We start from the raw sequence: 280,978 nt of genomic DNA, 5'->3' as shown, positions 1-280,978 counted from the left end.
GGCATCTCGTGGGCTTCCCACTAGTGTACCCTTTCACCACTGAATTAGAGCCAGTGAGGACAATCTTATAGTTTCAAGAGGCCTGGTCCACTCCCATGTGTAGACAAAGTCTGGTGACCTGCCTGCCTCATTCCACCTAGAACCACTTTGGCACTTGAAACTCACTGTTCCAAGACTGCAGGGGCTCCATTCATATGTCCATACATTGTCTCAAAATGGGGGAAGTTGGGTTTCCTCTACCTAAAGCCCTTTCATGCTTTCCCATCACTGTTAGACTCAAGACTTTGCAGGGAGTGGCCCCTGCCCACCTCTCCAGCCTCATCTTCTGCCGTCCCGCCCAAGGGCTGTTAAGCAACTCTCAGCTCCCTTGCACTTGCTGCTCCTTCTTCTTCCAGCGCTTTTCCTCGCCCTCTTTGCTGGTCCAGCCCCTCTTTATCCTCAGGTCTCATTTCAGTGGTCACTTTCTCTGAGGCCCCATCCTACTTAATGTCCCTCCCTTTGAGTTCTCACAGTTGCCTGTGCTTGTTCTGCAAAATACTTACTCTGAGCTTAATTATGATGATCGATGTGATATTTTAAAAATGTCCGAGTCTCTCACTAGAATGCCGGCTCCACGACGGCAGGCGCCTCATCTGCTCTGCTCCCCGTTGTGTCCTCGCTGTCTACTGTCAGATAGTAGTTTCTCCGTAAATATTCGTCACATGAATGAATAGCCCATCTGCGTCTATTTGGACAGCAAGGTCAGAGCACCTTGGGAATCCACTTCCCACCACCTCCAGGGGTTGTCTGTTGGTGCCCAGAGGAGGAGACCATTAACCTTTCTGGTGCCTCCAGAAACATCCTGGGAAACGGGAGATGCCCACCCCACTTCACTGAATAACCATCAGCTCCCCTTAAGCACCCAGCCTGGTGATGGACGGGTTTCCTGGATCTGAGGCACAAGTAGGAATCATAAAGTTAATCAGGCATGTAAAGACACAACTAGAGAGTGACAGCCACGTACAGTGTCCAGCTAATTGGGCGCTTAATGTGGAGACATTAGACAGGCAAACAAAGCTAGCCTGCCAATGCAGATGGGTCTTCTCTCAGTCAGTGAAAGTCCTTCAGTTTCAAAACACAAGGAGAAATCTTGATGCTTCAGCCTCAGCATCTGAGAATCCCTGAATGTTGCCCAGGGGAGGAAGCTTGAGGTGCATCTCATCTAACTGCTCACATTATTGTTTGGGGTGAAAGCACACAGAGCACAAAGCTTTTTCTAGGTCATTGACTGGATAAGGGGTAGGATTTAAGACCATGGCTTTTAACCCTTGGCTTCATGTTCTCTATCTCCAAAAATGCTAATTTTATTGTCTAACATAAAGTAGCTCATGTTTATTACAGAAAGTTAAGAAAGTATAGAGGAGTCCAGCAGGTATTTGGACTCCCAGTTAGAGTGCTTAAGGGAAGAGGGTAGCACAGGTATAAAAGAAGGAAATAAAAGTTACTCATAATCCCACCACCTGGAAATAATCATTGTGAATATTTCAGTGTGTTTCTTTTATAATTTTTTTCCCCTGGTGCACACTAGGCAAATATATTCAGATAAGCATGTTCCAAACCCAGCCTTTTATCATGATCACAGTTCTGCATGGATTTGGGGGATTTTCCTCCACTTAACATAATGCGGAGAGCATTTTCTCGTGTGGTTTGTCCCACTGCTTCCTTCCCTACTGAAGCATTTCTCAAAATGTGGCCAAAAATTCACCAGCACCAGGATCCCGTAGGGAGCTACTCCAAACTACAGACACTTGGAACCCATCCCAGTCCCATAGAATCTGAATGTTGAACACTCTTCTAGGGTAATCTAGATGGGCCATCCATTTGCAGAACATACCCCCATGCAGTGGCTCTCAACAGGACCACAGGCTGAAATGCTGGTTTCCAGGTGTAATCAGGTCCCTAACTAAGAAGTTTTAGAGCTGGGACCCCAGGCGTTTTTTTGTGTTTTTTTTTTTTTTTTTAATTCTTCTGCATCATTAACATGCATTGAGGGTTACAGGCATCCTTCATAGTGCATATAGGACTTTCCTGCCAAGCCTGGTAACAAGAGACATTCCTTATGGGGTGAAGAAACTGAAATGTTTAATCACCAGGATAAAGACCCATCTATGACTCATGGTCTTCATGACATCATTTGGACTTAGTTCCCTGCAAAGTTTTATTTCCAAATTTATGCTCCTTGGCTATTCAGGCCCTCCCTGTTGAGGCCCTAGCATCTGGGGCTGCAGAGAGGTTGTCCGAATGGTCAGGCTACAGGAAACACCCCCACACCTGCCACCCTGCTCATCCCCTGTCTTGGAGCAGAGAAGGAAGGTCTGCCCAACCCTACTCCACTACCCTCTCTCTTTATTGGTCTGTACTGAATTCACAAATAACAAGGGTCGCTATGCTGAGAGATCTGGATAATGATCTTCAATCCGTTTTCCCATGCTATTTGCTGCCACTGATAGAAGCTAATGAGACACTCCCAGTACAATGCGAGTTAATAGGGCCTTTTGGAGTTGAGGACTGAATGATGGAAGGAGCAAGCATCTTGAGAGGGATGCAAGAGTGTGGGTTTGCAAGTGGCGGCAGGTGAGCCTTCTAGGTTTCCTAAGTAAAGCATGCTGCAGTTTAGAATTGGGTCGTCTAGCCCATGCTCTATTCCTGAGCTGGGTTGGCAAAGCTTGACTTGAGGCAGGAGGCCACAGGGGAATTTCATGGAAAGCAAAGATGGTTTACTGGCTCAGAGAACTAGATTGTAGGCCAGGCTTAATGCTTTCTGTACTTTGGGACTGCCCCCTTCACCACCATCACCACCACTGATATAGTGAGAACAAAATGTAACTACTTTCTGGCTAGATGAATCACTTCATCTGGCTGTGGATGAAGGGAAAAAAATGTGAGAACAAATGTGTGTCCCAAAAAACAGAAAGATATATATATGACACTGTGCAGTTACCATCCCCTGCCTTCATTAGCTTACCTCATTGTCTCATAACATTTTGTAATTCTATGGCATTGAAAGGCATCTTCAAATTTGTCTGCTCCAGACAACTTCAAACTGTTTCTTTAAATAGCGGAACCAACTTTCTGAAGGAAATCTAATTCAAAAGCTCAAACAAATGGAAGAGATAAACACAGATATACTCTGAATGAAATAGCTCTCAGCATTACTCCCACTATAGCACTCCAGTGAGTGGCCCCAAGATGGTCTCTGAGGAACCTCTGGGGTGCCCTAAAGCACAATTTGACAGTGACCAACTTAGCCCAACACCTTCTCCTTTACAGATGAGGAAATTGCATCCCAGAGAAGCAAAATTCAAGGCCAACATCCAGATTTCTCCGTCCTACGTTGGGGACTTTTTAGGGGAACAAGATGGCAGCTCAGTTGGTGTCTTATCCCAACTTCTGAGAAGTCAGAGGCAAAAGAGATAGAATCATGTGTGCAACTTGGTACCTACCAGTGATCAAGGCCCCACTGGTGTGAGAAAGGCAATGGAACAGAGCAGGGGGAGACTGGACTGTTCAAGAAGGTCTCCATGGCTCTGCTTGGCAGTAGCAGCAGCGAGGTCTGGATAAGAACAGGGACTTGAAGGACTTCCCTAGTGGTCCAGAGGTTAAGACGCTATGATTCCACTGCAGGGATGCACAGGCCCATGCCTGGTCAGGGAACTAAGATTTTTTATTTACTTAAATGTAGGAAGAAAAAAAAAGAACAGGGACTCAAAAACCAGACTGCCAGACTGCCTGGATCTGAGTTCAGGCTTTCCCTACCCACCTCCCTGCTGTGTGACCTGAGTACCTCACTTCACCTCTCTGCGCTTCACTTTTCTCATTTGGAAAATGAGGAAAAGAATAGTCTTCAGCTGGCAGTGCTGCTGGAAGGATTTGTTGAGGAAATCCACGTGGAGTGCCCACCTCTGTGCCTGGCACCCTGTAAGTGCTCAGTAGACACTGGCTGCTGGTGTACTGAGACTGAGCACCGGGAGCCCCTGGATCTGGTTACCTCGCATCATTGCGTCGTCCTATAAAAGCCATTTCTAGGGAAAATGTGGGGAGGGCTGGGGCAGAGGAGGAGGAGGAGCGTGTGCTGCCTTTGCTTTTTCACATGGTGCCTCCCTAAACAGCCCTGTCAGATCAGGGTCACAGCAGGCTCTAGCGCCCACAAGTTGCTTTTGGCTCCTCCGTGGGCTCCCCTGTTGAATGGAACACAAAAAGAGAAGCTGCTATTTATAACACAGCGACTAGAGTGCTTTGAGCGGATGGCGGGACCTAGGAGAGATGGCCGTAGGGAGAGTCAGCATCAGGTGGCTGCCAGCAGGGCTGGCCAGGGACCTCCTGGACCCTGTGATACCCAAGTGCCATCCCAGTGGTTCTCATGCTTCTGGTGTCCACAGCTGAGAGCCAGCACGTGGAGGGGTGGGCAGGGTCCAACTTCATCTGAGTCCACTGGCGGTGGCTGGAACGGAAACAGTAAGGTTTTGTTTGAGGGGAAAAGCAGATGACTTTAGGCTGCTGTGTACATACTAAGTCGCTTCAGTCGTGCCCGACTCTTTGCGACCCCATAGACTATAGCCCTCCAGGCTCCTCTGTCCATAGGATTCTCAGGCAAGAATACTGGAGTGGGTTGCCATTTCCTTCTCCAGGGGATTTTCCTGACCCAGGGATTGAATCTGTGTCTCTTACATCTCCTGCAGGGATGGCAGGTGGGTTACCACTAACGCCACCTGGGAAGCCCCTCAGGCTGGTAGGAAGTGTCAAAAACAACCCACTTGAGATCAAAGCAGGATGCCCCCACAGGTGGAGTCATCATGTGCAGCCTCGTGCTATTCAGAGTGTGTCCTGGGACCAGTAGCGTAGTGTGGAGTCACTTGGGAGTTTTGTAGAAACACAGCACCTCGGGCCTCACCCCAGACCTGATGCCTTGGAATATGCATTTTAACAAGATACCAGTGTGACTTGTATGCACATTAAGTTTGAGAAGGGTTAGCGTAACACATGGGCTTCCCTGGTGATTCAAAATGTCAAGAATCTGCCTGCAATGCAGGAGGCCTGGGTTCAGTCCCTGGCACAGGAAGATCCCCTGGAGAAAGGAGTGGCAACCCACTGCAATATTCTTGCCTGGAGAATTTCATAGACAGAGGAGCCTGGCAGGCTACAGTCCATGGTGTTGCAAAGAGTCAGACATGACTGAGTGACTAACAGACACACACACACACACACACACAGTGTAGCACATAAGATACGTGGGTTTCAGTTTTAGCTTTGCTACTTCCTAGCTGTGTGACCTTGGGCAAGTAATTTAACTTTAAAGAAAGTGCCTCACTTTCTTTACCTACAAAATGGCTTATTAATAGTACCTCCTAGGGTTGGATGGCAAAGCACTTCATACTATGCCAGGCATATAATAAGCACTATGTATTCATTAAGTATAAGCTGCTATTATATGTCACTAGACATTGAATTCAGCTTGCTTTTGCTGAATACATATTTGGGAGGCGGGCTGCATTCATTCATTCATTCATTCATTCATTCATTCATTTGACCATCATGTGTGAACACTCACTGTGGACCAGGCACTGTTCTGGCCCTGAAGACAAGATCCCTGACCCAGGGGAGTTCATAGTCTAGAGATGGACTCACAGTTACCTAATTACTTAATGTAGACAATCCCACAATTACTTATACATGAGACAAGTGCTATGCAGAAGGGTTGCAAATAGAGTAAATAAAATGGGTAGTCAGAGAAGTTTTCTAAGGGGAGGGGATATTGGAATATGAAATATATATGGAATATGAAGGATAAGGGGAATCTAGACAGGAAAATTGTGTGTGTGTGTGCGAGAGAGAGAGAAAGATCACAAAGATGTGCAATGGGCAAAGGCATGTTTCAGGCACAAGGAACAGAACGTACAGAAACACTGAGGCAGTTAGGAAAACTAGAACTCAAAGACCAGGGTAACCAGAGCAGTGGTTTCTAAACTTTTGCCAGAATCCCCTGGAGGGGTTGCTAAAGCAGATTGCCAGGCCCTACCCCCAGACTCTCTGATTAGGTTATTCTGGAGTGGGGCCCAAGAATTTTCATTTCTGACAAATTTCCAGGAGACACTGGTGCTGATGGTCTGGTTATCAGACTTAAAGAACCACTGAACTGTAACACTGAAGTAAAACTAAGAGGGAGAAGAAGTTTAGGGTTTTATCCAGGGCCAGACCACATGGGATCATGGAAACCTTGTGGAATGGGAACCAGGTAAAGGTTTTAGGGGGAAGAGGGAGTGCCATGATCAGATTTATGTTTTAGGAATCTCTCCATGGCTGTGGTGGAGAGAACAGACGATAGAAGGGGATGAATGAAGACACAGAGACTGAGAGGTTCCTGCAGTCACCTGAAGGAGAGATGTCTGTGGCTAGGCTGAGGTGAAGACAGAGAAGTGGGTGGATTCTGGAAATGGTGTGGAGTTAGACACAATAGGATTTGGTAGGGTCATTGAATGTCTGGAGAGTAGGGGCTCAGGAAGACCCTGTAGGTTTCTGATTGGAGCGAGTTAGTGGGTAGCGCTACTGCTCCCTGAGAATGGGAGCAGATTTACTGGGGATGGAATGAAGAGCAGCCAAGATGAAGAGTTGAGCTGAAAGTGCAAGTTTGAGACCCAAGTGGAGACATCGTGTAGACAATTAGATAAAAAGATCTGGAGTTCAGAAGACAGTGTTCCCGGAGGAGGTGACAGGAGAAAAGATTAAAGTTCTTAATCTGAAGTTAGTAGAATAGATAGGCTTTGGGGTACAGGGAAGGGGTTCCATGATGTTCTGAAATATATCAGAATGTATGTACCATTTTTCTAGGGAGTGGCCCAATTAGTCATCATCAGATACTCAAGAATATGTGCCCCAAAGGTTAAGGCCATCAGCCAGATATTGAGGGAGCTGCTGGTGGCCCCTGGTCCTGTAAGATCCATATAACCCTGACTCTGCTTCCAGGCGCCTGGTGGACCGCCTAGAGAACATGAGGAAGAACGTGGCCGGGGACGGGGTGAACCGCTGTATCCTGTGTGGAGAGCAGCTGGGGATGCTGGGCTCCGCCTGTGTGGTGTGTGAGGACTGTAAGAAGGTACCATCTCCCTCCCCTTCCCTGCTTCTCTGCACATCCCATGCAGAGGGCTTAAGCCTGGGGTACAGCCTTTTGGGAGCCTTGGGTCTTAGGGATGGAGCTTGGATCGATCCCTTCTAGCATGCTCTTGTGCCTGTTCATGGTTCCTCCCCTAGATGTCATGCTGACCCTTCTGTCCCCTTGGAGCTCTGTTCCATACAGGATGAACTTGGGAGAATGAGGCAGAACATGAACTATGGTTGAACCTACGGGTATTCTGGCTTAGCAAGATATTGGTCATCCTAAAGAGGATGCTGGGGGACTTCCTGGTAGTCTAGTGGTTAAGACTGCATGATTCCACCACAGGAGGGTGCAGGTTCAGTCCCTGGTTGGGGAACTAAGATCCCACATGGCAAAAAAAAAAAAAAAGTATGCTGGGCTTATGTCTATATACATGTGTAACATGTATACACAGCATGCTCTACCCTGGGTTATAGTACAAGCCATTTTAGAAAGCCCGTCTCTAGCCAAGTTAGGCCAAGTTAGACTTTGGTCTTAAGCATTCACTCTTTTTTTTTTTTCCTTAAGATGTTTTGACATGTACTATTTTTAAAGTCTTTATTGAATTTGTTACAATATTGCTTCTGTTTTATGTTTTGGTTTTTTGGCCATGAGACATGTGGGATCTTAGCTTCCCAACCAGGGATCAAGCCCACACCCCCTGCATTGGAAGATGAGGTCCTAGCCACTGGACTGGCAAGAAACCCTCAAGCATTCACTCTTGGGGCTTGTATGCTCTCCACCTTGAACCCTCTGCCCAAGTTGTCTGCACTTGACCTGCACTTTCCAGGACAGAAACACAACTGTCCTTGGGTCTGTCTGATTCCCAGGAAAGGAATTCAAGGGAACAGTCCAGCTGGAGAGATCCATAATATCACCTGACTTCTCCTACTTGGGGTCCCAGTTAGCATTTAGAATGGAGTACTGGGGAAAGGTTATCTACTCCAAAAAACCTGCCTTCTGTAGTCAACTAGATAGTGAGAATTTTGTGACCTATTTGTTTTGACTGGCAGGAAATTCAGCCAAAAGTATAATGTTCCATCACATAGTCACAGCATTTACTCAGGTAACTTCCTTCTTTGTAAGGAGTTGAACCTGTAGTCATAGCCTAGGTTGTCTCCAATTCATTTGGGAAAGAAAGAAGAAATAAAGAAACAGATAAATAGTTGCTCTTTAAAAAATTATGTCAATGATCTCCCTGGTGTGGATGCTGAAAACTCAGGCCCCACAGAGACTCTTGGAGAATCCCTGCGTTGAGGGCTTGGGAATGATTCCAGTTCTTGTTATCAGAAATCAAGACTCAAATTAGAACTTTATTCTAACTGGCCTTGGTCATGGGAGGCAGGTGAGGAACAAGGGAGAATAGGGCTTCATTGCCACCCTTCCCAGCCACCTCTGATTACCAGCAGCTCCGAGCCTGACATATCTTGAATGTGCACTGGGCTGTGTTTTGTCTCCAGAATGTCTGCACCAAGTGTGGGGTGGAGACCTCCAACAACCGCCCACACCCCGTGTGGCTCTGCAAAATCTGCATCGAGCAGAGAGAGGTGAGTGGACGGGTCCCATTCGGCTCCTGGAGCCTATTGTGTTGGTGCTCTGAGGACAGGGAGCAAAGTAGAAAATGAGCATTCATCAAGACAGGAACAGTAGTGCTCAGCTGCCATGTCTTCATCTTCCTCCAGGTGTGGAAGCGCTCTGGAGCATGGTTCTTCAAGGGCTTCCCCAAACAGGTCCTCCCACAGCCTATGCCCATAAAGAAGAACAAGCCCCAGCAGCCAGTCAGTGAGCCTGTGCCCGCTGCCCCTGAGCAGCCCACTCCTGAGCCCAAGCACCCTGCCCGGGCTCCAACTCGAGGTAGGAAAATACAGCTGCTGCTTTCAGGACCAAGGACAGATCTTGGCTAACTGGTCTACCTGAAGGGTGTCCTGGCATCATGTCTGTGTTTCTACCCAGCTGGTGGACAGCCAGCCAGCCTCTGGGCTTTGGTCTAGAACTCCTATGTCCCTTTCACAACTCACCATGAACCCTTATCAAGAGAGTAGCACAGGGAACTCTCCAACAATGCCAGGCTGCCAAAAGGCTTTGTTGTCATCCCTGATGGAGTATTTAGAGGTACAGCAGAGGTGGAAGTCAAAATTAGGAACTGAGAAAGACTCCCAGCACCAAAGTACACACTGGAGTCTTGAGGGCAGGGGATTGGAGGCTTGCTGAAAAGGCCTTATTTTCTCCTGATATTTCTTATATCAATCACCAGTAAATCTGAGACTGGACTAATTAAAAGTGAAAGATGAATAAAAAGGAAATTAGCAGAAAGAAAATTACTGCTACTATGGATATTATCACTATTATCTATTATTATTAATTATTAAAATGATAATAAAAAGAGTGACAAAACAGTAAAAAGAAAAAAATGTAACCTCAATAGAACACATTTTAATTTAATAAGGCCACTAGGACTGACCACATAAAGCTCTTGCAGTACTTTTGATTAACTAAGTGATAAAAACTGGTCTGAATGACAATTCCAGAGTTAAGTGCAGGCAGTACTTCTGAAAGGAAAGTTATAGTTGAAGGTTGCAAAAATTGAAGTGCCCAGTCATAGCTTCTCAAGGCACCCAGTAACATGTCTGACACTCAAAAGGCACTCAACAAATACTTTTATCCTGGCAAGGCATGAGCAATTTCTGCTCTTTGCAGAGACTCACCAAACTGTCCACACACTCTGCAGCCCTGGGTTTCCGTCACTAGAGCATCTTTCTCCCTGGTTGAGCATTAATTACTCCCTCTAAGATGAAGGCTGCACAGCACAACTGTCAACATCTTGAACATCTGAGCCCAGGAATACTTGAATTTGAATTCCAGCTTTGCAGCTTACAAGTTGTGAGCTTGGATGAGTAATCTAACTTCTCTGAAACTCTTTCCTCATCTATAAGATGAGGTTAATAACTTATGGGGTTATTTTGAGGATTAAATGAGATGCTACAGGCATACCTCATTTTATTGCACCTTGCTTTATTGCACTTCACAGTAATTGCAGTTTTTCACACACAAAAAATGATTTGTGATCAGTGGTCTTTGATGTTACCATGGCAATTGTTTTGGCATTTTTTAAGCAATGAAATATTTTTAAATTAAGCCATGTACATTTTTTAAGACATATGATATTTCACACATAATAGATTTAGAATTATGCCCATGATATGAACTTTCAGTATTCTTTTAACAAGCAGTTACTGAATACCTAGTGAGTTCCAGGCTCTGTTCTACGCCCTAGGGAGTCAGTGAATGAAGCAGATAAAATCCGTACTTTCATGCAATTAAAGTTTAGTGTGACAAACAGATGCTCAACAAACAGCAAATGCAAATACAATAAATATCAGGTAGTTATAGGTGCCTGGAAGAGAAGGGAAACAGGGTAGAGGGGATAGAAGCTTCATGTTGGGCAGGGCAGAATGGTCAGAGAAGGGCTGTCTGAAGAGATGATATTTGGGAGAAACTGACCAAGGTGGTTAAAAATGCCCATAGAATCTTTGGGAATATCACTTGCAAAGGGCTTGAGGTTGGAGCATGCCTGATGAATCCTGGGGAAAATCAAAGTAAGTGAACAAAGCACACTCTAGAAAGAATACAGAGGTGATGATCCCACATCATTTGCAAAGGAAATAATATGATATTGTAAGCAGTCTCTACATTAGAGGGGAAATTGGGAGAGGAAATTAAAAATTTTCTTTTAGCTCTTAGGAGTGGTGGACAGACCCTTTTGTGAGCTCCTTAAGTGATGCCTCTTCAAAAACACCAAATACATACCCCTCGTCAGTTTTTTCTCTCTCTCTGCAGGTGACACTGAAGACAGGAGGAGCCCAGGTCAGAAGACAGGTGGGTTCTGCCGACTCTGTCTTCTACTCTGGGGACAGGAGTCCTTCCCCCATTCCTCCGGTCCCCTTTCTACATTCCATTCTTGCTTTCCTTCCAGGCCCTGACATGACCTCAGCTCCTGGGCGAGGAAGCTACGGGCCTCCTGTGCGCAGGGCCTCTGAGGCACGAATGAGCTCCTCTGGCCGGGACTCAGACAGTTGGGACCAGAGCCACGGCATGGCTGCTGGGGACCCTAGCCAGAGCCCAGCAGGTGAGAGAGATGGGCAAATCCAAACAGGCTTCCTGGCGGAAGAGAATCAAAAGGAATGGGGAGGACAGTGTTTTATGCACTTATTCACTGGCCATTGGTAGACATTCAGGGAACACTTGTTGAATGAGTGAGTGGGTCAATGGATGGATGAGCAAAGACCAAAATGAACAAGCAAACAAGCTGTGCTAATGCAGGACTCTGAGACAAAACCTGGGGATTAGATAGTCCCAGCCAGAAGTGGCCAAGTGCTTTCTGTTCTGAGCATTCAAGCATGTCTCCTGTGAAAAAGGTTTCAATTCAGAACTTACCTGGTGGTCCAGAGGTTAGGACTCAACACTTTCCATTGCAGGGAGCATGAGTATGATCCCTGGTCAGGGAACTAAGATCCCACAAGCCACTCAGCATGGGCAAAAATAAAAATAAAAATAAATAATCAGGATTTCCCTGGTGGTCCAGTGTTTAAGATTCCATGCTTCCAATGCAGGAGACACGGGTTTCATCCCGGGTTGGAGAACAAGGATCCCACGTGCCACAGGGTGCAGCCTCCCCCCAAAAAGAGAATTTACTATAAAGCCTACACATTTTTATTTCTGGAAATAAAAGTTATACATTTTTTTAAAAGATCTAAATTCAGGAAAGGTAGGATCCAGCTCAGTGTGGTGAGCGAGGACAAGGCATTCTTCCGGGAATGTCTTACCTTCTGGGTACCAGGAGCTGCTGTGTTTATCATCCACATTTGATCCCCCAGTAGCTCTGCAAGAGGCAGTAGCGCCTAAAGGTCTCAGGCAGACTCCAGAGATCAGACACCTGACTTCAAACCCAGGCTCTGCTACTAACTAATCAGGAGACACTAGGTGAGCTCCTTAACCCCTCTGTGCCTCAGTTTACCCATTTGTAAAATGGAGCTCATAAAGCACTACCTCACAGGGTGTGAAATTAAATAAGTTCTTATAAATAAGCATCAGCCCATTGTTATCAAGTGGGTAGAGTTATTGCCTGCATGAAGCATCTGAGGTTCAGCGAGGGTGAGTGACCAGACCAAAGACACACAGCTTATAAAAGAAAAATCTGGGATGCAAAACTAAGTCCTCATGAAGATAAGAACAGTCTTTCGGGACTTACTCAGCCATCCAGGGGTTAAGACTCAACGTTTCCACTGTAGGAGGGGCATGGGTTCGATCCCTGGTTTGGGAACTAAGATCCCGTATGCCACAAGGTGTGACAAAAAAAAGAAATCTGCTTGACACAAGTACCAAAATAAATTCTCAATTGATTTTTAAAGTCTACCAGATGTTGAGTGTTTACTACATGCCAGGCACTGTTCTGAGCACTTTGCATGTATTGTATCATTATGTGTCTCCACCACAGCCTTGGGAGCTAGGTACTGTTATCCCATTTGACAGATGAGGAGACTGAGGTCCAGAGAGGACAGGTCATTTGTGCAAAGTCATAGATGTTGGGAGCAACATCACAGAACCTGGGCTTTTCAATGCCCACACTGCTGCTGTGACTTCTCAGGGTGATCTAAGTACTGGAAAGAGAGAACATGCTGAGGAGAGGAGTGGAATGTCTGAAAGAGCTGAGAATGTCAGGGAGCTGCCTCCAGTTCATACCCAGAGGACCGCACCTTACGCCAACTCACCAATCCCAAGCTTCTCCCTGCTTTGACTGCATATGTGTGTGTGTGTGTCTGTGTGTGTGTGTGTAACATGACAGGCTCTTTTCTTTCCCCTACAGGTTTGAGACGGGCCAACTCAGTCCAGGCTTCTAGACCCGCCCCGGCCTCAATGCAGAGCCCAGCACCTCCCCAGCCTGGGCAACCAGGTACCTGCCACCCACCTGCCCACCCAGGTCATCACTCAGCTGTGACCGCAATATCTCCTACCTTTGCTTGCAGAATCCGCTGGGCTTTTTGCAAAGCTGCAGCCACTGCCAAACTCTAAACTCTTCCAAGACCCTTAGAATGAGTAATACTAGAATAGAATGAGGCTGGGAGCCCAGCATGGGTGGGAGGGTGTGGGTAGCATCATATCCACCTAAACGCAAAAAGTGACAATATTTCATCCCCCAGTGTGCCCCGCCTTCCAGGATTGTCACCCCACTCTCACGATTCTCACCACATACGTCTACCATCTGCCCTCTTATTTCCTTAATATTTTCTTCAAATTGACCTCCTTTAAAAACATAACTGAGAGAAGTTATCATAAACTCTCTCTCAAGGAAAATTTAAGGACCTTGGACTTTAACAAAAAGGCAAATGTTCTCAGACAGGCATGTGAGATTCATGAAGAAATAGTGGGCAAGAGATTAGTAATATGAGAAAATTTGAGCACATGTATAAAAGAATGGAAATAATTCCTAATAGGTGCATTTAAAAAGCTATTATTTTAAGTACTTCCCTGGTGGTCCAATGGCTAAGACTCCATGCTCCCAGTGCAGGGGACCTGGGTTCAGTCCCTGGTCAGGGAACTAGATCCCACATGCTGCAACTAAGACCTGGTGCAGCCAAATAAATAAATAAAATATTTTAAAATTTTTGTTATTTTAAAAGAAACCTATAATAATGGGAAACCAGTATTCCATACCAGAAAAAAAAGAGAGTGTGTTATTAACAGTTTGCTAGCGCAGTCCTGAATATTCATTGGAAGGACTGATGCTGCAGCTGAAGCTCCAATCCTTTGGCCACCTGATGTGAGGAGCCAACTCATTGGAAAAGCCCCTGATGCTGGGAAAGATTGAAGGCAGGAGGAGAAGGGGACGACAGAGGATGAGATGGTTGGATGGTGTCACCAACTCGATGGACATGAATTTGAACAAACTCTAGGAGATCGTGAAAGACAGGGAGGCCTGACATGCTGCAGTCCATGGATTCTCAAAGAATAGGACACAACTTAGTGACTAAACAGCACAAAGGGCAATCATAACAAATATCACAGCTGGGTGGCTTAGAATAAAAGAAATGTATTGTGGCCCAGCTCTGGAGGCCAAAAGTCCAAAATCAGGGTTTGCCAGGGTTGGTTCCTTCCATGAGCTGTGAGAGAGAATGTGCCCCATCCTCTTCCCTCGCTTCTGGGAGCCTCAGGCATTCCTTGGCTTGTAGAGGTGTCTTCACACCCTCCTCCTTCCATGCTTGGGTCCGGTGTGTCCAAATTTCCCCTCGTTATAAGGGCATAGTCGTATCAGATTAGGGCCCAGCCCAATGACTGCGTCTTAACTTGGTCATCTGCAAAGACCGTCTTCCTAAATAGTCACATTCACAGGGACTGGGAGTTTGGACTTGAATATCTTTGGGGGAATGCAATTCAACCTACTGTGAAAGCTATTATAAAAATTAGTATACTGGGTCTTCTCTGGTGGTCTAGTGGTTAGGAGTCTGCCTGCCAATGCAGGGGGGACATGGGTTTGATCCTTGTTCTGGGAAGATCCCACATGCCATGGGGCAAATAAATCAATGCACCACAACTACTGTGTGCCTAGAGCCCGTGCTCTGCAACAAGAGACACCTGCGCAATAAAAAGCCTGCGTACAGCGATGGAGAGTAGACCCCACTCACCACAACTAGAGAAAGCTCACACACAGCAACAAAGACCTAGCACAGCCTATATTAAATTATAATTTAATTTATAAATTAAATACATCTTTAAAAGGTTAATGTACTGAAGATAAAAGAGTGCAGTGGTATTCTCAGTACACTGGCCTACTGAAGGTTTGGAGCCTGAGGCCTGTCCTCTTTGGCTTTTTCAAAAGGGACAGTTAAATAAAGGTTAGAGATGTGTTAAAGAAAAGTAGCACCGCAGTAAGACTTTTCCCATGGTGGGATCAGTATCGAACCAATGGAGCCCAGAATGGCTTTCTCACTGCATCGTTGAATGTTATTTTTATTTCATGCCCCAAACCTGTGGCTTTCTCCCACATCCAAGCTTTGGAAACGTAGAGAATCCTCTGGACTGGTAATGACCCTGTAATAATGGTGGACACAAAGCATGGGCTCGCCTGTTACCTTGCAAGTGGTTCTTATTCCATTAGCTCGTTGCCCTCATAACAGCCAGCAAAACGTGAAGAGCAGGTATCAACAGCCCCACTTCACAGCAGGGAGGAAGCTGAGATTCAGGAAGGAAGGACTGGGGCTTGAAGCTAGGCCTCTCCAACCCCAGGATCCCCGCAGTGGGACTGTTCCTGCACCCCTGGATACCTCTGCCCATCATGCACCACCCCTGGGCCTGTGTCTGCACCGTGAAATGAGGAGGGCTTGGGGCAAACCCTCAAATGATGCCGCCGTCTCTGTTCCAAGCTTCTTTCTCTCTTTGCCTCACTCAGGACCCCCAGGAGGCAGCAGACCCAGTCCGGCGCTGACGGGACGCTTTCCAGATCAGAGACCAGGCAAGCGTTTGCTTCTTTTTTGTGCCTGTGCGGGTGACCACCTCTGTTTCACCAATTGAGAGAGAGAGAGAGAGTGACAGAGACAGAGACAGAGAGACAGAGGTGGAGAGAGAGAGAGAGCAGGGGCTACCAGACATTGGCCCATTCTGCATCCTGAGAGCTAGCTGATGATCTCTAAGGGATCCCCCGAATTCTAAAACTCTAGAGAGTCTGTACTAACATTTGATGGACAGAAAATGACAATACATTCAGTGGTTAAGAGCACAGGCTGCCTGGATTCAAATCACTGCTTCTTCACTTCCCAACTGTGTGACCCTAGGTAAGTCACTTAACTTCCCCGAGCCTCAGTTTCCTCATCTTGAAAATGAGAATAATGCAAAGACCTATCTCATAGAGTTGTTGTGAGGATTAAGTAAACTGAGACATAGAAAACCTTAGCACATGGCTTCTGCCCATCACCTGCTGCCCCTGGGCCTGTGTCTACACTTGTGAAATGGAGGCAGGGCAGTGGAGGGGGCAAACACTCAAATGATGTCGCCTTCTCTGTTCCAAACTTCTTTCTTTCTTTGCCAAGATCACTCCAAGTGACAGTGATTATCACTGATACATATGTAACAGCCCCAATCAATACAGCGTATTCACTGCTTGCTAATGCACCAGTTACTGTGCGACGTGCTCAGTTCCTCAGTCACGTCCGACTCTTTGTGACCCTGTGGACTGTAGCCCACCAGGCCCCTCTGTCCGTGGGATTTCCCAGGCAAGAATTCTGGAGTGGGCTGCCACTTCCTCCTCCAGGGGGTCTTCCCGACCCCGGGATCGCACCCGCGTCTCCTGCGTCTCCCGCACTGGTGGGCGGATTCTTTACCATTGAGCCTCCTGTGCATCTATTAGAAGAAAAAATGTTTAAATAATTGCTATTACTTTGCCAACAAAGGTCCATCTAGTAAAGGCTATAGTTTTTCCAGTAGTCATGTATGGATGTGTGAGTTGGACTACAAAGAAAGCTGAGCACCGAAGAATTGATGCTTTTGAACTGTGGTGTTGGAGAAGACTCTTGAGAGTCCCTTGGACTGCAAGGAGATCAACCAGTCCATCCTAAAGGATATCAGTCCTGAATATTCATTGGAAGTACCGATGCTGAAGCTGAAGCTCTAATACTTTGGCCACCTGATGCGAAGAACTGACTCATTGGAAAAGACCCTGATGCTGGGAAAGATTGAAGGCAGGAGGAGAAGAGGATGACAGTTGGGTGGCATCACTGACTCGTTGGACATGAGTTTGAGCAAGCTTCAGGGGTTGGTGATAGACAGGGAAGCCTGGCATGCTGCGGTTCATGAGTGGCTGAACTGAACTGAACTACTATTTGAGCATGTTCAGGTCTTAAAATTCCCTGTTTCAGGGATGAGGAAACTAAGGCTCAGAGACAAGTCACTTGCTCCAGGACACACAGCTGAGATTCAAACCCAGGCTGCCTGGCTTCAGAGACCACACCAGTGAGTGCTCTCAGTGAGGTCTGTTTTGCCTCCATTTGAATCAGCCCATGGGTCTTGTTATAAAACATAGATTCCAAGGCCCCATCACAGGGCCTTTAGATTCTAGCTGGGGCCTGGGAACCTGCATTTTTGCAGACCTTCCTTAGGTGGCTTTGACAAAGGCGACATTCTGAGATCTGGGAAGCAGCGCAATGTGCGCCCCCCACCACCGTCCAAGGAAAGTGACAGTCCCCCCATTGCAGCGCAGTGGGTGATTCTGGCGCAAAGCTTGACAAGCACCTGGTTCGTTGGTGCTCATCACTCGCAGTAACACTGCAGCAGTCGTCAGTGCTAGAATTCCAACACAGGGACTCAGCTGCCTCTTTCTCACCCTCTCCCCATGTGCCCTGCAGAGGTGGCTCCCAGTGACCCCAACCATACAGGGGCCGCTGCCCAAGCCCGGGAGGAGAGAACCGGGGCAATCGGAGGCTACTCAGCGGCTGGAACCAGGGAGGACCGAGCAGGCCACCCCCCGGGCCCCTATTCCCAAGCCTCTGCGGCTGCTCCCCAGCCGGTGGTGGCCCCGGCCCGTCAGCCCCCACCCCCTGAGGAGGACGAGGAGGAAGCCAACAGCTATGATTCGGATGAAGCAAGTAGGTGACTCGTAACAGAGGGGTGGCTGAAAAAGTCGCTTCAGTGGTCACCCCCTGGGAAACAGGAACAGGTCTGGGGATAGCCCTGTATACCCCAGCCCCCCCTAAACATATTAGCCAAGATATAAAAATACAAATTTGTGTTACTAAATTCACAAAATGACATCCGCTTTCTAAAGTATAGGTGCTATATGGTTTTTCCATCATTGTAAAACATACATAACATCAATGTTACCTTTTACATCATTTTTTATGAGTATAATTCAGCTACATTCACAACGGTCTACTGGGGGATTTCATAGTGTTATCATATGACCCAGCAATTCCACTCCTGGGTGTATACAAAGAGGCATGTGTTTTCATAGTTTCCCAAACTCTTTAGTGTGTCTTCTAAAAGTCATTTTTTTAAACCATGATTTAAAATTTCCTTGTATTTCCTCTTACATCCATCCATTCGATGATTTATAAAGTGTTGACTCTGTGCTTCTCTCATTCAGAGCTTGAGTCCCAAGGGGACACACAGACACAGACACAGACACACAGACACACACACACACACACACACACACACACACCAGTGGCACTTCTCCTAGGTGTGGCTGGGTGCTTCAGGGGAGAGCTGGGGTGGCCCTTGTGAGCTGGAAGGAAGCACAGATGGGTCGTGTCTGGACCTGATTCACGTGGGGTTGGAGGGATATTCCAAGACCTGCTGGTCAGACGGGGAGACTGGACCCGCTCCAAAGAAATGGACCAATGGCTGTAATCAGTGGAATGGCTTTGGCCCTTCAGGTTCTCTCTCCTCATTGTAAAAAGGGGAGTGAATACTGCCTCCCATGTGGGGCTGAGGGGAGGGTAAACTTAGTTACCTCCTGAGAAAGGGCATCGAAAACCAGAAATCATTTTATATAGTACAAAACACACACAAAACAATTAATATAGTACAAAGTACAAGTACAGGGTAAACTGAGGTACCTCCTAAGAAAGGGCATCAAAACCCAACAATCATGTTACATAGTACAAAACACATACGAGGGATTATTATTACGCAGCATGTGCATCAGAAGTAATGAGAGTCATAGTCGAGCCGGCACTTGGTGAGCACTTGTTTCGTGCCAGGCACTTTTCTAAGTGCGTTCCGTGCATTGCTCACTTTAACCATCCCAGTGAGTCTAGGAACAGTCGCTTTTCTCATTCCGACTTCACAGATAGGGAGATGGAGTCTCGGAGAGGTTCAAGGGCTTGTCCTAGTTCACATGGACAGTGAGTGGAGGGGCCAACGGTCAGCCTCAATGCCGCAGCAGATCGGAGGCCAGACCTGGAGGAAATAGGAGCTGTCCTGTCTCCCCCAGGGGTCGCGGGGCTGCAGGCCTGGGGGAAAGGAGTCTGAGCTGTCGGCCACAGGCTGCTTCTGCTCTGGAAAGGCACCATGTCTATCCCACCTTTTGGCTCTCGGAATCCTGGCCCCTCTGCCCAGAGCAGTGACTACTGCTCCTTCCATCCACCTGAAGTGTTTCTTCACTGACCTGCCAAGCCTAGAATATCCCTTGCAGCCTATTGTATATCCCTTATAGGAGCTGTCCTTGATGATTTATAACAAGCCTGTCTCTGTATTTGGCTCCCTCACTCACTCATCTCTGTATTGACAAGTATTTATTGAGCACCAACTAGGTGCCCCTAAGCTATTATAAGTGCTAAGGATACCATGGCCAAAAAAAAAAAAAAAAAGAAAAAGACAAGATGGCTGATCTAATGGAACTAGCATTCTAGTGGAAAGACACATAACGTACCAATGAGTTGATTTCAAACAGAGGCAGAGCATGGTGAAGGAAGTAAAGCAGGGCGAATGACCAAGAAGGTAGCTGCTTTAGATGGAGCAATCAGAGAGGGCTTCTCTGAGGAGGTGGCATTTAATTTAAACTGAGAAGTGGATAATGAGAAGTCACCAGCCACGTGAGGATCTAGAGGAATTGCGTTCTAGACCCAGGCAACAGCAAACACTGACTCATTTATTCCTTCAGCAAGTAAATGAGCCAGCTGTGTGCCCTGCGCTGTGCCCAGGGGGGCCTAGCAGTGAACAAGACAGTCACAGCCTTACCCTCACGGGGCTCTCAGCCTAGCGGATAGAGGTCATTAACTAGGCAATTGCGCAAATGATTAACTGATCACAGGTGTGCCGAGGGCTCCAGGGAAGAGCAGGGTCTATGAGGATGAGGAGTCCAGATAAGTCTTCCTCTCCCCTGTAGGCTCAGTGCCTACCCCGGACTGGGCACATGGTAAGTGCTCAGCAAATGTTTGTTGAATGACTGAACGAGTGTCTTCTTGGTACCTGCTTCTGTCCTCTTCAGCTACCCTGGGTGCCCTGGAGTTCAGCCTTCTCTATGACCAGGACAACAGCTCCCTGCACTGCACCATCATAAAGGCCAAGGTGGGTGAGGGGCCAAGCTGGGGACCGCTCAGTACGCTCTGGCATTTCTAGGGGACTTGGGGAGGGCAGGGGTTATTAGGCCTGTCTCCTGCCATGGCCTTGTCTGTCTGTGACAGTGACAGTAATGAGAAAAGAGCAGGAATTGGCCACGGCTAATTCCTTTCGGGGAGGACTTCCTGTGGGGATGGCCCAGGAGGGGTTTTACTTAACTGTATCTGCCTCCTGGGAATGATGGCAACCAAGCTTCAAGGGCAGAGCTGAGACCTGCCCCATCCACAGCCGCTGGAGGGCACTGCAGAGGTGTCACCCGGGAGGCAGTGACAGCCGATCTTGACAGCTGACATGTCACTGAACAGCTCCTTCTACAGATGTGGCTGTCAAGCTGGAGTAGCAAACAGTCAGGGGCCTGTTGTCGCAGATCAGGTGCGCTAAGTTACCTCAATAGCGTCTGACTCTGCAGCCCTATGGACTATGGCCCACCAGGCTCCTCTGTCCATGGGATTTCCCAGGCAAGAATATTGGAGTGGGTTCCCATTTCCTACTCCAGGGGATCTTCCCGACCCAGAGATCGAGCCCACATCTCCTGTGGCTCCTGCATTAGCAGGCAGATGCTTTACCGCTGAGCCACCTGGGAAGCCCTGTTGTTGCAGATACAAGGACAGTCATCCGGCCTTCTGAGGGGGCGGGAAGGGCAGACCAGGTTGGAAGAGCATCTCTACACTGCAGGTTCCAGGGGCAGTGAGCCGACTCCACTCTAGCCCCCGAGGAAAGCTGGATGATGCCAGTGCCAACCCCAGGAAGTACTAAAAACTGACCAGGATCTCCCCTGCCCCAAGTCTGGTCTATAGAGAACAAGCAAGGCTCAGGAACCAGACTTCCTGAGTTCTAACACCAGCTCTCCTGCTCCTGGCTGTGGGACTTGGGGGAAGTTACTTAACCTCTCTGTGCCTCGGGGATAATAGTAGAGCCTCTCCCATAAGGGCGATGGTGAGTATTACACAGAAGGTAGCTGGGTATCCCAGTTTGCACAGATGGTCCCCATTATGCCTGTTGCCTTGCTAAAATAATTAAGAACTCTCCTTCCCACTCACAAAATGTCCCAGTTTGGCTGATCAGTGATGTGTGAAACGCTTAACACAACTTCTAGATCAACACACCCAGGTCACTTCTTCAGCAGGTGTTTAGATGCATTTACACCCCACCCCCAATAACACAGTGAGGTAAGGCCCTACATTATCTTGTTTAATTTTCACAGGAACCTCTGAGGAAGAGATTATTATTAGCCCCATTGTACAGATGGGAAAACTGAAGCTTAGAAAGTTAAAGCCTGAGGCTACTCAACTGGTAAGGGATAGAGCTGGACTTGGATCCAGATGTAATGGCCTCCAGCTTCAGAAATGGGAGAAAGCCAAACCATCACAGCCCCCTTGAGACAGGGGCTTAATGACTTCCGGGCTAGGTTGGTAATAGAGACAAGAAAAGCATGTGGGAAGCGTTAGGGAATGCTAGTAACTTCGGAAAACTGGTGTGTTTACCAAACCAACATGTTCCCATTTCAATTTGAAAACCATGACATCTGCTGATTTGCAAACTCACAATCCAAGCAGACATTCCAGAAATGTTTATTAAATAGCTACTGTGTATCACGAACTACCCTAATGCTGGAGAATGTTAGAATGAGCGAGAATAGGCTGTGCTCTCATGAACTTTGTTCTAGAAATGGATAAGAAACCATCACCTGAGTATTATTCGGGCTTCCCTGTTGACTCAGCAGTAAAGAAGCCAGCTGTAGTGCAAGAGACACAGGAAACCCAGGTTCCATCCTGGGTCAGGAAGATCCCCTGGAGAGGGAAATGACAACCCACTCAAGTATTTTTGCTGGGAAATCCCATAGACAGAGGAGTCTGGTGGGCTATAGTCCATGTGGCAAAAAGTTGGACATAACTGAGTGGCTGAGCACTCCTGCACACACGAGTATTATTCACCCTCTGGGGCTTTCTACAGATTATTTTGTCCCACTTAATCTTCACAACAAACCTATGAGGAAGGTTCCACCATCATTCCCATTCTATAGATGGGGAAACTGAGACACAAGGAAATTAAGGGACTTGCTCAGGTCACAAAGCCAGGAAGAAGTGGAGCTGGGATTTGAACCAATGTTGTCCAGCTCAAAAGCCTGTGCTCTTACCCACTAGGCTCCCTGGCCAGATTTACCCCTTGCACCCTACTTTGTGGCCTCCTGTCCCCATGTAGTACTAACAAACACTGATTATACTTAACTTATGCCAGGACCAGAGCTCAACCTTCACAAATGAGAGCTCCTTTACTCCTCCAAGAATCCCATGAAGCATTGGCTGTGATCAGCCCCATTGAACAGATGGGGAAACTGAGGTTCCCAGAGATCACAGAATGAAGCACATGGGATTGGAGATTAGTGCTCTATAAGGAGACTGGGAACCCAGAGATAAGACACCTGCCCAGCCAGGGCCTAGGGAGTGGACAAAGTGTATCTGAGCCTCAGGAATTTTGGAATTGCTCATACTAACAAGCCCAGCTTAACTCCTATTCCAGACAGACTCCTCTCCCTATGGTTGTTTTGAGCCCCATGTCAACTCTGAGAGGGACCAGACAGAGACTGTGATCTCCATCACATGGAGGGAGAAACTGAGGTCTCAGAAGCAAGTGAAGAGGCCAGGGCCAGAATGCAAGCTTCCTCTCCCTAGCCTTTCCTCCTCTCCCACGCATTCTGGGACATGTCCCTCCATCTCAGCAATAACAATCCAACCTTAATGGAGCACTTCCAGTGTGCCAGGCACTGTGCCAAACACTTTACAAGTGGGAATGCATTTAGATCTTACCAGCCATTTGACAGGTAAGGAAAATGAGACTCAGAGAGGTTAAGACACTTGCCTAAGGTCACACAGCCAGTAAGTGACATGACCAGGCTTTAAACCTCATCTGCCTGATTCCAGTGCTCATTCTGAGATGCTGTATTTCCTTTCTCTTTCTTCAGAGGAGGAAGCACACAGGGTGGACGGATAACTGCACGTTGCCTTTGATAGCTGAGTGCCCAAGCCCTCCCCAGGCCCTCACACCTTTGCTTTCTTTTCTTACAGGGACTGAAGCCCATGGATTCGAACGGCTTGGCCGATCCCTACGTTAAGCTGCACCTCCTGCCAGGAGCCAGCAAGGTACCATATGGCCTGGGCCTCTTGGCAAGCCGGGTACATGGGCTCTGGAAAGCACCCAAGGTTCCCAGCTCAGAGCCTAAAATAGCCGTATCTGCCCCCAAGCCCCCTCTTCCCTGATTGGCAAAGTCTTTGCCCGGGGTAAGGCATGGGCCAGAGCCATCCTCCTTCAAGAGGCAGGCGCTCTGCTCATTTCTCCAGCTCAGAAACCGGGACTCCAGTAGACAGGCAGATGTCATGATTATGCCCTGACCTGCTCAAACACCTGTAGTGGCTCCCCAGTGCTGACCCTGGTCACCACTCCCACGCATTTTGTGCCTCAGCCAGACATCTCTCAACAGGATGAATAACTCTCTCCAGATAAGCTGCGAAAATATTCTGTCATTAAGAGAAAATGGGCCCCCATACCTCCTACCTTTCTCTCCCATTCCACCTCACCTGCTGATCATTATTTTGCTCTGGGGAGGAAAAGTGGGGTTAATTCTCCTTTCTTTGGATTGACCCCCTCAGAACACAAGGCTGGAAGTGAAAGTGTGCCTTGTTGAGTTTTATTTTTTGCTTTGTGTTCATTTGACATGAATGTCCTAAAAACAAAGCTGACTATATACTTGATATATACTATACACATGATCTTAGGAAAACGCCTTTTCAAAAATTTCTGTAAGTATCAAATGCCCCATAAGACAAAAAAGGATACACTTACACGTGTGCAGGCATACACACACACACACCCCCCCCACACACACACACTTTATGTCACTCTTTTTTTTGTTTAGGTCAAGAAAAGACAGTTCCATCGCTTCTCAGCCTTTAGGCTAAGATCAAGTAAAGAAAAGACAGTCCCATCTGGCCATGGCCAAACTAGCTGGCCACTACTCTTTCTAATCCAAGTGACATTTGCTTCTCCTTGACACTCTCTCCTTTGCCCACTCCTAGATCCAAACCTGCTTTGCTAGAGAATCCAATCAGTCATACATGTTAGTATGAATTAGACTCGTCACCAGGTGTATTTCTAGCCTTCACTCCTTAGAGCAAAATAAAAAATTTGTCCCTTCCAAGGAATTTCCAGCATGGAGGATTCTATTTGGAGAAATTGAGAGAATTGTCCCAATATCCCCAGAAATTATGTCTTCACTGCCTAGAAGTGAGTGACTCTCATTTCTGCCTCCCTGTCCTGGAAATAATCATTTTTCTCAAAGAAAGACATCATAGCTTTCTAATCTTTATGAAAAGGTCAATGAGAGGGCCTGGAGGGAGGGGTAGCCCACTGTCCAGTGTTGGTGATGCACCCTAGAGCCTGACCCCGACTCCCCCAAGAACATGCACTTGGGAGAACAGAGCCCTGACACTCCTAAGGGGAGTGAACTCCTAAGTCACGCAGCCACCCTAAATGGGCCCAAGGGATATGGCTGCAGGGCTGGCTCCCCACTGAGGCAGGTGTCTGTCTGTCCATCTCTCTGTGTTCTAGTCCAACAAGCTTCGTACAAAAACCCTGCGGAACACCAGAAACCCCATCTGGAATGAAACTCTGGTCTACCATGGCATCACAGACGAGGACATGCAAAGGAAGACCCTCAGGTGCCTGCTGGGTGGGAGGGCAGAGACAGGGCCACGGCTGGGCAGATGAGCACGCGCGGTCCCCAGGAGCTATGCCTTAAAACATCTCAGGGTAGTTTTACTTCTAAAAGATGTTATCTATTTCAAGTAGACATTTTTTTTGAAAGTACAGATAAGTGAAACTTAACATCTTGGTGTCTTGACATCTGGGTTTAGCATGTGTATTTGTGTGTGTGTGCACGCAAAAGTATTTTTTTTTAATAAAGCTAAGTATTTTTAAAAATGTTTATAAGAATGGACCATCCTATTGAATAATCAGCCAGCTTCACTTAACAACATACTGATGCCACTTCATATTCTTCTATAATGTATTAAAATGCATTAATGAGGCGGGCATGGCAACCCACTCCAGTACTCTTGCCTGGAAAATCCCATGGACAGAGGAGCCTGGCAGGCTGCAGTCCATGGGGATGCAAAGAGTGGGACATGACTGAAGCCACTTACACACAATAAATGAGTATATCCTTCTTGTGAAGAATTACTGAGAAAACAAAGCTGCCTTTAAATGTTCGTCCCTTCCTCAGCCTGGGTCTCTTTTCTCCTTCTGTGAGTGTGTGTATATTCATTATATACATACATGGTGGTGGCGGTTTAGTGGCTTCAGCCATGTCCAACTCTTTGCAGCCCCATGGACTGCAGCCCGCCAGGCTCCTCTGTCCATGGGATTCTCCAGGCATGAGTACTTGAGTGGGTTGCCATGCCCTCCTCCAGGGGATCTTCCTGACCCAGAGATCGAACCCACATTCTCTTAGTCTCCTGCATTGGCAGACAGGGTCTTTACCTGGCGCCACCTGGGAAGCCACATATACATACATTTAGTGTACATATGTATGCAAACACCGTCATTTACAGTACAAGAAATATCTTTTCGAATATATCTGGAACTTGCCTTTTTCCTTAACAATATATCTTAGGTTTGTGGCCATGAGAAGACATTTAGATCCACCTAATTTTTTTCGGGCTATTTATTTTACTTTTTAATTAGAGTGTATTTGCTTTGCAGTGTTGTGTTGGTCTCTGCTGTACAACAGCGTGACTCAGCTGTATGTATACATATATCCCCTCTCTTTTGAGTCTCCCTCCCAATCTCCCATCCCAGCCCTCTAGGTCATCACAGAGCACCAAGCTGAGTTCCCTGTGCTGGACAGCAGCTTCCCATTAGCTACCTTTTATATATATATATATATATAAATGATCTTTTATTTTTTATTTTTTTTCTTTTTCTCTTTCTTTTTAAAATTATTATTATTATTATTTTTACTTTACAATATTGTATTGGTTTTGCCACACATCAACATGAATCCTCCACGGGTGTACACGTGTTCCCAATCCCGAGTCCCCCTCTCACCTCCCCCTCCACACCATCCCTCCGGGTCGTCCCAGTGCACCAGCCCCAAGCATCCTGCACCCTGCATTAAACCTAGACTGGCGATTCATTTCTTATATGATATTATATATGTTTCAATGCCATTCTCCCAAATCATCCCACCCTCTCCTTCTCCCACAGAGTCCAAAGACTGTTCTATACATCTGTGTCTCTTTTGCTGTCTCGCATACAGGGTTATCATTTCCGTCTTTCTAAATTCCATGTATATGCATTAGTATACTGTATTGGTGTTTTTCTTTCTGGCTTACTTTACTCTGTATAATTGGCTCCAGTTTCATCCACCTCATTAGAACTGATTTAAATGTATTCTTTTTACACATTTTACACATTAGATCTACCTAATTTTTAACTGTTTCGGAATATTCCATGGCATAGATTTATCACATATTTTAAAATGCTTTATTATTAAATATCAGGAATATATATACAGGCTTCCCTGGTGGCTCAGATGGTAAAGAATCCGCCCACAATGAGGGAGACCTGGGTTTGATCCCTGAGCTGGGAAGATCCCTGGAGGAGGGCATGCCACCCATTCCAGTATTCTTACCTGGAGAATTCCATGGACAGAGGAGCCTGGCGGGCTACAGTCTGTGGGGTCGGAAAGAGTCGGACATGACTGAGCGAGTAAGACTTTTACAGAATATATAAAAAAAAAAAAACAATCTTTCAGAAACCTTAATATTTTGTTGTATTTGCTTTTACTCTTTTTTTTTTTTTTTTGTAAAGAATTAAGCACTACAGTGGCAAACTGAAGCTCCTCTTAATACTCCATCCCCTACCTCTTTTTTTCTTCCTTCCCCAGGGCTAACCACTATTCTGAATTCTATGGGTATCATTCCCAAGCGTATCCTATGCTTCAGCTGCATAATTATGTGTCTATAAACAATATATGATATTGTTTGGCATGTCTTAAAGTTTTATGTGACTGTTTACCACTTTATTTATCCAGTTCCCTGTGGACAGACATTTAGACAGCTTCCAGCTTTTCTCTATTATAAACGAATTTTCAGTGAGCACCCTTCATGCTTCCTTGTGTTCATACGAGTATTTCCTTAGGATAGAAATCAAGGAGGAGTATTTGCTGGATCAGAGGATATAGGGTGTGGGTCTTTTTAACTTTACAAGACATACAAACTCTTCTTCAAAGAGGCTGTTCCAAGTACATTCCTGTCAGCTACAAAATTTTCCTAAGCACACATTTTTATAGCAGTGTAACATCCATTTAGAAAAGTGCGCATGAGGAAAGTGTACAGATAGATGAATTTTCAGAGTGAACACACTGAGTTAAGAAAACAGAGCAGCCCTGGACCACGGAAGCCCTCCCCTGGGGCCCCCCTTCAGTGAGAACCTTTCCCCACAGGGGGTTCACCACCCTCACTGCGAACAGGACAGGCTCACTTAGTCTAGTTCTGTACTTTATACAATGAAATCACACCACCTCCTTCTTTTATGTCTGTCTTCTTTCATTTAATACCTGTTTGTGACAGTCACCCGACTTGTGTGTAGCTGTAAGTTGTTCTTTCTCATTGCTATTTAGTATTCCATTGTGTGGATATAACACAGTTTCATTTATTCATTCTACTGTTAATGGGCATTTGGTTGATTTTCTGTTTGGGGCTATTACAAATAGTGCTCCTGGGAACATAGTAGTAGCTGTTTCTTGCATGTGTTTCTGTCGTATATACACCTGGGAGGGTAATGACTGAACCGCAGTATATGTATATGTTTAGCTCTAGTAGAAACATAGCCAGTTTTCCATAGTTTTAGCAGAAACTGTTTTTACACTCCCAACAAGCAATGTCTGGGGGTTCCAGCCGCGTCCTCATCAACACTTCTCCATGTTGGCCATTCTGGTGAGTGTGTAGGGATGTCACATTGTGGTTTTTGCATTTCCCTGGTGAGTGAGGACATTATTTTCAATGTGTACTGTTAATCCTGTTTCCAGGATTATTTCATAATTTTCTTAAGATCTCTCCCCATTATAGAATACTTGTGTTATTTCTGCTTTTTCATAATTACAAACAAAACTATAGGAAGGATCTTTAGTTACGTATTTTTGCACTTATGTCTTCAAGATAAATTCCTAGAAGTGGCATTGCTAGGTCAAATATGGTGACTATTTTTAAGTCTTTGGAGACACATTGTCCTGTAGAAAGGATGGTGTTGTTCACACCCCTACTGGCTGCATGGTGTGTACACATGGGGCTCAGAATGAGGGTGCTCTGACCCTCTAGAACTATGAACCTTGTTCAGCAATTTTTTTTAATTGGAGTATACTCGTTCAACAAATGTTGATGGCCAAGAGCAAGGTGCTGTTAGTTCCTATCTGTCTCACATGCCTTGGTGAGGGGGAAATGCCTTCCTTCTTCTTAGTATATGTCAGGAAGAATTATCATGCCTCAACTTGTCCTTTGGGCCTCCTGAGGTACCTTTCTCATGACCAGCCAGTTTTGTGTCTCCAGTGTGCTTAATGCTGTACAGAATGGATAGCAAAAGACGATACAGTGTTCTGGGATTCAGGAGCTTCAAATTCTGGTTCTGCCCCTTGTGTGATGTTTAGTTGTGTCTGACTCTTTGCGACCCCACGGACTGTAGCCTTTCAGACTGCTCCGTCCATGGGATGCTCCAGGCAAGAATACTGGAGTGGGTTGCCATCTCTGCCCCTTAGTAGGGAAAAATTATTCAACCTTTCTGGGCCCCAGTTTCCTCTACAAAGTGGGAAACTCAGAGGCTTGGGAGAAGAGAAAGAATTAAATGAGAAGAGGTCCTAGCCTAACTTTGCAAAACATGCTGTTGAAATGGCCATAAAGCAGATGAAAAGGGGGCTGAGCTTCATTACTCATCAGGGAAATGTAAATTAATACTACAAGGAGATAGATACTATGGCCTACTCAGAAATGCAAAAGTTAAAACTGACAAAATCGAAATTAGAATGAAGAACAACCAGGACCTGCGTAAACTACTGGTAGGAATATAATTGGAGGAGCCACTTTGGAAAACTGTTTAGACATTTCTACTGAGGTTAAATTTGTGTGTGAACCTCAGGAGAAGCTTGGCTCAGCAATACCCAATAGAAACACATGCGTATACAAAAAGACGTGGAAGTGAATATGCCCTTGCAGCTTCATTCATAACAACTAGAAATAGCTCAAAACCAAATGCCCATGTGTAGCAACATTATTAGAGTATATTTACATGATGGAATACTATACAACCAAAACAAGAACAAATTACTATGGACATGGATGAATCTCACAGACATAATGTTGAACAAAAGAAGCCAAATGTAAAAGAATCTATACATCTGATTTTATTTATATGCAGGTCAAAATCAAGACACTGAATCTTGTCAAGGGAACAAAATGGTTATCTTTGAGGAAGTTAGTGACTAGGAAGAATCATGAGGGGCTTCTGGCAGCTGAAATGTTTTACATTTTGATCTGAGTGGTGGTTACATGGGTGTATGCATATTCAAAAATCCAGCAAGCTAAAAACTTAAGTTTTGTTGCATGTTACTGCTCATTAAGTTATACTGCTATCAAGAAGAAATGTAAAATGCCTGGCCTAGTGTTCAATAAATAGGAGGTTGTATTATTCCTGTGCACATTATACGTTCCCTACCATCATCAATCACACACAGCTCTTGGTACACAATATGTGCTCAGTATATGCTCTTTTTTTCTTATCCCCATCCTTTATATTGGCCACAGAATTTCTGTCTGTGATGAGGACAAATTCGGCCATAATGAGTTTATTGGTGAGACCAGATTCTCCCTCAAGAAACTGAAGCCCAATCAGAGGAAGAACTTCAATATCTGTCTGGAGCGGGTGGTCCCGGTGAGTGCCTGTGCCCTGAGGGTCCAGTGAGGGGGAGGATGTCTGTCAGGTGCCAGACAGGAGAGGGGCTGTGGCAGCTCTGGGGAGGAGGGTGAAGATTTCAGCTCAGAACATTAGGCTTGCCTCCTGGCTATGCCTTCTTCCAACCCTGGTTAGCATCGCTTCTGAAGGGCAGTGTGGTATGGCAGGGTGGTCTGCCTGAGTTCAAAGCCCTGCCATGTCCCTGCTCCCTGGCCTTCACCAAGGGTCTGAACTATTCTGGGCCTCAGTTTTTCTTGTCTATAAAATGGGCATTACAATAGCACCTGCCTCGTAGGAGGGTTGTGTGAAAGACAACTAAAACAACCTTGCAGATAATGAGCATGCATAAATTAACTGTTATTGTTATAGAAAATAATGCTGCCTTACCCACCTGTCAGTCAAGAAGTTCATAAAGCATCGCAGAGATACACAGAAGGCAGGATAGCATAGTGCTTAAGAGCATGGGCTCTGGAGCCAGACTGGGTTTGAGTACCAGTTTCTGCCACTTGCAGTATAACTTGAATCCCTTGATTTAGCCCCTCTGTGCTTCAGTTTTCTTATCTGCACAGTGGGAAAATACGGTACCAACCTCGTAAGGTCTTTTAAGGATTGATGTGACAGTACATATAAAGCATTGCAACTGCTATTTCTCACATTTTGAGAAAGAATGAGAACCACACTGAGGCTGTTCAATTGGGCTGCACCTCAGAATCAATTGGAGATTTAAAAACCAGAGCTTTACAAAATAGATTTCATGGGAGATCTCCCTGGATATTCTGACTTAGCGAGGAAGGGTGAGACCTAGCAATCTGTATTTTTACAAATAATCCAACCCACCCAGTTGTTTTTTTTAACCTCTGAGCCCAGAAAGAGGAGGGAGTTGCTAAGATACACCACGAGTCGGTGACTCTGCTCTCAGACACCGGCCATAGCCCAGCTTTCCTGCAGTGACCAGTGTGCCTCCTCGCTGGGCAGTGAGCCAGTGCCCCCATGGAGATGCCTGCAGCATCCTCCCACCAGCTGGCCAGCCTCAGGAGGGACTCTCATGTGTGCCACACCATGTTCTATAGCACAGACAAAGCAACAAGGAAAACTTTACACCAGATGCCAGGCTCCAATAAATTACCAGATGTGCTAGGAGGAAGCCTTTCCTCTGGGTCTTTGCCTGGTAACAGCTGGCTTCTTCAGGCTTCATCTCCTTCCCCTCACTCAGTGAGTCCAGTCGGTCAGGACAGGGCCAGGCCCCCATCTGGGTCTTCAGTTACTGGGTCTGCTCATCTTGCTATGATAGACACAGCCAGTCCCAGAGGCACAGAGGTGGCAGGACAGGCCTGCGCTGGCCCCAGAACCCTGCTGATCTTTGCTCTTAACCCTCTCACCATTGACTCCCTTCATGTGTTCCCACCAAGGACAGGGATCTCCTAAGCACTGTGCCCTTTCCTCTGGACCTGTTTCCTCATCTCTAAAGGGGAGAGGTTGGATTTAACCAGCGCTTTTCACATTCTGTTCCCCAAAGGAGCCGTGGGGGAAGAAGCATCTGGTGGACCAGATCTCAAGCCCCCTGTGCTGCTTCAACCAGAGCAGACAAAACCTTATCGGTTTTGTGGATCCAGTAGTCTGCCACTTACTGATTGGGGCAAGTGGTTTGACCACTCTGACCCTCAGTGTCATCATCTGCGAAATGGGGACATTAATACAATCTACATCATAGGCTGTTGTGCATTAACATGGTCCCTCAAATGGTTAGCATTTTATACGTGTATATATTAGCTGAAAGAGGGAGTGCTGGAGGGCTCTGAAGTTTGGAGGACCTCTCATCACGGCTCTGGATGCTAGTGGAGGGGAGAAGAAGGGGTCTCTGGTCTTTCTTGAGTAGGGCGATGAGCCCCACTGACAGTGCTATTTTTCTTTTCTATCTTTTCTATCTCCTTCCTCAAGATGAAGCGTGCTGGAACCACTGGGTCAGCCCGAGGTATGGCCCTCTATGAGGAGGAGGTGAGTGCTGAGGAAAATGGAAAAATATAGTTGAAGCCACAAACAGGGTTTGACATCTCCCTTTTCTCTCCCTCCCTGGCCCCTTTCCCACTCTTTCTCCCCAAACCACCTGCCTGTTGGCTCATGATGAGAGGTGCCCTTGCCCAGGGCATTAGAACGTGAGACCAGGAGCATGCTCTTCACACCTGGAGCCCCCAAGGTGGGGGAAGCCCCATCCTCTTGCTCGCAGGAGACGCCATCATGTTCCTTGGCCTTGTTTGCAGAAGCTCTTTTAGTAATTCTTCTGCACTAGGGCAATGCCACGTGCCCCTTGGGAAGGCAGGGCAGGTTCTTTAAGCTGTGCATCTGGCAGAGGCTTGACTTGGGCTTCACAGCCATGCCCTTGGTCCCAGGCACTCTGCTTTTGAGAAGACTGGTTGGATGGGGGTTTCTGAGCTCAGAGTCGGGCTGGCATCAGGGTCAGGCTCAGTCTGTGACCGGAGTCAGACTTAGCCTGTGACTAAGTCAGAATAAAGCCACCGGCCCCCACGTGCCAAGGGCTGGGCCTCTTGGCTTTCATCCTTTGCTCCTCCCTGGAGGTTGGAGGGGAGTGTCTGGTGTTTGTGGTGCTGAACTGCACTTGTGCTGGCCCAGGTCTTCCTACTCTCCACAGACTCTCTCTTAATGATCACCATCCATGTTCCCAGACCCCGTCCATCCTAGACCCACTCACCCTCTTCTCCTGCAGCAGGTGGAGCGTATTGGTGACATAGAGGAACGCGGCAAGATCCTGGTGTCCCTCATGTACAGCACACAGCAGGGAGGCCTCATCGTGGGCATCATACGCTGCGTGCATCTGGCGGCCATGGATGCCAATGGCTACTCAGATCCATTTGTGAAGCTGTGAGTCAATGCCAGGGCCTGTCAGTGGGCCCGAGAGGGGGTCCTAGGTCCTTGCAAATGGAGAACTAGAGAGCTTCCCCAAGATCATTTTACATTGAGGCCCCGAGAGGGCAAAGAACCTGCCCAAGGTCACACAGTGAGACAGATCCCCAGCTTAAGAGATAACCAGTAGTGAAGCCCCAGACACCATCATCCAGATTCTCAGTGATCCACTAGGAGAAAGTCCTGGCTAAGAGCACAGACTCCAGAGGCAACAGCTGGCTTGAGCCCCCAGCTGTGTGACTGGAGGCACATGTTTCAACTTCTCTGGTCCCTCAGTTTCCTTATATGTAAACGGGCGGTTGTACCATCTAGGGTTTGTTGAGGATTAAATGTGCATAAGGTGCTTAGGTAATGTCTGGCATCAGGTAAATGCTCTAATGCACACTGGTCATTATTAATGTTGATTCACTTTCTGATCTGTTCATTAATTATCCTCCCGACACTAGTTGGACATTTAGGGTCATCGGGAGGCTATTTCTAGTCATTAAACTTCATTCATAATAGCCTCTTATGTCTCCTCTCAGCTGGCTGAAACCAGACATGGGAAAGAAAGCCAAACATAAGACTCAAATTAAGAAGAAAACCTTGAATCCTGAATTTAATGAGGTACAGTTGTCCTGTTTTTTGTCATGTGCTGTAATAGTTCCTATATGTGAAGGTGGAACAAATTCCCTGCTAGAAAGTTGTAAAGCACGTGTTTTTTTTTTAAGAAATAGCTTTCTTTCATAGATCACCTTGAATTATCTAAAGAAGAAGGAATGAGTTCCTCATCACTGGAGGGAATCAAGCCTAAGACAAAAGCCTATAGATTTGGAATGTCAAAGGGAAGATGCTGTGTTTGGGGAGAGAATGTCTTTACTAACTCTAACCATGTATAATACTAATATTTGAGGAAATAAATAGGAGCAGTTGTCCCCCTTACCAGCCACCTGGTTGGCAGTGTCCTCTCCCTCTCCCTCAATTCCCAGATCCATCCAATGCCTCCAGTCCTGCTAAAGCCACTCTCCAGATACCCATTTAAGGTGTTCCTTCCTCTGTATCGCACTGCAACTTGTCAGGGACCTAAATCCTCAACTCATGGGCACTAGGTTATGGTCCAGCCATGCAGCTGGTAGATGAAGCCATTAAAGTGGTGATTTAGAAAAAAAAATATTAATAAATAAAGAATAAAGTGGTGATGTAGAAAAAACTGCTAACATGCAAAACTGGTTTTTACCATCTGCTATAAAATGGAAAAAGGAAACCACAGTACAGTATATTCATATTGTATTTCTATAATTTAATATTTGAATATTTCATATGATATAAAATTCAAATTAATACTCACATTGGTTTTTTAAGACATACACCAATATGGTCACACATGGGGAACGTTGACCGTGGTCATTCTTGGGTAGATAGATTACAAGTTTGGTGGGGTTTTTGTAGGGGAGGCCGGAGTTGCTTCCATGTTTGTTTTAAAAGTGAACATGAGTGAATTCTATGATTGGGCAGAAGAGTTATTGAAAAAATCAGGTTATCTGAAAACATAAACACCTAAACCTCAACTGCCTTTAATCTCTGAATGATGAAGAGGGAGGAAAACCACTTCAGAAGCTATCGGAATATAAGGACTGAGTTCATGTCTGTCTACCTTCAAGGAAACGTGACCAGAATCAGCCTTCTTAGAAAAACCCCACCAGTCTTCCCAACTTCAAGCAAAGTCATTGAAAAGAGAATTACAGGGCCTGGGGGGCTTTGTTATATAGAGTGTTTATTTAAAGGGGATTATCAGGCCTGGGGTAAAGACCCCCTTGATTCCAAATAACCAGTACAAGGGCCCCACCTTGGTCCATGCACCCCTCAGACTCAGCTCCTGATGCTGAAGGCTCAGAGAACCCTGTCACTCACATACCTTCCTCTGCTGCATCTAGGAATTTTTCTATGACATCAAACACAGTGACCTGGCGAAGAAGTCACTGGACATCTCAGTCTGGGACTATGACATCGGCAAGTCCAATGATTACATTGGTGAGTGGTCCCAGCCCCTGGGCAAAACGTTATCTTCTATCTTCCTAGGAGAAGAGAGCCTTACCCAGGGATGCAGAGGTTTGAGGACCCTGCTTTACTCTGGCAATTACTTTGTCCAAATGCAAAGTCAGGACCCAGGGTCCTCATTTGGGTCCAATTTGGGTTACAAAGCTGGGAAGATTGGATCATGATTGGTTATTTGCTGAACAGATCACCTCCAGTGGAATAAACAATTGCAGAGGAGAGGAGTGCGTGGCCTCTGCAGAAAATAGGGTGCAAAGGACGTCTCCTTAGTCTACTGGCAAGCCCAGGATGAAGGTTCTATTGTTCCCAGTCCCCCTCCAAATAATGAGGAAGCACCATCATTACCTGTGGAGCAGGGAGGGAATTCCCGACGATGGATACAGCTCCAGCAAAGGAGTGCAGGCGGGATTGAGCAGGGTGATGAAACAGACTCCTTGGAAATGCATGATGAGTCCCCAGAAGTAGTGAGAGAGAGTTTCAGTGAGCAGAATGGTGATTTTAAAAAGGTCTTTAGGGACTTTCCTGGTGGTCCAGAGATTAAGAATTCTCTGGATTCACCTCCCAGTGCAGAGAATGTGGGTGTGATCCCTGGTCAGGGAGCTAGGATCCCACATGCCAAAAACATAAAACACGAGCAATATTATAACATATTCAATAAAGACTTTAAAAAATAAAGAAGGTCTTGAAAAATAGACAGTGTAGTTATGACTTGATGCCACAGTAGGGGGCCATTGCAGGTTCTTAAGCAGGGAGTCTGTAGACAAAGAAAACCAGTGGTAATAATAACATCACAACCACAACTTCCAGGAAAAAGGATGGATCCCAAGTGGCTGGATGGGTGGGTGATCACTGCTTGGTGGCAGGTTTTCCCCCAACTAGACATTTGGGTCTAGAATGAGATTCCACTCCGACCACCTGCCCCTGTCTTCCCCTCTTGTCCTCCAGGAGGCTGCCAGTTGGGGATCTCGGCCAAGGGAGAGCGCTTAAAACACTGGTACGAGTGTCTGAAAAACAAGGACAAGAAGATTGAACGCTGGCACCAGCTACAGAATGAGAACCACGTGTCAAGCGATTAGGATGGTGCCCAGGTCCCCAGGTCCATGCCCCGACCTTGTGCCCCTCACCCCCACCCCCAGCCTGCCCCAGCTGCCCATTGCATTCTCATCTCTCTTCTCGACACCTTCCCCACCCATCCCTCCTAGAGCCTGCCTTTGAAGTCTCCCCTGCACCGTGGACATTGCCACCAATGACGTCCACTCTCCATGATGCTGTGATGCGGGCTCTGAATCCAGCCTGTCTCAGATCCCTCCAGGATGGAGCTGTAGGGATAAGGAGGGTTCCACAAGAAGGTTGCTCATTTAACAGCCTCTCAGCCCTGGTGAATTACAGAGGCTCTTCATCATTTAGGACTGTTTTTAGACCCTCCTGGCCTTGGACACACCTAACATCCGTTCGCCTATACCCTCAGCTCTCAGCAGAGCCGGACAAGGTCATGAGGATGAGCCCTGGGACAGAAATGGAGCATCCCAGCTCCGCTCCCCGCCCCCAACTTCTTCACATCATGCACTCAATCGCCACAAAACAGACCCCCGTGTTTAAACTCTCCAGTGACTAGGAACACACTTCCCAGCTCTAGATGCATCAAGAAATGACCATGCAGAATACCCCAAGGGACTGGGTAGCCCCCTCTTTGAGGATGTTCCCTATTCGCTTCCTAACAAAAACTAGCCCCCATTCTATACCATCCCTCTCCCGCTTCTCCTTCCTTTTGCCTGATGCCACATTCATCTTTTTCTTCTCACCCCCTCATCTCTTCTCTCCACCCCCACCTCTCGCCCCTCCTTCTTTCCCCTTCTCTGAGGGGATAGAATAGCAAAAGCAAACACATATATCTTAACACAGGCTCACCTCCTCGCCTCCTTTCACCAGCCTAATGAGCAAATGCTGAGAAACCAGCAAAATCCTGAATCACCACGTAGGTCCCTGCTTCTGTAACCACTTCTCCCCTTGGCAGAGCCGGGTGTACTTGGACCTTGGGCCGCTCGCTGGCACTGCCCCGGGTGCATGGCAGCATCCAGCAAGCTGTGTAGATGCTCTGCTCAGAGGGCCTTTCTCAGCCCCTGACCTCCCCAGGTGGGCACAGAAGGTGTTCAAACCAGAGCCCTGGTTTCCAGGGGGCCTCTCCACAGAAGCCACCAGTCTCCTTCCTTTGCTCCTAGTTAAATGAACACATGACCCGTTCCCCCCCCCCCTCTCTCTGACTCTCTGTATCCTGCCTCTAACTCAGAATCATCTCTGGTCTCTCTGTCTCTCTCTGTCTCTTTATCTCTTGCACTCTGTTCATTGTGTTGGGAGAATAAAACACCACCGTGCACATAAAACATTAGAAAGTGACAGATCCTGATACCAAAGGCTTTTGTTCCATCCTGGATTGTTCAGTCTTCCTAAAAATTTTTTTAATTGTTTTAAAGGAGGAAAAGGCAATGAGGCCAAACTTTATAAGATTTGAGTCCAGGTCATCTCCAGTGCCCTGCAAGAAAGGTTGGATTTTTTTCCCCAATTTCCAGTAAGTCTTCCTCCATGAAAATCACCCCATTCTCTCCAAAACACCACCATTACCTACAGAAGTAGCCAAATGGACACTAAACTCTCAGTCTCCAAATGCACACCTGTTAACCTTCCATTCAGGGGCTCCCACCCCTAGCTCCCCTGACAAGTCATTGGAAGGCATCAATTTCTTGCCTTGAATAACCATTTTCTAGATGCCAGGCACCTCGCCTTCTCTACAGTGGCCAGCAGCTTCCTGGCTGCCATCTTCCCCACTGACCCTCCCTCTCCCCAGGGACCCCCTTGGTGCCCATTCTCAGCCCACCTCCTTCTCATGGTTTGCCCTTAGGAGAAAGCACTCTGGCTGTGTCGCCCAGGCCTAACGCTGGCATGGGCGCTGGACTCAGCATGCAGCTAGCTCACAGTGCCTCGGCCCAGGCGCGCCCCCTCCCTGACAGATGCAAGCACCTCCCTGCCTAGAACACACACACACACACACACACACACGCCCTCTGGTGCATGCAGAACCACCCATCGCCTTTCTTTGTGATGATGTAGCCAAAAATAAAGTAGGAATATCCAGGAAAACCGGTGGCCTGGGTTTTTGTCCTCTCTGGTTTTTGGAAGCTTTCTCTTCCTGCCGACATGTATGATGCCTACTCAGATAGTCAGTATTTAATGAGCATCTACTGTGTTGCAGCCACTGGGGTTACAACAGTGAACAAGGAAGATATGGTCCCCGAGCCCATGAAGTGTGCTTTCTGGTGGATTCCATCTTGGAAAGGTAGACTCCAGCCAACTTGGCTGAGCTCACACCCTCCTGGAAGAAGGCTCTTTGCTGGTGTCCACTCAATAAGAAGGGGACATCTTCTCTTGTGCCTAGCCCAGCCTTGGGGAAAAACCCCTAGTGGTTGTGGAATCAGATAATGTCAAGGCTGAAAGAGACCATAGAGTTGAGCCAGAGTCTAGTTCCGTGAACTCGCTTATCTGACAGATGAATAATCCAAAGTCCGGAGAAGGGAATGGCACACTCAGCGTCTCATGGCTGCAATGCCAGGAAAGGAGCTAGATCAATGAACTCCGTGCGCACTGCTCTTAACGCCCCAATCCAAAAAGGCAACTCACCAAACACCTCCTTTTTATTCTAGCACTTCCATCCTGCGGTGAGCCTTTTCAGAGAGGATCCCTGACTTGAGATTCTCAATGGTCCTGAATGTGAGCTAGTAAGTAAACTAACTTTTCAGAAGGATTTGGAAACTCCCTGCAAGTGAAAATTTTCAGCTGACGCCAAAAGTGCTTAAGCAACTCACCAGGAAGGTTGGTTACCTCTCAGAAGGAGCTGGCAATTCCATCCAAGGGAAACTTCTCTTCATGCCAAGTTTGAGGCAGCTTCCTTTTCTCATCCCCAAAAGGGTGGTTTTCAAGGTTGGGGACAGAAGCTGGCATATTAGAATCATCTGGGGAGATTCTTTTTTTTTTTTTTTCAAACTACTGTGTTTGCCCTGCCACCTTCTCTGCTCCCTTCAGATTCTGCTACACCCTGGGGACAGGAGGTATATTTGAAAACATTTCCTGGTTGATGGCCTGGTCTTCCCACCTCTATCATGACTTGGCAAACCTCTGCCCTAAAAGTCCATCATTTTGCCTCCAATCCCGTCAGCTGCCACCAGGTGGAGAGAGGTGCCCGTTAGGGCCACAGAGCTCTCTCAGGAATGCCAGGAGACCCGAGTTACGACTCTCTTTCCTGTGCTCATGGTGTGCCACTGGACACTACTGCTGAGAGAGACTGAGGGCAGGAGGAGAAGGGGACGATAGAGGATGAGATGGTTAGATGACATCACCAACTTGATGGACGTGAGTTTGAGCAAGCTCCACTTTCCTGATGGACAGGGAAGCCTGGCATGCTGCAGTCCATGGGGTCGTGAAGAGTCAGATATGACTGTGTGAACTGACTCACTTCCCACAGAACCTATGAGCAGCATCTGTGTCCTGCTCAACACAGCACTCTGCACCCAGCATCCACCATCGGTCAGTCCTGAGCAGCTGAAAAGAAGCCTAATTTCCACCTCTAAAATGGTTCATCTCCTTACCTGGGCATGGGGACACCCTTAATGGGCTGAGATGAATACACACCAGGAAAGTTTTCATATATATCAGTACACTTAACTTGGCTAATTTTCTTTTTCCCCACTGAAACCAAATATATCATAAGAGGGGATGCTGTGTCCTGAAAATCACCTGACCAGGAAAGTACACCAGCTATTTAATCCTCTCAGTGTGATATTTAGATCCTGACTGTCACTTCCTATAACTCTCTGAGTCTCAGTTTCCTCATCTGGAAAATGGGGACAATAATAAAGACCTCAAATAGGTGAGACCAAGTTGTCAAGGTCTGGTCTCCCCTCTGGGTTGACAAAGGTGAAGGTCAAGGGGCTGGTGGCTCCTGGTGAAAGCTGGGCACAAGCCAAGTGGGTTAAACACCCAGGGCTCTGAAACTCCCTGGGCTGGCCCCACCTCAGTGCAATCAGACTTGCCAGGGGCCTTGCCTGATAAGGTTAATTAATAATAATAATCCAAGCACCATGGAAACAGAAATGGCTGTCCATGCACATAACAGGTATAATATTTTGCTTGGCTCTGGCCCAAGTTTGCTTCTTGAGCTTGAAGACCCTCCCTATGGGTCTTCAATTCTGTAGGGAGGACATCAGAGTGTCCTGATTCTCTCACTTGGTTCCCCAGGCCCACAGATGTGCCTTCATTTCCCAGTCATTCGAAGAAGACCTAGACCATATCGCTGAAGGCAGACCGCCTGGCTGAAATCCTGTGTAATCTGTCTCATAAAACACAGGAGAATAAGCCATCTATGATTTCCTGGGCCTGTTTCTTTAAAGGAGACAAGAACATAAAAGCCACTTGCAAAGGCATAAGGGCCTAATTCTGGATTTTTCCAATTATGCCCTCAGCTCTTTCACAACTGTCTCACTCATACTTAACTCTGTGCGATGTTTTAGGGAACGATAGGAGTTTGAGCAAACTCCAGGAGATAGTGAAGGACAGGGAAGCCTGGCGTGCTGCAGTCCCTGGAGTTGCAAAGAGTCAGACATGACTTAGTGACTGAACAACAACAAGGATTTGTTTACATATACTTTGTCAAAAGTATATATTTCATTAATATGTATAATTGCCCGAAAGTCATTTGGGAGCAAACAGAATCTCTGATAAACATATATTCCAAATGGCTATATAGAGTGTCACATAGATGGATACCCATCCCCTTTATGGTTCCAAATATCTTAGGCACGTCAATATGTTACACAGAAGAAGTGGGGAGTGACAATTAATTGATGAACTGGTTAAGACAAGGGTGATTCAGAAAGGTAGCTAATTGTCACTTATAGACCACTTCACCCAACAGCCAAATACACATGTTTCTCAAGCTCACGTGGGACATTCACCAAGAAAGACCACTGTTGGGCCCACAGGATGCACCTTAACAGATTCAAAAGAATAGACAGCATAAAGTATAGAATTAAACAAGAAATGAGGAAAAGAAAGATACTTGGAGAATTCCAGCATCTTTGGAGATTAACTAACACATGGGTCCAAAAGTCTAAGAGATATGGAAAAATTATTTTGTACTCAAGGAAAAGAAAAAAAAAACAATTAAAATCTCGAGATGCAATGAAAGCAGCACTTAGAGGAAAACTTTTAGCACTGAATGCATATATTAGAGGAGGAGAAACATCTAAACTCAGAGAGAGATGAGCTGGTGGAGCAAGAGGTGAAAACATTCTGGGGTGATTTCATAATTGGTGGAGATAAGACATGATTTTGGCAAAGTCATAAAATGTACAACATAGAGTGAACCATAGAATAAACTTTGAGCTTTGTTTAATAATAACATGTCAATATCAGTTCACCTTACTACTCCAAAGTCAAAAATAGGGGAAATGATGGGGACATAAGTGAACTCTGTTCAGTTCAGTTCAGTCGCTCAGTCGTGTCCGACTCTGCAATCCCATGAACCGCAGCACGCCAGGCCTCCCTGTCCATCACCAACTCCTGGAGTTTACCCAAACTCATGTCCATTGAGTTGGTGATGCCATCCAACCATCTCATCCTCTGTCGTCCCCTTCTCCTCGTGCCTTCAATCTTTCCCAACATCAGGGTCTGTTCAAATGAGTCAGCTCTTCGCATCAGGTGGCCAAAATATTGGAGTTTCAGCTTCAAGTGAACTCTGTACTTAAACTCGATTTTTCTGTAAACCTGAAGCTTCTTTAGGAAATAAAGTCTATTAATCAAAAGGGGGAGGAAGTACAGGACAACGTCATTTAGGAAAAAGAGACACATGGTTGTCCGTTAAGCTGGGGCGAGGGGGGATATATATATATATATATATATATATATATATATGAAAAGATCTACACCAGAATGCTTATAGATGTAGTTCTTGAGGTTTGGGATCCTAGATGGTCTTTACACTCTCTTATTTTCCTGGCATTTTTCTTTTTGAAATATGCAGGTAGTGCTGTAAAGATCACAGGAGACTATAAAACAGTTTGGTAAAACAAAACAAAACAAAACAAAAAAACAAACAGTTTGGTAGGCAACCAAAAAAGACAGAGGAAATCTTCCAAAATGTTTTTACCTATAATTTCTCTTGAGTGAGGTACTAACCTGGGTTAAAAAAGCAACATTTTCAGAATAGTCTCAAGAAAGGTCTAATGCTCTAGGGCAGGGGTCCCAACCAAGCCACACAACAGGAAGCAATTGGCTGGCGAGCAAGCAAAGCTTCATGGGGCTCCCCATCACTCACATTGCTGCCTGAACCCCCTGCAAGAATTCATATATCTTCTTCCAAGAAACCAGTCCCTGGTGCCGAAAAGGTTGGGGACCGCTGTCTAGGGGGCTGGTTAAAAACAAAAAGTCTCAGAAAACAAGAGACAAAGGTCAGGATCAAAGAGACGCTTAATTTCTTCAAAGCAAAGAACAAGGGTATGGCTCCTCCCTTCTAAAGAGATGATAGCCCAGATTCTGGCAAGGCTCCGCCTTTTCAAGGAAATGAAACTCGTGGCAGCCTAGTCCCAGGCAGCAGAAAAGACAGCAGCTAACAGGTTTCGGCTACTAGTTCTGCCTCCCTCCAGTGGCTCTCCTGCCCCTTCCTGCTTCAGCATCATGAAGAAACTCAGAAGAACCCAAGCCAACAAACTGGACGAGTTCATTGAAGAACACCTCCTGCCACACAAGGAGTTTCGAAGGCAGGTCAATGAAGCCATTGACATCATCTGCACTTTCCTGAAGGAGACGTGCTTCCAAGAGGCCGCCCACCCTGTCCGGGTGTCCAAAGTTGTGAAGGTGAGTCTAGAACTGCCTGGCTGGGGAGAAGCAGGGCTGGTGAGCAAGCATTTCCAAGAGACAGACAGAGAGCAAGAGGTTGAGGTCTCTAGGGCTGGTGGTTTCTGATTTATCCATGCCAAAACTATAACCACACTTGTGAAAATAGCTTCTGGGGTGAGGGCATCCAACTGTAAGTTTTAAACAAATGCCCTGGGAAGTGTATAAACCACCTAGATCACGAATCTAGGCAATCTGAATCCTGGCAGTATCTACAGTCCACTAATCTTTGACCAGGCTGGGGTCTCACCATTTCTGCAGAGTCATGAGCTGATTAAGAGTATAGGTTTTGAAAGCAGATAGCACCTGCTGGCTGTGAGGTCTTGGGCAAGGCACTTAACCTCTCTGTGCCTCAGTTTCCTTATCCAGAATTTTCAGCAGATCAAGTAAAGTCAGCCGTGGGCCAGTTTATAGTACTAATCACATAAGGTCATAAATTACAAGACGTAAAGAACACAGACTTTAGAAAAAGACAACCAGGGTGTGGACGGCATCTCTGTCACTCACTGGCTGTGCAACTTGACTGATACATGATCTCTCAGCATCTGTTTTGCCATCCGGAAGATGACAACAGATAATAACAGTAGCTAGATCCCAGAGTTCTTGTGAGCATTCTAGGAGTTACAGCCTCTGATGCCTTCAGAGCAGTGGCTAGCGCTCAAAGTGTTAGTGATTGCTCTCAGCATTTTATTTAGGGAGGCTCTTCTCAAATGATAAATGTCAGTTCTCATTCTCATCACCTGTTTTAGGGCGGCTCCTCAGGCAAAGGCACGACCCTCAAGGACCTCTCAGATGCTGACCTTGTCGTCTTCCTCACCAATCTCACAAGTTTTCAGGAGAACTTTAAGCACCGAGGAAGATTCATCAAGGAAATTAGGAGACAGTTGGAAGCCTGTCAAAGAAAGGAAATGTTTGAAGTGGAGTTTGAGGTCCAGAAGCAGCGAAAGAGGAAGTCACGTGCTCTCAGCTTCGTGCTCAGGTCCCCTTGGTTCTCCCAGGGGGTGAAGTTTGATGTCCTGCCCGCCTTTGATGCCCTGGCTAAGCACTCCCAGTCACAAGGTATTTCAGTCTTTATCCTATGTCAGGGATTCTTTCTTTCTTTTTTTTTTTTTTTTCATGATTTTGAGCAGAAATCTCCCTCAGTTCAAGAGCCTTTTAAAACATCCCATCAACACGGGAAGGAGATCTTAGTATCTCTCTCAGAGCAAGATAATTAGGGTCATAGCCACCATGACAATATTAAACAGCAAATTGGTAGAAATTCCGGGTAAGATGTTTCTGAGAGCCAGGCTTACTAGTTCTACTTACGCCAAAGTGTATGAATCTTACCTTACTAAAAATGAGGAAGTCACACATAAAACAGATCACCAACAAGGATTTACTGAGTAGCATAGGGAACTATTGGAAAAGGACAAGGCAACCCACTTCAGTATTCTTGCCCAGAAAATCCCATGGATGGAGTTGCCTGGTAGGCTAGTCCATAGGGTCACAGAGAGTCGAACATGACTGAGTGACTTCACTTTCAAAAGGGAACTATGTTCAGTATCTTATAGTATATCTTATCTATTTATAACTGAATCACATTGCTGGACACCTGAAACCAACACAATATTGTAAATAAATTAACTTCAATAAAATATTAATAGATAAGTGAAAGTTTTAGTCGCTCAGCTGTGTCCAACTCTTTGTGACCCCATGGACTGTAGCCCACCAGGCTCCTCTGTCCTTGGGATTCTCCAGGCAAGGATACTAGACTGGATTGCCATTCCCTTCTCCAGGGGATCTTCCTCACCCAGGGATCGAACCTGGGTCTCCTGCATTGCAGGCAGATTCTTTACCATCTGAGCCACCAGGGAAGCCCAAGAATAGATAAATCCCATCCCCCAAAATGAAGCAGCATAGATCTGATGTAAACTCAGAATGTTAATTTCATCTATTTTTCAAAGCATGAGAAACCTCAGCAAACTTACGCTGAGCATTAGCATCTATAGACAATCTGCAGGATCACTGGGACCGGGAACAATACATCTCCAAGGCTCAGTTTCCACTGTGTACCTTGGAGACACAAGGCATATTCCATGGCCTAAATGAGACAGACAGGAAACCTCTCTCCTGGAGCCTGACAATATGAACACCAGGAATGAGATAACTTGTTCTGACAAAACTGAGTATGGGGATCCAAAAGAGAGAGGTGGGGATCAGAGGGCTTTCACAGACAGGGCGTCAAGGGAGGTGACCTCTGACCTGAAGCATGAGGGATGAGAAGAGGCCAAGCACTCAAAGATCTGGGGGTTCCCAGGGAGGAAACAGCAAGTGCACAGACAGGAATGAAAGTGGCATATTTGAAGAAGTGAAGTAACCAGGGGAGTCTGTGGCAAAGGGATCGAGGCAGGACGGAAGACGAAGGAGGAGGCAGGTCTCACCATATGCGTGGGCCACTGAGAGGACTTGGGATTTTACCCAGAGGTCCTGGGAAGCAAGAAGTGGAAGGATCAGGTTTAAAGGCCTCTAATGGGCTGTGGAGGATCCAGGGAGGAGGGTGCCGCCACCTCTGCTGAGTCCAGGTGAGAGACGATGGGTGACGGCGGAAGAGGCGGGAGAAGGGAGGACCGGGGATGGACCTCAGGCCTCCTGGCTCTGGGCTGCTGACCTCCCCACTGCCCCCCACGGCCAGTGAGCTTGTTGTCCAGAGAAGAGAAGAGCTGATGCCTTGAAGTTCTGTATGTCGCCTCCACAGGTCAGGTGACTGAAGATTACAAACCTGACCCTCAAATCTACGTCCAGCTCATCCAAGAGTGCGAGAAACTAAGGAGAGAGGGCGAGTTCTCTCCCTGCTTCACGGAGCTGCAGAGAGCCTTCCTGAAGGAGCGTCCGGCCAAGCTGAAGAGCCTCATCCGCCTGGTGAAGCACTGGTACCAAATGGTATGGCCGGTCCCATCTGGGCAGAGAGCCAAGGAGGAGGAGGAGGAGGAGGAGGAGGGGAAGGGAGAGAGTGAGGCTGGGAGAGGAGGGGCGGCTGGCGTGGAGGGAGGGAAGGAGCAGGCAGAGGTGTGGGGAGGAGAAGAAAGAGGAGAGGAGGGAGGAGGGGAGGAATCAGAAAGGATGCAGGAAGCAGGAGGGAGCCGGACAGAGATGAACGGAGAGGAGGGAAGGGCATGGAGGAGGGGAGAGGGCGGGAACAAGAAGGAAAGGATGAAAGGAAGAAGGTGGAGGTGTGGAGGCTGTAGGGAGGGGGAAAAGGTTAGGGGGAAGAAAAGGTAGGGCCTGGGACGGCTGCCAGTGGACATCTCATTCTTCCTACTCTTCCCGTATCACGAAACAAGAGCTCCATCCTTCCAGCTACACTGGGCAGAACCATGGGTCTTTATCTTTTTCACACACGTGCCCACACACACACCCATCCAACCAGTCTGCAAGTGGCTTGGTCCTGTATATAAAATAAACCCATTATCATCAATTGCTACCATCTCGGTCACTTCCACTGACCCCCATAACCTCCCCGCCATCATAATCTCGGGAGGCTCACAGGATCTGCCCTCAAGCTCCGTGAACCCTTCTCTCTGCCCTCTCACCCCAACTCCCAGGCTGTCTCTCCTCTTCATTTGTTCTCCAAGGAGGAAACTCTCCTCCAGCCTCAGGGCCTTTGCATGAGCTTATTAGTTTGTTTATTGTCTATCTATCTCCCCACTAAAAATGGCCACAAAAGAAGGGATTTGTATATTTTATTTATATATATTGTATAAATATACAATATAATATTGTATGTTTTATTCACTGCAGTTGCCGCAGAACCTAGAATAGTGCCTGGCACATAATAGGTGCTCGCTGGGTAATTATTCAATAAATTAATGAGTACTAACCCCCTACTCGCCTCCTCCCAACCCACACTCTGTTCACTTCCTGACTGTCTGAATTTGGGCAAATGAAGTAACCTCTTATGCTTCCCGTTTTGTCACTTGTGAAGAGTAACACGGCCCAGCAACACTAAATCATCTGCCATGATGACACGCTGATGGTTTGTTAGGTAATTTGCACATTTTAACATCAATTCCTCAAAGCCGTTGTCACTCTATCTTTCCACTTATGTTTGTCATCTTCAGTTTCTCTCATCAAAGTCTTATACACTGCAGGGTCTTTCACCTCCATGGTTAAATGTATTCCTAGTTTTTAAAATTCTTTTTGATATAATTATAAATAGGATTGTTTTTAAATGTCTCATTCCAATAGTCTGTTATTCACGTATAGAAGTACAACAGATTTCCATGTATTGTTTTTGTGTCCTACAATATTCCTGCATTCAGTCTTTGATTTTCTTGAATTTTTTGGTGGTGTCTTTTGGGTTTTCTATGTATAATATCATGGCATCTGCAAATAGCAATAGTATAACATCCTCCTTTTTACTCTGGATGTATTTTGTTTCTTTTTCCTGCCTGCTTGCTATGGACAGACTTCTAATACTATATTGGATAAATGTGGGGAGAGAGGGCATATATGTCCTGTTCCCCATCTTAAAGTAAAAGCTTTCAGCCTTCACCACCGAGTGTGATATTAGCTGTGCACTGGTCATATAAGGCTTATATTGAGTTATGTTCTCTCCATACCCACGTTGGAAAGAGTCTGTATCACATATGGCTGTTGAATTTTCTCAAATGTTTTTTCTGTGTCTGGGCAAATGGTCATATGCTTTTTATCCTTTATTTTCTTAATACAACTGTATCAATTGATTGATCTGTGATACTGAAGCATCCTTGCATCCCTGGAATATATCTAACTTGATCGTACCGTATGACCTTATAATATATTGGAGAATTTACTTTGCTAGTATTTTGTGGAGGATTTTCCCATCTATGATCATCAGGCCTATTGTTTTCTTTCTTGTGCTGTATTTGTCTGGTTTTGGTATAAAAGGAGCTTGAAATCATCTCTTGATCCTCACATTTCTGGAATAGTTTGAGAAGCATTGGCATTAACTCATTAACTCTTCATACAAAAGCTGAAAAATTCATGTTTCTAATTTTTTTCCTCTTCTCAGTGTAAGAAGAGACATGGGAAAAAACTACCCTCACAGTATGCCCTGGAGTTGCTGACTATCTATGCCTGGGAGCAGGACGGCTCAAAAACAAAATTCAGGACAGCTGAAGGATTTCGGACTGTTTTGGAGTTAGTCCTGAAGCATCAAGACCTCTGCATCTACTGGGAAAAGTATTATGACTTTGAAAACCATATTATTAGACAATACCTGAGGAGACAACTTGAAAAACCCAGGTACTCCATCCTCACATGGCTTAGATCCCCATATAAATGAAGCCCTGATTACAGCTGTGGAACCCTGGAAATTTAGGAAGAGAAAGGGTTCCGCATTTATTGATCATCAGCTATTGTCAAACATGCTGAGTGCTTTACTCTTACCATACAATTTAAATAATAACCTGCAACCCTGTGAGGCTGGCACTGTGCTAACCATTCCACAGATTAACTGAGGTTTGGTGAAAGAAGAGTTTGCTCAAACCTTTACAGAAAATGAGTGAAATAACTGAAATTTTACTGACATAACAGTAGCTGCAGCAATGATAAAAATTGCTTCCAGGAAGTAAGAGCTTGCTGTAAGACAAAAACACTGATAGAATAGTGGAATCTTAGTTATTAAACCTGTCATGTATAGACCCCTTATTATGTTTCAGTTACTGTTGGGAGCTTGTCAAGTGCTTCTCTAGATCCTCATACAACATCCTTTGAGGTAGGGATTTTCAAATCTGCCCATTTCACAGATGAGGATACTGAGGACTAGAGATTCAGGTGACCTGCCCAAAGAGACAGCACCACTAAAGAGCAGAGGTGAGATTGAAATCAGGTCTCTCCAGGCCAAAATGCAAGCCTTCTTCACCTCGTGTTCAATGCCCACTGTAGGGCAGGGCACCCAGGTCACAAGCCAGGGAGAGGTGTCCATGGGGCCCTCCAGCTGCCCCCAGAAACAGTCTACCCAGGCTGGTATTTTGCCCTGCCGGGAGCTCTGAACACCCCGGACACAGCCCATGTACTCACCTGTCCTCTCTGACTGTTGTTTCCAGGCCTGTGATTCTGGACCCGGCCGACCCGACTGGAAATGTGGCTGGTGGAGAGCCACAGAGGTGGCAGCTGCTGGCCCAGGAGGTTACAGTCTGGCTCAAGTATTCGTGCTGTAAGAACTTGGATGGGACGCCAGTGAGCACCTGGAACGTGCCGGTGAGAACGCCCAGTTTCTTCATGTGACCTGATATTGATGGCATGTTAAGATAACAACTTCTAGAAATGCTACTTAGTCAAATGGAATTTCATCTCGGTCATTGTATTCTTTCATTGTGGTTACTAGAAAATGTAGAATTACACCTGTGTTTGCCCCAGAATGAATCCCTTGGTTAGACAGTAGGCTTACCAACTTACATTGTCACCCTGCCTTGGTACCCAAACCAATGTGTCATTGACAAAAGTCCATTCCAGAAAAACTCCCATAAGGACACACAAAAGATCAACATGTTCTTACCACCTGAGTCACTGGTCACCTAAGTGGCTGGAAGACAGCCTTTGGCTTCTCCATATTGCTGTTCCTCCTTTGAGGCCTCCAGCATCCCCGTGAGACGGGTTTTACTCTGATTCTCATAAAAATACATTGAGACATGGCCACTCACTCAGAGTCCCCTGGTGAGTGAGAGACGAGAGTGTGAAGTTGAACCCTGGTCCTTCTTGCTGTGAAGCTCCTGCTGTTTGTCGCTGCTCTCAATGTGTTTCATACACTGAGTTTTTCTGTTTCCCATTTGGGGACCATGACAAGGAATCTAGCAGAGCCTCAGTGGAGGGAACATACTCTGCTGAGGATACCAGCTACTGCCCTCCGTGATCCATCTCCACGTTGACACCAAAGCCAAGCTGCCTACCTGCAGCTCCCAGACAATGACCACGGGTGCCAGAGACACTCAGGCAGCCCCATTCCTGAGAGTCAGGGGAAGCTCCGACATGGGACATTGGGGAAAGGACTCTCCATGAACTTGCTGGTCTTTGTCTTGACCACAGAGCCAACTGTCCTTACATCTTGCCTTCACCCAGAGTCAGATTAGATCAGGGCTGTCAGCTTTCGCAGCTTCTGTAAGACCCCTGATCATTGTATCTCACCTGGGTGTTTCCCCAAACAATCTCCCACATTTAATCTCACATTGGCATCTTGCTCCTTAGAGTGACCCAGACCCACATAAGCACCTCTGCCACCACCCTCAAGGTAGCTGTGGGCTCTTCACCAAATGCTAGCTGTGATGATGACCCGAGGTACCATCCTGGTCATCCTCAGCCGTCACCTCTTCTCTTGTCACTGCCTACGAGGTGGCTCCTAGACGAAGCCACCATCTCACCTTCTCCCCACCCCATCGCAGCCCTCATCCCGCTCCTTGGCCGGGCTTCTGTGTTTATCCTTTCTACATTTGTGTTCTCAGATGCTTTGACATCTGGGCCCTGCTGATCCTGGAGAGACTGCTCCCCCGGGATTGGCTGTTTCCTAGACACAGCCAGCAGCTCACCTGTTGGCCTTTCCCATGCAAACCTGTCGAGCATTTCCTCTCTGCTCCACTGCCCAGACTCAGAGCCGGTCTGAGCCACAACCCACCCTGCCCCACTCATGCTGGGACCAGGTACCAGGTGACTCAGGAAACCCCTTCCTCTCCACAGCCCTCTTACATTATTCATACTTGCCGTCCCAAGACTGCTTTCCCTGCCTCGCCTGCCTTTCCCAGAGAAATGACCATCAGGGTCTTGGCCTTGTTTTCCTCTAAGTCGGTCTGCCTCATGGAAGACCCTGGGGGTTCCCGTGTGGCCTGGACACAGGATGACAGGCTGTGTCTCCTGTTTCTAGGGACCTGGGAGGACCATACTTGGTCACAGATTTAAGCATGAAAGTGAGAAATATTTTTGTTTTTTAAAAAAGAGGAAGAATCCCAAAGTGTCTCGAAAATTTGGGACCTTTTCTTTTCTGTCTCAATTTCCATGTGGATGTCAAGTCTTTCTGAAAATGGTATTTTACCCCAGATGTGGTTTTGTTACCACTGTGTCATCTTTAGCACAGGTATCTCTACATGCAGAGAGGACACCTTGGAATCACATGTAATTACCATGTGGGTGGTCCACTTGTATTGTTTTCTGAGGGTGTTTCAGAATTATGCATAAAGCCACAGTCACTAGCAGATAAACTGAATTGGGAACTAGCTGCTCAGCTGAAGAGCCACGTGGATCATATGGCAGAACTGTTGGCAATTCTTGAGGAACTCGCCTACTGCTTCCATAGTGCGTTCTCAGCAAGAGTGGTCAGGAGTTCCAGGCCCTCCACATACTCCCCAGCACGAGTGTCCTCTAACACATGTAACAGCTATGCTAACAAGTAAAAGTGATGTCTTATGATTTTGATTTCCATTTCCCAGATGATTCATAATATTGAGTATGGGAATTCCCTGGGCATCCAGTGGTTAGGACTGGGTGCTCTCACTGTTGGGGTCAGAGTTCAATCCCTGGTTGGGCCACCAAGATCAGGCAAGCTACACAGAGTGGCCAAAAGAATAACGATGCACATCTTTTCATATACCTGTTGGCCATTTGTAAAGCTTCTTTAGAGAAATAAAAATTCAATCTTTAGCCCATTATAGAATTAGGATATTCGTCCTTTAGCCATTGAGTTGTCCAAGGCCCTCACTATTTTGCTAATTTACCCCTTATCAGATTTGTGGTTTGCAGTCATTTTCTCCCTGTCCATTACCTTGTCTCCCTTTCATTTCATACTTTTTTTCTTCATTTTTCATTTTGGAGTATAGTCCATTTGCATTGCGTGTTGCTTTGAATGCACAGCAAAGTGATTCAGCTATTCATCTATCTATTCTTTTCCATCAGTTACCTTTTCACTCATTGGGTTTTTTTTTTTTTTTTCATTTGCTGGGCAGAAGCTGTTTAGTTGGATTAGCTCCCCGTTGTCTATTTTTGCTTTATTGTCAGTGCTTTGCTTACACAGTCAACTACTCTTTGGCAAGGTTGTCAAGAATACACAGTGAAGAAAGGACAGTCTGTTCTGTAAATCAAGCTGGGAACATTGGATATCCACATGCAAAATGATAAAATCACACCTTTTCCTCCGCATGCACAAATATCAACTCAGGATAGATAAAGGCCTGAACATAAAACTTGAAACTGTAAAACTCCTAGAAGAAAACACAGGGGGGAAACTTCATGACATGGATTTGGCAATGACTTTATGAACGTCATATCAAAGCACAGACAAACGGGTGTGAGTTGGGGGTCCCGCACCTGTTCTTCTGTGTGGATGCCAAGTATTCCAGCAGCAGTTGCTGAAGGGACCATCCTCCCCACTGTTCTGCAGAACCACCTCAGACATATGTGCGGAGCCCTCTGTGTCTGAGCCTGTGTTGGTCCATTGGTCAGTTTTTGTGTCCTTGAGTTAATACTACCTTGACTAATTATGATATCCTGATATTCTCAGTGTCATGTGGAAAACTGTGTTCTGTCCAAACTAATGTCTTCTCTTGGGTCTGTCTATTTCTATGATAATATTATACTCAGTTGGTGAATTTTCACCCAAAATACAAGGAGGCATTTGATTAGAATTCCATAAATTAGTTCAGGGAAAATGACATCCATGTAATATTGAGAATTCCAGTCCACCAACTTGGAACTTCTTTCCATTAATTGTCTTCTTTAATTACTCTGTAACGACATTGTATAGTTTTTCCCTGCATTGCTAGTACATATATTTTATATTGCTAGTAAATACATTTTACACATATTACTCCTAGATATCCATTTTTATACTATTGTACTTTCTTTACTTTCATTTGTAATGTCGGTTTCATGAAGACCTCAATGTTTTCAGTGGGCGTGTGGATTATAGTATGATGAGTGAGCTTTATAATTCTCTGAAGTTTGTGGTTTTATTGTATGTTGCTGTAAATCTATATACCTGTATGACCGCAAGAAACAATAAAGCATTTTCTTTCAAAACTTTTTTGGATAAGTGTTTGTCAGCTGAACTCTGATGATTTGGTTAAACCTGGCAGAAGCTGGTGACACAAAGCTCGAGGGTGGTGCACTTCAGAACTGCTGGTTCAACCACAAATTCATGAGACTCAGCAACAGAGAAGAGAGTGTGTAAGGGATGATGGACATGCTCGTATGAAATCTGAAACACCCAAGTCATTAATGCCTCATTGCCCAGAGCTGAGTCCCTGACCCCCATTCTTGGCCACTTCCTGCCTAGGAAACAAAACTGGGGAGAACTGAGATTAAAGCAGGAGAGGTGAAGGTGGAGTGCTCTGAGCCTCCCTGGAGGCTCAGCGTCTTGTCGGGTGCCCCAGCCCCACCAGGGGTGCGGTCTGCTGTGCTACCTGCCTTCCGGGGCTCCTAGCTCCATGGGAGCTGTCCTGTCTCAGGGCTTCTTCCTCTCTCTGTTCATGTTTCTGAGCACAAGTCTCCCACAGTTCGAGAGCCTTACCAAAATGAGGTGTCTCTAAAAAGTGGAGCAGAGATCATCGTATCTCTCCTGGGGCAGTCGTGCCTAAACCAAGCAGGCAAGAGGAAACGGTAAATTGGCACAATTTGGGGACAAGACATTCTTTATAGAACCCCCACCAGCCTTACTCATTTGATTGAATGGCAAAGTGTGTGAACTTGATTTTTCTAACAATGGGGCAGCATAGATCTGTCCTCTGCAGCTGGGGACCTGAGAGGCGTTGCATCTTTATTTCTTTTTTATTTTAAGAGATGTACTTTTCTGTGATCTGCTACATAGGATGTGCTCAATAATATCTGCCGTTATGGCTCTAATTACCGTCACTATCCTACTCACAGGAAAGAGCGTTTATTACCAGTCTCTCCAACCTGGTAGGCACTCCCTCCCATGCCCTGGCCCCACAGTGTTTCTGATAATAGACAGCAATGCTTCCCTTGGGAACCTGGCTAAGAATCAGGCCAGTGTGGATGTTGCTACAGATTTTCTTCAAGTGAAAAATTCTTAACAAAAGAATATGCATGTCAGGGCTGAGTCTGGGTTTTCACGTGCAAAGTCTCTTCAGTTGTGTCCAACTCTGTGTGACCCCATGGACTGTAGCCCACCAGGCTCCTCTGTCCGTGGGGATTCTCCAGGCAAGAATACTGAAGTGGGTTGCCATGCCCTCCTCCAGGGGATCTTCCCAACCTAGGGATCAAACCTGCGTCTCTTACGTGTCCTGCACGGGCAGGCAAGTTCTTTATCAGTAGTGCCACCTGGGAAGTCCTGGTCTTTCACAACTTGGTGTAATTTCTCGTAGAGTGCAGCAGAGAACATTAGCTTCTGGGCTCCTCCACTTTACTCCCTTAAATCCCAGCCACACGCAAATTGCTTTCTTCACCAGCTCCCTCAGCACCCTATCTGCCCAAACCTCCAGAAAAAGTTGAATTACAGCGGCCACTGGTGAAAGCTGCCCTGACGACCATTGTGAAAAGGGGAACGGGAGACCTAGTGGTCTCAAATCAGCCAATTTAAGATCAGAGGTGGTGCTGAAAAGGGAAAGTGAAAGGCAGCCGCTCAGTCGTGTCTGACTCTTTGCGAGCCCAGGGACTGTAGCCCACCAGGCTCCTTTGTCCATGGGGATTCCTTTGTCCAGGAAACAATACTGGAGTGGGTTGCTATTCCCTTCTCCAGGGTATCTTCCCAACCCAAGGATCAAACCTGAGCGTCCTGCATTGCAGGCAGATTCTTTACTGTCTGGGCCACCAGGGAGGTTCTAAAGGCGGCGCTGGCAGTAAAGAACTCGCCTGCCGCCACGGCAGGCACAGGACGCATGGGTTCCATCCCGAGGTTAGAAAGCTCCCCTGGAGGACGGTGTGGCAACCCACTCCTGTATTCTTGCCTGGAGAATCCCATGGACAGAGGAGCCTGGCAGGCTACAGTCCATAGGGTTGCAAAGATTCAGGCACAACTGAAGCGAAGCAAGCAGGCCAAAGAATTTTAAAGTCAGAATTGCCCTTTAATTTTGCTCAGCTTTGATACCTTTCATCTCTCCTTTGTGTTTCTCCTTTCAGATTATCCTCTGAAGTAGTTCCATGAGTGAGAGAGAAAAGTTTTTCTGAGAAATGGAATATTGCCTGCCCTATTAGTAAACAAGGATGGCACAGTCAACAGGGACGGTGAGCTGGTGAGCCCTGAGGGAACTCGGGAAGGAGTAAGAGCTGCCCTCTAGCAGCCACTCCCTGCTGTGGGCCCTGAGGAAGGAAAGAGGGAAAGTGAAAACCGGACCCATGCCCCAGAGAGCCAAGATGCTTGTAAAAGGAACTACTACACTGAGCCCAGACTCTTAAGTACAGAGAAGTGCTAAATTCCTTAACTTAGAACATCTGGTTTTCTTTCCTTTACATAAAAAAAGCTTTTAGTGTCCAGACTACCTGACCTGTGTTGAGAAATTTCCATGCAACCTGGCTCCTCCCCTCGCCACCCTTGGAGCAGTTCTCTCGGGGTCACTGGAGAGGCTGTCTCCCCGGCTTCAAGCCCTAAAAATTCCCACCAGATAAAACATAACTCTCAACTTTTATGTTATGAATATCTTTTAATCGGCCGCCCTCTTTACAGATTGGGACACTGAGGCATGCCAGGTTACATTCGTGTTCAAACTACACAGTTAGGGACAGTTTGCAATTTTTCTGCCATCCTAAAAATGCCTTAGGAAATGTTAGGTAGTTAGAATAGGAAACAGGAGTCCAGGATGGCAGTGGCTAAAAGACAAGGAGGGGAAAAGCCCGCAAATTAGAACAAAGGAAGGTCCTAGGATTGGAGTGAGGACCTCAGGGAGGACAAACAGCACTCCTGGCTAGCCCAGTTTACATACAGCAGGCCCAGGGGGAGGAAAAACATATAAAAAGAGGAGACAAAGGGCTCTCTCTCTTCTCTTTATGTCTTTTGGGTTGGCATGCCCTCACGCCTCGAGGATGTATTTTCCTTTTATTTTCTAAATAAAACTGAGCTGTAACTCAGAGCTGTAACGCTGATCTGTCCAAGATCTATAACACGGTCTGTCTGAGAGCTGTGGCACGCCAAGGGCTTTAACGTCTATTGCTTCAAATTTTTGTTGTGACGTGCCAGGGTCCAGCCCCAGTGGATCCAGGGTAATTCGAAGGGGAGACGGAATCGGCGTCCTAGGAAAAAACTTATTTAATTACAGACATAAACAGAGATTAGAAAGGAATAGTGTAGTAGGAAGATTAGTGGAGAAAAAGAGGCTGAATAACTTGATTTATGTGGAATACCAATCACCACCTACGTAGGCCACAGGCATCTTTCCGTTCTCCTGAAGGAGAGGAGGCACTGAAGCCTCCCAGTCCGATCTTAGAAGCCCAGGCAAAATTAGCAGGCTTGGTGAGTACCTACGTTCCAGATGGGAATTCAGCCAGAAAAACGAGGAGCAAGAAAGAAACGACACGGGGGAATCAGTCTTTCCAGAAACTGATCCGGTTTCTTTATTTTCACTAGACCATTCAGGTATGACCTAAATCAAATCCCTTATGAATATACAGTGGAATTGTGAAATAGATTTAAGGGCCTAGATCTGATAGATAGAGTGCCTGATGCCTATGGAATGAGGTTCGTGACATTGTACAGGAGACAGGGATCAAGACCATCCCCATGGAAAAGAAATGCAAAAAAGCGAAATGGCTGTCTGGGGAGGCCTTACAAATAGCTGTGAAAAGAAGAGAGGCGAAAAGCAAAGGAGAAAAACAAAGATATATGCATCTGAATGCAGAGTTCCAAAGAATAGCAAGAAGAGATAAGAAAGCCTTCTTCAGCGATCAATGCAAAGAAGTAGAGGAAAACAACAGAATGAGAAAGACTAGAGATCTCTTCAAGAAAATGAGAGATACCAAGGGAACATTTCATGCAAAGATGGGCTCGATAAAGGACAGAAATGGTATGGACCTAACAGAAGCAGAAGATATTAAGAAGACGTGGCAAGAATACACTGTACAAAAAAGATCTTCACGACCCAGATAATCATGATGATGTGATCACTAATCTAGAGCCAGACATCTTGGAAAGTGAAGTCAAGTGGGCCTTAGAAAGCATCACTATGAACAAAGCTAGTGGAGGTGATGGAATTCCAGTTGAGCTGTTTCAAATCCTGAAAGATGATGCTGTGAAAGTGCTGCACTCAATATGCCAGCAAATTTGGAAAACTCAGCAGTGGCCACAGGACTGGAAAAGGTCCGTTTTCATTCCAATCTCAAAGAAAGGCAATGCCAAAGAATGCTCAAACTACCGCACAATTGCACTCATCTCACATGCTAGTAAAGTAATGCTCAAAATTCTCCAAGCCAGGCTTCAGCAATATGTGAACCGTGAACTCCCTGATGTTCAAGCTGGCTTTAGAAAAGGCAGAGGAACCAGAGATCAAATTGCCAACATCCGCTGGATCATGGAAAAAGCAAGAGAGTTCCAGAAAAACATCTATTTCTGCTTGATTGACTATGCCAAAGCCTTTGACTGTGTGGATCACAATCAACTGTGGAAAATTCTGAAAGAGATGGGATTACCAGACCACCTAACCTGCCTCTTGAGAAATCTGTATGCAGGTCAGGAAGCAACAGTTAGAACTGCACATGGAACAACAGACTGGTTCCAAATAGGAAAAGGAGTACGTCAACGCTATATATTGTCACCCTGCTTATTTAACTTATATGCAGAGTACACCATGAGAAACGCTGGACTGGAAGAAACACAAGCTGGAATCAAGATTGTCGGGAGAAATATCAATAACCTCAGATATACAGATGACACCACCCTTATGGCAGAAAGTGAAGAGGAACTAAAAAGCCTCTTGTAGAAAGTGAAAGAGGAGAGCAACAAAGTTGGCTTAAAGCTCAACATTCAGAAAACGAAGATCATGGCATCCGGTCCCATCACTTCATGGGGAATAAATGGGGAAACAGTGGAAACAGTGTCAGACTTTATTTTGGGGGAGCTCCAAAATCACTGCAAGGCAATGGCAACCCACTCCAGTACTCTTGCCTGGGAAATCCCATGGATGGAAGAGCCTGGTAGGCTACAGTCCATGGGGTCGAGAAGAGTCGGATACGACTGAGCAACTTCACTTTCAATTTTCACTTTCCACTTTCATGCACTGGAGAAGGAAATGGCAACCCACTCCATTATTCTTGCCTGGAGAATCCCAGGGACGTGAGCCTGGTGGGCCGCCGTCTATGGGGTTGCACAGAGTCAGACACGACTGATGTGACTTAGCAGCAGCAAAATCCCTGCAGATGGTGACCGCAGCCATGAAATTAAAAGACGCTTACTTTTTGGAAGAAAAGTTATGACCAACCTAGATAGCATATTCAAAAGCAGAGACATTACTTTGCCGACTACGGTCCGTCTAGTCAAGGCTATGGTTTTTCCTGTGGTCATGCATGGATGTGAGAGTTGGACTGTGAAGAAGGCTGAGCGCCGAAAAATTGATGCTTTTGAACTGTGGTGTTGGAGAAGACTCTTGAGAGTCCCTTGGACTGCAAGGAGATGCAACCAGTCCATTCTGCAGGAGATTAACTCTGGGATTTCTTTGGAAGGAATAATGCTGAAGCTGAAACTCCAGTACTTTGGCCACCTCATGAGAAGAGTTGACTCATTGGAAAAGACTCTGATGCTGGGAGGGATTGGGGCAGGAGAAGAAGGGGACGACCAAGGATGAGATGGCTGGATGGCATCACGGACTCGATGGACATGAGTGTGAGTGAACTCCGGGAGATGGTGATGGACAGGGAGGCCTGGCGTGCTGTGATGCACGGGGTCGCAGAGTCGGACACGACTGAGCGACTGAACTGAACTGAACTGAACTATATACCTTTTGTTACACATAGAGACAAATGGAAGTTTTAAAGTCTCGCGGGGGTCAGCAGTCCTGACCTTTATCAAAATCAGGTGCTTCACATAAATGTATAAAAAAAGGTCTTAGGGGTTTTACATCATTTTCTGGCCATGAGGCCTGCTGACATTTCACGACCCTTTCTTTCTGATAACGGTCAGTTAACCAGAACACTTATTTTTTCCAAGGGTGTTTTTTCTTAAACCAGGTGCCACCCTCTGAAGGTAGCAGATAAAGTTGCATTCCTATAGGGTGAGGGTGTAGTGGGTTACAGTCAAGAAAGGAATTTACTTAGTCTAAGGTTTAACAGGGACTTCCCTGTTGGCTCAGACGGTGAAGCGTCTGTCTACCATGCGGGAGATCCAGGTTCGATCCCTGGGTTGGGAAGATCCCCTGGAGAAGGGAATGACCATCCACTCCAGGACTATTTTCTGGAAAATCCCATGGAACATGACCAGAGGAACATGATTAATCTTAAAGGTTAATACTTATTTCTCCTATATGTTAGTTATATTCATTGTAAGGGCAGGGAATATGGAGATTTAGCGGCAAATATTGGCTCAACAAATGAAAACCCTTCACCAATATAATTTCTAATCAATCTACTATAATAATAATTTTCTAACTTCTCAAAAGAGTCTGTATTTAGAAGCTTTTAAAGCATCTTGTGCCTGTCACAGTTGGGAGGCTGTAAACAATGACATGTGGCTGGATGAACCCGCTCAGGCAGGCTAGAGAATCTTCAGAGGAGTTTGTAAGTTGAAACACTCTTGTCACGCCCAGGAATTTTTATTAACTGGAGCTGCAAGTTAGCTCCTTCTCCAAGAGAAATGGTGATGGGGGAGAGCCCCGTAAAGTCAGAGGTGTAGGTGAGAGCATAAAACAGTAAAGTAGGTAGACTCTGGTTTTGGGGGTAGATGCTCGGAACAGGGGGTTTCCTGAGGCTCGATTCCGCCTTTGCGTGTGCCGAAGCCTCCTACCTCATGACCTTTGCCATGGGCGGAGTTCCTCACACTGGCTCCCAGCAGTGACGAGACAGAACCAAGGAGATTATACTCCCCTGACAGGAAATTAATGTCTCACAGGAAAATTTCCTGACAGGAAATAACGTCTATTAATCAAAAAGGGAATTGTATGGAGTTAGGCCATTAAAAGAGAGAAAGAGAAATTATGTTAGTATGTATGTGTGCATTAACCTAGAAAAATATTTCACAAGACTACACTAAAGTAGTTACACTTCTAGTCTTTGAGGTTTAGGATCAGGATGGAATTTATGCTTCCAGATTTTTTGACTGTTTCTGTTTGCAATATTCATGTACTGCTGCAAGGACCATAGGAGGCTATAGAACAATGTTGTCTGCAACAAAAAAAGAGAGGGAAAAGAAACCAAAACTCTGTTTCTACTTGTGATTACTCTTGGGTGCAATGCCAACCTGGGTTAAAAGTACCTTTTCAGAGTACATTCTGAAGAAAGACCGGATGTTCTAGGCTGTTTGGGAAAGTGTTAGTTGCTCAGTCCTGCCTGATTCTTTGCAACCCTCTGTATAGCAGCCTGCCAGGTCCCTCTGTTCACGGGCTTTCCAGCAAAAATACTGGAGTGGGTAGCCATTCCCTTCCCCAGGGGATCTCCTGATCCGGAGAGTGAACCTGGGTCTCCTGCATTAAGGCAGGAGTAAATCTGGGATTCTAGAGCAATGTGCTGGGAGAGCTGACAGGATGAAAGGAGAGTGATTTACTCAGAGCAAAGGAGAGATTAAAGTCTCCAGCCAAAGCTCCTCCCTTCCAAGGAAATGAAACCAGCAGCAGCCCAGGCTACGGGCATAGCTCCTCCCTGCCAGTGAAATGAAACTTAACAGCCTCCTAGATGCAGGCAGCAGAAGAGCCAGAAGCTCACAGATTCAGGCAGCAGCTCCACCGCCTCTGGCTCTCCAGTCCCCAGCACCGGGATGGGGCTCAGCGATACCCCGGCCAGCTCTCTAGACAAGTTCATCGAAGACCACCTCCTGTCAAACACGGAGTTCCGCACGCAGGTCAAACAAGCCATCGACACCATCTGTACTTTCCTGAAGGAGAGGTGTTTCCAACGTGCCTCTCACCCAGTTCGGGTGTCCAAAGTTGTGAAGGTGAGTCCAGAACTGCCTGGTTGGGGAGAAGGGGGGCTGGTGAGCAAGCGTTTGCACAGGGACAGACAGAGAGCAGAAGGCTGAGGTCTCTGGGGCTGGTGCTTTCTGATTTATCCATGCCAGAACTATTACCACATTTCTGAAAATAGCTTCTGGGGTGAGGGCATCCATCTGTAAGTTTTTAAGAAATTCCCTGGAGAAGTGTATAAACCACCTAGGTCATGACTGCCAGAGAGATAAGCAATCTGAATCCTGGCAGCATCTACAGTTCACTAATCTTGACCAGGCTGGGATCTGACTATTTCTGCAAAGTCATGAGCTGGTTAAGAGTATATGTTTTAAAAGCAGATAGCACCTGCTGGCTGTCTTGGGCAAGTCACTTAATCTCTCTGTGCCTCAGTTTCCTTATCTATAAATTTCAGTACCTTATAGGAATTGCAGATCAAGTAAAGGCAGCCATGGGCCAGTTTACAGTATTAATCACATAAGGTCATAAATTACAGGGAGTAAAGAATATGGACCCTGGAAAAAGACAACCAGGATGGAAACTGTATCTCTGCCACCCACTAGCTGTATGACTGAACTGATACATGATCTCTCAGCATCTGTTTCCCCAACCGGAAAATGACGACAGAAAATAACAGTGGCTAGATCCTAGAGTTCTTGTGAGCATTCTAGGAGTTACAGCTGCTGATGCCTTCAGAGCAGTGGCTAGCACTCAAAATGTTAGTGATTGCTCTCAGCATTTCATTTAGGGAATCTCTTCTCAATGAAATGTGTCAATACTCATTCTTATCACCTTTTTAGGGCGGCTCCTCAGGCAAAGGCACGACCCTCAGGGGACGATCAGATGCTGACCTCGTCGTCTTCCTCACCAATCTGACAAGTTTTCAGGAACAGTTTGAGCGCCGAGGAGAATTCATCGAAGAAATCAGGAGACAGCTGGAAGCCTGTCAAAGAGAGGAAATATTTAAAGTGAAGTTTGAGGTCCATAAACAGCAATGGGAGAATCCCCGCGTTCTCAGCTTTGTGCTGAGGTCCCCCAAGCTCAACCAGGCGGTGGAATTCGATGTCCTTCCCGCCTTTGATGCCCTGGGTGAGTGCTCCCAGCCACAAAAATAAAATGTCTTATTAACCAAGGTATCCTTTCAAGTGGGAGGAGACCCCAGCATCTCTCCTGGGACAAGAATGCCTAGGGTCACACTCAGCCACTGAAGTGATGTTAAACAACAAACTGGTACAGTTGGGGGTCAAGATATTTTTATAGAACACCTACCAGGCTTACTAGTTTGACTTTTGGCAAACTGTGTGATCTCCTTTCTAAAAACTGCTGCTGCTGCTTCTGCTGCTAAGTCGCTATAGTCGTGTCCGACTCTGTGCTACCCCATAGATGGCAGCCCACCAGGCTCCCCCGTCCCTGGGATTCTCCAGGCAAGAACACTGGAGTGGGTTGACATTTCCTTCTCCAGTGCATAAAAGGGAAAAGTGAAAGTGAAGTTGCTCAGTCGTGTCTGACTCTTCGCGACCCCATGGACTGTAGCCCACCAGGCTCCTCCATCCATGGGAGTGTCCAGGCAAGAGTACTGGAGTGGGGTGCCATTGCCTTCTCCATTCGAAAAACTAGGTCTAGGGTAAATTCAATATGTTAATTTCATTTTTTATGCAAAATGTGAGACAACCATATCAAACTTTCACTGAGGGCTGGAATCTTGAGATAACGTGTAGGAGCACTGGGACAGGAAGCAATTCATTCTTTGAGGCTCAGTTTCCACTGTGAACCTTAGATGCGGGGCTTCCCTGGTGCCTCAGTGGTTAAGAATCCACCTGTCGAGCAGGAGATGCAGGTTCCATCTCTGGGTCAGGAAGATCCCCTGGAGAAGGACATGGCAACCCACTCCAGTATTCCTGCCTGGGAAATCCCATGGACAGAGGAGCCTGGCAGACTAGAGTCCATGGGGTCACAAAGAGTCAGACAGGACTGAGCAAGTGAGCAGGAACACAGACCTGGAGGTGCAAGGCGTGTTCCAGGGCCCTAAGTGAGGCAGACAGAGAACCTCTCTCCTGGAGCCTGACCCTATGAACACCAGGAAGGAAATGATAACTCACTGTGACCAAAACTAAACATGTTGACTCGAAAGAGAGCAAAGGGGATCAGAGGACTTTGGTAGATAGGGCGACAAGCGAGGTGACCTCTGACCTGAGGCCCAAAGAATGAGAAAGAGCCAAGCAAGGGAAGACCTCCCAGGAAGAGGAAACAGCAGGTGCAAAGACAGGAATGGACTTGGCATATTTGAAGAGGTGAAGCAACCAGGGGAGTCCGTGGCAAAGGGATTGAGGCAGGAGGGAAGACGAAGGAGGAGGCAGGTCTCACCATCCGCGTGGGCTACGGTGAGGACTTGGGATTTTACCCAGAGGTCCTGGGAAGCAAGAAGTGGAAGGATCAGGTTTAAAGGCCTCTAATGGGCTGCGGAGGATCCAGGGAGGAGGGTGCCGCCACCTCTGCTGAGTCCAGGTGAGAGACGATGGGTGACGGCGGAAGAGGCGGGAGAAGGGAGGACCGGGGATGGACCTCAGGCCTCCTGGCTCTGGGCTGCTGACCTCCCCACTGCCCCCCGCGGCCAGTGAGCTTGTTGTCTCAGAGGGAATGAAAGAACCTCAGAAGAGCTGACGTCGAAACATGGATTCATTCCCAACAGGTCAGTTGACCAAAGGTTACAGACCTGAGTCTAGCGTCTATGTCCGGCTCATCCAAGAGTGCGAGAACCTGAGGAAAGAGGGCGAGTTCTCCCCCTGCTTCACGGAGCTGCAGCGAGACTTCCTGAAGAGTCGTCCAACCAAGCTGAAGAGCCTCATCCGCCTGGTGAAGCACTGGTACCAACTGGTATGGCCGGTCCCATCTGGGCAGAGAGCCGAGGAGGAGGAGGAGGAGGAGGGAGAGAGTGAGGACGGCAGAGGAGGGGGCGGGTCGTGGAGGGAGGGAAGGAGCAGGGAGAGGTGTGGGGAGGAGCCAGGATGAAGCAGTGGGAAGAGAGAGAGGTGACAGAGGGGAGGGGAGAGCAGAGGGGAGGCGACGGGAATCACACATCCATCCTCTGGTTACTACGGCCAAACCAAGGGCCATCCTTGGCTTCTTCACAGACACCCACGTCCAACCAGTCGGCAAATGTTGTTGGTCCTGTATTAAAAGATATCTGTGATTCATCCACGGCCACCCCCTCTGTTCCCTCAGTCCAGATCATCTTGGGAGGCTCAAGGGATCTGCCCTTGACCTCTCTGAGTCCCCCTCTCTGTCCGCTCACCACCACCCTCCGGCCACGCTCTTCTCTTCACTAGTCCTGGAGAGAAACTCCACACCCCAACCTCCCGGCCTCTGCGTGTGCCTCTTTGTTTGTTTCTTGTGGTGGTGTTGTTCAGCTACTAAGTCATGTCTGACTTCTTGTGACCCCAGGGACTGCAGCACGCCAGGCTCCCCTGTCCTCCACTCTCTCCCAGAGTTTGCTCAGATTCCTGTCCATTGAGTCAGTGATGCTTTCTAACCATCTCACCCTCTGCCACCCCCTTCTCCTCTTGCCCTCAATCTTTCCCCAAATCAGGGTCTTTTCCAATGAGTTGGCTCTTCCCATCAGGTGGCCAAAGTATTGGAGCTTCAGCATCAGAACTTCCAGTGAATATTCAGGGTTGATTTCCTTGATGATTGACTGGTTTGATCTCCTTACAGTCCAAGGGACCCTCAAAGAGTCTTGTCCGGCACCACAGTTGAAAAGTGTCAGTTCTTTGGTGCTTGGCTCTCTTTATGGCACAAGTCTCACATCTGTTCAGAGCTAATCAAAGCTATGGTTTTTCCAGTAGTCATATTTATTGTCTGTCTCCCCACTATTCCCTGGTGGCTTAGATGGTAAAGCATCTGCCTGCAGTGTGGGAGACCCAGGTTCAATCCCTGGGTCAGGAAGATCCCCTGGAGAAGGAAATGGCAACCCACTCCAGTATTCTTGCCTGGAAAATTCCACGGACGGAGGAGCCTGATGGGCTACAGTCCATGGGGTTGCAAAGAGTTGGACAGGACTTCACTTTCACTTTCCCCTCTATAAATGTACAAGAACAGAAGGATTTATACGTTTGATTCCCTGCTGTATCCCAGGAACCTAGGACAGTGCCTGGCACATGAGAGAAGTTCAAAAAATGATTGTTAGGTGGATTAATGAGTGCTATATCCCCCACCAACACCACACACACACACACACACACACACACACACACTCTTCTGTTCACTTCCTAGCCATCTGGCTTTGAACAGGTGAGTTAATAGCTCTGTGAATGCCACCTTAGACTATACCTAAATGGATAGGTGTGGATTTGCTCTCAGAAAACTATACCCTAAACCAAGTGGCAGGCTGAACTTGATCCATGAGAAACGTGCTTTACACAAATGCTAGACAAGCCCATTTTTTCTGATTGTTTTCCCTCTACCCAGTGTAAGGAGCAGCTTGGAAAGCCATTGCCCCCGCAATATGCCCTGGAGCTTCTGACGGTCTATGCCTGGGAGCAAGGGTGCAAGACAACAGGTTTCATCACAGCTCAGGGATTTCAGACTGTCTTGGAATTAGTCCTGCAGTATCGGAAGCTTTGCATCTACTGGGAAAAGAATTATAACTCTGAAAACTCTATTATTGAAGAATACCTGATGAAGCAACTTGCAAAACCCAGGTACTCTATCTGCTCATGGCTTAGCTCCCCACATAAATGAACCCCTGCTTACAGCTGTAGCACCCTGGAAATGAAGGAATTGGGAGGGTTCCACAGTAATTGATCATCTTCTGATACTTACCACGCTACTGGGCACTTCACTAGTATCATCTAACTTTAAAACCAGTGCAAACAGCCACATGAGGCAGGCACTATGTTAACTGCTTCACAGATGAGCAAACCAAGATTCTGAGCAGTGAAGAGTTTGTCCAAACCCTAACAGAAAATGAGCGAAACAGCTGAAATTTCAACTAAAATAACAACAGCTGCAGCAACAATAATAATTGCTCCCAGGAAGGAAGAGCTTGCTATAAGACTAACACACTCTAATAGTATAGTAAAATTATGACTATGGTAACTGTTATGCACTAACCCCTTACGATGGCCCAGTTACTGTGCTGAGTAGTCCATGTTGCTTATCTAGATCCTTACAGAACATCCTTTGAAGTAGGGATGTTCAAATCTGCCCATTTCACAGATGAGCATACTGAGAATTAGAGAGACCAAGACATCTACCCAAGGTCACACTCCTACAGAAGAGCAGAGGTGAGATGCAAGCCCAGGTCTATCAAAGCCCAAATGCAAGGCTCCCCCTTCCGTTCACTGTCCTCCATGGAGCAGGGCACCCAGGACACACCCCAGGGAGCGGTGCTCTGCTGGAACCCTGATGCTGCCTGAGTCTGAGCCTGTGCCAGGCTGGTTGCTTTGCCCTTCCTGGAGCACCTAGACCACCCACCAGACAGAACCCAGCTTCTCATCGCTCTCTCTCTAAATATTACCCTTCAGGCCTGTGATTCTGGACCCAGCGGACCCTACAGGAAATGTTGCTGGTAAAGACGCATATAGCTGGCAGCGGCTGGCACAAGCAGCTTTGGTCTGGCTGGATTACCCGTGCTTTAAGAAATGGGACGGGTCTCCTGTGGGCTCCTGGGATGTGTCGGTGAGACCTTCTGCTTCTTTACCACTGCCCTGCCCCTACCCCTTCCACACAGCATGGGGTATGTAGCTAGAGACCATTGCTTCCAAAGAAATTGCCTCTTGCTAGAGGTCACTAGGGCAAAGAGTTGGACACGACTGAGCAACTTTCAGTTTCACAGAGGTCACTCCCATTCACATCATGCCAGGCTGTGCTCCCTGTTTTACAGTCATCTTGGCCCCAGTCAGAGGGTTCCTAGACTTCTCACATCCCTATCCAGAGCATATTCTTTAATTAATGCCTCCTTGGCCAGAAGTAACTTTTTTAACAGCGCCAATTGGCTCATTCCACTAAGAAGAAAAAGAATAACAACCACCACTTATGAATACCTGCTTTGGGGTCAGGCTCTGTTCTTAGCCCCCTTAAATGTCATTGTTTCATTAAATCCTCACGACACCCCATGAACCCTGATTTCTACTCCCATCTTACAGATGAGAAAAGGAGGCTCAGAGAGGTGAAGTCACCTGCTCAAGCCCACTCAGCTAGGGAGTCGCAGAGCCAGGAATCCCACTCAGCAGACTCCAATGCCAGGGCTTACTCTGCTGAGCTAAACAGCCTGCCTTGTATCCCCTCCCCCCTCCCCCCTCCATATCACACAACAAATGAGTGACTCAGAGTAGGTGAGGATGTGAGCGTGTCACACAGCTAAGTCAGGGCTGAGGGCCTCATCTTTCCACTCCAAGAGTAGGGATCTTTCTCAAGCTGGAGTGGAGAGGGCTGATGATGCCAGAGATGGGTTTCCCAGAAACAGGCTCTGGGATGAAGTTCACGTGCAGGTTGTTTCTGGGGAGGACCATTGGAACCGACATCTGAGTAAAGGAGGGGAGTGAGGTGGGTACCAACACAAGGAGAGGGGCATCTGGGATGCTGGCCATCTCGGACCATGTCCCTGGGGAGCCCTGGGGGCCCCAACAGCCTCCAGAGTTGTCCTACAGAAGACCGAGGTGGCCAGGCCTTTATGGCCCCAACACGGGTCAGCTGCTGAATGTGGTCAACCCAGGAGGGGGGGTGGCCTTGCTTGAAGGGCATCCAGGCAGCAGGTCATAGCGTCCACCGTGAATGCTCGCTGAGACCCGGGCCAAGCGGGCAGGCCCAGCTCTCCACTGTGACCATGTGCTTCTCCCTTTCAGCCCCAAGAACACAGCGCCCTGATGTTCCAGGCCTCTGATTTTAGACAGCACTATAGATCCTCTCCAAGCATCCAGCTCCAGAGAGAAGCCCATCCCCAGGTGGAAGAGAACTGGACATGTACCATCCTCTGAACGCCAGAGTATCTTGGAGGCAAGGTCTCCAGAGCCGTCTGGGCCAGCCCTCTTCATTTCTAGGGCTAGGGGGCCTGGATCCAAAGACAGCTGTGAATTGATGTCAGACCTGGGACCAGAATCCAGGTCTCCTGACCCCCAGCCTTCCCACTGTTCTGTGCCCTCTTTTCTTTCATAGACAGCATGCTCCCCATTGGAGCCTGACAATAGCCTCTCCGAGATACCAGGAGAGACTCAGGCAAAAGAGCGGAATCCCAGCCTTGACTTTCTTCTGTGAACCTGGGGGGAGAGGTGATGGTCCAATTTATTGTCAATAACAACAAAAATAGTAGCAAATGCCATTTGTTGGGTGTTAATTAACCTCAAGGTACAGAGCCAAGAAGTATATCTGCATATTATGTGTGTGCATATTCACTGATGCAACTAAAGATATTAATTGGGCACCTGCTCTGTGCCAAGCATTGTTCTGGCCACTGGATCACTGTTGTGGTTCAGTTGCTGAGTTGTGTCCGACTCTTTGTGACCTCATGGACTGCAGCACGCCAGGCTTCCATGTCCTTCACTATCTCTCAGAGTTTGCTCGGATTCTTGTCCATTAAGTTGGTGATGCCATCCAACCACCTCATCCTCTGCCACCCTCTTCTCCTTTTGCCTTTAATATTTCCCAGCATCAGGGTCTTTTCCAATGACTCGACTCTTCTCATCAGGTGGCCAAAGTATTGGAGCATAGCAATGATGAGTAAAGCAGACAAAAATCCCTGCCTCGTGGAGCGGACATTTTGTGGAATACTCTACTATTAGAGAGATTGAGGGTCCTTTCGATTCTCAACTACAGATAATCCTGAGACAAGCATCTTTGGTTCCTCCTTTGTCCACATCTCTGATTATTTACCCAGGAAGAATTGTAGAACTGCCCTGTGTAATTCAGTAGTCACTAGTCACGGGTGGCTATTGAGTACTTGAGACGTAGCTGAACCCAACCAAGAGGTGCTCATCTTTATACTTTCTTGAGTTTTCAGATTATTACTAATTTGGGGCTGTAATTTATACTGCTCATATGACCACAAGAAACAGTAAAGCAAGGTTTCTGGTTCAGAACTATCCCATCCATAAAAGCTAGCATCTGCCCCCTTGCAAGGAGACTCTTGCAGAGGCTTCTCGTCCATAAGACTCCCCCCAACTCCGAGGACCAGTATCCACCTCCCCTTTTGCCCACTGGGACTGTCAGTATGGTCAAGTCCCAACACAGCCCAGCTGGGGACACGCTGGGGACACGCTGAGGGAGGAATAGACTTGTATCCGTAACAGCCGGAAGACCCGGCAGCGCGTACCAGCACAAGTCAGGTGGGTGTGTGGGGCATGGACCCCAAGGGCACCTCATCAAGGGGCTGCGGAGTCAGGTCAGATGACCTAGAGCTTATTGATCTGGAAGTGCCCCCCTGGACTTCAGGAGTTCCTACCCTGGCAAGGACCCCAGAAGAAGCTGCAGACTCGCTCTTAGCCAGGCTCTTAGAACGGATGAAGTACGAGCATCTGCCAGGTTATACTCCCAGGAGAGATGGTGGGCTGCTGCTGCTAAGTCGCTTCAGTCGTGTCTGACTCTGTACTACCCCATAGACGGCAGCCCACCAGGCTCCCCCGTCCCTGGGATTCTCCAGGCAAGAACACTGGAGTGGGTTGCCATTTTCTTCTCCAAAGCATGAAAGTGAAAAGTGAAAGTGAAGTTGCTCAGTCGTGTCTGACTCTTAGCAACCCCACAGACTGCAGCCTACCAGGCTCCTCCATCCATGGGATTTTCCAGGCCAAGAGTACTGGAGTGGGTTGCCACTGCCTTCTCCGAGAGATAGTGGGAGATGGGATTAAAAGGTCAGGGAAGTGGATGTGCTGGGGGCTGATGTGCTGTATAAATCCAGAAAGAAAAAAGAAAAACCCCACCAAATTATCTCCCGTGGAAAAGCAGAGAATACAGCTCTACCAAGGCCATAAAGGATACGCTAGTGAGGGACCTCCCTGGGGGTCCAGTGGTTCAGAACCCGTCTTCCAAGGCAGGGCACACGGGTTCGATCCCTGGTCCCAGAAGATCTCACATGCCTCGGGTCAGCCAGGCCCCGGTGCACCGCAACTATTGAGACTGCTGTCTAGCGCCCACAGGCCACAGCTGCTGAGGTCTGCGCACACCCTAGAGCCTGTGCTCCGCAGCAAGAGAAGCCATCTCAACCAGAAGCCCGCACACCACAGCACCACAGCTAGAGAGCAGCCCTGGCTCGCCGCCACCAGAGGGAAGCCTGCACAGCAACAAAGACCCAGCATGCCCAAACATAAATAAACAGATAAAATTACTTTTAAAAAGAAGAGTAAAGGAGTCTGGGTGGTTATGATGTGTCCGTGTGGGTTACTCAGTTGTAACAAGTGTCCCACCCTGCTAGGGGATACTGATGTGAAACTGAAAATGAACTCGGAAACGGGAAACCCCATCTTAAGCGAAGCCAGGAGACCAGAAAGGGGACCTCTCACCTCTCAAATCAGTTCAGTTCAGTCGCTCAGTCGTGTGCGACTCTCTGCGACCCCATGGACTGCACAAGCCAGGCTTCCCTGTCCTTCATCAACTCCTGGAGCTTGCTCAAACTCACGTCCATCGAGTTGGTGATGCCATCCAACCATCTCATCCTCTGTCATCCCCTTCTCCTCCTGCCTTCACAGTCTTTCCCAACATCAAGGTCTTTTCCAGTGAGTCAGTTCTTCGCATCAGGTGGCCAGAGTATTGGAGCTTCAGCTTTAGCATCAGTCCTTCCAATGAATATTCAGGACTGTTTTCCTTTAGGATGGACTGGTTTGATCTTCTTGGGAATCCAAGGGACTCTCAAAAGTCTTCTCTAGCACCACAGTTCAAAAGCATCAATTCTTTGGGGCTCAGCTCAAATACCACTGCAGAATGTTGTTGGGGGTGGGAGGAGGCTGGCGTGATGGTGGTTGTGGTGGGGTGGTGGCAGTGAGGTATATAGGAAATCTCTTGGCTTCTGCCCAGTTTTTCTAGGAACCTAAAACCACTCTGATAAACTAAATTTATATATATATATATTTTAAAAGAGTAAAGAGACATAATACCTGCAACATACAACTCGCATGACTCAGTGATAATGCTGATAATATAATGTACACAGAGAATGAGGAGCAAATATGGTGAAATATTCAGGATCAAGAATATGAGAGAGTTCTTTGTGTTTCAGATGATTTCAAAATAAAATATTTTTTAAAATTGAAAAGCACAGACTTTAGAAAGCAGGTAGTTAGAAGCTAGCCAGATAACTTACAAGCTGTATAACCTCAGACAAATATTTTTCAGCTCTCTGAGCCTCTATATTTTCATTTAGAAAAGAAGCCTGCTGGGGGACTCCACCCATGGCAAAGGTCATGAGGAAGGAGGCTTGGCATACGCAAAGGTGTGATCAAGCCTCAGGAAACCCCCTGTTCCCGAGCATCTACCCCAAAACCAGAGTCTGTTTTATGCTCTCCCCCATAACCGTTTTTCTCGGAGAAGGAGTAAACGTGCAGCTCCAAGGCAATAAAAATTCCTGGGCGTGACAAGAGTGTTTCAGCTTACGGACTCCTCTGAAGGTTATCTAGCCCACCTGTACAGGTTCGTCAAGCCACATGTGATTGTTTACAGCCTCCCAACCTGAGAGGCACGAGATGTTTTAGACTTACTAAAGGCAAATTCTTTTGGGGAGTTAGAAATTATTAGTATAGTGGGTTGGTTAGGAATTATATTGGTGAAGGGTTTTTCATTTGTTGTGTCAATAATTGCTGCTAATTCCCTGCTCTGGGTGGGACAAGGGTGTCTTAGGTCAAACCTCTGCTGACAGACTAGCTTGTGTGACAGGATTTTCCATACTCCTGCCACTAAGCACATGATTGTTTACTACCATAAACAGCATAGAGAGTTTGGGAGTATTTTGAGAGTCTTAATTAGCATAGGGCTTTTTCTTCTTGTTGAGTCAATGATTGCCGCCAGGCCTCCATATCCTTAGGCACCTGGGAATATATTAATCAATGTATTTGGAATATAGAAAAGGAAATATAGTAGTTTTAAGGTTAGCAATACTAGACTTTTTGAGTTAATGAATTTTCTCTTTTGTAATAGATCACTGTACTTTGTTATAAATCACTGTGTCCTTGCTATGTAAAAATGTAACTTTATCACTATCTTAAGACTAAATAGATCTTAAGGGGAGCATTGGTGAAAAGATTTTCATTTGTTGGGCTGATGTTTGCTGCTAAATCTCCACATTCCCTGCCCTTATAATGAGTATAACTAGCATATAGGAGAAATAAGCATTAACCTTTAAAGTATATAGGAGAAATAAGTATTAACCTTTAAGATTAATCATGTTAACCTTGGGTTAAATAAATTCCTTTCTTGATTGTAACTCACTACACCCTCACCCTATAGGAATGTAACTTTATTTGGAGGGTGGTGCCTGGTTTAAGAAAAAACACCCTTGGAAAAAATAAGTTTTTTGTTATCAGAAAGAAAGGATCATAAAATCCCTAAGACCTTTTTATGTGAAGCACCTGATTTTGATAAAGGTCAGGACTGCTGACCCCTGCGTGACTCTGTATTCATCCCTATGTGTAACAAAAGGTATATAAGCAAACCCAAAATAAAGAAATCGGATCAGTTTCCGGAAAGACTGATTCCCCCATGTCGCTTCTTTCTTGCTCCCGTTTTTCTGGCTGAATTCCCATCTGGAGCATGGATGCTATTCCACGTAAACCAAGTTATTCAGCCTCTTTTTCTCCACTAATCTTCCTACTACACTATCCGTTTCTAATCTCTCTATATACCTGTAATTAAATATGTATTTTTCCAAGGACGCCGACTCCATCCCCACCTTCGAATCACCCTGGATCCACTGGGGCTGGACCCGGGCAGAAGCCTTATGACCTAAACCCAGCCTACCTCTAGGTGTTTTAGAAGTCAGAAAAGGGCAGGGAAGGGCCCTTTATGGACAGGAGCGATCATCAAGTTTCTCCAGGGAAACCAAGCTGTGAAAATGAACTCGCAAACAGAAACCTCATGGAGTCAGAAGACCAGAAGAGGGCGCTCTCGCAGCTCAAATGCCTCTGGAGACCAGTCCCAGGAAAGACAAGTCAGTTAACACACCCCCAACAGGAAGATGATCAACAGGGAAAAATCGTCAGTGACGGGCCAGGACGGGAAAGATGTACATTACATGGCTCCTGGAGGAAGCCAACTCCCCTGGCAACCGAGCCAGGGAGAACCTATCATCACCCTGAATTCTTGCTTTCCTCCAACAGACGTGTGTTCAAACAACCCCTCCTAACTTCCTCTTTTTTCTCTATAATGCAATATTCCTCTTCTTCCTTGGCTGGACTTGCCTATGGCTTTCTGATATTGCCTGCTTGTCCTAAATTGAAATTCTTTACTGTTCCCAAACAAACCCATTTTGCTGGGTTTGCTTTAATTGGTTGCTTTACTTTTGAGGTTATTAGAACCAACTGGTTTTATAAATCTAGATTTAGAGAAAAATTTGTTTTAAGGAATTGGCTGTGCCATTGAAGGGGCCAGTGAGTCCAAATTCTGCAGGGTAAGGTGGCCAGGGTAGCTGGAAACCCAAAGAAGTGTCTGCTTGTGGAATTGCCTCCTCCTCAGAGAGAGATCAGACCTTTTTCTTTTCATCCCTTCACCTGATTGGATGAGGCCCATCCACATTAGAGTGAATAATCTGCTTTCCCCAAAGTTTACAAATGTTGATCTCATCTTAAAAGTATATTGAAAAAAAAAAATTCTAGAAGAATGTTTGACCAAATATCTGAGTACCTTGGTCATAGTCAAGTTGACATACGAAACCAGTCATCACAGGACTTTCCTGGTGGCCCAGTGGTTAAGAATCTGCCTGCCGATGCAGAGGACAGAAGTTCAACCCCTGGTCTGTGAAGATCCCACATGCCACAGAACAACTAAGCCCTGTGTGCCACAACTACTGAGCCTGCATACCCTGGAGCCTGAACTCTGCAACAAGAGAAGTCACGGTAATAAGAAGCCACGGCTGGAGAGTAGCCTCCACTCGCTACAACTAGAAAATGCCCGCTGACAGCAACGAAGACCCAGCACAGCCAAAAACTACAGATAAGTAATCGCCATTTGAAAGATAATAATAACAAAATCAATCATCACAGCAGAGAAAGGGGTCTGTTCCTGTCCCACCTTGGAGATGTTTGCCTTCTGTGTTACAGAGGGAGCCAGTGGGAGCTGCCCAGGTGTTTCCTTCTCATGGTCCTGGACACAAGAGTTGGACTCCTGTCTCCTCTCTGGCCTATGTGCTCCTGGGCATGTTTTCCTTCCTTGCTGGGGGTGGTTAAATGCCCGATGAAACCTGGCAGGTGTTCATGTGTGTGCTGAGGGACTGGGCACCCAGTAGCAGACCTCTGGGGACCTGGGTTTGCTCAGGGGCAGAACTAAAATCCAAGTGGCTGAACCCTTGCCTTGCTGTGTGTCCTGAAACAAGTCAGGGCCCTCTCTGGTCTCTTCTCCTCACTGTTATCATCAACTTTGAATTCCCAAACCATTGGGAACAGGGGAAAGGGGAAGGAGTCTCAAAAGATGACCTCTGGGAAAATGATTTTTTACATTTTATATATATATATAGATATATAGATAGATAGATATAAATATAACTGAATCAGTTTGCTGAACTCCTGAAAACTAACACAATATTTTAAATCAGCTATACTTCAATTATTAAAAAAAAAAAAAAGACCTCTGGCCCCCTATGAAATTACTTGCTTTACAAACACTTTACAGCACTAGCCATATACCAGATCCTGTTCTAAGCACTTTGCAAGTATTTTAATCTTTGTATTAAGCCTGTGAGATAGGTACCACTGTTACCCCCATTTTACAGATGGGGAAATCAAGGTACAAAAAGGGCTGGCAGTGTGCTCAAAGACACAGACCTAACCCATATCAAGCCCTCATAATCCAGCTCAAGGGGCCATGTTTTTAACTACAAGCCTCCCTTGAGAGCAGCAGACAGGCTGGGGGCGAGGCCTGGGTTGGGCCGGAAGACTCTGAGTTTCCTTTTCCCCTGGTGTGAGTTTCGGTTTTCTCCCCTCTCCTCCCCCTGCACACAGAAGTTCCTTATTCTCCTCAGCCTCCCGCTCTGCCACCAGCTGTCATCTCAGCAGCCAGTCAGAGCCATGGGCAGCTGGGAGTCCCACCTCTATGAACAGCCTTCTGAGAAACTGGAGGAGTTTATCCAGAACTACCTGAGGCCCTCTGAAGACTGTCAGAAATACATCGACCAGTCAGTGGACACCATCTGTGCAGTCCTGCAGGAACCCTGCCAGTCCCTCACGGTGACAGGGGTGGCCAAAGTGAGTAGATGGCTGGGGTCAGTGCTTCTGGGACCCAGGAGGCAGAAGGACTTGGTGCTGAGCACCTGCCGTGTTCTGGGCCCTGGGTGCGCAAGAATCACCTTGTCTAAGCCCATACTCGAGTGATATGATGGAACAGGGTGTAGAGTTTAGGGGTACCGGTTGGGAGAGCGCTGATTCTGCCCCTTACTGCTGTGTGACCCGGGGTAGGTTGCTTAACCTCTCTGTGCCTCAGTGTCCGAATGTGTAAAAGGGGAGGGGAATAATAGTGCCAAGTGTTAAGAGGCTTAAACACATAATGTTCTGGCAAGAACTTGGTACAAAGCCACAGCAGTAAATTAGCTGTGGTTACTTATGTCATTTTTACCCTCCCCATTTTACAGACGAGTAAACTGGGCCTACAAGAGTTCAATAAAACTATTCAAGGATGTTCTGTGATTTCTCAACACTGAGGAGGTGGGAAGCCTCATCGGTTAGACATGTTTGGTGCTCTGGCACAAACCCTAGGGTGGAGGCTGAAGATTCTGGAATTTTGAGAAAGAAATGATGCTGGGAAGCTGCCAGGACCCTAGGGTGGGGAGGGGATTGTGTATGCCGGGCCCCACCCCCGTGCTCTCCAGCACCAGAATCGCTCTTCTCTGCAGTCACTGCTTTCTGGCCTCCGCCCCTACACACACCCACTAGCCTTAGGAGTAAAGACACCTGGACACATGGTGTCTCCCGTCTTGGCCCAGATAAGGAAAATGGAGCTTGGGGAAGTTATTAGTTGGCATTCGACCTGGGATTTTAAGCTCAGGTCATCTATTTGGGAGGGCTTCCCTGGGGGCTCCGTGGCAAAGAATCCACCCTGAGGTGCAGGAGACATGGGTTCGATCCCTGGGTCAGGAAGACCCCCTGGAGAAGGAAATGGCAGCCCACTCCAGTATTCTTGCCTGGGAAATCCCGTGGACAGAGGAGCCTGGTGGGCAACAGTGGGTGGGGTCGCAGAATTGGACATGACTGAGCGACTAAAGGGGCTTCCCTGGTGGCTAAACAGTGGCGACAATTTGGGAGCATGCACCCTTAACCACTGCGCAGTCCTACCTCTCAAATTTGTTAACTTTTCTCTCATTAAAAAAATATGTACAACAAGTGCACAGATCTGTGTACAGCTTGATGGATTGCCACAGACAACATACATGTGTGACCTATACCCAGATCAAGAAATAAAATCTTCCCAGCCCCTACCCAAGAGTCCCGGGGCCCCTTGTCCAGTCATTACCCTCAACCCCAGCCAACCACTCTCCTGACTTCTAACAGCATAGATTAGTTTTGCCTGTTTTTAAACTTTGTATAGAGTGACCAACCTTCCGGGTTTGTCTGCGACTGAAGGGTTTTCTGGGACATGGACGTCTCGGGGCTAAAACTGAGCAGGTTGGTCTCCCTGTCTAAAAGGCATCGTGCGCTGCGCGGCTTTAACGTGTGGGCTTTGTTTTCGACGCATCGGCCGATGAAGCGCACGTCGTTGCGTGCAGCTGTTGTTTTCTCATTTTGTTGTTGCCATGCATTCCGTTGTGTCTGCTCTCCTGCTGATGGTCATCCAAGTTGCCTTCTGTTTGGGGCTTGTGGGGGAGATGCCGCTGTGCATGTCCTGATTCAGCTCTTTGGGTGGACAGATGAACACCAGACGTGTGGGACTTCTACTCGAGTTGAGAAATACTTCTGCCTGTTGGGGTGCCCAGTGACCCCAGAGGGTTCAGACTTTCACATCTGCCTCTCTGTTGCTGGTAGGGCGGCTCCTACGGCCGGAGAACGGTCTTGAGAGGCAACTCCGATGGTACCCTTGTCGTCTTCTTCCGGGACCTTGAGCAATTCCAGGACCAGGAAAAAAGACAATATGAACTCCTCAGCAAAATCTGGGCACAGATGAAGCACTGTGAGTCCACGCTGAATCTGGCAGCCAAGATGGAGCTCCAGAACACCAATAGGAGCTCCAGGGTCACTGTCCAGCTTTCCACAAAACAGCAGAGCATCACTTTCAACGTGCTGCCTGCCTTCAACGCTCTGGGTGAGCCCTCCTGGGTGTGCAGGGTGGTGGGCAGGGTTGGAGGTATGGGTCTAGAAGGGCTTGTCAAGAGAACAAAGCCAATGAAAGGGGTGGTGGGTAGCATGGGGATGGAATAAATACCACTGAAAGTGAAAAGAAAGTGAAAGTGTTAATCACTCAGTTGTGTCCGACTCTTTGTGACCCCATGGACTGTAACCTGCCAGGCTCCTCTGTCCATGGAATTCTCCAGGCAAGAATACTGGAGTGGGCTGCCATTCTCTTCTCCAAGGGATCTTCCCCAGCCAGGGATCAAACCCTCGTCTCCTGCAGTGCAGGCATATTCTTTACTGTTTGAGCCACCAGGGAAGACTTTCAAGAGAGAAGACCCCTCCTACCTTGAGCTTACTCTGTTCTTTAGAACCTCTCCTTTAACTCCTAACTGACTTTGGAGGAACTGTTCTAGACTCTAGAACCTAGAGTTCCTCAAACTGTGATATGCACACAAATCCCCTGAGAAACTTGTTAAAATGATGACTCTGATTCAAGAGATTGGGGTCCAGAATTCTGTATTTTCAACCAGCTTCACGGTGGTTGCTGCTCTTCTGCGGACCATAGTGAAGATGTAAACTAGAATAAACGTTGGCTAGAGGTGGAGGATGGGGAAAACATCTGAGAAAAGTTCAGCTAGAGCAGGTTTGCAGTTGCTCTCTAATCAGGTCAATGTCAAGGCAAGGATCTTCCATGGGCAACTGTTTGAATGGATCAATGGTTGGATGGAAGGATGGTTGACTGGATGGATGGATGGATGGATGAGAGGATGGTTGACTGGATGGATGGATGGATGGATGGATGAGAGGATGGTTGACTGGGTGGATGGATGGATGGCTGACTGGATGGATGGATGGTTGACTGGGTGGATGGATGGTTGGTTTATTGAGTGGATAAGACTCACCATAGTCACAGCTTAGTCTCAAGCATTAGGTATATATATTATCACAAACTTAATTATCAGAGTTGACATCCAATCCCTCATTAAACAAATGGAATCAGAAAGAAATGACTGTATCCAGGGCCACACACTCAGTTACTGACAGAACTAGAATAAAAGCCCGAGTCTTTTAAGAGTCAGGCCTGGTGCCTTCAAGGTGGACACACACACACCACACACACACACACACACACACACACACACACACAGAACCTGATGACTCACATTCACAGAAAGGTGACCTAGTTCAGAGGGAAAAATGCAGCAGTTTGTGAGTTAGGCAGCCCTGAATTCTCACCCTGATCCTACTACTAACCCGCCTTTGTCCAACGGTAAGATCAAAGCCAGAAAAAGCTAACTTCCAGGGCCTTTCGGACAGTAAGGATTGAGAATACATGCCTGACTCAAAGTGTTACTCACTCAAAGTGTGTGGGCCCAGCTGCTCACCGTCCAAAGTCAATAAATAGGCCAAGCTGATGGAAAGGGAAGTTAGCTCTATTTCAGATGCCAGCAACTTTGGGGGAGGGCAGACATCTGTCCAAAGGTCAACGCCTCCCGCCGATCGTCAGTGGGGACGAGCTTTTTTAGACCGAGGGAGGGGGCTACATGAAGAAAAAGTACAGTCAGCTCTGACAGTCATCTTCAAACTGGTCATCAGTGATCTGAGCAGCGTCATCTCAATTGCTTTAGGTGCAGTTTATCTTCAGTTCCGGTGTTGGCTTGTTTCCATTTTCTTTGGGGTCCATTCTCAGAACTGCGGCAGCTCGTGTCATGGGCATAGTCTGGCCGTCGTGTAGTTAACTTTTTCCACCTGGAGTTTCAGTATCTATATGACAGCTCATGGATATGGCTCAGAATGTTATCTATAATCCCCGAGAAGGAAACTCTGAAAGGTCCTTGACTAAACTTAATGTTGAGTTAGTCGTTTAGTGGAGTCTGAATCTTTGCAACCCCATGGACTGTAGCTCAATTATGTTTAATGACTACATTATTATTATTTGGGCTTTGACTCTTTTTCTTTGTTTCTGCATGTTCTCATCTCTCTGGTTAAACTTATCCTTTGACTAAAGTTTTCCCCAGGCAAAAAGCAGACAGAGAGCATGGTGGGGGTGGGAGGAGGCAAGGACCATAGGGTCCTGCTCCATTTCAGCAGAAGGGGCTGGAGACAAGGTGAAGAGACAGTGTGACTCAAAATTCGTAGGATATCCTATGTTCTCTCCTCTGGTTCATGGCAAACAGATGGGGAAATGGGGAAAACAGTGGCTGATTTTATTTTGGGGGGCTCCAGAATCACTGCAGATGGTGATTGCAGCCATGAAATTAAAAGATTCTTACTCCTTGGAAGGAAACTTATGACCAACCTAGATAGCATATTCAAAAGCAGAGACATTACTTTGTCAACAAAGGTCCGTCCAGTCAAGGCTATGGGTTTTCCAGTATCATGTATGGATGTGAGAGTTGGACTATAAAGAAAGCTGAGCGCCGAAGAATTGATGCTTTTGAACTGTGGTGTTAAAAAAGACTCTTGAGAGTCCCTTGGACTGCAAGGAAATCCAACCAGTCCATCCTAAAGGAGATCACTCTGGGTGTTCATTGGAGGGACTGATGTTGAAGCTGAAACTCCAATACTTTGGCCACCTTATACGAAGAGCTGACTCATTTGAAAAGACCCTGATGCTGGGAAATATTGAGGGCAGGAGGAGAAGGGGACGACAGAGGATGAGATGGTTGGATGCCATCACCGACACAATGGACATGGGTTTGGGTGGACTCCGGGAGTTGGTGATGGACAGGGAGGCCTGGCGTGCTGCGGTTCATGGGGTTGCAGAGTCGGACACGACTGAGTGACTGAACTGAACTGAACTTCTCTGGTTCACAGCAGGGTGGTTGGAGATAAGGCCAGAGCGCCCTCTGCTGGCTTCTCCCCGTCATGCAAGGATGATGTAAGAACGGAAAGAGCAGGTCTTCCTCACATGTAGTATCTAGGAGCTGCCACGAGATGGCGGCAGAGTTACACATTCCAAACTTGAATCTCTCTTTTTTTTCTAAACCAAACAATACCTATGACTCAGAATTCGTAGGAAATTCTATGTTCTCTCCTCTGGTTCAGAGCACAGTGGTTGGAGATAAGACCAGAGGGCCCTCAGCTGACTTCTCCCCGTCATGCAAGGATGACGTGAGAACGACAGACCAGGTCTTCCTCACATGAAGTATCCAGAAGCTTCCACGAGATGGCGGAAGAGTGACACATTCCAAACTTGAATCTCTCTCTCTCTTTTTTTTTTTTTTCCCCTGCTGCCGCTAACTCACTTCAGTCGTGTCCGACTCTGTGTAACCTCATAGACGGCAGCCCACCAGGCTCCCCCGTCCCTGGGATTCTCCAGGCAAGAACACTGGAGTGGGTTGCTATTTCCTTCAATGCATGAAAGTGAAAAGTGAAAGTGAAGTCGCTCAGTCGTGTCCGACCCTCAGCGACCCCATGGACTGCAGCCCACCAGGCTCCTCCGTCCATGGGATTCTCCAGGCAGGAGTACTGGAGTGGGGTGCCATCGCCTTCTCCTAGACTAAACAATAGTGGTTGCTTTCTGAGAAAAGCAGGGCTTCCTTGGTGGTCACGACTGAGTGACTGGCATTTCATTTCATTTCTGAGAAAAGTAAACTACAGGGGAATTTTAAAATTACGTTCTTTACTAAGTATTAGCCTAACTACATTTTATCATCCAGCAGGACAGACCACCCCTCACCTTTTATGCAAATACCCCATTCTCTCCTAGATGAAGCAGTGAGCGCGTGCTATCTAGTTGCATCCAGCCTTCTTTGTGGGCTCACCAAACCTAGGTTCCCTGAAAATCAGTTCTGCTTCTCTTTCACACCAGGCTTAGGTGAGAAGTCTCGCCTCTGGAGCTATCAAGAGCTCAAAAGATCCTTGGATATGGTGAAAGCCAGCCCTGGTGAGTTCTCAGTCTGCTTCACGGAACTCCAGGAGAAGTTTTTTAGCAACTATCCCAGCAAACTAAAGGATTTGATCCTCTTGGTAAAGCACTGGTTTCAAAAGGTAAATTTCAGATTGTGTGTCCATTGCTATCGATCATCTGTTTCCCTTTGACTGAGATGATTCATCTTGGGTAAAGTGTCAATACAATAACGTTAAGAATGGTGGCAGTCAAGAAGCCGCCTGCAATGCAAGAGACCCTGGGCCAGGAAGATCCCCTGGAGGAGGAAACCCACTCTGGTATTCTTGGTTGGAGAATCCCACGGACAGAGGAGCCTGCTGGGCTACAGTCCACAGGGTCACAAAGAATTGGACACGACTGAGTGACTGAACTGAACTGAACTGAACGTGTTCACATTCAAGAATACAGCTCAGGACTTTACTGGTGGTCCAGGGGTTAGGATACTACCGTTCCAATCCAGGGGGTGCAGGTTCGCACCCTGGTAGGGGAAGTAAGATCCCACATGCCACAAACACACACACACACAAAGGAATACAGCTCAGTGCATTATTGTAGCCTTTTAGGCAATCCTCAGATCAAAATAGGGCACATTTCCTGGACCCCAGCAGGCTGCGCACTCCCAGTCCATACTGCTCCCAAACAAACCTCTGTCCTAACATCTGTCGCCGCAGACTAGTTTTGTTTGTTTTTAAACTCGATGTCAACGGAATCATAGTGAATGTACTTTACGACTGCCACCTTTTGCTCAGTATTAGGCCTGAGAGGTTTTTCCATATTGTTGCAGGGAGTAGTGGTTCTTCCCTGTTTGATACTATTCCATTGCGTTAATACACTGTACTTGGATGCATTCCACTGCTAAGGGACATATGGGTCATTCCCAGATTGGGGCTGTCATGAATTAGGCTGCAATGGATATTCCCCTACGTCTTTTTTTTTTTTTTTTGGTGGCTTTAAGCAGTCAGTTCCTCTTGGGTAAAAATGCAGGAGTGAAGCTGCTGTGCTATAAGGCATACTGTGTGTGTGTGTGTGCGTGTGTGTGTGTGCATGTGCGTGTGTGTGTGCGCGCATGCGTGTGCATGTGTGCGTGCGTGTGCGTGTGTGCGTGCGTGTGTGCATGTGTGTGCATGTGTGTGTGCGTGTGTGCGTGCGTGTGTGCGTGCGTGTGTGCGCGCGTGTGTGCACGCATGTGTGCGCGCGTGTGTGCGCGTGTGTGTGCGTGTGTGTGCGTGTGTGTGTGCGTGTGTGTGTGCGCGTGTGTGTGCGTGTGTGTGTGCGTGTGTGTGTGTGCGTGTGTGTGTGTGCGTGTGCATGCGCGTGCACACTCAGGTGCTCAGTCGTGTCCAACTCTTTGCAACCCCATGGGCTGTAGCCCACCGGGCTCCTCTGTCCATGAGATTTCCCAGGCGAGAGTACTGGAGAGGGGCACCGTTTCTTCCCGCAGGGAATCTTCCTGACTCAGGGATCAAGCCCAGGCCTTCTGCCTCTCCTGCATCATCCGGTGGGGTGGAATCTTTTACTACTGCTCCGCCTGGGAGGTCCACATACCTTATATATGTAGTATATAGTCACATATTTTATATATATATATGGATGAGGAGGGCATGGCAACCCACTCCAGTATGCTTGCCTGGAGAATCCCCATGGACAGAGGAGCCTGGCAGGCTACAGTCCCTGGGGTTGCAAAGAGTCAGACACGACTGAGGCGACTTAACTACACATATGACTATGTATGTGTATGTGTATACATATACACGTGGCATATATGAGTAAGTATGTGGACTATAGAGATTGAATTTAACTTTGGTAAATACAGCTGAATATTGCTCCCAAATGGGCGCGCCAGTTCACACTCCCGTCAGCTGCGTATGATAGTTCCGGGTGCTCCACACTCTTGTCGACACTTGCTATTGTCAGTCTATGGGATTTAGCCACAATATCATTTCGGTCACTAGCAGGGGATGGTGACTTCCTATAGACTTCTAGTTTCTTGCTTTCAGACCCCTGGCATGGGTCCCAAGTTATCTGCCAGCCTTCTCTCCTCTCGCAGTGCCAGGAAAAGCTGATCAGTTCCTCCCTGCTGCCTCCATATGCACTGGAGCTGCTTACGATCTATGCCTGGGAACAGGGGTGTGGAGCCGAGGACTTTGATATGGCTGAAGGTGTCAGGACTGTTCTGAGGCTCATCGAGAAGCAGAAGCAGCTGTGTGTCTATTGGACAGTCAACTACAACTTTGGAGATGAGACTGTCCGCAACATCCTGCTGAGCCAGCTCCAAGCCCCAAGGTACCAAACTTCCCATTCCGTCTCTCCTTCCCTCTTTATCCGCATGCCAGGCTGTGCCCCCTTAGAATGGGAGTCCATCCACACTTTCCCCAGACAGGGGATCTATCAAAAGACCACCAGCTGCAGTGGGTAAGGAGGCAAAGAGAGGTCCGTCTGAAAGAGGATGCTTCAACATTTCTCACATTCCAAACCACTGTCAACTTTTGTCCGCAAAGCAAGCACTTCCCCTCATAGAAAGAAGGGGCTAAGGAGACAGGTCAGCAAAAAGAGGAGACCCTTTTATTAGCTGATGAATGGAACATATCCGTGAAGCAGAGCAAACAGGACCAGAGGCTAGACATCTTAGACAAAGCACTTCAGCAATTGGGAGGAACCGCAGGAGGTAAAATACAGATTCCTGGGTGCCCAGTCCAGCCTCTTTCCCTTAAACTGATTTCTTCTCCCACTAGCAAGCCAACTGATTATTATTTTTTAACCTAATGGAATTTATAGGCCAGTAATCTTGGATCCAACTGACCCAACCAATAATGTGAGCACAGATAACACCTGCTGGCTACTGCTAAAACAAGAAGCTCAAAACTGGTTGCATTCTCTCAGGGAGAACGAGTCACCCGGACCATCTTGGAATGTTCTGGTGAGAGGACTTTCCAGCTCAGCTGGTGTGCTGCTGCAGACAGGGCCCGCCTGACACTTGGACTACAGTCTATCCAAGATCACCCTAAGTTGGTTGCCCAGAGCTGCTGTGACAAAGTGCCACACACTAGTGGCTTAAAGCAACAGAAATGTATTCCATCTCAGTTCTGGGGACTAGAAGCCCAAGATTAAGGCATCAGCAGGACCGTGCTCCCTCTGAAGGCTCCAAGGGAGAGTGCCTCCATGCCTCTTCCAGCTTCTGATGGTTGCAAGAAACCCTTGGCGTGTGGCAGCGTCACCCCAGTCCCTGCCTCCGTTGTCGCATGAGCCTCTCTTGCGTCTTCACAGCATGCTTGTCTGTCTCTGCATCTCTCTGCTCTTCTTATAAGGACCCCAGTCATACAGAATAAGGGGCCTACAGTAACGACCTCATCTCAACTCGATTCTTTTCACTGTTTGCTCACTGTCCGACTCTTTTGTGACCCCATGGACTAGCCGCCCAGGCTCCTCTGTCCACAGGATTTCCTCGGCAAGAATACTGGAGTGGGTTGCCATTTCTGGCTCCGAGGGATCGTCCTCACCCAAGGATCAAGCCAGCACCTCCTGCATTAGCAGGTGGATTCTTTACCACTGGACGACCAGGGGCAGCCCCTTAACTTGATTACCTCTTTGCAAAGACTGTTTCCAAATAAGGTCACAAGAATAGAGCCTAGAGGTCGGGACTTCAGTGCAGTTTTTAGGAGGACGCAGTTCAGTCTGTACACACACCCTTAGGGGCCTTCCCTCCATTAAGATGATGGTGAAGTGTGAAGCTGAACAAAGAGGAATGGGAGCATCTGTAAACGAGAGGTTAGTTTCTGCAAGAGAGGAGCAGGTGAGAAGGTGGCGACAGGTGAGATGGAGAGAGCCCAGGGGACGTGCGTGGTGGCCCCCCTAGCAGATGCTGGATCAGGCCCTGAGCTCCTTTCACACACTGTGGGGGTGGGGGTGAGAGTGAGAAGGGAGGCTGGAGATGGGAACTAATGACGCGGCCAGATGCATTGACTTCCCCCTCCCCTCCCCCAAAGGGGAAGCACATCGATCCACACAAGTCTGATCATATCTGCAAGGCGCCATCTTCGCATAAGGTAGGCAGCGTCATAGAGCAGGACGCAGACACTGGGGAGGGGTATCGCTGTTTTCCCTCCCCGGAGCAAGAAGCAAACTGCCTCTGCAGACTGAGGCCTGAGCAAAACAGCAAAGAGAAGAGGCTCGGGTGAGACATCTTGAGCTGTGGTCCACAGGGCGCATGCCATCTGCCGTTTTCTACTGAAGAGGAGAGAACGGCACTTCTGGTCAGGTGGCAGACCCCCTTTACCCATCAGAATATGGTTTCCTTCCAGAAGCGACCACAGGTGTGAGGGAATGAGCAGGTCCCACTCTCCACAACCCCATTTGATTCGAGAGCAAGGAACTGCCCCCTTCAGAATGAGCACACAGCCCCTCTGACCCCAGGACATCCCTCTCTTCAACACACTTAGAGGGAACATCCCCTGCCGTGAAGGGTCAAATAGTGTCCCGGAAAATTCGCGTCCCCCCAGATCCTCAGCGTGTGACCTTCTTTGGAAGCAGGGTCTTTGCAGGTATCATCAGTTAAGGGGTCACCCTGGATCAGCGTGGGCTCTGAATCCAATGACTGGGTCTTATAAGAAGACACTCAGGGACAGACAGAGGGGACGAGGTCACGTGACAACAGAGGCAGGGGTCGGCGTGATGCCGCCACGAGACGAGGAGGACTGCAGGACTGCCAGAAGCTGGAAGATGCGAGGAAGGATTCTCCCTGGAGTCTTGGGAGAGAGCCTGGCCCCGCCCGTGCTTTGATTTCAGGTGTTTAGTCTCCAGAACCGTGGTTTGTTACAGCAGCGCCTGGAAACCCAGTCCACCTGGGCACAGGGTGTTTAACAGAGGCTGATAGAACCTTGAAAAAAGGAACGAGTGTGGTCATCAGGAGTCAACAATACCCACAACCAATGGGAAAATAAGGAAGGAATATGGCAGTAGGAGAAGCTATTCATAGGAGGTACTGGCAATTGGCAGACGAAGCCAGAACAGAAAGAGGAAACGAGAGAGTGATTCAGAGCCCGGGGCATCACAAACCTGTTTGGGAGAAGGAGCCAGATCCCTCCTAGAGGGTAAGGAGGAGCAAGGAGGGGAGCTTTTGTTTCAGGCAGATCTTGGGCACCACCTGGAACTCTCAAGCATGCGCTTAGGGTATGTGATGTGAGAACTCACGATGACAAAGGTACCAGCTGGAGGGCTGGAGAGCAGGAGGGAGGGTCGGTGGAACAGAGAAGGCAGGGGAGGAAGCGGGATGGGGGTGGTGGCTGGCAGGGGGCATCTCACAGCTGGCTCCTTCCACAGCCTGCGCCACTCTACGTAACCCCGGGCCATCTGCTAGATAAGTTCATCGAGGACTTTCTCCAGCCCAACCAGACTTTCCAAGACCAGATCAAGAAAGCTCTTAAAATCATCTGTTCGTTCCTTGAAGAAAATTGCTTTCGACATTCAACTACGAAGATTCAAGTTATCCAGGTGAGCCCTGGCCTTTTTCTTTGTTCTTGGCGGGGAACTAAGCAGTCCCTGGATCTCGGCAAGAGTTGTGACCACCCGAAATGTGCGGCAAAGGATGCGGGAGGGGAGCTGGGGAGAGCAGCGCCTGGGATGCCGGTACTCAGCGGGGGGTGCTGAGGCACTGCTTAAGTCACTCGGGATAGGCTCTGGGGTGGGGCACATTGTGTGTCTCGCAGGGTCTTTATTCCCCCACCAGCTATCGAACCCACGGCCTTGAGAGCACTGAGTTCTAACTGCTGGACCACCAGGGGCTTCCCGTTCACGGCAGACTTCCGATTCTGCGTTAACCTCCACGGTTGACACAGAGGTGAAGGATCGCTGCTTGGCCCTCCTTGCCCATCCTTGGCTTGTAGTGTTTCACTTGTAGTGGGAAAATTTTAGATTGTCACTATTAGTTGAGGATATTTTTTTCTCACTATGGTCTCTTTTTAAAGTGATTGGTTTCAAGTATCGTTGCTGTACAATATCATATAACGTACAGTAAGCTATACAGTAAGTTGGGCTTCCCTGGTAGCACAGTGGTAGAGAATCCACCTGCCGATGCAAGAGATGTGAGAGACTCAGGTTTGATCCCTGTGTCCGGTAAGATCCCCTGGAGGAGGAGATGGCAATACTCCAGTATTCTTGTCTGGAGAATCCCACAGATAGAGGAGCCTGGTGGGCTATAGTCCATGGGGTCTCAAAGAGCCAGACACAGCTGAGTGGGCACACACACATAAGGTATATGATATAGTGATTCACAATTTTGTAAGATAATGTAATTTAAATGGTGGCTCAGTGGTAAAGAATCCACCTGCAACCCAGGAGATATATGTTCGATCCCTGGGTTGGGAAGATCTCCTGGAGGAGAAGACGACAACCCACTCCAATGTTCTTGCCTGGAGAATTCCATAGACAGAGGAGCCTGGCGGGCTACAGTCCATGGGGTCACAAAGAGGCAGACAGGACTGAGCGACTGAGCACCCTCCATTTATAGTTATTATAAAATGGTGGCTTTATTCCCCATGGTGTACAGTATGTCACTGCAGCTTATTTTATCCCTAATAGTTTATACCTCTTACACCCCACCTCTATTGGCCCTGCCCCCCGCCCTTCCCCCTCTGTAACCACTAGTCTGTTCTCTGTGTCCATGAGTCTGTAAAGCTATGCAGTCTTTACCAGAAGTATTTAGGACATTGACTTGAGAAGGAGGTCATTTAAAACTAACTCAAAAAGTGTGAGACAAACCACCTTTGGAATCAGAGGATTCTATTTCTTGGGAAAATGAAACACTCTGCTTAGGACTCAGCCCTAATTGGAGACACAAACTTGGAACTACCCCTGGCAACCTCATCAATTAGCCCGACGGGAGCCAGCCCACAGGGGCGAGGGGCTCAAGCTCTAGAAAACGCTGTATCTCGATTTGCCTTTCTTCCCTAGGGGGGGTCGACTGCGAAAGGCACGGCTCTGAAGACTGGCTCTGATGCCAACCTCGTAGTGTTTGCAGACTCGCTGAAAAGCTACACCTCCCCAAAAAACGAGAGCTGCCACATCATCAAGGAAATCCATGAGCAGCTGGAAGCCTGTCAGCAGCAGAAGGATTTTGAAGTGAAGTTTGAGATTTCAAAATGGAAGCCTCCCTGGGTGCTGAGCTTCACTCTGAAATCCAAAGTCCTCAATGAAAGTGTTGACTTTGATGTGCTGCCTGCATTTAATGCCCTGGGTAAGACTCCCGAGATTTGAGCCTCTGGAAGAGGCTTCTGGCGTGATGGAAGAAGGAACAAGGATTCTGGTGTGATGGAGGCAGGGGCGGGGTAGAGGGAAAGTCACATGACTTACTAATCAGTCTTGGGTCCAGTGCCCAAACAGGTGACATAAGGACACCAGCATCTTACACCTGTGTGCATTTTTATCCTCATTCCAGTATCCTGATGAAAGCCAGAGAGCTTCCCTTGTGGCTCAGTGGTAAAGAATCTGCCCGCCAATGCAGGAGACGCAGGTTCGATCCCTGGGTCGGGAAGATCCTGGGAATATATGATGCAGGTTCTGGCTGTTGCTGTTGTTGAGTCGCTAAGTCGTGTCTGACTCTGCAACCCCATGGACAGCAGCCCACCAGGCTCCCCTGTCCCTGGGATTCTCCAGGCAAGAACACTGGAGTGGGTTGCCATTTCCTTCTCAAATGATGAAAGTGAAAACTGAAAGCGAAGCCACTCAGTCGTGTCCGACTCGCGGCGACCCCAGGGACTGCAGCACCAGGGTCCTCCGTCCATGGGATTTTCCAGGCAAGAGTACTGGAGTGGGGTGCCATTGTCCTCTCAGATCAAAGAATGAGGTACACAGGAATTCAGTACACATTTATAGATAAAATGCCTCAAGTATTAGGGAAGGAAATTTTAAAAATAGACTTTGGGAGAAATTCTGAGGCAAAAACAGGAAATCTGGGTGTTCACTTTCAATCATAGGCAAAAACTTCCTTTGGAAATTCAATTTGTAACTGACAGATACACAATGATGTATTAAAAGAAACCAAGGGTATGTCAGGCATTTTCCAAATCAAAATCAAGAAGACTCTGGTACTTTCCTTCTGAATGGTTCTTAGTGTCTTTAGAGGAAAGGACAGTATATAGATTGGCAGTCAGCCTGGGTCTCCTGCATTGCAGGCAGGTTCCTTACCATCTGAGCCACCAGGGAAGCCCTGTAAAAGATAAGAGAGCAAATATTTTCAGCTTTAAGGACCATAGTGTATCCATCCTAACTACTCAACTCTGCCTTTGTAGCTTGAAAGCAGTCATAGGCAATACATTAATAAGTGAGCATGACTGTGTTCCAGTAAAGCTTTATTTATAAAAACAAGAAAGGGGCCAGATGTCATCTGGGGGCCAGAGTTTCCAAAGTTCAGGTTAGCACTGTCCAGAAAGCCTTTCTGCAATAACAAAAATGTCCTATGGAGAGCTTGAAATATGGCTAGTGCTACTGAGGAACTAAATTTTTCAATTTTCCTTTAATGAGTTTGAATGCAAATAGCCATCTTGGCTGATGACTACCCTGTAGGACAGTGCAGATTTAGATAACCCTTTAATAATGCCATCTATAGTCATATAGACCATATAATAACTCACTACTCTGGAGATGTTAGACATCAGTAGTTTACATACACTAATAGAGTTAAAGTAATTTCCAGGATTAAATTATATTAACAGTGTTTTGAGATCTGTTACTGTCTAGAGAGACTATAGCATAATGTAAATTTCTCGCCCATGCTAGGTGAACTGAAGTCTGGCTTCACACCCAGCCCCAGGACCTATGCTGAACTCATCTATTTGTACAAACCTTCTGATGTTTTCCTGGGGGGAGAATTTTCTGCGTGTTTCACGAAGCTACAGCGCAATTTTGTTCGCTCCCTGCCCCCAAAACTGAAGGATTTAATCCGCCTGGTGAAGCACTGGTACAAAGGGGTATGATGGCGCTTTTCCTAGAGCCATTATTATTATTTTTAATTCTCTATTTATTGTATTTCTAAAAATGCTTCTACTTGTTTTTGGCTTTACTAGGTCTTGGTTGCGGCCTGGGCTTTTCTCTAGTTGTGGCAAGGTGGGGCTGCTCTCTGGTGCGGTGCACGGGCTTCTCATTGAGGTGGCTTCTCTTGTGCTGGAGCACAAGCTCTAGGCATGCAGGCTTCAGTAGCACTTGGGGCTCAGTTGCCCCGCTGCATGTGAGGTCTTCCCAGACCGGGGATTGAATGCGAGTCCTCTGCACTGGCAGGCAGATTCTTAGCCACCGGACCATCCTGGTCTTTATTTTTATCAGTACTCTGTGACCACGAAACCAGCACTTACCTGGTGCTCACACTTGCCCATGCTGGGTGGGGACTGAGCTACATTAAGGAATCTTCCCGCTCTTAACCTGAGTGTCTTTGTGGCGTTCACATCACTAACCCCATTGAGTTGGGTCAGATGTAAGCCCCTCATACCCCCAAAGCTGCTACATGTGGTTTATTTTGCCTTTGCTCTGGCACCCAAAGAATTCTGGAACCGAAGGGAGGATGAAGTTGGGATGTGCGTGCCTACAAGTCGCCAGCATGGCTTACCTACTGATGAGTGCCCATAACCCACACAGATGCTACTCTTGGAAGGCAGGTTGGAGTGACAGGCGGCACCAGGGGCTGCATTTTCTATACTGGTCTACCTCCCTTCACTTCCATCAGCTCATGGGGGCACTTTCTGAGCCCCACACAATAGCTGCTCTTTCGGGAGATGTTCCCTTTCTGTGTCCAGATTCCTGAAGCTGCAAAAGACTGAATCTGTGGTTTCCAGCTCTATGCCGAGCCCCAGGGAGCTCAGAGCGCTCAGGGCTCCTGGGTGACCTTGGGCAAGTCACTTCACTTCATCATGACTTCATTGTGGTGACCTCTGCCTGCTGGGTAGGGACGTTGGAGGATCAGGAATGAATGATGCAGGTGGAATGTCTGGCCACATAATTAGCACAGAGCGGGGCTTTAGGAAGTGGTGAAAGTGTTAGTAGCTAAGTTGTGTCCGACTCTGTGGCCCCACAGACTGTAGCCCGCCAGGCTCCTCTGTCCATGGGATTCCCCAGGCAAGAATACTGGAGTGGGTGCCATGCCCTCCTCCAGGGGATCTTCCCGACCCAGAGATGGAACTCGGGTCTCCCTCATTGCAGGCAGGTTCTCTACAGTCCGAGCCACCGAAATCCAGGACAAGACTGTGTTATAGCTCTGGGAAGGCACATACAGGCAGAGTTCAGCAAAGAAGCCTGCGCAGCTGCCTTTGAGCTGCAGAGCGGCCCTTCTCAGGCCCCAGCAGACCGGTCCCCCCAGGGCTGAGTCTCGTGACTCGATTGTTCTGCTGTGGCCTCAGCATCCTTCGGTGCACCTTCTTGCTACGCGCGTGTCACCTCCCTGCTTTAACCAGTATCGTCTGATGTTTCCACTCCTCCCTCAGTGTGAAAGCAAGTTGAAGCAAAAGGAGTCTCTGCCCCCTAAATATGCCTTGGAGCTGCTCACCATCTACGCCTGGGAGAAGGGGAGTGCAGCACAGGATTTTGACACGGCTGAAGGTTTCCGGACGGTCCTGGAGCTGGTCAGACAATATCAGCATCTCTGTGTCTTCTGGATGGTCAACTACAGTTTTGATGACGAGACTCTGAGGAACTTCCTCCTGACCCAGATCCAGAGAACCAGGTGCCCCAAACCCCTCTGTTTCTTAACCTTATTCCCTCCAACACTGTTTTGGTGACCAGAATTCACCTCCCAGGGGCCCTGATTCATTATTCCTCATATGAAACTGAGAAGGGAACTGTGCTGACCGTCAGAACCTCCCACGGTCTCCAGGGAGGCAGGGGAAATGTCATCCAGGAGGAACAGAGAGGGAAGGACCAGGGTACCAGGTCCTGAGTTGCTTTCATCTTTCTAGGTCAGAAGGAAAAGCAGGGATTCGTTAGCAGGTCTAAAAGGTGTGGGAGTTGGAAGAGTGTCCCTGAGAAATAGTGCTATTATTCACTGCTGAAGGGTCCTGCAGGTTATTTCTTAGATCAGGTTCCCAGCTCCATCCTACAAAACGGTTATCCTCAAGAATAGGACGGAATCTTCGTGCATCCACTCAGCGCCAGCAGCAGGGAACCAAAACAAGGGAAGCAAGAGAAAAGAAAGGAACATTGAGAAAGAATGGAGGAAGGAGGGGAACAAAAGAGAAAGATACCGTGGCTTGCCAGCCACGGTGTGACCAACTTGACAGTGTGTGCTCGATCACTCAGTCGTGTCCGACTCTTCGCAGCCCCATGGACTCTAGCCCACCAGGCTCCTCTGTCCATGAGATTTCTCAGGCAAGAATACTGGAGTAGGTTGCCATTTCCTCCTCCAGGGGATCTTCCCAACCCAAGGATCAAACTTGCATCTCCTGTGTGGGCAGACAGGTTCTTTCTTTAATCACTGAGCCACCTGGGAAATAGAGTTGATTAAATGATAAATCATATTTCAGTTGCACCAGCATGGGGAGATGTTTATATCATGCCTTCATGTGCGTAATAACAAATAGCTTTCAAAACTTTTCTGATAAATATGATTTAATTCTAGGAAATCCTTTCAAACTGTTTCGGTACATTGGAATGACTGACATCTAAGCTAGAAAGACACGTTGTTTTATCATGGAAAAGAGAATGGGCCCCTAATTCTGAGGCCACCAGTTCTGAAAAAGCATGCCTCTAATGACTCCTAACCTCTCGTTTAGGCCTGTGATCTTGGACCCAGCCGATCCTACTGGTGACGTGGGTGGAGGGGACCGTTGGTGTTGGCATCTTCTAGCGAAAGAAGCGACTGAATGGTTGTTTTCTCTCTGCTTCAAAGATAAGTCGGGATGTCCCATACAACCATGGAAAGTGCCCCCAAAAGTCATCTAAAGAAGTGTCATCTGGAGATTATCCTGGGATGGGCTTCCATCCAAGAGCTTCCTCTGCTCTAGGAACTTGAGATTCACTCGGCCACACATTACAGATAGCCCAACACAGGCGCTTAAACGATTGGCTTTTTTTGGTCCCATTTGATGAAATCCTAAGGCGGGCAATACAGGACTCACTCAACAGCTCCATCAGGCTTTCCCCGGGAGCAGATTGTCTCCACGTGACCGTTGGTACTCGGGCCTGGATAGTTCTTCATGGTGTAAGCAGTGTAAGATGTTGAGCCGCAGCCCCTGGTTCCCTACCCAGGAGATGCGGGCGCACCACCCCCGAGGGCAATAGTCAAAAACATCTCCAGGGATTTCCCTGTTAAGAGTCCGCCTTGCAGTGCAGGGCACATGGGTTCGATCCCTGGTCGGGGAACTAAGATCCCACGTGCTGCAAGACAGCTTGGCTCACACGCTCTGGAACCCATGCAGCACAACCGGAAAGCCCGTGTGCCACGATGAAAAAAACCCGTCACAGCCAAATAAGTAAACCAATTCTTAAAAAAAAAAATGTCTCCAGAGATGGCCGAGTGTCACCTGGGGCACACTCATCCTTAGCTCCTTCTGGCTCTGCCCTCTTGAGTTGTCTAGCTGAGTCTTCCTGGCACTGAGAGTAGCTGTTGCACCTCTGCGTGGCGAGTTCACCATCAGGCTGGAGGGACAGAAAAGTGGAGAACACCTACCCACAGGGTGTCTTATTCGAAGCCTCATCCAGCAAAGTCTTATGTTTCATTACCCGGAACCGTTGCTATGCGTTGCTTGCAGCTTAAAAGTGATTCCAAAAAGGGGAGCGGTGAAGACAGCCATGGGTGGGGGTTGGGTCAGTCAACCAAGAGTGCCTGCCACATGTGTTCAAAGCTCCATGCCCTTCCAAGATACCTGCCCCAGGTATACTTGGTTTTCCCATCAGTTTCTGTGTCAACAAGTACCCCCAAATTTTCCCTGGTTATCATCACCTTCTCGGATACACTTACTTCTTTCTTCTTCCTGTGTCTTTTCACCAGTGGTTCTGACTGCTTGGATATGTTTTATTCCTGCACATATATTTCTTTCTTTCAAGAGAGTGCAGACACCAGGAAGTTGTGGAGCAGGGATGTATTCCATGGTCAACGAGATGCACTTACTCAGAAGTCATAGATTCCTGGACTAGTAATGCTGGGAGAAGCTTCTAGAGGCCATCAAGCAATAGCTTTTAAAGAATCAGTTCATGGTATAAAAGAGTAACACATGCCTCCCTTGATGGGCCCCATTACCTCTTCCTAAGCTTCTTCAACTCCTCTTGAAATCATCCCCTCCATGTCCTCCGTAATGTCTCGCCTCACCTCGCTGAAATCTCGTTCCGTGAGTGACCTCTGCTCTCATCCAGCTTTACGTGTGCCACATTTGTGAACCCTTCTGTATTTTTCCGGTTAACTCCTTCCTTTTCCTTTAAGTCTTAGAGGAGGGGTCTCTTCCCAGAGTGAAACCTTTTTCCTGGCCCTCGGTTCCTGTGATTCTGTCATCTCGCTCTCATACTCCTCGACCTCACCTGCCTCCCGTCTCTTCCTGTCTGTACACAGAACTCCATGGGGCCCTGGCAAATCAAAGTCTCCTAAGCCAGTAGTGAGCTGGGCTCTGCTTACAACTGCACACTGATTGTGACTGTTGAGATAGATATTTAGATGGACATCAGCAGTTGTTTAATGCGGATAGACATGTATTACATAAGTATAACTGTTGTCATTTTCCTTCTGAGCCTACCTTTCCCCCACATCTGTGAGCTGCTTCTTGCCAAATCTAAAGGCTTTCTCCTCTGGCTTTGGCTTTCAAGACACTTGGAAGTCTAAATGTGTTAACTTCATAAATCCACTTAATGTTTGATTACTACCACATATACCAACTGTCAGATAAACAAGAATAGATCTGGTCTTTGTCGCCAGTTCCTGGCAAAGAGCTTCAGAAACCCTTGGAACTTCCTGATTTGGGCTGTCTTTTGTATTTGGAGGAGCCCCTTCCAACCCTCCCTGTGTTGTGCTAACGAGATGTGGGTCCTTAGTTTCAAAGGATGGATTGGCCATGCCTGAAATGCCAAGCATGTGAGGAATGTTGAAACGTTCAGCCCCACCCACTACCAACCTTCCAAGAGGACAGGAGGGCTGGAGATCGAGGCCAAGCACACAGCCAGTGATTTAATCAACTGACCCTTTGTATTGAAACCCTAATGAAAACTCTAGACAACAAGGCTTCCTGCTTGGCTGGTGAGCTTATGAATGTATCACAAAGATGAGGGGATGGCAGCTTCTGTGCTCATGAGCCTGCCAGCCCTCCTCTCCTATGTATCTCTTCATCTGGCTGTTCATTTGTATATTTTATATAGAACAGTGATGGTAAAAATAGCCCTTTCCTGAGTTCTGAGTCATTCTATGAATTATTTAACCTGAAAGGGGGGTCATGGGAATCCTTGAATTTGCAGCCAAGTCAGAGTTGTCTGAGGACCCCACTTGCAGCTGGGATGTGGAAGTTCAGTTGCTCAGTCGTGTCCAGCTCTTTGAGACCGCATGGACTGTAGCCTACCAGGGTCCTCTGTCCATGGGATTTTCCAAGCAAGAGTACTGGAGTAGGTTGCCATTTCCTTCTTCAACGGATCTTCCCAACCCAGGGATCGAACCCAGATCTCCCTCATTGCGGGCAGACGCTTTACCATCTGAGCCACCAGGGAATGGGAACAATCTTGTTTGGACTTTGCCCTTTAACCTGTAGGGTCTACACAATCTCCAGGCAGTGTCAGAACTGAATTGAATTGTTGTAGGACACTTGGTTAGCGTCAGTGAGCTGATGTTGGAATGCACCACTATTCTGGCTCAGAACAAGGACAAAGGAAAGTGCTGTGGCCTGAGGTTGAGGCGTGGAAGAAGAACCAGCCTAAGTTCACGTCTGCTCAGTCTGCCAGTGACCAGACCCCTCGAGACACCTGAACTTGCCCTAGATCCATAGATAGGGAACTGTGGGACATTCGTACAGGGTTTGTGATGTACTTAAAGGGACCAGAACAAATTCCTTATAGAACAATGAAGGGCAGTTTATAACCACACGCTAAGTGATATGTGTACAGTGGACAAAGACCAGCATGGATAAAGTGAGCAACTCAAAGCCCTTCAGAGAGGCGCAACGGGACCATTTTAGTCTTCTCAGCACTCAGTAGACATTTAAGGTCATTAAGAGCAAAGAAAAGGAAATGTTTCAGTGATCAAGAAACACGCAGCCATCCATGTACCCTGGTGTTCACTGCAGCACTTTTTACAGTAGCCAAGATAGGGAACAACCTAGATGTCCATTGCAGACGAATGGATAAAGAAGATGTGGCACATGATATATATATCTATATGGAATATTACTCAGCCATAAAAAGGAATGAATCTGAATCAATTGTAGTGAGGCGGATGACTCTAGAGCCTCTTATGCAGAATGAAGTAAGTTAGAGAAAAATAAATATCATGTATTAATGCATATATATAGAATCTAAAAAAATGGTATTGACGAACGTATTTGCAGGACGGGAATGGAGACACAGATGTAGAGAACAGGCTTGTGGATTCAGCAGGGGAAGGAGAGAGTGGGACGAATGTAGTATTAGCATATATAATCTACCATGTGTAAAACAGGTAGTGAGACGTTGCTTTATAACATAGGGAGCTCAGCTTGGTGCTCTGTGATGACCTAGAGGCAGGGATGGAAGAGGGGAAGGGAAGCTCAAGAGGGAGGGGATATATATATATATATATATATATATATATAATTACCACTGACTTGGCTTACTGTACAGGAGAAACCAACACAACATTGTAAAGCAATTTTCCTACAATTAAAAAAGTTTTTAATTAAAAAAAAAACGTAGTCACGGATCATCATTGAAAGTACCTAGGGTACCTTCTCCCCCTCCTTTTTTTTTTCTCAGAAAACAATGAATAAGAAATAAACCCAGCCTTTCTCATACAAACTTTATTTCGGGATAAACAAACAGCCATGACTGATAAAGAAACAAAATTTTTAAGTGGAAAATCCTATGTAATGTTTGTTGAATGTACAAGTTACAAATACTGCCCTTTTGCAACCTCTGATGAAACAGATGGTTTAAACAGAGACTGTCAGTGGATAAAACCATCAGATGACTCTCTGGAATCTGTGACTATGTTGCCTGACATGGCAAAAGAGACAGTGAAGATGCGGTTGAAGATCTTGAGGTGGGGACAGGATCCAGGTGAGTCCAACTGAATCCCACGCGAGCCTTTAAAGGCAGAGAAGTGGTTCCACCTGAGGTCAGAGAGGGTCAGCTTCAGAGGACGCAGGCGAGGCATCTGAGCTGCTCTCGGGGAATGTGAGGCCTCTGGGGGCTGACCGCCCGCCAAGAGGCAGGCACCTCCATCCTACAGCACATGGAACCAGGCTTACCTACCAGCGGAGCAACCCCAGAACCTCCAGGTAGGAACGCCGCCTGGCCAACACCTAGATTTCAGCCTTGTGGGGCCTGGAATGGGGGAACCAGCCAGGCCTGCTGGGCCTCTGACCACAAAACGTGAGATAACACACTTGCAAGGCTCTGAGCCGCTAAATGTGTGCTAATTTGTTCGGGCAGCAGCTGCTTCAAGGGGACAGGGGCTGGTAAGCAGCTCGGGCCTGGGCCTGTAGGAGAATCAGCCTCCTCCAACTCCAGGCCCTGTTAGTCCATCCTGCCCAGCCTGTGTCCAGGGGAAGCAACTCGCACGCAAGAGGGAAAGCTGTTTTCTTCCTCTGCCCTCAGTATTTCTGACGCCAGTCGCCATGCTTTCTGTTTGGTTGGTTAGTTGGGGTTTGGGGGCTATGCTTCGCGTCTTGTAGAATCCCAGTTCCCAGACCAGGGATGAAACCCCGACCCTTGGCAGCGAGAGCATAGAGTTCCAACCTCTGGAGCACCAGGCAGCTCCCAGTAGGTTTCACACCAGATTGGGGGCGAGGGGGACTTTCTCTCACTGAGCAACTCCCCAACACCAGCTGTGTGTCCCACAACTCAATTCAGTTCTGACCGTCTCTGCCTGGAGTCCACATTAGAACCCCTGGGTTGAGGGCTCAGTACCCCCAAGGCTGCCCCCACCTCCACTTCAGAGTCCAGGCCTCCAGTGTGAAAGTGTCAGTCACTCAGTCGTGTCCGACTCTTTGTGACCCCATGGACTGGAGCCCGCCAGGTTCCTCTGTCCATGGGATTCTCCAGGCAAGGGTACTAGAGCGGGTTGCCATTCCCTTCTCCAAGGGATCTTCCCCACCCAGGGGTCAAACCCTGGTCTCCTGCATTGCAGGCGGATTCCGTACCCTCTGAGCCACCAGGGAAGCCCCCAGGCCTCTGGTGCTTCTAAACAACCAGTTATAAACTGGGGATTCCCAGGACTACCTCCTCAGGCTCAGTAATTTTCTAGAATGGCTCACAGAACCTGGAGAACAGCTTATGTACTAATTACCAGTTTATTATAAAAGCCTACAACTCCGAACAGCTGATGAAGGCCCTCTTCCTGGTTTGAGGGTGGCTGCCTTCTTGATGTGTCTTTGCACGAACGAAAGAAAGATCTTCACTATCCCTAATTTTCCCCTCACTTCCTCCACCCCCAGTATTAAAGGAAAATGCTGGTTTTCTTTTGTGTGTGTAATATGTATGTATCTATGTGCATGTGTATATGGATTTTTTCAGATTAAGCATTTAATTCAGGCATATTAGAGAATTTTGAAAAAATGAAACCACGTTTTTTAACTGATATTTTTCCATTTTAAAAAACGTTTTTTTTTTTTTAATTTGGCTACACCAGGTCTTAGTTGCAGCACGTAGAATCTTTTAGTTGCTCCATTCAAACTCTCAGTCTCGGCAGCTGGGATCTAGTTCCTAGTCCAGGAATCAAACAGGGGCCCCCTGCATTGGGAAGGAGGAGTCTGAGCCACTGAACCACCGGGGAAGTCCCTGAAATCTGCTTCTAAAAGTCACCCCTAACCCCTACCACCCAGGATCGATCTCAGTTAACCTTCCATCTGTTCTGCTATGCATCCATACAAACACATGTATCTTTACAAAGGTGGAGTCATCTTGCATATACTATAGTATGCCTTGCTTTTGCCCCTTAGTAGGGAATCATAGATATTTTCTCATGTTGTCCAATGTTCTTTGAAAACACCATAATATTGCCTCACTCAGATGTCACTGTGTCCCATCATATGGGTATGCCATCATAGGGATGTAAGTTGGGTTTATTTATATTTTTGCTTGTTTACCCTATCAATTGAGGGGTAATTTTAGATAAGTGAATATTATTAGAAGTATTAAGTGTGGATATCTAACAACTTATACTGGCCAGAACAAGAATATTTTTTTTTCCTTTTGTGATTTTTAAAAATTTTCTATTGGAGTATAGTTGATTTAATGGTTGAGATGGTTGGATGGCATCACTGACTCGATGGACATGAGTTTGAGTAAGCTCCGGGAGTTGGTGATGGACAGGGAAGCCTGGCAGGCTGAAGTCCATGGAGTCTCAAAGAGTAAGACACGACTGAGCAATTTCGTATCTATTTTAACTTTGAACTGAACTGAGAGTTGATTTACAGTGTGTGTTAGTTTCAGGTGTACAGCAAAGTGAATAAGTTATACGTATATTCACTCTTTTCTTTTTTTCATTTTTAGATTCTTTCCCCATATAGGTCATTACAGAGTATTGAATAGAGTTTTCTATGCTATATAGTAAGTTCTTATTAGTTACCTATTGTATATACGGCAGTGTGTTTATGTCAATCCAAATCTCCCAATTTAGCCCTAGCCAACCACTTAACCCCTGGTTACCATAAGTTTGTTTTCTTCATCCGCAACTCTACTTCTGTTTTGTAAATAAGTTCATTGGTACACTTTTTTTTTTTGGTTCCACATATAAGTGATACCATATGATATTTGTCTTGTTTATGGTTTCCTTTGCTGTACAAAAACTTTTAAGTTTAATTAGATTCCATTTAAAATTTTTCATTTTTGTTTCTTTAGGAAGTGGATCAAAAAAGATCTTGCTGCAATTCATGTCCTAGTCTTTCATTTTTGTTGAACATTTTTGAAAAATTTGCCACAACACGTCTTTCCATACATAAACTTCTGTTTCTATAAATGGACTCATAGTTGATGTACAATCTTATATCAATTACAGCTGTATAATCTGAAAATGCTGGTGTGCTAACAATTTCGTATCCATTTTGACTTTGAGCGTGTCCACCCATGGGCATCGGGCAGCTTCCTGCTCACAGCCAGTGCCCTAGCCCCCCATTTGCATGACTGGTAGAAGGGCACCACCCATGGAGCTCTGCCTGCGCTGCTCACACCTTTGCCCTGGCGTCGCTCCCTTTCCTCTCCCTGATCTTCGCCTCCACTCCTGAACTCTCGGCAGCTCCACCTTCGCTGCCATCCTGGGTCTTCAAGAGAATTAAATTAGCCTGTGCAGAAGGCAGGCAAGTTCTGGAAGGCTTGGAATGCTCCAATAAGGGCAGGCAGGGCCATTTCGGGTGGTGGTGGTAGTTTGGCTCTACCAGGTCTTGTTGAGGCATGCTGGATCTTTCTTTCTTTTTTTTTTCAGTTGCAGCACGTGGGTCTAGCTCCCTGACCGGTGATCAGTCCCAAGCTCCCTGCATTGGCAGCATGGCGTCTTAACCACTGGACCACCGGGTAAGTCCTGGGGAGGTTCATTTTGAGTCATGACCCAGACAGTAAAGCATGTCTCAGCAAGCTGGCATTCTCACATACTGCTTGTTGACATACAGGAGGAATCGTAGACCAAAGGCTCAGAAACAACCTTTGTCTTTCTGCGCGGCTTCCCCCAAGCCTAGGGACACTGAATAGATCCTACTGAAATGATCCTTGGTATTTCTGAAAGCATTCTACGTTGTGTCAGAGAAACGAGTCTTTCCCGTTGGCCTCAAATTTAACCACTAGGGATTCAAGTCTTTGAGTTGTGTAGGCATTACCACTTTTAAGAATCCCCTATTAAAACGGTAATCAAAGGATTCTAAAAAAACAAATGGAGTTATGTTCTCAAATTTGGAGACTTAATGTTGTTAAGATAACAATTCTACCCAATGGCGTATACAGATTCAATACAATTCCTATCAAAATCCCAGTAGTATTTCTTTTACAGAAATGGAAAAACTCATCCTGAAATCCATATGGGGTTTCAAGAAATCCAGATTTCAAAGCTTGGTTCAAAGTGAAAGTAATCCCAAAAGGGTGGTATTTTCAGAAGAACAGACATGTAGACCAGTAGGATAGAGTTGAAATCCCAGGAATAAAGCCTTACCTCTATGGGCAGTTGGTTTTCAACAAGGGTGCCAAGATTATCCAGTGAAGAAAAAAATGTTCTCTTCAACAAATGGGGCTGATAAGCACCTCTTCCTTATGTCATATACAAAAATTAACTCAAAGTGGATCAAAGACCTAAATTTTAAGAGCTAAAACTATGAAGCTGTGAGAAGGAAGCATAGAGGGAAACCTGTCTGACCTTGGATTTGGCAGTGGTTTCTTACATGTGACACCAAAAGCTTAGACAACAGAAGAAACAGATAAATTAGACTTCATTAAGATTAAAAATTTTTGTGCCTCAAAGGATACCATTAAGAGAGTAAAAAGACAACCCACAGGATGGGAGAAAATATTTGCAAATACTACATCTAATAAGGATTTAAAATCCAGAACATATAAAGAACTCTTACAATTCAACCACAAAAATGCAAAAACCCAAATAAAAGGTGGGCAGGGGACTTGTATTTCTCCAAAGAAGATATACAAATGCCCAATAAGTACATGAGAAGATGTTCAACATCCTCTGTCCATGGAATTCTCCAGGCAAGAGTGGAGATGGGTAGCCATTCCCTTCTCTAGGGGATCTTCCCCACCCAGGGATCGATCCCAGGTCTCTAGCATTGCAGGCGGATTCTTTACTGTCTGAGCCGTCAGGGAAGCCCCATTAGTCATTAGAGAAATGCAAATCAAAATCACAATGAAATACCACTTCACATTAGTTAGGGTAGCTATTAATTTTAAAAAGAAAGAAGACAATAGCATGTTGGAGAGGATGTGAAGACACTCTTGCAGACTGCTGCTGGGATCATAATAGGTGTGTGCCTATTTATGTGTCTACAAGCATGTCCATTTGTCTACCCTTATGCTTTTCTATATGTGTCTATACCCAACGTCTATCCACATGTCAAAGCCTGCATCCACATCTTTAAGCAGTGGTAGGCTATATTGATCACACTCTGGTTTCCTGCAGCTGGTTTCTGCTGTTTCTAACTTCAGATAGTGACAGTAGAATCAAAGAGAAAAGACGGCTTTCTCAGCAGTGGGTACAGCCTGAACAAGGCTGGTTCTGGGGCAGAGAGTAAAGCAGCTTGGCTGGATCTGACGACAAGCCCTATCTTCAGCTTTCTCCCTGCCACGAGCCTGGCTCAGAGCTCAGCACCTCTGAGACCGTGTGCCTTGTGGACTTGCTGTGAGCGGAGGGTGAGAGCAAGAGGTAGTTCAAAAGGGTAGGTTGACGGTAGATGGTGGGCAGTGAATTTGGGGAGTTATGGGGAGCCATGCCTGGTTTTTGAGCTGGGAAGTGAAGGGCATGAGAAAAGCAGGGTTTGGGGCAGATTAGCCAAGATGTGGTATGTGGTCACAGCCAGATGGGGGAGGCTGACATGTCAGGCTGCTCTGACACGTCCTGGCTGTTATGGTCTTGGAAGAATAGAAAGGCGGCCCGAGAAGGAGGGGAGAGGGTGACTGGAGGTAATGGGATGGTCCTTGATTTTCCCAGAGTAACTTTGTAAAGCTTTGAGGGTGCCCTCACGTCACTCCCCGTCCCTTTGGTGAGCTGGAGCAGAGTGGGCAGTCTAGTTCCCTTCCCACCAGGAGAGGAGTTCCTCCCTTGGCATGAATACCTGTCATTGTTAACCATTTATTAATCAACCTGTGAGCACTTTCCATTATGGAGTCCTCACTGCTACCCAAGAAGTCCTTACTATTACTACCCCCATTTTACAGATGTGGAAACTGAGGCACAAGCATGTGGTGTGACTTGCCTAGGTCATATGCTGTGCTGAACTGTGCTTAGTAGTTCAGTTGTGTCCAACTCTGTGAGGCCCCATGGACTGTAGCCCGCCAGGCTCCTGGGTCCATGGAATTCTCCAGGCAGGAATACTGGAGTGGGTTGCTATGCCCTCCTTCTGGAGATCTTTCCAACCCTGGGATCAAACAGGTCTCCCGCTTTGCATACGGCAACCCACTCCAGTACCCTTGCCTGGAAAATCCCATGGACCGAGGAGCCTGGTAGGCTACAGTCCATGGGGTTGCAAAGAGTCGGACACGACTGAGCGACTTCAGCTCACTTCTTCACTTTACCGTGTGAGCCAGCAGGGACACCCCAGGTCACGTGAGTTCAGTTCAGTCGCTCAATCGTGTCCGACTCATTGCGACCCCATGAATCACAGCATGCCAGGCCTCCCTGTTCATCACCATCTCCCAGAGTTCACTCAGACTCATGTCCATCGAGTCCGTGATGCCATCCAGCGATCTCATCCTCGGTCATCCCCTTCTCCTCCTGCCCCCAATCCCTCCCAGCATCAGAGTCTTTTCCAATGAGTCAACTCTTCTCATGAGGTGGCCAAAGTACTGGAGTTTCAGCTTCAGCATCATTCCCTCCAAAGAAATCCCAGGGCTGATCTCCTTCAGAATGGACTGGTTGGATCTCCTTGCAGTCCAAGGGACTCTCAAGAGTCTTCTCCAACACCACAGTTCAAAAGCATCAATTCTTCAGCACTCAGCCTTCTTCACAGTCCAACTCTCACATCCATACATGACCACAGGAAAAACCATAGCCTTGACTAGATGGACCTTAGTCGGCAAAGTAATGTCTCTGCTTTTGAATATACCATCTAGGTTGGTCATAACTTTTCTTCCAAGGAGTAAGCATCTTTTAATTTCATGGCTGCAGTTACCATCTGCAGTGACTTTGGAGCCCCAAAAAACAAAGTCTGACACTGTTTCCACTGTTTCCCCATCTATTTGCCATGAAGTGATGGGACCAGATGCCATGATCTTCGTTTTCTGAATGTTGAGCTTTAAGCCAACTTTTTCGCTCTCCTCTTTCACTTTCATCAAGAGGCTTTTTAGCTCCTCTTCACTTTCTGCCATAAGGGTGGTGTCATTTGCATATCTGAGGTTATTGATATTTCTCCCGGCAATCTTGATTCCAGCTTGTGTTTCTTCCAGTCCAGCATTTCTCATGATGTACTCTGTATAGAAGTTAAATAAGCAGGGTGACAATATACAGCCTTGATGCACTCCTTTTCCTATTTGGAACCAGTCTGTTGTTCCATGTCCAGTTCTAACTGTTGCTTCCTGACCTGCATACAGATTTCTCAAGAGGCAGGTTAGGTGGTCTGGTATTCCTATCTCTTTCAGAATTTTCCACAGTTGATTGTGATCCACACAGTCAAAGGCTTTGGCATAGTCAGTCAAGCAGAAATAGATGTTTTTCTGGAAGTCTCTTGCTTTTTCCATGATCCAGCAGATGTTGGCAATTTGATCTCTGCTTCCTCTGCCTTTTTAAAAACCAGCTTGAACATCAGGAAGTTCACGGTTCACATATTGCTGAAGCCTGGCTTGGAGAATTTTGAGCATTACTTTACTAGCATGTGAGATGAGTGCAATTGTGCGATAGTCTGAGCATTCTTTTGCATTGCCTTTCTTTGGGATTGGAATGAAAACTGACCTTTTCCAGTCCTGTGGCCACTGCTGAGTTTTCCAAATTTGCTGGCATATTGAGTGCAGCACTTTCACAGCATCATCTTTCAGGATTTGAAACAGCTCAACTGGAATTCTGTCCCCTCCACTAGCTTTGTTCGTAGTGATGATTTCTAAGGCCCACTTGACTTCACATTCCAAGATGTCTGGCTCTAGATTAGTGATCACATCATCATGATTATCTGGGTCGTGAAGATCTTTTTTGTGCAGTTCTTCTGTGTATTCTTGCCACCTCTTCTTAATATCTTCTGCTTCTGTTAGGTCCATACCATTTCTGTCCTTTATCGAGTCCATCTTTGCATGAAATGTTCCCTTGGTATCTCTAATTTTCTTGAAGAGATCTCTAGTCTTTCCCATTCTGTCGTTTTCCTCTATTTCTTTGCGTTGATCACTGAAGAAGGCTTTTTTATCTCTTCTTGCTATTCTTTGGAACTCTGCATTTAGATGGGTATATCTTTCCTTTTCTCCTTTGCTTTTCACCTCTCTCCTTTTCACAGCTATTTGTAAGACCTCCCCAGACAGCCATTTTGCTTTTTTGCATTTCTTTTCCACGGGGATGGTCTTGATCCCTGTCTCCTGTACAATGTCACGAACCTCTGTCCATAGTTCATCAGGCACTCTATCTATCAGATCTAGGCCCTTAAATCTATTTCTCACTTCCACTGTATAATCATAAGGGATTTGATTTAGGTCATACCTGAATGGTCTAGTGGTTTTCCCTACTTTCTTCAATTTAAGTCTGAATTTGGCAATAAGGAGTTCATGATCTGAGCCACAGTCAGCTCCTGGTCTTGTTTTTGTTGACTGTATAGAGCTTCTCCATCTTTGGCTGCATAGAATATAATCAATCTGATTTCGGTGTTGACCATCTGGTGATGTCCATGTGTAGAGTCTTCTCTTTTGTTGTTGGAAGAGGGTGTTTGCTATGACCAGTGCATTTTCTTGGCAAAACTCTATTAGTCTTTGTCCTGCTTCATTCCTCATTCCAAGGCCAAATTTGCCTGTTACTCCAGGTGTTTCTTGACTTCCTACTTTTGCATTCCAGTCCCCTATAATGAAAAGGACATCTTTTTTGGGTGTTAGTTCTAAAAGGTCTTGTAGGTCTTCATAGAACCATTCAACTTCAGCTTCTTCAGCATTACTGGTTGGGGCATAGACTTGGATAACTGTGATATTGAATAGTTTGCCTTGGAGATGAACAGAGATCATTCTGTCATTTTTGAGATTGCATCCAACTACTGCATTTCAGACTCTTTTGTTGACCATGATGGCTACTCCATTTCTTCTGAGGGATTCCTGCCCGCAGTAGTAGATATAATGGTCACCTGAGTTAAATTCACCCATTCCAGTCCATTTTAGTTCGCTGATTCCTAGAATGTCGATGTTCACCCTTGCCATCTCTTGTTTGACCACTTCCAATTTGCCTTGATTCATGGACCTGACATTCCAGGTTCCTATGCAATATTGCTCTTTACAGCATCGGATCTTGCTTCTATCACCAGTCACATTCACAACTGGGTATTGTTTTTGCTTTAGTTCCATCCCTTCATTCTTTCTGGAGTTATTTCTCCACTGATCTCCAGTAGCATATTGGGCACCTAACAACCTGGGGAGTTCCTCTTTTGGTATCCTATCATTTTGCCTTTTCATACTGTTCACGGAGTTCTCAAGGCAAGAATACTGAAGTGGCTTGCCATTCCCTTCTCCAGTGGACCACGTTCTGTCAGACCTCTCCACCATGACCTGCCCGTCTTGGGTTGCCCTGCAGGCATGGCTTGGTTTCATTGAGTTAGACAAGGCTGTGGTCCTAGTGTGATTAGAAAACTAGATTGACTAGTTTTCCATGAGTATGGTTTCAGTGTGTCTGCCCTCTGATGCCCTCTGCAGCACCTACCATCTTACTTGGGTTTCTCTTACCTTGTGCGTGGGGTATCTCTTCACGGCTGCTCCAGCAAAGCACAGCTGCTGCTCCTTACCTTGGACGAGGGGTATCTCCTTACCTCCGCCGTTCCTGACCTTCAACTTGGGATAGCTCCTCTAGGCCCTCGAGGAAATGTTCAAATGGGGATTTGAGTTCAGTTCCACGGCTCTATAGACGCAGCCCATCAAGGCTGCCACCAGAGGGCGCACTGCACCAATTCCCAACTATTTTTCCAATTAATATCATTTCCTGCTGTCCTCAGAAAAGTGATACAAAGGCAGACTTCGACCTGTGTCCCCACCCCAACCCCTATTCCCTGGGGGTCCTTGTCCAAAGCGATGGCTCCATTCCGTGCCTCAGTTTGTTCATCTCTATAAAGGGGCCAAGAATAGGACCTACCACTTCATAGCACTGCAGGGGATTAAATAAGACCCTTGCACAGCACCTGAAACTGTGTCACTCAGTAAAGGTTACTTCGCAGCATTAATGCCTTCTAAGCACACTGCTTGTCCATGGAGAATTCTGGGTGACACTTCCCATTGGCATATGGTCTGTGTGCTCTCTGGACTGACCCTCTGAAAGCAAGGGCAGTTCCCTCTCTCATTAGCCAGACAGTGAGGGGTAATCGGTAGGAAGGAGCATGGCGTTGTGGGTTCAGACAGACTTGTGTTCAAATCCCAGCTCCATCATTTGCTGGCTGTGTGATCTTGGGGAAGTGACCTCACCTCTCTGAGCTCCAGTAAAAAGGGTATCATAATCGTTTTGCACTAATGGGCTCTTTGAGAGGGCTATGTGCAGCGCCAGGCACTACAGAAGCCCAGAAGACATGGAAGCCTCTCCCATCCCACCCTCCAAGGCCACTCCCTTGGGTCCCTCAGCTGACTTGAGGCCCCAGGCAAAGGGGCAGACCTTAACGTCCTCTGGATCTTGGCCTGTGCGCTCCCCTTCCCCCCACCCTACCAGGGCCCCTATCTAAAGGCTACCCTGTTCCAGCCAGTTTTTGAAGTTTGCATCATTTAAGAGAATAGAGCTCCTGAGCAGAGAGCACCCAGGGGTGACCCAGTGAGCATGAAGCAGGCCCTTCTGCTGTGACAGCATTGTCCCAGGACACGGCCTTTGATCCTCCCAATGGGCCATGTGACCCCCTGTGGCCACTGCTGACCAGGCACCGCAGGCGTCTGCATGTGACCACCGAGCAAGTCATGTTCCTTAGACTTAACCCCTGGTAACGACACCTGACATCCACTTGCCAGGCACGTGACACACCTTTTCTCCTTAAATCTTCACAATAACACTAAGAGATCCAGGAAACCCTTAGAACCCTGTTTTAAAGACAAAAAATAAATAAAACGGAGTCCAAGAAGAGAGGTAACGTCCCCCAGGAACAAACTCTCCTAGATCTCGCTGATACAAAGTCCTAATTCTTACCCGCTGCATACAGGGGCCCCCAGATGGGAACTGCTGTAGTGTTCAGAGTCCAACCAACACTGATCTAACAATTTTGTTAATGACACCGTGGCGACCCCACGGTCCATGGAATTCTCCAGGTCGGAATATTGGAGTGGGTAGCCGTTCCCTCTCCAGATGAACTTCCCAACCCAGGGGTAGAAGGTCTCCTGCATTGTGGGTGGATTTTTTTTTTTTTACCAGCTGAACCATAAGGGAAGCCCAAGAATACTAGAGTGGGTAGCCCATCCATTCTTCAGGGAATCTTCCTGACCCAGGAATTGAACCAGGGTCTCCTGCGTTGCAGGTGGATTCTTTACCAACTGAGCTATCAGGGAAGCCCACAGTGGCCTAAGCACCATAGAAAAATACTCAAAGAATATGAGCAAACAGTTCATGGAAAAGAAAATGCAGATAGTTACTAAGCGGATGATAACTTGTCAACGTTGCCAACAGGGAAAAGTACAAATCACAGCAATGATGAGAAAGTGTTTTTTTTTTTTCTTACTCAAGAGTTAACCCAGTTGTTAAAAATCAGCACTGGTGAGAAAGCAGGAAAATGGATACTCCCTGATGGGACCTTGCTGTGGGAGTGTGACTTGCTAGAGTCGCTGTAGCTGTTGACATTTAAAATCTGCACACCTGCTAATCTGCCTTCCACTTCAGGATTCTGTCCTATCTGTGCCTTAAAGCACGTCTTCAAGGATGTGGACAGAGCACTGTTTGCAAGGAGCGAAACACAGAAGCAAAGCAAGTACCCACCCGTGTGGGAAAGTTTGCAAAGTTATGGCAACCTCCCTTATCCCACAGAATATCAAGCATCTATTATAATGAATGATTATATTTTTTATTGGCCACGTGGTAAGACTTGCAGGATCCTAGTTCCCCAACCAAGGACTGAACTCAGGCCCTGGCATTGAGAGCACTGAGTCCTACCCACTGGACCGTCAGGGAATTCCTCACAATGACTGATTTTAGACTCAAATGCACCAGCATGAGGGGTTCCCATGAAGTAGTATTAGTTTTTTTTAAAAACACAAGTTGCAAAACAGCATCAATAATATGAGCCTACTTTTTACAAAAGTGGAGTGAAATCCAAGTTAGAATTCCTCTATGAGTGTATTTGCATAGAGTCTGCGGTGGGTCCTTAGAAGGAGATAGAAAGCAGTGTTCATTTTTTTACTGATTTTCAGACTTTAACAAGCTTTTCTGTCCTTCCAGTAAGAAAGGGAAGACAGTTGTAACAAATGACAGGATATTGTGTATAAAGACTCACACTTATAAATGTGAAGGTCGCTGTTAGGTGTCAACCTGGCTGGGCTACAGTCCCCTGTTATTGAATAAGCACTAAGCTGGGTGTTGCTGTGAAAGGATTTTATAGATGTGATTAAAGTTGTAATCAGTTGACTTTATGTAAGGGAGCCTATTCTAGACTTTCTGGGTGGGTCTGATCCAACTGTTGATTTAGTTGCTAAGTCGTGTCTGACTCATGTGACCCCATGGACTGCAGCCTGCCAGGCTCCTCTGTCCATGGGATTCTCCAGGCAAGAATCCTGGAGTGGGTGATCATTCCCTTCTCCAGGGGATCTTCCTGACCCAGGGATCAAACCGGTGCTGCCTGCATGGGCAGGTGGATTCTTTACCACTAGTGCCACCTGGGAAGCCCAGCCCAATTGGTTGGAAGGCCTTAACTGCAGAGCTTAGGCTTCTGGGAAGAAGCAGTTCTCCCTGTGGTTGGCTGGCGCCCAAGAATTTCCAGCCAGGCACCCTGTGAATTTCCAACTTGCCTAGCCACCCCCACAGTCACGGAAATTCATTTTTTGATATAAAAATATATTTTTTTAACTAGTGATGATCGACTCTTCCATTTCTGTGATAAATCTCTTAAACTTGTATCTCCTACTGGTTGTTTCTCTAGGTGAACACTGACCAAAACAATACCCTAGAAAAATTATTTTATAAATGCACCAGAAGAAATGTAAACAGATGCCATTGGTAGCAAAAACCTGGTAACAACACATATATTCATCAACAGAAAAAAGTGGAGAGATCAGCATCTGTGCAGTCATGCCATGAACTAATTATTACACAGCACAGAAAAGGCACAAACCACCAGCACAGAGACAACAGGGATGAAGCTCACAAACAGGATGATGAAAGAAAGAAGCAAGTCACAGAGGAATCATAAAGTCCTCTTTGATTTACATAAAATTCAGAAACAGGGAAAACTAAACAAGTCATTGCTTCTGATGCTCTGCGCTCAGTCATGTCCGACAGCAACACCGCGGACTGTAGCCCGCCAGGCTCTTCTGTCCGTGGGATTCCCCAGGCAAGAAGACTGGACTGGGTTGCCGTTCCCTTCTCTAGGGGATCTTTCAGATCCAGGGATTCAACCCGGGTCTCCTGCATTGCAGGCAGATTCTTTACGATCTGAGCCACCAGGGAAGCCCAAGTCATTGCTTAGGAATACTTACCTGTGAAAGTCGCTCAGTCATGTCTGACTCTTTGTGACCCCATGGACTATACAGTCCATGGAATTCTCCAGGCCAGAATACTGGAGTTGGTAGCTTTTCCCTTCTCCAGGGGATTGTCCCAACCCAGGGATCGACCCGAGTCTCCCACATTGCAGGCAGATTCTTTAGCAGCTGAGCTACAAAGGAAGCCTACTTAGGAATACTTACATAGTGGTAAAGCTATATGTATAGGTATATAAAATAGATAAATAGATATATAACACAATAGGTATATAATATATCTATTAATAGATATATAGTGAAGTTGCTCAGTCGTGTCCAACTCTTTGCGACCCCATGGACTGTAGCCTATCAGGCTTCTCCGTCCATGAGATTTTCCAGGCGAGAGTGCTGGAGTGGATTGCCATTTCCTTCTCCAGGGGATCTTCCCGACCCAGGAATCGAACCCGGGTCTCCCACATTGCAGGCAGACACTTTACCATCTGAGCCACCAGGAAGATAATAGATATATAATATATATAAATTATATAAAATTATTTTATACATCAATTCTATATAGCCATATAGTATATACAATATATACCATACATTATAACATTTTATATATCATATAATATAATGTATATATTATATGCATTATATATAGATACCATCTTATAGAGGATACATATATACATAATATGTGTGAATATATATGTTTATAGAACAAAAGAAAGTTTTACACATATAATGATGGAATGATTTACAATCAGCAGTTTGATGGTGATTTCAGGGACTCCTAGGGCTTCCCTCGGAGAAGGCAATGGCAACCTACTCCAGTGTTCTTGCCTGGAGAATCCCAGGGACAGAGGAGCCTGGTGGGCTTCCGTCTTGGGGTCGCACAGAGTCGGACACAACTGAAGCGACTTAGCAGCAGCAGCAGGGCCTCCCTGGTGGCTTCTCAGGGAAAAGGCTTCCCTGGTGGTAAAGAATCTGTCAGCAAATGCAGGAGACCTACGTTCAATCCTGCTTTGGAAAGATCCCCTGGAAAAGGAGATGGACGCTGGAAAAGGAAATGACAATCCATTCCAGTATTCTTGCCTGGGAAAGCCCATGGACAGAGAAGCCTGGCAAGCTACAGTTCATGGGGTCACAAAGAGTTGCACACAACCAAACTACTAACACTTCCACGTCACTTTCAGGGTTACTGATAGTTCTGTTTTTTTAACTTGAATGGAGGACATTGTTCATTTCATTATTTTTAAACTTGTGAAGAAAGAATGGTGCTGCCATTCCAGTTCTACAAGGATCAAGTCATCAGCCACAGTAGTGGCCCACCTCCAGTGCACCCTGAGGGAAATTCAGGATGCAGAAAGACAGGAGGGAGCTCTCTGTGTTTTGGATAGATGGCCCCTACAAGGTCAAGATGGATGCATATCTAGGGAAGAATTTCAGTGACCCCAGATTCTTGTATCTTCTCACCCATAGAAAAGCACTAAAATCATTAACTTGAGAAGTCTGCTTTTAGTGATTCTCAGTAATCTTTTATCAAGATGAATGCTCGACTACTTGTATTTCTCAGCCCCCACCTTACTTGTCTCCTGAGAAACGTGTATGCAGGTCAAGAAGCAACATTTAGAACCTGACAAGGAACAATAGACTGGTTCAAAATTAGGAAAAGAGTATGTCAAGGCTTATATTGTCACCCTGCTTATTTAGCTAATATGAAGAATGCATCCTATGAAATGCCACGTTGGATAAATCACAAGTTGGAATCAAGACTGCCGGGAGAAATATCAACAACCTCAAATAGGCCGATGATACCACTCTAATGGCAGAAAGTGAAGAGGAACTAAAGAGCTTGTTGATGGGGTGAGAGTGAAAAAAAAAAAACTGGCTTAAAACTCAACATTCAAAAAACTAAGATCATGGCATCTGGTCCTATCACTTTGTGGCGAATAGATGGGAAAAAAGTGGAAACAGTGACAGATTTTTACTTTCTTGGGCTCCAAAAATCATCATCTCTGAGGATGGTGATTGTTGTCATGAAATTAAAAGACGCTTGCTCCTTAGAAGAAAAGCTATGACAAACCTAAACAGCATATTAGAAAGCAGAGATATCACTTGGTCAACAAAGATCCATTTGGTCGAAGCTATGGTTTCTCCAGTAGTCATGTATGGATGTGAGAGCTGGACCAGAAAGAAAGCTGAGTGCTGAAGAATTGATTCTTTCAAACTGTGGTATTGGAGAAGACTCTTGAGAGTCCCTTGGACAGCAAAGAGATCAAACCAGTCAATCCTAAAGGAAATTAACCCTGAATATTCTTTGGAAGGACTGATGCTGAAGCTCCAGTACTTTGGCCACCTGGTGTGAAGAGCCAACTCATTGGAAAAGATACTGATGCTAGGAAAGATTAAGGGCAGGAGGAGAAGGGGGTGGCAGACGATAAGATGGTTGGATGGCATCACTGACTTGGACATGGGTTTGAGCAAACCCTGGGAGATAGTGAAGGACAGGGAAGCCTGGCCTGCTGCAGTCCATGAGGTCACAAAAAGTCAGACACGACTTACCCACTGAACAACAACAGAGTTTATATATATTCTGAGTCCTCCCAACTCTTTGGAGCAGTTCCTCAGAGCTATCTGAGAGGCTGTCTCTCTGGCTACAGTCCTCAATGAGGACTTAACCCTATAAAACCTAACACAGCTCTTATGTTGTGCATTTTTATTTCAGTCAACAAACTGTAAACAAGTTTTGCCTCTTTTTGCAAGTATAACATGGTCTACAAGAAAACATTTTTAAAAACTAAGCAAGCAAGCAAAAATAAGTTATAAGCCTCCACAGAGAGATGAAGCAGAATATATCTGGAATATCTTGGTGGCGATTAACTCGGTGTTCTCCAGGAACAGGAGGGAGTTCTGTAGTACGATGCTGGGGAGGAGCCAAGGAGAAATCAAGCAGCTAGGGGTGGCCTGATCTCTGGCCTCATCCCGTCTCCCCTCAGTTAGTTCATAGTTCTTCTGACTTCCGGATACCGCATAGCGATCTAAACTGCTTCCATGAGTTTAAAAGACACTTGCTCCTTAGAAGAAAAGCTTCTAAGATATGCATGATCTAGAAAAGCAGATTTCATCTTTCTGAAGGAGGCAGAGGAGGAAAAGGAGAAGAATCACCACAGGGACTTCCCTGCGGGGTACAGTGGATAAGAATCCACCTGCCAATGCAGGGAACATGGGTTCCATCCCTTGTCCGGGAAGATTCCATATGCCTCGGAGCAGGTAAGCCTGTGCACCACAACCACTGAGCCAGTGGGTTGCAGGGCCCTCAAGCCGCAGCTAATGAGCCCCTGTGCTACAAATGCGGAAGCCCACATGCCTAGAGCCCGTGCTCCGAAACGAGAGAAGCCACCCCAGCGAGAAGTCTGTGCGCTGCAACTAGAGGAAGCCCTCGTGCAGCGTGAAGACTTGGCGAGACCTAAATAAATGAATAAAAAGAAATAAAAGCCCTCTGTTCTTTAAAAAAAAGAAGGAACAACAGGGTATTAAATGGCCGCACAACAGTATTTCACAGGAGATACATCAACTATTTCCTTGGTCCACCACGGATGGAGATTTAGGATATTTTCAGTGTTTGCACAAACATGAAGGTGACACAGTAAACACTCCCAGGCTTAGAGTGTCGTCCAAATGGTCTCCTCTTCAGAAAAGCTCCAGGAGCGACTGAGGCACAAGAAGTGAAGAGAAGTGAAGTCTCTCAGTCGTGTCCGACTCTTTGCGACCCCATGGACTGTAGCCTACCAGGCTTCTCTGTCAATGGGATTTTCCAGGCAATAATACTGGAGTGGATTGCCATTTCCTTCTCCAGCGGATCTTCCTGACCCAGGGATCAAACCCAGGTCTCCTGCGTTGTAGGCAGACGCTTTACCGTCTGAACCACCAGTGAAGTCCTGAGGCACAAGAAGCACCTATGTTTTCAAGGCTCTCAAGATTGACATTTATCAACGGGCAAGTCCCCTTCTAGAAGGATTATTCCCATGCAAACTCCTGGCAATGGCAATGAAAACACTTCCTCGAAGTTGGTACTGTTTGCTGGTTACTGGGCTGCCATGGGAGGTAATGAGCACCCCGTCTCTGGGGGAGTTCATGTAGGTGTGGTACGACTCTTTGCTCAGGGCTGCTAGGATCGAGAGGGAACTTGCATTGGTGGCAGATGAGACTCAGATATGCTTAAGGCACCTTCTAAGTCTTTGGGCCTCTTTAGTAAAGACTGGAAGCTCTAATTCTCTCCCTTTTTCCTCTTTTAAGTCTATTACTTGGGCTCACACTTTCCTCAAACATTTGCTTTGTTCCTGAAGCTGCCACTGTCGATAAAAAGGACAGACTCTGGCTCATCTTCCAGTTCTGCAAAGGGTTCAATCATGACCCACTGCAGTGCACCCTACGGAGAATTTAGGGTTGAAAGAGCACTCTGGGTTTTGGATATAGGGCCCCCAGAAAGCTAAGATGCATAACTAAGGGGAGATTTCAATGACCCCAGATTTTTGCATCTTCTCATCCATAGAAAAGCACTAAAATCATTAACTTGAGATGTCTATATTTCTGTCATTAACAATAAACTTTCACCAAGATGTATGCTTGACTACATGTATTTTCCAGGCCAAAAAAATTATATATATACTGGCTTCTCCCCCACCTCTTTGGAGCAATTCCTCAGAGCTATGCGAGAGGCTATCTGTCTGGCTATTGTCCTCAGTAAGGTCTCAATAAAGCCAAGATGCCAAGGTTGTGTTTTTTTTCAGTTGACACCACACAGGCCCTGGGCCTTCTGAATACAGCTGCTGAATGTCAGATAGATCTAGCCTTCCTGTGGAGTGATGCAGGACATTTAGCCCATAGTGGTGAAGGGGACTCACCTGGGGTCACTCAGACCTAGGTGCAAAGCTTTGCCACTTCTTGTTGGGTGCCTTGGGGACATTTCCCTCATCTGCGAAATGGGGATCTCTGTAGCCCTCACCCCACAGTGAAACCACTAGGTGGAACTTCAGGGGAGCTCCTTTATGTGTCAGTGTAGAAAGAATTCAGCGAGAGGCAAAGTGATAGATAGGTGATTTTTTCAGGCAGCTGAGAGGGTGCTGCACCCCAAGAACTTAGGGCTACAGTTTTATAATCAAAAGTGGGGAGGGGGGAAAAGACCACCACCTTCTTCATTCTTGAGCAGACGTCATGTTTCCATCATCAGCTCCTCCTCCAGGTTGAGCAGGAGAGTTTTCTTGCCCTACCTGGAGGATTCTTACAGCACTATGGAAAAATTATTTTAGGTCTCAATACAATGATGGTCTTTCACTTTGAAATGTCACCTTTCCATAAATCACTGTTTTTTTTTTACGTGTGCAGAGAGCATGTTCTAGGGGTCATTAACTTTCTGAGCTCACCGGGCAGGATGTGGGGCTCAGGCCACCATTGTTTTATTGTTTGGGGCCATGACTTATGGTTCTGTTGCTAAACAAACCTGCTTGGTTTTGTGGCTAAGCAAGCCTGCATTCTTGAGTAATTGTTAACTTCCAGGGATCTCCCATTCTTTTTTCTTTACTTACAGTCCCCTAGTGGATTAACTATTTAATCACCTACTTTGCCCCTTTACTCTGTCCCTATCCACAGGGCTAATAAATGGGACAAGCAGAAGGACACTGTCACCTACGAAACTGTACTCTAAATCACTATTATCTGCAGGCTGAGATTCCAAAGATATGCTCTAGACCACAATGTCATCCTCTCTAGGGTGGGGAGCTAGAGTGCTCCAAAGGCAAGGAACGTGAGGGTGGTGGGAGGGGTGGGCAGGGAGGAGAATGAAAAACCACCCAGAGGGTGGTGGCCCTTGAGCAGGGTCTAGCACCTAAGAAAGAGTCTGTCAGGGAGACAAGGGAAGGGCTGGCAACCCAGGCAGGTGGCTCTGGAGGAGCAGAGGTGTGGCCGACTGTTAAGTCCCCTACTCCCCAGGCTAAAGCAGGAGAGGGTGGAGGTGGGGATAAAAGATGAAATCAGCAAGGGGAGCTCGGGCTAGACGGTAAAGGGCTTCGATCGATCCCTGGGCTCACTGTTGGGCCACTGTTGGGCTCACTGTTCTCAAGGTGAAGAGGAGGTAGGACAGACTTGGAGAGAGGGAGGTGGTGAGATGAGATGTGTGCAGCCTGTGGTAGTGGAGGCTGTTGGAGGAGGAAATCCCCAGACCCCTCTTTCAGTGCCCTACTCCACTCCAGGGGCTTCCCTGGTGGCCCAGATGGTAAAGAATCTGTCTGCAATGCAGGAGATGAGGGTTGGATCCCTGGATCAGGAGGATCCCCTGGAGAAGGGAATGACAACCCACTCCAGTATTCTTGCCTGGAGAATTCCCTGGACAGAGGAGCCTGGCAGGCTCTAGTCCATGGGGGTCGCAAAGAGTTGGACACGACTGAGCAACTAACAATTACCCCACCCCAACAGAAGGAAAGGAGGCTGGGAAACGGGAGGGGGAACTAGATCCTCCAGGGTGAGTAGGCCAGTCACCTGTTTTGACCTATTTGCCATATTCGTCGTCGTCGGTCGTCGTCGTCTTTGGCTCCACTGCGAGGATCTTAGATTACCACCCAGGAATGGAACCGGTAACCCCTGCAGTGGAAGGGCAAAGTCTTAACCGCTGGACCACAGGGGAATTCCCTGCCATGTTCTTCTTTTAAAGACCAGCCTACTAGATGGAAACGCTGAACCCAATTAGGAGATCTCACAAACAGGCATTACAGGCAGGGCAGCCAGAGTTTGTGTGTGCAAGGCAGAGCGTTCACTAAGTGAAAGTGTCAGTTGCTCAGTTGTGTCCGACTCTGCGATCCCATGGACTCTAGCCCTAAACTAGGGTCCTCTGTCCATGGGAGTCTCCAGGCAAGAATACTGGAGTGGGTTGCCATTCCCTTCTCCAGGGAATCTTACCAACCTGGTACCTTCTCAGATACTTATCACCATTGATTACAAGAAGAATTTTGACGCCGACTCGACCACCCCTCCCTTGGGAAGAGAACCCCCTAGTTTCACCGTATAAAAGTTCCTCTCCGGCCTCCTATGGTTTATATGCATGAGGTTTCATCTCAGCTTCTGCTTTAGCAGCGAAAGCAGAACCGACCTGCAGGTGACTGAGAACAGGAAGGAGAGTGGGGAAGACCCTCGGGACCGCGCAGGGCGCCTTTGCCTTTAAGGGAAGGGGCGAGACCTTGGGGGCGTGTCCGCTGGGCGGGGCTGTGTGAGGGGCGTGGCCGGCGCGGGGAGAGCCGGGGCCGTGCCTGGGGCAATCCCGGGGACTAGACCCGGATGCGACTGCTGGAGGGGAGCGCGAGTCCGAGCCGTCTGGGCAGAAGGTCAGGCGGCGCGGGCCGGCGGGCGGAGGCTGGAAAGGCTGTGAAGCCCAGCGGGGTTGAGGTGCGGAGTTTGCGTGTCCGAGGCCCGGCCGGAGGTAAGAGGAGGCTCCCCGCCCGCCTGGGCGCGGCGGGAGGATCACGCACCCGGAGTTCATCTGCTCAACATCCGCCAGGATTGGGAAACGGAGCACCTGGACGTTCCCGGGGTCTCGCACCTAGAAAGTGCAGCCGCAGAAGTGATCGTAACCCCAATTTCCTGCCTCTGCTCCTCCCTATCAGGTCTGCAGCTCTTCCGATCATCTGAAAGTCTAGCCTCGGAGAAGCGCACAGCCGCGCTCAATAAATGCTCCCTTGTGAGCGAGCACCAGAAATCGGCTACCAATAGAGAGGAGACTCGTGGTGTTGATCCTTAAGTTGGGAACACCTGAGGGCGTGAGCCCTTGTTAAATGAACCCTTATCGTTTGCTCTGACGCGCCAGCGTTTGTCTTCATTTTACGGATGAAGAATCAGAAGCTCAGAGACGAGGAGTGACCTCCCTAAGGCCGCATAGCGCCCCAGTGGCTAAGCCTGTATTGCAGACCTGCAGTGTCGGCTCCCAGTGAGTGCCAAGTGGAGTTACAGAGAACTGCGGAAGGGAAGAGCCTGTCAACAGGTGAGGAAAGAGTGCTGAGACAGGCTCTTCTGCTCCCCTTTCCTTCCCCCAGGCACCCCCTCCCCCGCCAGAACTTTGAGCAAAGATTTACAAAACAAAACAAAACAAAACAAAACATTGTTGTTTTCTGGGTTTTGTTTTTCTTGAAGGCGAAACAGTCTCATTAGCAACACGTGGAAGAGCCAAAAGAAGAAAACTAGTGTGCCAGGGGCTTTTTTTTTTTTTCTTTTTCCCCGTTCCAGTTTAATTTCTTTGGAAGAAAAATTAAGCTGGTTTTTCCCTAGTGTTGAGGGAAAAGACATGCTCAAGTCCAGCCCAGCTCTGCTGCTAACGGGCTGTGTGACTTTGAGCAATTCGTTTCCCCCCTGGGCCTTGATTTCCCCATCAGAGGCAGTTATTGCCCTGGGTTTCCATGGAAACACTACTGGGGACTCAGGAGGAAGGGCTATGTACTTTGCCTGCTAGATGAGTCAGGCCCATCCAGAATGTGGCTTCTACATCAGCTTTCTTTTGGAGGGGGATGGGAGAGGGGCGTTCTTCAGGCCTCTCCTGTTGGGTCCTGTGGTCTGGTCTTCCATGACACTGTCCCTTTCTCACTCCTACCCAGTAGGCCACTGGAGGTGCCAGCTGTTTGGAACTGAAACACTACAGAAGGGGAAGCATCGGGTGAGGGCCGGGCCCCTTGGGGGCTGATGGCCGGAGGACTGCTGAATGTGTCCTGGGTCCTGAGTTTGCTCTGTGTGCTGCAAATGGTGGAGACAGTGTCCAGGGCCAGGGCCCCATCTGCAGGGGCCCACATTAGCTCCCAGTTTCCAGCCTCAGGTGTGAGCCAGACCAGCGTGGTAGACGTGAGTATCCACACAGGGAACTGGTATCAGGTGGGGACGTATTCAGATGATTTGGTATTTACTGAGCACCTACTCTGTACCAGGCACTGAGTTGAACCCTGGAATATGCCAGGGAACATATACTATAGACAAAAATCCCTGCCCTGATGGAGTAAACAATCTCCTAGGAGGATGGCTAAATAAACATGTAGATTTCAGGCAGTAAGATGCTAAGTTCTCTGCAGATGAAGAGGATGAAGTGGTATTGTGGGGTGGAGGCTGTGAGGTACAGGGAGTATTTACAGCTGTTTCAGATTGGGTGGTCACACATGGCTTCTGGGAGGAAGTGACTTTAAGCCAAGCCCTGAGTGGAGAAAGGAAGCCACTTGTAAGAGACACTAGAAAGAAGAACATTCCAGGTGGAAAGAAAAGTATGTGCAAAGGCCCTTAGGCAGGAACAAACTTAGTGGATTTCTAGAACTGTGAGGAGGCCAGAATGGCTGGAACAGGGTGAGTCAGTGGGGAGAATGTTAAGAATGAAGATGGAGATGTGGTGGTCAGATTACGAAAGGCCTTAGGAGCTGAAGCTAGGAGGTGGGATTTGTTTTATGACAGTGGGGGGCCCATGGAAGGTTTTCAGCAGGGAATTATCATAAATCTGATTTATTTCTTCCAAGAATGTCTCTGGCTTCTCTGGAGAAAATGGACTGAGAGGATTGAGGGTAGCCGCAGGGAGACCAGTGGGAAAGCTCTGGCAGCTTCCCAGGTGATGGGTGTGCAACAGAGGAAAGAAGTGGCGGGACTTGGAGTAAATGTCGGAAGCACAACAAGCAGGAGGTACTGATGGTTTGGATGGAGGGGCAAAGTGGTGGAAGAAAGGAGTCAAAGATGGCTCCAGATTTCTGGCCTTAGTGTCTTGGTGGGTGGGAGATGGTAGTGCCTTTGACTTGGATGCACCAAAGGAGAAACAGTGATGAGAGCAAGGAGGCTTCCTCCTGAGGCAGGGAGGTATGCAGGCGGTGGAGACAGGCTGCAGGGAACTCGCATCATTCTGTTCTGATGTCTGTAAGGGGAGGGGAGGTCACAGTGGATCCAGAGTGAAAATCTGAAGGCAGGGGGCTGGATTCTCGCTTCATATTTTCTTCGGTGGGAGGACAAACAGAGTAACAAACTCCTCCCCACCTGAATGGACAGCTGAGAATGTGTTTAGCGCCCACAGCAACTTTATGCGGCCGCAGAGTACCTTCATGCCCTTTGTTTGAACCAGGCAAACAGATAATTATGCCCATTTTATAGATGGGAAAGTGATTTGCGGTTACTCTAGGTTATAAAATTGACTGCTGCCTCTTGGAGGCAGGAAAACAGGGCTTATCTGTGGCTTGGGTTGGATAATCTCTCTGAGTTATTGAGCCAGCGCTGTGCAGAACTCACCAAATCTGCCCTCAACCTCCTAAGATGAGTCTGATGATTTCTGTGTTGCCCATGAGGATGCTGAAGTTCAGGGAGGGGAAGTTGGCCTTTAGGGAAGTTGCAGAGCCAGGACGTGAACTCATTGCTGCCTCCTGCTGAATCCAGATCCTTCTTCTCTGTCTCCCAGGACTACACAGGTGGCTGCCCTTTTGAAAGTCCGGCCAACCTCTGGCCAGGGAGCCTGCAGGCTGGGAAAGGCCACCCACTCCTCACCTAGGTCCTTTATGTAGTCACTCATTCAACAAATATTTATTGAGCACCTATTATGTGCCAGGAACTATGCTACATGTGAGGAGTAAATCACTCAGTTCCTGCCCTCATGGAGCTTATGTTTCTAGTTGGGGACGCACATGAGCAACAGGCTCACAGGTCAGGTAAATCCACAGGATTTCACTGAGTGACAAGGATCACAAAACAGGGTAGGGATGTGATGGTGTGAGATGGAGAGAGGTGACCACTTTGCCTTGGGCTGTCAGGGCAGGCTTCTCTGTGTACAGAGGCCTGAAGCTTTGCAAAGATATACCAGAACAGCACGTGCAAAGGCCCCGAGGCAGGAGCAGAAGGCCATGTCATGTCACAAACTTTGGGAGGCCGGAGTGGCTAGAACAGTGAGCTAGGGGGTGAAGGATGAGGGAGGAGACAGGAGAGGGAAGCCAGATTGCCTGGGGCTTTGTGGACCACTGGAGAAGGCAATGGCAACCCACTCCAATATTCTTGCCTAGAAAATCCTATGGACAGAGGAGCCTGGTAGGCTATAGTCCAGGGGGTCACAAAGAGTTGGACACAACTGAGTGACTTCACTTTCACTTTGTGGAGCACTGTGCAAAGTGGGTCCATTCCTAGGCATAAGATGGAAGCCATGCTAGCATTTAGAACACGGGAGGGACATGATCTGGGTTTGTTGTTGTTGTTGTTGTCACTGGACTGCCAGGGAAGTCCCCAGGAGGGACATGATCTGATTTCAGTTTTTACAAGGATCCCACTGGCTGCAGTGGGGAGAATCAACTGGAATGGGCAGAGGCAGGGAGCAGGCTGGCAAAGCCACTGGGGGAGATGGTGGTAGTAGCTTTGGGAAGGGGTCCAAATTAAGATTTTTTTTGTTGGGGGGCAGGGAATAGTACTGGGCCACCCAGTGCCCTCATCCTTCCAAATGTGCCCTCAGAGGGCCAGAGACTTGCTTGGCATCAGACTACCAGGGCCCAGTAATGCCAGGACACTCCTTTTGGGAAGAAGGAAATCTGAAAAAAAAAAAAAAATCTCTACAGATCTGACAGACTGGACATTTAGGGCTGACCCTTGTGGTCCCGAGGAGAACAAGCTAACAGGTACAGAGAGCTCTTTATCTCTACTCTCAATTTTCACCTCTGGAAAAAGTAGTAGTCAACGCTTATTGTACTGAACACTGAGTATGAACCAGGCACTGTTTGAAGCACATGGGTGAGCTTGTTTAGCCCCTCATTTCAGGAGCTTGGAAAGTTCAGCCCGCAGGTCAGATCAGGTCCACTGCTGGGTTTTGTACAGCCCAGGAGCTGGGGATGTTTTTCACTTGTTTTAATGAAATAATTAATTTTTGGCTGAGCTGGCTCTTCGTTGCCGTACACAGGCTTTCTCTCATTATGCTGAGGGAGGGCTACTCTCTGCTTGTCGTGCGTGGGCTTCTCACTGCGGCGGCTGCTCCTGTCGCAGAGCACAGCTCTAGAGCTCACGAGCTCAGTAGTGCGGCTCACGGGCTTAGTTGCCCCATGTGGAATCTTCCCAGACCAAGGATTGAACCCGTGTCCCCTGTGTTAGCAGGCAGGTTCTTAACCACTGGGCCACCAGAGAAGTTCTTGAGAACTGTTTTTATATTTTCAAATGATCGAAAAAAATTTTTGAAAGAACGGTATTTCGTGATGCATGAAAACTCAATTCACACCTCGGTGTCTGTTAAGACACCTTTATTGGTATGCAGTCATGCCTGTTAATTATTACGGCTGGATGCTTTCACATGATCAGTCAGAGTTGAATGGTTTCAGTAGAGAACTTTTTGCCCACAGAGGAGGAAGCATTTAGCCCTTCACAGTTTGCCGACCCCTGCCTCGTTTTATAAAGGCAGGAACCAAGGCACAGAGAAGCTGAGCTGCCCAGAGTCGCACAGCTCTGAGTGGGGAAGCAGGATGTGAAGCCAGGCTGCGTGGCTCCAGAGCCCTGTCCTCAGAAGCAGGGTGCCGCCTGGCCTTGCTGAGCGGTTGTCACAAGGCCGAGGGGCCTCTGGGAAACAGCAGTGTTTTCTACTCCTGGGTTGGGGTCGTGGTGGGAGACCTGTGATTTTCCACTCCTAGGAGGACTTGCCCTGTTGGGATCCAGCCGTGGGGTTGGGAGAATAGAAGGACGTGTACTGACAGGAGCTGGGAGAGGGGAGTTTCCACCCCAGGTCACATCCATCACTCCTCTTGTGGGAGCCGGTCAGTGAGGTTAGGAACGTGAGATGTCTTTGAGAGTATTTTAATGTCTGCAGGTAACTGACTCTAGATGAGTGTTGTCGTTTCCAGTTGCTGCTGTAACAAATTACTACAAACTTAGTGGCTTAAAATGAGCACACATTTGTTATCTGGGGGGTCAGAAGCCCAAAATGGGTCTCACTGGATTAAAATCAAGGTGTCAATACCGTGTTCCTTCCAGAGGTTCCAGGGGAAGGTCCATTCCCTTGCCTTTTCCAACTTCTAGAAGCTTCCTGCGTTACCTCCTTGGCTTTTGGCCTCTTCCTCCATCTTCAAAGTCACCAGCCTAGCATCTTTCTCTTTCTCTACCCCCACTTCCCTCCTCTGCCCCTCTCCCCGCCTCTCCCCTTCTCACTCACTGTCTCTCTCACTGTCTGGACCTCTGTTTCCTTCACATCTCTATCACTTTGACCCTCCTACCTCTCTCTTATAAAAATCCTGTGATGACATCTAAAGCCCTCCAGATAATTCTGGACAATCCCCCCATCCCAAGAGCCTCAATTTAATCACCTCTGCAAAGCCCTTTCTGCCACGTGAGGTCATACTTCACAGGCTCTAGGGGTTAGGACTGGACATTTTGGCGGATCACTCCTCAGCCAGGGAGGATGAACCAGGAGCCCGTGACTCCACGCTGTCCCTCCCAGCCCCTCATCCCTCCTAAGCCACCCCCTGTCCTGCTCACGCACAAGGAAGTGCCTTTGGCTGCAGGGAACAACATTTAGAGAGAGCATTGAGGTAATCAAAACCCGGGCCTTTCTTGATTGGCCCTGACCAAAAAATGGAAACAATTTAGAATTGTCCCCTTGATACTGGAGTTGTGGAATTGTTTGGCTTCTTAATGGAGGCAGCGTGGGCTTTGATAGTCTACAATCTGCGTGCGAGTGTGCATGCTCAGTTGCTCAGTTGTGTCCGACTTTTTGCGACCCCCTGGATGGTAGCCCACCAGGCTTCTCCGTCTATGGGATTCTCCAGGCAAGAATCCTGGAATGGGGTGCCATTTCCTCCTCCAGGGGGGCTTCCCGACCCAGGCCTCCTGCATTTCTTGCATTGGCAGGTGGATTCTTTACCACGGAGTCACCTGGGAAGCCCCCGTCCACAGTGTGATGGTCAGTTATAAAGGATGTGTGCAGAAGCACTTAACAAAACTTGTGGCACCAAGATCTGATGGCCAGGCTGGGTTTGATGAAGACTGCCCTATAGGTGAGGAAGGCAAGGTCCAGACACCTTAAAGGGGCCGTTTCCCTGGTGCTCAGATGGTAGAGAATCTGCCTGCAAAGTGGGAGACCGGGGTTTGCTCCCTGGCTTGGGAAGATCCCCTGGAGAAGGGGATAATCTCCAGCATTCTTGCCTGGAGAATCCCCATGGACAGAGGAGCCTGGCCGGCTGTAGTCCATGGGGTCGCAGAGAGTCAGACACAGCTGAGCACACAGCACAGCAAGGGTCACCCAGTGAGCTGGTAGCAAAATGGGCGCGGACTCGAGGCTGCCTTTCCTCTCAGCCACCCGGTCTTCCACACCAGTCTTACTGTGTAGGATTGAAAACTGACAGCCCGTGGGCTAGTCTAGCTGCCGTGGTTTTGGTTTTGGCTTCGTTTGGTGTTTGGTAGTGTGGGGTGGTGGTGATTCAGTTGCTGAGTCACGTCCGACTCCATGACCCCGTGGACTGCAGCACGCCAGGCTTCCCTGCCCTGCACTCTCTCCTGCAGTTTGCTCAAACTCACGTCCACTGAGTTGGTGATGCCATCCAACCATCTTGTCCTCTGTCTCCCCCTTCTCCTGTGGCCTTCAGTGTTTCCCAGCATCAGAGTCTTTTCCAATGAGCTGGCTCTTCACCTCAGGTGGCCAAAGTATTGCAGCTTCAGCATCACACCTTGCAGTGAATATTGAGGGTTGATTTCCTTTAGGATTGACTGGTTTGATCTCCTTGCAGCCTTTCGTTTTGTAACTTGGATGCCTTCCAGCAGGGCACACCCCCTCCAGCTCCTCACCACCCTTGCCAGCAGCCCTGGTGGTTTTAGACATTTGTGTAATATGCCTGGTCCCCAGGGCATTGCGTTTGCAACCCTCTCCTGTCCATCCTGACCCTAAAAACTTACCCACAGAGGGGAAAATATTTGACCCTCTCTGGATTCCCTGGGGATCCTTACTGACTCAGGGAAGAGGATGAGAAGGGAAGGAGACGGACTGAGAATTCACCACCTCGGACTCAGAGCAGCACCACGTTAGCTCTGCGCCCCCTGGGCAGAGCTGAGTTCAGCTCCCGATGAGTTCCAAGGGAGGGGACGGCCAGCTTGGGGCACGGGGGCAGGCAGGAATGCGATTCTGGAGGCCAGATTTGGGGGGACCTGCCTTGCTGACTCACTCTGCTGTCAGGAAGATGGAGAGGAGCCGGGCTGGGAGAGTGTCCTGCTTTCTCCCTGGCTGACTATGAGCACTGGAAGGAGCCCAGGGCAGAGGTGGGGAAGAAGGCAGGAGGAGGAGGCTGCCCCTACGCCTGGTGGGCTGTTTCTTCTGGAGCTTCAGCTGGTAACTTTCAGGCAGAGTTGAGTTTGAAACCAGCTAGCAGTGACAGGCTGTGTGCCCTGGGGTGAGTCCCTTTGCCTCTCTGTGCCTCAGTTTTCTTATCTGTGAAGTGGGAACAATTGTACCAACCTCCTAGGGCTGTTTTGAAGACTGGGAGAGTTGGGGTCTAGCACAGTGTGTGGCAGTGGCACCCCACTCCAGTACTCTTGCCTGGAAAATCCCATGGACGGAGGAACCTGGTAGGCTATAGTCCATGGGGTCACAAAGAGTCGGAGACGACTGAGCGACTTCACTTTCACAGTGTGTGGCAAAAAATTATGAGTCCCGACTGTGTGCGAGACTTTGATGGGGGAGGCAGACATTAAGTCAGTCTGTCATCCTACAAATAACGGGGGATTTCAAAACACGAGAAGTGCTTTGAAAAGGAAGACCAGGGGTGAAGAGAATTTGTAACTGGAGTATCTGCCATGTTTTGGGTAGGGTGGTCAAGGCAGACTTCCTGGAAGAAGCATCTGAGGATTGGAGGATGAACGAGTGGTGTTTTTTTGAGGAAGATGCCCCAGGCAGAAGGAGCAGTGCATGAAATAGGCGTGGCGGGCTCAGGGTGGTGTCTAGAGAGAGCCAGTAAGCAGGGGAGAGAGGTTACCAGAAATCGCACCTCCAGCATTGCATTGGTAGAAGTTCAGAGAGGGCTTGTGGAGGGGTTAGAACTGTTAAGCGAACAGTTCAGTGGCATTCAAGACATTCTCATTGTGCAACCATCACCACCATCTACCTCCAGGACTTTCTCATCTTGCAAAACTGAAACTGTTCTCATTAAATAATTCTCCACTTCCCCTTCCCCCAGCTGGCAGTCACCATTCAGCTTTCTGTTTCTGTAAGTCTGACTGCTCCCAAGTACCTCGTATAAATAATGATGGTGAAGGGAATGGCTACCCACTCCAGTATTTTTGCCTGGAGAATCCCATGGACAGAGGAGCCTGGCGGACTACAGTCCATGGAGTCACAGAGTCGGACACAACTGAGCGTTAAACACTTTCCTGTTTCACTTCACATGATGTCTTCGGGGTTCGTCCATGTAGTAGCTTGTGTCAGAATTTTCTCCCCCCTTTTAAGGCTGAATAGCATTCCATCATATGGATAGGCCACGTTTTGCTCAGCCTATTCGTCCACTGATGGACACTTGGGTTGTTTCTAAACCTTTTGGCTGTTGCGAATCAGGCTACTATGAATATGGGTGTGCAAATGTCTCTTTGAGACCTGACTTTCAATTCTTTTTCAGGTATACCCAGAAGTAGATTTGCTGGATTGTATGGTACTTCTATGTTTTTTTCCAGTTTTTGTTAAGATACAATTGACCTACAGTACCATGTAAGTTTAAGATGTATAGCACAATGCTTTGACTTACTTATATTATGAAATGATGACGACAATAAGCTGAGAGAACATCCATCGTCTTCTACAGATACAAAAGAAAAGTTTTTTTCTTTGTGATGAGAACTCTTGGGATCTACTGCCTTAACGTCTTTCATATCCAGCAGTGTTAACTATAGCCATCACTTTGTACATTACATACCTAGAACTGGTTATTGTATTTTTAATTTGGGGAGGGGGGACCTGCCATGCTCTTTTCCACAACATCTGTACCATTTTTACGTCCCCAACAGGAGTTGCACAGGGGTTCCATTTCTCCCCAACCTAACACTTGTCAGCATGAATCTTTCTAATGAGTATTCAGGGTTGATTTCCTTTAGAATTGACTGGCTTGATCTCTTTGCCATCCAAGGGACTCTCGAGTCTTCTCCAGCACCACAATTCAAAAGCATCAATTCTTGGGCGCTCAGCCTTCTTTATGGTCCAACTCTCACATCCGTATGTGACTATTGGAAAAACCATAACTTCGACTATACAGAGCTGACCCAGGAATTGAACCTGCGTCTCTTTGTGTCTCCTGCATTGTCAGGCAGGTTCTTTACCATTAGTGCCACCTGGGAAGCCCCAGGTAGAGCTTTGGGGAGGGTATTTTAGCAAAATCCCTCAGAGGTTTAAGATATTTCTCCTTCTGCAACAGGCACTATTAGGGCTCTGCCCATATCCTTTGGACCCCCTTTTTTTTTCTTCCGGCCGTGCTGTATAGTTTATGGGATGTTAGTTTTCTGACTAGGGATTGAACCCAGGCTCTCGGCAGTGAAAGCGCAGAGTCCCGACCACTGGACCATCAGGCGGTTTCTGACCCTGCCATTTTGGTGGGCTTCTGTTGACTTCAGGTCACCAGCATCTTCTTCAGAAACACCTGCAAGCATGGCAGGCCAGAAGTGCTGGGGACCTAGAAGCTCCCTCCCCGGCTCTGCTCACCTGATGACTGATAGGAGTTGGTGTATAATACCCCAGCTCCCTTGCCCCTGGGGCTGCCAGCCCATGGCGGGTGCCATCTCAGCCCAGCCTGCGCTGGTTGCTTCTCCTGCCCCTGGCTCACTTCCCTATCTTGGTGCTCGTGCTCTCCACACCTCCCCACTGTGCTGCTTGCTTAGAAATCCTTGTCTCTGGGGCGCTTCTGGAGGAACTCAGACTGTGAGACTGTCTGACTCAGCACTTTCACTTCTGGAAATCCCTCTGACCAAACATTCTCACATGTACCCAGAGAGTCATGTGCAAGGACGTTGACTGTTGGTGCTAATGGAAAGGTAGACACACTCAACTGCTTGTCATTAGGGAAATGTTCCCTCTATTGCAAGTCATCTATGGCATGAACTCCTGAGACTACAGTGAGCCAGGAATGGGGCAGTAATGGTCAAGGACAGGAAATTTAGAAGAACCTCAAATTGCCTGGATTCCAGCACTTTCTCTACCACTGAGTGGGCCCTGAAATACTGTCTTTTAAATCTCCTTTTCTGTATAATGGGCTTCCCTGGTAGCTCAGATGGTAAAGCGTCTGCCTACAATACAGGAGACCCAGGTTCAATCCCTAGGTCAGGAAGATCCCCTGGAGAAGGAAATGGCAACCCACTCCAGTATTCTTGCCTGGAGAATCTCATGGATAGAGGAGCCTGGTGGGCTAATCTTATCTTTCTTGTAAGATCATTGTGTAGATTAACTGAGGTAACCTTTTAAGCTTAGCACTGTGCCTGGCATATAGAAATCACTCAGAATGTTTTTACTTTCTTCATTATGTCTGTCAATATGTTAATAAATGGCACGTCTGTGAAGTGGTAAAAGTCAAGTTTTAGAAAGGAGAACTTTAGGACAGACTCATTTCTATAAAACAAACTCTGTACTAAGATGTATCTACAAATGTCATTAAATTGAGAAATGTCTGTAAGGGTCTGCTTCAAGCTGATCATGGCAGGAAAGAGGTGGGATTATGGAGGGCAGGGATGAGAAAGGAGAATTTAGAAATCGTTACATATTGTTTCTTTTCCTTTTTTTTTTTTTTTTTTGCCATGCTGCATGACTTGCTGGATCTTAGTTCCCCAGCCAGAGATTGAACCCAAGCCCTGGCAGTGAAAGCTCTGAGTCCTAACCACTAGACCACCAGGAAATTTCCTGTTTTGTTTTAAATATGTGTATTCGTGACTTGCTTCCCAGGTGGCTCAGTGGTAAAAAATCTGCCTGCCAATGCAGGAGACATGGGTTCGATCCCTGGGTTGGGAAGATCCCTTGGAGGGGGAAATGGCAACCCACTCCAGTAATCTTGCCTGGAAAATCACATGGACAGATGAGCCTGGTGAGCTACAGTCCTTGGGGTTGCAAAGAGTCAGATGCAGCTTAGCAACTAAATAACAAATTCATGACTTACTTGTGTTCATTTCAAGTACAGGTTTATTTTTAAAAATGAAAGCGTGCAGCTGGAGCCTGGGAGATTTAGGGACCAGGCTGAAGGAGGTTGTCTTCACTGCTTAGGTGGGGCTGGTCCAGTGGATCACGGGGTGGTGGGTTCTGATGTCCACCCCCTCACCTCCCTTTCCAGTGTCAAGAAGTGTGTGGCCTGAACGCCTCTGACCGCTGCGCCTTCGTCCGCACCAACCCCGACTGCCACAGTGACGGGGGCTACCTGGACTACCTCGAGGGCATCTTCTGCCACTTCCCAACCCGCCTCCTCCCTCTGGCCATCACCCTCTACGTGAGGCTCCGCTCTGGGTTGGGGGCTGATGAGAGGGGCCCGTGGCCCCAGCAGGACTTAATGCTCTTTCCCCATCTCTGGCCTCCCCCTCTACCCTCGCCCAGGCTTTCTGGCTGGTTTATCTGTTTCTGATTCTGGGAGTCACCGCAGCAAAATTGTAAGTTTGGCCCTGGCCTGATGTCTAGCTCGTAGATGGGAGAGCGGGGGTCCTGGGGTGGGAGGTTGACTTGGGGAGGACCCACCCTGGGCTAGGGGGGATGGACCGGGGGCAGGAGCCACTCGCCGTGGAAACACTCACCTCTTTCCTCTGTAGCTTCTGCCCTAACCTGTCGGCCATTTCCACCACGCTCAAGCTTTCCCACAATGTGGCAGTATCCTTTTGGTCCAGTTCTGGTACCCTGGAGGGAGGGCCGGAGGGTGTGAGGGCCTGGGAGATGGGGGATGGCTCGTGGCCTGGGCAGCCTGGAGTGCCTGCACTGAGGCCCCTTGACATGTCCCTCCATGGCGTCACCTTCCTGGCGTTTGGGAATGGGGCCCCGGATATCTTCAGTGCCCTGGTGGCCTTCTCGGACCCGCGCACAGCCGGCCTGGCCTTCGGGGCCCTGTTTGGTACGAGCGAGTGGCCCCGGCTGCGGGTGAGGGGGCTGGGAGGGCAGCTGGAGGTGGGCGCGGGGCAGACCGAGCCTGGCCTCCTCTCCCGCAGGTGCGGGCGTGCTGGTCACCACCGTGGTGGCTGGCGGGATCGCCATCCTGCGTCCCTTCACGGTGGCCTCCAGGCCCTTCCTCAGAGACATCGTCTTCTACATGGCGGCCGTGCTGCTGATCTTCACCGCGCTCTACCGCGGCAGGGTCACACTGGCGTGGGCCCTGGGTGAGCCGCTGCGGGACCAGGGCAGGATCCCCCCAGGGCTGATGGCTGGGAGGCGCGGGGGTAGGGGGGTGAAGGGAGCCGGTGGTCTGCAGGGCACAGAGTCACTTTTGGTTCTGAGTGATGGAACCACTGCTTGGGACCCTGGTGGCCTGGGCGTGAAAGGGGACTTGTGGTTCCGATCACCAAAGAGGGCAGGGCAAAGTCGGGGTGACGTTTGGGTTTTCACAATCTCCAGTTTTCACTAGCGGTACAGCCGCAATGCTGACTGTGACCCACAGGGTCACTCCATCCATATGGTTCCAACGACATGAAGGAGGGGCAGCTTATAGAGGGTTGAGAAAAACCAGGGAGGGTGGCTGCGATGCAGAGATGCTAGGGGTCAGCAACACTGGGAGCCCCTGAAGTGGGCAGAGAATGGGGTGGCTGGAGCCTGCTGAGGGTGCCAGGCCCAGACCCGGGGTCACCCAGCCTGAGCAAGAGTTGCGGAAGGTCACGGGTCCTGCCAGAGACAGGGCCCCCCAGCAGGGCGGGGGGTGCCCCAGACCCTCCCCTGCTGCCTTCTGATTACTATTGGGGCTCCATGCGGAGGCCCAGGGCAGCCAGAGACTGGGGGATACAGTCTGCGGGGGCTCAGCCTCTCAGGGCACAGAGCCGCACACTAGCCCTTTGCACTTGAACTGTGTCCTGGAGGCCACTGTCTGTGCCAGGGTTACACCCACTGTTGATGGATGGGTTGGTTGGGTGGGGGGAAGGCGGGGTGGCCTTGGTAGGGAGAAAATATGGGCCAAGGAGGGGAGGGGAGGCAGTGGGTCTCCAGGAAATGGCCCTTTGCCGGCTGGGCTAGGCTAGGCTAGGCTAGGCTAACACAGCCACTGCCGCCAGGTGCCGTCGCCAGACTGGGTGCGCTTGCTCTCTGGGCCCTGCGGCCAGGACGCCGCTTGGTGACGGTGTGCCCTTGTCCGCAGGTTACCTGGGTTTCTACATGTTCTACGTGGCCACCGTGGTTCTCTGCACCTGGGTCTACCAGTGGCAGCGGAGGAGAGCCTTGGTCTGCTCCATGCCGGCTACCCCAGGTGAGGTCTGCGTGGAGCCCCCTGTGCCCAGAAACTGCTGCCTCTGCTTCCGGAGGCCTGTGCCAGTGCCCACCTCCTCTTCCTACTTTTTCTGCTTGTTCTACCAAGGTTGCCCCTCTGTGCCTTCGCTTGTGCTGCTAAAGCCTCGTCATCACCTGCTTGTCCAAGTTCATTAGTTCTTCGTGCTCCTGCCTGTTGCTGGGGCAAATCTTCCTCAGAGCCGTCACCTCCTGCATCCCAGAACGCGCCCCCTGCCAGGTGCTTCCACATACACGAATACATGCACACGCACATCCATTCACAAATGCATAAGCACATACACAACACATACAAATACACATTCACAGATACATACACATATGCAACCCACAGGCTTCCCAGGTGGCGCAGCGGTGAAGAGTCCACCTGCCAACGTGGGAGACCCTAGACACGTGGATTTGATCCTTGGGTCAGGAAGATCCCCTGGAGAAGGAAATGGCTACCCACTGCAGTATTCTTGCCTGGGAAATCCCAAGGACAGACGGACGAGCCTGGCGGACTACAGTCCATGGGATTGCAAAAAATCGGACACGGATGAGTACACACACACACACGCACACACACGTCTCAAGCTGAATGGGGCTTCTGCCTTAGGAAAAGGCATGGTTCCCCCATTTACCCCAGTCCCCAGTGCTCTCTGTCATCAACCCCGACGTGTACAGACCTGATTATGTTGGGAAACCAGAATTCTTCCCCCAAGCCTCTTTCACTTGGTCCCATGATGTGCTTGGCCCTCTTTGGCATGTGAGCCTGAGAACCTTGCCCTTGATCTGTTGCCATTTGTGTTGGGCCTCAGCTTGCTTCTCCAAACTCATTCACACGCCAAGCTCCACTCCCCAACTGTGCAGGGCCACCCTCACCTCCCTGAACATGCCACGCTCCCTCTGGCTGTCTCCAGGCTTTGCCTGTGCTGTCCTTTTTCCCTGGTGTGTCCTTGTTCTGAAAAGACTTAACGACTCAGCCTGGAGGGAGCTCTGCAGAGACCCCCAGGTGTCTCATCTGGGCTTGCACAGCTTTCAGACTCACCCCAGCACAACCTTTATCTCTCCATTCTGTTATTAATTTGCTTATGTTTCTGTCTATTGGACTGTGAGCTTCCAGAGGGCTGGACTGTGTCATTTCCTGAGGTCCTGGCACAGGTGTTGGTGACTCCTCCTCCGGGAGGTCTACCGTGATTTTTGCTCTCTTCTCTTTTTCCGCTGGGCCTTCTGTGCTCACCTCTAAACCCATCCTAGCTCACTGGGCTGGAACAAATGGGGAAAATGAGGCCTGGAGAGTCACACAGAGGCAGAATCAGGGCTAGCACTTTCCTTTTGGGAAGCCTTTCTTTGCAGGGCTCGGTCCTCTAATCCCAAGGACTCCTGAGAAAAGTTTCAGACTGGAAAAGAAAAATATGTCGGGTTCCAAGTTCTGAAAGGTGCAACGTGGAAGTCAGTAAATGTTTGAGTGTTGTCTTCAGACGGCCGTATTAAATTTGACCTTATTGCCACATCACTATATCTGAAAATGTTTTGTGAGTTAGACTTCTTGAGTCTGTAAGAATTCCTGAGCATACAGGGTGATTGCTGAGAAGTCCACAATGCAGAGGGGGCCTGGACACTTGTACCCTGAATACCGAGCGGTCCCAGAGGTGCCCTACCCTAGAATAATGGTGGGAGGGGCTGGGTGCCCCACCTGGCTCATGGGAAACTCTGCTCTGTCCTATAGAGATACTGTCAGATTCCGAGGAGGAACGGGTGTCTTCTAACACCAACAGCTATGACTATGGTGAGTCCAGGGGCTCTGTGTCCAGCTGGGGTGGAGGTGCCAGCTGGACTGGGCTGGAGAGGTGGGTGATGGGACCATCCAGCAACCCCCCCACCCCCAGCCCAGGGAGGAGGCAGTGAACAGCTCTCACTGCAGGCTGAGCTGGGTTTGCCTTTCCCGCCCCCTACCAGGCTCTGGGCTTCTTCCTTCTTCCCAGGGATTGGGGGCACTGGTGGGAGGGAAGGGAGAGGGTTTCCCAGAGGCTGAGCCAGCCACAGACACCTGCCTCTCCCCGCTTGCGCCCCCAGGTGAGGAGTACCGGCCGCTGCTCCTGTACCCGGAGACCACGGCCCAGATCCTGGTGCAGGCCCTCAACCCCCTGGATTACAGGAAGTGGAGGACCAAGCCCGTGTACTGGAGGGTCCTCAAGGTGTTCAAGGTCAGGGGGGCCCCTGGGGCCAGGCTTCTGACTTGGTGACGGCACAGGTCACTGGCCTCTCCGCCTTCTCCAGAGCAGTGAGGTTGGGGGGCGGGGTGGGGGCTCTGCTGAGGACCTGATGGGTAAATACATGAGACTGGGACTCCATGAAGAATGGAGTCATGCAGAGTGGCTCAGACTCCTCTCCGCAAGGAAGGAAGGGGAGCATCTTCCCAAGGACAGAGAGGAGGCTGGGGACTCCTCCTGACATGCTGAGAGCCAGGAACTGGGGTAGGCGAGAGTGGGTCACAGTGAGTCTAAATTAGATCAAAATAGCACTTTTCTGACCGCTCACTGCTTCCCTGGGCTACCTGTCTCCTGAGGTCTGGATGTGAGCAGGCTGGTTCCCATGAGGCAGGACTGCAGTGCTTTCCACCACCCAGACTCAAAAAGTCAGAGGCCTCACCTCCTAGCCCCCCAGCATGGATACCTTTCAGGCCTCCTCAGACCCAGGGGGCAGATAATGAGCAACTAATATTTATACCCCCTGACAGCTCTGGCTATATCATGATCTCAGGCAAGTCCCTTCATCGCTCTGAGCTTCAGCCTCCTCCACTGTAAAATGGGGGTAATGATAGCGCCTTTCTTCTGGAATCCTTGTATCAGTAAGTTAGTGCTGCAGCTGAGTCGCTTCAGTCGTGTCCGACTCTGTGTGACCCCAGAGACGGCAGCCCACCAGGCTCCCCCGTCCCTGGGATTCTCCAGGCAAGAACACTGGAGTGGGTTGCCATTTCCTTCTCCAATGCATGAAAGTGAAAAGTGAAAGGGAAGTTCCTCAATCGTGTCTGACTCTTAGCGACCCCATGGACTGCAGCCCACCAGGCTCCTCCATCCATGGGATTTTCTAGGCAAGAGAACTGGAGTGGGGTGCCATCGCCAGCAGTGCTGTGTAAAAAACAGCACCCAGCATCTCACTGACATGTGACAACAATATTTATCCTCATCCAGTCATCTGAGATGACTCTGGTTGGTGGTTCAGGTCTGCCCCATACCTCCTTCTGGGGCCAGTGGGAGTATGCTCTTTTCTTGGCAGAAGAGACCAAGGCAGACTCCCTAAGCACAATTTACGCCTCGTTCACATCACATTCACCAACAGCCCATTGGCCAAAGCAAGCAGCATGGCCAAGTTCAACATCAGTGGGACAGGGAAATATATTCTGCAGACTCTAGTCATTTGACAAAAGTGTGGGGGTGATCAGTTTTGTTACGGGTGGAGGAGGATTGAAGAGTTGGGAACCGTGTCCAGCCTACCACAGTGGTTGTGACAATTTGATGAACTAATCTATGCGAAGGACTGACTCTGGTGCTTAGCATATGGTAAGCACTCCATACAAGATATTAGTTTAGCTGCTGGCTAAAAACACAAGTGAAAGCGAAACACAAGGTATCAAGTCTGTCAGAGCTGGCCCTGTAGCCTGGTTTCAAAGCCTGTGTGGCTTTGGAGAAGTTTTAGCCTCTCTGAGCCTCAGTTTCTTTATCCGAAAGGTAGGAAAATGAAGAGTTCCTGTTGAGTGTTGGCAGTGGCCAGCACTAGGTTGTTGGAGGCATGTTAACAGCAGCCGTCAGGAGTGCTTGGGGGCCTGCTCCAGGTGGGCGCTTCAGCAGTAGCGCCTTGTTCTTGTGTTGATTGACTGATTCATTGCTGCACTGGGTCTTCATTGCTGCGCGGGCTCTTCTCTGGTTTCGGTGAGTGGCGGCTACTCTCTAGTCACAGTCTGTGGGCTTCTCATGCAGTGGCTTCTCTTGTTGTGGAGTGTGGACTTCAGGGCACACGGGCTTAGTTGCCCCGTGGCATGTGGGATCTTCTCGGACCCAGGATCGAACCCACGTCCCCTGCATTGGCAGGCGGATTCTTCGCCACCAGGGAAGTCCAGCCTGGTTCTCGAACGGCTGAGCTCAGGGCGGAGGCCAAGCACAGGTCTCCCTGCCTTCACCCTCCTGCCTTCCCGCACTTCACAGCTGCCCGTGGAGTTCCTGCTGCTCCTCACCGTCCCCGTCGTGGACCCCGACAAGGAGGACAGGAACTGGAAGCGGCCCCTCAACTGCCTGCACCTGGTCATCAGCCCCCTGTTCCTGACCCTGACCCTGCAGTCGGGGGCCTGTGAGTATCCCTGCCCCTGGGGGGTGCCCAACCCCCCTCCTCCCCACAGTCCCGAAGTTTTCTTCTCAGCCACCCCAGGGGACCCTGGACCAGCGGGGCAGTCCTGAACATCCAGCAGACGCTTAATATATGCTTGTGCCACGAGCCTCCGGTGGTCCATCGGTCACACTGGTTTCAGAGGGGAGCGACACGCTGGTGGCCCTTGGACCAAATCCAGCCATCTGGCATATTTGCTTGCATTACCAAATTTACAGAGTTGATGTCAAAATCCTGGATTTCTCAACATAATCTGAACCACATTCCTAACAGCAAGACTGGCAGAAGCTGAGAAGAGGCACACCCCCCTGCCCGGTGCTGGTGCCCACTGACTAGCTCCTCACAAACCCCTCCACTGCCTATTGAGTGACTTGAGTGGTCCCTCCTGGCCTGAAGCCTTCCCCTGTCTGCCCCAGGCTTTCCTTTTCTGACCTGTTTTGGCTAGAGCACGGCCCAGTCTTGTCAGGTGTCTTCTAACTCCTCCTGCTCAGGTTCTTCCTGTTGTCCAACTTGAGTATCTCATGCTGCTCAGTCCTCAATCTGTCGTCTGGGCTCCTGTCCCTCAACCCAGGGGCATCTCCTGGAGGTGGCGGTAGGGTTTTGGTAGCAAATGCAAGGCTGAGTATGGCTTTTTTTTTTTTTTTTTTTGCTAATGAACGTCAGGATGAAAAGGCTGCCAAATTCTGTTTCTCCTCCAATTTATGGGAAGACATGGTCGCTGAGGAAGGAGTCAGTGTGAACCCAGAGATGGGAAGGGCTCCCCCTAGTGGTGCCAGCGGGCTGGTTCATGACAGCCCTGCCTCTCCAGTCCCCCCGGGGACTTGGTTCATCATTCTTGTGGCTTCTTAAGAGAAAGGTTCCCAAGCAGTCAACATTCAAGAACATCTTGATTTTCCTCCCATTCTAAACTGTTGTATTTGATAGTTTTCTTTAATCGGTTCTTTTTTTTTTTAACTTCAGTGTACTGGAAAGGAATCTCTTTCACCGGCATCAATAGGAAACCAGCCTTGTTTCCAATCCACTTAAGATATTTAAATCTGTTACAGTGAGAGTCCTGAAGAGGGAATCCATTTACTGAGATGTGATTCTATGATATTTAGTGTCTTGTCCACCTGCCCCAACACCATCTAGTGGTAACAGGTCCATGCTGGGGAAAGACTGGTTCAGGCTAATGCATTTGTGACCCCTTCCAGGTTGATCCCTGCATAGAGAGAACCCCCAGACTTGGTACCCTGCCCAAGGTCTGGGGGTTCTCTCCATCCAGGGGTCAGCCCAGCAGGGGGTCACCTGCCCAAGGAGGTGATGTGTCCGCCAGTCACACCTCCCAATCTCACTGCCAACTTCCATCTTCCTTCTCAAGGCCACCCTCAGAGACCTCTTTCTTCTTTTTTTCCACACCACCCAGCATGCAGGATCTTAGTTCCCCGATCAGGGATCAAACCCGTGCCCCTAGCAGTGGAAGCACAGTCTCACCACTGGACCACTGGGGAAGTCCCCAGAGCCATCTTTCTAAAGTACCACTTGTCATCTTGTGATCACTCCCCCACTCTAAGACCTCCATGGCTCCCCAGTGCCTCTTGGAAAAAGGCCACGTCCCCCAGCCATCATTCAAGATCTCCAAGATCCCGAGCCAGCCGCCTTCCCCAGCCCTTTATCTACTTTTGGTGACACAAATCTGCTCAATTCCTTCCCTTCCATCTCTTCCCTCTGCCCATGGAACTCTTGTGCCCCCCTCTGTTTACAACTCAGCTCACATCCTCAGCCTCCAAGAAGACCCTCCTAACCACCCCATGCCCCTCTCTCCTCCTGAAATGCCTCCAGCACAGGACTGAGAAATACAGAGAAAGGACCTCTCACCCAGGTGTCAAGTTCCAAAGCCAGCTCTGCAAGTGAAAGTCACATCTGTCAAAATTGCCTCCCAAAAATCTCCTGCCATGTATTATGTGCATAATTTTATATATTCAGCCCCTTATGTTATCCTTAGTGCACTGATGTTTATGAGCCCATGAGCTGGACTAAAGAAAGAAAAAAAGTCTTGTTACATGTGTCTGGGCAATTAAATTACCCATTGCCTTTAAGACTGGTGATGAAAGGATGGTATATGGAAATTTCTAGAGTGTTCTGCCAGCCTGCAGGGTTTCCTCCCTTAGGTGTTTTAACATGAAACCTCTAAAACCTTTGTAACTTTGTAGTGGATTGGTTCATAGAGTAGACTTCTCAAGAGAGCCAGAATTAGTAAGGTTGAGTTCGACTGTACAGGTCATCTCATGGAGCCATGCCTATCCATTGGTAATGCCTGGCTGGAGGGTGCTCCCTTTAAGCTCAGGTGGACCAAAGCATCATGGTTGATTAGTGATGTCTGCCTTGGGCATAAGAAAGGATAGCAGGAGTGAGTGGTCTTAGCCATTCCTATCTTAGTTCCAGGCTGGAGAGTCTGTTTTTCATGTCTGTCTTTCCAGTGTGAGTAGCTCAAGGGCAGGGATATGCTATGTCTTCAATTTTTCTGTCTCTCTGAAGTGCCTAGGACAGGGCTGGGCACACAGGAAGTCTCTACCTTATATCCAAACAGTTGCTTGAGTTTTATCTGTGGGTTTTATCCCCTCCACACCCTCTCCATCATGCCAAGGGGCTTTCAGGAGGAGGTGCCAAGTTGAAGCCGTGGAGAGGACCAGCTCCATTTCTCATCCCTCTGCAGATGGCGTCTATGAGATACGTGGTCTCTTTCCCGTCTGGGCCGTGGTGGTGATTGCAGGCACGGCCTTGGCTGCAGTGACCTTTTTTGCCACGTCCAACAGCGAGCCCCCCAGGTTTCACTGGGTAAGAAACCTCAGCTCTCCAAACTGGGAGGGGGGATGCTGAGGTCTCCCAGGCAGATATCCTGGGACTGTTAGGCCACTAATCACCTTCCATGATAACAAGTCTTAAAGGCCACTTTTAAGAGATTTTGTGCCTGTTCAAGTTCCTCTTTTTTTTTTTGGGGAAACAACTTCATTTTATTGAATTGCAATTCATACACATACAAGTCACCCATCTGAGGCGTACAATTTAACTGTATTTATTATATTCATTGGACTTCCCCGATGGCTCAGATGGTAAAGAGTCTGCCTGCAATGCAGGAGACCTGGGTTCACTCTCTGGACTGGGAAGATCTGGAGAAGGAAGTGGCAACTCCATTATATTCATGGAGTTGTACAACCATCACCACAATTTGGAATTCATCACCCCAGAAAGAAGCCTTGTACCCGCTGACAGCCCCTCTCCATCCTCCTCCATCGTCCTCTGGCCAGCACAGTCTTTCAGTCCCTCCAGATTTTTCTGTTCTGTATATTTCACGTACATGGAATCACACAATATGTAGTTTTTGTTGCCCGCCCTTTTTCACTTAGCGAAATGTTTTCAAGTGTATCCACATTGTAGCCTGTGTCAGGACTTCATTCCTTTTCATGGCGGACTACTATTCCATTGTACAGGCATAGCATATGTTGTTTCTCCATTCATCCATGAATGAACCCTGCGGTTTTTTTTTTCCCCAGTTTTTAGCTGTTATGAATAATGCTGCTATGACCATTGGTTTAGAATTTTTTGTGTAGATATTCATTTCTCTTAGCTGTCATACTAGGAGTGAAACTGGTGGGTCAAATGTGAACTATTTGTTCACTTTTTTGAAGATCTACCAGACTTTTCCACCACTGTAACCAGAAAGCACCTGAGTTCCTAATGATCACATCCCAATGGTGGAATTGTTTTGTCTTTGGGGGTGTTTCCCCCACCACCATTCTCTCCATTCTGCAGGATGCTAAATAATTTTATAGGCAGTTTGTCCAGAGAATTTTTTTCTAAAGTTTACTAATTATTGCTTTTAAAAATTCTAGTCTTTATTTTTAGAAACTCTGAATGAATTTGAACCCAAAGGAATTTGAATTTTCAGCAAATTGATTATTTAGAGAAATGTTGCTGTTTTTCAGTCAGTCATGTCCAACTCTTGGCGACCCCATGGACAGAGTAGCCCACCAGGCTCCTCCTGTCATGGGTTTCTCCAGGCAAGAATACTGGAGTGGGTTGCCATTTCCTGCTCCAGGGGATCTTCCCATCCCAGGGATTGAATCTGTGTCTCCTGTGTTGGCAGGCAGATTCTTTACCACTGAGCCACCAGGGAAGCCCAGAGAAATGTTAGCCAGTGTTTCTTACTAGTCTTTGAAGTATTCACACGTGCTCCAAGGCGAATGCACCTTGAAAACATTATGCTGAGTGAAACAGGCCAATCACAAAGGCCCACATACTGTATGAAGCCGTTTTTATGATGTGTCTAGAATAAACCAATCCAGAGCCAGAAAGCAGAGTGGTTTCCAGGAGCTGGGAGGAAGGTTGGGTGGGCTGGGGAGCACCTGCTCATGAGTATGGAGTTTCTTTTTGTGGTGATGGGGTAGCATTTGGTCCATCGACTAGAAGCCTGATGAGAGCTGTGATGTACCTCTTTTTGACAAAATGTTAATGCTGAGCTAGCATTTTATTGAGCACTTACTGTATGCCAGGCTTTAACTGCTTTGCGTCAACTAACTCATGCTCATGACCACCTCACAAGGTAGGTACTATGATCGTCCCGTTTTATAGCTGAGGAACTGAGGCCGTGTTCCCGTTCCCTCCCCCAGCTCTTTGCTTTCCTGGGCTTCCTGACCAGCGCCCTGTGGATCAACGCAGCTGCCACAGAGGTGGTGAACATCCTCCGGTCCCTGGGCGTGGTATTCCGGCTGAGCAACACCGTCCTGGGGCTCACGCTGCTGGCCTGGGGGAACAGCATTGGAGGTGACTCGGGGCCGGGTGGGCTTCTGGAATGAGCACGGCTACCTCACTGCTCTTTGCTCCCCCACCAGAATGACATGTGGGCAGGGCTTCCAGGACATCCACCCTCAGCAGGGCTCAGTGCCTACTGAGTGTCTTTGGAGTGACCATCACTGGGCTTCAGGTGGGATGGTCTGGACTGTACCTGAGACTGTAGAAGCTCCAGTCTCTTCTCTCCTTGCTGATGCACAGATACCTGAAGGCTCCCCAGAGTTCAGGCAGGACATGGAGCTCATTGCAGTCAACCAGCAGAATAAATCCAGCTGAGCAACACCTACCCATGCTCATAGGTGTGGCATGGGTAGGAATTCATGCATACATATTGAGTTAGCCGAAGAATTCATTTGGAGTTTTCCACTCAACAGTAAAGAAAACCTTTTTGGCCAATCCAATACGTATATCCTTCTTTGGTTAGAGCTGCCAAGTACGGTTAATCAGGTTGTACACGGCCCAAGGGCATGCTGACAAGGGGTCAAAGGCCCCCAAACTAGCTCCCCTTCCACTCACCTTTTTGGGCCCCTTTTCCTAATTTGCACAGAGGCACTATGTATGCTGGGGCTTCCCAGGTGGTGCTAGTGGTAAAGAACACATCTGCCAATGCAGAAGACACAAGAGGTACAGGTTTGCTTCCTGAGTCGGGAAGATGCCCTGGAGAAGGAAATGGCAACGCACTCCAGTATTCTTGCCCGGAGAATTCCGTGGACAGAGGAGCCTGGCGGGCTACATACAGTCCACGGGGTTACGGAGTCGGACACGACTGACGTGATGTAGCCTACGCGCGCTGTGCTGGCAGGGTCAGGACCTGGGTGAAAGACTGGCGCTGGCTTGTCACACCCACAAGGTTGCCCCTGGTGGGAAGGAAGCGGGTGAATTAAGGGGATTGTGTCTTATGGGACAGTGTGGCCTCCCACAGCACCCGGACGAGCTAGTGCCAGAGTCAGGCAGATATTCCTCAGTGTTTGTTGACTGAATGGGTGAGAATGAAGGAGTAGTGACCGACAAGGGCCAGGGAAGTCTCGCACCGCTCAAGGCCTTCTCTCGTTTGCACGCAGATGTCTTCTCAGATTTCACGCTGGCCCGCCAGGGCTACCCGAGGATGGCGTTCTCGGCCTGCTTCGGTGGCATCATCTTCAGTATCCTTTCTGTGGTTGCCCTGCGGTCAGTGCTGGGAGCCAAGGGTGGGCTCTATTCCGCCCCCTTGGGACGGGCTTTCACTGGGACGCCTGCGGCAGGTGGCTCGGCTGCTTGAGCCTCAGCTTTTTCATCTATAAAATGGGGATATTGAGAGGATTGACCTCATAGGTTGTTGTAAAGATCGAATGAAGTGACAGAAGTGCTTGGTAAACAGCAGTGACGGCAGATATTCATCTTCTTAGGGCAGAGGTATTGTCAGTAGGTACCCACACACTAAGCTGTGGAAGACCTCTCTCCCTCTTATAGATGTCATGGTTTGTAGATGTCAGGGGTGGCACATTTTTTCTTTTTCCCCCTAATTGTTTACTTGTTCTTGACTGTGCTAGGTCCTTGTTGCTGCACAGGCTTTCTCTAGTTGCAGCAAGTGAGAGCTCCTCTCTAGCTGCGGTACATAGGCTTCTTCTTACAGTGGCTGCTCGTGTTGCAGAGCATGGCCTCTGGGGTGCATGGGCTTCGGTAGTTGCAGCCTGCAGGCTTGGTAGCTGTGGCACCCTGGCTTAGTTGCCCTGCAGCATGTGGAATCTTCCTGGACCAGAGATCGAACCCACATCCTCTGCATTAGCAAGCAGACTCTAAACTGTTGAACCACCAGCAAATTCTGGCAAATTTTTTCTTAAAGGGTCAAAGAGTACATATTTTAGATTTTGTGGGCCATGGGACTCTCTTGCCACTCCTCAACTCTTCTACTGAAGTGTGGAAACAGTCATGGGCAATACATGAACGAATGGGCCTGACTGTCCCAATAAAACTTTATTAATAAAAGCAGACAGTGGGCCGGATTGCCCTGTAGGCTTTGATTTGCCTGGTCTATATAGAAAAGAGAGGGTCAGGCAGCCTGGGGCTGTGAAAAAGGCAGGGCTTGGAATCCAAGCAGTCTTGGGTCCCGGTTCCAGCCCTGCCACATGCCAGCTGTGCGACCGGTGTGCAGATGCCTCCTGCCATTTGTCACGGCCTGTTGCCGCCGTGACCTGCTCCTGGCTGTAGGGCTGTGGCCTGTCCTGACCTCTCAGGTTGGGGTGGGAAGGACTGAGCCTTGGCTGGAGCAGTGTCCCCTGTGCCATGCTCCATCAGCAGTCCTCCCAGTCACTTCACATGACCTCTGTTTCTCCATCTCAGCAGGCCCCAAGTGTTTGTCACTTCCTGCGATCCTTACAGATTGAGGCAAAATGTACACTGGACACTCTTAGAGGTGCTAAGGATAAGATTTCCTCAGCGAGGGCTTTTGAGGGAAGGGAGCGGGTTGCAGCCAGAGATCAGAAAGAAAGTCAGTGGGCTGTGTGTCGGGGTTATGGGGTGTTATGTTCCAACAGACTTCCTGAACTGGACTGCAGATATGCTGGTGGGAGTGGGGCTGGGCTGCCTGCTCCAGATCTCCAGGGGCCACACGGAGGTGAAGGTGAGTACTGGATGATTCAACAAGGAGCCGCTTCGTAAGGGTCTCCTCTTCCCCTCCCTGCTCTGGACCAGAGACCATTCACATCTCAGTAGGTTACACTTACTGGGAGAGGACTTGTCTAAATGTGTGATGTCTGATTTGTAGCATATCTTTAAAATATTTTGCATATAGGGTTAAAAGTCTTCCTTGCAAGGTCACGGAGTAATTATTAATAAGACGTGGCTTTGAGGGAAGGGGGCAGGAAGGCTCTGGACTCCTGACTTGGTCTCATCACGGAAGTGTCTTGTTATAGGACTTTGAAGTAGAACTCTGAGGGTCTCTAAGCCTCAGCTTCTTCACCTGTGAAATGGGTTGATCCCACCCCCCAACTTCCTGGATAAGCACACACGAGTCAAGGGCCAGGCTGAACACCTTATCCCACCCCTGTTGGGAGAGGACAGGCCGGGATGAGAGAGTGTTGACAACAGCCCCAGAAGGGAGGAACTTCCATAGATTTGAAATGCGCAGAGTGGAAAAGGCTCTGTGGATTCAAGGGGCTCTGCAAATTCCCTGGGGGCACATGAGACCTCTTGACCCCGGCATTCCAGGGGGTGGTGGGCTGGAAATCTGCATTTTAAAATACACTCCCTGGAGACATATGAAGGTTAGGACCCTTGAGGAACAGGTCATCAGCAAGAAAACACTACTTGGGGGCAGGTAACCCAATTGTGTAGGTGACATGGATGGGCCTCCCTATGGCCAGATCTTCCAGCTTTTTTCAAGGAGAAGAAAGTGGGATTCCTAGGTGAGCTTTTCTCTTTGGAAATATTGCATAGTGCCCCATGCAAGGCAGATGTGACCCAGATTTGCCCAGAGTTTACATTCCCAGGCACTCGAATTCCGAGGCCAAACCAGAAAATGATGAAGATGGGGTGGGGCATGTGGCCCAGGGGACAGTTTTAAGGTGAATCTTGTGGAAGCACTTGGAATGTGCAGCTGAATGATGGAGTCATTCATGGGAACAAAGTCGCCCAGCTCTTTCTCTGGGAGGCAGCTAGTTCTTGAATAGCCACACGGACGACGTGTAATGAACTGGCTGTGGGCCAGCCTTTCACAGTGGCCACACCCATAAGCCAAATAGCTTATGCTGGAAAAAGTTCACTTTTCTAAGGGGTAAACACCCTCTGTCTGCAGATTTTGTTTATACTTCTCATGGGTTTAATAGGTTCCTTTCATTCCTGATTCTCAGACAGCTCTAGGTAATGAGGCTTCAGGGTTGGCCCCCCGGGGGCCCTGTTTCTTTCCTTTGGCTCCTTCTGGAGTGTGTGTGCATTTCCTCTGCCTTTGTGCTGAGTTTAGGAAATGCTTCTGCAGTTAATTGCGTAAGACACAGGGCATCACAAGAGGTCATCACAGAAGGAAGTCCGAGCAGTACTGTTGGCTGAAAAGCAGGTTGCTCTTAAACATGTACCTACTGTCTGGTCCCATGTCTGGTTGCAGAATACACAGGGCTTTTGGTGCACACATGTACCCACACATCTGTGTGGCCATATGTTGCTGTATGGGAAAGCAGGGGAGGGTAAGAGCTTGGACTTCAGATTTGGGCTGTTACATACCATGGTCGATCCTTGACAGGAATTAGGGGTGCTGACCGCCCCACATGTCACAAATCTGCATAGTGCTGTCTCTGCCTCAAAAGCAAGTGAATGAGTGATAGTGAGTGTCTGGCTCTCTTCAACCCCATGGACTGCAGCCCGCCAGGCTCCTCTGTCCATGGGATTTCCCCTGCGAGAATACTGGAGTGGGTTGCCATTTCCTTCTCCAGCCTCAAAAGCAAAGGAATTGATAAATGAATGGCCTAGGGGCAGGATACTGAAAGAGTTAGAATAGAATCAGGACTCAAACCCTAGCTGTTTTTCTTTTTTAATATTTATTTGTCTATACCAGCTCTTCACTGCAGTATATGGGATCTAGTTCTCTGACCAGGGATCAAACCTGGGCCCCCTGCACTGGAAGCCCAGAGTCTTAGCCACTGGACCAGCAGGAAGTCTCAGACCCTAGTTCTTTGGATTCCACATATTGTGATCTCTAATCCAACATGGACTTTCCCTCCCTGGCTTAAAGATTGTGAAATGAGAGTACGGATACTGTGGTTGAAAGAAACCCACACGCGTGGACTCAGGCAGTTCAAACCAGTGCCGTTCAAGGGCCAGCCATACTCGCTTTCCTTGACTGTGGATTGGTGATCTTACGCGATGGGGGGATGAAAGGGGATGGTGGGTGCGAAATACCCAGTGTAGTGCCTAGGGTTAAGTCTTCCATATGTGTTAGATGGGTGCTAAGTCTGGAGGGGAAGGAAGTGGGAAGGGGACTATTTCCCATGGACAGCGGAGCGTGGGGGGCTACAGTCCCTCGGGGTCGCAAAAGAGTCGAACACAGCTGAGCATGGACACGTTCATGTTCAGGTGGTTTAAAAACACTGAACTTCAAGTTGGAGGAGCTGTCTCACAGGGAGGCCAAAAGTCCCTCCCTGGTCCCTAAGGAGGGGCCCTCAAACCTCGGTTTGACTGTCGGCTGCCGTAACCCAGCCTCTCTCCCGTTCCCCCCTGCAGCTAGAGCCGGACGGACTGTTGGTGTGGATCTTGGCCGGCACCCTGGGCCTCAGCCTCGTCTGTTCCCTGGTCTTGGTCCCGCTACAGTGCTTCCAGCTGAGCCGAGTTTACGGCTGCTGCCTGCTCCTCCTCTACCTGACCTTCCTCGTGGTGGCCCTGCTCACTGAATTTGGAGTGATTCACTTGAAAACTGTGTGAGTGAAGCTGCGTCAGAGTCCGCCTGGTGGTCGGGAGGTGTCACTGCAGGCGGTGAGATGGAGGCTGAAGTGCCTTCTGCAGAACCCGTGCAGCCCCAACCATGAACGGGGTGTGGGTTCGTGGGGGCCGTGCTCTCTGCCAAAGATTCCAGGTCACTGCTGTGCGCAGTGAGGACAGTCAAACCTTGTTTCTGGGACTGTGGCAACGGGACTTGCCTGTGGACAGAGTCCCAGCGGCAGGCGGAAGACGTCCTTGCATTACCTCCAGAGCCTCTTTTGAAGGTCGGGGTCTGGGTTGAAGGGGGAAGCCTGGGTGTCTTCCAGGCTGGTTCGGGAAGACCCCAAAGAGTTCAGGGCTGGAGGCGGTTAGTCACCCCTTGCTGCCTTCCTGCAATGTTTCTCAGGGCCCAGAGGGCTGCCAAACCAGGGTTTAGGGAATCAGGGTGACTCGGACCTGGCAGATAGCCTGTGTCGGGTCAGCATACAAAGCGTTCTGAGTTTTGGAGCTGCACCATCCAGCAGAAACATAGGAGACATGACCCTAACTGTGAATTTCTGAGTCGCCACGCTAATAAAGCCAAAAGAAAATGGTGAAATTAATCACAATATGTATTGCTCCTCAATGGCAGCCAGTGGCAATGGCCCGTCAGCGGCTCCAGATTAGACGGTGCAGCCCCAGGCTCTGCCTCTAGAACTGTCTGCTGGCTTCAGAGGTTTCCCTAGCTGCAAAACAGGAGTCGGTTTGACGGTACCTGGTGCCTACCTCAGGGGGAGCCCTGGGCTGGGGTTCCCCTGCCTGTAAGCTCTGGGAGAGTGGTGAGCACTCCCGGGTACCTTCCTGCTGGCAGCCAGTGACCCCCTTTTTAATAAGCCTTTTTCCATTTGCTCGATGCCTTAGGCTAGCAGTAAAGGGATTTGACTGTCTTCTTCCAATGAACATAATTATTAAATATTTCAAGGATACAGAAAATAACATACACCCAGCTGTTGCTAGTTCTTCTTAACCCGGGCCAGGGTGACAGGCAGTTGGATCCAGGACTGAAGGTTCTTGGGCCTGACGGATCTGGACTTTGTGGCACGTCTAGGGGTGGGGCTGAGGTGGTGTCATGGACCAGAACGGCTGGGTCCTGTCCCTGCTCCCCACGATCATGGAGGCCACCGTGTGGTGCCTGCTGGAAGTCACGAGGCAGCAGCCACACGTACAAAGCAGAGGCTCTTTATTAATATGCCAGAAATCCACAGACATGGTGGGTTTTCTAGGTAACAAATCGCCGATGTACAAAACCTTACAGCATCGTTCCCGCTACCGATACAAAATGATTGTCACATGGTGTGGAGTAAGGCTGGGTTAGGGGAGGGAAGCGAGGAGGAGGGGCCAGATGGCGTCCCCCACCAAAGCTGGGTCAGGGCATAGAGCCATCAGACGCTGACTGATAGGTGGTAAGGGTCCCAGAGCAGGCCGGCACGCCTCACGTCGGTGTCACCGAGCTGAGGTGAGAGGGTGTCCGAGCTGGGTGAGCTCACAGGCCTGGGTGACACCCACTCCCTGCTCGATGGCCTGTGTGCGAGCTGGAGGGTCCACCCTAGGAGGCCCCCAGTGACCCCACGGGGCAGCTGACCTTGGCCTCAGTGATGAGGGCGCCCACCAGGGGCTGGAGTCTGGGCCATCAGCACTGTTGCCTCTTGGCCTCTGTCCTGTCCCTGACTAAAAACAGGGCCTTTCGCAGGACAGGGGTGGGAAGCCTGGACTCAACCCCACTCTTCCTGGTAGCAGCCGTCACCTTGGGGGTGGGGGAGTGCGCTCAGCCTCCCTGGCACCCCTCTTCTGAGGGCAGACGCTGAGATCGGAGGACTCATGCCTTCCTTTCAAGGCTGCCCCTGGCCTCCTGCTTCCAGAATGCCCATTTCAGTACACAAAAGCTAAAAGGCACCCAGTTGTGCAAATAAAGTTCCTTCTCTGGAGCAGGGAAGGGGTCCAGGCCTGGGCCTGGTGCCAAGCTGCCCGCAGCAGCCTGTCGCTCCCCAGAGAGGAGGAGGACAGTGTCATTCTCCTGATTCCTGGTGGGAACCTCAGTGGTTCTCAGTGATTGGTTTGTTTCCCTAAAGGGCTGTGCTTAAAAAAAAAAAAAAAAAAACACACCACCACTCCTCCCCTGATGAGGGGCAGAGCTATGGGATGCTGGCTCTGGCGATCAGCCCTCCGAGGACAGTCAAGACTTGGCCATGGAGGTGGGGTAGGGAGCCGGGTCCTGCCCTGCTAGAAGGAGAATGCGGGGAGGGCAGAGGCTCTGGCCCCCGCCTTCCTAGCTCACGGAGGCAGCTGGAGAGCTGCGGTTGGAGCAGGACGCCCAGCAGGGGCTCCCCTCCCTGCCCTGTCCTCCCTGCATGCTGCTTCCTGCACCGGTGTGCAGCCCAGGAGCCACCACTAACCCCACCCTGCCATGCATTCACGCCCTGACGGCACTCCAATCTCAGGACTCGCCCAAGGTCCCCGGGAAACCGAGGGGCCATCAGAACCTCCTCCAGGGATGGGGAAACCTTGGAGCGAGCCAAGTCCCCGCTCCCACCTCAGTCAAGTCCACGGGGAGTGACTCGCTCAAGGTGAGGGCAGAGCCGGCCAAGGGGACCAACGTGCGCGGCCGTGGACGGCCCGAGGTGAGCCTCTGTGCTTTTTGTTCCCTTTTCCTCAGCACGCACACATGTGAAGGACCTGCTACGGTCTTTGGCAGAATCCTGAATTAACCAAAATATCTTTTTGCTTGAACAGGACAATTCCAAGGCAAAGGGATTTAAGGTGAAAGCCCATTCACTTTAGGACTTGGTCTGGGGTGGTAGCCACTGGCCTGTTCTCCTCCTCCTATGGACTATCTTAGAAGCATTTTCAGCAACAAGGGTTGAAACCGGTAGGTGAGAAGGCTCATGGAGCCAGGATACAGCATCTCTGGCCGCCCGGCGCTGGCTGAGATCTGACCATGTGAGTACCCACGGCCCCAGATCACTGGTTCCGGTAGGTGCTTGCTGGGTACTGGTTTCCCAAGGGAACACTCATTCCATTATCACATCTGGAGAAATACCAACCTGAGGATGTGGGCTCTTTCCTTCCTAAGTGGTTTTGTCCCCAAAGCAGGACACAGGAGCCCTGGGCTATAGGGCAGGCCAGTGGGGAGGCTGCCGGGTGGGGAAGGATTCTGAGAACCGCATCAGGAAGACGGTGTGACAGGCACGCGGGCCCACTGTGAAGGCCAGCCCTGCAGAGATCGGCAGGTCCATTCACGTGCTCTTGTGAAGGGGCCTTCAGGAGCCTTCCATGTTAAGAGCTGCTCTTGGTGGCCTGACTGCCCCCAAGAAGCAGCCGACTTCCAGGGTTAAATAGGGTAAGGCGGTTATAAACCAAACCCCATCTTGTCGGCCTTTTTCTCCTTTCTGTATATAAATATGTGCATATATATATGGATGTGTGTATATATATATATAACATATACATATATACACATACATTACTTTGATACATTGTAGTAAAATAATACTATTGTGTTATTGCATAGAAGAGATGGCTTTTGCAGGCTGGGCTTAGGTGATGGTCTGGGAGCGCTGGCGGCTGCCTGGAGGCTGCTGGGTGGCAGGGACCACACAGCTGCTGAGCTGTCGCTGTTGTTCCTCCTGCTTGCGGGCGTGTTCCTCATACCACTCCTAAAGCAAGAGAGCAGACAGGGTGCTGAGTGGGTCCCGCCCCAGTCCTGCCAGCTAACCCCAGCCTGATGGGGGTCCCCCAGGCTGGGCAGCACTGGGGCCTCCGCCTACTGTGGACGGCAGCAGAGAGGCTGCTGCCAGTGCCACCCAACTGGGACCGACCACCCCCAGACCTGCTGGGAAGGCTGACTGTGCCCCTAAGTGGAAAAATTACTGTGCAGTCTTTCCCTTTCTAATTAGAGGTATGCAAACCTCCTTGTCCAATGTGCTTTGCACAAACCTCTTTGTAAATGAGACCCAGGTAATAATCACCCTTTACTTGTGAACATAATCTGTGTGGTTCATAAAGAGATATGGCACCCCCCCAACCCTCCATGGTATATCCCCTTTGAGCTGGGTGTCCTTATCTTACACCCGAAAAACCTGGAGCTCACAAGTTGTATAAAGTTCCGTGCAGTTTCATGCACCTCCTAACTCCCCCTCTTTGAAGAGGCTGGTCCTGGCAAGCCGGCCAGGAACCACCCCGCCATGCTCCCTCTGCCCTATGTGTCCCCTGCTGCATGTGTTTCCTTCTCGGTTCTGGCTCAGAGGATGAGAAGGAGATGAGGTCAGTGACATGCGGAAGAACAGATAGGGGGAACTAATGCTTCAAGGGTTCAAGGCTGAGCCCTGAAGGACCACTGGTGGTGGTTCCAACAGATAATCCCATAGCTCCCCACCGAGCACGCCCCACAACTCAAGATGGGGACTGGAGATCGGCCCCCGCCCAGCAGTGGGGAGGACCACTCCCAGGCAGGAGGAGCTTGCAGTGCAGTCGGGGGACGCTCCTACCTGAATCTCCTCTTGGTACATCTTTAGGCTCAGGTCGCTTTTGGTCCTTGATCTCCGTCCCAGAAACACCAAGGTATTTTGCTAGGGAAGAATGGGGAGGTTACAGGCACCCGCCCGAGTCTGGGCCCTGGTGCTCGCTTCAGCAGGCCTCACACGCTCCTCTGGCTTCTGCAAAGGTGCCCCCCTCCCCCCAAAAAAGTCACTAAAACTTGTGGGTACAGAGGACTTCCCTGGTGGTCCAGTGATTAAGCTGGAGAAGGAAATGGCAACCCACTCCAGTATTCTTTCTGGGAGAATCCCATGGACAGAGGAGCCTGGCGGGCTATAGTCCATGGGGCTGCAAAGAGTTGGACACAACTAAGGAACTAAACACCAACCAGTGGCTAAGAATCCATCTTCCAATGCAGGGGCTGTGGGTTAGATCCTTGGTTGGGGAACTGAGATCTCACATGCCTCGGGGCAACTAAGTCTATGTGCCACAACTAAGGCCCAGCCCAGCGACACACCCAGACACACAGCTTGAGGGGAGGGTTTGCACTAAGCTCCTTTGGACAAGGCCCTGGGGCTCTCTACCTCGTATCTCTCCATCTGGGAGAGGATCTTGAGCAGCTGGGCGATGTCTGAGTTGGCTCCCCCTGCCTCCCGGTAGAGCTTCAGAACTGCAACAAGCTCATCTTTGGAGAGCTCCTTCTCCAGGGTGATGCCGCCGTCCACTGCGGGAGGGGAGGGCAGTGGGAAGGCGCCTGGCTTGGTCTGGTTTAGCCAGCCTCCCTGCTGCCCCTTTGGGGGGGTTTAAGGTTCCCTGGATCTGCAGGATACAACCCCCCGTGTCACCCCTACCATCTAGCCCTCTCATCCCTCCTGTTTCCTGCCCTTCACAGTTGCTGTGAGGAGCGCTGCTCAGGCCAGCAGCGTACAGGGGACAGGGTTGCGGGAGGCCATCCCCGAGCCAGAAGGAAACAATCAGGTAGCCTGAGAGGACAGAGATTTGGAAACAAGTCGCCATAGGGATGTAGTGGTTTTGATGGAGAATCTGGAAAGAATAGAGGCTCAGTACACAAAGCCATGCAACCTGGGTAAAGGGAGGCTGTCACTGAAGCCGGGCTTGTCAAGCTGCTGTGGGCTCTGCGGCCCACAGTATTTACATCGTTTAAATCAAGAACCAGAGGACAAACATGTTGTTTAGGAACACAGGGACGGTAACTAAAAGGAACAGCTAAGGGGTGAGCAGTCTGGGAGATAAGAAAGGTGGGACAGAGGGCTGCTGGGGTCACAGTCGGCCTGTGGTTTTTCTTGATCTCTGACCTGTATTGTTCTGGTTTTTAAGATGAGATCCTGAGCGTTTTTTTTTTGGTCATTAAGTATTTGAAAATAATGCAAATAAGAGGTCAAGAAAGATAAGCCAGACTGATAAGCTGAACTGCCAGAAGACTGGACATCCAGACAGCTGAAAAGCTGACAGCTGAACAGAAAGACAGACAAGCGGCAGACACCCGCACTGACCTTCCGAGTCCTGGTTCTTGCGGCTGTAGTTCATTCGGAAGACAAAGGCTTCGAGGATGAAGGCCACGATGATGGTCATCACCACCTGGCCAGGCACAAGGAGAGGAGGAGAGGGGAATGGGGGGGTGTGAATTGCGATGGGGCCCCAGAGCCCGGGCACTCTGCGGCCCCCGACCTACCATGGTCACGATGTAGAAGGTCATGAAGTAGAGACGGCTCCAGTGCGAGGTCTGGGAGGTAACACCTTCCTGCAGACGAAGGGAAGCGGGCGGTGAGCGGGGGGTGGGGGCGGGGGCGCGCTGTCTACCCAGCCTTCTCTGTGGCCCCCGCTCTTTACAGACCCTTCCTGATTTGCCTTCAGTTGTGGAGACAAAGGAGGCCGGCCTGGCTCCTTAGGTGCAAAAACTCCTCTGTGTTCCTTAGGCCTGGATGCCTCCCCGTCCAGAGCTAATGGCACGGGACTAAAGCAGGCAGCCTTTGGAAGAATTTAAAGGATGGGAAAAACCAACCAAGCACCTTGGCCACACTGTTCCTTGATTGGCAAGTCCCCCCACAGCAGTGGGAGCAGGACAGAGACCAGAGGCTGCCTGGCCTCTCCTGGCTGGTGAGGGATATGCAGAGAGGGTGGGGAGCAAGGCCACATTCAGCTAATGGGGTGGCCCCGGGATTCAGCCCATATCCTGGTCTCCCCACAGAACCTCGCCCCCCTGTGGGGGACAGGAGAGCAATGCACCTCATGCTGGGCTGGGTGAGGGGAGACACCCCCAGGAGCTGACGGGGAGGTTCTTACCATGATGATGTACCAGTTGTTGACAACCGTGAGCTCGAACAAGGTCACTGCCAAACAGAAGGGAGAAACAGAAGCATCTTAATCAGATGGCTTTTGCAAAGTGGGGTCAGTGGCCTCTCTCCACCTATCCTGGGTACCAGACACCTGTCTGCCAGCCTGGGCTGTGAGCTCCAGAGAGAGCGGCCAAGACCCTTCCAGACCGCCTGCCCCATAGGAAGTGGTCCCGTCTCAGCCTGGCCCCCAAAGCATGCATCTTTTGCCTCAGAAGCTCAAGATGCTGGGATGGGGATCCTGAGGAAGAGCCCCCCAGACCTTCCTCAGTCTAGGATGTCATGAGGGGGTGCTCTGAGAAAGCTGCGTCTAGCAAGAACCCCTACCGTCCGTGGCCCTCTGCCCTTCCAGCTTCTCCATGGATGCCAGGAGCAGAGCTGTGTGGGCCTGGCCTGGGTGGCACAGGGCAGTGGCTGGGCCGCCCCGTGACACTGGGGTTGTGACAAGGGGGGTGGCTCCTCAGCATCAGGCTGTACCCCTCCCAGCCAAGCGTGAAGCTCTGCTGCTCCCTGATGCTGGGAAACGGACAGCAGATGCAGGAAAACCTGGCGACCGAGTGAGTCCTGGGGTCTGGCTTGGGCTGCACCCCAAGGTGGGCAAACCAGAGGCTCCATGGGGGCCAGAGAGGACTCGAGCAAGTGTGGCAAACGCCCTGGGGAGGGGGAGGCCTCGGCCAGCTGCACTCCCTGGCACCTGGGACCTGTGGGTGCCACGGCCTGCCTGGGCTTCCTGCACTCACCAAAGCTGTTCAGGATGTTGTCAAAATTATTGAGATAGTAGTAGCCCTCCTCCACGATGGTCCTGTTGCCCACGGTGTGGTTCAGCCAGCGGTAGGCATCTGCCACTGTGCTTGTACTGGCCGGGGAGACAGAGGGGTAGGGGGAAGGTTACAAGACAATTGGTCACCTCGACAGAGGACAGAAAATTTAAACCAAGGTCTGACCGAGCAGCATCTGGCCTGGACCAGCCTGGTTTCCTGCCAGCACCCCCCCACCCCCCGCCAACCCCCGGCTCTCTTGCCCATCTTCCTGTCTCAAGGGGAGTCCCCAGGGTGCTGGTGGGAACCCCCAGACTCGCCCTCCACATCTTCTTCCACTTGGCATTTCTCTGCTGCTAAGACCTTCTCCCTCTCAGCAGCTGGGGGAGGGGAGAGAAAGACAGTACCTCCTCTGGGCAGCTCCTCCACCCCTGTCCCCACCCCGCCAGTATGCGGGGTGCTCTGGAGGCCGGGTGCCAGCAGAGCCTGGAGAGAGGCCCACTCCTCACGGGGCTCCCCCAGCACCTGGCCGAGCACTGTATATTCTCTTCTGTTGTAATCAGTCACCCCTGTTCTGAGAGCTTACTTGCTACTTCCCTTCCAGCCTTTTTATGACTCATCTGCTGTAAATCACGCTGATGGTTTGACACGTTTGGTCCTTGGGCCCCCGAGGAGCTTGTTCAGAGGGCAGCACCTGACAGGGTGGGGTCTAGAGTTTGCACTTCTAAGCAGCTGCCCTGGGGGTTCTGGTGTGCCCTAAGATCTGTGACCCACCGCTATGGGCTCTGGTTCTGAGCCCAACATGCCGGTGGCTCTGGGACCTTTATCCATCAGTGCTTGAAGCTACAAGGACGGATTCTAAAGAGAATACTGGATGCGTCATGGGGGCCTGGGAGGAAGGAAGGGATCACGGGAGGTTGTGTTCCCCGCTCTCTATCCTTCCCGCCTGTGTCTGTCTCTTCCTGTCAGGCCACCCCTAGCTGACCTGTCTGCCCGCGGTCCTGGCCACCCCGGGGACAAGGAGGAGGAAGCCCCGGGCCCACACTCCAGCAGCGGAGCAGCCTCCAGTGTTCAGCACGAAGGGAAAGCTGACGGAGGACTTTGGGAGAGAGGCTCCCAGAGCCTGCCTGGGGGACAGGGTGAGTGGCTCAATGTCCTCGCTTCAAAGAGGCCCCTCTCCTAGCTGCTGCACTGTGCTGACAAGCCCTGGAAGCTCGGCACAGCGATCCCAGGGCTGTAACGGGTGCGGTGGCTTCGGGGGTCGGGTCCCTGGGGAAGGGTGGCTGTGCCAGTCCAGTCTGGGGCCCTCCAGGAACGCAGGCTGCCCCCGGGGGGCCCTGGCCACAAACTCACTTGCAGCAGTTGGCGTAGAGGATTCCACAGAAGAATTCCATGCCCACGATGGCGAAGGAGTAGTAGAAGATGAGCAGCGTGAGGCCCAGGCTGGGGAGGAGGGGCAGAGGGTGATTGAGGGCCCAGCGGGAGAGCCCAGCTGGCCCGGCGGCCCGGACACCACAGAACCCCGAGCTGACCGAGGGGAGACATGTGCCCCTAGCCAGGTGCGCCAGCTGGAGAGCGCCTGCAGGGGGCGGGCCTCGGATTCGGGTCGGGGGGTGGAAGAACGGCCCAGGTGAGGACTCTCGCACCAGACGCCCCTCGACCAGCAAGTCACCCCTTACCTGTGAATGCAGACACAGGTGGTAAGTGAAGCTGACAGATCCCTGCCCTCCCTAACTGACGGCTCAGTGAAGGCAATGGAGCCCGGGAGACCAGTGGTGGTCAAGACCTCAGGCTCCCTGAAGACCCTCAATGTCCGTCCTTTCCGGGACTCCTCCTCGCCCCTCCCCCGCCCCCCATGACCACCCACCCAGCTGCCCGCCCTGAGAGGGCACAAGCCTCGTGGCGCCTGGCCCTGGGGGCCCAGAGTCAGGGCGCTACCTGGCCATCCGGGGCAGCAGCTCAAACATGGTGTCCAGCACGTTGCGGTAACGTTTCTTCAGCTTAAACAACCTGAGTGAGGGAAGAGGGAGGCCGGCCAGGTCACTTGCAGATGCCGGGCGTGGCCGAGGCCTGGCCAATACACTGCACCGCGGTGGGGTGTGGGGGGTGGAGGTCAGGGCAGGCCCAGGGCCTCTCTGTCCCCTGAGCGCCTCCTCTCCCCCAGAGTCACCAGCTGGGCACTTGGCTTAGGTGACTGGCACCCTGGGAAGGGCGGTGGCAGTGCCAGGACATTGGGGGTGGGACAGGACGGGCCCCTCCCTGAAGGGGTTCAGGGGCAAGACTTGGATGGCACAGCTGCAGTGGCTGTTTGCCTCTGCTTACAGATGAAGCCCAAGGCTCAGTGCAGGCGAGGCCTTGCCCGAGACACTGTAATGACCCCGGGAAGAGGGGGGAAGGCCCTGCCCAAGGAGGCTTCTCCAGATAAGAAAGGGTCACCCTTTCCCTCACCTCCACGCCTCCCTCTCGAGAAGGATGGGAGGGGGCGATGGCCGTGAATGGGCTCGCAGCTGGATATTTTAGAGGAAAACTAGGCTTCAGAGGACACAAGGAGACCTCTTAACTGGCAAAGGACAATGTCCATAGATTTCTACAGATCTGTGCTGGATTCCTACACTGGTGCCCGGGGGGAAAGGTGAGAGCAAGTGATGGTTTTTCTTGACAAGAGACTGCGCCAGAAAATCCCGACTGGGGCACGGTAGGGGCTTAAAGGGTCTCTTTGGACCCTCAGGGGGCGGTGGCTCCCTGGTCTGTGACTGAGCACATGGGTTTCTGTGGCTGCAGCTGATAACCAGCACAGCCCAAGTTCACCGGAGCCCTGAGCTATGGTTCTCTTCCACTGTCAGAGGTAGCAGGCCGCACAGGACAAGGCCCCCAGCACCCACCAAGCACCAACCCCGGGTGCTCCTGCAGGGGGCGGCCACCTCTGACGCCCAGCCGGTGAGCCTTCGGGCTCCATTTAGTCACTGCCCACCCACCAGACCCAGCCCTGCCATCACCTCAGCAGCTGGAGGGGACGCAGGACCACTATGAAATAGAAGGGCTCCATGTTGAAGGCCAGAGCCAGCAGTCCCAGGAAGGCAAAGGCTGTGACGGAGAAGTCAAACCTGGGGATGGGGAGGGAAGGAGGAAGAGAAGCTGAGGTCTGCTCAGCCCACCCCCCCCCCAGGCTCCCCCACTGCAGGGAGACCCCCCAGCTGGTAAGGGACAACATCCCCAGGCTTCTACAAACGTGTACCGTTTCCTACGGTGGTGGTCTGGGGAAAGCTGAGAGCAAGGGAGGGTTTTTCTTGACAAGAGACTCAAAAAATCAGGGCTGAGGTGCAGTAGGGGCTCAGAGGGTCCCCAGGGACACTCAGAGGTTATGGTGCTCTGGTTTATGACTCTGAGCCCACACACCAAACCACCGCAAAGGCAGCTGCAGGCCCCGCAGCTGCCCAGCTTCCTGCCGCCGTCGGGCGCCTTTGAGGCTGCCGTCGCTGGGCCTCTCAGTCAACAGCACATCCCTCAGGGGTCGGAAACCCCTTCCTGAAGGTCTCATAGACACGGGATACACCAGTGACCCTGGTGAAGGGACTGCGGGGTTGGGCAGGACCCCAGCGGAGGCCCTCCTGGAGGCCAGCTCCCCCCACGCAGGACAGAGGACCCCCTCGCCAGATACATATTAAAACCCTGCACCTGCCAACTGCGAGCGCACGCCCTGCTGCTCTGCCCAGCTCCTCTCTACTTATTAACCTATTTCACGCTCATGACCCAAGACCACGTGAGCGAGGCCTGACTTTGCAGGTGAGTTAACTTTCGTGGGCAGTGAGCGACCTCTTGGGGTCTCTGGAACAGGGAGGGGGGGCCTCCAGCTCGATGCTGACCATGCATCAGGCTGCGTGCCACCTCCTCTGTGAGTGTTGTGGTTTTCACGGAGGATAAGAGAGCTTAGTTGTCAGGGAGGGGTGTGGGGTTCAGTGACTCAGAAAGAGCCCGGCAGCCTAAGGACTCCCAAGAGGCCTCATCCAGGAGGGACTGGGGGGTGGTCCCAGGGAGGAAGATGAGGGCCTGACCCTGGTGGTGCCCGGAGCCACAGGCAGACCCCCTCCAGGAGACAGAGACCCAAGCTGGCCTCGGACCTTCTGGTGGTGGGTGAGGAGGGAGACGGCCCGTGGCTTTCATCAGAGTCTCTGACATGGCTGAGAAACATGCTCTGGGGACTTCCTTGGTGGTCCAGGGGCTAGGACTCCTCACTCCTGAGGCAGGGGGCCCGGGAACAAGATCCCACATGCCGCAACTAAAGACTTCACATGCTGCAACTAGAGAGCCCACGTGCTGCAAAGACTGAAGATGCGAGTGGCACAACTAAGACCCTCCACGGTCAAATAAATAATCAAATAAATTTTAAAAAAAAAGGAGCAACACATGCTCTGTACTCACAGGTTCCATCCGGAGGACAGGTACTCAACAGGGCCCAGGCCGGCAACTTTCAGGAACAGCTCCACCGCGTAGACTGTGAGCAGGAGGAGGCAGTAAGCAGGGGCCCTGCTGCGGCCTCCCCCACACCTGGCCTGTCTCCTTTGCCCAGGACTCTCCTGAGGTCTGGTCATGTGCCCCCAGTGGAAGTGTGGGCTCTGGAGCAGGGCCAGGCCCAGATGCTGGCCAATCAGGGCCGCCTGCTAACAAGACCAGCATGTACTCCTGCTGTCTGGGGGGTTGCCAGGCATTGTCTGTCCATCCGATGGATGTTTCCTGAGCACAACTTCCGTGCCAGGCATTGCACTGGGTGCTTCGAGTTTAGAGGAAGACAGGGAATGAGTATGTAACGCTGGGGGAGGTGTTACATTTGAAACAATCAGGGGCCAGCTTGGATGTGATCTTGGCCTGCTTGAGAGGCAGAAGGAAGGTGGGAGTCCCTGGAACACGATGAAAGGAGGAGGTGAAGGGGGAGCTGGTGGGGGGACTTCAGGTCACAGGAGAGGCAAGGCCGGGAATGGACCCCCAGGGCCCTCTGAACCGAGCGTGTGCGCTGAGTCCCTGTGCTACTCTGAACTCCGCAGACGATGCCAGAGGGCACTGATCGAGGCAGTCGAAGTCCCACTTTTTAAGAAGAATGAAAACAATTTAGGACGCGGCGTTACTAGTCATGTCTAATGTTTAGACGTGATGGGGGGAGAGGGGATGAGTGCACTGGCAGAGGAGACACCCAGGCAGAGGCCCAGGGCTAAGAGAGGGCAGGGGGTCCTGGGGAGCAGGATGTGTTCTGGGGGACAAGGCGGAGGGGGGCGGTGCTGGTGAGAGACGAGGCCTCAGATGAAGGCTAAAGGGGCCCCACGTGGCCCTGTGAGTTACGCCCAGCACAGGGACTTGGTTAGAACAGGGATGAGGGAGAATCAGACTCGATTTTTGCTTCCCGCTGCTGTCGCTTCCCTGCTTTAGAGAAGAGCCATGAGACCCTAACCCAGAAGGAGGTTCCAGCCAGTGGCAAGGACATGAGCAAGGCCATGTCAGAGACTTACTAGTCAGGAAGACGAGGTAACTCCATGGCACGTGCCTGGAGACGAAGTTCCCACCTGTGAGAAGAGGGGCAGCAGCTGAAGAGGTGGGAGAGGGGCTTCCCTGGTCCAGTGGTTAAGAATCTGCCTACCAGTGCCAGGGACAGGGGTTCAATCCCTGCTCGGGAGAGACCCCATATGCAAGGGAAGCAACTAAGCCTGTGCTCGAAGAGCCCGGGTGCCACAACTACTGAAGCCCGTGTGCCTAAAGCCCGTGCTCCGCAGCAAGAGAAGCCGCTGCGGTGAGAAGCCTGTGCACCACGACGGAGACAAGCCCCTACTCTCCACAGCTAGGGAAAACCCGCACCCAGCAACAAAGACCCAGCACAGTTGCAAATAAAGAAATATAGATCTTTAAAAAAAAAGAAACAGGTGCGCCAGGTGTGCCCACAGGACAGGCCGGTCCCCTTGCCGGGCTCACCTTTCAGCATGAAGGTCTCCACGAGGATCCAGACCCCGTTGACCGCCACCACCAAATCTGCAACAGACAGGCTCGTGAGAGAGAGAGCACAGGTGGGTGCGGAAATCCACAGGTCACAGCTGCAGCCCCTGGTTAGTTTATAGGGAACTCTGAGTGAATGAAGGGCAGCTCCCCACACCCAGATAACAGGTGACTTCCTGCTTAGTGCTTTTACCATGAGCTACATCAACCAGTGGTTTCACTTAGAAAACAGCTACAGGTTTCTAAAGACACGCTCTGTGTCACTGTAGGGATGCCACTTAAGATGCTTCAGCACAGTAGAAACTAACAACACTGTAAAGCAACTGGACCATTTTAATTGATACAAATTTAAAAAACTGTTTCCATAAAACCTGCAGCTTATTCCAAGCTGATGTATAAGATGGACCACATACATAGGGTTTGAGTACTGAGGACATCTGTTTCTCCCTAGAGACATCTGCTCTTTCAGTGACTCCAGGAACTAATTAGCAAACTTGCACATGCACTCAGCCTTTCGTCTAGCAATCCCGCTTATGGGATCCACCCCAATGAGACACTGGCAAAAACAGAATGACGAATGCTGCAAGCTATTTACTGAAGAGCTATTTGTGGCTGCAGAGAAACTGGAAAAACAGCCTAAATGATGGACAGGAGACTGGATGAGTAAACTATGGTACATCCATGAAATGGTATACTGTCAACCATAAATCTTAATTATGTTGAACTGGTTCATAGGGCTTTTCAGGTCTACTATATCCTTCTACTTTTCTATCTATATCACTAAATTTTTGAAGAGTTTGATATTGAAACTCCAACTAAAAATCTTACTGTATCTACTTAATTGTAATATATAATATATATTTGATATATATGTATCTACTTAATTGTAATATATAATATATAATGTAATCTACAATTGTAATATATAATGGAACCATACGTAACTTTGTTCTGTATTTTCCAAGTCTCCTGTAAATGTGTTATCACACTTTCACAATTTAAAAAATAAAACAGAAGTAAAAAAAAAAAAACACTCATGAAGTAAATGTATAATACCCATAGAAAAGAAAGAAAAAGACTATCATCAGGAATTAAACAGTTAAATATTAAAAAAATGAAGAACATTTCTATGTATTAATGTGGTGTGGTCTCTAGGACATATTGTTAACTGAAAAAAAGCAAAGTTGAAAAAAGTGTATAAACTGTGCTAGTTTATGTAAGACAGGAAAATGTGCATATATGCATCTACTTACAGTTTTAAAAATGGAAGGATAAAGTATAATAAAAGTTACCCACTGGGGGAGGTGATAGGATTAAGTGAGACTTCCTTGAGTATATTTTGTCTGGTAGATCTGACTTGTAATCACATATATATATATATATATATATATATATATATTTACATAATTATAAAGCAAAATTAAATGTAAAAAGCAATCTCTAAAATAATGTTTAAATGCTCCATCATTCCATTTTATTTTGGCCATGCCACACAGCATGTGGGATCCCAGTTCCCCCAACCATGGATTAAACCCCCAGCCCCTGCAGTGGGAGCACAGAGTCTTAACTCCTGGGCTGCCAGGGAAGTCCCTAAACATTTTTTTTTTTTAATGAAATAAACGGCATTGATGAACCTATCTGCGGGAAGGAATGGAGACGCATATGTAGAGAATGGACTTGTGCACACAGTGGGGGAGGCAGACGGTGGGACCAATGGAGAAAACAACAGCACAGACACATTATCGTGTAAAGTGGACCCTGGTGAGAAGCTGCTGTTAACACAGAGAGCCCAGTCTGGTGCTCTATGCTGACCTAAAGGGGTGGTATGGGAGGAGAGGGAAGTTCAAGTGGGAGGGGGTATATGTATATATGTGTAATTATGTATGTGTAATTATGTATGTAATTATATAATTATGTATGTATATATGTATAATTATGTATAATTATGGCTGATTCGTGTTATTGTAAGGCAGAAACCAACACAACATTGGAAACATTAAAAAACAAATTTTTTTAAAATAAAAAAATGGAATAAATCTAAACATGCATCTAGATGGTGACATACCCACATGGAGAAAACCATTCTGGGTGACCTTAAGACATAGTCATCTAAACGTTTATCCCCGCAGTGGTGCTTCTAACAATTTTCATGGTTAGGGTTGTGCTGGTGGTGTTCTTTGGAGACTGCGTGTGGACTGTGTGTGGAGACACAGTGTGGACTGTGAGATACAGCAAGTGAGTGGCTGTGTCAGTATTGCTGGGAACTAGGATTTTAAGCCTGGGAATTGAGATATGAAAGAATAATGGAGTTAGGTAAAAACCCAATAGTCTGAAATTTCAATTAAGAATATCAAGAAAAATTCACAAGCTAGTTTCTTTACAAAAAAAAAAAAGAAAAAACCAAAATCCTACCTCTGTCCATGGAAAGTCCTGGAAACAATAACCAATTCCAAGCAACATGTACTGTTAGCATCTCTGACTGTGATCTCTAAACAAACACCATTTCCCATTACATGGAACCAGAGCTCCTTAGAAAAGTGAACCCCACCAAACCTCTGGATGAGTAGAACAGTCTGCATCTGTGCAGTCCCATTGGTCATCATTAGCCAGATGTGGTTACTGAGTCCTCAAACATCGGCTACTGTGATGGGAACTGAATTTATAATTTTAGTTGGCTTAAATTCAAATAGCCATGTGTGGCTAATGGCTGCCATGTTGGACAACACAGCTCTAGCTCTAACTACCAAACTACAGGACATAAGCAACAGAGGAATACGCGAAAACAAGGCTGAAAGACAAATAATCCTGTTTCTTCAACTAAATACTGCAAGAGGGAAAAAATGGATGGGGGAGAAACCTACAGATTACAACAGGTCAAAGTGACTCGTCAACCAACCACAATCTGTGGTTCTAGAATTTGATTCCCAAAACCCCAGGTCTGGAGAAGGGGTGATGAGCTGGACTGAGGGAATTAGATGGACAAGACAAGACAGATCATGGGGGGATGGGTGCGTGGATGCTCATGATGGTCCCTCCACTTTCACACGTGCTTGGAATTTTCTCTAATAAAACGCCAACGGCATGACTTATCCCTTGCCCCTCCACAATCTGGAGCAGTAAGACTCAGGAGGACTAGAGCTGTGGCACTTCATACTTACACATGAAATACTGGAAGGCCTTGGACTTCACAAGGATATTAATTCCTGAAGAGAAGAAATGGTAACAGTGAAATTTTCATCTATAAGTACATAATCACCAACCACATATGCCATGCATGTAAGCAAATGAGGTGTTTATGTCCAGAGGACGAAAAAGGAAGGGCCTGCTCTCAGAGGAATGCCCATTCTTATGCCCCCGGACAACACTGCATTGGCAACAACTGCTCTGGGAAGAGCCTGGGCAACCTGGAGCTGAGACAAAACAGAACAAGGTTTTGCTGGCCGCTCCTGAAACTTCAAGTTTGCTCCTGGCCTAGACCCGGCACTGTTTACTCATCCACTTGAATAACATATCTTCCCAATGGAATGGAAAACTAGCTAAAGAACATGGAAGAGTAACAGCTGTGCTCAAAGTTCTATTCTATCTTGGGAGAAATCCCAAAATAGGATATACCATTTTAACTGTTCTTTTTTTTTTTTTTTTTTTGGCCACACTGAGCAGCATGGGGAACTTCCCCAACCAGGGACAGAGCCTGAGCCCCCTGCACTGGAAGCATGGCATCTTAACCACTCGACCCCCAGGGGAGTCTGGTCATTTTAACTCTTGTTCAAAACAGCTGAACTGTAACCCCTGTGAGCTAAGCATATCCTGTGTGGAACTTCAAAATTGGCAGGAAATTCAGAGAAAACTACTAGATAAATGATACGTGTGGACTCAGATGTTAAAATTTTTAATTTTATATGATACAAGCATCACTATGAGATCAGATACACTAACTATATATCCTGATACAAGAGGAAGGTAAAAACTCTATTATTAGGTAAAAGGCATGTTTTACAACAGAATGTACAATGTAATCCCCTCTACTGTTTTTAAAAGGCATAGAAAATAACCCATAACAAAAAAAAACACATTAGAAAATTAATACTGATTATCTCTGTGTGGGAGACTTTCCTTTTCTTCTAATTATCTAACGTTGTATACATTTCCTTCAATGAATAATAGTTCAATATTGATTGAACTATTCAATAATAGTTGAAAAAATAATCCACAGTTCTTTTTTGTTTGGTTTTTACGTTACTGATTTCCCTCCCTAGTCCAATACTAATTCTCTGCTGGAGTCATCACACTCTCTTTTACACAGACAGTTCATATGCATGTGCACGTGTACACACACACACACACTCTGCTCATGTTCTTTAAACACTCATCAGCGGCCTCTGGAAACCTCCATTCGTCCCCAGCAGTCAGGACGCCATGTTCAGGTCAGCCTTACCTTTGAAGATGAGGAATGCTGTCCTGGGAAGCTCATCAAACCAGTGTTCTCGATTTCTCTTTGCCTGACCAAGCAACAGGGCCGTGGGGGAGAGAGTTAGGACCAGGGACTGGAACCCAGCCCTGGGGGTCAGGGTCCTGCTTTCCTTTCCAGCTCTCTGACTAACTCAGTAAACCATGAAGATACTCGGGGATCTACAGAACAACCAAGCCAGCCGAGGCCTGCCGGCCTTTTCACTGTGCTGTGCACTGGCATTATTTTATATGACCCTGAAACTAACGCAGCAGGGTAGGACTCTCACGGCCCCACTTCCCAGGCGAGACAAGCCTTGGAAAGGTTCCATAACCTGCCGAACACCGCACGGCGACTAATGGGGTCTGAGACGCAGAGCTCTGAACTAGGACGGCACATTGCAGGGGGATGGGCAGGTTTGGCTGGGGGCCACCTGCTCTCTCTACAATGCACGGCGCCCAGCCGAGAGCTGGACCGGCCTCATCCCCCTCCCATGGAACCGTTGGCCTGGTCCCTCCCCGGAAAGCACCCACCTTCCACTTTAAGGCGGCAACTTCATAAATATCATGAAAGTCCTTCAGGCTGTCATAAGCAACAAGAAAGGGCAAAAGAAAAAAAAATCAGGGCACGTTCCCACAGAGCTTCAGTGGTTCTCACACCCGCCTGCCTATGGTCACCTTCAAGAGGTGGAGGAGGTGACATCTGGGAGTCCCAGCCCGTTGGGGCCCAGGGGACGGGTACCTCCTGGCTTTTCATCTCCTCCTTCCCCCAGACTATTGATACTTCATCCACTCAGTCAACACTGACTACCACTGGCTTGCGTCCCCCAGAGAGCCAGCCCCCGAATGACCACCACTGTCAGACAGACAAGGATGGGGCATCCTCTAGTAGAGGACTAACTAGAACAATGGGGGCTGAGAGGGCAGCCCAGACTGAGCTCTCTCGCCCTCGTCTCTACAGTAGGCCTGCTGCTTCTCAAATCGAAAAGAAAAGGGTTTTGGTCATCAGCAGTCAGAAGACCAAGACTGACCATGGACAGCTCGGGGCCCGTTCTGAGGCTGTGCCAGGGCTGTGTGTTTGTGTTGTTCACGTTGCTCTGTGGCTCTGTTCACGTGCAACTACCCCAGCTTGCTCATGGCTCGAGGGTGAGCAGATGGGCCAGTCCATTCCACTAGCCAATACATTCCTTTCTTGTTGTGAATTTAAATTGGATGTGGGTTGGACTCTGTCATTTGTAAAAAGAATCCTGAGCAATAGGGTCTATGTGCATAAAAAGCTCTGCAAAGAAAACTAAGTCTCTAAGACCCTCTTTGCCCACCCAGTCACCTCAGGGCCTCTTGTCAACGCCTCCTTTGGCTATACTGCACCCACTTGGGCTCCCTCTCACCTGAGCAGTGGTGTGTTGCTCTGATTCAGGGCCTTAAACGTGAGATAGCGCTCCCCTGCACTCATCCGGGGCTTGTAGAAGCGCATCAGGCCTTCAAACTGCCTATAGGAGATGCCAGCGGGCCTCTGGGGAGAGAGGGAAGATGGCCACGTGGAACACAGGAAAACGCAGAGTCCAGCTGCCCCTTCCCTTGAGGAGAGCCATGCCCGATGTCCCACATCATGTGGGATCCCAGGGCACCCTGTTCTCTCTCTGTTCTCCCAAGGGTAGGACCCCTGATTTCTGAAGCTGCTGGCCCTTCTATGCTTAGGAGATATTGGGAGGTGGGGTGGAGGTGCGGGTTGGAAGGGCAGGAGAACAAGGCCCAACCCCCCTCCCTGGCTCAGCCCCTGGCACCCCCTACCCGCTGGCTGACAAGCAGGCGGTAGGCGTGCTGGATGGCGGTTCGCTTGTGTAGCAGCAAAGACTTGAACTTGCGTTTCTCGATGTCATTGAAGGTGTCAAATACCACAGCCAGGAGCTGAGAGGGAAGAGCAGAGAGCTGGTATCCATGCCGACTAGGCCTCAGGGAGCTAGGAAACAGTTCCCCAGCCTCCAGAGGGCGCTCCTCCAGCCACCCCAGAAAGGCAGGTTGAGAAGAGCCTCTCCCCTGGCCACGTGGTGTAGGAAGTTCATCTCCAAGTCTTAGGAGAGGAAGGTCATTCATTGCCACTTGCAAATTTCCCCTCTACAGATTCGTGAAAACACTATTACATTTTGCCCCGGTTTTTCTTCTCTGCCTGTAGCTCATCCCTGCCTGGGCAGTTTTATAAGGGGAGAGAAGCTGTGAGGGGAACACGCTGGGGCTTTTGCCCCGTTTAGCTCTGTGTGATGGCTGGGGAGGCTGTGTCCATCCTGTGCCCTCCCAACCTCAGAGCAGGGAGGGACATCACTGTGCCTTCCTCCCCTGTCCCCGTGTCCCTTCTCCTGCTGAGTCTGTGTGGCTCTAGAAATGAGGGGTGAGAGGCAGCTGGCACCCAAGGGCACAAGGTTCTGGAATTGCCCAGTTCCAAAGTCAGCATGTGGACAACACAGCCTGCATTATCAGAGGGCGATGGGAGGGTGGGAGCAGAATTTGAAAGAAGCCTTTTTGAGAACACTTTCTTTCAAAAATATTTTGAGGGGAACTCTCTTTGCCTTTCCTTCCCTTCAAACTGGCCCCCTACATTTCCCTTTAGATCAAGGGAGTCAGCAAACTTTTTCTGTAAAGGGCCAGAGAGCAAATATGTTAGGCTCTGTAGGCAAGACGGTCTCTGTAGAAATCACTCAACCCTGCAGGTTCAGCATGAAAGCAGTCATAGGCTATGGGCAAATGAATGGGTGTGGCCATGTGCCAATAAAACTTTATTGACAAAAACAAGTGGTAGGCTGGGTTCGGGCCCCCAATGGCTGACTCATACCCTGTATTTTCACAGTTCAAAATACCTGTTAAAGCAAATAATTACACATAACGCTATTTTTAGGATTCTAAACTAACAATGGTACAAAAGAACTCTAAGATGTACAAACAGATATCCAACATACTTATTTTGGGTCTTGAGAAATTAAAAAAAGAAACTATTTTCCTGCTTAAGACATCACATTTTAAGGCAGGGACGAGAGCCTGGTGGGCTAACGTCTGTGGGGTTGCACAAAGTTGGACACGACTGACATGACTTAGCAGCAGCAACACAAGTCTACCCCCAGAGAAAGTGTTTTCCATTTCTATACAGGCCTGACTGTGGTGACTGGTGTGGGGATGCTCATCAGAAGTATAAAAATAAATGCAAGACTTGGTAGGTCCTCTTCCTTATAATTCTGAGACCCATTCATGTGGTCTCAGCACCAGCCTGATGGCCTGGTCTGGGAGAAGGTGATCTGCTGATGGCAGGAACACTCCTGGTGGCCAGTCGAGCCTCCAAAAACACCTCCAAAGTTCCTAGTGTGCATGGGGACTGCACATTGTCCTTAAAGGAACGTGTTCTGTATTGGGTTTCCCAGTGGTTCATAATAAACGGGGTAGAAACACATAGGACATTCCTGGCATGTGCGAGCAGTGGGATGGGGTGGTTAACAGTAGGGCTCTGGAACCAGACCAGCTCACCTGGCCACCCGGGCTGTGCAGGCAAGGGTGACTCACCCTATCGGTCTGATCCTCAGTTTCCTCAACTATAAATTGAGAATCATAAGAAGACATCTAGGGTTTGAGTGTTAAATTATTTAACCCCTATCCATAAAACACTTGGCATAGTACCTAAGGCTTCATAAGTGTCAGCTTTTCCAGTTATTATATGTTTGCGGTGAGAAGGAAAAGGTTCCAGGGTAGTTTTGGTTTAAGCTCTGGGACTTCCTTGGTGGTCTAGTGGTTAAGACTCTGTGCTTCTAACGCGGGGGGCCCGGGTTCGATTCCTTGGTCAGGAAACTAGATCCCGCATGACACAACTAAAGATCCCACGTGCCGAAATGGAGACCCACCCAGTGCAGTCAAATGAATTAAAAAGTGAATGATCGAATGACAAGCTCTAGCATCGCCAGCAGCAGCAGCAGCACTAACCCAGAGAGGCTAGTTACTGCTGGTAACCAGCTGAACTCAAGTCCTAACAGGGAATTCCTAGTCACACCACACCTGACTAGGGTCGAGGACTTCCTTCCCCTATGTTCCGCCCTCGGAGGTGGATGGCCACCCCTACTTTATCCCCACAACCCCCAGCACGGCGATGGCTGGGGCTGGTCCACAGAACACAAGCCAAGGCCACTCACCAGGTTCATGATAAAGTACAGCTCGATGGAGAGGTACACGATGAAGAAGACGCAGGACCAGGGGTTCCGGGAGTAGGAGGGCATCATCACATCTGGGAAGCTGTATTTGCAGAGCGTCACCCGCAAGGCCCATGTCTGCCAGTCTCTGCTTTCTCTAAGGACATCCCTCTTTCTGCCTCCCGCCCCCCACGCCTCCCCTACTCTCAGCTCACCAGGCCACTCCCATCCCTCACAGTGGCTCTGAGCACCTGTCTGAGCCAAGACGTGGAATACCCTTGGCTAAAAGGAGGAGACAACCCTGAGCACTACCAGAGGGCAGGGAGAAGCCAAAGCAGAGCCCAAACTTACTTGGCGGTGGTCAGAAGGACAAACAGACTGACAATGCTGTTCTCCAGGGTGCTGAAGTACTGTGGGGACAGGAGGACCAGAGGACACGTGGGTGCCAGGCCGAGGGCACACATCGCTGGGAACAGGCTGTGTGCAGTGGGTCGTCTCCAGAGCCCCTTCCTCCTCCCGCGGGATCCCTTAAGGATGGCAGAGGAACAAGCAAACTCGGAGTCCAAGGCCGCCTCCTTCCTGAGCTCAATGCTTCTGGCAGAAGCAGACACCTGGCCTTGGGACTTGTCTCCCAGAGAATCACATGTTTTGCACAATGAGCTGGGCTCTCCTCCACCACTCCTCCTCTGCCAAAATGTTTCCGTGTTCCAGATCTGATCCTGGAAACATCCCTCTCAACGACAGGACAGGGGATCCCCTTGGCGCTCGAAGAAGGACATGAGTGTGCAGGTGCCATAAGCGATGATGAGAAACCAAGCCGGGCATCCCTTCCTACTACGGCTGGCGGCGGGAAGTTCAGTCCAGCCACCGGGCCTGAAGTGAAAAGGCCCCACATACAGGAAGACACAGACAAACGTGTTGATTACTTACGGGGTCTGAAGGATTCGGGGAGAATAAGTAGAAACCTAGAAGAAGGTGGTGGGAAACACAGGTTAGAGCAGAAGTCCCAAACCCAGATGTCAATACTAATAAATGTAAATGAGTGCAGTGGGCAGAGGGAAAGCACAAGGAGTGGTGGGGACCACGGCAGAGCACTACGCACGCTCTGTCTGAAGGCACCAGGTGACTGCTGCCACTCGGGAACGTGACCCAAGCACCACTGAAGCTAGTACTAAAAAAGGCTAGTTGGGGACCTTCCTGGTGGTCCAGCAGTTAGGACTCTGCGCTTCCACTGCAGGGGGCTGGGGACCCCTGGTCAGGGAACTAAGATCCTACGTGCTCTACACTGCAGCCAAAAAACACAAAGGCTGCATGTGCCGCACAGTGACTCTAGTCAATGATACCATTATTGTGTGTTTGAAAGTTGTTAGGAGAGTAGACTTTAATAGTTCTCATCAGAAGGGGAAAAAAAAAACTATAAACATGTATAAAGACGACGTTGTTAACCGGATCATTCTGCAGTATGTACATAATAAAGCATTATGCTGTACACCTAAAACGAATACAGTGTTATGTCGATTACATGTCAATTTTTTTAAAAAATGGAAGTTTAAAAAAATTTAAGATTTTAAGGCTGGAAATCTGTATTTTCATGTTAAAAAATCTAGTTTTAAAAATGCTGGCTCAAGGGACTTCCCTGGTGGTCCAGAGGCTAAGACTCAGCTTCCAATGCAGGGGACCAGGTTGGATCCCTGGTCAGGGAACTAGATCACAAATGCTACAACTAAGACTTGGAGCAGCCAAATAAATAAACAAATATTTTAAAGTAAATATTAAATTAAAATTAAAATTAATTAACTTTTTTTTTAACACTTCAATTGCCAGCGGAAGGGGTGCAGGTTCAATCCCGTCAGGCAGCTAAGATCCCACATATCTCGTGCCCAAAAAACCAAAAAAATGTAAACAGAAGCAATGTTGTAACAAATTCAGTAAAGACTTTAAAAAATGGTCCACATTAAAAAAAAAAATCTTAAAATAATAAAATAAAACATAAAATGCTGGCTCAACACTTTCAGACCAAACAAAACTCATCTGTAGGCTGGGTCTGGAACCCAGACTGCTGGTTTGCAATCTTTGGTTTTGAGAACATGACAACCAAGTAACAACTTCAAAGGAACCCCACTGTTCTGCAGCTGAGGGTCCAAGGTGGGGGCACCATTAATTTCCTCCCTCTTGGAATGGGCTATTCCCCTGAGTCCTTGAAATCCTGAAACTCTGCCCCTAAGGGAAGTCAGCCCCTCGGAACACCAAGGAAATTCTATCCAGAGTAAGGTAGGGTAGGTGGGAGTCAATGGCTCAGGGAACAGTGTGTCACGAGGGCCTGGGGATTTCAGCACTGGGGGCGGCCTTAGAGTCACGGCCCTCTGGTTCCACTGTCTCTGCCATCTGAGCCCCAGGGAAGGGACCTTCGTCTTCCCTGCTGTGTTCTGAGACCGCCACTGTCTAAAGCCCGTGTCTGAATGTGGGAGTCATCAATACTTGATCTTATCTGAAGAGGCAAGGCCTCCCTGGTGTTAGAAAGGGCGTGACCTTGCTTTAACACCTAGTGAAGCTGAACTATGTCAACCCTAAGGCCCCAGGCATATGCTGTAGAGAAACTCCCCTGTGTGCCCGCCTGGAAAGGCAGGAGAATGTTCACAGCAATGTGATCTGCAACAGAGGAAAATGCCCACCATCGGAGGAAGTGATAAATAAACGTGGGTATATTCACGTACTGGATCATGACACTGTAATGAAAATGAATGGCCTACATCTCCACGCATCAGCGTGAATAAAGGCCGGGGGCACCCCCTGGGAGCAAAAGGGAACTGAGATCAAGAAAGGTTACAAAGGGGGCTTCTATTTTTTTTTTCCCCCAATACCGCATTTCCTAAGCTGGAGTCTACAAGTGTTTCTATTGTTCTGAAAACCTTCCCGAATCTCTAAAACTGTCAAAGTGCCTTTTTTCTCAACGATGAGTTTGCTTTTAGAGAGTGCCTGCGTACTGGGGCTCAGGAAAAAACTCACCAAGGATGGCGAAAATGATCATGAAGAAGAGGAGCAGCAGGAGGATGTCCATGAAGGGTGGCAGGGACTGAAACATCTGACGCAGGTTGCTGGGGGGAGACAGGGCCAGGAGGGGTGAGGGGCGGTGGGTGGTGGGCTGGGGCCCAGGGGCACGGTCTGGGACTCCTCAGTGCGGGATGCCCTCTTGAGATGGGGGCCTGGTGCACCCAACCCCTGGAACACTAAATCCCACCGCACCCTGGCTTGGGACGGCATGCTCAGTGATCTCCTAGGACTTCCACTCTGGGGGTGATGGGGAAAGAACCAGGGCAGGCGTGGCGCTTACTGAGCCCAAGCAGGCAAGTGCCTGCAAGGGATGGAGCAGGCAGGCCCAGGCCGGGTGCATGGCCTCGGGTGCCAAGGTCAGTCTGCACGGGATGCAGGAAGACATCTCAGGGCCACTCAGTCCGAGGACATGTGTCCCCGGTTTTGCGGACGGGGAACCAAGAGTGACCCCGTGGGCTGCCCCAGTGGCTCAGATGGTGAAGCATCTGCCTGCAATGAGGGGGACCTGGATTTGATCCCTGGGTCTGGAAGATCCCCTGGAGAAGGAAACGGCAACCCACTCTAGGACTCTTGCCTGGAAAATTCCATGGATGGAGGAGGCTGGTAGACCATAGTCCATAGGATCTCAAAGAGTCGGACACGACTGAGCAACTTCACCAAGAGTGAATGGCTAGCCCGCTCTCATTCACAGGACCCCAGCCAAGAGGTTTTCTAGATGGATTCTCAAAACTCAGTCCAGGGCTTCCCTGGTGGCTCACTGGTGAAGAATCCACCTGCCAATGCAGGGGACATGGGTTCGATCCCTGGTCTGGGAAGATCCCATATGCCTCAGAGCAACTAAGCCCATGCACCACAACTGCTGAGCCTGTGCTCTAGAGCTGGAGAGCCACAGCTACCGAAGCCTGAGCGCCTAAAGCCCATGCTCTGCAGCAAGGGAAGCCACCGCAATGACAAGCCCTCCCTCTGTAACTAGAGAAAAGCCCGTGCAGCAAAGACCCAGCACCGACAAAAAATAAACAATATCATTAAAAAAACAACAAAAACTCAGCTTGAACTGAGGTTAATGGCCTGTTTTGAGTTCAGTCCCCCAGTCCCAGGGGAGGTGTCAGGACCGCCTGCTGAGTCGCGTGGACTTCACTGAGTTCCTGCTGCAGGCTGTGTCTGGGCAGATACTGTGCCGGGAGCCCCAGAGAAGCACAGGTAATGACAGGAGAGTGCCCTGGACCCGGAGGAAGGAGACCTGAACTGCAGTGGGAGGCCCACCCTCCCCTCTGTAGGGGTTGAATGGCAGAGGGAAGTGATCAGGACTGTGACCTAGCCAAGTGCAGGAGGGACCTAATCGCTCCTGACTCACTGGCTCCTGCGCCACCACGGACCCAGGGGGCCGGGCCTTGAGAGCGCCTGAGTGTGCAGCTCCTCCCCAGGCCTTACCGCCGGACGCCGCCGCAGTACCGACAGTCCACCAGGAAGATGCAGCGCAGCGCCCGGGTCACCCGCACGTGTGACGTCTGCCGTACCAACACCACGATGGCCTCCACGAACTGCACCACCAGCACGGAGGTCTGGGGGAGGCCAGGCACGGCGCACTGTCAGCCCCTGCGCCCCAGCCCCAGACAGAGGGCCGGCTAGATACTGGGCCCCCAGCCCTCCTCATCCCCGAGGAGAGTCCAGAGAAGCCCTTCCCCTGCCCTCTCTCACCTCCCCCAACATCAGGCAGGCCCCAGGGAGAAGTCCACCGCTGCTGGCCCAGGAGAACAAGCTTGATTGATGCTCCCAGCAGCTCATTAGAGGGGACCCGCTGAACAAAACCACCACTCTGCAGGGCGCAGCCACCCACCCCCTGGTTCTAGCTACCCACTGAGGGCCCCTGGGGTCTTTGGCATGTCTAATCTCTAATTCCTTGGGCACATCCTCCCCATCAAGTGTGTGCGCTTCCGACACCGCTAAATACCACTCTGACATATCCCAACTTCTGTCTCTCTCTGCTACAGAGAAAGCGGACAATAAGGCACTGACTGGCATGGGTGTGGAGGCCACACCAGGCTGGTGTGGAATCCCAGCTCTCCGGGATCCAGATCCCATTCTCTTGCGACTGGCTGGATATAAACTAGGAATAGTAACACATTTCCCACAAAGGTCACCACGCTGGTGCTTGGCCTGAACTAAATACCGGATCATGTTAGCTACTGTTAGCACCACTGTGACACCCAGAGCAAAGCTGGAAGCATGGTGAGGTCCGGGACCCAGAGTCACGCTTCGCAGCGCACGGGGGATTTGCAGTTGAATTGACGATACAGGCTTGAAGTTGACAAGGAAATGCTGGAAAGAGATGGACACATCACCTTGACCATGGTCCTTTTGTGCCGGATGAAGGTGTGAAGGCCCAGCCACCGCAACTTCATGCAGAGTTCAAACACAACCACCACCAGGGCGAACAGCTCCAGGGTTGCGTGGACCTGCAGCCACAGGGCGTGAAGGAGACGCAGCGTCACCAGCCACTCCCCAGTAGGAGAAATGAGCGCACCTGCTGGCTTTTCTTTGGAGACAGCGGGCGGGACTGTTGATAAGTATGCTGTTCACCTGGAGCCAAAGCATGGCCACGGCGACCCCCGCCTCTCCTTGGAAGTTACAAGGGAAAGGAATCCCTGGGAGACTCGGGGCGGTGCATTCCCTTGGGCGGGGACCCCAGGCAAGACTGGTGAGCCAGCTACTCCCAGGGCCTCCCCGTTTGAAATCCGTGGGGTGTCTCCCCTTCCAGAATGCTCCCTTTCAGGCTTGAGTTACTCTGCCCGCCTTCCCACCCCCGACACCCCCAGGGAGCCGCGGCTCGCGGCCACCGCGACACTCACGTAAATGCCCAGCCGGAGCGCGGGGACGGCGGGAGCCTCGCACAGGGACAGCAGCAACAGGAGCAAGGCCGCGGACAGCTCCATCAGGTAGAAGAGGTGGTTGTGTGCGAAGAGGTAGGCCGCCAGCGCTTTGGCATTCTTGGGGTGGGTGAAGAACTTGTCGTTATTCTCGCCTTCCTGAAAGAGAGTCGCGGTGGTGCATGAGCCTGCGCGAAGCAGGGCGCCTGGGATGCAAAAGCGGCCGGGCACATGGGATGTGTGGTGGGCGGGGAAAGGGGCGGGCCCTTGGCAGGTGGGTGGAGCTTCAGACCAGAGAGGACGGAAAATTAAGTATTATCTTCACAGCTTAGCACACCCCTCAGGTCCCGCCCTTGCCGCTGATGGGGCTTCAAAGACTTGCTTCTTTCCAAAACTACTCGGAGGAATCAAAGGATATTACACCCAAGAGATCAAAGGGAAGCGGGCGCATCTGGTCCCTTCTGAGACCCAAGTCTCACTCAGGTGTGGGATGTTAAGTGCTCAGGTCTGGGGTAAGCTAGTCATGACTGTGTCCTGGCTTCGCCCCCTTCTCCCTGGGTAACATGGAAACTGTTCTTTCACCTTTACAACCATCCATGAGTTAACGATCTTACTTCCGGAGAAGGCAATGGCACCCCACTCCAGTACTTTTGCCTGGAAAATCCCATGGACGGAGGAGCCTGGTAGGCTGCAGTCCATGGGGTCGCTAGGAGCCGAACACGACTGAGCGACTTCACTTTCACTTTTCACTTTCATGCATTGGAGAAGGAAACGGCAACCCACTCCAGTGTTCTTGCCTGGAGAATCCCAGGGACCGGGGAGCCTGGTGGGCTGCCGTCTATGAAGTCACTAGGAGTCGGACACAACTGAAGTGACTTAGCAGTAACATTGAGGGGAAAACTTGAGGGTCCCTTTATCAGAATCCTGCTTTACTCAGCTTTCTCCATCCCATTTATCTTTTTTTTTTTTTAACTTTACAATATTGTATTGGTCTTGCCACACATCAACATGAATCCACCATGGGTGTACACGTGTTCCCAATCCCGAACCCTCCTCCCACCTCCCCCCTCCCCATTTATCTTTTTAAAGAGTTTTTGGATGTGGGACCATTTTTAAAGTTTTTGTTGAATTTGTTACAATATTGCTTCTGTTTTATGTGTTGTTTTTTTTTTTCTTTTTGACCATGAGGCATATGGGATCTTGGCTCCCCAGCTAGGGGTGGAATCTGCACCCCCTGCATTGGAAGGCAAAGTCTTCTCAACTACTAGACCAACAGGGAAGTCTCCCCACTTCTTAACTGACTCTATTTCCACCTAATTTCCTAACCCTTTGATGCTTTCACCCCAACAGTAATGAGACAGCGGCTGACCCCCACTGAGTGCCCTCCACTGAGCCCTGACATTCCTTTCAGTCCTGACAATTTGCCTTCCAGGCAAGTGCTTCTATTTCTTTTCATTTGACAGCAATGACAGGGAACTTCTGTACCACCCAAGCCCATAGAGCCAGGCAGCCTGATTCCAGCAGCCCTGTTCTGTCTATTCTTGGCCTCCTGCTAATGATGCAGAAAACAAATGATGGAGCCCGGGGAATGGTCCACTTGAGAATACAAGCTGATGACCCTCCCTGTTAGGATCGGTCTTCTGGGGGAGGTAGGGGATCTTCATTGCCTCCCTGGGGTTGGTGGGCACAGGCCTAAGTAAGAGAGGTCCCACCTCATCAACTTCATCACCTCAGAATCCCATCCAGCAGTGTACACATAGACAGCATTTACTTTTCATGCATTGCCTTGCTTCAGTGCTTCTCAACTGGGGGCAGTGTTTACCACCTGCCCTCCCCTGACTCCACCCCAGGGCTGGAGACACGTGTAGTTGTCACACCTGGGGGGTGTTGCTGGCATCCGGAGGGTCAGTTCCAGGGATGCTGCTAAACCTGCTAAAATGCACAGGGCAGCCCCTCACAACAAAGAATTATCCAGTCCTAAACACCAATGATGCTGAGTCAGGAGAACCTATCTCGATCACTCTCAGCGCAAACACTCAGAACAGAGGCTCTTGCCCTTGGCTCCAATCTCTAGAGGAGAAAAAGGTCAGAGCCCCAGAAGGGATATCCAGAGCCTTTCCAAAAGCATTCCAGGTGTTCTAGAATGCAGGCAGACCTTCAACTGTTCCAATATTTGGCTCTTCTGGGATGAGGCCACATGCAACCATCCTCATAAACCCTTATTCTGGCAAAAGTGAAACTAACCCACGCATGCCCCGTGATTCCTGCAGAAGTTACAAAGCCAGGCTAACAGGAAGAAGTGTCTCTGGGCCAGGTGGCACATGGTGCCACGGAAGGAGCTCCCAGTGGGCTCCCATGCTGGCCAGTGGGCTCCCATGCTAGCTGGAAGTGGCTTCAGCTCGCCAAGCTTGTTACAGAGAACTGGGAGAGCAAGAGATATAGCCAAGACCTCAGTTGGCACAGTGCCTGATGCACACAGTGGGCGTTTAATAGATGTTTGGTAAGATGAAGCATTTCTGCAAGAGATCATTCTCCAGGCGCCTGCCCAGCCCAAGGACTGGCCAGTAGCTGGGAGGCAGCTGGGAGCTCTGACCTTGGCTGTGGTTTGCAGCAGAACTTCAAGCGAGTCACTTCCCTGAAGCTGGATACATCACTATCCTCGTGATAAAAAAAAAAATAAAAGACAAACCACAGACTTGACAGGGCAGGGAACAAACATCCTGGAGTCGCACAGAGGGTGAGCTGGGCAAGCCTCGCTCCCTGTCCTGTGATCTGTGCCGGGCTGTGGTTTTCACCACCACCTCCCTGGCCACAGGGGTCACACATGGTTGCCTGAAGAGCTTCTGGCTTGGACTTCTAGAAAATGCAATTCTCGGGTAATTTCTTCCAACAGGTAGCCAGGGATGAAGGTCTGGCAAGAGGAAACCACTGACATGGAGCTCTCAAATCTGACCTCGGGGACTTGGAATTGCCTCAGGGCAGATGGAAGATGAGGCCTTCCCCAGCAAGGACCGAGTGAATTAGGATCTGAGTCTCTATCCTGACCCAGATGCTAAGGCCTCCCAGGTGGCGCAGTGGTAAAGAATCCACCTCCCAGTGTTGGAGACGCAAAAACCTGGGTTCGATCCCTGGGTTGGGAAGGTCCCCTGGAGGAGGAAATGGCAACCCACTCCAGTATTCCTGCCTGAAAAGCCCCAAGGACAGAGGAGCCTAGTGGGCTACAGTCCGTGGGGTTGCAAAGAGTCGGACGTGACTGGGCACACATGCACTAGGGAGAACACTGGCCGTATTTCCTAGCTGCTGACCATGAACTAGGAAATTTATGATTAGGAAAAATAAGGCAGGCCGGTTGTGACTTCCAGGCCTTTAATCTCTGCTCCCTGGGGCAGAAGTCCACAAAGAAAACTCGGACAGTCTTGGAGGCAACAGGAGCTCCAAGCACATGGCTCCTGTGGGTGAGTGAGTTAACAGGTAAATTTAGGAAGAGAGGAAACCGCAGGCACCAGATAGCCTCAAAGCAGCGAGGGGCCAGTCACCCAAGCACACCAGAAACCTGGCTCGGAGGCTGTGCTGCAGCCCACCCGCGAGTGCGAAAACAGCTGTCGGACACCCGCTAACACCGTCCTCCAAGCCAGAAACCACTGTCCACGGGGATCCAAGTTCTGCTTTTAGTTTTAATTTTACAAGAGGATGCAGCTTTTTGAAAAAAAAAAAAAAATTCAAGTAATACACAGAATTATAAGGTAGTAAAAATTCCCTCAGCCAAAAATAATCACCTTTAATATTCTGACAAATAAGTTTCCAGATGAGAATGGGTATCTGTGCATACATAGACACATATTATGTAAAATTATATATAACATATTAAAAGTCACCATATGATACCTTCTGTTCTGTAACTTCTTTTTCCCCAAAGACATGACCCATTTTTGAGTGACTACATGGGGTCAGGTACAGAAATGTGGTCACCACGTAGAGAAGAAAGAACATCATTTGGAGGCTAGATGGACACGGTTCAAATCCAAGCTTGGCAGTTTACTAGCTGGCTGGCTTTGGACTCACTAGCCCCTGGGAGTCTCAGGTGTACGAACTGGGAGATGACCAAACTGCTTGGTAAGGTTGTTAGAAAGATCAGCAAGGACATACTTAACTTAGTCTTTTTGTGGTATATAGATTCATTTGTATTATTTTTTAGATTCCACTTAGAAGTTATATTTCTCTTTCTTTAGCTGACTTACTTCACTTAGTAATATTCTCTAGGTCTATCCACACTATAGGAGAAGGCAATGGCACCCCACTCCAGTACTCTTGCCTGGAAAATCCCATGGACGCAGGAGCCTGGTAGGCTGCAGTCCATGGGGTCGCTAGGAGCCGAACAAGACTGAGCGACTTCACTTTCACTTTTCACTTTCATGCATTGGAGAAGGAAATGGCAACCACTCCAGTGTTCTTGCCTGGAGAATCCCAGGGATGGGGGAGCCTGGTGGGCTGCCGTCTCTGGGGTCGCACAGAGTCAGATATGACTGAAGCAACTTAGCAGCAGCAGCAGCAGCATCCACACTATGGCACATGGCAATATTTCATTCTTCATCATGGCTGAGTAATCTTCCACTGCTCATGTGTGTGTGTGTGTGTGTGTGTGTATTACATACCACATCTTCTTAAATCAATTGTCTGTTGAGGGGCACTTGGGTTCCTGGCTTGTTTCCATGCCTTGGCTATTGTAAACAGTGCTACTATAGACACTGAGATGCACGTACCTTTTTGAATTAGAGGGGTTTTTCCCCAAATATATATCCTGGAGTGGGATTGCTGGATCATATAGTAGCTCTATGTTTAGTTTTTTAAGATACTTACATACTGTTTTCCTTAATGTCTGTACCAATTTACATTCCCGCCAACAGTGTAGGAGAGTTCCCTTTCCTCCACACCCTCTCCAGCATTTATTATTTGATAATAGCCATTTTTATTACTAATGTTCTCACCTGCTTAAGGAAAGAAGGAATTACCAAGCAGCGATTCTAATTCCATATTCTGATCCATTCTGGCCTCTTATCTAGCACCTGTTCAACCTTAGAGAGAGTGACAGTGTATAGGGTGATCCTGCCACGTCAACAGGCATGCCCAAGCTTGCTAAAATCTCCCAAAAACATTTCTACTTAACCTGAATCATTTCTGCCTTAACCTGAATCAAAACGCATTCCTTGAGGAGTACAGCCATAAAACATGAGAAACACACAGACACCCAAACAGCTATCAAATAAGTATCTGAATTTCATTAAATTTTCTTTGAAAATAGCAAAGCAAATACTTAAAAGGGAGAGCTGCTTCAAAGAAAAAAAAAAGATTAGGGGAAAGTGATCATTCAAATGAATTTAAGAAAAATCCCATTTCCTCACCCAAACCCTTACTCAATGCTGAAATTTCAGCAGAAGCTGAAATCTTATATTGACAAAAATGACAAGATTAAGGTGAAAATGCCACAGACAGTGAGATTAGCAGTTAACAGGCAATATTGCCTCTGGAGAGTATTCAACACAATATACCAAAGGCACTAAAAAGTGTCGATTCCTTCAACCCACTGATTCTACTTCTTGGAGTGTTTCCTAGTAAAATAATCCTTGATATTAAAGAGAAAAAGACAGAAATAGCTGAAGACATAGATTATCTTCATATTATAATTTATAACAGGGAAATGCATAATATACAGTAAGGGAAATATAAAAGAGAAAATATCCAACCTTATCAGGATAGTTAAATAAATTAAGATACACTTACCAAACAGAATTATAAAGACTTTAAAATTTGTTTAAAAACAAAAACCAAGCATGGAATAGCAAATATGAAAGCAGCAGCAGGATAAACAGGAAGGAATAAACATCTCAAGACTCCTCACACTAAGTCAGCTGGACTCTGTAGATAAAAGAATTCCCTCCTGAGAACCAGCCTCTCCAGAAGAGGGGGCAGGGCAGGGGGAGGCCAAATGGACAGACTAGGGGAACCTGGGGGCAGGCAGGGCCACACACTGGGGGTCCTGGGAACAAGCCCATGGGCACAGCCAGCTTGGCTCTCCCAGTGTGATCTTATGAAACGAGAAGCTCACACACGGAGCACTAAAGCCAGAACTGGATTTCTGGGCATGCATCCAACAGAGCCTGGCTCCCCGCCTCCACCAACATGTGGCAAGAAGGGCCAGGTGCTGCCCGGGAGATACTCACCTGGAGGTAGATTGCTGCCTCTTGATAATTCATCTCCCAGTCATGTCCGGTGGGGCTGGAGGGGGAGTTCTCGCCCTCTAAGCTCAGACTGGAGGCCTGGGAGTCGTGGACGGTATATTTGCCTCCATCTGCAAGAGGAGATTCACTTACAACCCAGGTTTGGGAGAATAAAAAGACACCATTCACCAGAGAGAAGGCTGGCAGTCATTCACATGCTCTCACTCATATCCTATTATATATATCCTATTATACACTCCCTTGTATATACTTGGGCTTCCTGGTGGCTCAGGTGGTAAAAAATCTGCCTGCACTGCAAGAGACCTGGGGTCGATCCCTGGGTTGTGAAGATCCCCTGGAGATGGGCATGGCAACCCACTCCAGTATTCTTGCCTGGAGAATCCCCATGGTCAGAGGAACCTGGTGGGCCCCAGTCCATGGCGTCCCAAAGAGTCAGACACGACGGAGTGACTAAGCACACTTAAGTCTACACATGATCCCGTGTATTAGGCTGGCTGAAGAGGTTGTTCAGGTAACACATTTTGGCAAAAACCAAATGACCTTTTTGGCTAACCCAATACTAATGACAGCAAGAATACTATGTCTAGCAAAAATGTTTTCCCGACACGGATGGACCTGGAGGGTATTATGCTGAGTGAAATAAATCAGAAAGACAAATACTGTTATGAGACCACTTATGTGTGGAATCTTAAAACTAAAAGAAGCTAGAGAATACAACAACAAAAGCAGACTCATAGATACAGAGAACAAACTAGTGGTTTCTATGGGGAGAGGGAAGGGGGAGGGGCAAGATAGGGGCAGGGGACTAAGAGGTACAAACCACTATGGATAAAATAAACTACAAGGATATATTGTGCAGCAAAGGAATATTTTATAACTATAAAAGGAGCATAACCTTTAAAAATTGTGAATCACTATATTACACACCTGAAACATATAATGCTGTACATCAACCACACCTCAATTAAATTTTTCTTTCTCCTGTTAAGTGAAGAAAGCAAGTATAGAAAAAGCACACACCCAATGCTATTGTTTGTGTAAATAAGGGAAAAAATAAGAAAGCACAGAGATATCTACTTATCTTAATGGAAGAAATAGGAAGAATAAATTAGAACTTGATGAAATTGATTACCTACAATGGATGGAGAGAACAGGGTGGAAGTTGCTCAGACGGAGTGATCTTTTTGATGACTTTTGACTTGTAGAATATACTACCTTGTCAGAAAAATTAAAATAACTGGATTTGTTCCCTGGTGCAGGGTCATCCGTGGCTCTTCCCTGCTGAGACCCATGCCCTTTCCTTCTGGTAACTCAGTCCTGTCTGCCTTTGAAGAGTGTCCGCTCCCTACTTTTTGTCCTTATTCTTTGGCTCTGGCCAACTCCATCCCTGGCAGCTGATCCAGTGCAATGAGATCCCCTCAACACCCACCCCACCCTGCCCCCATCTCACCCCAGAACTTCTCCAGGACCACTTTAGAAAGGTGTGCGTGTGTGTGGAGGGTTTGGGGAGCTCTTTCCCTATTGCTGCTAGAGGCTGCCTCTGCCACCAAGTGGGGAAGACCTGCCTAAATTACACCCCTGGGATCGAGCTGTGCCTGAAATTTACCTTAGAGCATTTCCGAGATCTGAGCCCACAAAGATCCTTTTATACCTAAGCCTCTTTGAGCTGGGCTTGTCACAGCACTCAAGTATGTCCACTGATATATGCCATGGCACCGAGAAACAAGTCTCAGCTTTTAATTAAAAAAAATTTTTTTTTACTGTTTATTTATTTGGCTGCAATGGGTCTTAGTTGTGGCACTTGGGATTTTTAGTTGTGCCACGTGGGATCTAGTTCCCCAACCAGGAATGGGACCTGGGCCCCCTGCATTGGGAGTGAGGAGTCTTAGCCACTGGACCACCAGGGAAGTCCCATGGATGGACATTTAGACCATTGCCAATGTTTGGCTATTTCAAATGAAGCTGTTATGAACATTCATGTACAGGACTTGGTATGGATGTAAGTGTTCATTTCTTGGGGGTAAATACCAAGGGGTGAAATAGCTAGATCACCCATTTAACTTTTTACGAAACTACCAAACTGTTTTCCGAAGTGATTGTACCATTCTACACTCCTACTCGCAGTAAATGAGAGTTCTGGGTCTTCCACTTCCACACCACCAATTGATATGCTCATTGCTTTAAGTCTTAACTACCCTAAAATATTGTGATGTTACTGCATTGTTTTAATTCCAATGCTTTTAATTTGGATTTCCTCAGAGACTAATAAGGTTGAGCATCTTTCCATATGCTTAGTTGCCATTTGTACAACTTAAGTGTCTCCAACTCTTACCTGTTTATTACATTATTTTCTTCTTTTTTAAAATTTTGAGTCACATATATGCATATATATATATATATAATGTAGTCTATAAATTTACAAATCTTTGTCTCTGATTATAATATATACTCCAGTTTTGATTATTTCTTTGGATTAGTGATTATTGTAGCTTTTTCCATTCTTTTACTCTCTTTGTGTCTTTTTATTTAAACTTTGTTTCATATAGGCAGCATGTAGTTTGGTCTTGCTTCTTTCCTCCAGTTTGAAAAACTCTGCCTTTTAAATCGAGTATTTACATTTAATGTAATTACTAATATGGTTAGGCTTAAATATTATCATCTTGCAATTGACTGCATATTTATCCCACCTGTTCTTTGTTCTCCTGCCTTTCTCCTCCAAGACACTTCAATTAAGTACCTTCCTGAGGTCATGCAGTCGGTGAGAAGCAGGGCTTGGATGCCAAATTAGGTTGGTTAGCTCCTAATTGGTAGGTTGCATGCCTCTCAAGGGCTTCCCAGGTGGCGCTAGCAGTAAAAAATCTGCCTGCCAATGCAGGAGATGTAAGGGATGCGGGTTCGATCCCTGGGTTGGGAAGATCCCCTGGAGGCGGACACAGCAACCCACTCTAGTGTTCTTGCCTGGAGAAACCCCATTGTCAGAGGAGCCTGGCAGGCTACAGTCCATAGCGTCACTAAGAATCAGACATGACTGAAATGCCTTTGCACGCATGCAAGCATGCCTCTCAAGAATTGGAAGCCCAGAAAGGACAAGGCATAGCTGAAAGGATTAAAAATACGGCAGCTATTCCATCACATCTGACTGCAGCCAGCCCTTCTCATTCTGGTCCTGCTCTCCCAACGCCAGGATCTCCTAACTCTGATCCCCGTGCCCATTTCCCCCGTGCCCATTTCTGAAAGAACTGAGCCCTAGGTGGAGCCAGGGGAAGGTCAAAACCACCTTCTTCCACCCGCTCGCAGGCAGCTGGTGCTGGGATCTTGGGTGCCTGTGCTGAATCCTCCATGCCCTCCACACGGCAGGAGCCGGTGCCCGGACACAGTAGTCCTAGGTAAAGAGTGGTGCTGGTGCAGGGTGGGTGGCGATGGCTGGCACAGATGGCAGGGGACATTAGTGCCACTTCCCCAGCCAGAGCTGGACGTAAGCATCTGCGTGAGCCCCTGCCTCGGAGATCTCCCAGTGTGAGCCTTCCCAGTCCTTCCTCTCGTGTGTGTGTGTGGGGGGGGGGTGGTGGTTATCAAAGCAAATTGAGCTGCCCGTGGGCCAGCCCTGCCATAACGGGTGCAGACCCCAGCCGCCTGGATCCTGCTGACTACCAGAAGCCTTCCACCAAGCCTGCCGTGGTGCAAGGAGAGGGTGACAAGGGTCTTTCTTAGCACACGTGTCTCACCCCCACCCTAACAAACCTCAGCCCTACAAATCTATGTAGCCCAAACCTCATCAATTCGGCTTCTGCTGAAACGACAAACACCCTTCCAGGGCATATTCTCTGTGCCAGGCTACTCTCAGCATGATATATGTATCATTGTAAATTTCATCCTCACAGTAACACCATTACTGTGTCCATTTTGCAGATGAGGTACAGGAAGCCCAGAGAGACCTGTGAACTCACCCAGGCTTCACACATTTAGAAGGTCAGCAGGGTCTATGCTGAGAATCCCCATGCTTAACCAAAGTGCAGGAACTGCAAAGAGACCAAACCAGTCTATCCTAAAGGAAATCAACCCTGAGTGTTCACTGGAAGGACAGATGCTGAAGCTGAAGCTCCAATACTCTGGTCACCTGATGTTAAGAACAGACTCATTGGAAAAGACCCTGATGCTGGGAAAGATTGAAGGCAGGAGGAGGAGGGGATGACAGAGGATGAGATGGTTGGAGAGAGAGCATCACAGACTCACTGGACGTGAATCTGAGCAAACTCCGGGACATAGTAGAGGACAGGGAAGCCTGCAATGCTATAGTCCACCAGGTCGCAAAGAGTCGGACACGGCTTAGCGACTGAACAAATGGACTATGGGGCTTCCCTCCATGGATTCTGGAGGACTTTCTGCTGTCCATCATAGAAAGGATGAGTGTCAGGTCCAGGGTCTTAGAAAGGATGACGCTTAGGTCTGGAACGGGTTGGCGAGACCATTTAATTGAATGCTCATCTCTTAGAGATGGGAGGCGGAGGTCACGGCAGAGAGCGTACCTGTTACCAGGGCTGATCCGCCAGAGACCCAGCTCTAGCACCCGGGCCTCCTGGCTGCCTGTCTAGAGGCCTCTCCACCACAAACTCTGGTCACTCACCCCTCACTCGAGTAACGTGGATGGTGGTCTGCCACAGGGTAATCACTGCCGTGTGCAGCCCGGAGTGAGGCAAACCAAAGCGAACAAGTGACTGGGCCTCCGCAGATCATCATTCCCAAGGCCAGAGCTCTCAGGATGTGCCAGTGAGGGCCATGAGTGGTCAGTGGACAGGCAGAAGGTCTTGGTCAGCTGGGGAATATTTTTCTTGACCTACAAGTGCTGAACAGAAAGGCTGTACCTTGGCTTCCCACGTGGTGCTAGTAAAGAACCCACCTGCCAACACAGGAAATGCAAGAGATGCAAGTTCAGTCTCTGGGTGAGCAAGATCCCCTGGAGGAGGAAAGGGCAACCCACTCCAGTATGCCTGCCTGGGAAATCCTATGGGCAGAGGAACCTGGAGGGCTACAGTCCATGGGGGTCACAAAGAGTCAGACCCAACTGAGCACAGTACAGGCAGAGAACCCCAGGGCAGGAGAGGCCCCAGGGATTCAGGAGGCTCATCCCCTCACATCCCCCCGCATTCATTATGTGGAGTGACCCTCCCCAGATACTGTCTGCACTTTCCCACCAGGCACCACCCCTGCTGCTGGTCTGGCTCCCCATCCTGCCCCTCTCTGCCCTTCTCTTCTCTACGCTGGTCAGAGAAATCCTTCGGTGTATGTATGCATGTGTTTTAAGTAAACTTTTTAGCTCAGTATAACAGTAATCCTTTAAAAACCTAAGTCAGGTGGTAGCAGTCCTCTGCCCCAAACATGCCACCGCCTCCAGCTCCTGAGAAAACTCGGAAGTCCTCCTCTGGGGGGAGCAGGTCCTGTGAAACCTCGTCTGAGGTCTCATCCCAGTCACCCCTCATGCTGGCCACACGAGCCTCCTTGTCCCCCTGGGACGGGCCTGGGACATTCCGCTGAGGGTCTCTGCACTTGCTGTGCCCTCAGCCCTGCCCCCGGATCTCTGAATGGCTGGCCTGGTCACGTCTCCCAGGTGTCCACCCGAAGGTCATCTTACAGAGGCTGCCTCTGGCTTCCCGGTGCACACCACCATGCCCTGGCCTCCTCACACAGCCCCCGGCTTCCTCCTGGGCTTCTATCGCCACCTGTGAGGGGAACATGGACTTAACTGGTGGGCCTGCCTGGTGCCTGCTTCCCTGCCTGGAGTATCAGCTCCATGAATTCAGGGGCTTTTGTCTTGGTCACTGTGGTATCCCCAGAGCCCAGAACAGGGCCAGGCACGATGTGCAAAAGCTGCTCACACATATCTGAACAGAAATGAAATGCAAGATGCCCCAAAGATGACAGAAGTACACCCACCGTGCTGGGCAGGCTTCACCCAGAGCACAGTGGGGAGTGCCCTCGGGTGGTAAGAAGGGGTGTGACATGACCTCTCTGCCTTTTCCAAAGATCCTTCTTAGGAGGATTTGTGCAAGAGGGACAATTTTACACAAGAGTAATTCAGGCAGAACCTTGAAAAAGGGAAACAGGACTCAAAGAGCTGAGGACACGGAACAGAGAGTCCTCCCCTCCAGCGGGGAGGACTTTGTTCATCGCTTCTGATCGGTCAACCTTCCCCTTGCTCAGAACACAGAACTTGGCTGGCTTTCCAGATGCAAAGCCTGAGTGCCTGTTGGTGACTGTGATTCGAGGACAGGGTTGAAAGGCCCTCGGTGACAAGGGCCACAGCAGGGAGTTTCAAGAAGGCCACAGGTGACTTCCAAGAGCGTCCCCCCACCCCCCGCCACGTTCCAACCAGGAGCAGCTGGGGAGCCACATTTAGGGATCACGGAAAGGGTGACATGGAAGGCAGGAGCCACGGTCCAGCCCGCTCCTTGCACACGCAGTCTTCATTCAGAGGCAGTGGGCAGCCCAGTGGCCAAGACTGGAAGTGCTTTCCCTGTGCTGCCATGAGGAGGGGTTTAGGGGCTGCGGGGTCTAATTCTTTTTTTTTTTTTTTTTAATATATTTATTTGGCTGCACGGGGTCTTACTTTGCGGCACGTGGGATCTAGTTCCCTGACCAGGGATGGAAGCTGGGGCTCCTGCAATGGGAGTCCAGAGCCACTGGACCACCAGGGAAGTCACCTTTTTGGAGGAGGGAGTGGGGGTTAACTCCAGATTCCCTGCCCCGTTCTCCCACTTCCCAGGTTGGAGAAGTGGCCAAAGAAGCAATGGAAACCCTCCAGCCCCCAAGTGCTTTCTTGTTGAGGATGAGGAATGCTCAGAGGGTCGGCGGCCTCCCAAAAAGAAACATGGCTAGGGTAAAAGAGAGAAGAGGGGAGGGGGCTGGTGCAAGGGGGCAGGTCAGAGGTCAGACTATGGGCCTGTAGTTCAGACAGGGGGCATGTATCCAGCGAGCTTCCTCGGAGTGAACTCCATTGAAGCAGAAGGTGAGGCTGTATGGGAATTCCAGGGTCCTCTGACTGATCACTGCTGAGCTTGACGTCCCAGGGGATGGTCTGTCCCCGTGTCGCTGTGGAGGTCCCTCCATTACGCCCGCTGAATCTGCTCCAGGTCACACCTGGGGAGCCTCAGTCCACGCTGACTGTGAGCACCCACCTGCCCTGGCGACCTGGAGCCCAGCCCTGGCCTATTCCTAACCACCTGGGGTGAATCTGCACTTCCTGGGAGAAACAGCGCTGCCCCCCGACCCCTGCCAGGTCTCCACATAAAAAGTGGGTGATGCAACTTTCGGGGCATCTCCTGCACAGGGAGAGACCGGACAAGGCCATCTGGAGGGCTCTCATACAGCACCCCGGGTCCACCGCGGCCTGCAATCAGGGACCCGCCCTCACGCTGGTGATTACATTAGAGACCCCGTAAGAATCAACACGTCCGATCTCTGATCCTGGTACCACCTTTGGTGCCACACTCACCCACGGCCAGGTCAAGGCATACCACAAGGGCCCAGCTGGAGGAGACAGGATGATCTCTTCACGGGGCTGTCGGGGAGCTGGCCCTCTGCTGCCTCCTCCAAGAAGATGATGGCTGGCCCTAGCCTCTGCATTTCCGCCTCTCCAGGGAGGCAGCTGGAAACGGGAGGAAAGAAGTGGGGGAACAAGATACACAGCAGCACAGGAGGGTGGGAGCAGCTGTCTTCTTGGCAGCTCCTTGGCTCCTAGAAGCAGCCAGCTTCTCCGCTCCCGGGAGGTTTGAAAAGGGCCAGAGAAAGCTGAACACTCTTGGCAACCTGGAAGTTCCCACTCTGCGCCTCTGGGAAAAGTCACCCCCTGCCCGGTCCCTGAAAAGAAAAATACTTTGTTCCGAACTCCGGGTGTCCTGGGCAAAGAGCTCTCCTGTAAAGCCAGTCTGCAGCCTTTTCAGGCCCCACTGACCTTCGCCACTAAACATTTATGCAACACCTACTCCTAAACTCCCCTCCCTACATCCTGGCAATCAGCCCAGGGAGCCGAATGTGGAGAATAAGGAACAGAAAGAAAACGGCTGAACTGGCAGGCGGTGGAATACAAAACAGCGTAACTACAACCACAGCAACAAAAGCTGCCTCCAAGTAGGAGAGGCGTTCCCCACACAGAGGACAGGCAGATAAACCAGGATGACCTGTTTGCACAGATGGTAACGCTTCCTCTGCGCTGATGTAATAGGGCCCAGACACTCCCTGCAAAACAGCTGGCGGCTTTGCATGCAGCCTCGCAAACGACCCTGTGGGGAATCCAAGGTTTCCGTTCACTGGAGCACAGCGCACAGCAGCATCGAGGTGGCTCTGGGTAAACAGAAGCAGTTTCCATATGCCGGCTATAAAGCAGCGCCAGGGAGGACGGGAAAGGACGGGCGGGAACGGAGGGCTTTTGTGACCCACCCAACATCCAGCAAGCGCAGGGTCCGCTAGGGCTGGGTAGGTCACTGGGGCCTTCCTTGGGGGCCTGGGCAAGAGGGTGCTTTGGATAAAAGGCATATGAGCTCCTTGTGGGAGGCAGCTCTGAGCAGAAAGGATGTGAGGCGGTGACAGTTCTTTTGCAGGTTTACACTGAGGTCCCTCTCTCCTTTCAATCCTGTTCCTTTTATTCTCCTTCTCTTACATGTACACAACTTCATGCATTTCCGCCCACCCCCCACCCTTCTCTCTCTCTCTCACACACACACATAGGCATGCATATACCATGCACATCCTCTTCCAGACAGACCGCAGCCCCGAGACTTCCTTGGTGGTTCAGGGGTCAAGACTCTGCTCCCAAAGCAGGGGGTCTGGATTCAACCCCTGGTCAGGGAACTGGATCCCACATGCCTCAACTAAATATCCTGTGTGGCACAACTCTAAGACCTAGCATAGCCAAATTAAAAAAAAAAAAATTATGTAGCCCTGAACACCCAAGTTCTCTCCCATCTGTGCCCCTCTCCGCCCCTGGTTCACGATTTTAATCGCCAGAGGATCAGCTTCTTCATCCATTAACTGGGACATGTGCCAACTGTGCTCTCAGCATCTCAGAGACAAATGCAAAAACCCACAAAGTGCCCGGAGCCCTCCGAACACTGGCGCCCACCAGAATGACAATGAGCCATCGCCCAACCATCTGCCAGTGGTCGCTGAGAGCCCCACTCCATGGGGGGGCGAAGCTTAAAGAGGAGAGGAAAATCAACCTGAGTGGCACTGATGAATTTTCCAGGCACGCCGTTGCCACCCCGCTTCTGTGCGGGCTCTTTAAAAGACCCCTGGATAAAAATTGGGCAAAAGACACCATGCCAAAAGACAGCAGAGCGTGTATTTCCTTCTGCTCAGGCTTTCTCTGCTGGTGACTGACTGCACAATGGTGTGGGAGGTAGACCTGTGTCATCCAGGCATGTTAGGAAAGGCTGTGAACCTTGGCAGAACCCCAGGCTAATAGACCGACCTCCAGAAAGGCAAGAGCTGGCGCACGGCCCTTCCAGTTGAATCGCTGGCCTCAGGCCCAAACCTTGTCCTGCCAAAGGCTTTAGCCAGAGGAGGAAAGGAAAGATGAAAGGCTCACCCAGGCCGGTACTCGGTCAGGCACTGTTCTAGAAGGAGGAAGCCCTGGTTTGGAAGCAGCCAGGATTACGCCCTGTGCCACCTCCAGTTTTATTTCCGGCCAGCTCACAGGGATCTAAGTGGCCAAATCCAGGGGGATTCCCTGTATATACACAAGGCCTGCCTTGGAAGGGCGTGGAGCTGGTGAGAAAGTTGAGAGCTGCGGCTGTAAACAGAGGAGGTGAAAAGGCAAGAGGGGTGAAGATTAGAAATGGCAGACTCTTGGCAGGGGCCAGGAAAATAAGCACCCCTTGGTAATTCAGAGTAGCAATGGCAGTCCCAGGGGCCCACCCCCAAACTGGCCACAAAGGGCACTCACAGACTGAGGCTGCAAACGAAACCTTGAGAGCAAGTCTCTAGTCTTAATAAATCATGCAGTTATTTGGGAGAGAAAAAGGGAGGGGGGAAAACGTCTTTAAAAGGCTGACCTTCTAGATGGAGATAAATGTGGTTTCAATGTGAGGAGATTTATTTATTCCTCACCTACTGTATACCAGGCACTAGGTTAGGTGTTGGATTTGAAAAAGTAAAACCATGGGTTTTGTCTTCAAGGAGCTCACAGTCAGGAGGCAAAAAGAGGGATGATTCTGGGGCATTAAAGGCATTTGTTACAGCAGCCTAGAAAATGATGTGACCACAACTACCGTCCTCGAGGGCTGGAGGGAAGAGGCAGACAGAGAGAGATTCAGGGGCCTTATCAGTGCTGGTTTTTAAGGATGAAGGATGAAAAAGTGTTCTAAAAGGGGCTGGGGATGGGGTGAGGGCTACCTTCCAGAAACAGGAAGGTCATGCATAAAGCACAGAAAAGCAAAGAGCAGGACATGCTTGGGAAGTGTGGTGGCGGCTGAGTCACCAAACTGTGTCCTCTCTTGCGACCCCATGGGTTGTAGCCCACCAGGCTCTTCTGTTCATGGGAAACTGCACAGGTTTCAGTAATTCTGAAGCTTAAAGGACCAGAGGTATAAGGCTGATATGTGCAAATGAGGGCAAGGATAACAGCTCACACTCAGTGCTTTACCCTTGTTAATTCCCCTAAGTATGAAAAAGCCCCCTGAACCAGAGACTATTACTATCTCCAGTTTCCAGAAGGGAGGAAACTAAGGCCCAGAGAGGCTAAGTGATTTTCCCAAGGTCACAGAGCAAGAAGTGGCCAGGCTGGGTTTGAGCCCAGTGGCCCGGCCTTTGTAAATCCGGAGCAGCGGGCAGGCTGTAAGCCACGATAAGGAGACTGGACTTGAGCTGCTGGGTTTTAACAGAGAGCAGCTGGACCAGTTGTGATGAGTGGAGATATGCAGGACAGTCAGGCTGTCCTGGTTTCACAGTAACTCCGTCTACATTCTGCACAGGCGAAAAAGGCAGGGTCCTTTCCCCAGGGGAGCCATGGTGAGCTCACATTTACAGAGCAGTTAACTTGCCAGGAGCCCCCCGGGTCACTTCCATTGTCTGGTGGTCCTTACCACCTGCCAGGGGAGAAGACCTCCTCTGGCCACTGCTACACAACCCACCACCACCCTCTGCTGAGGCAGAGACAGAGGGAGGCGTTTACCAGATGCCGGCAGATAGTCTCTTGGTGGGGCTGGAAATGATTTCCATCTCCTTGGATCTGTGCATTTCAAGGCTCGACTTGAAACTGTACTTCCAAGTACAGCTGTACTTCAACAGGAACTGTACTTCCTACGCCTGGGCCACTGGGTTTATTATGAAACAGAAGGCTTTGACTCCCACTGAAAACTCATCACAAAGCATTTATTGAGCCCCTACCACGTGCAAAATGTATGGGATGCTTTGAGAAAACATCTGTAAAGGCTCCATCCATCTTAAAGACCTATGCTTCTCTCTCTCTCACACACATACACATACACTCACTTACACACATACACACACAGAAAAACATGCAAACTCCACTGTGTTTATCCAAGGAATAGTGTAGCACCTGTGTGAACAACTGTCCTGCATTCACTTGGAAGCACTGGAAACACTAATTGTGAAATGCACAGGGGTGGGGCCAGGAGCAGTTCAAGAGCAAAGGGAGACAAGGCATACTTCCCTGGCAGTCCAGAGGTTAAAACTCCACTCTTCCAATGCAGTGGGTGCAGGTTTGACCCCTGGTCAAGGAACTAAAATCCCACATGCTGTGTGGCATGGCCAAAATATATTTACAATAAATAAAAGTAAAATAAAATGAGGCTTCTATTTTTAAAAGTGTGTGCTTACCCACTGAAAAATTTTTTACTTTTGTAACTTTTTGTTTTCACTGGTCTCAACAAATTACCAGGTTGGAAGAAGCTCTGACAGACAGCTATGAAATTATAATCTGTGGTTGCCGTTTAGTTGCTCAGTCATGTCCAACAACCTTTTGCGAGACCATGGACTGTAGCCTGCCAGGCTCCTCTGTCCATGGAATTTTCCAGGAAAGAATACCAGGCTGGGTTGCCATTTCCTTCTCCAGGAGATCTTCCCAACCCAGGGGTCAAACCTGCATCTCCTGCATCGGCAGGTGGATTCCTTACCACTGAGTTACCTGGGAAGCCCCACTGAAAATATTTTTTTAAAAATGGAGACAAAGGCATTGTCCACTGCAAGCTGGGGCTCCCTGGGCCTCTTGCAGGGGGTTAGCAGATGAGCAGTGCTCAGAGGAACAAGCCTGGCTGTGAGACTCCTTCTCTACTCGGGGTACTGATCAGAGGTCTGCTCTAGCCTCTGCCTGGGAACACTTGGGGGACTGGCTAGACCTGGATCCCATGACCACTGGCCACACCCCAGCATCTGGATCTGCTGTGAGCAGGAGGCTATGCTCAGAAGAGCAGCAACAAGGGGCAAAGTGGCCAGCCGGGAGACACAGAGCTCCTTGGCAGAATGACAGCTGGGAGGAAGTCTACGTCCTGCAGAGAGTTTGATGGCCTGGGCACGCCACTTCTCCAGGGACGTGGGTTGGGCTGGCTGGCATGCTCCCAGGGAAGCCGGCAGGGCCTCAGAGTCTGAGTGGTCAGTGGTCAAGTCCTGGGCTCAGCCTTCTCTTCCTCTTCTTCAGTTTCCCTTTCCACCGAGTGGGGGAAACAGCTCAAAAGAGGCATTGTGGGGACTTCCCTGGTGGTCCAGTGGTTAAGACTCCACCTTGCAAAGTGGGGGATGTGCGTTTGATCCCTGGTTGGCGAACTAGGATCCTGTAGGAGCAACTAAGCCTGTGGCTGCAACTATTGAACCCATGAACCACAACTAGAGAGTCCATGTGCCTCAAAGAAAGATCCTGCAAGATGCAAGGAAGACGCCGTGTGCCATAACCGAGACCCAGCTAGACAAGTAAATAAATAATTTTTTTTTAAGGGGGCAGCATGAATAAAGAAAAATACAATAAAGGCCAAAAATCCATCCTAAAGAGCAGGCAGGAGATGGAGTTACTTGAGGTAAATTGTCCTGCAGTGCACCTGGATGGTCGAGGAAGTTAACATACAGTTCCCCACTTGCCACAACAGAATCCCTAAGAAAATCCAAACCCCAAATACCAATCCTTGCTAAGTTGCTTCAGTCATGTCCGACTCTGTGCAACCCCATAGATGGTAGCCCACCAGGCTCCCCTGTCCCTGGGACTCTCCAGGCAAGAACACAGGAGTGGGTTGCCATTTCCTTCTCCAATGCAGGAAAGTGAAAAGTGAAAGTGAAGTCGCTCAGTCGTGTCTGACTCAGTGACCCCATGGACTACAGCTACCAGGCTCCTCCATCCACGGGATTTTCCAGGCAAGAGTACTGGAGTGGGGTGCCAAGAGGAATGTAATAAAAGGAAGGAAAAAATAAAATAAAAGGAAGGGTGAGCTCAAGTCATCCACTCGGAGAGACCTGAAATTATCTACTCATAGGCTCAAGGAGAAACACTGGACTGGAAGAAACACAAGCTAGAATCAAGATTGCCGGGAGAAATATCAATAACCTCAGATATGCAGATGATACCACCCTTATGGCAGAAAGTGAAGAGGAACTAAAAAGCTTCTTGATGAAAGTGAAAGAGGAGAGTGAAAAAGTTGGCTTAAAGCTCAACATTCAGAAAACGAAGATCATGGCATCCGGTCCCATCACTTCATGGGAAATAGATGGGGAAACAGTAGAAACAGTGTCAGACTTTATTTTTTTGGCCTCCAAAATCACTGCAGATGGTGACTGCAGCCATGAAATTAAAAGACGCTTACTCCTTGGAAGAAAAGTTATGACCAACCTAGAGAGCATATTCAAAAGCAGAGACATTACTTTGCCGACTAAGGTCCATCTAGTCAAGGCTATGGTTTTTCCAGTAGTCATGTATGGATCTGAGAGTTGGACTATGAAGAAGGCTGAGCACTGAAAAACTGATGCTTTTGAACTGTGGTGTTGGAGAAGATTCTTGAGAGTCCCTTGGACTGTAAGGAGATCCAACCAGTCCATTCTGAAGGAGATCAGCCCTGGGATTTCTTTGGAAGGAATGATGCTAAAGCTGAACCTCCAGTACTTTGGCCACCTCCTGTGAAGAGTTGACTCATTGGAAAAGACTCTGATGCTGGGAGGGATTGGGGGCAGGAGAAGGGGACGACAGAGGATGAGATGGCTGGATAGCATCACTGACTCGATGAACGTGTCTGAGTTAACTCCAGGAGTTGGTGATGGACAAGGAGGCCTGGCATGCTGCGATTCATGGGGTCCCAAAGAGTCGGACAGGACTGAGCTACTGAACTGAACTGAACTGAGGCTCAAGGAGGGGCGTCATTGCTACTTTGTTGAAAATTTGCTACTTTGTTGAAAATGAAACCCTGACACTTTACTGTTAAGAGTTTTTCCACTTACTGAGTTGGTACCTGGAATGTTACCTGAAATTTCCTATGTCAACCCTGAATGGAGACATTTTTATCCCCATTTTACTAATGAAGAAACTGAAAGAGGGAAGCCGAAGCTTAGCTCCTCATTCAAGGCTGCACACTTGCTAAGACAGGGCACTGGAAATTCAACCCCATCCTTTGCTGTAGACCAAGAGACTCTGAAGAAACGTTAGAATGAACATGATTATCAGCCCGTATTATCACTCCACCAATGCATACACATTTCTAACCACCTGAGGATTCTCCCAAGCCCTTTCCCCGTCTCCAGACTGGGGAGCTCCTGGCCACCCCAGGACAGTGTCTGAGCTCCAAAAGGAAACAGGCAGCAAAAGCAAACAGGTCAACTGGCCTCAAGGCTAAGTGAGCTCTGTGACTGAGGAAGTCTGAGCCCCGTGGAGGCAACCAGACGGGCTCCAGGGTGCTCAGTACAAGCTGCCATTCGCAGCAAGGCAGGCCAGCCAAGAGCAAACAGCAGAGCTGGCAAGAGGGGACCCTGGGGTGTCACAGAGAGAAGGCATCACGCTTGTCGACGACCACCCACGAGTGAGAGCCAACGCATCCGGCAGCTTGGAGCAGCTCCAGGCCATTAGCTGGTGCTGAGCACAATGGCTCTCCCTGAGCTGGTTTCCAGCAAGAGCTAAAAGGATAAGAAAAATAAATAAATAAAAACCCAGGCTAACAAAAAGAGAGATTAGCAAGAGGGAAAGGCAGCCTACGAGTGGTGGAGTGGTGGTGGGTGAGTTCAGAGGTGGGGGAAGGTAGGACCTGGGCTGATATAGAAATTATGGGCCATGTGAGGGTCCTTGAGAATTTCAAAAGCAGAGACCAAAGACATGCCCCAGGCTGGCTGTTCCCAGGGGAAGCAGAGGCCAGGGTCCACCTGGGCTATTTCTGACCTGATCATGTGGGGATGAGTCTTCTGGTCAACCCAGTGGTTTCCACAGGCTGGTTAAGATGTAACAGACTCTCCTGGGTGTTTGGAGAACCTGGTGACTCACTCCCAGATCCCTTACTTCACATGTGTCTCTTTATTAGGTGTCCGGGGTGTGTGCAGGAAAGAAGTGGTCCGTGCTTTTGCCCAAACATGTGCTCCTGGAATGAGGCACAACATATCAGGACCCAAAACAAGAGCACCTACTTAGACGTTCCTGTCTTGTCCAACCAGCCCACCCCAAATGGGCATCATGGAGACATGAGAAAGAAATACACCAATGGGTTAAACCCTGATTAAAATGAACATGGTTGGGGACTTCCCTGGTGGTCCGGTGGCTAAGACTCCTAATACAGGGGGGCTGGGTTCGATCCCTGGTCAGGGAACTAGACCTCACATACTGCAACTGAGACACGGAGCAGCCAAATACATTTTTTTAAAAAAAGGAACATGGTTTACAAAACCCAGCTCGATACTGGATGAACCAAGGGGTATTAATCATACTATGAAAGGATGCTTTGCCAAACTCATATGCCCTCCTGCTCATATTTTAAATCATCTACTTCACCAAAATTTCATTTTGTCATAACCTTTAGGAATCCATCATGGCACAAAGCAAACTGATTTAGTACATGAGACATTAATCAAATCTATCACGTGCAGGTGCTGGGGAGGGAGTGGGCCTCTGCGCATCTATTCAGAGGATTCAAAGTGCAGAAGTGCAGTCGTGACCCTGGTCGCTTAGGGAAGGCTCCATGGTAACAGGACCAGATCTTCAGCTGGAGAAAGCTGAAGGGGGATGGATCAGTAAGAGATAGCAGCAGATGGGAAGTTTTGGTAGTGAAAGTAGTTCAAGTAAAATTTTAAAAAGCGAGATTGTGTGATTGTTAAACAAATGAGATGACAGTGAAACTTACTTGGCAGTCCAGGGGTTAATACTCCATGCTCCCAGTGCTGGGGGCACGGGTTCAATCCCTGGTCAGGCAAGTAAGATCTTGCATGATGTGTGGTTTGGCCAAAAAGTAGACAAATAAATGAGATGGTGTGAGCAGCCCCACAGTTAAGACTTTTGCTTGTTTGTTCTGATTGCTGAGGGGGTGGAGTGAAGGAACAGAGGCTGGTCAGGCAGGGGTGTAACTGAGGGGGATGTTCTCCTGGCCGGGAAAGTGCTGGGGCCACTGCCGGTTGGGTGGGGTGAGGCTAGGAAGGTGGATCAGAGGGCTTGGCCTTCAGGGGCTTCATTTTCATTTGATCCAAGAATTGGGCCTAACTCTTACCAAGTGATGAAAGTGAAAGAGGAGAGTGAAAAGGTTGGCTTAAAACTCAACATTCAGAAAACTCAGATCATGACATCCGGTCCCATCACTTCATGGCAAATAGATGAGGAAACAATGGAAACAGTGACAGACTATTTTGGGGGCTCCAAAATCACTGCAGATGGTGACTGCAGCCATGATATTAAAAGACGCTTGCTCCTTGGAAGAAAAGCTATGACCAACCTAGAGAGCATATTAAAAAGCAGAGACATTACTTTGTCAACAAAGGTCCATCTAGTCAAGGCTATGGTTTTTCCAGTAGTCATGTATGGATGTGAGAGTTGGACTATAAAGAAAGCTGAGTGCCGAAGAATTGATGCTTTAGAACTGTGATGCTGGAGAAGACTCTTGAGAGTCCCATGGACTGCAAGGAGATCCAACCAGTCAATCCTAAAGGAGATCAGTCCTGAATATTCATTGGAAGGACTGATGCTAAAGCTGAAACTCCAATACTTTGGCTACCTGATGCAAAGAACTGACTCATTTGAAAAGACCCTGATGCTGGGAAAGATTGAAGGCAGGAGGAGAAGGGGACGACAGAGGATGAGATGGTTGGATGGCATCACCGACTCAATAGACATGAGTTTGAGCAAGCTCTGGGAGTTGGTGAGGGACAAGGAAGCCTGGCATGCTGCAGTCCATGGGGTCACAAAGAGTTGGACATGACTGAGCAACTGAACTGAGAGCTTGGAGGGAGAAACATTCCCTCTGGGCAAGGCCTGAAAACAGAAACGGCAGGTCTGTAATCCGAGACCAAGAGGGCAGCACGGGGCTGCCTGTGTGGACATGCGCTGGGCTGCAGCCCAGCAACACTGATGATGAATGAGGCCCACTGCCCCACTATCTGCCCCTGCAGATCACTTCCTGCCCCACCCTCCAATTACACATCTGAACAACAGGGATACTCTTACTTCGCAAGGGCTCTTAGGAGCCACCATCCATGTAAACATTCCTGCACACACAGTTACCAACTGCAATCAATTGTAATAGGGCTTAGGACGTCCCTGTTGATCCAGCGGCTAAGACTCCACGCTCCCAATACAGGGGGCCTGGGTTTGGTCCCTGGTCAGGAAACTAGATCCCACATGCAGCAACTAAGACCTGGCACAGTCAAATGAATAAATAAAAATATTTTTTAAAAACTGTAATAGGTTTACAGTGTTGCTGCCTCCAACAAGAGAGAAACAAGACTGGCTCTGGGGAAGACTTCTACTTCGAGGTGGTATAACGGATGCCCTGATTTGCAGCTTCTGGATACATCTTTGAGCCAGGATGCAGGGGTGGTACCCATGGAGCACTAAAGGGAGATACTTGCATACGTTGTTCCAAATGCAGGCTGAGCCACCATACGCTCACCTGGGAGACTCCCCAAACAGAACTGATTCTTCCAGGGAAGAACAAAGCCCCTAAATCTTGCCTTGAAAAAAAAAGATGCGAGGGCTTCCCTGGCGGTCCAGGGGTTAGGAATTCGCCTGCCAATGCATGAAGACAGACACAGAAAGAGAGAAAAATGCCCAATCTGGCTTGATTGCAAAGCTGAATGAAATCTGATCTTTCTTTCTGTGAAGCACCAAGAGGCAGGGACACGTGCCCCCAGCCAGTTCTGAATCTCTCGGCACCCAGAACCTGAGTTTCCCCAATCAGAAGAGCGCAGGCTTCCAGAGCTGTGTGGCCCTGGGTAAGTTTCAACCTCTCAGGGGGTCCGTTTCCTCTGCTGTCAGAGACAGATGCTGAACCAAGAGCACAGCTCTGCTGGGAGGACCCAGTTACAGAGACAGCACAAAGTGCTTTCAGACGCTGCCCGGCAGTTGATAGGGGCTCAATACCCATGAGCCGTTATTTTTATGGTGAATGACCTTGCGCAGCTTAGACTGAGAGGGAGAGAAGGGAGAGTCAGGAAACAATCAGAGAAGTCACCCAGCAAAGGGAGTCCAGAGGGCTCCCTTCATAGGTGGGATGGGGCGGTCTGAGGACCAACTTTCCTCCAGGGGCCTGAGGGGTATGGGGTGGTGGGGGCAGGGGGTGATCCCTTGGTGCCTCGTCTGGGTTTCCTTCCAGGTCCACCATGCTGTGATCTGCGAGGCAGCCCCGGGCAGGACACTGCAGCCAGGAGCCATCAGAGCCCCACCTCCCCCACTCCCTCCCTGACTCAGAAGCTGAGAAGTTGACTGTTCTGCCTCACGAAGTGCTCTTGGAGCAAATGTGAACGTAGAGCCCCCCCAAGGGGACGGGGAAAGAGCAATGGAGCCGGGGCTCCAGCCCGCGCCCAGCTGCCACTGCTGCCATTCCGATGCGGCAGCTTCTCTGCATGGCATTTCATGGCAGGGGGCCCGAGGCAACAGACAGGATCCCCCACGAAGACTCGGAGTGGGGAGGAAGTGAAAGGCCTCAAGTGTCGCTTATGAGGCTGGAACCCAGCGTGCCGGTGCGTGTGCGTTTTAATTGGTGCCTCTGCCAGCCTGGCGACACGACCATCCTGTTGTGTCCCTGGCGAGGCCCTGGGAAAGCCCAGGGGCTGACTCCAGAGGAGCCAAATGCCCAAGCTCCCTGGGAGGCTGGGAAAGCCTGAATGCTGTTCAGCCTCCAGCTGCCATGCTGCCTCCCCTTCCCCATTTGGTGGTGGCCACCTGCCGGGCCAGCAGTGAGGCACCTTTGCCTCAGTTCTTGGCCTGGGTTCAGCACCCCAAGAAGCCCTGTCTCTAGGCATGACAATGACGTCTACAACTGGCTGAGCACCCACCACGGGCACCACATGTGTGACCTCACTAAGTCCCCACAACAACTCTCCTGGAAGATGCTATCGTGGTCCCACCCTACAGATTAGGAGGCTGAGGCTTGGAGACACTAAGTCCTGTACTCACCTAGGACAGGAAGCCTGCAGTTCGACTCCAGAGCCCGAATGCTTAACCACTCCACTGCCCAGTGTATCACGGGTGACAAAAGCTACCTGGGTCCTTGGGCTTAACTTTCTCTCTGGCGAGTGTGCTGGGGAAGCTCGGTCAGAGAAAGAACTGCAGACACTGATTCCTGTGATGGAGAACCTGCCTCGGGGTTAGGTCTCCCCGGGTATATAGCCCCACCACTCTCTCCCAGCTCAGGTTGGCCATGTCTGCCCCAGGGCCAACATGATGGAGATGGGTGCCAGCTAGTTCTAGCTGCCATGAAAACTCTGGAAAGGGAGCCAGGGTGCCTGCTGTATATCAGCCCCTGCAAGGGAGCAGTGGCCCACCTTGATGGAGATGGCCCACCATGACGGAGATGGGTGCCAGCTGGTTCTGGCTGCATGAAAACTCTGGAAAGGGAGCCAGGGCACCTGCTGTATATCGGCTCCTGCAAGGGAGCAGTGGTTTCCACCTTGTACTGGGTCCCAGGTAAGTGCCAATGAAGTCTTAGGAATCAGGGTGAAGGAGGCAAAGGGGTCCTGTTACTCTATCACCTTAGGTCTTATCCCCACAGGACTTGTCGCCAGGGAACCATGAACCACCAGCGCCAAGGTATCACGTGAGACAAAGTGCCCTGCTCCAGCCTCAGCCCCGGCCTTGCCACAATCCCTTCATCACCCAATAGTATAGGCCCATCTTAGGCAGCGGCTGGGCTTAAAGGCAATAAGAAGGTGAAAGCTGAGAGTGAGCAGAATTCCCCAAGAAGACACTTTGTATGGCCCACCACATTCACACTCTACAGTCCAGATCACGGACTGCTGCGCAGTGCAGACAGCAGGCTATCTCTAAACCACACTGTCGAACGCCAAACCCACTGACTATTTTCAAGGTTACTCCTAATTTCTAGGTTTTAAATACCCCTGCTCATACCTTCCTCCTTTATCAGCCTGACATCTCCTGCCTGTGAGTCATTCATTAGCATTTCAGCTGCCACGTTTATAGCCCAGAGATGTTTTAAGTCTTGGATGCAATCCATCCTTGCCCAAATAAGGGGGAAACAAAAAATCCAAGCCCTCTGGTTTCCTATAGGGACAATTCCCCAGCTTCCAGCATCCCTAGCATAGAGTCAAAGGTCACAGGCAGCACAGCCAGATTCCTGGGGTCCTCATCTAAGGAAAGGGCAGGAGTGCTACGGACTGAATTACATCTCCCTAAAATTTCTGTGTTGAAAGTCTCACCCCCAGGGCCTCAGAATGTGATGGTATTCAAAGAGCAGAGCCTCTAAAGTGGTAATTGAGGCAAAATGAGGTCATAGGGGTGGGCCCTAATCCAACAGGAGGGGTAGGTAGCCTGACACGAAGAGATCAGGCCACACACTGCAGACACGGTGAGCAGCAGCTGTCCGAAAGAGGCCTCAGACACACCAGTCCTGCTGACACCGTGCTCTTGGGCTTGCAGCCTGCAGAACTCTGAGACCATGCACTTCCACCGCCGTGGAGTTCTGTCATGGCAGCCCAAGCACACGGAGAAGGGAGGGTGTGGGACACGGCACAGCTGCGGGGGCGGGGTGGAGGCCCAGGCTCAGCCAAGGCTCCTGCCCTCAGAGAGCTGGCTTAGCTCTCAGCGGCTGTTGTGCCCACATAGCTGCCAACTTCGCTGAAGGCGTCAGGCTGCAGAAAACTCCTTAACCCCTCAAGGGTTTAGGTTGGCTACAGACTTGGGGAGCAAGGGTGGCAGCCTCCCCAGGGCAATCAGCTGTGCTGGGAGTGATGAGACCCCAACCACTGGTGAGCAGAGGCAGGAGGGGATACCACTCATCTCTGATGGGACCCTCAGACAGCCCCTCCGCTCCTGTGACCTGAGACAGCTATTGTGTTTAGTTGCTCAGTCGGGTCCGATTCTTTGTGGCCCCATGGAATGTAACCCACCAGGCTCCTCTGTCCGTGGCATTATCCCAGCAAGAATACTGGAGTGGGTTGCTGTTTCCTCCTCCAGGGGATCTTCCTGACTCAGGGACTGAACGCGCATCTCCTGTGGCTCCTGCACTGGCAAGCAGATTCTTTACCTCTGAGTCACCTGGGAAGCCCCTCCCATGAGGTCTGAGGTTCCAGAAACCCAGCTAGGTTTATCTGGACCATGACTTTTTTTTTCCTTCTTACCAGATTACAGCAGGCTTAATAGTGGCCCCCATAGGTATGCCCAAGTTGTTCTGGCAGTCACTGCCAGAACCTGCAAAGGTGACCTTGTTTGGAGAAATGATCTTTGCACGTGTGATCACGGATTTTGAGCTGAGATCACCCTGGATTTACGGTGGGCCTTTGTTTGTTTCTGCTTAGTCATATCTGACTCTGTAACTCCATGGACTGTAGCCTGCCAGGCTCCTCTGTCCATAGAATTTTCCAGGCAAGAATACTGGAGTGGGTTGCCATTTCCTACTCCATGGACCATGCTTGTTGAATGCCCACCTACAGTAGGCATTGAGCTATGTGATATGTGGATGAATGAATACTTGGGGCCTAGGAGGTGATCAGATGGTTAAACGGTTGCTTCCGCACAGTAAGCTGGTGTAATAATAATGGAAGCCTAGATCAGATACCACAGCAGAAAAGGGCGGTAAGTAGTCAGCCCATCAGGAAATAGTGGTTCAGTGAAGGCTTCAAAGTGATCGGATTATCAGCAGGATTATCAAGACAGAACTGAAGCTCCTGAGTAAATAAGCACCCGGGGAAAACATGCCAGGCAGTTACCAGCAAGGCAGAGAGGTCTGAGAATGTACCGGGGATTCAGAGAACTAGAAGTGTGTGGTAAGGCAGGAAATGGAACTGGTCAGACAAGAAAATGCTAGAACATGCATATGCTGGCTAAGGAGCTGCATCCTGCCGGGCACAGGAAGGTCTTGAGAACCTGAGCAAGCTGGGAAATCATAGGCAGACCTCAGAAATATTGCGGGTCCAATTTCAGACCACTATGATCAAGTGAAGACCGCAATAAAGTGAGTCACGTGACTTTTTTGGTTTCCTAGTGTATAAAAAACTTATTTCTACAGACTTCCCTGGTGGTCCGGTGGCTGAGACTCCATGCTCCCAATGCAAGGGGGCCGGGTTCAATCCCTGGTCAGGGAACTAGATCCCACATGCCACAACTAAGAGTTCACATGCTGCAACTAAGACCTGACACAGCCAAATAAGTCAATTTGAAAAATGTGTGTGTGTCTATATATATATATGCTATAAAGCATTATATAGCATTATGCTTAAAAAACAATGCACATACCTTAATTAATTTAGCAAGCAAGTGAGTAACCATCATCTGAGCCTTCAGTGAACCGCCAATTTTTTTTGCTGGTGGATTTGAAATAATGCAATAGTTACCAAAACATGACACAGAGACAGGAAGCGAGCAAATGCTGTTGGGAAAATGGTGCTGAGAGACTTGTTCGATGCAAGGTTGCCAAAAACTTTCAATTTGTGGGGGGGAAAAAGTATGCACAAAGTACAATAAAACAAGATTTGTGTTTTAGATGGACCACTCAGACAAGTGGGAGGCGGACCTTGAGAAGAAAGTCAGTGCCAAGATCCAAGAATGAAACAAGAAAGGCGCAGACGGGGACTTCCCTGGTGGTCCAGTGGTTGAGAATTCACCTTCTGCTGCAGAGGACACAGGTTCGATCCTCGGTCAGGAAGCTGGGATCCCACATGCCATGGAGCAACAAAGCCCATGCACCTCAATTATTGAGCCTGCGTGACACAACTGGAGAGAAGCCCTAGTGTCATAGTGAAAGATCCTGCATGCCACAGCTCAGTTCAGTCAAAAATAAAATATTTTTTTTAAAAAGAAAGATACCCCAATACAAAATAAAAAGTTTAAAGTTGGAGAAAAAAAAAAGTTAAAAGATTAAGAGGAATTGATGTTTAATAAGGTTAAAAAAAAAGAGAGAGAGAGAGAGAAAGCAAAGCCTGCACAGAGGAGGTGGAGCACACAGGCCTCCTCTGAAATCTTTCCTTTTCTCCAAGAGGCGCTGTTGTTTTCCTCAGCCAAGCTGGGTGGGTTACACCCATTAGTTTTTAGAGGTTTTAGCAAATATCTCAGGAAGAGGGTGAGAGAGTAAACTGATGCACCAACGCACTTCCCAGAAAGCATAATTTCCCTGGACCCTGTCAGTTTATATTGTTTTTCTTAAACAAACTAAAACAAGCCACCAACTTTGCCAAGAAAGGGACAGCCTCACTAGCGGCCAATCCAACGTTAGTTTTATTGTCTACTTGGCCTATTTCCTAGTCATCAAGCACCGCCATCGCTTCAAAACCTGATCTTGATGTAGAGCTATGCCTCTCTTCCCACTTTGATTCTGCAGGAGAGCTAGACACCCTGCCATCAGCTCTGACACTTGGGAGGACTTAAAAGTGGCACCCGCGACAATGATCAAGAGTCCAATTCAGAACCCTGAGCCTGGCTATTTCCAGAATGATCCATACCCTCGGATGTCAACCACCTTCCCTCCAGCCCAGTCCCTCACTGGCATGGATGTAACCACTTCCCTCTCTAGTGGGCAGCCTACTCTGAAGCTCAGACTATGTCACATTCATTTACATCCCATTCCCCAAAGCACCTTACACAGGGTGATGGGGGAAGATCAGCGAGGCATTGCTGCTTGCTAGCTATGTGACCCTGGACAAGTGACCTCACCTCTCTGAAGCTTTTCTTCCCCAGTAAATATGGATGATAACAACAACTCCATTCTGAGGTTATATGATGAAATAATATATGTAAAAGCTGAGGGCCAGCACTTACATTTATTAAGGCCTTGTGAAGAAAAAAGGAAGAGGAAAAGAAGAGGGAAGAGGGGAGGAGAAGGAAAAAGGGGAAAAGAGGAAGGGAAGAACTTTGGGGTCAAAGAGTCTTAGGTTCAAATCTCTGCAAAACTGCTTACTTGGCTATGCAATGTTAGGCAAGTTCCTTAACCTCTCTGGCTCACAGTTTTCTCCTCTGTAAACTAGGGATAATACTGCCTACTTTGCCAAAAGGATCTTAGTTAAGATAACAGGTAAGAAGGAGCCTAACACTTGGCTTGCTGACTCTGGGGTATTTAAGAAGTGGGCCTGAAATCACAGCCACTGATATTTTTGGTCCTGGATGGCACTTAGGGAAAAATCTGGTCTCTATTCTAAGCTTCCTGGATCACCCAGCTCTGCCACTCTAGATGGGTGAACTGGCTAAAGCGGAGAGAGGCCAGTTTAGAGGAGCCAGGCCTCCCACTGCACTCCCATCCGTGGGAACAATGCTGTCCTTTACCACTTTCAAATGCAGGCTGTTAAGCTCCCTGTGAGTCAACTGTATTCTCTCTGGACAAAGGAGATGAGAGAGCCAGGCCTGCCTTTCCCTGGACCCAAGCAGTACCCCTCTTTCCTAGCTCAGGAGCATGCCTGGTGGGTAGAACTCCCATCTGCTAAGGAGACCCTAAAGCACTAGCCTCTGACGTCTTAGGACCTTCCAGAAGGCAAGTTATTTTAAGCTCTCCTGGACCCGAGGCCTGAGCAATGGAACAAATGGCTTTGGGACAAGAAAGGTTTTTTTTAAGACCTCTCATTCTGCCAGAAACACACTTAAAATATAAAAAATTTAAAGTCATCACCTCTCTTGGGTTCACTTTGTGCTTCTGGGCTTTGGTTTAGAGGAAGACAAAGTGAAACAAACCCCAAACCCTCTGATCAATGGATTATGACAAATGCTTGCCCTCTTCCACTCCATCCTGTTTTGGGCGGTGCAGGGACTGAACGCCAGAGGGGAGAAGCAGTCAACGCCACTTTCCTGCCAAAGATCGGGCAGACAGAGGCTGATGTTGAAATCTGTTTCTTTTTTTAACAAGGAATGGGACAGGGATGCTAGCCAAGGAGCAGGTTTGCCTGAGGTCTCCACGAAGCATCCACGAACAGAACCAGGGTACCGCAGGTGCAAGGGAGGGGTGGGGCTGTGGGAAGCTAGGCAGGCTAGTCCCAGGGAACATCCCTAAATTGGGGCTGCAGGATTAGGACCCCACAGAATTAGTCTCCCACTAGCATATGTGTCAGAACTTGGGGGTCAAACGTGGAGTCAGGCATTCGGGTACATAATCTACCATCAGACCACCAAGCCCACAACAAAACAAAAGCTGCACTCTCCCCCGCCCCCAGCACACCCTACCATCTTACTTCTGCTGGGCAGATCATCTGGGCCCAGGCCGTTGGAGGGAGCCAGTGGGGCGCTGCCACTCTCATCCAAGGTCAGGATGAGGGGAACGTCGTCATCTAAACTCACAGCCATGTTCTTCACTCCTGCATCCCTCAGGAGGTGATGTCCAAGGCTTTAAATAGTCTCTGCTTTGAGCTCCCGGTCAAACCCACTGGCCCCGAGGTGCTTCTCAGAAACTCCTCCATCAGTGGCATCTTCTAGAATTTGGGGGATTAAAAAAAAAGAAAAAGACAATGATCATTGATGAAAATGTTCTGGAATCAGACAGTGGTGATGGTTGTATAACTTCACAAGTATACTAAAAATGGTACCCTTTAAGATGGTGGATCTTACAGTAATGTGAATTGTATCTTAATTAAAAAAAAAAAAAAAGATGTGCACATCGCAGGATGTGCCACTGTGCTGTGCTTAGTCGCTCAGTCATGTCCAACTCTTTGCGACCCCGTAGACTGTAGTCTGCCAGGCTCCTCTGTTCATGGGGATTCTCTAGGCAAGAATATTGGAGTGGGTTGCCATGCCCTCCTCCAGGGGATTGTCCCAACCCAGGAATCAAACCCAGGTCTCTCTCATTGCAGGCAGGTTCTTTACTGTCTGAGCCAATAATATCACTGAAATATGGGGGATGGGACAGGAACTCTACAAGAATAAATACTAAAAAGCTAAGCGTCTGGAGATTGATATTATGGCTAGTATGTTCCATCTCCACCCCTCTTAATCCTTGTTTGTGTGTTTCATAAAGATTTTAAAGACTTTGTGAAGTGTGTGAAGTCGCTCAGTCGTGTCAGACTCTTTGCGACCCCATGGACTGTAGCCTACCAGGCTCCTCTCTCCATGAGATTCTCCAGGCAAGAGTACTGGAGTGGGTTGCCATTACCTTCTCCAGGGGATTTTCCCAACCCAGGGATCGAACCTGGGTCTCCTGCATTCCAGGCAGACACTTTAACCTCTGAGCCATATAAATGTATATAAATACTTTATATATATATATATATATATATGACCGTTCATATAATAGTAATTAGTACTCAGTGAGGGTTTACTATGTACTGGGGCTCTTCTAGCAAGTTTTAAGTAAAGTTGACTGAAAGTCAATAATAGTAAGTAGGATTATTGTCCCGCTTTACAGAAGGGGAGACTTAAGGCTCAGAGAGGTTGACTTGTCCAAGATCCCACAGCAGGAAATTGGGAAAGCACAATCTGACTCCAGACCTATGCTCCCAGCCACCATACTACAATTCTTCCAAGTCCAGCCCTGGTATTAGGCAACACTAGTTCCAATGACCTATAAATAGTGTTGCCAGGCCATCTAAACTTACCCATATCATTCTTACAAAGGCACTATTCTCCTAGATTTAGGTATTTGGGGAGAAAAGGGAAGAGACTAGAATATTTTTTTTTAATGAAATGCTTATTTGGAACTTCCAATTCAAAACCGTCAGAACTAGCCTTTTACAGTTCCTATTTGTACACATTCCTGTTTCCGCTGAGGACCAAAAGAAATGCAAGCACTCAGCAGATCTAACAGCAGACCTTTGAACTTGAAAACAGCAGCAGGTTCCTTCCTTAAACTGCAGTGTTCTGGTCTCAATCAAGTTTGCCTCCAAACCAACCCACTGAATGGCAACCCAGCAATTTACCTCCTTCAGAAACCTCCACGACCATTTGAGGCAGGCCCCTGTGCATCAATAGCTTCTTAAAAAGTAGGCAGTTTAAAAGTGAGCACTATTCTTTGCTGCTAAGCCTGTAGCGCTCTACCCAGCAAACTTCCTGTGAAATTTTTTTTTTAAGTTTCCTCCAGATCTGGGGATTCATTTTACTTTTAAATCTCAGTAGTGGGAAAACAGAAAAGGAAATTCCAAATGAGATGCTACCATTTGGCTGTCTTAAAGCATTTTATGTCTTTTTTTTTTTTTCTCTTTTTGGCTTAAACTTTTCACCACAGATACTTTCAAATATACTCAAATGTAGAGAGAATATGTAAATGAACTTCCTTGTATTGATCACTCAGCTCTGACAATTATTAACATCTTGTCCTAGCCAGTATTTATTTTGAAGGCTGGAGAGGCTATTAACCTTTTCAACTCATCAAGAAGAGCTTTCCTAACTGTATCGTTGTTATTATAGTAGCTACTGGCTTTTATTTTAACTGTATAATATATGACTGTTTGCTTGTAATGAATGCATTAGTTTTGTGGCTCTCAGAGGGGGTTATCACAACAGAGACATATGTGCCTCAAAATGTGAATAGTGTTGCTGTTAGGAAATTTTACTCAGCTGATGTCCCCACTTCACAATGAGGAAAGTGAGGTTTAGAGGGGTTAAATTAACCGACCTCTTGTAAGTAGACCGCAGGGAAGTAATAGAGCCCAGATTTCAACCCAGGCAGTCTGACCCTCCCTGCTTAACCATTACCCTTCCTCTCTTCCCAGACCAGTCCCCTCATCTGAATTCAAACCCATAATTTTAGAGAGGGAAAACTGAGGCTCAGGGAAGAGAAGGGACGTACTTAAAGTCACAGTGCTTCTCCCTCTAGAGAGGACCCAGAATGGAAGGGTCACCCCTTAGGGAAAGGTCCCAGGGAAAGCCGGCAGGCCGTCCCGCTGTCCACTCGGGCAGACGGACCGGGCAAGAGTCTCTTGCAGGGTGGGTGAACTGAGGGCTCCAGGGAGATGAGCATTTGAGAGAGAAAGGGGAGCGAAGAGGAGTGCGGGATCCTACTCCACGTGTTCGACTTTGAGCCCCCTCTCCCTCCCCGGGCTTCCTCGGGCGGTCCCCACGCTGGGCCCCCTCCCCAGATCAGGACTGGAGGGAGAGAAGCGCAGCAATGAACTTCCCCGCAACCCCTCTTGGCCCGACCTGCCCGCCCCCCACACCCAAATGCCCAGCCGCAACCTTTCACTCCGAGCCCCCTGCCCCTTGACCTCTGCCCTCTCCTCTGACCATCCCTCACACGCCTCGAATTCTTACACGCGCCGCCCCAGCAACCCGGACCGACCGCCGGGGTCCGCACAGCACAGCACAGCCCGCCGGCGCAGCCGCCAAAGCCCCGAGCCCGGAGCTGTTGCAGCTGCAGCAGCCGCCGCAGAAACAGCCACCTCAGCCGCTGCCACCACGGCAGCTGCGCCAGCTCTCCCATCCGCCGCCTACTGTCCCCTTCGCCTGGCCGGCACCGCCCCATTCCCCCCCTTCGCCGCGCCCTATTGGCTACCTCAGGCGTCATGATGATCTCTGATTGGCCAACCCTTACGTCCTTCCCCAGTTAATGCAAGCCTCCTTGCCCGCCTCCTTGGGGAAGAGAGGCGGGACAAAGAAGCTCCGCCCCTTTCCCGCCCATTCTCTCCGCCTTACTCTTTCAGCTTAACCCTGAGGGACGCCCGGCTCTTCCAATTGGTGGAGAGTTAGACACACCTTGTTTCTGATTGGTCAGTCCTCAGGAGGTGGACCAAACCGAGGGGAATAAGGAATCGAATGGCGAAAAGGAAAGTTAATCAGACACCGAGTCCCGTCTTCTGAGATTGATGGGTAACCTAGCAACGCAGGAACAGCTGTGGTAACCAAGGACAGAAAAACCTAAAGACCACCGAGCAGGTGAGTGATCACGTGGGGAAGGGCTGGAGATGATGGGGAGATGCTGAATGGGATCTAGTCCTCTTATCTCTTGACACTGAGGAATCAGCATCCCGTCCCCCTCCCCCACCGCTAGCCCGTCCCCAGCTCAGGACCCTGATCTCCAGCCCCTGCCTCAGTCTGGACCTCCCTCTCGACCTTCTGCAAAGACGACTGGGCGTCCTCTTTGGTGTCTCTGCCTCTACTCTGCCCCTCCTCTTGTCCACTTCATGGTTCCACTTCCTCATCCGTAAAACGTGGATGATACTAGTCAAGTGGAATCACACCAAAGTTAAACTACTGTCAAGTCACACATAGGTGTTGGGGGTGAGAGAGTAGTTTTATAAGTTCCCTACCATTCCATCAACAGCTTATAAATCCCAAGGTGAGCATGCAATGAAAGTGAGTGTTTAAATTATGTACCTTTGTACCAATGTTGGCCTTTTGTGCTATAATAACTTTAGACCTTAACTTCCATCGCTGTCCTTAAAATATAATTTCATTTACATACTCAAGAGAAAGGGTTTCTTGCAAGGATTAACTAAAACAAAGTAGAATAGTTGTCGGCAGGGGCTGGGGGAGTGGGAAACGGGCAGTTATTACTTAATAGGTACAGAGTTTCAATTTGGGATGATGAAAAAGTTCTGGAAGGCAGATGGTGGTGATGGTTGCATATAGATATGAATGTAACAATTTAATGCCACTGAATTTTAAATGGTTACAGTGGTAAACTTTATGTTGCCTGCATGCGTGCTCAGTTGCTTCAATCGAACTCAGTCGCTTCAGTTGTGTCTTGACTCTGCAAACCCTTGGACGGGAGCCCGCCAAGGCTCCTCTGTCCCTAAGATTTTCCGGGCAAGAATACCTGAGTGGATTGGCATTCCCTCCTCTAGGGAATCCTCCCAACCCAGGACTCCAACCCTGTCTTCTGCACTGAAGGTGGATTCTTTACCACTGAACTTATGTGTATTTTAACACAATAATGATTTTTCAAAGCAACTATAAAGCTAGACAAAACCATCTATTGCTAAATTAGCACTCTGAAAATCAGCCAAAGGCATACAACAAACTGAGAGCTTTTATTTATAAAACCACTGAACTTCAAGTTTGTTCTGTACTTACCTGGGACTTCTCTGATTTCCCCATACTCAGTTCTATCTGGTATAATAGTTCAACCAGGGCGGGTAGCCCCCTGAAAACCAAGAGCTTCACTGTCGCTGTCTGATGGGGCTCACTTGATTTGGAGGACTCTTGGCTAAAGTAGCAATCTTGGTGGCACGAGAACAGGGAACGCCAGCGGGTATAGCAGTAGTCCAAGGCTGTAGTTCTATTCGGCGCCAACAGTGCACTGAAAACTTGGAGTTCTGGGGAATGGGGCATCCGTGCGGAACCTGATGAGCTCTGTCTTACCTTGACTGACTAGAGGTTATGCGCATGTGCAGCAGAGACCTGCTCGGGCCCAAGCGACTTAGAAATGCTTGGCTTTTGGAGCCTGGTGTAGACAGGTGTACTGAGTGCATAGGGTACTTGCCATCCAAGAATAGGAGCCTTACTGGTTCAAAGTTTGAGCACAACCCCTGACTGATTTTTGGCTGAATATTAAACTATGTGGATACATAGGTGACCCCTAGGAAGCCAAGTTTTAAAATAAAAATATGCAAAAAAAATTAAGCAGAGATATCAATAGCTGCACACCATAGAGGAGACTGACTTGACAGATTTAGTCCAGGAAGTAAATTACCAAATGCCCAAGCAAAACAAAAACAGCAATCATTAGGAAAAAAATATATTGTGTTGCTACCAAAAAAAAATTTCCCTCTAAGATTTCCAGTGTTCAGTAAAAATTGTGAGATGTGTGTAAACATACTCAGGGGAAAAACTCAGTCAACAGAAACAGTCTCTATGTGTCCCCAGATGTTGGTTTCAGCAGACAAACACTTCAAAGAAGCTATTGTAAATACAATCAAAGAACTAAAGGAAACCATGTTTAAATAACTGAAAGAAGACAAGATAACAATGACTCATCAAATAGAAAATATTTAGTATCCCAGAATAGATTATGATAAATTAAGGTGTACATTATAATCCCTAAATTGACCACTAAAAAAAAAAAAAAAACACTCAAAAAATATTTTAAAAATCAATGGAATAATTAAAAGAATGGACTGAAAACATTCAACACAATAAAAAGCATTCAGTAAATAGCATGGGGACAAAAAAGAAAAGGCATGAAATGAAATAAATAAAAAATAGTAAAACAGCAGATGTAAATCCAACTATATGAATAATTTAATGTAAATTATTAAATGGAAAAAAACACTCCAATCAAAACAGAGGTTGCCAGACTAAATTTAAAAAATGAGACTGAGGAACTCCTTGGCAGTCCCGTGGTTAGGACTCAGTGCTTTCACTGCCAAAGGTGCAGCTTCAATCCCTGGTCAGGGAGCTAAGCTGTGCGGCAGAGTCAAAAAAAAAAAAAAGAGAAAGAAATGCTTCAAAATAAATAAATACATAAGTGATACTGAAATATATTCTGCCTACAAGAAATTCATCTTAGATTAAAAGACACAGATTAAAAAAATTGGACTCCATGCAAAGAGTAACCATAATAAAGCTGGAAAGGCTAAACTGCTATCAGACAAAATTGACTTTAAGACAAAAAGAAATATTACTAGAACAAAGAGGAACCATTTGATATTGATAGGAAGGCTAATATACCAGGAAGATATAGCTGGACTGACCAAGAAAATAAAAGGCACAAATTGCCAAAATCAGAACTACAGAAACTTAAAGAATTATAAGGAATATGATGAAAAACTTCATGCCAAAAAAATAAGACAACTTAGATAAAATGAATGAACTCCTCAGTTCAGTTCAGTCGCTCAGCTGTGTCTGACTCTTTTCAACCCCATGGACTGCAGCACGCCAGGCCTCCCTGTCCATCACCAACTCCCAGAGTTTACCCAAACTCATCTCCATTGAGTTGGTGATGCCATCCAACCATCTCATCCTCTGTCGTCCCCTTCTCCTCCCACCTTCAATCTTTCCCAGCATAAGGGTCTTTTCAAATGAGTCAGCTCTTCGAATCAGGTGGCCAAAGTATTGGAGTTTCAACTTCAACATCAGTCCTTCCAATGAACACTCAGGACTAGAAAGACAAATTATTAAAATCGACCCAAGAAGAAAGAGAAAATTTGAATAAACCTATAACGAGTAAACAGATTGAATTATAAATAGTCTTCCAGAATTACCTAGCAGTCCAGTGGTTAAGACTTGGCGCTTTCACTGCTGTGGGCTCAGGTTTGATCCTTGGTTGGGGAACTAAGATCCCACCAGCTAGACGGTGCAGCCACAAAAAAAAAGAATTAAGAACTGAATCTTTTCTCCCTACTCAATTGCTAAATTCCCCGCCTCTACATACTTCCCTTTCTCCCTGAGAGAAAACAGCTCTGGGCAGTGAGGCCAATGTATAACCTCATTTATCCCTCAACATATAATCATAATCATAATCACTCCACTTGAGAGAGAGCTTTTAACCCTCCAAAGGGCCTTCCCATCTGTTAAACCATCCTTCCTCAACCCAGTTCCCATTTGATGGCTATGACAGGTGTTTGTTCCCATGTGCAAAAGAGATAAGGGACTTGCCCAGACTTATTCCAAGAGCCCCTGGCAGGGGAGGATCCTGCACCCAGGGCTCCTAAGACCCAGCTGGTGAATCTGATCTTGATTCTGTAACTGATGGTGGTTTGAGATGGCACCAAGATCAGCTCATCAGACAGAGTGGGCAAGGTATGAGCAAGCCTTCCTTTGAATCTGGATAGAGCACTGGACTTAGCATACAGGAGGGCAAGAGTTTTTTTGGGGAGCCAGGCCACTGTGGTCCAAACCAGTGGTTCTCAATGAGGAGCACCGCACACCCACCCCACAGGACCATTGGGCAATGTCTGGAGATATTGCATTTCCAACTGATTGGAGCTAATGGCAAGAGAAGGATGCTACTGGCATCCAGTGGGTAGAGGCCAGGAATGACACTAAACATCCTACAACACACAGGACAGCCTCCACAACAATTATCTGACCCAAAATGACAATAGTGTGGAGACTGAACAACTCTGCTCTACACTGGTATTTTCACACAAGTGCTACACACATACACACACACCCCTACCTTTTCCCTTCAAGCCCTAGTTAGTGGAACTGAAAGCAAAAGGGATTAAAAATCAAGATCATTTGAAATACAGAACATCAGAGGAAACTATCTCTTTGACCTTAGCTTTCAAATAATGGCACACATTATTTGTTCCGTCTGACTCTTTTTTGATCCCCTGGACGGTAGCCCACCAGGCTCATCTGTCTATGGAACTTTCCAGGCAAGAATACTGGAGTGGGTTGCCATTTCTTCCAAGAAATATTTCCAACCCAGGAACTGAACCTGCATCTCTGGCATCTCCTACATTCACAGGCAGATTCTTTACCACTGAGCCACCAGGGAAGACCCCAGCAGCAGGTTATATCCTATGGCCAATCAAATGCCTTTAACATAAAAGCTTTTGGATGCAGGTTTGTTTTTTTTTTTTTAACCACAAGCCAGACAAAGAAATACATTTTCCTCCTCAACCTGGCACACAGCACAAGCCTGTTTAAATACAAAAGGATACTTACTACATGCAGTGTGCTCTGATATTGTTTATTTCATTTATTTTTAATGCTAGTCTCAACAGCCAAACTGATTCCACCATTCACTAAAGGGTCACAGTTTTTAAAAGACTCTTCTGCAACATCTGTCAGTCAGGAAAAGCCAGTGTTTTGCATCTGATAAGATTATGATTTAAATGTATACATATATTTAAGTGGGGGAAGTCTATTTTAGAAAAATCCAAATTCACTGCTAAGAAATTCTTCCTTCTGTCTGAAACAACCAAAGTGATACTACCCACAGTTGCAGAGAACCAGAAATAAACACTTTGACAGCTACATTGCCAAAAGAGGAATTAAAAATTGTGATGAATTAATTTGTAAGAGGGAAGAGTCTGGAAAATGGTGAGTGGTTTAAGCGGTCTCTGTCTTCCTCCATTACTTACAGAAAGTCGTGAATAATGCAGAAGCCTGCATAATTAAAAATAGAAATAGTAAAAAGGAGTAGAAAAATGGATCCATGTTGGCTGTTTATAAACCTTTCTGCGCAAAAACAAATATATATTATTTTGAGGAAAAACACACATTCTGTTTTAAGAAGTATTCAAATGTCAATATTAAATCATATCATTTTGGAAGTCCACCTAAAAGCCCAACATGATTGAGTCCAGACTTCATGTCATGCTCACAACAGTTTTATCAAGCATGGCGTCTGTTATTATCCCCATGTCACAGGTGAAAGTGAAACTCTAGCTTAGTCATGTTTGACTCTTTGTGACCCCATGGACCATAAACCTGCCAGGCTCCTCTGTCCATGGAATTCTCCAGGCAAGAATACTGGAGTAGGTTGCCATTTCCTTCTCCAGGGGATCTTCCCAACCCAGGAATTGAACCCAGATCTCCTACATTGCAGGTGGACTCTTTACCATCTGAGCCACCAGGGCATGTCACAGTTGAGGAAGCCGAAGATGCTCAGAGACATTAATAGACTTACCCAAAGCCACGGAGCAAGGAAGTGGTGATCCCCTAGGACTGAACTTCAAATTTATCTATCATGGGAACCCCCAAACTTAATCACCATGCAGTGGGCTCATGTTTTCCTATCCAGATTCAGAGATAAGGGCCCTGAAGGTTAAGTGAATTTGCCCAGGGCTATAGCCGTGGCCAGTAGCCATAGAGAGTTATTCATTATAAACCTAACCAGCAGCTTGGAAATCTGTCCCGTGGAGCGCATCCCGTCCCAACCTCAGACATTATTCAGAGCCCTCTGTCTCCAAGGCCCAGGGTAACTGGAGCCTGCGGTCACAGAGCCATCTCCGCTGATGAGATTCAGTCTGTTACTACCGCCAGTGAGTGTCCACCTCCAGGCCAGGCAGGAATCTTCCGCAAGCCAGAAGCCATCCAGGGAACACAGGTTCTCAAAAAGGACAAGAGAGGACTGAGTAATCCTTCAAAAGTGGCCATAGGGGGACTTTCCCTTGCAAAAGAGTGGGCCACAACCGAGTGACTAAACAACAACTGCTTGCTAATCTTGCTTTTTAAGGATAGCGTTCGGGTCTCAGACTCATCTTGCCTGGGTCCCAATATCTAGCTGGAATGAAGTAACATCAGGAGGTAGACATTGTCATCTTCTGTTTAATGAGTTGAAACAGAGTTTCCAGTTACAGCAGAGATATAAAGTTTCCTTTTTAATGAGAAGTACTTAAGAATGAAAGTGTACTTAAAGAAAATAACTGAGTGGATAATAGCACAGCCTGGTCTAGAGATCTGGTAGAAATCACAAAGCTGACATTCCAGTGAGAGGGATTTGGGCGACACTGAGTTGGAACCAGCCGTCATGAGGGTATCTCTTGTTACCCATCACTGTGGCATCATGCTGACCTGTGGGCCCCGTGTCATCATCAGTTACATGGTGTGTCTTTGTAATTTGCCCATAATACCTGTCTCCTGAGAAACCTGTATACGGGTCAGGAAGCAACAGTCAGAACCCTCTAGGGAACAACTGACTGGTTCAGAATTGTGGTTCAGAATTGAGAAAGGAGTACCACAAGGCTGTTGTCACTCTGTTTATTTAACTCATACACAGAGCACATCATGCAAAATGCAAGGCTGGATGAATCACAAGCTACAATCAAGATTGCCAGGAGAAATATCAATAACCTCAGATATGCAGATGATACCATTCTAATGGCAGAAAGTGTTGATATCTGGCAGAAAACAACAAAATTCTGTAAAGCAATTATCCTTCAATTAAAAAATAAATTAATTTTTAAAAACTTAAAAAAATAAAATGAAGAGGAACTAAAGTGCCTCTTGATGCAGGTGAAGGAGGAGAGTGAAAAAAACAGCTTAAAACTCAATATTAAAGAAAGCTAAGATCATGGCATCTGGTCCCATCATTTCACGGCAGATAGAAGGAGAAAAGGTGGAAGCGGCGACAGATTTCCTCTTCTTGGGCTCTAAAATCACTGCAGATGGTACTCCAGCCATCAAATTAGAAGACCATTGCTTCTTGGCAGGAAAGCTTTGACAAATCTAGATAATGTGTTAAAAAGCAAAGATATCACTTTGCCAACAGAAGTCTGTATAGTCAAGGCTATGGTTTTTCCAGCAGTCATGTGTGGATATGAGAGCTAGACAACAAAGAAGGCAGGGCACCAAAGAACTGATGGTTTTGAATTGTAGTGCTGGAGAAGACTCTTGAGAGTCCCTTGAACTACATGGAGATCAAACCAGTCAATCCTAAAGGAAATCAACTCTGAATATTCATTGAAAGGACTGATGCTGAAACTGAAGCTCCAATACTTTGACCACCTGATGTGAAGAGTTGACTCATTGGAAAAGACCCTGATGCTGAGTAAGATTGAAGGCAGGAGGAGAAGGGGATGACAGAGGATGAGATAGTTGGATGGCTTCACTGATTCAATGGACATGAACTTTGGCAACTTCCGGGAGATGGTGAGGGACAGGGAAGCCTGGCATAGTGCAGTCTTGAACAGTCGAACATGACTTGGCAACTGAATAACAGCAGCAACAACAAAAATTTCCAAAGTATGTGATTGCTTGACTCCAAAATATAAAAACCAATGAGAGGTGATTCAAAGCTTACCCTGAAATCATTTAGTCTGTCTCCCTCACCTGCTTGTTTTTTTTTTCCGGCACTCAGCTTGTGATCTTAGTTCCCTGACCACTTATCAAACCCAGGGCCCTGGCTGTGCAAGCACTGAGTCCTCAACACTGGACTGCCAAGGAGTTCCTAAGAGTTAGTTAGTATTTAAATGGCATTCCTTAAAATGAGATGCCCCTCATACCCATCCATACCCACACCCAGACACACACAAACACTCTGTCTCTCTCTCTCAAGTTTGTTCGCATCCATTGACTTCTCCATGGACTAGCGCTGGATTTGAGGGTACTTGTAGGTGCTGGATTTTCTTCTCCTTTTTCTCCCCAGGGGGAAACATACATAATTTACCTCAAACCTTTCTTTTTTTTCAAATTCCAAAATGTTCTACAACATCCAACAAGCCCATTTGAATGAAAACGAGGTATAATTTGCATGATAAAGATACATTTCCATTTATAAAGTGCAGCAGCAGAATTAATGACAAATAAAGGGATGATCCAATTAAGGTCCTCCCTCCATTAACAGCAGTGCTTCACTCTCAGGGCAGGAATCTTAAAAGGAGAGGCTTGCATTGGAAGCGATTTAAATATTAAGGTTGGTGGCATTAAAAAGGACATGAAGTGATCACATTAGAATTTAAGGAAAAGAGATTCTCCAGTGATTTTTATCATCAGAAGTCAGACGCATTTCCCCCGGTCCCAGTTCTACTGGCGTTTTCTTGTTCACCCAAATGAGCTGTCAGGAACTGATGGGCATCATCATAATCAAAGAAAACAAGTTTGCCCTTTAAAGCAAAAGAGGTAATTTGGCTGAAAATGGGAACATTTTCTTCAACACTGCATTCAATGCCCTAAAAACTTCAGGCATTCTGATTTATGCTTGAGAGCTTTGGTGGACAAGGGGGAGATGTGCCTTCATGAAACACTGTGTTCACATCCATCCTGTGGCTGCATCCGTCCTGGTACAGATTTCCTTCATCCCCAGAGAGGCTGAGGACGCTCCACGGCCATCCCTAAGATGTTATTTTCAGGAGAAGCCTGAAGCAACTCACAAGATTTATTAAGGTGCAGGAAGCCGGTGGGAATCAAAGAGATACAAGACAGAGCACCTCCCTCTCGGTCCAGTGGTTAAGACTCCGACTCCTGGTGCAGGGGACATGGGTTCAACCCGGGTCGGATCCCACATGCTGCATGGCATGCAGCCAAAAAAAAGAAAAAAAAAAACAGTGAGAGAGAGGACTGAACATCTAGATACCTTCTTTTCAGCAAAGCAAAGAGTAAACAGAAAGAAGCGGAGGGAATCCAAGAAACAAGAAACACCTAAAGGGCCAAAGAATAGGAAGAAAGGCAGCCAGATCAGGTGCTAAGCAACTGACAACACAACTTCATCCCCTCCTTCCATAGTTGCTGAACTTTCACATGTGCCTGTTCCACATCCCAAACTAGGTTATAAACTCTGGGATGACAAGAAATACCTTGCATCTTTTTTAATATCCCTGGGGGCTCAATAAATACCCAAATGGGTGACTAGTCGGATGATCTTTCTTGCCGGGAGCAGCAGCAGATATAAGAAGACCAGTTAAAGAACTCTTTAATCACGAAGCGAGCACCATCAAGGGCCCTGCTCAGTGGCAGAGAGGCTGCTGAGAAGGAAACAGACTGGGAGCTCTCAAGGGTGAACACAGATAACTGGGTGGTGCATTGGATATGGGAGAGGAGGCAGAGTTCCGGTGGCACTCAGGTGTCTGGCTTGAGCGATTCGGGTGGCAGAGTTGTTGACCCTCCAGACAAGGGGTACTGGATGGACAAGGCGAGGAGTGGAGACGTGGTGGGGTCCATCTTCGACACGGTATGTTGGGAGGTCCAGCCTATCCCGGCCATCTGGATCTCTGGGGAGGGGCGGGGGGGTGGGAGATGCAGACTGGGAAACCACTGAAGTTCTGAACTTGGGATTTCGTTTTCCCCTAGATAATAATACTCGTTATTTATCGAGCACTCACAATGTCCAGCATCTGTGCCAGAAACTTTCCCTGTGATGCTCCCTGTCTAATGACTGAGGAAGCCCAGGCTTCAGTTCAGTTCAATTCAGTCGCTCAGTCGTGTCCAACTCTTTGCAACCCCATGAATTGCAGCACGAGGCCTCCCTGTCCATCACCAACTCCCGGAGTTCAAACTCACGTCCATCGGGTCGGTGATGCCATCCAGCCATCTCATCCTCTGTCATCCCCTTCTCCTCTTGCCCCCAATCCCTCTCAGCATCAGAGTCTTTTCCAATGAGTCAACTCTTCACATGAGGTGGCCAAAGTACTGGAGTTTCAGCTTTAGCATCATTCCTTCCAGGCTTAGTGGGATTAAATAGCCAGCCCAGGGTCCCGTAGCGAGGATCTGAAACTCACGTGGGGTTGCTGCAAAGCTTAGTACTCTTAGCCATCCGGCCATATAAGCAACACTGATGACTGATTTCTGACTGCCACCATACGTTGTTGTTTTTTTTTCCCTGAAAGTCTTTTAAACTTTTAATTTTGTAGTAATTATAGATTTACAGAAAAGCAGCAAAGATAATACAGAGAATTCCCCTGTAACCTTCATTCAGCTCCCCCAGATGTTAATATCTTACATAACCACGGTTTGTCAAAACTAAGAAATTAAAACTGATACAATGCTAGGAACTAAATTATCAACTTTATTTGGCTATCATCGGTTTTCCTACTAATGTCCTTCTTGTGATCCAGGAGCCACTTCAGTATACACTGTTCCATCTAGCAAAACAGTTTTTCTTTTTTTTTAAAAAAAGTATTTATTTATTTGGCTGTATCAGGTCCTGGTTGTGACACACAGGATCTTCATCACGACACTCTGGCTCCTCCCTAGCTGTGACATGGCCTGAGTTGCCCCCTTGGCATGTGGGATCTTAGTTCCCCAACCAGGGATTAAACCTGAGTCCCCTGCATTGGAATGAGGATTTTTAACCACTGGATGGACCCCCAGGGAAGTCCCTAAAACAGTATTTTTTTTTCAATATAGTTTTAAGGATTGAAGTATACTTGACTTACAATATTTGTCAGTTTCAGGCATACAGTACAGTGGTTCAGTTTCATATACATACATATATGTACAACTTTTAAGATTTTTTTCCATTATGTTATTACAAGATATTGAATATAGTTCCCTGTGCTGTACAGTAAATCCTTGTTGTTTATCTATTTTATATACAGTAGTGTGGATCTGTAAATCCCATACTCCTAAATTATCCCCATCTCCTTCCCCTGTGATAAACGGAAGTTTTTTTTTTTTTGTCTATGAGTCTGTTTCTGTAGCAAAACAGTTTTTTAAGTTGTGCTTTGAAGTCACCAGTCATCCCCACCCCGATTTTTAAAATACATTTTTAAAAGCCGATGCAGATACACTGTGCTTGTCCTCGTGCTGCTTGCTCTCAGCACTATTATGCGCTTGTCTCTCTTCTGCGCTGTCTCTGGCTGTCCACCCCTGCTGGCTGCATTGCCCAGGCTCCCTTGTCAGCTGGTTTCCCCCTGAATTTGGTCAAGAGGAGGTGCTGGTGTTAGATTGGAAGGCTGGACGAAGGGAGGAACCAGATTTCCGCCGCTTCTCTCTGCTTTGGGCTGCATTTCCAGCAGAGGCATCAGCTCCTCTGGGGCTACAGTGACTCCTGGACAGGAAATGGCTGTGGCTCCAGCTTCCCCTAGGGGACCCTGATCCCCAGACCCGCCCCTCCTCCTCCTGCTGTGTGGCTTCCGGCCACCGACAATCGCTGGGTGGCTTCCCCTTCCCCTGGTTGGCCACTCAGCTCTTCCATCACCCATGTCACTGGTGTGCGTGCTCAGTCATGTCCGACTCTTTCCAACCCCACGGACTGTAGCCCTCCAGGCTCTTCTGTCCGTGCGGTTCTCCAGGCAAGAATACTGGAGTGGGCTGCCATGCCCTTCTCCAGGGGATCTTTCTGACCCAAGGATCCGGCCCACGTCTCCTGCTTTGGTAGGCAAATTCTTTACCACTGAGCCACCTGGGAAGCCCAGGGTGTGTTTAAATACTTAGAATGATGTCTGTATTCCTGCTTGGCCCCTGCCTGACACACAGGCCTGAGACCCACCTCCTTATTTGGTCCCCTTACCCTTGGGGCCCTGACACTGTCACAGAGCTAAAAACTGCTTCCCGTGAGAAGTTCTGGGTCAAAGATGCAGAACATCTAAGGTGAACTCTCCACGTCAATAGTTTACAGCTGCTATGGCCACGCCAGCCGTCCCGATGTCGGCGTGACTCTGCTGACTGCTTTCTCCTTCCTTTTTCAGAGTGGCCAGACATAATCAAAGCAGGAGGCCCAGGGAGACTACCCAAGTCTCAATCTCTCAGGGTGTGCAGAGGCGAAGCTCATAAAATGGCTCTGGACGTCCTAACCGTGGCCGCCCTCTACCAAGGTCCTGACATCAACAAAATAAGGCTGATAGCTCAGACAACCAAAAAGTCCACCATCCCGCGGAAAGCCCTGACCCCCGCCAAGACGAAACTCACCACCATCGAGACAAAGAGGATCATGTCCGTCCTGGACGAGACTATCCACAAGGTGGAGCTGGTGAGCCTGCTGTCCCACGCGGCGTCCGAGTCCAAGACTTCGGAGGGGATGCTGGGGCCGGACATCACGAAGGCAGTGAGGGAGCATGAGGACCTCTGCCAGACTTTCCTGGGCCGACTCAGTTACCTGCAGGAGGAAGAAAGGAAACTGCAGGAGGCGGAAGAGTTCGAGGACGAAGCGTGGTTCCGAGAGCGCCTCTTTGCCATGGACGTGCAGAAATCCCAGCTCCCGCCGCTGATGCAGGAGATCAAAGAATCCACCAAGAACATTGTGAGACTCCTGCTCAGTAACCCCCAGGTCGCCAGCCTGCTGCAGGCGCAGACCTTGGGCAGGAGCAAGGAAGCCCAGTGTTTTATCGATAGCCTGGTAGAACTCCGAGGTTTCCTGTTTGAGAAGTTACTCACCAGTCCCATGGAAGCCAGAGACAAGATCCAGTTCATCCAGGACATCACCCGACGGAATCGGAGGCACCAAGAGATCATCGACACCCTGGAGAATGAACTGGCCGCCTGTGTGAGGAACAGGAATGCGGAGGTATGAATACACGGCACTGGTCAGATTACAGCGGGAGCCCCGGGGAGAGGCCCCACGTCTTTTGGCAATTGAGGTTTCTTCCCTCCACGGTTTAAATAGTTGTTTTCATTCATTTGCTCCATTAATATTGTTTTGAGCACTCACCAGGTGCCAGGTCTTACAAATGATGAGTCCACATGGTCCCAGCCTCATGGAGTTCATGAGAGGGAAGGCAGGTCTTAAAGAGCTGATTTAATTACAGTCTTGAGAAGTACAAGAAAGGGTTAAGTACAAGGTGCAATAAGAGAGTGTTATAGGAGGCCTGAACTTGGAACTCAGAGAGGTGGAAGCCATGACTTGAAGAATGAGAGGGTGTAAACCAGGTGGGTGAAATAGAGAGGGACCTTCCAGGCCAGGGCTGGATAATAAACATTTAAGACTTTGCTGAGAGATCACCTTTGAGGTGATCTTTGGAATGTGATCTTTGTCCTGAGGGCAGGTGAGAGGGGTGGAAGTTCTAGAAGAATTTTTAAGAGGGGAAAGGATAACACGATCCCAACCTAATAACCATCTGGGGACACTTACTGTGTTATTTTATTTTAAAAATTATTTTTGTTCATTTATTTTTGGCGGCCTGAGCTTGGTCTTCATTGCTGCCTGTGGCCTTTCTCTGATTGCAGTGAGTCAGGGCTCTCCTCTATTTGTGGTGCGGCAGCTTCTCATTGTGGTGGCTTCTCTTGTGAAGAACAAACTCCAGAGCATAGGCTGGGAAGCTGTGGCGCTCGGGCTCAGCTGCCCCACAGCATGTGGGATCTTCCCAGACCAGGGATCAAACACATGTCCCCTGCATTGGCAGGCTGATTCTTCACCATTGGACCACCAGGGAAGTCCTATGTGTTATTTTTTTACATACATTTTCTCACCAACATCTTACAAAGTCCCTGGAGATGATGTATAAATATAGGTTTAGCTGCTAAAACAAAGAGACCCCAAATAATAGGGGCTTAGTCAAGCTGGAGATGGATTTCTGTTTAACAGAGAGCCGGCACGGAAGTTCTGCTTCTTAAACTTGTCAGGGGCCCAGGTTCCTTCTGGCTGGCTTCTCTGACATCCCCCACATGAGACTTCAAACCATGGACCCAAGAGGCTGCTCCAGCTTCCCCCAGTCATATTGTCATTGGTCCAGCCAGCAGGAAAGAGGAAAGCAGAGAAGGGGGCTTTGACCTGCTCTTTTGGGCCACCGCCTGGAAGCAGTTCTTAGCCAGTGCTAGAGACGCTGGGAAAGTGGTCTGTAGCTGGGGCCAGGCTCCCAGCAAAACATTTTGCTCTACAACCTTGCCAGGGAGAGCAGGTCCTGGGGGACAGCTACTACCTTTTCATTGCCCTGTGATAGATGAGAGACCAAGGCCACTCTCCCTCCCTGGCGCACTGGTTTCCTAACTTGGTCCTGTTCGGCATTCACTAGGGCTTGTTGATGAATACTTGTGTGATGATTTGATTGGGGTCTGGGTCCCCCACAAGAGGACAAGGACCTCGTCTCTCTCAGCCCCCCACTGTGTCCCCAGCAGACCTGGTGTGAAAAGCAGGCATGCTGATTATTTGGTGAGTGCAGAGATGACAGGCTCCCGGGAGCTCAGCCAGAGGAGGTCACTCAGAGGTTGGAGGGGTGTGACTTAGGGACAGGTACAGGACCCCACCCTGCCAAGTGTCTTTGCTGATCTCATTCTGGTGGTGGAAAACAACTTAGGGCTGCCAAGGTAGACAGATCTGGGTGGGCAAATTTCATTTCTGCCAGGTGGGCAAATTTCATCAGGTCATCGGATCTCAGTGTAAAATGAGGGGGTGATACCAATTAGGCAGGCTTCAGGGGTCCACACGAGAAGCTCTGACTTGTTGTAGCACTGCCTGCCTTCAAACCCAACACCTGAAGATTGAAGACTTGCCCACAGGATTGGCTTGCCTCAACCCCCTCCCCAGCCCCACCCGCCACTCCCTGAGTCCAGGAAGTGAGCTCAGACCCACTGTGGCCCCACTGCCAGCCGCTCCCCAGCCCAAGGCTGCCGGCCTGAGCCAGCCACAGCTCCGGTGTGTTCAGAGGGAAACTCTCGCGCTTGTGATCAGCCTTTGGAGCTTATTCACGGAACAGCCCAACTCCCCCGCCCCCAACCCTAATTCCTGTTTCAGAACCCACTGAGGGTAGGAGCCAAGCCAGGCCCTCAAGGGGAGAACTGGTGGCATTCCCTGTGCTGGGTGTTTATCTCACACCTTCATGTATCATGCCAGGTATCTCTGCCAACTGGGTACTTCCCATTGCACCTCAGGCAGGAGCATGGAGCTGTCTCAGGCACGCTGAGCCCCTGGCTCACGCCAGGAAACAGAGGGTGGTGGCCACAGACGTGGGCTCCAGATGGAACAGACCCGGCTTCAAATTCCAGTTAAGCTGCGCAACCCCAGACAGACTCAACCCCTCCATTTTCTCGTCTCTAGGCAGGCGGTCCCGTCTTCATCCTGAGCCGGGGGTAGGATGGGGAGACATAATAACGCCCCCCCAACCTCCAAGAGCTGCAGGCACGCCAGCCTCTCCTGCCATGGCGACCCCCGATGGCGGGTGGTATCCTCGAGAGTCTCTCCTCTTTCCGGTCCAGGTGGAGAAGGAGAACTTTGTGATCCAAGAGCTGAAAAACCACCTGCACCAGGTGCTCAAGTTCTCGGAGAACAGCCTTCTGCGCACCAAGCAGGAGGCGGAGAAGCAGCAGAAGGCGGACTTCCGGGCCTCGCAGGCCAGGGTGGCCGCGGTCCAGCAGGAGATCCTGGTGCTGCAGTCGCAGTTCCACAACCTGGTCATGGAGAACCGGGACACAGAGCAGGCACTGAGGAAGGTGCCCTGGGGAGGGGGGACGGCAGGCAGGAGGGCCACCAGGGCGGGGCGGGGGCAGAGGAGCTGGGGGGCGCTGGGGGCAGAGACATGGGGTCCCACTACATGCCGGCTCTGTGACCTTGAGCAAGCTCCCAAGCTCCTCTGAGCCCCGCAAGGAGGAGGACACCCACCCACCCATCCTGCAAAGGAAATGAAGGCACCCGGAAACCTCTGGCAAATCCCTCAGCCCCCTCCAAGCCTTAGTTTCCACATCTTGAAGACGATCACGATTGAATAGGCCTCAGTGAGCTATTATGAGAACTAGATGAGATGGTGGGTGGAGAGCTGGTGCCTAGTAGGTGCTCAATAAGTATCCTTTCTTCATCCGCCTTCTCCCTCATCTCAGCCAGGACCCAGGCCCCGCAGTCACCCCGCAAGCACCAGTTTGCTGTGGACTCCCTTTCCACACAAAGGGCACCCTTGCTATCACTTGTCCTCACTTCGTTTTCGTTTCACAACTCTTTGGAGAATCTGCTGGAAGCCCTGGGCCTCTCCCCCATGAAAAGGCACAGGTGCCCCTGCACACAGGGGTGGGCAATTCTTGGGTCACAGGCTCCCTGAAGCCAGCCTGTGCATGGTGTGCAAGTTAAGACCTTTTGCACTGTAAGGACTGTGTGTTTAGTCGTTCAGTTATGTCGGACTCTTTGCAAGCCCATGGACTGTAGCCCGCCAGGCTCCTCTGTCCATGGGATTCTCCAGGCAAGAATACTGGAGAATACTGTCCATTTCCTTCTCCAGGGGCTCTTCCCAACCCAGGGTTCGAACCTGGGTCTCCTACATTACAGGCCAATTCTTTACCATCTGAGCTACCAGGGAAACCTGTAAGAACTAAGGAGCCGATTTTTTTAAATTGAGGTGAAATTCACATAACAAAAAAATACAACCATTTTATTCGGTGGCACTTAGTATTCACAGTGTTGTACAACCACAACCTCTCTCTAGTTCCAAAACACTTTAATCACCTCCAAACAAACCTTGTACTCATTAAGCAGTTTCTCACCCACTCCCCTTCCCCCAGCCCCTGAAAACCACTAATCTACTTTCTGTCTCCTTGGATTTGCCTATTCTGGACTCTTCATGTAAATGGAATCATAAAATATATGGTCTTTCTAGCATCTCCTTTTCAAGGTCTGCCCACGTAACATCTGCCAACACTTCACTCCTTTTTATGGCAGAATAACATTGCAGAATTCCAAAGAATAGCAAGGAGAGATAAGAAAACTTTCCTCAATGATCAGTGCAAAGAAATAGAGGAAAACAATAGAATGGGAAATACTAGAGATTTCCTCAAGAAAATTAGAGATACCAAGGGAACATTTCATGAAAAGATGGGCTCAATAAAGGACAGAAATGGTATGGACCTAACAGAAGCAGAAGCTATTAAGAAGAGGTGGCAAGAATACACAGAGGAACTGTACAAAAAAGATCTTCACGACCCAGATGATCACGATGGTGTGATCACTCTCCTAGAGGCAGACATCCTGGAATGTGAAGTCAAGTGGGCCTTAGGAAGCATCACTATGAACAAAGCTAGTAGAGGTGATGGAATTCCAGTTGAGCTATTTCAAATCCTAAAAGATGATGCTGTGAAAGTACTGCACTCAATATGCCAGCAAATCTGACAAACTTAGCAGTGGCCACAGGACAGGAAAAGGTCAGCTTTCATTCCAATCCCAAAGAAAGGCAATTCCAAAGAATGTTCAAAAGACTGCACAATTGCACTCATCTCACACGCTAGTAAATTAATTCTCAAAATTCTCCAAGCCAGGCTTCAACAGTATGTGAACTGTGAACTTCTAGATATTCAAGCTGGTTTTAGAAAAGGCAGAGGAACCAGAGATCAAATTGCCAACATCTGCTGGATAATCGAAAAAGCAAGAGAGTTCCAGAAAAACATCTATTTCTGCTTTATTGACTATTCCAAAGCCTTTGACTATGTGGATCACAACAAACTGTGGAAAATTCTGAAAGAGATGGGAATACCGGACCACCTGACCTGCCTCTTGAGAAACCTATATGCAGGTCAGGAAGCAACAGTTAGAACTGGATATGGAACAACAGACTGGTTCCAAATAGGGAAAAGAGTATGTCAAGGCTGTATATTGTCACCCTGCTTGTTTAACTTATGTGCAGAGTACATCATGAGAAACACTGGGCTGGATGAAGCACAGGCTGGAATTAAGATTGCTGGGAGAAATATCAATAACCTCACATATACAGATGACACCCTTATGGCAGAAAGTGAAGAAGAACTAAAGAGCCTCTTGATGAAAGTGAAAAAGGAGAGTGAAAAAGTTGGCTTAAAGCTCAACTTCAGAAAACTAAGATCATGGCATCTGGTCCCATCACTTCATGGCAAATAGATGGGGAAATGATGGAAACAGTGACTGACTTTATTTTTTTTGGCCTCCAAAATCACTGCAGATGGTGACTGCAGCCATGAAATTAAAAGATGCTTACTCCTTGGAAGGAAAGTTATGACTAAACTAGACAGCATATTAAAAAGCAGAGACATCACTTTGCCAACAAAGGTCCATCTAGTCAAAGCTATGGTTTTTCCAATAGTCATGTATGGATGTGAGAGTTGGACTATAAAGAAAGCTGAGCACCGAAGAATTGATGCTTTTGAACTATGGTGTTGGAGAAGACTCTTGAGAGTCCCTTGGACTGCAATGAGATCCAACCAGTCCATCCTAAAGGAGATCAGTCCTGGGTGTTCATTGGAAGGACTGATGTTGAAGCTGAAACTCCAATACTTTGGGCAACTGATGTGAAGAACTAACTCATTGGAAAAGACCCTGATGCTGGGAAACTTTGAAGGTGGGAGAAGGGTTCGACAGAGGATGAGATGGTTGGATGGCATCACAGACTCAATGGAGATGAGTTTGAGTAAACTCTGGGAGTTGGTGATGGACATGGAGTCTTGGCATGCTGCAGTCCATGGGGTCGCAAAGAGTTGAACATGACTGAGTGACTGAACTGAACTGAACATTCCACTGTATAAACAGGAGCTGATCTTTTAAAGACAAAATTAGAGCACATTCCTTTGCTGTGTCTAAATCCATGCAACAGCGAGCATCCCCTCCCCCTTACACTAGAAACCAAACTCCTCCCGCTGCAGACCCTCCTTGTGCAACATAGCTTCTCACTCTGAACTCACTGGGACCATGTTCACCCGCGGCCATGCCATCCCAGCCACACAGGCTCAGGTGCCTATTCTTTAAACACCACGAGCTTGTTCCCAGCTCAGGGCCTTTGCACCTGCTGCTCCATCTGCCTAGAATGTTCTGGAGCCAGACAGCTGGCTTCACATCCGAGCTCTGACCACCCATCAGTTCCATGATCTTGGGTCCAGTGAGTCAGTACTCCTGATCTTCCGTGTCCTCATCTGTGAAATGGAGAACCTACCTTGTAGTGTGGATTCAAGTAGGCGAGGCGTGACATACTGCCTGCTGACACAGAGCAGCCTCGGTGCCGTTCATTGTTACTATCGGTCCATCAAACAATGACTAATTGAATTTTTTTTTTCCAGAAAAAATATAAAGTGGAAACGGAAATTGAGAACTGGATCCAGAAATACGATTCGGAGATGAGTGAAAAGCAGGTATTTGTCTCCCTAATTCTGTCTCAGGTGTGTTTCCCAAGACCTTCTAGGAATCGGGGTGAGGGGGCAGGGGAAGAGAAGCCCTCAGATGGTCCATGGTCTACGCCCAGTTCTGGGCCTCCCCAAAGTGACTTCCCTGTCCCTTCCTTAGGCTCAAGGGTTTGTCTAGCCTGGGGCAGTGAGGGGAGCAGTGGCAAAGGAAGGAAACGGAAGCTGCCAGCCACTAAGTGGCGTTTGACACCAGATCCAAAGATCTCGCCTCCATCTAGGGTCAACATCCCAGGCTCCCTGTCCCCTCCTGTTCAGCTCCCTCCAGCAGCCCTGCCAGCCAGGACTCATCTGTGCTTGATTCAAGTACGAGTTCACCTCCACCACTTCACTCAGTTACCCGGGAACTTTCTACCAAGTGCTTGAGATGGGCCGGGTGCCAGCCTCCAGCAGTGAAGAAAGTCCCCATTGTCATCTGGAGGTTCTACTCTAGTGGCACTTATGTCCCTGTGTGACCTTAAGCAAGGGACTTGACCTTGAACTCTGCATGTGATCAACATAAGCAGTAACACCCAGGCCGGGACCATGGTGGGGATTCATTGAGGCTTGTACAACACAGGATCTGGCCTGGAGCAGGAGCTCAGGGGACACCAGCCTATAAAACAGGGGTGCCCTGAGGCCTCCATGCAGCTCTGTGCTGACATCAGTGGCCCAGAGCCCGAAGCCCCAATTTGGGGGCCAGGAAGGCCTGGTGAGCACTGGAGAGGACCTCAGCCTCTGAGTGGCCCAATGTCGGGTGTACTGTCAAGAGTAGGGCAACTCAGGGTCTGTCTGATCCCCAGTACTCTAGGAAGGGGGAGACTGGAGGCTGTGCTCATTTCTCTGTTCCCAGTGAGGGTGGTGGGTTAATGATGGCAAAGACAGAGTCCACTTAGCTCTGCCTCCTCTGGAAGTACTTTGCATCTAATAGATACTTGCTGGGAAGGAGGGAGGGAGGGAGATAGGTGTGAATTACAGCAGGAGAAGCTGTGGTTAGAGGTAGGGAAGAACTGTGGGGTTCTGTCACCCGAGGAAGGTCCTCTCTGGGTATCTTTGTGACACGGGCCACGTTGATGGCAGCGGCTGGCATTTTTTAAACGTCCCCACTGTGTGCCTGGTGCCTCCATCTAGGACGTTGCATCCAGCCCAACATTTAATCAGGGAAATAGTTCCCAACCCTGCTCCTGAGTATGGAATCGTCCCCACGTTTCAGATGAGGAAAAAGGGAAGGCTTGGAACAAGGTGAAGCCCCTCAAGATGTGGCCAAGCTGAGATTAAAAGCCCAGTCGGCCCAGCTCACAAGCCGGGTGTTTTCCTCATTCCTGAAATTATTTAAGCCGGGCCTCACACCTTAAGCTGGGGATGGACCGCCATCACCTCTCCCCTTCCCATCCGGGCCTGGGATGCAGACAAGCTTAGCACTGGCGGCCATGGCTGGGGGCGGCAGCACCTGCAGGGAGGTGGGGAGCCTGCGCACAAGTGGGTGGAGACGGGAGCTCTGAGCCTGGTGGTGGCCCACCCGCTCCCTGCCTCTCGCCCCAGGACGAGTACGAGGAGCTGGACCTCATCCACAAAGAGGAGCAGCTCCAGCTGGAGGAGCTGAAGAAACGGTACGACGTGCTGGTGGAAGAGTTCTCCCAGATCCAGGCCGAGCGCGAGATCTTGGCCAAGAAGAGGCTAGAGGACGAGCAGGAGATGGTGCGTATGGTGCGGGCCGCCACGCTCATCCAGGCCCTGTGGAAGGGCTACCTGGTCCGCTCCATGCTCAAGTCCAAGAAGAAGAAGCGGGGCAAGGGCAAAGGAGAGAAGGAGAAGGGCAAGGGCAAAGGAAAGGGCAAGAAGTAAGTGTTCCCTTCGCGCTTGCCGTAATCTAACCTCTCACTCGAGAGCCGGCCCGGGAAGCCCCTGGGATGGGGAGCCCCGTGGTTTATGACTTTAACGCTTTTTCAAAATTAAACACCATTGTCAAGCACAGCCTACAGATAAACTTCATTTTCCCTGGGGCCCCTGGGTGGTGTGTCCACGCTGCAGAGGCTTTGTCCATTGTCGGGGGTGGGGGTGGGGGGGTGCGGAGAGGCGGTGGGGAACACCCCGGGCTGCACCCCTCTCTCCTGCCCGCCTCGGTCCCAGGCCGGAAGTTGCCATGACTGCGACGGATGCATCACCGGCCGGGACAGCTGGGTGTGGGTCATAGCCGCCGCCAAAGGCAGGCGCGGTGAGTAGAGAATTCTTAGAGGGACAGGGAGGGTTTCGGGCTGCCCTCAGTCCCTGCTCTGGGAATTACTTTGTTTACAACTTTGCCCCCATTTAAAACTGTGAAAGCGCAGGGTCAAAAACTAGCAACCTCACATTGGCCTTATTTGGTATCCAGGGGGGTCGAACAATGTATTTTTTAATTCACTTCTGACATTAAAAAAAAAAAAAAGAACCCAGAGGCTATTGCTTAGAAATGCCTTTTCTGGAAAAAAACAAAACAAAACAAAACTCAGCATCCAGATAGCTTAGGCCTCCATGTCTTCAAAAGATGGGCAGCAGCACCCCCTATAGATGGCAGAGACAGGTTGCCCCAGTCCCCACCACTCCCAAATATCTTCCAGCCCTCACTGCCTCAGGGTCAGTTGCCTCTTTCATCATACTTGCGCAGTCACTTCCTTTTTTTTCAGTACAGTTTGGAGGAAAGAGGTACTTGTGGCCATGGTCTGTTAAAACATAGGGGGCGGGGATGAAGGCAAATTAGAGTTTCAAGTAAAACTGAGGAGAGGAAGGTACTAATTCTGTTAGAGTTCTGGGAAATTTAAACATCCACGTTTAAAATGTTGTTTGTGCTGAGAGCGCAGCTTGCTGGCTTCCCTCATGGCCCACCAGACTTGCCTAGGCATCTGTACATACCCCCCTGGTCCTAGTCACCGTCGGCTCCTCCCACAGTTCCCCAGGAGTGTTTGCACACCTTTTCCCCCAGTATAGAGGTATAGAACCCAAGAGGTGGCCTCCAGCTGGCCTGTCTGGAATATCCGTGCTTCCTGGAGGTGCGTCATGGGAAAATGGGCACAAGGAGAGGCCCGAAGCCTGGCCTCCACGCAACCCACTGGGATGCTACAATTCTGGGTGCAATTCCATCAGGGCAATGGCTTTGCTGTTCTTCCTAAGGGGCCTGACCCAGGACAGTGCAGAGCAGGGCAAGGTGGGCCCTGACCAGTTAGGGCTCCATCCTGAATGCTCTCCAGATGCCATGTGTAATTTTGTATTCTTACTGGACCCCTCAATTTGGCAAAGTCCAATCATTGTGGATTTTGCTTTTTGTTTTTAAGAGCTTTGGTGTTGTAGTTCAGTCGCTAAGTCGTGTCCAACTCTTTGTGACCCCATGGACTGCAGCCCTCCAGGCTTCCCTGTCCATCACCAACTCCTGAAGCTTGCTCAAACTCATGTCCATTGATGCCACCCAACCAACTCACCCTCCATTGCTCCCTTCTCCTGCCTTCAGTCTTTCCCAGCATCAGGGTCTTTTCCAATGAGTCAGCTCTTCGTATCAGGTGGACAACGCATTGGAGTTCCAACTTCAACATCAGTCCTTCCAATGAATAGTCAGGATTGATTTCCTTTAGGATTGATTGGTTTGATCTCCTTGCAGCCCAAGGGACTCTCAAGAGTCTTCTCCAACACCACAGTTCAAAAGCATCAGTTTTTCAGTGCTCAGCTTTCTTTATAGTCCAATTCTCACATCCATACATGACTGCTGGAAAAACCATAGCTTTGACTAGATGGACCTTTGTTGGCAAAGTGATGTCCCTGCTTTTTAATATGCTGTCTAGGTTTGTCATAACTTTTCTTCCAAGGAGCATCTTGTTTCTTCCAATCCTTTAATTTCATAGCTGCAGTCACTGTCCAAAGTGATCCTGGAGCCCAAGAAAATAAAATCTGTCACTGCTTCCACTTTTCGCCCCTCTATGTGCCATGAAGTGATGGGACTGGATGCCATGATCTTAGCTTTTTTGAATGCTAAGTTTAAGCCAGCTTCTTCATTCTCCTCTTTTACTCTCCTCAAGAAGCTCTTTAGTTCCTCTTCCCTTTCTGCCAGTGGTATCATCTGCATATCTGAGGTTATTGGTATTTCCCCTGGCAATCTTGATTCCAACTTGTGATTTATCCAGCGTGGCATTTCACATGATGTATACTCTGTATATAAGTTAAATAAGCAGGGTGACAATATACAGCCTTGTCATACTCTTTTCCCAATTTTGAACCAGTCAATTGTTCCATGTCCAGTCTTAGCTATTGCTTCTTGACCTGCATTTTTAAAGGTAGGAAATGTACATCAGATATATGTTTATATATCTGATTTCAAAACAACTGTAGCCCATATTCTGAACTCAGGAAGAACCAGCCAACCCACCAATTAGTGGCATTAGCTAGAAGCCCATGATGGGAGGAGGATCAGTTGCCTCACTGCCACGGTCGTGATTGCGACATTATTAATTTTGTTACTTAAATCAATTCAGGCCTAACACTGGTCTTTACCTTATGGGGAAAAAAGAAATTAACAAAACTCATGGCTTCGATGAGCTACTGGTATATTTAATACATGAAAATAAATACATGACTACTAAAATTTTTAAATGTCCACTCACATACCACCCAGATCCTCGTGTTCCCCGCTGGTCCACACATGGTGCCTGGGAAAATTCCTGAGGCTTCCAGACTCAGCTGGAAACTTATCCTGAGCAGGAGCTTGGCTTGAAGGGAAGGAGGAAGAGCCCTCCAGGTTGGCAACCACACTATTTATTCACACTTGGTGGTGAGACAATGTTGTGGGTGTGATGGAGGAGGTGGGGGGCCCTCCTGGGGGACACCCCCTGGGTTGGCACTGATACGCCATGTGGCCATGACAGGACTGGACACGGGTATGTCAAGGGTTGACCCTCCAATCCATATCAGTGGGGAAAGCAGGAAGCAACCAGAGGTGGTCAGAGGCGGGGCACTGCCCACCATTGCTCTGTCTGTCCCCAGGAGGGCTCCACCAATGCCTTGCGGTCTCCCCAGAGGCCTGCCCAGCAGCGCCATTCTCTGAAACTCTGCCCCTCGCTGTGACCCTATGGGCACACCTGCAGAAAGGACCAAGAAACTCATTTCCAAGGGGGCTTTGTTTTCTGGGTAGCCCTACCTTGTCGGGGGGTAGTTGGCACTGAAACACTGACTGAACGAGCCCTGGGAGTCACCAGGGGGCTCCGGAAGGTCACCCCTGATGGGGCAGGCCTGGGATCTTGTGGCCCATTTGTGCAGGGGCTACTGGCGGGTGGGTGACCTGTGCTGGGGACATCAAGGTGGGTGAGGGAGTGGGAACACTCCCGCCTCAGAGGGCGTGGAGTGTCTAACCCGTCCACGGACAGCCTCCGGGAGCTGGCCACTACCCTGTGCTCTGTCTTTGAGAGGTCAGCTGGGTGAATGGCCCGCACTGGAGTCTCCCTGGGGCGGGGAGAATGGCGGCCCCTAGGGGTAGCTGGGGGTGTCCAGCAGAGGGCGTGGAGCTTTGCAGCATCACCTCTCGCCATCCACTTGGCCTCCCAGCCGGCGCCCTCCGGTCGGGAGCCAAAGAGAGATTCATCGCAGTAAGAAGGAGTGTGGCTGATCAGTCTGGGAAGGGGAGAGAAACAATAAGCTGGGGAAATAAGCCTTATAAACTTTTCTCACCACCCCTCGCCCCACCCCCAGCCAGGCCCCTGCAGCAGCAGATGATTGCCTGTAGATTCCAGAAGTACCCACAGGGAAGCCACAGCCCTCAAGTACCACTATTCCCAACTCTTACTATTTTTCCCCTGCAGAGCATCCAGTCCCCCTGCATCCTCCCCACCCCATCCTGGGCATGTGCCCAACTGGCCTAGGCCAGGTCAATTTGCATACCCCATCCTCCTGACCACACTGATTGGCTCAGGACTAACCACATGACCCATTCTGCCCAATGGGAGTCTCCCTTAGAATCTTTGTATTAACTACTAGGAGAGAAATGTCTTTCTTCCACTGAGTGCTGAAGAACCGGCAGGAAGGATATAAGGGCAAAAGAGCTGGTGGCCATCTCACCTGGAATGTGTGTGGGAAAGAATCCCAACAACATTTTGAGTCCCTGTTATATGAGCCCCAAATGCCCTTTGTCTGCTGAGGCGCGTTTAGCTTGTTTGCAAGCCCAATTCTTATGTTATTTGCAACCAACATTAATATAACCTTAGTCTTCAGAGCCTTCACTTTTTCTTTTAACTCACCACTTCACCCTTTTCCTAGTGGCCCTGTCAGCCAAACCCTCTGCAGTCATGTGGCCCTTCTAACTGTATCTGAAATTGCACAGCCAAGCACCTGGCATGTAGAGGGTGCTGTGACCTGGCCACACCACCAGAGTAGCTTTTAAAATTTTTGAATATTTACTCAGGGTTTTTCATGTATAGGCCCAGGACTCAGCTTGTCACTTGTGTTATCTCATTATTTCTCACAAAACCCACAGGATGGCAATATGATAATCCCATTTTATGGACAAGAAAACAGAGGCACAGGGAGGATAACAAGGAAGGTACAAATAAGATTCAAATCCAGCCCCCCACTCAAGGGCTCAAGCTCCTGATCACTAAGCCAGACTTAAATGCCTTCAAGGCCTCTCACCTTTAACTAGATTCAGTCAGCATTTTTTTTTTTTTTATTAATCTCACAAATATTCATGGCATATCTATGAGGTGTGAGGTCCATGACTTTCGGCCAGAACTAAAAGTGCTCCCCATTCCCAAACTTCAAGTCTTTGAAAAGTCAACATTTTGGCCACTTGATTTAGCTGTTCAAACCCAGATTTGGTTGATACCTGTGTCTGTCTGGTACCAAAGTTTCTGCTTAATAGCATCTCTACCTCCTATGCACCTTCTAACTTGACACCCTCTACCTGTCAGCATCCAGCACAAAGTTCCAACCTCCAGGAGAGCATGAGGTTGACTGTTGCCTTCCTGTCATAGACTTCTGTTAATGCAGCCTACAGTGAACTCAGCACTTTCAGCCATGTTGTAGACGTCACTGCTGCTATGTCAACCTGAGCCTGCCCTGTGCTCCATGGGAACTGTCAAGTAGACGTGACAATAATGGGGCCTTGCTTTTATCTCTGTTCAATTTTATCTCCTTAAATAGGCACTATTCCCACTCTCAATTAGTGATGTGCCTTTTGGCTCAGAATAGATCCCAAATAGGACTGCCTAGTTATTAAGGACTGAATTGCCTCCTCCCAAGATTTGTGTTGAATTAACTTAAGGTTAAATGAGGCCATGGGCTCCCCTGGTGACTCAGTGGTAAAGAATCTGCCTGCAGTGCAGAGACTTGGGTTTGATCCCTGGGTCAGGAAGATCCCCTGGAGGAGGGAATAGCAACCCACTCCAGACCTCTTGCCTGGAGAATTCCATGGACAGAGGAGCCTGGCAGGCTACAGTCCCTGGGGTCGCAAAGAGCTGGACACGACTGAACGACTAACACACACACAAATGAGGCCACAAAGGTGAGGCTCTAATCCAATAGGATTTGTGTCCTTAGAAGAAGAGGAAGAGGCACCAAGAGTGTACACACTCAGAGAAAAGTCCATGTGAGGACCCAGGGAATAGCTGGCCATCTGCAACCCAAGGACAGGCTTCAGGAGAAACCAACCCTGCTGGCATCTTGACCTTGGACTTTAAGCCTCCATAACTGTGGAAAATCAAACTTATGCTGTTTAAGTCTACAGTATTTTGTTATATATGACAAACCTGATTGACTAATATACTAGTCTTCCATATCTCTGTTCAAGACACTGATGACAATCAATAAGATAGAGTCCTGTAGCCTCCCTTGAGGCTGAAATTCATTGAAATAATCTAAATAATCTCTACAAAAATAACTACTGGCATTAGATTCCATTTTTCTAACTTGTTGGTGAAAATGAAGCAAGAACCATTTTCAAAATGACTTGCTTCAGTTTGGAATCACCATATCTATGTCATTTGATGGATCAACCACACTAATAATCTTATGCAAATTGCTCTGTGATTTTGGATAAATCAAGGGCTTCCCTGGTGGCTCGGAAGGTAAAGAATCCTCCTGCAGTAGAGCAGAGCCAGGTTCAATCCCTGGGTTGGAAAGACCCCCTGGAGAAGGAAATGGCAACCCATTCCACTATTCTTGCCTGGAAAATTCCACGGACAGAGGAGCCTGGCAGGCTACAGTATATGGGGTAGCAAAGAGTTGGACACAACTGAGCGACTAACACTCTCTCTCTCTGTTGGACAAATCACTTCACCCCTCTGGGCCTCAGAAGTCCAGTCTAATGCCATTACCATTTATTTATTCCTGGGTGTCGGGTAACTGTGCCAACCACTGTACATGTCTCACCCCCTTAAGTCTTCTCAATAATCCCACTGGGTCCCACCTTCCACTGTGAGGAAATGGGCTCAGAGAGGTCAAATTGCTTGCCCAAGGTCACAGAGCAGATGAATGGCAGGGAATCTCCCTATCCTATTACCTGTATTTGTTCTTCTTCCTTGGTGTGAGGGTTGGGGTGCTGCCACTGGAGGAGGTGGACTCACAGCTCCCATTGGCCCCCAAGGCCTGAGACACCCCTGTCCCCACTCCTCTGGTTCTGTTGGCCTTCTTCATCCACGGTGGGTCAAAGTCTGGTGGTGCGGGCCGGGTGCCTGCAGGGCTGCCAAACAAAGTCTCATCCACATATGATGGCCTAACCTTGACCCGGTAGCCACTCCGGCCATGGTGCTGATCGTGGAGGGTCTGCATCCCGCTGATGGCCATCTCCACCAGGGTCTTCATGCTCTCCGTAGTCCTGAGTGACAGCAGGGGTGCTCTGCTTGCCAGGCCCTACATCCAGGGCTCCCTGTGAAAAGGGGTCAGGGTAGCAACCATCTGTCATCAGAAAAGACTGGCAATCGCTTAAGGGCCCGTCCCCAGGGCAAAAAGGTCACATTCTCCCTCAACCAGTCTTCCTCAAAGGGGAGCTGCCAATCCCAGGGAACATTTCAGAAATTTGACATTTTTTGAGTTGTTGTAATGAAGGGGTGGGCGTCCCTGATGTCTCAGATGGTAAAGAATCCACCTGCAATGTGGGAGACCTGGGTTTGATCCCTGGGTTGGGAAGATCCCCTGGAGGAGGACATGGCAACCCACTCCAGTATTCTTGCCTGGAGAATCCCCATGGACAGAGGAGCCTGGCGGGCTACAGTCCATGGATTCGCAGAGTTAGGCACGACTGAGTGAGTGAGCACACAGAAATCACGGGGACAGGGGCGGTACAGATGAATATTTAATGAGTAAATACGCATTCCTAGCATACTGGTGTGTGCTCAGTCAATATTTTTAGAACACTAGGGGGATGAACAAGAGATTTGGGCCTGTGCCTATTCTGGCACCACACAGAAAATCAACTATGCTGGTGGGTGATGGGGGAAACAGGGCAGGTTTCTATATCTTGTACATATTTATCGGGCAGAAATAATAACCAGCATTGATCAATCCCAAGCCTACCTCCTGCAAAGAGCTTTACAAGCATTGTCTCATTTCATCCTCTCAACACTCCTGTGAGGTAGCTTCCATTATGTTCATTCTATAGATGACAAAACTGAGGCTTCAAAAGGTGAAGTTACAAGCGTCAGTCACACCTATAAAGCTAAAACAGTGGAAACTGAATTTGAACCTGATTAAGGGTCTAAAGCTCCTGCACTTAACCATCCCCCTACTAGGGGATCACACCCAGTCCTCCAGCTGCCCCGCACTCACCGATCCCCAAGTCCATGTCCCGTAGATGTCCGATGTGCCCGCATTATCGAGTTATTTTCCTACCTGAGCATCTTGGTTCGCTGACGTCGGTCGTTACCTTCAGCGTCCCCTGCTCCCAGGCCTGGACTCCTTTGTGGGGCGCTCGGGCATCGGAGGCGCGCGCCGGACATGCGAATCGGCAGCTCTGAATCCCGGGAGCCCGCGGCTCCGGGAAGTTCCAAGGCCGCCCCCAGCCCCCGCCCCAGACCGGGGTACCGCGCGGAACGACTCAGAGCTGGCAGCCGGGCCCTAGCGACGTGTGTTCCGCGCGCGCACACGGGCGTCAAACCGCAACCCGTGAGTGACAGGATGGGGCGGGGCGGGCGGAACCATTTACTCCTCGGGGGTGAGTTAAGGCCCCCGATTCCGGACGCCCCCCCGAGTTCCCCAAAGCTTCTGAAGAGGTACCTTCCGCACCAGCGAGGGGAGTGTGTGCGTGCATGTGGATCAAGCCTCGGAGGCAGCAGAAGGAGCAGGAACGCCGCCAGGGCCGCGTGGAGGCGTCCCCCGTGCCCCCGCCGCGCTGTTGGTATGTCCCTACGGGCTCCGCCCCCTCCCATTTCCCGGCGCCGGGGCCCGCATGGCTGCCGGCACTCGCCCGGCGGCCGCACCGCGGTCCAGAGCTACCATGGCCCAGTGGAAGAAGAAGAAGGGCCTCCGGAGGCGCCGGGGTGCGGCGTCCCAGTCCCGCAGCAGCGACTCGGAGGACGGCGAGTTTGAGATCCAGGCAGAAGATGACGCCCGGGCCCAGAAGGTAGGGAGCGCAGGGCTGGGATACACGTCGGAATCCGAGCCCCGGCTCCGCGCGGTGCCCGGCAGTTCCCCCAGCTGGGGAGCGGGCACGGCTGAGGATGGGGAGAGATCGGCTGGCCGGGGGATCAGGGCAGGACCTCCGGCCTGAGCACGTGTCCCAGGACGCTCCACACCTGGGGTCTAGACTCCCGAAGCCTCTGTGTTGGGTAAGCTGTGGGCCTGCGGGCCTTCCTGGCTGACGCTTGATCTAACGCTTCTCATTGGCTTCTTCCTGGCCATCGGGGGCGGGTCCTGGTTTCCATTCGTCCAATGAAAAGTGCGGGTGCTGAACATTGGACTTTTGAGAGTTTGGGGGTTCTTCGGAGGACGAATTAGGAGAAGGCTGCACCTCGTGGCTTTGAGACAGCGACGCCCCCAAACCTCTGGGAAACTAATAATAAGTTAAACTCGGGTCTATTGATCACTTACTGTGTGCAGGCTCCGTGCTAAAAGCCTTTATAAGCCTTATCATTTAATCCCCACGTCAACCCTGCTAGCTAAGTGCTTATCCTCATTTTCCAGAGAAGGAAACAGAAGCCTGGAGGGGTGAAGGAACTTGACCCAAACCTCATAGCTTGTGAGTGGGAGAGCCAGGATTCAAATCCAGGACTGTATGGTTCCAGACCCTGTGCTATTTCCACTACTGAGTGCTAAGTGTATGCAAATGGGGGGCGGGGGGACAGGTGTGAGCCCCAGTGGAGCAAAAGAGCTGTAGCCTGTTGTTTCTCACAACCTTGTGCTTAGCGGATGTCTGGCACAGAGAAGACTCTGGGTATAATAGATGAATGAGTGGGCGTTTATATGAAGAGAGCCCTCTCTGCTCCTCAGAAGTAGGGACCAGATGGGGACCTTATTCCATCTCAGCCGAGCCTCACACAGTAGGTTCTCTATAACTAGGGACCAAGGCACAGCCATGTGTTGAACACCTTGTCCTGGCTGTGGGGGAGTACACATGCGAGAAATTGCTTAATCTCTCTGTGTGTGCCTCGACTTCTGCACATGCAGAGAGTAGTTGAGTCTGTGTGCCTCAAACACTGTGGAAAGGAGGAATGACAGTGTTCAGACATTCTGCTCTTCAGTAAATATTGCTGGGGCACCAGTGTGTTAAAAGGCACTTTGTTATCATGTGTCTAGAGCAGGGGTAGGTTGGCAAACTTTCCCTGTAAAGGACCAAATGGTAAATAGTTTAGGCTTTGCAGGGTCAGTCTTCTTTGATTTTGCTACAATCTTTTAAGATTTAAAAACCATTCTTATCTCGGGGACTGTACAAGACAGGTGCAGCTCTGACCTAGAGGGTTGTGTTGGACCACAGAGGAGCACATAGGAAGGAATATAGACTCTGAAGCCAGGGTTCATATCCCTTACTGGCTGTGTGACTTTGCCAGGTCACTTCACCTCTCTGTGTGTCAGTTTCCTTCTCTGTAAAAGAGACTAAATAATAATAGCTGCTTGACAGTGTTGTTGTGAGGAGTGAATTAATTTATATGAACGCTCAGCACAGCACCTGGCTTATAGTAAGTGCCATATAAGTTTTAGCCATTATTATGAATTAGTATTTTTATAAATGTTATTTCTGAGAGGAAGAAGACAATGCTGTAGTCCAAGAAGGCTCCCCAGAGGAGGTGTCTGGTTATGATTTAATTGTGCTAGAACAAGTGGGTGGCAGAGAGAGGAAGCCAGGAATGAGAGAGACCAGATCTGGGGAGGGGTGATGGATCAGAAAGGGGCTGAGGGAGATGGGTGCAGGACAGACTGGAAAAGTCTGGTACCTCATTCATAATAGATGTTTCAATTAGCTTCCCAAAGTTTTGAGGGCTCTGAATAACTGGTCTGGATGATAATGATGATGGTGCCACCATCTGGGCACTGTCCGAAGATTTACACATACCCATTTGGTCTTCCCAGCACCCTGTAAGGCATATGCTCTTTTCATCCCCATTTTCATGATTGGGGAACACAGGCTGTGGGCGAGGAAGTCCCAGGCCTGAGGTCTCACAGCTGCAAGTGACAAAGTTGAGACTGAAACACAGGCAGTCTGTCTGCAGAGCCTACTCTCAGACCCACTGCCCTGTCTTCGTCCAGTCAAAGGAGAGCCCTTCAGCAGAGAAGTCAGGTGATCTCACAGGAGCATCAACACCTTGAATGAGGGCAAGTTGGAGGGGCCTGGCAGCAGGACAGCCCCCTTCCCTGCCCCCAGTGGTCTGACTGTACCTGGAGTGATGCTGCTTCTCTGTTGCTCCCTCCCAGCTGGGACCTGGTAGACCCCTACCCACTTTCCCTACCTCGGAATGCACCTCGGACGTGGAGCCAGACACACGGGAGATGGTGCGAGCTCAGAACAAGAAGAAGAAGAAATCAGGAGGTTTCCAGTCCATGGGTGGGTGAGCCAGGCATCTGGGAACTTGGGTGGGGGGAGCTACAGCGGGTCATCATGGCCTCCATGTTCTGTTCCAGACTCTGCACTGTGGTAGGCTTGGGTGGATGGAGGCAGCAGATAATCTCCAAGCCAGTCACGGCCTTCTTATGCGGGCAGCAGGCCTAACAGAATGAGAGAACAGTTAGGGCAAGACTTCAGGTGATGCTGTTGCAGGAACAGGCAAAGATATCTGGGGGTTGAATGGTAATTAGACATGTGTAAAAGCCAAAAAACACTGTAGGCTAAGTTAAAGTAAATGCTATATTGGAATGTATTTGCAACTGTGGGACAAAGAGCTAATAACCTTAATATATAAAGAGCTTTTATAAATCAATAAGAAAAAGACAGTCACCCAGATAGAGAACTGGGCAAAGAAACAAGTCATCTCCTCCTGTCCCTAAATACTTCCCACCTGCCTCCAAGAGATGCAGGACCTCTGCCTAAAACAAACCCAGTTCCTCGGTGTCATCCCAGGCCCCGTCAGTGTTCAGACCCCCATTGTCTCACGGCATTATGTATGTACATATATATGTATTAGTTGCTTATCATGTCTGACTCTTTGTGATCCCATGGACTGTAGCCCACCAGGCTGCTCTGTCCATGGGAATCTCCAGGTGAGAATACTGGAGTAGTAGCCATGCCCTCCTCAGGGGATCTTCCAGACTTAGGGATTAAACCCAGATCTCCTTCATTGCAGGCAGATTCTTTACTGTCTGAGCCACCAGGGAAGCCCACAGCATTGAGTGTTCATGTCAGAATCCAACTGTAGTTCATACCCCACAATCAGTAAACTTGTCTTCTCAGTCTCTATTAGTCCATCAGCTTTGTTCTATTGCTTTTTTTTTCTTGCTGTTTATTTGTTTTTGAGACAGTCATTTGTCCCGTGTAGTTTTCAGCCATGTGTCATAGGGCCTTCTCCAGCCCCCTGGTCATTCCTGTGTCTTTCCCAGGCCTGAGCTACCCAGTCTTCAAAGGCATCATGAAGAAGGGCTACAAGGTGCCGACACCCATCCAGAGGAAGGTACGGGGCAGGGACACTGTTGCGGGTCAGAAGGAGGGGATGCCAACCCGACCGGTCCATCTGGCCTCTTGACATTCCAGCCATCACACCTGTTGTCCCCTCTTACTCTGGCCAAAGCCCCATGAGCTTGCCCATTCACAAGCGGAGAAAAGTCAGGCCCAGCAGGGCAGATGCTCAACTCGGGGCCTCTTAAGCTGCTCCCTGCTCAGTCCCTGCCCCGACAGCTCACAGACACCCCATCATCGCCCACTGTCATCTCATGATAGTTGTCCTCAGACATTTAGCCGAGAGGGAGACAGCGTTTCTCTGGGGTCCTGAGGAGGAGGACCAGACGGGGAGGTAGAGCCTGGCTTAACCGGAAGAGAGGTGTCCCAAAGGTCGAAAGGGTTGGGGGTAACAGGCCACTCATCCCTGGACCTGTGCCCACAGGCTTTAACAAGAGTGGGAGCAGGGCTAGGAGACAGGCCCCGCTCCTTCCGCTGAGATGCCCCAGTTCTCCGCTGGGACTTGACGCTGTGGATCACGTGGTCCTTGGGTGCAGGAACTGATCTCTCCCCGGCCTCGCTCATTCCCCTGCAGACCATCCCAATGATCCTGGACGGCAAGGATGTGGTGGCCATGGCCCGGACGGGCAGCGGCAAGACCGCCTGCTTCCTCATCCCCATGTTCGAGCGGCTCAAGACCCACAGTGCCCAGACCGGGGCCCGCGCCCTCATCCTCTCGCCTACCCGAGAGCTGGCCCTGCAGACCATGAAGTTCACCAAGGAGGTGTGCCCGGGCAGGGGGACAGGGTGGCTAGACTGAGCTGGGACCAGTCAGCGAGGCCTCAGTGGGCGGGGTCAGTTCCCATCCTTACTCATGCTCAGTTGCTGAGTCGTGTCCGACTCTTCGCGACCCCGTGGACTATAACCCGCCAGGCTCCTCTGTCCATGGAATGTCCCAGGCAAAAATACTGGAACGGATAGCCATCTCCTTCTCCAGGGTATCTCCCCCGATCTGGGATCAAACCTTCGTCTCCTGCCCTGGTAGGGGATTCTTTACCACCAAGCCACCGGGGAAGCCTCAGCTCCCATCACCAGCTCTGTCTCTCTCTCTGTCTCTCCACAGCTTGGCAAGTTCACTGGCCTCAAGACTGCCCTGATCCTGGGTGGGGACAAGTAAGAGCCCCCTCGGTGCCCTGCATGGTGGCCCCCAAAGCAAGCCTGCTTGGGCCTCCCCATCAGATGGACAGAGCCCGTGCTACTTGTTAATAACAGCAACGTCTCCGCACGTTCCTGAGATACCAGCAAGGGGAAACATACAGTAAAATACCGAAAGAAATTTCCCACACAACTCAGACGCAGGTTCTGGTGTTCCTAAAGGAAAGCTGGAAGCACCAGGGTCACCCAAATGGGTTGCTTAGTTGTATATGTTTTAATATGCTTGATTTGGGGCTGTTTCAGGTGGAATGCACACAAGTTTTTGGTAGCTCAAATTTACAAAACACTATATTTTTCCTGATATGCTTATACCGTCCTTTTGAGGTAACAGGCACCACACCTGTTTTACAGATGAGCCAGCTGAGGAAGTGATAGGCCCAGAGAGCCACACGGTGGTCTGGAAGTAGAGCTAAGATTAGAGTCCCTGCCCCTGTCCCACATTTTCTCCCTCAAAGGGCGGCCCCTTCTTTATTCTCAGGATGTCACTGTCACCAGTCACTCTTGATTCTCACTGAAAGAGTGTTTTGCTTTTTAGTGCTCTTTTGCCTACACTATAATTTATTATCTCTGTTGCTGTGGTTGTCAGAAATACCTCCATAAGCTGGACCTGGCCCAGAATTCTGCCTCCAGGCTCCTACAGGTGTCCCGAGGTGTTTTCAGAGGAGAACTAAAGTTAGGGATGTATGCTCAAACAGTTTGAGAACAAGGACATAGAGATCCAGGAAACCTGCTTCCAGGTGGAGCTGGGAGTTCCAGGGTTAGTTGCTAGGTGGTGCTGTGGATCAAAGGCAGTTTTGTTTCGATCTGAACTGAGTGAATGAGATGGATTCTATGGTTGAGTCCTTCTCATTGGAGAACTTTGTTGTTATCAGTCCTTTTGTATGTTTGAACTTATAGCCCTTGTCCCGGCAGTGGTTTTGGCTAGCATCTCAGCAATAGCTTTCCCCCAGTTCCAAGACTGGGATCAAGGTGTGGGACTCATCTAGGCATTTGGAGATGGGAAGGGAGAGAGACAAAAGAAACCTATTCAGTCAAGCTGACAGACACCCCCTCTTCTTCCTAGGATGGAAGACCAATTTGCAGCCTTGCACGAAAATCCCGACATGTGAGTTTGTGGGTTGGGGATGAGGCTCTGGGATCCCTTCCTCGACGGCCAGGGCTTGGGGAGTGAGAGGAGGGCTATGCTGGTGACCCTGGACCCGGTTGACCTGGCTGGCACAACTACTTCCAGAATCATTGCCACCCCTGGGCGGTTGGTGCATGTTGCTGTGGAGATGAACCTGAAGCTGCAGAGTGTGGAGTACGTGGTATTCGATGAGGCCGACAGGTAAGGCTGCAGGAGCATTTCCGGGTACTTGTGTCAGGGTTGGCCAGGAGGGACGGCTGTGCCAGGAGAGAGGGCTCTGCCAGGAGAGACCTACGCAGCCCAGATTGAAGCAGTGTTTCTCCAAAGTGGGCCACAGACTACAGGTCATGTGAGAGCTGATGGGGCTCCCTGAACCAACAGTTCTCCTTTTGTATTAGGAATATTGAAAAGAATAGTAAAACAACAAACACATGATTTCAAAGAGATAAAAAGTAGCACAAGGCTGAGCACAGACTGGAGCCAGACAGGGGTGGGTGCTGATCCCAGCTCTGTGAACTTGGGCAAATCCCTGAGGGTCTGTGGGCCTTGGTGGTCTGCCTCAGTTACAAAGTGGGGATAAAATAGTGCGGACAGGGGAAGTTTTATTCATATAGAACCGTGCCTAACCCCGAGTGAGGGCTGGTATCATTTATTTGAACAAGGACCTCCCTGGTGGTCCAATGGTTAAGACTCTGCACTCCTAATTCAGGGAGCATTGGTTTGGTCCCTGGTTAGGGAACCAAGATCCTGGATGCCACACAGCGCAGCCGAAACTAAACAAAACAAAGCATAACTGAGACCAGGCCCAGCGTACCAAGGTCATGACTGCTTAAGATAAGGTTGGCAAACAGAGAAAAAGTGACCTGAGTTACAGAAGCATCTGTCCAGGTGACAGCAATGAGGGCAGGATGACAGGTTTGGAACTCACTGGAATGGAAGCCCCTGTCCTGACCCTGCCCTGCCCTCTGCCCTCCCAGGCTCTTTGAAATGGGCTTCGCAGAGCAGCTCCAGGAAATCATTGGCCGCCTCCCTGGGGGCCACCAGACTGTCCTGTTCTCTGCCACACTGCCCAAGCTGCTGGTGGAGTTCGCGCGAGCTGGTGAGGGGGCCACAGGAGCGGGGCTGGGGGCTAGGAAACTCTTTAGTACCTGGGGGTGGTGGGGGTGGGTAGCCTTGACTCTCAGCAACTCCCCGCCCATCCTCCTCCATTGCCCACCTCAGGCCTGACGGAGCCCGTGCTCATCCGGTTAGATGTGGACTCTAAACTCAACGAGCAGCTCAAGGTGAGGCTCCGCCGTGCCGCTCCCCCGGCCTGCGGGGCCAGGAGCCCACCCACCCCCACCCCAATCCCGACCCCGCGAGCCAACCCAAATAACCTCTCTCCACAGACCTCCTTCTTCCTGGTGCGGGAGGATGCCAAGGCCGCGGTGCTGCTCCACCTGCTGCGCAACGTGGTGCGGCCCCAGGACCAGACGGTCGTGTTTGTGGCCACCAAGCATCACGCGGAGTATCTCAGCGAGGTGAGCAGGGACGCCCCCATCCCCTCCTTCCTGTCCTGAGGACCAACACCTACTCCAACGCCAGCTTGGAGCTGCAGTTCCAGATTCGGCCACCAGAGAGCAGCACCAGAGCGGTACTTGGGCATGGCCAGAGCTCTGCTTTTTTTTTAAATTCTTTGAAGATGTTATGAAAAATTTCTGGAGAAGGGAAAGTCAACCCACTCCAATATTCTTGCCTGGAGAATTCCATGGACCGAAGAGCCTGGTGGGCTACAGTCCATGGGGTTTCAGAGTCAGACACGACTAAAGTGACTGAACACACACACGCAGACACACGCAGACACACACACAGAGACACAGACACACATGAAAAATTTCAGACACATACCAAAGTCAGAAAATAGCATAATGAACTCTCAGGTACTCAGTTATCAACTCACAGCCAGTCTTGATTCGTCTCTAATATTCGTCGCTCCATCCGGGGAATTTTGAAGTGTATCTCAGCTTCGCATCATTTTTCTGTAGGTTTTTAGTATCCCCTGTGTTTCTTTTTTAAATTGAGAAATAAACTGCATGCTGTAAGCTGTATAAAGTGCCCTAATCTTACGTGAGCAGCTTGATGAACTTTTCGGCCTGTGTACACCTGTCACCCTCCTGGGGAAGGAGTCCTCGAGCCCCCAAGGCTGTCCAGGCCCGAGTCAGTGCAGCCACACCTGGGGTCCGTTATCTGAGGACGCAGTTCAGTGGGTCTCACTCACATGACACACATTTAACGATGCTTCCTCTGCGTGGCTGCTGGAGTCACTGATGAGTAAAACCAAAATCATCATTTTTAAAGAGCAGTTACCACTTTCACAGTGCTTCCTGTGTTGTGGGCCCTGTTCTCAGCACTGTGGGTATTAGCTCATTTAATCGTCTTAAGAAAATTACAGAGAGGAAACGTGGTCTCGCCATTCTGCAGAAGAAAGTGAAGGCGCAGAGAGGTTAGGAAAGTTGGGCAAGGTCACACAGCCTGTTAGTGACTCAGGAGGAGACTTGTGTGTCTTACAGTAGCACTTGCAGCCTCCCTGAGGGAAACCTCTCTGCACGTGTCATTTTTTTTGACACTCAAACCACCTTGCAGAGATGAGAGGTGATACGAGTCCCATTTATACTGATGAAGATACCAAACTGAGGTCACCCAGCTGAACTGGGTTTCAAACGGAGGGCACCCGACTCCAGAGCCCGTGGTCTTGCCACTGTGTCTAACCCCTCTCCCTCTCTCCGGTCTTCACTCTGAGCAGCTGCTGGCGACCCAAGGGGTGAGCTGTGCCCACATCTACAGCGCCCTGGACCAGACGGCCCGCAAGATTAATCTGGCCAGGTTCACGCACGGCAAGTGCTCCGCCCTCATCGTGACTGACCTGGCCGCCCGGGGCCTGGACATCCCACTGCTGGACAATGTCATCAACTACAGCTTCCCCGCCAAGGGCAAGCTTTTCCTGCACCGCGTGGGTAAGGAGCCCACGGCTGGACCGGACCCCAGCGGGGGCGCCAAGTCCCGGCAAGGACTGAGGGCGCAGGACTCGACTCCTGCCACTACTGGTGGGGAACCAAGGCCCAAGGAGGGGACCGATAAATCAGATTCTCTGGGGAGCGGATCTGTCAGGAAGCCTCAGACTCTTAAGGAGGTGATGCCTCCGAGTTTTCTAGGCTCCCCAGTCTTCTGCTTCTCTTTGCCTTCAGGGTCCTTGATGATGCGACCCCTCTTCCCTACAGTCTTCTCCCTAAAATTCCTGGGGACCTTTGTAAGCTTTGCACAGCTGCCTGACCCATCTGCCTCCTGCTCCATCAACTGCAGACAGGGTCTCCTGACTCCCCACTTTACCCAGGCAGCCTGTCAAGCCTGGCCAGCCCACCCAGGCCAACTCACTCCCACATGTTGAAGGAAAATTTGAAAGTGGAGCAGGACACCTAGAAGGCAGGACATCCCCCTCCTGGAAGTCCCCCACCCCCACTGGCGATGTGACGGCCACAGGTGCTCATCATGTGAGGCGCTGGTCCAGGTGTTCCACTTGCTTTTTGTCTTCACAACAACCCTGTGCAGTGGGTACCAGCCACACTGGCCCCATTTTACAGATGAGGAAACCGAGGCGAGGAGGTTTAGAACTAGCCAGGTGTCACACAGCTAGCAAAGCGGGGCGTCTGGGATTCTTTTTTTCAAATTATGGTGAAATATACATAAATATGCAGTGACCATGTTAACCACTTTCAGCTGTAAGTTCAGTGGCATCAAGTAGGGTCACACTGTTGTGTAACCGGTACTCACCTTCTTTATCTAGAGTATCTTTGTCTTAACAAACTGAAACCCTGTACCCATTAATCTAATTCCCGCTTCCCCTTCTCCAGCCCCTGGTAACCATCAGCCTACTTGCTTTTTTCTTCTTTTAACTCATAAATACGTGTGTTATATTTATAAATACGAGTAAGTTAAGTAAGTTCGTGTGAGAGAAGCATCTGGTGGGCTGGTTTCTTTTAGTTGTCTTGCGTGTAATTGAACATTGTCGAATGGGTAAACTCTGGCCGCCCGTGGTGGGCTGCCCATGGGTGGACCTTTGGGGTGCAAGGGAGCCTCCACCTGGGTCTCCAGCCTTGTTTCCCCATTGGCGGCTGCTTACTGTACCCTTGATTCCGTTGCTTTGGGAGGGCTGGCCCCGCGCATCCCTTGAGGCATCTCAGAACCCCCAAAGGGAGTTTCTTGTGTGCTACATGACCAGCAGACCACCACAAACAAAATCTTCCAAACATGGTGACATGTGGTTTTTGCAAGATGCAGAAACAAGCCAAAGTGTCATGTTCTCCATGGATTTACTTAACACAAAAATAGAATCACACTGGATGTTCCTTTTTTAAACAAACTTATTTTTATTTGCTTACTTATTTGGCTGCTCTGGGTCTTGGTTGTGGCATGTGGGATCGTGAGTTGTGGTTCGTGAACTTTGAGCCGTGGTGCGTGGGATCTGGTTCCCTGGCCAGGGATTGAACCCAGGCCCCCTGCATTGGGAGTGCAGAGTCTTAGCCACTGGACCACCAGGGAAGCCCCCACACTGGCCGTTCTTACCTGTAACCTTCTTACCTCTGTGTACAGAATGCATGCTTTCCATTCATCATCTAAACACCATTCTGTGACGGGTCAGCAAACTGTTTCTGTAAAGGGCCAGATGGTAAATATTTTAGGCTCTGGCGCTATGTAGTCTGTTACAGATCTCAGCCCTGGTAGCCTGAAAGCAGTCTCAGATAATATGTAAATGAAGGAACACAGCTGTGTGCTGATAAAACTTTATTTACACAGTTAGGCTAGGGCTGGATTTGGCCACAGACCACAGTGTGCAGCCCCTTTCCTCAGCTGTGTAGTACGCACCCCAGGTGGTCATCAGCTAATTAACTGACCCTCTGTCCTTACGTCTTTTAAGTGATTTCTGGTTTGCTGCTGTTCCAACAGAGGGAATGGGGTCCCTGCAGTTGAATCTTTGCACCCTGGGTTATTTCTCTGGGAAAAATCACCCATAGTGGGGGATGCTTAAAGACCTCATACCGATGAAAAGCAGTGTCTTGCGTCTATCTTTGTTTTAAATTTTATTGATTATTTATTTGGCCACTTCGGGTCTCAGTTGTGGCACCCAGGGTCTTCAGAGCATCACAGGGGATCTTTTGTTGCGGCTCACAGGCTTAGTTAGTTACTTTGTGGCATGTGGGATTTTAGTTCCCCAACCAGGGATCGCACCCATGTCCTCTGCATCTCAAGATGGATTCTTAACCATTGGACCGCCAGGAAAGTCTCTCTTGCATCTTTTCCTGCTAACCTCCCAGAGCACCATGTGGGCTCACAACCTCTCGGGCAGGTAGCCCCAGTGACTCTCACTGCCCTGCCCCCTTCTTAGGTGGGACACTGCTCAGTAAGGTGGGGCCATGGCGTGGCTCCACCCTGAGGGCTGGGCACATGGGACTCGTGCTGGGCTCTGGGGTCCTTTGCCTTTGTCCCCGTCTGACCACCTTCCCCTGCAGGTCGCGTGGCCCGGGCCGGCCGAAGTGGCACAGCCTATTCCTTGGTGGCCCCTGATGAGGTCCCCTACCTGCTGGACCTACACCTGTTCCTGGGCCGTGCTCTGACCCTTGCCCGTCCACCCGAGGAGCCCTCAGGTGAGTAGAAGCTGGAGCAGGACTGGGTCCCCCTGGAGTTCATGATATGGACAGGGGGTGGAGGTGGGCCACACTGTCCTGGCTTGGGATTTGACCCCAGGGGAAGATGTCTGTATTTGAAAGGCAGATAAAGAGCCAGATAAGGGCTTCCCTGGTGGCTCAGGCAGTGAAGAATCTGCCTGCAATGCAGGAGACCTGGGTTCCATCCCTGGGTCAAGAAGAGTTCCTGGAGAAAGGAATGGCAACCCACTCCATAGTCTTGCTTGGAGAATCCCACGGACAGAGGAGCCTGGTGGGCTACAGTCCATGGGGTCGCAAAGAGTCAGACACGACTGAGCTACTAACACTTTCACTTGAAGAGTCAGATAGTAAACATCTTGGGCCCTGCAGGTCATCTGATGCCCAGCAGCTCCTCGTCTGTGCCCTTGTAGTGTGAAATTAGCCACAGACAATACAGACATGAGTAGAGGGGGGTGTGATCCATAAACCTGTATTTATAAAAACAGGCGGAGCCACTCGATAAGTGGTTTCCCTTGTGGGGCTGATTTTAGTGACTCAGGACCCAGAGCGGGGCTGGGGAGGGGCTGCGGGCAGAGGACGGCCTCTGACCGGGGCTCCTGGCGGCGGCAGGCATGGAAGGCGGGGACGGCGTACTGGGCCGGGTGCCACAGGGCGTGGTGGACGATGAGGATTGCGGCCTGCGGACCAGCCTGGAGGCGTCGCTGGAGCTGCAGGGCCTGAGCCGCGTAGCTGACAATGCCCAGCAGCAGTATGTACGCTCACGGCCGGCACCCTCGCCCGAGTCCATCAAGAGGGCCAAGGAGCTGGACCTCGCCGGGCTGGGCTTGCACCCCCTCTTCAGTGAGTCCCTGTCTCAGGCAGGTGTGGGGTGGAGACGGTGGACCCCGCAGAACCTACTGGACCTCATGCCTCTCTCCCTCCCTCCTGCCAGGCTCTCGCTTCCAGCAGGAGGAGCTGCAGCGGCTCAGGCTGGTGGACAGCATCAGGAACTACCGCTCCCGGGCGGTGAGTGCGGGGCCCGGGTCTGGCTGAGCGCCTGACTCCCCAGTGGGCCCCAAGCAGGGAATCCTCTCAATCCGCAGCTCTAGCTACGTCAGCATCCCTAGAGCCAAGGTTCTGCTTGTTCCGGAGCCGCCCCTGCTGGTGCACAGCACGTTTCCCAGGCCTTCCATACAGATGAGTAGACTGGGGCTCATAGAGGGCAGTGACACGTCTTAGGCCTGTTAGAGGAGCTCGCTTTCAATAGCTCTTACCTCCTGGTTCCCATTGGGATGCCTCCCGTGTCTTTTGTCTATGGGAGATGCCCACAAAAGCAGGAGAGGCCTGCCAGCTGGCACCGGGAGGAAAGGAGCTGGAGACCCGCATGGTTAAAAGCACTGGTTTAGGATCCAGTGAACTTAGGTTGAAATCCCAGATCTAGTGTGTCCCAGCTATGTGAACTTAGGCCTGTTACTCGCCTTCTCTGGGCCTCCTTCCGTAATTGTGAAAAGCCAGGAATGAGTGGAAGGGAACTGGGAGGAATACCAGAGAGAGCACCCAAGTGGGGGAGGCTGGAATTGGGGAGGAAGTGGCCAGTGGGTGAAGGCCTTGGGTGTCCCCCCGCTACAGACCATCTTTGAGATCAACGCCTCCAGTCGCGACCTGAGCAGCCAGGTGATGCGCGCCAAGCGGGAGAAGGACCGCAAAGCCATCGCCAGCTTCCAGCAGGGACGGCAGGAGCGGCAGGAGGGCCTGGCGGGCCCAGCCCCGAGCCTCCCAGCACCGCAGGAGGAGCAGCCTGAGAAGGACGAGGTGGCGGCAGAGAGTGTAGAGGTGCCGGCCCCACCCTGGGGACCCTGGAGTCTGGCCTGGGGTGGAGGAAAGGAGGGTCAGGTCCCAGCAGCCCGCGGGGCTGACCTCAGGGCTTTGAGCCATTGCTAGGGGTGGAGGCAGTGAGTCCAGTCCCACCTCTGACATTTGGGGAAACCAGTGACCCAGCCTTCCTGACCCTGGATGGGGTTGTGGTCTCGTCCACCAGCCCTTGCCTGAAGCCCAGGGGGCCAGGTGTGTTTTAGTACTCAGAGTCTTTACAGTGGGTCCCCTGTGGATGACTTCACACTCTCAGCAGGGTCTGGTTTGTCACCGCCGTGAAATGCTTCAGTTTCCACAGTGCGCTGTGCTGGTCCCCATGCTGAGGGGACAGACGCAGCCTCTTGTCGGCTCAGGTCGGCTTTTGCTGCCAAGCGAATCTCAGGAAAGTTCATTTCTGGAATCTGGTAGACAAGGGCACTGCAGCCACACGACCGCAGTACCCGGTCCTGGGTCCTCTGGGCAGATTGAAGACGGCACATGGAGCATTCCCACAGGCCCAGGTGGCCGTGTCGTTATCGTCATCGCCTGTCTCAGCCTGGGGTCTGAGCAGGTGGGAAGGGGCCAAGTTGGCAGCAGTGGAGGTTTGACTCGGGCAGGGTCAGGCACTAGGCCTTCATGGTCAAAGGCAAGGCTGGGGAACCAGGGTATCCCATTCACCTGGTGGGTAAGGCCCCGGGCCTGCTTTCTAATGCTTGATTTGGAGAAAGGGTCCAGTAGGCAAAAGATACACTTAAAGACCCCTGGACTAGTCCACGTCATAGAGAGCAAGGCCACCCAGAGAGGGATGGGAGTTTGGCTTCGTCATGTGACTAGGGGCCTGAGCTGGGCCTGGCACGTGGTGGGGCTCACCTTGGTTGGCATCCTGCCCGCTCCCACCCTACCAGTCCTGCCTCTGCTGCTCCTCGGGTCCTGATGAGGACACGGAGGGTCCCGGAAGCTCCTGGCCCTAGACCCCAGCTGGGCTGGCAGGTGGGGAGGCCAGTTTGCTCCCTGGGGACTGCAGGTGACGCTGGGCCTCTGTCCACCAGGACATCTTCACGGAAGTTGTTGGCCGGAAGCGGCAGCAGCCAGGACCCCACCAGGGAGCCAAGAGGCGGAGGGAGGAGGCCCGGCAGCGGGACCAGGCATTCTACATCCCCTACCGGCCCAAGGACTTTGACAGCGAGCGGGGGTGAGTGGCTGCTGGTTCTGGTGGGGGTGGAATGGGGTGGGCGTTTGGGCCCCCCTCCCAGCCTCAGGGTGTCTCTCCACCTTCCCTCTTCAGCCTGAGCGTCGGCGGGGACGGGGGGGCCTTCGAGCAGCAGGTGGCTGGTGCAGTGCTGGACCTGATGGGAGATGAAGCCCAGAGCCTGACCAGGGGCCGGCAGCAGCTCAAGTGGTGAGTGAGCCAGCCGGCACACCCCTCCCATGCCCACCTGCCCTCCACTTGGTCCCCACGACAGGCGTGTGACCCCCTGACTATCCTGACTCCCGTTTGATCCCCTAGAACAGGAATTATGTCACCTTCCACCCCTCACTGGCTCCTGCGGAGCACAGATCATGACTCCCACCCCCCAATCCTCATGTGGTCATGCCCTACAGGGGTCTTGACCCCATCTGCCCTTCTGAGGGGCTAGTCTTTCTAGACAGGGGCTCATGACCCAGTTTGCCCATTTGAATTCTGGTTCTGGAGAAGTTAGGCTCTGGTTCTGACTCAGTCCAGGGTCACAGAGTCAGGAGGTGGTAAAGTGAGGGGTCGGGAACCCCCCAGGGGGCCCATGCCCCTGACCCGGACTCCCAGGTTGGACTAATCCCCAGACACCCCCACACTGTTTTTGGAGGCCTGGGATGCCAGGGAATGGTGAGGAAGGGCTAGAAACGGGCCTTAACGGATCACCTGCTGCATGCCGGACGCGGGCCTGCCGCTTTCCTTGAATTCTCCAAACAACCCGATGAGGGGTCAGAGGGACACAGACCGGGAGGGGAAGCGGGCCACCTCTCTCTGTGACACACCTCCTAACTCCTCCCACAGGGACCGGAAGAAGAAGCGGTTTGTGGGACAGTCAGGACAAGAGGACAAGAAAAAGATCAAGACCGAGAGTGGCCGCTACATCAGCAGCTCCTACAAGGGGGACCTGTATCCTGGAGGGCGGGACCAGAAGGGGCGGGGCCAAGCTCGCTCCTATCAGCACAGCCACTGTAGGTGGGGGACGGGGTCAGGAAGGGGAGTGGCCCAGCTCAACCACCCCCAGCTTCCTATAGGTGGGGGCTAGGGAGGGGGCGGGGTCGAGCGGGTTCAACCACCAAAGCCCTTTTAGGTGAGGCCTGTGTCCTGGTTGGGGAGGGGAGCATGGTCACACCCCAGGAGCGCCAAGGGCATCTCTATGCCGCAAGCAGCCTCCTTAATGCAGCCCCCCAGCTACCAAAAGTGGAAACAGAAACAGAAAATCGATGATCGTGACTCAGAAGAAGAAGGAACTTTTGACCGCCGTGGCCCAGAGCGAAGAGGTGGGAAGCGCGGCCGAGGGCAAGGTGAGAGCCCCGGGAGGGTCGTCCTTAAAATACAGGCTGCCAAGTAGTACTTTTGGTCAACTCGGATACTTGGTCCTCTTGGCGTGGCCTAGGTCCTTCAGCAGGTGACAGACTAAGGTGGGCAAGGGGTAAAGAAAAAGTGAAAGTGAAGTCGCTCAGTCGTGTCCGACTCTTTGCCACCCCATGGGCTGTAGCCTACCAGGCTTCTCCGTCCATGGGATTTTCCAGGCACGGGTACTGGAGTGGGTTGCCATTTCCTTCCCCAGGGGATCTTCCCTACCCAAGGATCGAACCTGGGTGTCCTGCATTGTAGGCAGATGCTTTATCCTCTGAGCCACCAGGGAAGCCCTGGGCAAGGGGTAAAGTGCCCTCCCAGAGATCTGGGAGAGCAGGCTGGGGCAGGCGCCTGACTGCTCCTGCCTGCCGCCACCACTTTGTTGAGTGACTATGGACAAGTCCCTTCTCCTCACTGACCTTCTCTGATTTCTCTTCTGCCAGAAGGAGGTTAAGCTACAGCCTAGAAAATACAGTCCATAGAGACAGGGATTGAAACCTGCCTGGCTCCTCAGTGCCCAGCCTAGAGGAGGTGCTGAAAAGCCTTTGTTGAGTGATTTCTGATTGTGGTAGTTACACTTAGGAGGCCTTACTGTGGACCAGGCCTTGTTCTGAACACTGCACACATAATAACTCATTTACGTCTCTCTGGGACCTTGGAGGTAGATGCTATTCGTAATTCACAGGCGGGGAAACTGAGGTTCAGAGAAGTTATGTCATTGTCCATGAGATCACAGCTGGGATTTGCACCCAGCAGTTTGGGCTAGAGGGTCCATGCTGTTCCCCATTACAGTAGACAACTTAAGCCTTATTCAGCAGTTACCACCTGCCAGGTGCTGGGGCTTGAACACAGAATGGGAGTGGGGACAGGGGAACACCTGGGAGGCTTCTGGGGGGAGAAGACATTGGGAGTCGACCCAAAAGCTGAGCTCCTGGCATCTCTGTCCCGGCAGGTGCATCCCAGCCCCGCACCCCTGGCACCCCCGCGGGCCGCGTGCGCTCAGAGCTCAAGACCAAGCAGCAGATCCTGAAGCAGCGGCGCCGAGCCCAGAAGATGCGCTTCCTGCAGCGTGGGGGCCTGAAGCAGCTCTCTGCCCGCAACCGGCGCCGCGCCCAGGAGCTGCAGCAGGGCGCCTTTGGCCGGGGTGCCCCTTCCAAGAAGGGCAAGATGAGGAAGAGGATGTAAGAAGGTGATGCAGCCCTGCGATTCCTCAGTTGGTCCAGGCATGGGCATCAGCAGCGTTCCCCGTGTACTGCTGTGTGCCTGGCCCTGAGTTGGGTGCTGGGGGAGCTCCCTTGGTCCATGCAAAGGAGTGTCGCACAGCCACAGAGGGGCAGCAGCTGCCTCTGCCTAAGACAGGGCACATTTGAGTAGGGTGTTAAAGGGTTCATAGGAGTTTGCCAGGTAGGCCACAACCTGAGCTTGCACCTCAGCTGCTGCTGCTTTTTGTGTGTTCCAGATTCAGAGGTGGTGTCCCCATGGGTTTGAGCCCTGAGTGCCTGAGGCCCAGTGATGTATTTTTAATGTAGTAAACCTTTATTGAGCACCTCCAGTGGACCAGGAGCACAGTCTGCTTGAGGAGTTGGAAGGGACAGACCAGGGTGCTGGAATTCCAGCTAGAGTGCCGATGAGACGAGAGCTTGTGAGTGGGTCCTGTGTGGGTTCTGCCAATATCTCCACTTTCCTGATGAAAAAAGTCAGGCTCAGAGGATGGGTATGTTGCCGAGGATTGAGGACCTTGAAATTGGCCCTCGGGTCCCAGGACAGGCTTGCACCTGAGACTGGATGGTGAGAGGCAGATGGGATGTAGGGTCAAGGGTCAGAACATACAGTGCGCCTCTTGGCTGTGAAGAGTCCACCACGTACCCAGAGGTCAACACCTGTCCTGGCCTCTGCCTTCCTCCAAGCCCTGTGCTCCTCAGGCTCTTCCTGGGGGCCCTGCGAAGGTCATGGGCTGCATCTTGCAGCTGGGTTCTCAGACTGGCCATCCCTTAGCGCCAGTCCATAGTGGAGGAGCCTTTGTGAGCAGACACCCTGGGAATGGTGTCCGCATGTGACCCGCTTGCTGGTCCTTTATTTTACTTTACTTACCAAACGCTCATCTAGAATTTCCCAGAATTTTTGCACCAGGCCCCGTTCCAACCTGACAAACATCAGCTGGTTTAAATGCCCCCACTGTCCTGGGAGGAACGACCAGGTACCAGGCCACATGGTGGATGTGGTTTGGGGGCCCCCATGTGGCTCATTTACTTAGTACTTGGTCTGTGCCTCTTGTGTACACCCCACTGCCGTCTGAGTGGGCACAGCCCTCCCATCTTTCTGGTGAGAGCCACTCAGCCCACACCCTGCAGGAAATGTGTGCCTCCCCTGTCCTCAGGCTGGGTCCCTCGAGGGGTCCGTCTCCCACTGCTCACCTGGGTCGGGTTAGGAGGTGGGGGCGGTGGACTCAGCCTGATGGAGTCCGGCCAGCATGGCGGAGAGGTCCAGAATGGACAGCTTCACCTGGGGTCGCAACACAGCCAGAGTCAGATCCCAGCTCCTGAGTGTCCAGTTCCCACCCCCCCAAAACACCGGAGGATATAAAGCAGGGGTGGGAGATAGAGACTTTTATTAGATAGCAATGATGTTGGCTCCCCAGGGGCAGTGAACCTGGTCTAAACCCTTCTGGGTTTTTTAAGCCTCATCCAACATCTCAGTCAAAGCCTCCCACGCAATTCATTCACAGGCACTTTTCAGTTTTCTAGCTGGCTATCCCCTGTATTATATAGTTGAGTTAGTATTTTCACTTACATCAGTTATTTTTTTTTTCTTTTTGGTTCAATCAGTCATGTTCATTAGGATATGACCTACTCTCATCTTCTCCTTTATTTTGTTTAAATTAACCTGTTTCTTGATATGAGCTTAATGAACACCCATGGATCCAGTGCCAAGACCTAGAACATGATGGTAATCTTACCTTGGGCTCTTCCTTCACCTTTGTCACTGAAATAAACATCTGACAAGGGAACTATGTCTCCACCAAAAGTACAAAGAGATTAAATTACCCCTTGTCATAAGTGGGGGTAACTGGAAGAATAACAAAATGAAAAACCAGGTTACTGAATTCTGGCAGCTACAGTTGCCCACAAAAGATGTGAGTCCCAGGCCCTGGAGACCAGGGGTATTACGGGTGTTAAAGGCATAATTGTCACCACCCCCAACTCCCAACACTACTGAACCTTTCTCTTTGGAAAGATCAGAGAGTTGGTTGAAAACGGACTGGCTTTTGCCTGTTACTTCATACCGAGCCTCTGTCCCTCCTAGAGTCTTCTTTTGTCCCTTGGGGTACCTGGGCCACACTTAAGAGAACAGTGGTGTACACATGAATCCGCCTGACTCAGGATGTGGCACTAAGGTAGGCTCTGGGGATCCAGTTCTTGGCATTTGGTTGAAATTCTGGCCTCGGGGTACAGGATGGGAGTGAGATGGGCTGAGGCAAAGGTGGAGTGCCTCACTTTGCTTCCTCCACTTCTCACAGGGGCTACGCTTTGGGCACCCACTAGAATCCTAACAGAAGGGTCCAACGTTGGAAACCCCCTCCCTCCAGTGTAAACCAGGTCACGTGATCTACCACCTTAAAAACCTGAGTGAATAGACAAACCAGGCATCTTGGACACAGTGAGCTTTGTGATGCCATTGTGCAGAAAGAAAAACCACTGTACAACCCCGTCTTCACACTCCCCAGGGGAAGCTAAGGCTTGTCCATGCAGGAGCCAGAGGGTCAGGGACTCATTAAAAGTGAGTTTCCGTCCCCTGGTTTTATCGATGTCACTTGTTTGCACTGTTTGATCCTAAAACGAACTCTTGGTATAAATGTATTGTATCCATCAGTATATACCCTGGCCTAGTGTACAGTGAGGCCGCTGAGAGCCAGAGATGGTCCAGCTTCCTTCTGTCCTTGTAGCAGCAGAGTCGAGACCAATCCAAGGCTCCCAGGCAGAGGGCTAGGCAGCCATAAAGCTAGGAGACTTGGCTCTGATCACAGAGGGTCATGCTCAACCCAGAGAAGGTGGGATCGCAGGCACCGTATGTTCCCGAAAGTTGGGGGGCTGGAGGTGAGCTGCGGAGGGGTCCTCACCTGCTCCAGCTGCCCCTCGGTGTCCTCGATGTCTAGGGTGGGTGGCTGTCTCTGATGCTGACACACCAGCTGGTACATATTGAGTACTGCCATCCTGGTGCGCCCCAGGAGCAAGGTCTTCTCAGCCGCCGTGTTCTGGATCTGAATCCACTTGGATTCCTGGAGAACACCCCACCCCCTGCCCCATTAAGGTGTGAGCCGGCCTGAGAAGGGCTGGAGCCCCATTCCCCTCTGCTTCCCACAAGTCAGATCCCCGAGGCTCTCTCAAGGAAAACTGCCCATGAAAGTGTTGCCACATCTCCTCTTATTAACCCCGGCTCTCCTCGAGGCGATGGGAGCCTGGGATCCCGGACGCCCACCTCCTCCGCCCTCGGTACCCAGTGCAGCGTACGCTCCCGCGCCGACTCCAGTCGCTCCAGGAGATGCGCTCGCCGCTGGCCCTGCAGAAGTAGCTCGTCCTGCCAGGAGTCCCGCAGCCGCTGCAGCCGCGCGCGCGCCTCCTCCAGCTCCGCGAGCCGCTGGCGCTCCGTGAGCCTCAGCGCCGCCTGCATGTCCGCCAGCCCGTCGAAGCGCGCCACCAGTTCGGGGACCTCTTGGAACTGGGATGGGGTCGGGAGGGGGTACTCACCTGGCCTGCGGCCCCCTCCCTTCCCCATGCTCAAACCCCGTGCCTCCTTAGCCCAACTGAAATGAGGGCATCACACATCCCTGCGCCCCAAGAGTTAGTTACTCCCGCCCCTCCCCACCCCGTTTCGATTTCTGGGTTGGGAAGATCCGCTGGAGAAGGGATAGGCTACCCACTCCAGTATTCTTGGGTTTCCCTTGTGGCTCAGCTGGTAAAGAATCCGCCTGCAATGCGGGAGACCTGGATTCGATCGCTGGGTTGGAAAGATCCCCTGGAGAAGGGAAAGGCTACCCATTCCAGTATTCTGGCTTGGAGAATTCCTTGGACTGCATAGTCCACGGGGTCGCAAAGAGTCAGATACGACTGAGCCGACTTTCACTCCCCACCTCTACCGTTAAACCCAGCTAAGTTTCACTGCCTGTGATTAATGTCAATTCATTGTTTCATTGAACTAATACTGAGTTCCTGGATTCCCCCTCCCCCACCTGCCTGTGTGTCCTTCAGTAGGTTATCTTTCTGAGTCTCAGTTGCACCGTCTGTAAAATGGGGTTGACAATAAGATTCATTTCCAAAACCTCCTGCAGGGCGCTCACCTCGGGCAACAGCTCCAACATTTGCTCCAGCAGGCGCGCGCAGGGCTCCAGACGCTGCAGCCCGCGCTGCAGCCGCGCGCGCTCCCGCTTCAGCTCGGCCAGTTGAGCCCGGAGCCTCAGCGCCTCCGCCTCCCGGCGGCCCACGAGGTGCCGCTCCTCCTCAGCTCTCCGCAGTGCCCGGCTGCGCCGGGCCTCGGCGTCCTGGGAAAGGGGGATGGAGAGAAGACAGCGACCCTCAAGACTTGGGAGCCTGCAGAGCTCGCCGCAGCCACTCTGTCCCAATATTCACACGTTGAGTCAGGGGTTGCAAACAGATAGCCTGCGGGCCAAATTCAACTAGAATCTTTTCGGTCCCTCACTCCTCTCCCACGCTTTTTAAAATGCTTCAGGCAGTGCGTATTTCCCACCGGTCCCTCTTATATTGGTAAGCCAACTTAAAAAACAAAACAAAACTTTTTATTTTGTATAGGAGTATAGCCAGATGGTTAATACCGAAATCAGATTGATTACATTCTTTGCAGCCAAAGATGGAGAAGGTCTATACAGTCAACAAAAACAAGACCAGGAGCTGACTGTGGCTCAGATCATGAACTCTTTATTGCCAAATTCAGACTTAAATTGAAGAAAGTAGGGAAAACCACTAGACCATTCAGGTATGACCTAAATCAAATCCCTTATGATTATACAGTGGAAGTGAGAAATAGATTTAAGGGACTAGATCTGATAGATAGAGTGCCTGATGAACTATGGACAGAGGTTCGTGACTTTGTACAGGAGACAGGGATCAAGACCATCCCCGTGGAAAAGAAATGCAAAAAAGCAAAATGGCTGTCTGGGGAGGCCTTACAAATAGCTGTGAAAAGAAGAGAAGCGAAAAGCAAAGGAGAAAAGGAAAGATATATGCATCTGAATGCAGAGTTCCAAAGAATAGCAAGGAGAGATAAGAAAGCCTTCCTCAGCAATCAATGCAAAGAAATAGAGGAAAACAACAGAATGGGGAAGATTAGAGATCTCTTCAAGACAATTAGAGATAGCAAGACATTTCATGCAAAGATGGGCTTGATAAAGGACAGAAATGGTATGGACCTAACAGAAGCAGAAGCTATTAAGAAGAGGTGGCAAGAATACACAGAACTGTACAAAAAAGATCTTCACGACCGGATGTTCACGATGGTGTGATCACTCACCTAGAGCCAGACATCCTGGAATGTGAAGTCAAGTGGGGCTTAAAAAGCATCACTACAAACAAAGCTAGTGGAGGTGATGGAATTCCAGTTGAGCTATTTCAAGTCCTGAAAGATGATGCTGTGAAAGTGCTATACTCAATATGCCAGAAAATTTGGAAAACTCAGCAGTGGCCCCAGGACTGGAAAAGGTCAGTTTTCATCCCAGTCCCAAAGAAAGGCAATGCAAAAGAATGCTCAAACTACCGCACAATTGCACTCATTTCACACGCTAGTAAAGTAATGCTCAAAATTCTCCAAGCCAGGCTTCAGCAATATGTGGACCATGAACTTCCAGATGTTCAAGCTGCTTTTAGAAAACGCAGAGGAACCAGAGATCAAACAGCCAACATCCGTTGGATCATAAAAAAAGCAAGAGAGTTCTAGAAAAACATCTATTTCTGCTTGGTTGACTATGCCAAAGCCTTTGACGGTGTGGATCACAATAAACTGTGGAAAATTCTGAAAGAGATGGGAATACCAGACCACCTGACCTGCCTCTTGAGAAGCCTATATGCAGGTCAGGAAGCAACAGTTAGAACTGGACATGGAACAACAGACTGGTTCCAAATAGGAAAAGGAGTATGTCAAGGCTGTATATTGTCACCCTGCTTATTTAACTTTTATGCAGACTACATCATGAGAAATGCTGGGCTGGAAGAAACACAAGCTGGAATCAAGACTTCCGGGAGAAATATCAATAACCTCAGATACGCAGATAATACCACCCTTATGGCAGTAAGTGAAGAGGAACTCAAAAGCCTCTTGATGAAAGTGAAAGAGGAGAGTGAAAAAGTTGGCTTAAAGCTCAACATTCAGAAAACGAAGATCATGGCATCTGATCGCATCACTTCATGGGAAATAGATGGGGAAACAGTGGAAACAGTGTCAGACTATTTTTGGGGGCTCCCAAATCACTGCAGATGGTGATTGCAGCCATGAAATTAAAAGATGCTTACTCCTTGGAAGGAAAGTTATGACCAACCTAGATAGCATATTCAAAAGCAGAGACATTACTTTGCCAATAAAGGTCCGTCTAGTCAAGGCTATGGTTTTTCCAGTGGTCATGTATGGATGTGAGAGTTGGACTGTGAAGAAAGCTGAGTGCCAAAGATTTGATACTTTTGAACTGTGGTGTTGGAGAAGACTCTTGAGAGTCCCTTGGACTGCAAGGAGATCCAACCAGTCCATTCTGAAGGATATCAGTCCTGGGTGTTCTTTAGAAGGAATGATGCTAAAGCTGAAGCTCCAGTACTTTGGTCACCTCATGCGAAGAGTTGATTCATTGGAAAAGACTGATGCTGGGAGGGATTGGGGGCAGGAAGAAAAGGGGACGACAGAGGATGAGATGGCTGGATGGCATCACTGACTCGATGGACGTGAGTTTGAGTGAACTCCGGGAGATGCTGATGGACAGGGAGGCCTGGCATGCTGTGATTCATGGGGTTGCAAAGAGTCGGACACGACTGAGCGACCGAACTGAACTGAACTGAACTGATAGCAGATTAACAATGTTGTGATAGTTTCAGGTGAACAGCGAAACTCAGCCATAAAATACACATGTATCCATTCTCCCACGAGCTCTCCTCCCATCCAGGCTGCCACATAACATTGAGCAAATTTCCCTGTGCTATACAGTAGGTCCTTGTTGGTTATCCATTGTAAATATAGCACTGTGTACATGTCCATCCCAAGCTCCATAACTATGTGTACCCAACCCATTTCCACCCCCCCACCAGCCCCCCTGCCCTGCCTCCCCAGAAACCATAAGTTCCTTCTCTAAGTCTGTGAGTCTCTTTCTCTTTGGTAAGTAAGTAATTTAATTTGTATGATTTCTTTTTAGATTTCACATATAAGGGATGTCATACAGTATTCCTTTTCTGCCTGATTAACTTCACTACGTATGACAATCTCTAGCTATGACAACCATCCATGTTGCTGCAGATGGTCTTATTTTATTCTTTTAAATTGGGTAAACCCACCTTTTAAGTTTCTGCGACCTGTCTGGCTCCTATAGGATTGTGACTTTGTGACCTCTGCCTTGCCTCCCCCCACCAGTCTCCACATACCTGCAAAAACTTCTCAAAGCGGATGAATGACCCCTTTAGCTCCTGCTCTTTCTGTTCCAGCTGTTCCCATCGTCGTTTCAGGGAGGCCTTTGTGATCTCGAACACCTGGCCGGTAAGCAGTGGGTATCTGTGTGTATTGGGGGTTTCAAGGCATCCAGCGCTTTCAGGTTCATGTTTAACTCTGCTCATCTTTTCCCCTTAAGCTTGCTGCTGCACCCTGGCTCATATTTACCTGTGGCTCCCACTACCCATGATGAAGCCCCAGTTCCCTCCAGTAGCCCCTGCATGTCGGAATCCCTGCTCCTCCTTCAGGCCTCAGCTCACCCTGTCTCCTTCGACACTGTTTTCCAGACTCTTACCCACCTGTGTTTTGTTCTCACCTTCCTGTCTTTGTATACGCTGTCCCCTCTGTGTGTTTCTCCCTTTTCACCCTATCCCTCTTTGCTGGAGAAGCTGACTTGCCCTTCAACCATCCTTAAGACATCACTTCCTCCAGGAAGTCCTCTGTGACCATCCCTGTGTAGAGACAAGGGCTTTCTCTGGGCTCCCGCCGTCCCTGCTCAGTGCTTCCCCTCTCACAGCAGTCACTACTCGGACGCTTGTCTGTTCTCTTCTCTATGCTGTGAGCCCATGAGGGCAGGGTCTGTGGTGAGACTTCCAGATCCCAGGGAATACCCTGCACACAGTAGCTGCTCAGTGCACATTGATTTGCACCAACCACTGATCTCATTGGACCCCCATCTGGCAGATGAGGAAAGCAAGGCTCAGCACAGTGGCTTGTCTCAGACCTTGTAGTAATCAGTTGGCTCCATGACTTTCTCATCTTTTTTTGGAGGGGTCTGGAGTCCCCTCAAAGTTTCAGGGACTACATTGAGTGGCTCACCTCCTTCTGGGCCTGAAGGCCCCGGTCTGTATCCACCAGCTCCTGCCTCTTCTCCAAGAGACGCAGGACCGGGGGAACGTGGTCCATGTTCTGCTCCGGGATCTTCCTGGGGGGCAAAAGGAAGTGGCAGTAAAGGAGCAAGAGGCAGGGTGCCCAAATCCTCCAGCAGCGCCTGACATGCCTCTATCAGCCACCTCCTGGCTGCGGAACTTTTTACTCATTCAGCAAATCGTCCTGAGAGTCTACTCTGTGCCAAGCACTGTTCTTGGCACTGGGGGGTACAGTCTTGGTCAAGACAGACAGATCCCTGGTCTCCAGGAGCTGGCATCCCACTAGGGAACACAGAAAAGAAAGCTAACAAACAACAAACAATGCTAGGGACTTCCCTGGGCTTCCTGGTGGTTCAGATGGTAAAGAATCTGCCTGAGACGTGGAAGACCCAGGTTCGATCCCTGGGTCTGGAAGATCCCCTGGAGAACATGGCAACCCACTCCAGTATTCTTGCCTGGAGAATCCCCATGGACAGAGGAGCCTGGTTGGCTACAGTCTGTGGGGTCACAAAGAGTTGGACACAACTGAGCGACTAACACTTTCACTTTCACACTTTCAGGGACTTTGCTGGCAGTTCAGTGGTTAAGACTCCAGGCTTCCAAAGCATGGGGTGCAGGTTTGACTAATGATCAGAAAACTAAGGTCTGACATGCTGTGTGGTGCAGCCAAAAAAATAATAATAAAAATAAACTACGCTGGGACACGGTAGGGACTGACTGAGAGGAAAAAGTCAGCAGACTAAAGGAAATCTCTCAATAGGGAGATAGACAAGTCTCTGAGAAAGGGATATTTGAGCAGAGACTTGAAGGGGAAGAGGGAGGGAGCCATGTGGATGCTGCAGGGAACAGATTCTAGGCTGAGGGAATAGTCAATGCCAGACCCCAAGAGAAGGACCTTGGTATGTAGAAGGAGCTGCCAGGAGGACAGTGTGGCAGGAAGGGAGGGAGGAGCAGAGTGGTGGGAATTTAAATTAGAGAAGTTACGAGGGTCAGACTGTGGTGGGCTGCGACGAAGCGGGTCTCTGGCTTTGACTCTGAGTGAGATGCGAAGCATGGGAGGGTTTGGGGCAGAGGAGGTACCCCTCTGGCTGCTCTGGGGAGCAAGGCCAATAAGAGGGGCGGGGCAGCAGCAGGGGACCCGGGACAGATCACAGGATAATGTGGAGAGGATGTGATTCTGGTCTGGGTGGCTCTGTAGCACGGTAAGGAGCAGTGGGTTCTGGGTACCACTGGAGAGGAGAGCAGATGGGGTGATGAGGCAGTGAGAGAGGAGTTCAAAGAGGAACCTCGATGCTGGAAGGATTTTGCTGCTGATGGCAGGCTGAGTGGGGAGCAGGGAGGTCAGCTCTTCCGTAAGGCCAAGTTGAGACTGACCTGCAGGTTGATCTCTGCAGGGGAGGGTCTAGAAGGAGACTGAGATCTGGAGCCAGGCTCCCAGGAGAGAGGAGCAGCTGGACCCAGCCGGACAGGGTCAGCTGTGTCGGAAGCAGAAGGGATGTGCTATCATTCCACTTGGCTTGCCCAGCTCTGGTCCAAGGGAAACCCTCCCGTTTTACTGACTCTGAGACTGAAGTTGGGGGACTCTCCTAAGTTAAGAGTCCACACTCGGGCTTCCCTGGTGGTTGACTGGTTAAATACGCCTTGCAATGCAAGGGACACTGGTTTGATCCCTGGTTTGGGAAGATCCCACATGCCCCAGAGCAGGTAAGCCCACGCACCACAACTATTGAGCCTGCAAGCCGCAACTACTGAAGCCTGCACCCCTAAAGCCTGTGCTCCACAACAAGAGAAGCCAGCCACCACCATCAGAAGATCAAGCATGGCAACGAAGAGCAGCCCCCACTCACCTCAAATACAGAAAGCCCATGTGCAGCAACAAAGACCCACCACAGCCAAAAAAATCAGAATAACTAAATAAATAAATCTTAAAAAAGAGTCCACACTCCCACTGCAGAAAGCACAGGTTTGATTCCTGGTGAAAGTGAAAGCAGTAGTCGCTCAGTCGTGTCTGACTCTTTGCGACCCCGTGGACGGTAGCCCACCAGGCTCCTCTGTCCATGGAATTCTCCAGGCAAGAATACTGGAGTTTGTAGCCTGCCCTTCTCCAGGGGATCTTCCAGACCCAGGGATCGAACCCATGTCTGCTGCATTGCAGGCAGATTCCTGGCAGGAGAACTAAGATCTCACATGCCGCACAGCCAAAATATATATGTAAAATGATATATTAAATGATACTGAAGTTGGGACCCCCTCCAGCCACAGTGCTGAACAAGGCGGACAAGCTTCCTCCAATCTTCCTCTAAAATTTAGTTTGCAGAGAGAGGGTACGAGAATAATTCCTTCCCACCTTGGGTCAAAAGATTTCATCTCAACTGGGTATCAGCTAGGGGTGGGGCTCAGGCACAGATCAGAGACCTGGATTATTGACCCAGCTCTGCCCTAACTACCCCTGAGACCTTGGGAAAATTCCATTTCCGTCAAGCCTCAGTGTCTTTCTCTGGGAAGTGGGGCCATAAACCCCCACCAAGAACTGCCCGAAGAAGGCAGGATCCAGGGGGGAAGGAAGGGGCCAACCCACCCACTCCTGACCACCCATCCTGCCTGCCTCTCAGTGCACACTGCACACCACTCACGTAGACAGTTTCTCTTCCAAAACCAGTTGGAAATATTCCTCCCAGGGCACTGCCATTCTTCCGCAGTTGCCCCGGGCTTGCTTTCTTTCTGGAATTTTGCACAAGGTCGCACAGAGTCGGAAACGACTGAAGCGACTTTGCAGCAGCAGCAGGAGGCCCTGGGGGCTTCTGATGGACGGTTTGCACGCTCAGTACTCCCGGAAGGCAGCCACCCAGCAGGCCTTGGTCGCCTGGGCAACCAACGATACAACATTCCATTGCCAGCCCCGGACTGGAGAATCCGCTCCCCTCCCCTCCAGAGGGAGGGGGCTGCAGGGAGGGGGCAGTTTCTGCCCTTTCTGGAGGAGCCTTGAACTCCCAATCTAAATTGGAGTGCAGTAAACAGGACGTGGGTCTCTTGGCCAAGAATTTGCTACTGTTGGTGCCCCATGGCTAGTTAAACTTCCTCCCGGATGGGTGGGACAGGGCTTCACTTACATGGCTGTGTGATCAGCTGTGTTGCGTGCATGCTCAATCGTGTCCAACTCTTTGTGACCCTTTGGACTGTAGCCCACCAGGTTCCTGTCCATGGGATTTTTTAGGCAAGAATACTGGAGTGGCTTGCCATGCCCTCCTCCAAGGTGTCTTCCCAATCCAAAGATTGAACCCCGAGTCTCTCTGTCTCCTGCATTGGCAGGCGAGTTCTTTACCACTAGCACCGTGTATATGAAGCATATGGTTCTATGGGTTTTAGCAAAGGCATAAAGTTGTGTAGCCACCACAGTCAAGATACAAAATATTTTCATCACCACCCCCCCAAAGTCCTCATGTCCCTTTATAATCCACTTTGTCCTCACTCAGCCCCTGGCAACCACTGACCTGTTCCCTTTCCCTGTAGATTTCCCTTTTCCAGAATATCCTCAGTGGACTTGTATAGATGATCAGCCTTTCACGTCTGGCTTCTTCCACAGAGCCGTATTCACCTGTGATTCATTCATACTGACGTGTGCACATTGACATGCATTTTTCACTACTGAGTAGTATTTGATAACATACTATAGTTTGTTTATTTGTCCTCCATTTGGATTATTTCTAATTCTGGGCAATTATAAATATAGCCTGTGTTCACATGCAGGGCTTATGTGCAAACAGAAGCTTTCCTTTCACTTGCACAAATACCTAGGCATATGATAGATGGGCCATATAGTAAGTGCATGTTTAACTGTCCAAAAAACTGCAAACCTGGTTTTCAAAGGGGCTACACTGTTTTATATTCACACTAGTAATGCGTGTGAGTTTGGATTGCTCCATCTCCTCGCCAGCAGTTGGGACTGTCAGTTTTACATTTGTAAAAGCCATTCTAAAAGATGGATAGCTGTATGGATACAGTGTTTTTATTTACCGGCAATTGTAGATTCCTGTGCAGTTTAAGAAATAAAAAGAGAGAAGCCATACTGCTTCATCAGTTTCCCCCAGTGGTGACATCTCGCTCAACTACAGCCCGGATCACAGTCTGATATGGACACTGATTAAAATCCTCCCACCTTATTTAGGTTGCCCCGTTTTATATGTACTTGTTTGTGTGCATGGGCATGTGTGTGTATTTAGTTCTATGCAGTTTTTAAAAATTATTTATTTACTTGGCCAAATAGTGAGGCTTGTAGGATCTTAGTACCCTGAGCAGAGATCAAACCTGGGCCGGTAGTAGTGGAAGATCAGAGCTGTAACCACTGAACCACCAGGGAATTCCTTCATTCTATGCTGTTTTATCACATGTCGATTCCTATGACTGCCACAGTCCAGATACAAAACATTCATCACAAGAGTGCTTCCATCTAACCTTTTAGAGCCACACCCATCCTCTCCCTCTTGCCTCCCTGACCACTGCCTCCACTCATCTGTTCTCCAGCTGTATTATTCTGTCATGTCAGGGGTGTCATACAGTAACTGGAATCATATGCTGTGTGACCGCTTGAGATGGCTTTTTTCACTCAACGTCATTCTCTTGAGATCCATGCTGCTTGCTACAGATGTTTATTCTTTTTGATTGCTGAGTCGCATTCCATGGGACGGATGTACCTCACTTTATGGGACTTCTTCGGGGGCCCAGTGGTTAGGAACGGGCCCCGAGCTTCCATTTCAGGGACTCCAGGTTCCATCCCTACTTGGGGAACTAAGATCCTGCGAGGCAGGGCCAAAAAAGAAATCACTCATGTTGGAGGATATCTGGGTTGATTCCTGTCTTTGGCTACTATGAATAAGGCCTCAGTGACGATTCCTCTCTTGGTTTTTGTATGAGCATGAGTTTTCATTTCTCCAGTATAGATGCCGAAGAGTACAACTGCTAGGTCATATAGCCAGTGCCTGTTTAGTTTTGTTTGTTTTTAAGTTAAGAAACTGCCTTATTCTTTTCCAGAACGGCTGCACTATTTTATATTCCCAGCTTTTTTCTGCATCCTCACTGCCATCACTATTTTTTTGTTTTAGCCATTCTGATTGGCGTGTAGCAATATCTTACTGTGGTTTTATGTTGCATCTCTCTACTGGCTAATGATGGTGACCATCTTTTCATGTGCTTCTTTGCCATCTGTATATCCTCTTCAGCAAAATAGCTGTTCCTGTCTGCTGCCTGTGTCCTAATGGGATTTTTTCAACTGAGTTTTGAGACGTCTCTGAATATTCTAGATATATATCGGGATGTTCCAGAGAGTCCTCTGTTGGATATCTTCTCCCAGTCTGTAGCTCCTCTTTTCATTCTCCTCAGATGGTCTTTTGTAAAGTATTAAATTGGGATGAGGTCTGATTTGTCACATTTTCTTTTATGGAGTGTGCTTGTGGTACCAAGTCAAAGGTGGGTTTTGAACTCAGGCCATCTGGATGTGGAGTCCATCCTCTTTAACCACAACACTCCAGAGACAGTTGAACCCTTTTTATTTAAATATTTATTTATTTTATTTGCTGTGTTGGGTCTTAGTTGCAGCATGGGGCACTTTCAGCTTCAGCATTAGGAATCTTTAGCTGCACCAAGTGGGACCTCAGTTCCCTGATCAGAGATTGAACCCTGGCCCTCTGCATTGGGAGTGAGGAGTGTTAGCCACTGGACCATGAGGGAAGCCCCAAGGTGAGCCCCTTTTCAGATCTTTCCTTCCATAGGCCTATTCCCTTCCTTCCCTCCCCAGAGGATACCATCATCCTGAAGCTGGTGTGCCTCCTTCCCTTCTTAATTTCTCTTTTACAGGTTTTTTTAACCAATGTTTATGGAGCACCTTTTATGTGCCAGGTACTGTGTGAGGATACAGCAGTGGATAAGAGAAAACCTGTCCTCACGGGGCTCTCTTCCCTGGTGGCTCAGATGGTAAAGAATCCACCTGCAATGCCAGAGACTCGGGTTTAATTGGGTCGGGAAGATCCCCTAGAGAAGGGCAGCCCACTCCATTCTTGCCTGGAGAATCCCATAGATAGAGGAGCCTGGTGGACTACAGTCCATGAGGTCACAAAGAGTCAGACAGGACTGAGTAACTAACACTTTCACTTTCATGGGGCTTAGAGGCTAATGGGGAGGCCAGATGAATCAAATCACTCTGTAAATACATCATTACACTCGGTTAGGATTGCCAGGAGAGGTGCAGAGTGCAAGGAGCGGGCAGGGAGGCCTCCTTGAGGAAGTGACATATGAACCCAGGCCTGAAGGGTAAGAAGGGGTGAGTAGAGGAGAGGAAAGGTATTCCAGGTTTTCAGAACAGCACATGCAGAAGTCCCAAGGCAGGAGGATATGGCCCTGCCTAGAAGAGAACAAAAGTCTGTATTGTAAAGTTTGATTGGGGTCTTCCCTGGTGGTCCAGTGGTTAAGAATCTGCCTTCCAATGTAGGGGACACGGGTTCAATCCCTGCTTGGGGAACTAAGATCCCTCATGCTGTGGGGCAACTGAGCCCATGTCCCACAGTTAGAGAGCCCATGTGCCACAACTAAGACCCAACGCAGCAAAAAAGAAAAAAATGTCTGTCAGGAGGACTGCATAGAGCCACGGAAGGGCAGTATCTGGATTAGAAATGACAGACAAGGGACGGAGGTTCAGAGGAGGTAAGTGACTCCTCCAAGGACACACAGGTTGAGAGGTGAAGGGCCCTGGGGTTTGTTTATAGGAAGATAACCCATCTCTGGTTTGGAGCTTTCTGGCTTGGAGGCAGGGAGACAGTCCCTACACAGACACTAGTCCTCAGAAGGCTGGAGCTGTGGCTTGAGCTCCGTGGCCAGTGGATCCACCCCCAGCCAAGGCCTCAGCATTCCTCTCTGTTAAACGGGGGCATTGCTCCCACCTCCTTTTGAAGTTTTTGGCTTTGCTCCCTCTTTGGGGTTTTTCCCCTGCCACACTGCTGAGGTAGGACCCCCCTAACCCCGTCTCTGTCCCCACATCCTAGGGGACGGAGTGGGGCTGCTGAGCAACAGAGGACAAGACATAGCTTCTCAGCTGGCCTTGCTCTTGGCCACAAACCCACAGGCTCTGGAAATATCCACTCCCCCAGCCCCCAGTCTCACGCTTGGTCAGCCTCCCCCTTCCTACTTCTCCATTCCAAGGCAGGAGGCCAGGGGAGGGGCACTTTGGGGTAGGACTGAGGAAGAAGGAAGCTGCGGTGTGGCCTGACAGACAGACACCTTGTCTTCTGGCTGTGGGAGGAGGGGACTTGGTGGCCTGCTTCCTCGGCAGCCAGCCCGCAAATGGGGGTTTGGAAATCCAGCCCACTCCGCCCAGTGTTGCCTCCTGTCCCACGTGGCTCCCTGCCCAGAATCGTGCCGGGCACTCACAAAAGGGACTTTGTGTTCCTGAGACAAAGAACACGCTCCTCATCCCCAACCTGGCCCAGGGCTGGTCCGCCTTGCCCCGATCTTGGCCTCAGAGGAGATGGGTCCACTTCCCAGCAGGGAAAACTGAGATCTAGAGACACACAGGTCTGCAGAGCCAGAACAGGAATCTGCCTCCCGCTCTGAGGTTAGGGGTGCAACAGAGAGGTGGTGCACTGGCAAGGTGAAGGCACTGTGGGGAGAAAGGAAGTAAATAATAATATGACCAATATCACAGGAGAGAGGCCAGGTTCCAGCCCTCCAGGGAACCAAGTTCTACTTAATCCAGAGAGTGTGTTTTGAGTTTTTCTTCTGTGCCAAGCAGTGTGGGAGGTACCGCATGAATCAGACATTGTCCCTGACATTTAGAAGATAAGACGAGCATGTAAATCACCACAAAACAAGAGAACAGGAGACCAAGGTCACAGAGAAGTGCCAGCCGCGGGGAGTGGGGAGGGGGGCTGGTCTTTGCTGCCTTCTGTGCCACCGGCCAGGCTCCCCGGGGGGCTGCAAGCAGAGCTACAACACACACAGAGGGGCAGCAGGGCTTTCAGAGATCAGAAGAAGTGGGAATCATTTTCTGATTATAATTCCTGATTAAAAAGAAGCACATGTCATTATGCCGAAGAAAGCCCTCCAGTTCCATGCATGCTTTATCGGCTACATGACACTTCGTGCTTTCTACTAAAGGTCCGTTCCTGGCTGCCTCTTACTTATCACCCTCCTACGGGCCCAAGAGAACAGGGCTGGGCTGTCTGTACCTCACTGTATTTCCACTGCCTAGTATATAGTAGGTGCCCAATATACATTTGTTAAGTAAGAAAAGAATTTTACATATATATATATATATATGTAAACATCTTATATATATGAAAAGAATTTTATATATAAAACACTTCATGGGGACTTCCCTGGTAGTCCAGTGATTAAGACTCCATGCTCCCAATACAGGGTGCATGGGTTTGATCCCTGATTGGGGAACTAAGATCCTGCATGCCACATGCTGCTGCCAAAAACCAAAAGATAAAATACTTCATGGCATCAATACTATAAGCATCATGCTTATGCTTATATATGGTTGTATATACTGTGTATTCCCCATGACTTGGTTTTTTGTTTGCTTGTTTTGGGCCATGCTGCTTAGCTTGTGGGATCTCAGATCCCAGACCGGGGACTGAACCTGGGCCCTCGGCAGAGAAAGCATGGTGTCCTAACTTCTGGACTGGCAGGGAATTCTCTATGACTTGCTTTTTTTTTTTAAGTACTTTTCCTGTCATTTAAGTCTTCGAGAACATTCTTCTAAACAGCTGTATAGTGTTTCATGATATTGCTCTTACATTGTCTGCACTTTATTTCACCCCACCCCTCCTAATATTTATTTAATAGAATCTGTGGGACTTAAGCCAGGAAGTAGATCGTAAAAGGAATGTAAAGACTTTCCTGGTGGAAAGACAGGGCAAAGACAGTGTGGGGTGGGGGCAATGTGAGTAAAATCTTACAAGTGTTGAATTCAGGAGCGGATTTTAGAGAGCCATGTGGACAGCCTGGGCCCAGGAGTGTGTTGTTAAACTGACTTTCAAATTAAAAAAAAATCAGTGTTTATTTGCTGATTTCCATGGTGCAAATTCTCCTACCGTGGTTGATTTAAGTTCCAGATAAGACATCGTTGAACACAGGGTTGAAAAGTCATAGGCATGGCCGGCTCTGAGGAGCCAGTAGAAGCAGCCTCCAGCATCCCCCTGCCTGAGTTGAAGCCTGATCCCCACTTTAAGATGGGGGGAGGTGTCTGTGAGCCTCCCTGGGCCCCAAGTCCAGCATCTCAGATGCAGGGGTGGGACTCAGCCAGTCCTGGGTGGTGGGGCCCACTCGGGGTGCAGGAGCCCAACCTTGGGATCTCACTATCAGATTTCTCAGCTGGGATGCAAACCCTCAGATTCCCCCAGCTCAGCAACCCGGAGCCGAATCCACACTTCAGTGGACTGTGTGGAATTCAGGGCTGGGCCTGGCACTCCGCCCCAGCCACTTCCTTAGGACCCAGCCTCAGAGCTCAGTCACTCAGTGGGACTCAATGTCAGGCACAGTGGTGGGATCGGGAGGTTCCATGATGGTCGTGATACTTATGAATACCTGCTGTATGCCAGGCTGAGCTGAATGTTTGATGTTTAATCATCCTATCCTCACACCCAGCCTATGAGGTGGGCTCTAGTATTAGTCCCAATTTACAGGTGAGGAAACTAAGGCAGTGAGAGGATAACTCACTTGCTTAAGAGGATCCAGCTCATAAGTGTAGATGCCAGGATTCAGCACCAGGTTGGCTGAATGTTAAAACCTCTGCTCTTAAATCCTAAGCTCAGGAGACTTCCCTGGTAGCCCAGTGGTTAAGAATCTGTCTTCCAGTGCAGGGGACCCGGGTTCCATCCCTGGTCCAGGAACTAAGATTTTACCTGCCACAGGGCAGTTAAGCTAATGGTTCATAACTACTGAGTCCATGTACTCTGGAGCCTAAGGGCCAAAACAAAAGATCCTGTGTGGGGCAACTAAGACCCAACACACCAAAAATAAACAAATATTAAAAAATATCCTGAGCTCAGTATCTCCTCCTGCTTGGCTTCATGAAGCACCTGCTGTGTGCATCCCATGGGCGCTAGACTATCTAGGGAGTTGGCAAGAATGATTATTGGTTTGTCTTGAAAATTGTCAGAGGAAGGGGGAAGTGGCTAATCTTTTCTTGAGCACCTGCTGTGTACCAGGAATGATACCAAGTGCCTTACACAGACAACTTGATTAACTGTGCAACAATCTCGCGAGAAGGGTAAGACCCTTCCCACATGACACCCCAGGCCTGGGCACTCAGGAGCCTGCCCTCTTCTCTCTTAAGTGGCCTCTAGCAGGTCACATTCCTTCTGTGGGCCACTGTTCCCCCTCTGGTTCCTTGACAGGAGCTGTCCTAGGAGACTTCAAACCCTCTGCCAGTTTCAGATCAAATTTCTCAGAACAACAGGAAGTGGCCAGTCCATTTGGAAAGTACAGGGATTGTGGCCATAGCTCCAGGTAAGTGGCAGGCTCAGATGCCGGATACTGGACAGGTGACAGAGTTTCCTCCCCAGAGGCCTGGCTGGCAGGATCCTGGAGATGAGGGGAATTTGAGAATGTGACTCCCTGCTCAGTTCTGGAAGATGGGTTGAGATGGCTGGTGGTGGGTTGGCTGGCATCTCATGTGGCCCCTAGGGCCAACTCTTATGTTCCATTAAGAGTCCCTGGGGGCCAGAAACCCTGAGATCTCTTTTTCAGAAGAAGAAGTTTCCTCTGTAAGCTCCCACCTAGGTGAGGAAGGTGGGGAAAGGCAGCACATCTGTCTTGAAGTAGCAGTCATATAAAAAGTACCATTCTCCCCTCGTGAGGATCTGGGGTGACTGATAAAAATTACAGGAGGGCTTTAACTACTCCCTTGGGGATACTACTGCTCTGAATTCAACCGTGCATCACCCTTCGGACCCTGTTGAAGGATGCTGCAATACTTAAGCTTTGGGGTCAGCTCTGCTGGGCCCATTTCACAGATAGGATAACACTGAGGCTCAGTCTTTGGAAGCTAGAGGACTCACCAGACAGTGGCCAGCCAGGGAGAGAATTCCAGGGATATGAATTCCTCGTCAGCCTGGCTGGCGTGCTGGGTGGGAAGTCAGGGAGGGAGATAGGGAAGCAGGTCATAGACTGCTCCTGCGGCTGGGCGGGGCCCTCCCAGAATTGCCTATCTGGGTGTTGCCTCCGGAACATCATAAATAGAGCCTACTCATTGGTGCCCAGCCCAATGACCAGAGTGAGTCAGGCTCATAGCCAGCCCTTCTGAGAACTCTTAGGCAGCTAAACAACAAACTCATGGGGAGAGACAGTGTGAGTACGTATCTGTTCTAGGACAGGCCCTTCTGGTCACATTATCTCACTTAATGAGATGTACAAAAAATGTACAAACCTGGAGCTGTAGGAGCAGAGAAAAAGGAAAGAAAACCTCTGCCTGGCATGAGAGGCCATCCTGGAAGACTTCCTAGAGGAGGTGATATTTGAGCTCTGCCTTGAAGGACAATAATAGCAAACACTTTCTGAAAAGCTTCTTACGTGCCTGTTGGTGTTCTGACACCTGTACCTGCTTCCTTCCTACTTGCTTTATCTCATCTAATTCTCTCAAAGCCCTGTGAACGAGATACTATAATCACATAGGAACAGATGAGAAAGCCAAACCAAGGTACAGAGAGGTTAAGTGACTGGCCCAAGACCACACAGTTACCAAGTGGCAGAGTCAGCATTCAAATTCAGAAAGGCAAATCAGTTACTGACTGTAAGATCTTCCACATGCTATTTAATCCCTCTGAACCTCAGTTTGTGTATCCATACAATGGGGGTACCGGTACAACAGTAAGTAGAACATAGAATGATGGTGAGGAGGAAGATGATATAATCCGTGTAAAACGTTTAGAACAGTGCCTGGCACACAGTAAGTGTTCGAACACTTGGAGATGGTTTTTTATCGTCGCTGTGGTGGTTATCTTCAAGCCCTCCCCTCCCCCTCCGGCCGCAGCTTCCTCCCCCGCAATGCCAGCCCGTGACGTGGAATCTGCCGCACGCACAGTCTGGATTTAATTGGGAACTAAAAGAGATGGAAGGGGATGTTCGAGGCCCCTCCCTTTCTGGACTCTGAAAGGACCCCCAGGGAGGGTGTGACTTTCTCTAGCGACGCCTCCCGACGATCTCAGATACTGCTCCGGGACGGCGCAAGGCGGTCGGACCGAGCAGGCGGTGCGGGGATGGCAGGCAGGGGAGAGCCGGAGAGGTGTGATCGTGCTGGAAGCAGGGCGGGCAGGGGACACGCTGTGTGTTCTGTGCCCAGTGCCAACTCAGCAGGAGCCTGCCGCCACGCCCATCATGGCCGTGGGCCTCCCCACCTGGCTGTCCCAGCCTCCGCGCGCCCAGGGCTCCGTGGCGGGTGCGCTCTGGCACGCTTGGGTGGGGTGCCGGCAGAGGGCGCGCGAGGGTGGCCCGGGAACGGGCGGGAGGGGGACCCCGCGGGAGGCGGGATTGCGGGGAGGGCCCTGGGCCGCCCCCTCACCCCCCGCCCGCCCCGCCTGCTCACCAAGAGCGCCAGACTAGAAGGCAAGGGCTGGCGGTGTGTCCCCCGCGCGCTCTGCCAGCTCGGCGCCCGGCTCCTACCTGTAGAGTCCGGGGAGGGAGGCGCCCCCTCCCCAGTCACTATCCTCCCTCCTCCTTCGGAAAGCTCCCGTCCAGCTACCCGCGCGTTTCGGGCAGGTGGCCTGGGGACTCCGAGAGAGGGTGCCAGGCTCGCTCCGGGTGACATGTAGACGCCCTCCCTGCCGCGGTCCAGTCTCGGAACCCGGGCGCTCTCCTGGTCGGAAAGTTTGGGGCTGGGCGCCATGGCCAAGAGCAGCTCCCTGAACGTCCGTGTCGTGGAGGGCCGGGCGCTGCCCGCCAAGGATGTGTGAGTACCCCCGGGGCCAGTCGGGGATGAGGGGCGTGCCAGGCATGGATGGGGAGGGGGTCGCCCCATTCGGCGTGCCAGGGCAAGCCGGTGAAATGGGAGAGGGGTTCTCGTCTGAAAACAACACTTGGGCTGACCCGCCGTCGCGGGCGCGAGGCCCCCTGCCCGTCGCTCTCCTGGTGGAGGGGCCGCTCAGATTTAGCAGATGCCCCGCCCAGCCCCCAGGAAGGGGTGTCTTTGTTCCTGGGATATACTAGAGGGGGTCTTCCGGGGCTTCAGCCCTGGGGCTTACAGGATCAGATTCTGTCAGAGCTAGGGAGAGGATTTAGGGGTGGAGGGCTCCCTTCCTTAGTCCAGGCAGGTGTTGGAGGTGGGGTTTCTCCAGGCCTGGGTGGGCACCGGTTCAGAGAACCCTGGGAGGGGCCCCAGCATTCCTCTGCAAGCATCTGGTGGTTAGGTTTGCAGAGTGTCACCAGGTGGCCCACTGGCCAGGCCTGGGGGAAACCGTTCCTCTGGACCCAGAGCCCTTAGCGCCTCAGCCAGCAGTGCCCAGCCCCGTGGGGAGCCTTCCTTGATGCTAAGCTGCATGAAGAGCCAACTTCCCCCTGCAGCCCCCTCCCCAGCCAGGTGATGGGGTCCCCGCAGTATCAGTCCTTGACTGTGCTTCCCTCTGGGCTGAGTCAGCAGTTGCTGAATCAGCAGAATGGAGGGAGGGGTCCCCCTCCTGCTTTGGCCTGGAGCCCAGAAGGGGCTCTGAGGGTGTGGGTATCTGGAACAGGTGTGGGATCTTTGACAGGACATTGACTGTATGACCTTGAGCCTGATCCTCTCCAGGTCTGGATTTCCCCTCTGAGCAAGGGGAACCCTGGACAGGGAGTCTGCAAGCCTCGTGCAGTTATGAGGGTAGAAAAATCACTTAGGATTTACCCCGGGGCCAGGGGGAGCAGGAATGTGGATTCTGAGCCTTTGCACAGGCTGGGGCTTAGCTCTGCCCTAACACCTCCGGCTGGGGGTCCCAGTGAGGAGGGTATCCTGCCTTTGACTTCGTGAACCTTCCCCTTCCCCAGCCCTGGAGCTGTGTCAACAGGGAAGCTCCTTAGAGCAGTTCTAGCTGCCCCCATCCTCATCAGTGGCCCCCAAGACAAGCATCTGAGGAAAGCAGAGAGCTCGCTTGCTGCGCCAATGCAGTGTCTGGACAAGTCTCCTGTCTCCCCTCTTCTGAGATGCTCTTTCAGAGCCCCTGAGCATTAGCAATTCTGGGACTATCGAGGCAATGAGGTCGCCTGGCAGCTGCTGGGGAGTTGATACGGGAGACCTTTCAGAAATGAGTTTCCCTCTCTCGGCGCTCCGGTCTCTACCAGTCCTGGGTGAGGGCCATAAGGGAGCGGGGGGTGTTGTCCTTGGACCCAGACACGGCTTGTGGGCCTCCCTCTGCTTCTCCTGGGGAGGGAGTTGACTCATACTTGATCCCTGAGTCTCTTGGTTGCCCCTCCTCCCCCCAGTTCCCGGGCCAAGGTGAGCTCTAGGTGGGCCTCACCCCAGTACCAGGGTATGGGAAAGTGACTAGGCCCCAGGTGGGGATTCCGCCAGCCTGCCTCAGTTTCCCTAGCTGTTGGTGCCCTTCTCAGAGGGGCTCCCTCATAGCATGCTGGGATCTC

At 49.3% G+C, this 280,978-nt stretch overlaps 11 protein-coding genes and 1 non-coding gene across 38 annotated transcripts in view; 8 read left to right on the top strand and 4 right to left on the bottom strand.

The window, feature by feature from the left end:
• RPH3A (rabphilin 3A) overlaps window positions 1-38,362 on the top strand; it is a 278,060-nt gene extending 239,698 nt beyond the window's left edge. For 7 of the 8 annotated variants that reach the window (XM_040250835.1, XM_040250832.1, XM_040250831.1 and 4 more), the window contains 17 exons: window positions 7,000-7,129; window positions 8,629-8,715; window positions 8,851-9,022; window positions 11,006-11,044; window positions 11,142-11,294; window positions 13,032-13,118; window positions 15,612-15,674; window positions 17,560-17,799; window positions 20,145-20,224; window positions 23,341-23,415; window positions 24,881-24,990; window positions 30,127-30,253; window positions 32,213-32,269; window positions 32,997-33,151; window positions 33,718-33,799; window positions 35,107-35,203; window positions 36,173-38,362. In XM_040250835.1, coding sequence (XP_040106769.1) covers window positions 7,000-7,129; window positions 8,629-8,715; window positions 8,851-9,022; window positions 11,006-11,044; window positions 11,142-11,294; window positions 13,032-13,118; window positions 15,612-15,674; window positions 17,560-17,799; window positions 20,145-20,224; window positions 23,341-23,415; window positions 24,881-24,990; window positions 30,127-30,253; window positions 32,213-32,269; window positions 32,997-33,151; window positions 33,718-33,799; window positions 35,107-35,203; window positions 36,173-36,303 — 1,885 coding nt within the window. In that variant the 3' untranslated portion in view covers window positions 36,304-38,362. The remainder of the gene's footprint in view (window positions 1-6,999; window positions 7,130-8,628; window positions 8,716-8,850; window positions 9,023-11,005; window positions 11,045-11,141; window positions 11,295-13,031; window positions 13,119-15,611; window positions 15,675-17,559; window positions 17,800-20,144; window positions 20,225-23,340; window positions 23,416-24,880; window positions 24,991-30,126; window positions 30,254-32,212; window positions 32,270-32,996; window positions 33,152-33,717; window positions 33,800-35,106; window positions 35,204-36,172) is intronic. The other variant, XM_040250833.1, reaches the window with a different exon arrangement.
• Window positions 38,363-40,852: 2,490 nt separating this feature from the next.
• LOC120871129 (2'-5'-oligoadenylate synthase 1-like) lies at window positions 40,853-56,469 on the top strand. 3 transcript variants are annotated; one of them, XM_040250827.1, is made up of 6 exons: window positions 40,853-43,129; window positions 43,918-44,205; window positions 45,905-46,090; window positions 48,201-48,433; window positions 49,237-49,390; window positions 55,250-56,469. In XM_040250827.1, the coding sequence occupies exons 1-6, from the start codon at window positions 42,950-42,952 to the stop codon at window positions 55,259-55,261; spliced, it is 1,053 nt and encodes a 350-aa protein (XP_040106761.1). In that variant the 5' UTR covers window positions 40,853-42,949; the 3' UTR covers window positions 55,262-56,469. The 3 variants fall into 3 exon arrangements, 2 of the variants coding, with proteins under 2 accessions (XP_040106761.1, XP_040106760.1); XM_040250826.1 differs by lacking the exon at window positions 55,250-56,469 and having other exon boundaries at window positions 49,237-53,201; XR_005722961.1 differs by lacking the exons at window positions 40,853-43,129; window positions 43,918-44,205; window positions 55,250-56,469 and adding an exon at window positions 44,977-45,732 and having other exon boundaries at window positions 45,906-46,090; window positions 49,237-53,201.
• A 3,715-nt stretch (window positions 56,470-60,184) lies between these two features.
• Window positions 60,185-68,620, top strand: LOC120871128 (2'-5'-oligoadenylate synthase 1-like). 2 transcript variants are annotated; one of them, XM_040250825.1, is made up of 6 exons: window positions 60,185-61,196; window positions 62,004-62,292; window positions 63,893-64,077; window positions 65,668-65,900; window positions 66,726-66,873; window positions 68,102-68,620. In XM_040250825.1, exons 1-6 carry the CDS (start codon window positions 61,020-61,022, stop codon window positions 68,276-68,278), a joined length of 1,209 nt encoding a protein of 402 aa, XP_040106759.1. In that variant the 5' UTR covers window positions 60,185-61,019; the 3' UTR covers window positions 68,279-68,620. The 2 variants fall into 2 exon arrangements, with proteins under 2 accessions (XP_040106759.1, XP_040106758.1); XM_040250824.1 differs by having other exon boundaries at window positions 66,726-66,879; window positions 68,046-68,620.
• Window positions 68,621-73,114: 4,494 nt separating this feature from the next.
• OAS2 (2'-5'-oligoadenylate synthetase 2) lies at window positions 73,115-95,890 on the top strand. 3 transcript variants are annotated; one of them, XM_040250822.1, is made up of 11 exons: window positions 75,500-75,575; window positions 76,912-76,988; window positions 77,346-77,622; window positions 81,466-81,644; window positions 83,591-83,826; window positions 84,319-84,460; window positions 86,860-87,030; window positions 88,489-88,771; window positions 90,313-90,503; window positions 92,007-92,245; window positions 93,291-95,890. In XM_040250822.1, the coding sequence occupies exons 3-11, from the start codon at window positions 77,481-77,483 to the stop codon at window positions 93,457-93,459; spliced, it is 1,752 nt and encodes a 583-aa protein (XP_040106756.1). In that variant the 5' UTR covers window positions 75,500-75,575; window positions 76,912-76,988; window positions 77,346-77,480; the 3' UTR covers window positions 93,460-95,890. The 3 variants fall into 3 exon arrangements, with proteins under 3 accessions (XP_040106754.1, XP_040106756.1, XP_040106755.1); XM_040250820.1 differs by lacking the exon at window positions 76,912-76,988 and having other exon boundaries at window positions 73,115-75,575; XM_040250821.1 differs by having other exon boundaries at window positions 76,912-77,622.
• A 22,539-nt stretch (window positions 95,891-118,429) lies between these two features.
• SLC8B1 (solute carrier family 8 member B1) lies at window positions 118,430-148,121 on the top strand. Of its 4 annotated transcripts, none has more exons than XM_040250818.1 (17): window positions 118,430-118,606; window positions 118,791-119,164; window positions 119,775-120,012; window positions 130,431-130,583; window positions 130,688-130,740; window positions 130,897-130,954; window positions 131,087-131,192; window positions 131,287-131,454; window positions 132,420-132,527; window positions 134,274-134,333; window positions 134,621-134,751; window positions 136,750-136,891; window positions 139,554-139,744; window positions 141,577-141,730; window positions 142,819-142,899; window positions 144,292-144,356; window positions 146,948-148,121. In XM_040250818.1, the coding sequence occupies exons 3-17, from the start codon at window positions 119,857-119,859 to the stop codon at window positions 147,143-147,145; spliced, it is 1,824 nt and encodes a 607-aa protein (XP_040106752.1). In that variant the 5' UTR covers window positions 118,430-118,606; window positions 118,791-119,164; window positions 119,775-119,856; the 3' UTR covers window positions 147,146-148,121. The 4 variants fall into 4 exon arrangements, with proteins under 4 accessions (XP_040106752.1, XP_040106753.1, XP_040106750.1 ...); XM_040250819.1 differs by having other exon boundaries at window positions 119,772-120,012; window positions 139,623-139,744; XM_040250816.1 differs by having other exon boundaries at window positions 119,772-120,012.
• A 223-nt stretch (window positions 148,122-148,344) lies between these two features.
• On the bottom strand, window positions 148,345-210,443 carry TPCN1 (two pore segment channel 1). Of its 6 annotated transcripts, none has more exons than XM_040250811.1 (28): window positions 210,243-210,443; window positions 207,282-207,518; window positions 181,488-181,615; window positions 175,252-175,428; window positions 174,745-174,858; window positions 173,834-173,964; window positions 172,358-172,446; window positions 170,282-170,316; window positions 169,703-169,761; window positions 169,355-169,454; window positions 166,980-167,096; window positions 166,577-166,701; window positions 165,723-165,771; window positions 165,178-165,241; window positions 163,901-163,945; window positions 160,722-160,778; window positions 160,265-160,318; window positions 159,186-159,258; window positions 157,763-157,870; window positions 156,705-156,776; window positions 156,120-156,209; window positions 154,749-154,864; window positions 153,959-154,005; window positions 153,348-153,416; window positions 153,169-153,253; window positions 152,239-152,378; window positions 151,666-151,746; window positions 148,345-150,834 (listed from the first exon to the last, which is right to left on the bottom strand). In XM_040250811.1, the coding sequence occupies exons 2-28, from the start codon at window positions 207,391-207,393 to the stop codon at window positions 150,715-150,717; spliced, it is 2,457 nt and encodes an 818-aa protein (XP_040106745.1). In that variant the 5' UTR covers window positions 207,394-207,518; window positions 210,243-210,443; the 3' UTR covers window positions 148,345-150,714. The 6 variants fall into 6 exon arrangements, with proteins under 6 accessions (XP_040106745.1, XP_040106746.1, XP_040106744.1 ...); XM_040250812.1 differs by having other exon boundaries at window positions 210,289-210,424; XM_040250810.1 differs by having other exon boundaries at window positions 210,276-210,416.
• Window positions 210,444-210,772: 329 nt separating this feature from the next.
• On the top strand, window positions 210,773-232,311 carry IQCD (IQ motif containing D). Of its 2 annotated transcripts, XM_040250807.1 has the most exons (5): window positions 210,773-210,909; window positions 222,996-223,810; window positions 226,435-226,668; window positions 230,239-230,310; window positions 231,880-232,311. In XM_040250807.1, the coding sequence occupies exons 2-5, from the start codon at window positions 223,082-223,084 to the stop codon at window positions 232,180-232,182; spliced, it is 1,338 nt and encodes a 445-aa protein (XP_040106741.1). In that variant the 5' UTR covers window positions 210,773-210,909; window positions 222,996-223,081; the 3' UTR covers window positions 232,183-232,311. The 2 variants fall into 2 exon arrangements, with proteins under 2 accessions (XP_040106741.1, XP_040106742.1); XM_040250808.1 differs by lacking the exon at window positions 226,435-226,668.
• Window positions 232,312-234,888: 2,577 nt separating this feature from the next.
• RITA1 (RBPJ interacting and tubulin associated 1) lies at window positions 234,889-240,448 on the bottom strand. Of its 6 annotated transcripts, none has more exons than XM_040250804.1 (5): window positions 240,175-240,448; window positions 239,860-239,938; window positions 238,847-239,212; window positions 235,874-235,965; window positions 234,889-235,436 (listed from the first exon to the last, which is right to left on the bottom strand). In XM_040250804.1, exons 3-5 carry the CDS (start codon window positions 239,146-239,148, stop codon window positions 235,114-235,116), a joined length of 717 nt encoding a protein of 238 aa, XP_040106738.1. In that variant the 5' UTR covers window positions 239,149-239,212; window positions 239,860-239,938; window positions 240,175-240,448; the 3' UTR covers window positions 234,889-235,113. The 6 variants fall into 6 exon arrangements, with proteins under 6 accessions (XP_040106738.1, XP_040106737.1, XP_040106735.1 ...); XM_040250803.1 differs by having other exon boundaries at window positions 239,860-240,001; window positions 240,175-240,430; XM_040250801.1 differs by having other exon boundaries at window positions 234,889-235,965.
• A 248-nt stretch (window positions 240,449-240,696) lies between these two features.
• DDX54 (DEAD-box helicase 54) lies at window positions 240,697-259,824 on the top strand. Its single transcript, XM_040250798.1, has 20 exons — window positions 240,697-240,904; window positions 243,190-243,319; window positions 244,309-244,379; window positions 244,959-245,147; window positions 245,487-245,536; window positions 246,642-246,683; window positions 246,810-246,905; window positions 247,682-247,803; window positions 247,926-247,987; window positions 248,093-248,224; window positions 249,487-249,697; window positions 252,248-252,382; window positions 253,013-253,243; window positions 253,335-253,408; window positions 254,012-254,215; window positions 255,283-255,425; window positions 255,519-255,632; window positions 256,266-256,370; window positions 256,653-256,765; window positions 257,773-259,824. Exons 1-20 carry the CDS (start codon window positions 240,731-240,733, stop codon window positions 258,003-258,005), a joined length of 2,631 nt encoding a protein of 876 aa, XP_040106732.1. The 5' UTR covers window positions 240,697-240,730; the 3' UTR covers window positions 258,006-259,824.
• Window positions 251,207-251,279, bottom strand: TRNAG-CCC. Its single transcript has one exon. It is a non-coding gene; the product is annotated as a tRNA-Gly (tRNA).
• On the bottom strand, window positions 259,222-269,209 carry CFAP73 (cilia and flagella associated protein 73). Its single transcript, XM_040250806.1, has 7 exons — window positions 269,014-269,209; window positions 266,331-266,436; window positions 265,448-265,552; window positions 262,156-262,356; window positions 261,315-261,536; window positions 260,938-261,096; window positions 259,222-259,322 (listed from the first exon to the last, which is right to left on the bottom strand). Exons 1-7 carry the CDS (start codon window positions 269,067-269,069, stop codon window positions 259,245-259,247), a joined length of 927 nt encoding a protein of 308 aa, XP_040106740.1. The 5' UTR covers window positions 269,070-269,209; the 3' UTR covers window positions 259,222-259,244.
• Window positions 269,210-278,579: 9,370 nt separating this feature from the next.
• Window positions 278,580-280,978, top strand: part of RASAL1 (RAS protein activator like 1) — a 30,469-nt gene continuing 28,070 nt past the window's right edge. The window contains exon 1 of the mRNA XM_040251608.1: window positions 278,580-279,320. Coding sequence (XP_040107542.1) covers window positions 279,256-279,320 — 65 coding nt within the window. The 5' untranslated portion in view covers window positions 278,580-279,255. The remainder of the gene's footprint in view (window positions 279,321-280,978) is intronic.

The sequence above is a fragment of the Oryx dammah genome, unplaced genomic scaffold (genome assembly GCF_014754425.2).
Source record: "Oryx dammah isolate SB20612 unplaced genomic scaffold, SCBI_Odam_1.1 HiC_scaffold_12, whole genome shotgun sequence".
Taxonomy (NCBI): domain Eukaryota; kingdom Metazoa; phylum Chordata; class Mammalia; order Artiodactyla; family Bovidae; genus Oryx; species Oryx dammah.
Note: the sequence above shows the minus strand (reverse complement) of the source record. Positions and strands in the feature narration are given on the sequence as shown.

Bases quoted from the DNA above. Each gene is read 5' to 3' on its own strand.
- LOC120871129 (XM_040250826.1), top strand. From the start codon at position 42,950: ATGAAGAAACTCAGAAGAACCCAAGCCAACAAACTGGACGAGTTCATT. The intron at 46,091-48,200 runs GTATGGCCGGTC...TCCTCTTCTCAG, and splicing joins TGAAGCACTGGTACCAAATG to TGTAAGAAGAGACATGGGAA. The intron at 48,434-49,236 runs GTACTCCATCCT...TGTTGTTTCCAG, and splicing joins AGACAACTTGAAAAACCCAG to GCCTGTGATTCTGGACCCGG.
- LOC120871128 (XM_040250825.1), top strand. From the start codon at position 61,020: ATGGGGCTCAGCGATACCCCGGCCAGCTCTCTAGACAAGTTCATCGAA. The intron at 62,293-63,892 runs GTGAGTGCTCCC...CATTCCCAACAG, and splicing joins TCCCGCCTTTGATGCCCTGG to GTCAGTTGACCAAAGGTTAC. The intron at 66,874-68,101 runs GTGTCGGTGAGA...ACAGCACTATAG, and splicing joins CTCCTGTGGGCTCCTGGGAT to ATCCTCTCCAAGCATCCAGC.
- OAS2 (XM_040250820.1), top strand. From the start codon at position 75,399: ATGGGCAGCTGGGAGTCCCACCTCTATGAACAGCCTTCTGAGAAACTG. The intron at 87,031-88,488 runs GTGAGCCCTGGC...TTTCTTCCCTAG, and splicing joins CGAAGATTCAAGTTATCCAG to GGGGGGTCGACTGCGAAAGG. The intron at 92,246-93,290 runs GTGCCCCAAACC...CCTCTCGTTTAG, and splicing joins ACCCAGATCCAGAGAACCAG to GCCTGTGATCTTGGACCCAG.
- SLC8B1 (XM_040250818.1), top strand. From the start codon at position 119,857: ATGGCCGGAGGACTGCTGAATGTGTCCTGGGTCCTGAGTTTGCTCTGT. The intron at 130,741-130,896 runs GTAAGTTTGGCC...TTTCCTCTGTAG, and splicing joins GGAGTCACCGCAGCAAAATT to CTTCTGCCCTAACCTGTCGG. The intron at 134,752-136,749 runs GTCAGGGGGGCC...CGCACTTCACAG, and splicing joins GGGTCCTCAAGGTGTTCAAG to CTGCCCGTGGAGTTCCTGCT.
- TPCN1 (XM_040250811.1), bottom strand. From the start codon at position 207,393: ATGGCTGTGAGTTTAGATGACGACGTTCCCCTCATCCTGACCTTGGAT. The intron at 163,946-165,177 runs GTAAGGCTGACC...TCTTCTCTTCAG, and splicing joins AGCATTCCTCATCTTCAAAG to GAATTAATATCCTTGTGAAG. The intron at 160,779-163,900 runs GTAAGTATGAAG...TGTCTGTTGCAG, and splicing joins GGCCTTCCAGTATTTCATGT to ATTTGGTGGTGGCGGTCAAC.
- IQCD (XM_040250807.1), top strand. From the start codon at position 223,082: ATGGCTCTGGACGTCCTAACCGTGGCCGCCCTCTACCAAGGTCCTGAC. The intron at 223,811-226,434 runs GTATGAATACAC...TTTCCGGTCCAG, and splicing joins TGAGGAACAGGAATGCGGAG to GTGGAGAAGGAGAACTTTGT. The intron at 230,311-231,879 runs GTATTTGTCTCC...CTCTCGCCCCAG, and splicing joins CGGAGATGAGTGAAAAGCAG to GACGAGTACGAGGAGCTGGA.
- RITA1 (XM_040250801.1), bottom strand. From the start codon at position 239,148: ATGAAGACCCTGGTGGAGATGGCCATCAGCGGGATGCAGACCCTCCAC. The intron at 235,966-238,846 runs GTAATAGGATAG...TCCCCTTCCCAG, and splicing joins AGGAAGAAGAACAAATACAG to ACTGATCAGCCACACTCCTT.
- DDX54 (XM_040250798.1), top strand. From the start codon at position 240,731: ATGGCTGCCGGCACTCGCCCGGCGGCCGCACCGCGGTCCAGAGCTACC. The intron at 247,988-248,092 runs GTGAGGCTCCGC...CTCTCTCCACAG, and splicing joins AACTCAACGAGCAGCTCAAG to ACCTCCTTCTTCCTGGTGCG. The intron at 252,383-253,012 runs GTGAGTAGAAGC...TGGCGGCGGCAG, and splicing joins TCCACCCGAGGAGCCCTCAG to GCATGGAAGGCGGGGACGGC.
- CFAP73 (XM_040250806.1), bottom strand. From the start codon at position 269,069: ATGGCAGTGCCCTGGGAGGAATATTTCCAACTGGTTTTGGAAGAGAAA. The intron at 265,553-266,330 runs GTGAGCCACTCA...CTTACCGGCCAG, and splicing joins GCCTTCAGGCCCAGAAGGAG to GTGTTCGAGATCACAAAGGC. The intron at 261,097-261,314 runs GTACCGAGGGCG...GGTGTTCTCCAG, and splicing joins GGGAGCGTACGCTGCACTGG to GAATCCAAGTGGATTCAGAT.